General features: G+C 37.3%; 3 protein-coding genes, 3 long non-coding RNA genes and 2 pseudogenes across 7 annotated transcripts; 4 read left to right on the top strand and 4 right to left on the bottom strand.

The window, feature by feature from the left end:
- Nucleotides 1-72,358: 72,358 nt before the first annotated feature.
- LOC122817912 (prominin-like protein) lies at nucleotides 72,359-114,025 on the bottom strand (annotated as a pseudogene).
- Nucleotides 114,026-115,960: 1,935 nt separating this feature from the next.
- LOC108030714 (prominin-like protein) lies at nucleotides 115,961-118,170 on the bottom strand (annotated as a pseudogene).
- A 19,793-nt stretch (nucleotides 118,171-137,963) lies between these two features.
- LOC108030712 (odorant receptor 42a) lies at nucleotides 137,964-243,553 on the bottom strand. The gene is made up of 3 exons (XM_044091361.2): nucleotides 242,778-243,553; nucleotides 138,137-138,494; nucleotides 137,964-138,085 (listed from the first exon to the last, which is right to left on the bottom strand). The coding sequence occupies exons 1-3, from the start codon at nucleotides 243,551-243,553 to the stop codon at nucleotides 137,999-138,001; spliced, it is 1,221 nt and encodes a 406-aa protein (XP_043947296.1). The 3' UTR covers nucleotides 137,964-137,998.
- Nucleotides 195,331-205,657, top strand: LOC127011837 (uncharacterized). Its single transcript, XM_050890030.1, has 2 exons — nucleotides 195,331-196,431; nucleotides 204,733-205,657. Exons 1-2 carry the CDS (start codon nucleotides 195,373-195,375, stop codon nucleotides 204,742-204,744), a joined length of 1,071 nt encoding a protein of 356 aa, XP_050745987.1. The 5' UTR covers nucleotides 195,331-195,372; the 3' UTR covers nucleotides 204,745-205,657.
- On the bottom strand, nucleotides 213,423-215,741 carry LOC108022960 (uncharacterized). 2 transcript variants are annotated; one of them, XR_007765271.1, is made up of 5 exons: nucleotides 215,283-215,295; nucleotides 214,852-215,210; nucleotides 214,377-214,790; nucleotides 214,099-214,317; nucleotides 213,423-214,040 (listed from the first exon to the last, which is right to left on the bottom strand). It is a non-coding gene; the product is annotated as an uncharacterized LOC108022960 (long non-coding RNA). The 2 variants fall into 2 exon arrangements; XR_001768066.3 differs by lacking the exon at nucleotides 215,283-215,295 and adding an exon at nucleotides 215,376-215,741 and having other exon boundaries at nucleotides 213,424-214,040.
- Nucleotides 243,554-245,097: 1,544 nt separating the features above from the next.
- LOC108036877 (nuclear envelope integral membrane protein 1-like) lies at nucleotides 245,098-249,833 on the top strand. Its single transcript, XM_044091362.1, has 3 exons — nucleotides 245,098-245,117; nucleotides 247,716-248,835; nucleotides 249,783-249,833. The coding sequence occupies exons 1-3, from the start codon at nucleotides 245,098-245,100 to the stop codon at nucleotides 249,831-249,833; spliced, it is 1,191 nt and encodes a 396-aa protein (XP_043947297.1).
- A 15,242-nt stretch (nucleotides 249,834-265,075) lies between these two features.
- Nucleotides 265,076-265,560, top strand: LOC127011839 (uncharacterized). Its single transcript, XR_007765273.1, has 2 exons — nucleotides 265,076-265,222; nucleotides 265,279-265,560. It is a non-coding gene; the product is annotated as an uncharacterized LOC127011839 (long non-coding RNA).
- A 2,127-nt stretch (nucleotides 265,561-267,687) lies between these two features.
- On the top strand, nucleotides 267,688-268,172 carry LOC127011838 (uncharacterized). Its single transcript, XR_007765272.1, has 2 exons — nucleotides 267,688-267,834; nucleotides 267,891-268,172. It is a non-coding gene; the product is annotated as an uncharacterized LOC127011838 (long non-coding RNA).
- The last annotated feature ends 20,186 nt before the right edge of the window (nucleotides 268,173-288,358 follow it).

Genomic DNA, 288,358 nt, shown 5'->3' with positions numbered 1-288,358 from the left:
GGAAGGCCATCGCGCTTGAGGCCTGCCTTCCGTCTATCACAACGAGATCAGTCCTTCTCCTCCGTCGGGGCGTGCGCTCAAATTATGCTAAGATTGAAAAACCTAGCTTTGTTTCAGGCCCGTCTGAAATCACAGTATGTAGAATTGATGCTCTTGTTGTACCTGAAGACCGATATCATCCAACTATGGAACTGACCATTTGACTCCCCTGCTCTGATACCCTCTCTCCTTCAGTTTCTCCAACTACAATGAAATGTTTTTGTAAAAGTGACTATAATAAACTTATCGATATGATTTCTCATTATAATTGGACAGACTTGTAGAATTGTACAGACATTGAAAGTGCCACTGAACTATTCTATACAGTCTTAAATACGTTTTTTAATGAATGCGTGCCTGATGGGTTTCTTTCAAACCTAAACCGACCTCCTTGGTTTACCAATGCGCTTCAAAGACTTAAAAACCTTAAATCTAACACTTATAAAAAGTATAAAAAATCGGGTAGACCAGCAGATTTTTCGAAATATTATAATTTCGAACAGATTATAATGTTCTTAACAGTCATTGCTACTCTATGTATCTAAGTCGATGTAAATTTGAATTTTCAAACGATCCGAAACAGTTTTACAATTTTTTTAATGCCAAGCGTAAGGCATTGCCTTCATCGGTACGTCTAAACTCAATGGAGGCATCTACGGATTCTGAAATTGCTGATTTATTTGCTGAGTTTTTCCAAACTACTTGTAGTTCGACAGCTTGGTCAAATTCTAACTACCCTAATCCCTTAAATAGTGCAAATTGTATTCTCTCCCCTGTAATCACCGAAAGCTCTCTCGTAAGGGATTAAGCAACAACAACGCCAACATGTTCTCCCGGTCCAGATGGACTTCCTGGATGTGTGCTTAAGTTTTGTGCGTTTTGCGCGAATTCGGATGCGGATTTGTAGTAAGCCGGAGACTTCGCCACCACGTCTCCAATTTCACCACAGTGAGTGAAGGGCTGGCTACAATCCGCGTCAAAGCTAGGTTTTTTAATCTTAGCATATTTTGCGCGCACGCCCCGAAGGAGGAGAAGGACGATGCTCTTGAATAAGTATTAGTGAAGGCAGCCACTATCTCAACACCCCAAGGCAGGGGCGTGCAAGCCAAGCACTTCAAAACTAATCTGCAAATTAAAAGGCTAGTCCTAGAAAAGAGGCGCCTACGACGTGCCTGGCAAACCAACAGATCATTCATTAGGTGGCACTACAACCCGATTCGGGTTTTGGCCGACCTCAGCGTCTCCCTCCACGCGCCTCTGCTTTTCGCGCGCCTTCTCCAATCGGAAATACCCAGTGCAGTCACTGTGCAGTCACGGTCCTTTCATCGGAGCTTTGGTCGTCCCCTTCGGCGTCGCCCGTGGAGATTCTTAATCCATACGCACACCGTGGCCAAGCCAGCGCAGACGTTGTATCGTGATGCGCCGGACCACGTCCACGTCGTCGTACAACTCGTACAGCTCGTGGTTCATCCGAATGCGTAACTCGCCCCCAATCCGAACGGGACCAAAGATCATGCGAAGAATTTTTCTCTCGAACACTGCAAGCGCTGTTGCATCCGTCTGTGATATTACCCATGCTTCTGCGCCATATAGTAGCACGGGTAGGATAAGTGTCTTGTAGAAAGTCTCTATTGCACATTTGCTTACTCAGGCCAAAGTAGCACCTATTGGCAAGTGTGATTCTTCGCTCGATCTTCAGGCTGACGTCATTTTCGGTGTTAATGGCAGTGCCAAGGTACGTGAACTCCTTGACCACTTCGAAGGTATAGCTGTCCGCTACCACATGGGAGTCTAGGCGCCGCGCCTTCCTGCTGGTCGACAGCATATACTTCGTCTTGTCCTCGTTTACCGCCAAACTCACTTTTGCCGACTCTTTTTCGATAGCCGAAAATTCAGCAGTGATATCACGCTTGCTGCGGCCAATGAGATCAATATCATCGGCATACGCAAGGATCTGGACACTTTTATAAAAAATAGTGCCAGAAATTGAAGAGGTCGCACGACAGGTATCGCCTTGTCTAAAACCTCGAACGGTATTAAAAGGTTCGGAGAGGTTCGTTCCTACCTTGACATAGCTGATGGTGCTGCTCAATGTCATTCTGCAAAGACGTATTAGCTTTGCAGGAATACCGAACTCAGACATGGTGGCATATAGGCGTTCCGTCGTTAGGCTATCGAATGCAGCTTTATAATCGACAAAGAGATGGTGTGTGTCAATGTTATTCTCGTGGGTTTTTTCCAGGATTTGGCGTAATGGGAAGATCTGGTCTATAGTGGACTTACCAGGTCTGAAGCCACACTGATAAGGTCCGATCAGTGTGCTGGTATACGGCTTCAGTCGTTCACATATTACGCTCGATAGGACCTTGTATGAGATGGTAATCAGGCTGATTGGCGCATATCGTCGGGTCACCTTTCTTCAGAACGGGACAAAGGACGCTGAGATTCAAATCGTTGGTATTTCTTCTAGCCATATTTTGCACAAGAGCTGACGCATACACCTTATCAGCTCTTCGCCGCCGGCCTTGAACAACTCTGCAGGCAGTCCAACAGCACCGGCTGCTTTGTTGTTTTTGAGCCGCGTTATAGCAACTCGGACCTCGTCATGGTTAGGTATTGGTATATCCACATTGTCGTCGATTGGTGGTATCGGGCAATTGGTGCCGTCATCGCCTGCTAGCAGCTTGGAGAAATGCTCCCTTCATAACCTCAGCGTGCACTGCGTATTCGTAACCAGATTTCCAGTTTCATACCGACAGTTAGATGCTCCGGTCATGAAACCTTGTGTCAGACGGTTGACTTGTTGGTAGAATTTTCGAACATCATTCCTGTCTTGTAATACCTCAAGTTCCCCGCACTCTCGCTTTTCTTGCTACCGTTTTTTTCGTCTGAAAAGTCGCCTCTCTTCCTTCCTTTTCTCCTTGTAACGCTCACACGTAGCTCGCGTTGCGCCAGACTGCAGCGTTTTTCTGTGGGCGGCGTTTTTTGCTGCAGCTGCGACGCGACACTCCTCGTTATACCATTGGTTCCGTGTGGGTGGGCGCTTGAACCCAATGGTTGTTTCAGCAGTAGCTCGCATGGAGTGGGATATGTGCGCCCAGAGTCCGCTGGCATCTACAGGGAGAGGGGTAGGTTGGTGGAGCAGTTCCGAGAGGTGAGTGGAGTATGCTATTGCTGTCCGTTGTGATCGCAGCCTATTGACATCAAGCTTTCGTTGCGTGATGGGGCGTATATTTTTCGCTCGACATAGCCGCATGCGTATCTTGGCTGCGACAAGATAGTGGTCCAAGTCAATGTTGACTCCACGAAAAGTAAGGAAGGTCATCACGCTTGGGGCCTGCCTTCCGTCTATCACAACGAGATCAGTCCTTCTCCTCCGTCGGGGCGTGCGCGCAAATTATGCTAAGATTGAAAAACCTAGCTTTGTTTCAGGCCCGTCTGAAATCACAGTATGTAGAATTAATGCTCTTGTTGTACCTGAAGACCGATATCATCCAACTATGGAACTGACCATTTGACTCCCCTGCTCTGATACCCTCTCTCCTTTAGTTTCTCCAACTAAAATGAGATGTTTTTGTAAATTTGACTATAATAAACTTTCTCATTATAATTGGACAGACTTGTAGAATTGTACAGACATTGAAAGTGCCACTGAACTATTCTATACAGTCTTAAATACGTTTTTTAATGAATGCGTGCCTGATGGGTTTCTTTCAAACCTAAACCGACCTCCTTACCAATGCGCTTCAAAGACTTAAAAACCTTAAATCTAACACTTATAAAAAGTATAAAAAATCGGGTAGATCAGAAGATTTTTCGAAATATTATAATTTCGAACAGATTATAATGTTCTCAACAGTCATTGCTACTCTATCTATCTAAGTCGATGTAAATTTGAATTTTCAAACGATCCGAAACAGTTTTACAATTTTGTTAATGCCAAGCGTAAGGCATCGGCATTGCCTTCATCGGTACGTCTAAACTCAATGGAGGCATCTACGGATTCTGAAATTGCTGATTTATTTGCTGAGTTTTTCCAAACTACTTATAGTTCGACAGCTTGGTCAAATTCTAACTACCCTAATCCCTTAAATAGGGCAAATTGTATTCTCTCCCCTGTAATCACCGAAAGCTCTCTCGTAAGGATGTGTGCTTAAGTTTTGTGCGTTTTGCGCGAATTCGGATCCAATTTCACCACAGTGAGTGAAGGGCTGGCTACAATCCGCGTCAAAGCTAGGTTTTTCAATCTTAGCATAATTTGCGCGCACGCCCCGAAGGAGGAGAAGGACGATGCTCTTGAATAAGTATTAGTGAAGGCAGCCACTATCTCAACACCCCAAGGCAGGGGCGTGCAAGCCAAGCACTTCAAAACTAATCTGCAAATTAAAAGGCTAGTCCTAGAAATGAGGCGCCTACGACGTGCCTGGCAAACCAACAGATCATTCATTAGGTGGCACTACAACCCGATTCGGGTTTTGGCCGACCTCAGCGTCTCCCTCCACGCGCCTCTGCTTTTCGCGCGCCTTCTCCAATCGGAAATACCCAGTGCAGTCACTGTGCAGTCACGGTCCTTTCATCGGAGCTTTGGTCGTCCCCTTCGGCGTCGCCCGTGGAGATTCTTAATCCATACGCACACCGTGGCCAAGCCAGCGCAGACGTTGTATCGTGATGCGCCGGACCACGTCCACGTCGTCGTACAACTCGTACAGCTCGTGGTTCATCCGAATGCGTAACTCGCCCCCAATCCGAACGGGACCAAAGATCATGCGAAGAATTCTTCTCTCGAATACTGCAAGCGCTGCTGCATCCGTCTGTGATATTACCCATGCTTCTGCGCCATATAGTAGCAGACATGGTGGCATATAGGCGTTCCGTCGTTGGGCTATCAAATGCAGCTTTATAATCGACAAAGAGATGGTGTGTGTCAATGTTATTCTCGTGGGTTTTTTCCAGGATTTGGCGTAATGGGAACATCTGGTCTATAGTGGACTTACCAGGTCTGAAGCCACACTGATAAGGTCCGATCAGTGTGCTTGTATACGGCTTCAGTCGTTTACATATTACGCTCGATAGGACCTTGTATGAGATGGTAATCAGGCTGATTGGCGCATATCGTCGGGTCACCTTTCTTCAGAACGGAACAAAGGACGCTGAGATTCAAATCGTTGGTATTTCTTCTAGCCATATTTTGCACAAGAGCTGATGCATACACCTTATCAGCTCTTCGCCGCCGGCCTTAAACAACTCTGCAGGCAGTCCATCAGCACCGGCTGCTTTGTTGTTTTTGAGCCGCGTTATAGCAACTCGGACCTCGTCATGGTTAGGTATTGGTATATCCACATTGTCGTCGATTGGTGGTATCGGGCAATTGGTGCTGTCATCGCCTGCTAGCAGCTTGGAGAAATGCTCCCTTCATAACCTCAGCGTGCACTGCGTATCCGTAACCAGATTTCCAGTTTCATGCCGACAGTTAGATGCTCCGGTCTTGAAACCTTGTGTCAGACGGTTGACTTGTTGGTAGAATTTTCGAACAGCATTCCTGTCTTGTAACACCTCAAGTTCCTCGCACTCTCACTTTTCTTGCTACCGTTTTTTTCGTCTGAAAAGTCGCCTCTCTTCCTTCCTTTTCTCTTTGTAACGTTCACACGTAGCTCGCGTTGCGCCAGACTGCAGCGTTTTTCTGTGGGCGGCGTTTTTTGCTGCAGCTGCGACGCAACACTCCTCGTTATACCATTGGTTCCGTGTGGGTGGGCGCTTGAACCCAATGGTTGTTTCAGCAGCAGCTCGCATGGAGTGGGATATGTGCGCCCAGAGTCCGCCGGCGTCAACAGGGAGAGGGGTAGGTTGGTGGAGCAGTTCCGAGAGGTGAGTGGAGTGTGCTATTGCTGTCCGTTGTGATCGCAGCCTATTGACGTCAAGCTTTCGTTGCGTGATGGGGCGTATATTTTTCGCTCGACATAGCCGCATGCGTATCTTGGCTGCGACAAGATAGTGGTCCAAGTCAATGTTGACTCCACGAAAAGTAAAAAAGGCCATCACGCTTGAGGCCTGCCTTCCGTCTATCACAACGTGATCAGTCCTTCTCCTCCGTCGGGGCGTGCGCGCAAATTATGCTAAGATTGAAAAACCTAGCTTTGTTTCAGGCCCGTCTGAAATCACAGTATGTAGAATTGATGCTCTTGTTGTACCTGAAGACCGATATCATCCAACTATGGAACTGACCATTTGACTCCCCTGCTCTGATACCCTCTCTCCTTTAGTTTCTCCAACTAAAATGAGATGTTTTTGTAAATGTGACTTTAATAAACTTTCTCATTATAATTGGACAGACTTGTAGAATTGTACAGACATTGAAAGTGCCACTGAACTATTCTATACAGTCTTAAATGCGTTTTTTAATGAATGCGTGCCTGATGGGTTTCTTTCAAACCTAAACCGACCTCCTTGGTTTACCAATGCGCTTCAAAAACTTAAAAACCTTAAAAACCAGCAGATTTTTCGAAATATTATAATTTCGAACAGATTATAATGTTCTCAACAGTCATTGCTACTCTATCTATCTAAGTCGATTTAAATTTGAATTTTCAAACGATCCGAAACAGTTTTACAATTTTGTTAATGCCAAGCGTAAGGCATCGGCATTGCCTTCATCGGTACGTCTAAACTCAATGGAGGCATCTACGGATTCTGAAATTGCTGATTTATTTGCTGAGTTTTTCCAAACTACTTATAGTTCGACAGCTTGGTCAAATTCTAACTACCCTAATCCCTTAAATAGGGCAAATTGTATTCTCTCCCCTGTAATCACCGAAAGCTCTCTCGTAAGGATGTGTGCTTAAGTTTTGTGCGTTTTGCGCGAATTCGGATCCAATTTCACCACAGTGAGTGAAGGGCTGGCTACAATCCGCGTCAAAGCTAGGTTTTTCAATCTTAGCATAATTTGCGCGCACGCCCCGAAGGAGGAGAAGGACGATGCTCTTGAATAAGTATTAGTGAAGGCAGCCACTATCTCAACACCCCAAGGCAGGGGCGTGCAAGCCAAGCACTTCAAAACTAATCTGCAAATTAAAAGGCTAGTCCTAGAAAAGAGGCGCCTACGACGTGCCTGGCAAACCAACAGATCATTCATTAGGTGGCACTACAACCCGATTCGGGTTTTGGCCGACCTCAGCGTCTCCCTCCACGCGCCTCTGCTTTTCGCGCGCCTTCTCCACTCGGATATACCCAGTGCAGTCACTGTGCAGTCACGGTCCTTTCATCGGAGCTTTGGTCGTCCCCTTCGTCGTCGCCCGTGGAGATCCTTAATCCATACGCACAACGTGGCCAAGCCAGCACAGGCGTTGTATCGTGATGCGCCGGACCACGTCCACGTCGTCGTACAACTCGTACAGCTCGTGGTTCATCCGAATGCGTAACTCGCCCCCAATCCGAACGGGACCAAAGATCATGCGAAGAATTCTTCTCTCGAATACTGCAAGCGCTGCTGCATCCGTCTGTGATATTACCCATGCTTCTGCGCCATATAGTAGCAGACATGGTGGCATATAGGCGTTCCGTCGTTGGGCTATCAAATGCAGCTTTATAATCGACAAAGAGATGGTGTGTGTCAATGTTATTCTCGTGGGTTTTTTCCAGGATTTGGCGTAATGGGAACATCTGGTCTATAGTGGACTTACCAGGTCTGAAGCCACACTGATAAGGTCCGATCAGTGTGCTTGTATACGGCTTCAGTCGTTCACATATTACGCTCGATAGGACCTTGTATGAGATGGTAATCAGGCTGATTGGCGCATATCGTCGGGTCACCTTTCTTCAGAACGGAACAAAGGACGCTGAGATTCAAATCGTTGGTATTTCTTCTAGCCATATTTTGCACAAGAGCTGATGCATACACCTTATCAGCTCTTCGCCGCCGGCCTTAAACCACTCTGCAGGCAGTCCATCAGCACCGGCTGCTTTGTTGTTTTTGAGCCGCGTTATAGCAACTCGGACCTCGTCATGGTTAGGTATTGGTATATCCACATTGTCGTCGATTGGTGGTATCGGGCAATTGGTGCCGTCATCGCCTGCTAGCAGCTTGGAGAAATGCTCCCTTCATAACCTCAGCGTGCACTGCGTATCCGTAACCAGATTTCCAGTTTCATGCCGACAGTTAGATGCTCCGGTCTTGAAACCTTGTGTCAGACGGTTGACTTGTTGGTAGAATTTTCGAACATCATTCCTGGCTTGTAACACCTCAAGTTCCTCGCACTTTCGCTTTTCTTGCTACCGTTTTTTTCGTCTGAAAAGTCGCCTCTCTTCCTTCCTTTTCTCCTTGTAACGTTCACACGTAGCTCGCGCTGCGCCAGACTGCAGCGTTTTTCTGTGGGCGGCGTTTTTTGCTGCAGCTGCGACGCGACACTCCTCGTTATACCATTGGTTCCGTGTGGGTGGGCGCTTGAACCCAATGGTAGTTTCAGCAGCAGCTCGCATGGAGTGGGATATGTGCGCCCAGAGTCCGCCGGCGTCAACAGGGAGAGGGGTAGGTTGGTGGAGCAGTTCCGAGAGGTGAGTGGAGTATGCTATTGCTGTCCGTTGTGATCGCAGCCTATTGACGTCAAGCTTTCGTTGCGTGATGGGGCGTATATTTTTCGCTCGACATAGCCGCATGCGTATCTTGGCTGCGACAAGATAGTGGTCCAAGTCAATGTTGACTCCACGAAAAGTAAGGAAGGCCATCGCGCTTGAGGCCTGCCTTCCGTCTATCACAACGTGATCAGTCCTTCTTCTCCTCCTTGGGGGCGTGCGCGCAAATTATGCTAAGATTGAAAAACCTAGCTTCGACGCGGATTGTAGCCAGCCCTTCACTCACTGTGGTGAAATTGGAGACGTGGTGGCGAAGTCTCCGGCTTACTACAAATCCGAATCCGAATTCGCGCAAAACGCACAAAACTTAAGCACACATCCAGGAAGTACATCTGGACCGGGAGAACATGTTGGCGTTGTTGTTGCTAAATCTCTTACGAGAGAGCTTTCGGTGATTACAGGGGAGAAAATACAATTTGCCCTATTTAAGGGATTAGGGTAGTTAGAATTTGACCAACCTGTCGAACTATAAGTAGTTTGGAAAAACTCAGCAATCCGTAGATGCCTCCATTGAGTTTAGACGTACCGATGAAGGCAATGCCGATGCCTTACGCTTGGCATTAACAAAATTGTAAAACTGTTTCGGATCGTTTGAAAATTCAAATTTACATCGACTTAGATAGATAGAGTAGCAATGACTGTTGAGAACATTATAATCTGTTCGAAATTATAATATTTCGAAAAATCTGCTGGTCTACCCGATTTTTTATACTTTTTATAAGTCTTAGATTTAAGGTTTTTCATTCATTAAAAAACGTATTTAAGACTGTATAGAATAGTTCAGTGGCACTTTCAATGTCTGTACAATTCTACAAGTCTGTCCAATTATAATGAGAAAGTTTATTATAGTCAAATTTACAAAAACATCTCATTTTAGTTGGAGAAACTAAAGGAGAGAGGGTATCAGAGCAGGGGAGTCAAATGGTCAGTTCCATAGTTGGATGATATCGGTCTTCAGGTACAACAAGAGCATTAATTCTACATACTGTGATTTCAGACGGGCCTGAAACAAAGCTAGGTTTTTCAATCTTAGCATAATTTGCGCGCACGCCCCGACGGAGGAGAAGGACTGATCTCGCTGTGATAGACGGAAGGCAGGCCCCAAGCGTGATGACCTTCCTTACTTTTCGTGGAGTCAACATTGACTTGGACCACTATCTTGTCGCAGCCAAGATACGCATGCGGCTATGTCGAGCGAAAAATATACGCCCCATCACGCAACGAAAGCTTGACGTCAATAGGCTGCGATCACAACGGACAGCAATAGCACACTCCACTCACCTCTCGGAACTGCTCCACCAACCTACCCCTCTCCCTGTTGACGCCGGCGGACTCTGGGCGCACATATCTCACTCCATGCGAGCTTCTGCTGAAACAACCATTGGGTTCAAGCGCCCACCCACACGGAACCAATGGTATGACGAGGAGTGTCGCGTCGCAGCTGCAGCAAAAAACGCCGCCCACAGAAAAACGCTGCAGTCTGGCGCAACGCGAGCTACGTGTGAACGTTACAAGGAGAAAAGGAAGGAAGAGAGGCGACTTTTCAGACGAAAAAAACGGTAGCAAGAAAAGCGAGATTGCGGGAAACTTGAGGTATTACAAGACAGGAATGATGTTCGAAAATTCTACCAACAAGTAAACCGTCTGACACAAGGTTTCAAGACCGGAGCATCTAACTGTCGGTATGAAACTGGAAATCTGGTTACGGATAAGCAGTGCACGCTGAGGTTATGAAGGGAGCATTTCTCCAAGCTGCTAGCAGGCGATGACGGCACCAATACCGCGATTGGAGGAAGCAGCCCGATACCACCAATCGACGACAATGTGGATATACCAATACCTAACCATGAGGTGGTCCGAGTTGCTATAACGCGGCTCAAAAACAACAAAGCAGCCGGTGCTGATGGACTGCCTGCAGAGTTGTTCAAGGCCGGCGGGGAAGAGCTGATAAGGTGTATGCATCAGCTCTTGTGCAAAATATGGCTAGAAGAAATACCAACGATTTGAATCTCAGCGTCCTTTGTCCCGTTCTGAAGAAAGGTGACCCGACGATATGCGCCAATCAGCCTGATTACCATCTCATACAAGGTCCTATCGAGCGTAATATGTGAACGACTGAAGCCGTATACCTGCACACTGATCGGACCTTATCAGTGTGGCTTCAGACCTAGTAAGTCCACTATAGACCAGATCTTCCCATTACGACAAAACCTGGAAAAAACCCACGAGAATAACATTGACACACACCATCTCTTTGTCCATTATAAAGCTGCATTCAATAGCCCAACGACGGAACGCCTATATGCCACCATGTCTGAGTTCGGTATTCCTGCAAAGCTAATACGTCTTTGCAGAATGACATTGAGCAGCACCATCAGCTCTGTCAAGGTAGGAACGAACCTCTCCGAACCTTTTAATACCGTTCGAGGTTTTAGACAAAGCGATACCTGTCGTGCGACCTCTTCAATTTCTGGCACTATTTTTTATAAAAGTGTCCAGCTCCTTGCGTATGCCGATGATATTGACATCATTGGCCGCAGCAAGCGTGATATCACTGCTGAATTTTCGGCTATCGAAAAAGAGTCGGCAAAAGTGAGTTTGGCGGTAAACGAGGACAAGACGAAGTATATGCTGTCGACCAGCAGGAAGGCGCGGCGCCTAGACTCCCATGTGGTAGCGGACAGCTATACCTTCGAAGTGGTCAAGGAGTTCACGTACCTTGGCACTGCCATTAACACCGAAAATGACGTCAGCCTGGAGATCAAGCGAAGAATCACACTTGCCAATAGGTGCTTCTTTGGCCTGAGTAAGCAAATGTGCAATAGAGACTTTCTACGAGACACTCATCCTACCCGTGCTACTATATGGCGCAGAAGCATGGGTAATATCACAGACGGATGCAGCAGCGCTTGCAGTGTTCGAGAGAAAAATTCTTCGCATGATCTTTGGTCACGTTCGGATTGGGGGCGAGTTACGCATTCGGATGAACGACGAGTTGTACGAGTTGTACGACGACGTGGACATGGTCTGTGCTGGCTTGGCCACGTTGTGCGTATGGATTAAGAATCTCCACGGGCGACGACGAAGGGGACGACCAAAGCTCCGATGAAAGGACCGTGACTGCACAGTGACTGCACTGGGTATTTCCGATTGGAGAAGGCGCGCGAACAGCAGAGGCGCGTGGAGGGAGACGCTGAGGTCGGCCAAAACCCGAATCGGGTTGTAGTGCCACCTAATGAATGATCTGCTGGTTTGCCAAGCAGGTCGTAGGCGCCTCTTTTCTAGGACTAGCATTTTAATTTGCAGATTAGTTTTGAAGTGCTTGGTTTGCACGCCCCTGCCTTGGGGTGTTCAGATAGTGGCTGCCTTCACTAATACTTATTCAAGAGCATCGGTAGAGCAGTCGATGTCCGCTTCGATGTTGAAGTAAGAGGTTAATTTGATGTGTGAGCTTACATACATTTTATACTTGTTACTCGTAGAGTAATAGGGTATACTAGATTTATCGGAAAGTATGTAACAGGTATAAGGAAGCGTTTCCGACCCCATAAAGTATTTATATTTTTGATCAGGATCACTAGCCGAGTTGATCTAGCCATGTCCGTCTTTCTGTCTGTCCGTATGAACACTGAGATCTCGGAAACTATAAGAGCTAGAACAGTCAATTTGTTCGCATGCAGATTATTGGGCTTCCTGCGCAGCGCAAGTTTGTTTCAGCGGGGTGGCAGGCCCACTCTAAAGCCCACAATCCGTGAAAATGATAGAAACATAAATTTAACTGAAATGTGTTTGTCTCATCAATTACTATCGACTAGCCTAAAAATAAGCACTCGACTTTAGACTTCTTTCTAATCTATAGTTTGTGTGCTTTCAAGAAAATTATCAACGCAAAGTCTATTAGGTCTGGAACTTCCTTGGGGTCTGCTGGCTAGTATGTTGGGCTGCCAGGAAAGACGTAGTCAAATTTGTTGTTCGGTTTTATAATTGCATTGTATAGTTGCCTTCCTTTGGGAATCACAAACCGTGATCCCCAGTGCGTATGTTTGGCATTTTAGTTCCCTGCAGCTATAGAGCGATCTCCAAGTAAGTTGTGGAAGTCCATGAATGGTCCTTCAGAAATTGTAAAGCGGGGCAGGCAGTAGACAGCGGCTATGGTGAGGTTTCCGTTGCCTGTCTGCACTTTGATAAACGTGGCTTGAAAATAATTAGTTGCGAACCACTTTCAGTGCTTGGTTGGTTGGTTTCGCCGTGACCTGCACCACCTGCATGATCTGTGCAGTAGAAAGTGTAGCCTCTAATTTGGAAGTATTTTTTCTTTGTGAGGTGCGTCTCTACCAGTAGCATAATGTCGATATGATTATCATTCAGGAACTGTGTTACTTCAAGGTAAAGCCGTGATTTGCCATCTTTTATTTGGACTGCTTAGTTGCAAGTAGCTGTAATACCACGTTCTGGTATTGAACCAGTTTTTGCATTGACGTTTTCATGAATGACATGAATTCCATCATACCTTGTTGCACGGTGACCATCATAGATTCCGGAGAGCTATGTGACTGCACTTGGATCTGATGTAAGTAATACCCACTTTAGGTATTCTGATGACGCGTTGCTGTCACGTTTCGCATGCGGTCTTTTATCTCCTTGTAGATCAGACAGCCCCTGTATTTTGCCGTGTGGCAATCTACCTATCTTCTTTGTTGGTAGGGCAGTTATCCGAGTTGTGGAAGTCTCCACAAAGTTCACAGACTGTTCAAAGCTAACAGTATGTCCTGTTGTGTCCATACTTCTGACAATTTGTGCAGTGCACTGGGCCGTTCCTTTTGTGTCATGTGTTTACATTTTTGATAATTTGTTTTAATACGCCAGTCACATATCCACCTCTCTACTATGATGTGGTGGTTGAGTAGATGTTTGAAAATGAATGCTTAAAATAACATAGGCATATTCTAGGATTTAGCAATGCTTAACAATGAGCACAGATTCAGTGCTTTTTAAGCTTTTTGAGCGCTGTTTTAAGCAGTAGGAAAAGCACGGATTCAGCACAGGTTGAGCACTTATTTAAGCACAGTTTGAGCACTTAGCAGATATATAAATATAAAATATAATTTTGGTTATATTTCATTATTTTGATAAAAATAAAAAGGTAATTATTTTACAATGCGGGCTATCTGGGGTTCCCTGTGTTTTTGGAGTCCTTGGCACCTCCTCCATCATCTGGGGTCTGCGTAGCCCTCTTCTTCCAGCAACTTCTCATGTGCCTCAGGTGCCTTCTGCAGCCCCATTTCCGGAAGTTCACAGGGCATGTTTTCTGTCTCATGATTTATTTAATTTTGTTTTTTAAAATTATAAAGAAAAATATACAGTTTCGGAAAAATTAACTTTTCTAGGAAGTAATAATTAGAGAAGCTCGGAATCTTATTTTAATAGCCACGATAGTAAAATAGTGGAATTTCAACCACAAATGTTAGCTTTAAAAAAAAACATCTCTTATTTATAAGTTGGAACTCAATAAGATTTTAAAATTCTTTAACGGAGTTGTAATGCCATCGATTTCTTAATTAATGTGCCCTTTTTTTGTTTTTTACTACAAAACCTAATAATTTTCACTGCATTTTTTCCCGTTACTTAGTTTTTGGGAATCTTTTATTCCCCTATTTTTAATGTACATTGACTTGTTTCTAATTTCAAGTCAAGTCACAAAAAAGGAGGTTAACTTCGGGAAGTCGAAGCTTTTACCCTTGCACTTATAAGAAATAGTCGGCGTTAGTAACACCACGTTAAACTTTTAAAGATTATTGCTAGCTTCAATATTATTAAAAATTATTTCATTATTCCTGTTACCGTTTCTTGAACAACAATATATTCAATATTATAAGATAATATACATGTGACAGCTATATGATATAGCCGTCCGATTTTGATAGAATTAAATTCAAAAATCAGAACTAATTAAAAAATGTTATTTCCAAGCGTAGGATATTATATGTTAAAAACCACTAAATTACCACTATAATTTTTTTAGTTTAAGAACTTTAGAATTTGCTTAGAAACTGACGGACAGACGGACATGGCTAGATCGACTTGTCTAGTGATGCTGATCAAGAATATATATACTCTATGGGGTCAGAAACGTCTCTTTCACTGCGTTGGTCTGCGGAAGACTGGGAATCGTATGTATGTATTTTTAAGTCACTGATTTTGTAAAAGACGAAGAAAGGCGCGTGCCTTCGAGGAAAACAACAAGCAACATTAACGTTTCTGCTAATCCGTTGTTGTTTTGGTTTTTTGGCAAGTCCGTTTGTTTATGCATGTTCCGTTGCATATGAAAGCAGGACATGTTCCACTATGCAATCGTTATCTAAATATAACATTTTTAAACTTCACTTACTAATAAATTGCTGATAATGAACTTGTTAAATAAAAAAAGGAAGAACGCTATATTCGAGTGCCCAGACTATGAGATACCCGTTACTCTGCTTAAGGAAGCAAAACGGAAATGAAGATATAAGCAAAGCGATATTGTAAAGCGCTACCTACCGTCTTTCAGTAAATGTTATGTGGGCGGCACAAATCGCTTGTAGCCGTTGAGTAAGCGTGGCAACATTTTTTTAGGTCGATCGATAGGTATTGACGGGGCAAATACATTTTAGCAAAAAAAATGTTTCTAGCATGAAAACTGTGACCACCACTTGGTTAGATCAGTCGGTAGGTATTGATGAGAAAAATACATTTCATTTAAAACTTATTTCTATGATAAAAACTGCGTTAGAGTTAGAGTGGGCGTGGCACCGGGCTGAAACAATATTGTGGTGCTCAGGAAGCCCAGGAATTTGCATGCTAATTCTGATTGTTATAGTTCCTATAGCTTACGAAATTTCCGCGCTCATACGGACAGGCGGACATGGCTAGATCGACTTGGCTAGTGATCCCTATCAAGAATATATGGCCGTTCTTATACAGGCCAAACACTTTTTTTAAGTTGACATTTTTAATTTGCTTGAAACTTTTTTACATATACTATTGGGTAATTAAGAAAACACGAGTATTACGATTTTGCCGAATAAAAATTATTTTTTTACTTCAAATTTTTAAAGGTTTGTAATTTTTTGTTTGTAGTTTTGAAAAAGTACGGTATGTTTGCAAGTCTATATCTCCATCATAAGTTATCTTTTGCATTAAATCCTCTAAAACCTATAATTCATATAAATTGCCCTATTGCCCCCTTGTTTGCTTTTAAGGTATCTAATTTAATGTAATAAGGCTTCTGATATTTTCAGCAGCCTTATAAGAACCTTATGGCGTTTGTATTTTTGAGTTTCATAACAATCTGTTGATAATTTTTAAATAAAAAGGGAAACATTTTAAATTAAAGTAAAACGAGTATTTATATTACTTCTTTTTTAAAGGCTCTTTATCCTTTCACTGCTTTATACCAATAACCCAAAATTTATCCATAGTTTAGCACTATTAATTGCAAGAATAATAATAAAATATTTGCATAATTAATATAGCAAATATATTAAAAAACTGGAAAGGAAGTTAAATTCGGCAAGACGAAGCTTGTATACCCTTGCAGTTATAAGAAATAATCTACTTTAGTAACACCATGTGAAATTTTTAAGGTTTGTTGCTAACTTTAGTGATGTTAAAAAAGAAAATTATTTCATCCTTTTTTTTCAGACCATTTTTTTACATCTATATGTTAGAATAGTACAATATTTATTAAATTGAATTTGAAATTCTTAAAAATATAAAAAATTATATTCCCAATATTATAAAATAATATGTCAAAAAGCCCCAAAGCCATAATTTGTTTCATGTTATTTTCCCACCAATTTTCCGATCGTTCCTATGACAGCTATATGATATAGTCGTTCGATTTTGATAAAATTAAATTCGAAATTCAGAACTAATGAAAAAATGCTATTTCCAAGTTAGAAGGTTATATGTTCAAAAAAACACCAAAGATATAATTTTTTTCATAGACAGACTGACATGGCTAGATCGACTGCTCTAGTGATTCGGATTAAGAATATATATACTTTATGGGGTCGGAAACGTCTTCTTCACTGCGTTGCTAACTTCTGACTGAAATCATTATACCCTCTGCAAGGGTATAAAAACGTATAAAAATAATTAAAATACAAATTAATTTAAAAATTTAAAATTAAAAATAAAATACCCTTTTGATCTTAATTACATATATTTCCCTTTTTTAATTAAGAATTTATTAACAAATTGTTAATACAATCGCCTTAAGTTTCTTGTGAGAGCGAGCGAGAAGGCTGCTAAATATTGAGGTTTTAGAGAATTTAATGCGAAAGACATGAAATCAATCGGATAACTACAGATCAAGATACAGACTTGCAAACAAAGCGTATTTTTAAAAAAACTAGGTTTTTTTTACAAACTTTACAAATTTCTACAACAATTTTTTTTTGCCAAATCCTTGACATTTGTTTACTTATTTACCGAATAGTATGTGTCAAAAAAATTTCAGGCAAATCAAAAATGTGCAATTTTTTTCGTTCGGTTTGTAAAAGGACGTTCCATATGTATGCAAGTTTTCCAACCCGTGAAACCAGGCCGCTTTTGGCTCTAATAAACAATAATTTCAGTCTCTACATTCGCCAGTGTCTTTGCCTTTGGCTTTGAGGTTCTAGGTCCGATCTTGGTTCCCCAGCTAAGTTAATCAAATCAAAATAAAAGTAAACATCAGATTCCGTGCGAAGCCTAATCGATTGCGCCTTTTGCGTTCCAAGCGTCCGCCAAATTGCATCGGTTAGCATAATTGAAGTTCACAATGATATGCGACAGTTTCATCTTAAGATTTTAATCTAAACATAAATTTAAGTTCTAAAAGTTCAAAAAGAAAAACTTCTGGCCGAGGTTCGTTAAATTTCATTTAAGATGGAAGAAGTAAGTCTTATTTCGACCCGAGCCAAGATCAGTAATGTTTTAGTAAAACGAAAGAAAAGTTTTTTGTTAAGAATACTTTCAATAAAGGTTTAACATCATAAAATATCTGAAAATAAAAATTGTATTTTTATAAAAAATTTGAAAATCAAAATTACATTCTTTTCTTTAAAATTTCCGGAAGAAAATTAATTTGCATACTTTATGAGCTCGGAAACGCTTCCTCCTCCCTCTAACATACATTCCGATGATCCTAGTATACCCTGTTACCCTACGAGTATAAAATCAATTTCATAAACCGATTTGTGGAACTGCAGGGTTCCTGCAAGCATTTTCTATCGCGGAAGACACTACTAAGCGACTTCTAGAAGATGAAAACTATCGTCCGCGATATCGCATTCGGATCGCGGTAGTCACTCCCGTCGGGAAGAAATGTGCCACTGCGGCGGCACTTCTTGGAGTCACTTTAGCGACATTTCGGGAAGATACTTCGGCGAGTCTTCTTGAAGTGGCACATTTCTTCCCGACAGAAGTGACTTTCGCGATCCGAATGCGATATCGCCGAAGTGACTTCTGGAAGTGTCGCCGAAGTAACTTTTGGAAGTGTCGTCGAAGTGACTCCGAGAAGTGCCGCCGCAGTGGCACATTTCTTCCCGACGGGAGTGACTTCCGCGATCCGAATGCGATATCGCGGACGATAGTTTTCATCTTCTAGAAGTCGCTTAGTAGTGTCTTCCGCGATAGAAAATGCTTGCAGGGACCCTGCAGTTCCACAAATCGGTTTATGAAATTGATTTTATACTCGTAGGGTAACAGGGTATACTAGGATCATCGGAATGTATGTTGTTTGCTTTTAAGGTATCTAATTTAATGTAATAAGGCTTCTGATATTTTCAGCAGCCTTATAAGAACCTTATGGCGTTTGTATTTTTGAGTTTCATAACAATCTGTTGATAATTTTTAAATAAAAAGGGAAACATTTTAAATTAAAGTAAAACGAGTATTTATATTACTTCTTTTTTAAAGGCTCTTTATCCTTTCACTGCTTTATACCAATAACCCAAAATTTATCCATAGTTTAGCACTATTAATTGCAAGAATAATAATAAAATATTTGCATAATTAATATAGCAAATATATTAAAAAACTGGAAAGGAAGTTAAATTCGGCAAGACGAAGCTTGTATACCCTTGCAGTTATAAGAAATAATCTACTTTAGTAACACCATGTGAAATTTTTAAGGTTTGTTGCTAACTTTAGTGATGTTAAAAAAGAAAATTATTTCATCCTTTTTTTTCAGACCATTTTTTTACATCTATATGTTAGAATAGTACAATATTTATTAAATTGAATTTGAAATTCTTAAAAATATAAAAAATTATATTCCCAATATTATAAAATAATATGTCAAAAAGCCCCAAAGCCATAATTTGTTTCATGTTATTTTCCCACCAATTTTCCGATCGTTCCTATGACAGCTATATGATATAGTCGTTCGATTTTGATAAAATTAAATTCGAAATTCAGAACTAATGAAAAAATGCTATTTCCAAGTTAGAAGGTTATATGTTCAAAAAAACACCAAAGATATAATTTTTTTCATAGACAGACTGACATGGCTAGATCGACTGCTCTAGTGATTCGGATTAAGAATATATATACTTTATGGGGTCGGAAACGTCTTCTTCACTGCGTTGCTAACTTCTGACTGAAATCATTATACCCTCTGCAAGGGTATAAAAACGTATAAAAATAATTAAAATACAAATTAATTTAAAAATTTAAAATTAAAAATAAAATACCCTTTTGATCTTAATTACATATATTTCCCTTTTTTAATTAAGAATTTATTAACAAATTGTTAATACAATCGCCTTAAGTTTCTTGTGAGAGCGAGCGAGAAGGCTGCTAAATATTGAGGTTTTAGAGAATTTAATGCGAAAGACATGAAATCAATCGGATAACTACAGATCAAGATACAGACTTGCAAACAAAGCGTATTTTTAAAAAAACTAGGTTTTTTTTACAAACTTTACAAATTTCTACAACAATTTTTTTTTGCCAAATCCTTGACATTTGTTTACTTATTTACCGAATAGTATGTGTCAAAAAAATTTCAGGCAAATCAAAAATGTGCAATTTTTTTCGTTCGGTTTGTAAAAGGACGTTCCATATGTATGCAAGTTTTCCAACCCGTGAAACCAGGCCGCTTTTGGCTCTAATAAACAATAATTTCAGTCTCTACATTCGCCAGTGTCTTTGCCTTTGGCTTTGAGGTTCTAGGTCCGATCTTGGTTCCCCAGCTAAGTTAATCAAATCAAAATAAAAGTAAACATCAGATTCCGTGCGAAGCCTAATCGATTGCGCCTTTTGCGTTCCAAGCGTCCGCCAAATTGCATCGGTTAGCATAATTGAAGTTCACAATGATATGCGACAGTTTCATCTTAAGATTTTAATCTAAACATAAATTTAAGTTCTAAAAGTTCAAAAAGAAAAACTTCTGGCCGAGGTTCGTTAAATTTCATTTAAGATGGAAGAAGTAAGTCTTATTTCGACCCGAGCCAAGATCAGTAATGTTTTAGTAAAACGAAAGAAAAGTTTTTTGTTAAGAATACTTTCAATAAAGGTTTAACATCATAAAATATCTGAAAATAAAAATTGTATTTTTATAAAAAATTTGAAAATAAAAATTACATTCTTTTCTTTAAAATTTCCGGAAGAAAATTAATTTGCATACTTTATGAGCTCGGAAACGCTTCCTCCTCCCTCTAACATACATTCCGATGATCCTAGTATACCCTGTTACCCTACGAGTATAAAATCAATTTCATAAACCGATTTGTGGAACTGCAGGGTTCCTGCAAGCATTTTCTATCGCGGAAGACACTACTAAGCGACTTCTAGAAGATGAAAACTATCGTCCGCGATATCGCATTCGGATCGCGGTAGTCACTCCCGTCGGGAAGAAATGTGCCACTGCGGCGGCACTTCTTGGAGTCACTTTGGCGACATTTCGGGAAGATACTTCGGCGAGTCTTCTTGAAGTGGCACATTTCTTCCCGACAGAAGTGACTTTCGCGATCCGAATGCGATATCGCCGAAGTGACTTCTGGAAGTGTCGCCGAAGTAACTTCTGGAAGTGTCGTCGAAGTGACTCCGAGAAGTGCCGCCGCAGTGGCACATTTCTTCCCGACGGGAGTGACTTCCGCGATCCGAATGCGATATCGCGGACGATAGTTTTCATCTTCTAGAAGTCGCTTAGTAGTGTCTTCCGCGATAGAAAATGCTTGCAGGGACCCTGCAGTTCCACAAATCGGTTTATGAAATTGATTTTATACTCGTAGGGTAACAGGGTATACTAGGATCATCGGAATGTATGTTAGAGGGAGGAGGAAGCGTTTCCGAGCTCATAAAGTATGCAAATTAATTTTCTTCCGGAAATTTTAAAGAAAAGAATGTAATTTTTATTTTCAAATTTTTTATAAAAATACAATTTTTATTTTCAGATATTTTATGATGTTAAACCTTTATTGAAAGTATTCTTAACAAAAAACTTTTCTTTCGTTTTACTAAAACATTACTGATCTTGGCTCGGGTCGAAATAAGACTTACTTCTTCCATCTTAAATGAAATTTAACGAACCTCGGCCAGAAGTTTTTCTTTTTGAACTTTTAGAACTTAAATTTATGTTTAGATTAAAATCTTAAGATGAAACTGTCGCATATCATTGTGAACTTCAATTATGCTAACCGATGCAATTTGGCGGACGCTTGGAACGCAAAAGGCGCAATCGATTAGGCTTCGCACGGAATCTGATGTTTACTTTTATTTTGATTTGATTAACTTAGCTGGGGAACCAAGATCGGACCTAGAACCTCAAAGCCAAAGGCAAAGACACTGGCGAATGTAGAGACTGAAATTATTGTTTATTAGAGCCAAAAGCGGCCTGGTTTCACGGGTTGGAAAACTTGCATACATATGGAACGTCCTTTTACAAACCGAACGAAAAAAATTGCACATTTTTGATTTGCCTGAAATTTTTTTGACACATACTATTCGGTAAATAAGTAAACAAATGTCAAGGATTTGGCAAAAAAAAATTGTTGTAGAAATTTGTAAAGTTTGTAAAAAAACCTAGTTTTTTTAAAAATACGCTTTGTTTGCAAGTCTGTATCTTGATCTGTAGTTATCCGATTGATTTCATGTCTTTCGCATTAAATTCTCTAAAACCTCAATATTTAGCAGCCTTCTCGCTCGCTCTCACAAGAAACTTAAGGCGATTGTATTAACAATTTGTTAATAAATTCTTAATTAAAAAAGGGAAATATATGTAATTAAGATCAAAAGGGTATTTTATTTTTAATTTTAAATTTTTAAATTAATTTGTATTTTAATTATTTTTATACGTTTTTATACCCTTGCAGAGGGTATAATGATTTCAGTCAGAAGTTAGCAACGCAGTGAAGGAGACGTTTCCGACCCCATAAAGTATATATATTCTTAATCCGAATCACTAGAGCAGTCGATCTAGCCATGTCAGTCTGTCTATGAAAAAAATTATATCTTTGGTGTTTTTTTGAACATATAACCTTCTAACTTGGAAATAGCATTTTTTCATTAGTTCTGAATTTCGAATTTAATTTTATCAAAATCGAACGACTATATCATATAGCTGTCATAGGAACGATCGGAAAATTGGTGGGAAAATAACATGAAACAAATTATGGCTTTGGGGCTTTTTGACATATTATTTTATAATATTGGGAATATAATTTTTTATATTTTTAAGAATTTCAAATTCAATTTAATAAATATTGTACTATTCTAACATATAGATGTAAAAAAATGGTCTGAAAAAAAAGGATGAAATAATTTTCTTTTTTAGCATCACTAAAGTTAGCAACAAACCTTAAAAATTTCACATGGTGTTACTAAAGTAGATTATTTCTTATAACTGCAAGGGTATACAAGCTTCGTCTTGCCGAATTTAACTTCCTTTCCAGTTTTTTAATATATTTGCTATATTAATTATGCAAATATTTTATTATTATTCTTGCAATTAATAGTGCTAAACTATGGATAAATTTTGGGTTATTGGTATAAAACAGTGAAAGGATAAAGAGCCTTTAAAAAAGAAGTAATATAAATACTCGTTTTACTTTAATTTAAAATGTTTCCCTTTTTATTTAAAAATTATCAACAGATTGTTATGAAACTCAAAAATACAAACGCCATAAGGTTCTTATAAGGCTGCTGAAAATATCAGAAGCCTTATTACATTAAATTAGATACCTTAAAAGCAAACAAGGGGGCAATAGGGCAATTTATATGAATTATAGGTTTTAGAGGATTTAATGCAAAAGATAACTTATGATGGAGATATAGACTTGCAAACAGACCGTACTTTTTCAAAACTACAAACAAAAAATTACAAACCTTTAAAAATTTGAAGTAAAAAAATAATTTTTATTCGGCAAAATCGTAATACTCGTGTTTTCTTAATTACCCAATAGTATATGTAAAAAAGTTTCAAGCAAATTAAAAATGTCAACTTAAAAAAAAGTGTTTGGCCTGTATAAGAACGGCCATATATTCTTGATAGGGATCACTAGCCAAGTCGATCTAGCCATGTCCGCCTGTCCGTATGAGCGCGGAAATTTCGTAAGCTATAGGAACTATAACAATCAGAATTAGCATGCAAATTCCTGGGCTTCCTGAGCACCACAATATTGTTTCAGCCCGGTGCCACGCCCACTCTAACTCTAACGCAGTTTTTATCATAGAAATAAGTTTTAAATGAAATGTATTTTTCTCATCAATACCTACCGACTGATCTAACCAAGTGGTGGTCACAGTTTTCATGCTAGAAACATTTTTTTTGCTAAAATGTATTTGCCCCGTCAATACCTATCGATCGACCTAAAAAAATGTTGCCACGCTTACTCAACGGCTACAAGCGATTTGTGCCGCCCACATAACATTTACTGAAAGACGGTAGGTAGCGCTTTACAATATCGCTTTGCTTATATCTTCATTTCCGTTTTGCTTCCTTAAGCAGAGTAATGGGTATCTCATAGTCTGGGCACTCGAATATAGCGTTCTTCCTTTTTTTATTTAACAAGTTCATTATCAGCAATTTATTAGTAAGTGAATTTTAAAAATGTTATATTTAGATAACGATTGCATAGTGGAACATGTCCTGCTTTCATATGCAACGGAACATGCATAAACAAACGGACTTGCCAAAAAACCAAAACAACAACGGATTAGCAGAAACGTTAATGTTGCTTGTTGTTTTCCTCGAAGGCACGCGCCTTTCTTCGTATTTTACAAAATCAGTGACTTAAAAATACATACATACGATTCCCAGTCTTCCGCAGACCAACGCAGTGAAAGAGACGTTTCTGACCCCATAGAGTATATATATTCTTGATCAGCATCACTAGACAAGTCGATCTAGCCATGTCCGTCTGTCCGTCAGTTTCTAAGCAAATTCTAAAGTTCTTAAACTAAAAAAATTATAGTGGTAATTTAGTGGTTTTTAACATATAATATCCTACGCTTGGAAATAACATTTTTTAATTAGTTCTGATTTTTGAATTTAATTCTATCAAAATCGGACGGCTATATCATATAGCTGTCACATGTATATTATCTTATAATATTGAATATATTGTTGTTCAAGAAACGGTAACAGGAATAATGAAATAATTTTTAATAATATTGAAGCTAGCAATAAGCTTTACAAGTTTAACGTGGTGTTACTAACGCCGACTATTTCTTATAAGTGCAAGGGTAAAAGCTTCGACTTCCCGAAGTTAACCTCCTTTTTTGTGACTTGACTTGAAATTAGAAACAAGTCAATGTACATTAAAAATAGGGGAATAAAAGATTCCCAAAAACTAAGTAACGGGAAAAAATGCAGTGAAAATTATTAGGTTTTGTAGTAAAAAACAAAAAAAGGGCACATTAATTAAGAAATCGATGGCATTACAACTCCGTTAAAGAATTTTAAAATCTTATTGAGTTCCAACTTATAAATAAGAGATGTTTTTTTTTAAAGCTAACATTTGTGGTTGAAATTCCACTATTTTACTATCGTGGCTATTAAAATAAGATTCCGAGCTTCTCTAATTATTACTTCCTAGAAAAGTTAATTTTTCCGAAACTGTATATTTTTCTTTATAATTTAAAAAAACAAAATTAAATAAATCATAAGACAGAAAACATGCCATGTGAACTTCCGGAAATGGGGCTGCAGAAGGCACCTGAGGCACATGAGAAGTTGCTGGAAGAAGAGGGCTACGCAGACCTCAGATGATGGAGGAGGTGCCAAGGACTCCAAAAACACAGGGAACCCCAGATAGCCCGCATTGTAAAATAATTACCTTTTTATTTTTATCAAAATAATGAAATATAACCAAAATTATATTTTATATTTATATATCTGCTAAGTGCTCAAACTGTGCTTAAATAAGTGCTCAACCTGTGCTGAATCCGTGCTTTTCCTACTGCTTAAAACAGCGCTCAAAAAGCTTAAAAAGCACTGAATCTGTGCTCATTGTTAAGCATTGCTAAATCCTAGAATATGCCTATGTTATTTTAAGCATTCATTTTCAAACATCTACTCAACCACCACATCATAGTAGAGAGGTGGATATGTGACTGGCGTATTAAAACAAATTATCAAAAATGTAAACACATGACACAAAAGGAACGGCCCAGTGCACTGCACAAATTGTCAGAAGTATGGACACAACAGGACATACTGTTAGCTTTGAACAGTCTGTGAACTTTGTGGAGACTTCCACAACTCGGATAACTGCCCTACCAACAAAGAAGATAGGTAGATTGCCACACGGCAAAATACAGGGGCTGTCTGATCTACAAGGAGATAAAAGACCGCATGCGAAACGTGACAGCAACGCGTCATCAGAATACCTAAAGTGGGTATTACTTACATCAGATCCAAGTGCAGTCACATAGCTCTCCGGAATCTATGATGGTCACCGTGCAACAAGGTATGATGGAATTCATGTCATTCATGAAAACGTCAATGCAAAAACTGGTTCAATACCAGAACGTGGTATTACAGCTACTTGCAACTAAGCAGTCCAAATAAAAGATGGCAAATCACGGCTTTACCTTGAAGTAACACAGTTCCTGAATGATAATCATATCGACATTATGCTACTGGTAGAGACGCACCTCACAAAGAAAAAATACTTCCAAATTAGAGGCTACACTTTCTACTGCACAGATCATGCAGGTGGTGCAGGTCACGGCGAAACCAACCAACCAAGCACTGAAAGTGGTTCGCAACTAATTATTTTCAAGCCACGTTTATCAAAGTGCAGACAGGCAACGGAAACCTCACCATAGCCGCTGTCTACTGCCTGCCCCGCTTTACAATTTCTGAAGGACCATTCATGGACTTCCACAACTTACTTGGAGATCGCTCTATAGCTGCAGGGAACTAAAATGCCAATCCCAAAGGAAGGCAACTATACAATGCAATTATAAAACCGAACAACAAATTTGACTACGTCTTTCCTGGCAGCCCAACATACTAGCCAGCAGACCCCAAGGAAGTTCCAGACCTAATAGACTTTGCGTTGATAATTTTCTTGAAAGCACACAAACTATAGATTAGAAAGAAGTCTAAAGTCGAGTGCTTATTTTTAGGCTAGTCGATAGTAATTGATGAGACAAACACATTTCAGTTAAATTTATGTTTCTATCATTTTCACGGATTGTGGGCTTTAGAGTGGGCCTGCCACCCCGCTGAAACAAACTTGCGCTGCGCAGGAAGCCCAATAATCTGCATGCGAACAAATTGACTGTTCTAGCTCTTATAGTTTCCGAGATCTCAGTGTTCATACGGACAGACAGAAAGACGGACATGGCTAGATCAACTCGGCTAGTGATCCTGATCAAAAATATAAATACTTTATGGGGTCGGAAACGTTTCCTTATACCTGTTACGATAAATCTAGTATACCCTATTACTCTACGAGTAACAAGTATAAAAAGTATGTTAGCTCACACATCAAATTAACCTCTTACTTCAACATCGAAGCGGACATCGACTGCTCTACCGATGCTCTTGAATAAGTATTAGTGAAGGCAGCCACTATCTGAACACCCCAAGGCAGGGGCGTGCAAGCCAAGCACTTCAAAACTAATCTGCAAATTAAAATGCTAGTCCTAGAAAAGAGTCGCCTACGACCTGCCTGGCAAACCAGCAGATCATTCATTAGGTGGCACTACAACCCGATTCGGGTTTTGGCCGACCTCAGCGTCTTCCTCCACGCGCCTCTGCTGTTCGCGCGCCTTCTCCAATCGGAAATACCCAGTGCAGTCACTGTGCAGTCACGGTCCTTTCATCGGAGCTTTGGTCGTCCCCTTCGTCGTCGCCCGTGGAGATTCTTAATCCATACGCACAACGTGGCCAAGCCAGCACAGACCATGTCCACGTCGTCGTACAACTCGTACAACTCGTCGTTCATCCGAATGCGTAACTCGCCCCCAATCCGAACGTGACCAAAGATCATGCGAAGAATTTTTCTCTCCAACACTGCAAGCGCTGCTGCATCCGTCTGTGATATTACCCATGCTTCTGCGCCATATAGTAGAAAGTCTCTATTGCACATTTGCTTACTCAGGCCAAAGTAGCACCTATTGGCAAGTGTGATTCTTCGCTTGATCTCCAGGCTGACGTCATTTTCGGTGTTAATGGCAGTGCCAAGGTACGTGAACTCCTTGACCACTTCGAAGGTATAGCTGTCCGCTACCACATGAGAGTCTAGGCGCCGCGCCTTCCTGCTGGTCGACAGCATATACTTCGTCTTGCCCTCGTTTACCGCCAAACTCACTTTTGCCGACTCTTTTTCGATAGCCGAAAATGCAGCAATGACATCACGCTTGCTGCGGCCAATAATGTCAATATCATCGGCATACGCAAGGAGCTGGACCGCGATATCGCATTCGGATCGCGGAAGTCACTCCCGTCGGGAAGAAATGTGCCACTGCGTCGGCACTTCTTGGAGTCACTTTGGCGACATTTCGGGAAGATACTTCGGCAAGTCTCCTTGAAGTGGCACTTTTCTTCCCGACAGAAGTGACTTTCGCGATTCGAATGCGATATCGCCGAAGTGACTTCTGGAAGTGTCGCCGAAGTAACTTCTGGAAGTGTCGTCGAAGTGACTCCGAGAAGTGCCGCCGCAGTGGCACATTTCTTCCCGACGGGAGTGACTTCCGCGATCCGAATGCGATATCGCGGACGATAGTTTTCATCTTCTAGAAGTCGCTTAGTAGTGTCTTCCGCGATAGAAAATGCTTGCAGGAACCCTGCAGTTCCACAAATCGGTTTATGAAATTGATTTTATACTCGTAGGGTAACAGGGTATACTAGGATCATCGGAATGTATGTTAGAGGGAGGAGGAAGCGTTTCCGAGCTCATAAAGTATGCAAATTAATTTTCTTCCGGAAATTTTAAAGAAAAGAATGTAATTTTTATTTTCAAATTTTTTATAAAAATACAATTTTTATTTTCAGATATTTTATGATGTTAAACCTTTATTGAAAGTATTCTTAACAAAAAACTTTTCTTTCGTTTTACTAAAACATTACTGATCTTGGCTCGGGTCGAAATAAGACTTACTTCTTCCATCTTAAATGAAATTTAACGAACCTCGGCCAGAAGTTTTTCTTTTTGAACTTTTAGAACTTAAATTTATGTTTAGATTAAAATCTTAAGATGAAACTGTCGCATATCATTGTGAACTTCAATTATGCTAACCGATGCAATTTGGCGGACGCTTGGAACGCAAAAGGCGCAATCGATTAGGCTTCGCACGGAATCTGATGTTTACTTTTATTTTGATTTGATTAACTTAGCTGGGGAACCAAGATCGGACCTAGAACCTCAAAGCCAAAGGCAAAGACACTGGCGAATGTAGAGACTGAAATTATTGTTTATTAGAGCCAAAAGCGGCCTGGTTTCACGGGTTGGAAAACTTGCATACATATGGAACGTCCTTTTACAAACCGAACGAAAAAAATTGCACATTTTTGATTTGCCTGAAATTTTTTTGACACATACTATTCGGTAAATAAGTAAACAAATGTCAAGGATTTGGCAAAAAAAAATTGTTGTAGAAATTTGTAAAGTTTGTAAAAAAAACCTAGTTTTTTTAAAAATACGCTTTGTTTGCAAGTCTGTATCTTGATCTGTAGTTATCCGATTGATTTCATGTCTTTCGCATTAAATTCTCTAAAACCTCAATATTTAGCAGCCTTCTCGCTCGCTCTCACAAGAAACTTAAGGCGATTGTATTAACAATTTCTTAATAAATTCTTAATTAAAAAAGGGAAATATATGTAATTAAGATCAAAAGGGTATTTTATTTTTAATTTTAAATTTTTAAATTAATTTGTATTTTAATTATTTTTATACGTTTTTATACCCTTGCAGAGGGTATAATGATTTCAGTCAGAAGTTAGCAACGCAGTGAAGAAGACGTTTCCGACCCCATAAAGTATATATATTCTTAATCCGAATCACTAGAGCAGTCGATCTAGCCATGTCAGTCTGTCTATGAAAAAAATTATATCTTTGGTGTTTTTTTGAACATATAACCTTCTAACTTGGAAATAGCATTTTTTCATTAGTTCTGAATTTCGAATTTAATTTTATCAAAATCGAACGACTATATCATATAGCTGTCATAGGAACGATCGGAAAATTGGTGGGAAAATAACATGAAACAAATTATGGCTTTGGGGCTTTTTGACATATTATTTTATAATATTGGGAATATAATTTTTTATATTTTTAAGAATTTCAAATTCAATTTAATAAATATTGTACTATTCTAACATATAGATGTAAAAAAATGGTCTGAAAAAAAAGGATGAAATAATTTTCTTTTTTAACATCACTAAAGTTAGCAACAAACCTTAAAAATTTCACATGGTGTTACTAAAGTAGATTATTTCTTATAACTGCAAGGGTATACAAGCTTCGTCTTGCCGAATTTAACTTCCTTTCCAGTTTTTTAATATATTTGCTATATTAATTATGCAAATATTTTATTATTATTCTTGCAATTAATAGTGCTAAACTATGGATAAATTTTGGGTTATTGGTATAAAGCAGTGAAAGGATAAAGAGCCTTTAAAAAAGAAGTAATATAAATACTCGTTTTACTTTAATTTAAAATGTTTCCCTTTTTATTTAAAAATTATCAACAGATTGTTATGAAACTCAAAAATACAAACGCCATAAGGTTCTTATAAGGCTGCTGAAAATATCAGAAGCCTTATTACATTAAATTAGATACCTTAAAAGCAAACAAGGGGGCAATAGGGCAATTTATATGAATTATAGGTTTTAGAGGATTTAATGCAAAAGATAACTTATGATGGAGATATAGACTTGCAAACAGACCGTACTTTTTCAAAACTACAAACAAAAAATTACAAACCTTTAAAAATTTGAAGTAAAAAAATAATTTTTATTCGGCAAAATCGTAATACTCGTGTTTTCTTAATTACCCAATAGTATATGTAAAAAAGTTTCAAGCAAATTAAAAATGTCAACTTAAAAAAAAGTGTTTGGCCTGTATAAGAACGGCCATATATTCTTGATAGGGATCACTAGCCAAGTCGATCTAGCCATGTCCGCCTGTCCGTATGAGCGCGGAAATTTCGTAAGCTATAGGAACTATAACAATCAGAATTAGCATGCAAATTCCTGGGCTTCCTGAGCACCACAATATTGTTTCAGCCCGGTGCCACGCCCACTCTAACTCTAACGCAGTTTTTATCATAGAAATAAGTTTTAAATGAAATGTATTTTTCTCATCAATACCTACCGACTGATCTAACCAAGTGGTGGTCACAGTTTTCATGCTAGAAACATTTTTTTTGCTAAAATGTATTTGCCCCGTCAATACCTATCGATCGACCTAAAAAAATGTTGCCACGCTTACTCAACGGCTACAAGCGATTTGTGCCGCCCACATAACATTTACTGAAAGACGGTAGGTAGCGCTTTACAATATCGCTTTGCTTATATCTTCATTTCCGTTTTGCTTCCTTAAGCAGAGTAACGGGTATCTCATAGTCTGGGCACTCGAATATAGCGTTCTTCCTTTTTTTATTTAACAAGTTCATTATCAGCAATTTATTAGTAAGTGAATTTTAAAAATGTTATATTTAGATAACGATTGCATAGTGGAACATGTCCTGCTTTCATATGCAACGGAACATGCATAAACAAACGGACTTGCCAAAAAACCAAAACAACAACGGATTAGCAGAAACGTTAATGTTGCTTGTTGTTTTCCTCGAAGGCACGCGCCTTTCTTCGTCTTTTACAAAATCAGTGACTTAAAAATACATACATACGATTCCCAGTCTTCCGCAGACCAACGCAGTGAAAGAGACGTTTCTGACCCCATAGAGTATATATATTCTTGATCAGCATCACTAGACAAGTCGATCTAGCCATGTCCGTCTGTCCGTCAGTTTCTAAGCAAATTCTAAAGTTCTTAAACTAAAAAAATTATAGTGGTAATTTAGTGGTTTTTAACATATAATATCCTACGCTTGGAAATAACATTTTTTAATTAGTTCTGATTTTTGAATTTAATTCAATCAAAATCGGACGGCTATATCATATAGCTGTCACATGTATATTATCTTATAATATTGAATATATTGTTGTTCAAGAAACGGTAACAGGAATAATGAAATAATTTTTAATAATATTGAAGCTAGCAATAAGCTTTACAAGTTTAACGTGGTGTTACTAACGCCGACTATTTCTTATAAGTGCAAGGGTAAAAGCTTCGACTTCCCGAAGTTAACCTCCTTTTTTGTGACTTGACTTGAAATTAGAAACAAGTCAATGTACATTAAAAATAGGGGAATAAAAGATTCCCAAAAACTAAGTAACGGGAAAAAATGCAGTGAAAATTATTAGGTTTTGTAGTAAAAAACAAAAAAAGGGCACATTAATTAAGAAATCGATGGCATTACAACTCCGTTAAAGAATTTTAAAATCTTATTGAGTTCCAACTTATAAATAAGAGATGTTTTTTTTTAAAGCTAACATTTGTGGTTGAAATTCCACTATTTTACTATCGTGGCTATTAAAATAAGATTCCGAGCTTCTCTAATTATTACTTCCTAGAAAAGTTAATTTTTCCGAAACTGTATATTTTTCTTTATAATTTAAAAAAACAAAATTAAATAAATCATGAGACAGAAAACATGCCATGTGAACTTCCGGAAATGGGGCTGCAGAAGGCACCTGAGGCACATGAGAAGTTGCTGGAAGAAGAGGGCTACGCAGACCTCAGATGATGGAGGAGGTGCCAAGGACTCCAAAAACACAGGGAACCCCAGATAGCCCGCATTGTAAAATAATTACCTTTTTATTTTTATCAAAATAATGAAATATAACCAAAATTATATTTTATATTTATATATCTGCTAAGTGCTCAAACTGTGCTTAAATAAGTGCTCAACCTGTGCTGAATCCGTGCTTTTCCTACTGCTTAAAACAGCGCTCAATAAGCTTAAAAAGCACTGAATCTGTGCTCATTGTTAAGCATTGCTAAATCCTAGAATATGCCTATGTTATTTTAAGCATTCATTTTCAAACATCTACTCAACCACCACATCATAGTAGAGAGGTGGATATGTGACTGGCGTATTAAAACAAATTATCAAAAATGTAAACACATGACACAAAAGGAACGGCCCAGTGCACTGCACAAATTGTCAGAAGTATGGACACAACAGGACATACTGTTAGCTTTGAACAGTCTGTGAACTTTGTGGAGACTTCCACAACTCGGATAACTGCCCTACCAACAAAGAAGATAGGTAGATTGCCACACGGCAAAATACAGGGGCTGTCTGATCTACAAGGAGATAAAAGACCGCATGCGAAACGTGACAGCAACGCGTCATCAGAATACCTAAAGTGGGTATTACTTACATCAGATCCAAGTGCAGTCACATAGCTCTCCGGAATCTATGATGGTCACCGTGCAACAAGGTATGATGGAATTCATGTCATTCATGAAAACGTCAATGCAAAAACTGGTTCAATACCAGAACGTGGTATTACAGCTACTTGCAACTAAGCAGTCCAAATAAAAGATGGCAAATCACGGCTTTACCTTGAAGTAACACAGTTCCTGAATGATAATCATATCGACATTATGCTACTGGTAGAGACGCACCTCACAAAGAAAAAATACTTCCAAATTAGAGGCTACACTTTCTACTGCACAGATCATGCAGGTGGTGCAGGTCACGGCGAAACCAACCAACCAAGCACTGAAAGTGGTTCGCAACTAATTATTTTCAAGCCACGTTTATCAAAGTGCAGACAGGCAACGGAAACCTCACCATAGCCGCTGTCTACTGCCTGCCCCGCTTTACAATTTCTGAAGGACCATTCATGGACTTCCACAACTTACTTGGAGATCGCTCTATAGCTGCAGGGAACTAAAATGCCAAACATACGCACTGGGGATCACGGTTTGTGATTCCCAAAGGAAGGCAACTATACAATGCAATTATAAAACCGAACAACAAATTTGACTACGTCTTTCCTGGCAGCCCAACATACTAGCCAGCAGACCCCAAGGAAGTTCCAGACCTAATAGACTTTGCGTTGATAATTTTCTTGAAAGCACACAAACTATAGATTAGAAAGAAGTCTAAAGTCGAGTGCTTATTTTTAGGCTAGTCGATAGTAATTGATGAGACAAACACATTTCAGTTAAATTTATGTTTCTATCATTTTCACGGATTGTGGGCTTTAGAGTGGGCCTGCCACCCCGCTGAAACAAACTTGCGCTGCGCAGGAAGCCCAATAATCTGCATGCGAACAAATTGACTGTTCTAGCTCTTATAGTTTCCGAGATCTCAGTGTTCATACGGACAGACAGAAAGACGGACATGGCTAGATCAACTCGGCTAGTGATCCTGATCAAAAATATAAATACTTTATGGGGTCGGAAACGTTTCCTTATACCTGTTACGATAAATCTAGTATACCCTATTACTCTACGAGTAACAAGTATAAAAAGTATGTTAGCTCACACATCAAATTAACCTCTTACTTCAACATCGAAGCGGACATCGACTGCTCTACCGATGCTCTTGAATAAGTATTAGTGAAGGCAGCCACTATCTGAACACCCCAAGGCAGGGGCGTGCAAGCCAAGCACTTCAAAACTAATCTGCAAATTAAAATGCTAGTCCTAGAAAAGAGTCGCCTACGACCTGCCTGGCAAACCAGCAGATCATTCATTAGGTGGCACTACAACCCGATTCGGGTTTTGGCCGACCTCAGCGTCTTCCTCCACGCGCCTCTGCTGTTCGCGCGCCTTCTCCAATCGGAAATACCCAGTGCAGTCACTGTGCAGTCACGGTCCTTTCATCGGAGCTTTGGTCGTCCCCTTCGTCGTCGCCCGTGGAGATTCTTAATCCATACGCACAACGTGGCCAAGCCAGCACAGACCATGTCCACGTCGTCGTACAACTCGTACAACTCGTCGTTCATCCGAATGCGTAACTCGCCCCCAATCCGAACGTGACCAAAGATCATGCGAAGAATTTTTCTCTCCAACACTGCAAGCGCTGCTGCATCCGTCTGTGATATTACCCATGCTTCTGCGCCATATAGTAGAAAGTCTCTATTGCACATTTGCTTACTCAGGCCAAAGTAGCACCTATTGGCAAGTGTGATTCTTCGCTTGATCTCCAGGCTGACGTCATTTTCGGTGTTAATGGCAGTGCCAAGGTACGTGAACTCCTTGACCACTTCGAAGGTATAGCTGTCCGCTACCACATGAGAGTCTAGGCGCCGCGCCTTCCTGCTGGTCGACAGCATATACTTCGTCTTGCCCTCGTTTACCGCCAAACTCACTTTTGCCGACTCTTTTTCGATAGCCGAAAATGCAGCAATGACATCACGCTTGCTGCGGCCAATAATGTCAATATCATCGGCATACGCAAGGAGCTGGACCGCGATATCGCATTCGGATCGCGGAAGTCACTCCCGTCGGGAAGAAATGTGCCACTGCGTCGGCACTTCTTGGAGTCACTTTGGCGACATTTCGGGAAGATACTTCGGCAAGTCTCCTTGAAGTGGCACTTTTCTTCCCGACAGAAGTGACTTTCGCGATCCGAATGCGATATCGCCGAAGTGACTTCTGGAAGTGTCGCCGAAGTAACTTCTGGAAGTGTCGTCGAAGTGACTCCGAGAAGTGCCGCCGAAGTGGCACATTTCTTCCCGACGGGGCGACTTCCGCGATCCGAATGCGATATCGCCGAAGTCACTTCTGAAAGTTACTTAGAAGTGATTTTACAGACGCTTTTAGAAGATAACAAAATGGCCTTTCCCCATTGGAAGTCTAACAAATTTTGAATAAAAAAACTTGTTTTTACATGTTAGGCAATATTTTGTATTTATTTTTTCCATAAGGTCTTTGAGCACTTGTAGACACGGTCCTTGGCATATTGGAAATGCTGCGTAATAATATTATTTATGCCCAGCTTCGTTCACATGAGAAATTTAATAATAACCATTTCTAAAATAAGCAAAAGCAAACATTTTTTTATATTTAAAGTAAAAATAAATTTTGAGGAATTACCTTTTATAATTAGGTGGAGAATCTTTGAATGCTTGTTTCTATGCAATCGAGCCAGGTAATGTAAAAATATCTTGAAGTAAATGTACAGTTTCACGTAAATTCGCACTCTTCGTTGAGTTGGACATTTAAATGTGTTACACAATTTTAAAAAGTCCAAAAAACAAAGCAACACAAAAATTTTATAAAAAACTGGATTGATCACAAGCAAAGTGCGAAATAAAGTGACGCTCGGTCGAAAAACAAAAGCGTAGGTAAAAAGGAAGAGGAATTTTCAGAAATAAAGGGTAACGGCACTTATCGTGTCCTCCTTTTTCCGAGTAACTTTGTTTTTGTATCGTCTAACTATCGTCTAGAAGTGTCTCAGAAATTACTTCTTCGCGACCGCGACCCTTTTTGTTTTTGAAAATTTGCGCTATCGCCTTTCTATCTTCCAGAAGTGACTAAGAAGTTACTTCTACGCGATATATGTATATTTTGTTTTTGTAAAATGTGTGCTATCGTCTAACTATCGTCCAGAAGTGTCTCAGAAGACACTTTTTCGCGATCGAAATGTGCGCTATCGCCTTTTTATCTTCCAGAAGTGACTTAGAAGTTACTTCTACGCGATATATGTATATTTTGTTTTTGTAAAATGTGTACTATCGTCTTTCTATCTTCCAGAAGTGACTTAGAAGTGACTTCTGGCCGACAGGCGATAGAATTATCGCCTTTTTGCTTGCAGGGTTAGATGTTGTCGCATATTTCTTATGTTATTCAATTTACTTTTTCGATTGTTCCATGGTTTTGACGGAATCCAAATTGATGGCCGGGCTAACATTGTGTGCTTATAAATAAAGTAGGATGTGAGTTAGAAGGAATTTTTTGAATAACTTTGACAGAGACGACAAAGAAACACGTTTACTATTTAATCAGCACCAATTGCTATTAGCAACGGAGAGGTATACAATACATGAGTCGGTTAATATATTCTAAAATTCCAGACATATAATAGAATTTGACACTCCCAAAAATTTCATATCAATCTTAAGACAATACATTCCCCTTATATAACAGTAGGTATTCATTGCACTTTAGAGGACTTTTATAGAGTTAAAAAACCACTTAAAAAAAATTTACACATTGACATACACATTGACATATATTACGCGCAAAGTTTCACTTTCATAACTTGCATTGACGCTTATTCAACATTTCTAATAGTAAAAGAAATCCAATAATTTAAATATCGAAAACACGATAATATTCCTAAAATTTAAAAAAATACTCAGGAGAAAATGTTAAACACATAACGATAACAGAAAAGAAAAACAAGAAGGGAAGCTAACTTCGGCAAGCCGAACTTTGTATACCCTAGCAGTTATAAGAAATAATCAACTTTAGTAACACCATGTGAAATTTTTCATGATTGTTGCCGACTTCAGTGATATTAAAAAAAAATTATTTCATTCTTTTTTTCAAATCTTTTTTTTGACATCTATATGTTAGAGTAGTCCCATTTTTATTAAATTGAATTCGAAATTCTTAAAAATATAAAAAATTGTATTCCCAATACTATAAGATAATATGTCAAAGAGGCCCGCCAATAGCTTTAATTTGTTTCATATTATTTTCGCACAAATTTTCCGATCGTTCCTATGACAGCTATATGATATAGTCATCCGATTTTAATAAAATTTAATTTGAACTAATTCAAAACTAATTAAAAAATGTTCTTTCCAAACTTAGAAGGTTATATGTTAAAAAACACCGAAGATATAATTTGTTTTAAATTTTCTCCTATGGGAGCTATAAGATTAAGTTGTCCGATCCGGCTGGTTCCGACTTGTTTACTAAAGAAAGAAGACTTTTGGGAAAGTTCAAGCCCGATAGCTTTAAAACTGGGAGACTAGTTTGCCTAGAAACGGACGGACAGACGGACATGGCTAGATCGACTCATCTTGTGACGCTGATCAAGAATATATATACTTTATGGGATTGGAAACGTCTCCCTCACTGCGTTGCAAACCCCTGACTGAAATCATTATACCCTCTGCAGGAAAATTTACCTAACAAAATAATAATCAACAGTAGAAATATAATTATTCACAAAGATAATGTAAAATTCTAACTATTTATATATTATTTTTTTTCCCCTTTTTCAGAAAATGTTTTATCAGATGCTCATACTAAACCTTATTTTATTAACAAAATCTTAAATAATTGACTATACAAGTCACAAGTATCTTTTATTCAATGACAATAAAAACGTATTGACGTATAATACATACGCAGATTTATTTAACATAGCTAACATAAGTTTTTATAAAGAAATAATTCAATTGGAATCAGATAATATAAAAAGGGATACTAATAAAAGATCGCAATGGAAAATTAAATATGACAAAAGTAATCGAATTAATCTTATCGCAATTAATTTCAACTAGATCAAAAATTGGAATAAATGCGTTATCCACTGTGTGGAAATGGTAAGCTGGAACTTCGAATCATTATGATTTTATTACAGCTCAGAATAAAATCAATGAATTAATTGAAAATAATAATAAGCAATCTGTTCAAAGAAATAGAATCTCTTTCTGATGATTTTAAAAAAGTTTTTATTGATCAAGACTTACCACTGCGAAAACATCGCTTACGATTATTAAAATTTAATCTGCAAAATTTAGTTGACACAAGGGCACTTGACGTTTTTAATACCAAAATTTTAAACAACGATAACATCATGAAAATATTAAAACACTAACAAAAACCAGTAATTATCGCTGACTTAATGGACATCTCTGCTTTTAAAATCGCACTTCATAGAGAACATTTAATATAAAATACAATGTATTATATAAAATACCCACTAATAAAAAACACATGCGAAATATATTATGCCAGATCGATTTTTTAAATCGATGGCAAATTAGTATCAAGTCTCAAAATGGGCAAATATGTTTTATGAAATGTCTAACTTTAAGAACGAACTTTTTAATAATTATTGCACTTTAAATAATAAATAAAAACTAAATTTACCCGATTATTATATGGTGAGCAATCAACTTGTAAAAAAAAAGAAAAAAATAAAAAATAGACATCATACAAGATGGTGCCATTCTTAAATGGTAACAATATTCTTAACAACTCCATTTAAAAGGGCCATATTTAATAACACTTAATGATACAACCAATATTAATAATATCTCATTTACCAATTCAGAAAACAAAATTCTTGACTATACACAAAAAAAAATGCATCAAGATCATTTTGATATGTGTTTTTTCGACAAATATCATTTTTACCATGAAATAATGTCAAATTGATACCAAAAAATATAATTTTCGCGAATCCTCTCTTTTCAAAAATTTCTTGACATCGAAAAAGAGAGGATAGAGCAATATGGCGGGAGGATTCGAACCACTAATCCTGAGGCCTGTGTCTTAAAAACGAAGCGCTAGAACTCTGACCCAACGCTTGATTGTGACAAAAAAGCTTTGTCAAAATTTTTTTCTAGAAAAAGTGATACAGCTAATGTAGAAATGATATTACCGAAATATCGTTTTTAACATTTCGATCATATCAAATTGACATGTGACATATCAGGCCCGAATTGATATTGGATTTCATCAATTTGACCATCATATCATAAAAACTTTTTTACTGTGTAGACTCTATTATTGGCCAAATTTATACAAAAGGTTTAAGGAGTTTATAAAGAATTGCACTAACTGCAATCAAAACAAATACAACAGAAACCCAGTACAGATTCCTATCGGTCAAGCATCAATTCCAGAAAAAGAAGGTGAGAATTTGCATCTTGACATATTTTACGCCAAAAATCTCATATTCATTACTTGTATAGATTCGTATTCGAAATACTTAGTGGAAAAAGAAATCCCTAATAAACTAAATATAGAAAATAAAGTTTCAGAAATTTTACAACAATTTCCATTAGCCAAATCTTTGATGATACGAACCAAGTTTTTCTTCATCCCAATTTAAATCTTTTGCACAAAGAAATGGGATATCTTTATTCTTTGCAGATCCTCGACGAGCAGATCCTTACGTCTAACGGACAAATAGAAAGGGCACACTCTACCTTAACAGAAATTGCTCGCTGCATTAAAAATGAGCTTAATTTAATTGATTATCACGAAATTATAATTAGAGCAGCACAAAAATACAATATAACAATTCATTCAATAACATCATCGACTTTTTGATATATTATTTAATAAAATCAAACACGATGATATTCCTAAATTATTGCAGCAAGCCCAGAGAAAATGTTGCATTTTCACAATAAAGATAGACAAGATAAGAATCGTCATGTAGGAGAGGTAATTTACGAAAAGAAACAAGGGGAAAGGAACACGCTTAACTCTAGATATAAAAAAACAAGTAGTTAAGGAAAATCTCCCAAATAAAGTTATTATAAATAACAGAAACCGTATGATTCATAAAGATAATATTTTATTTAATATGTTTGTTTCAAATTACAGATAATTATTTCAATATTGTACTTATTATTGCTGGTAGCTACAACCAAATCCGAAATTATGGATGAACCATGATTTCCTTCTTTACAAGGATACCAAAGATGTTCTTATTTATGAATCACACGCAGATTTATTTCATATAACTAATATAAGTCTTTATAGAGAAATAATTAATCTTGAAACAGAATTTCTAAAGGGTCACGACAACAAGAATTTTCTTTGGGAAATAACACAGGATTTAAAAATTATCAAAATACTTATCTCTCAAATTATACCCAGTAGATCAAAAAGAGGCATTAGTGAAATAATAACGATCAATTTGTTATTAATTCTAAAATATTTAAAGAGATAAAATCTTTATCTGATCAATTCAAAACAGCCTTTAAAGATCAAGAAATTCCACTTAGAAAATATCGCCTGCGCTTGATTACTTACGATCTTATGAATTTAATGGACACAATTACACTTGCCAAAATTTATTTATTTAATACTAAAATTCTAAACAATGATTATATACTAGAAATTTATAAGCACGAAGATAGACCTGTAGTTATAACAGACCTTTTAGACATATCTGAATTTAAAATCGCTTTGCATAAAGATACATAAAATACCCTTTTATTACCGATCGTTGTGACGTTTACAATTCAAGATCCATTACACATAATGATGGAAAATTATTAATTGATAATCACGTAGAAATAAGTACTATGTAATGTCTAATTTTAAGACAGAAATATTTCATAATTATTGCACACATAACCCAGAAGGCTCTTGTTTCACTAGATTACTAAATGGAGAAAAATCCTTTTGTAACAAAATCCGAGAAAAAAAATGTAGATGAATCCAAGATGGAGCCATTTTTGTAAATGTTAATGACACTCATTTAAATGGGTCATATTTAATAACTTTTAATGGCGCCACTAAAATTAATAATATTTCCTACACCAATGTAGACCATAAGATATTGGAATACATCACAGCTCGAAAATATACAGATTTTTTAGTATCCGAATATATTATATCTAATGATTCGGAACTCACATTCGATAATATTAACATACTAAATCCATTTATTCAAGTTAAACAAACTCAAATACCAGTTACGTTAATATTAATCATATTCACATTTATATATTTAACTATTATGATTGTAATCAAATTCAGACAATTTTTAATATTCAAACCATGACAAATTCATATAGAAATTGAATCAGAAAATAATATTTCCGATAATGAAATAAATAATATACCCGACAATGAAAATACCCTAGAAGAAAATAACATTGTCGAATTAACCCATTAATTACATTCAATATGTATACCCATCAGTTCCAATGAATCGGGACGATTCAATTTAGAATGGGGGGAGTTATATGACACATTATTTAGGGGTTCTTACCCAATTTATAAACAACTTTGAGCCGAGAGCCAATTTCCAAACAACCCTGACAGACCAGAGATAAATCCGTGGTCAGCTATTTCTTTCAACCAGGCCTACGAATCATTCCCAAAACGGATGCTGTAAACATCCAGTCCGCTAAAGTAAACAAAAGATCCCCAAAGCGAGCCCCGAGTCCGTTAACGTAATCAAAAAGATCCCCAAAGCGGTCCCTAAACTCCGGTAATGTAAACATTAATTTCCGTCTAAGATTGGCGAATTGCATTATCCTATTTTTCGACTCTCTTGAGCCATTCTCTTTATCAATTTTTGGGGATAAATTCTCTTAAGCCGAGGTTTGATTATTGATCATTAAACTAGAGATCAGGCAGTCCGTTTTTGAGATCCGAATCGAGCAGTAGTGCTAATCGAGTAAAAGTAAACGAGCAGTGAATAAACTAAGTTCGACCTATTGAAAAATTGTATTAGTGATTAAGTGATTAAAAAATAAAAATACATTTTTTTAATTAAATCACGAGTGAGAAACTTAATTTGCACGCTTGGATTTTGCGGGATAGTACGTGTGGCTGCCTGGCTCAAGATTAATGGCCGATGTGGCCTGCCTTAGTTCAAAATTCTCTCAAGGAATCTAAAAATGTCTGCAGCGGTTGATGACACAGAACGGTTGTCTTGTAAATGTCCTCAAAAGAAGGCTATTCCTTGTAGTCTTCATCAAACAGTTTAATGTCTATTTTGGGCAATGGATTTTAAGGTAAAGAGACTGCAGCTGGTGCTGGCGTAGCCAAGGAAGTTGTTTCATTCTCAGAAAGCCGCCTAAAGAACTCACTTTTTTTTGCAGCAAAGTGGACATTTTATGATCCTCTGAGGTATATCGCTTTGCTGACGTTCGCTCTTTAACGACGAGGTGATGGCGTGCAAGTAATTTTCCTCCAACACTTGGAAGACTTGGATTCTCGAACCCGCAAACGTTTTCGAGCAGGAGCATTTCGTCAGTGATCTCCTCAATGCTTGATTTAGCGGTGTCAGCGTAACGTCGACTTCGGAGTAAGTGCTCTGTGGAGGATTATTCTTGATGAAATTGACCAAGCGCATCAGTGATGACTTCAGACACATGCTTGAGTAAGCCGTTAAGTGTCCTGCTCCATTGTATGCAGTCTCACCTGTTCATCTTGTAGATGCGGAAGTAGTTTGGATCTCGAAGGAGTAGAATGTGATGATGAATGGATCACACTAAATGGTTTCAAAACTTCTTTTAAATTGATTTTTGTTCTGTTCTTTTGATGTTATATCTAATCATGTCGATTGCTCGTGGTGAGGAGAAAGAAGAGAAAAAGATTCGCAAGACTAGACTAAGTCAAGAAAGAATATTCTTTATGATATTAAAAATATACAAAATAATCGATTCATCAAAACCGCTATTTTTTGAGAGTTTATGTGTGTCTAGTAAATCGACGAGCCGATTGGGTATTATCATCTTCATATTGTTTTCAAACGTGTACATACTCGTATATGTTTCGTCGCTACTTCAAATTCAGCCCTCAAAGGGTCTATGATTGTACAGAGATCGGTTCTTATCGCTATTGTCGTCTCTCATTCGAAAAGCTTTTTAGTCCAGACAGAATTGATTTTTTTTTGCCGTTTGTCACGCCTTGGACTCGCAGAAAGATCGGCCCTCCGTTGTCTGACTTGGGTGAAGAGGTGGCTTGCTTTTCAAGGGTACACCGTTTGAGAAACTGACTACATGTCTGTGATTTTACCGCTAATCTCTAAGATCTCCAGGAAAATGGCTCTTAAAACCGTAATTACAAGGCACACTAGGCCTAGATAACTTCCCTACAGCTTCTGCACTTATTCTCCTTCCCCAAACTCCCTTTCTCAAACTTCTCCTCCAAACTCATTCTCTTTTTACTTTCAACTTTAAGCTCGAAACTCTTTTCGACTTGCGTTTCCACGCGCTAATTAAAACACGATAAAAAGATGTCCGTCTCTCCGAACGTCCGGTCGAACCTTAATATTCTGAGTTAGAATGTTGGGACTACTTATTTAGATTCTTGTAAATCGTGTGCGCCGTAAGTTTGATTTAGAAAGATGCCGTGGCCCTATTATTTTGTAAAAAATTATTGGAGAATTTGTTTTTATATATATGGACGTTGATGCACTTCGAACAGTACAAACAAGTGGCCCAACGACACCAAGCACGTGCTTGTTACGCGCGGGGCCCTTTTATCAATTTGGGCAATTTCGCGAGGAAGGTACATATATAAAACAAATAGAGACGGGACACAAATGAAAATAAAAGGCACAACTAAGAATTTGGCAAATGAGTTAAATATTAGATTTTAATACCGGGATAGATGTTGAAATGCAAATTAAATGTTAAAGTTTATTATTGTTATTACATAGAACGCGAAAGGGCTCGTGCAGACAAAAATTTCATGTACATCGAGGCAAATTTAGAGGATAATAATTTCGTGTTAGTCTAACAGGAACGTTGAATGTTAGGCGGTTTGAAAGATCAGCAGAATCAATGTTACCTCTTATAAGATTTTTTATAAAAATAGTACAAAGCATTGTTCCACGATTTACAAGTGTAGGTAAATTAAGCAATCGTAATCTACTCTCGTAGAAATGTAGCTTTACGTTTTGATCCCAGTTCAAACTACGCAAGGCAAATAAGATAATTTGTTTTTGTACCGACACAAGACGGTCGATGTGCACTTGATATTGTGGACTCCAAACCGACGAACAGTATTCCAAAATAGGACGGACAAGGGAGGTAAATAATATTTTGGTCGTATATGGATCATCAAATTCTTTTGACCAACGCTTTATAAATCCAAGAACACTCATGGCTTTGTTAACATTGGACATAATGTGGAAGTCAAATTTAAGTTTAGGGTCAAGAAGAACACCTAAATCGTTAACTGAATATATACGGTCAATAGGCGTATTTTTAAGAAAGTAACTGATAAACGTAGGAGTACCCCTTTAAAAAGTCATAACGTTGCATTTAAGGCATTTCACATTTACATACTCACACCATCCATGAAAACAATCAATATCCGACTGCAAGTTAAATTCCGACGCTTTATCATTATATGATAAACAAAGCTTAACATCATCAGCAAACATCAGTACACAAAAATGTGCTATGATGTTTTGATTTCAAAACCAATCTACATATTAATCGGATCATTCACTAATAAACTATACCCAAATATTACTAAATAACACCAGAATACATAATTGAACTTTGTAAAATTCCACAAACCATTCCTAGTTTTCACCGATTATGGTATCCTTTTGAGTAAAAGTCCCACGCAAACTTTTTTTCCATCAACTACAAAATCAGCGTTAAGTATAAAAGGTTTATTACATGTTAATTTATATAAAAGTTAAAACTAATAAAAATTTGCAACATTTCTCTGATGGAAACCCGTCTATCTCTTATATTAAACTAATCCTTATTTTTCTTTGAATCGATTGCCTATTGTAAGCTGTAATTTCTGTGATGTGGAACTATATGAGATTACTTATAGCAAGAAAACTGTTTTTTTTTTTTTTTATTATCTTTTCCTAAAAGCTGTCAATCTTTAAAAAGGTCATTGCAACTTATTGGGTGCTATAAGAATATACAAGTTTTTTTTTATACAAAATGAGTTTATATTTAGTTACATGGAGTATGCAAGCAGTAATGTGATTTTTTCCGAGATCCAAATCTTTCCTGCTAGGCAAGCCCATTATTAACATCTATCACATGGGCTGCAATTTCTCAGCTCAGGCCCTAAAACACTAAGGATATGAGACAATTTTCTTTCTGGCAGATCTGAAGCATAAACAATCCCAACGTTCTGCAATGGCAAGTGTACAGATTCTGAGTTGCCGTTGGAGTTAATTCTGCGCCGTTGCTAACAATTCGGGTTTCACAACAGCTGACGACTGATACCATCAAAGAACGATCAATGTTATTCGCAGTTGAATGTACAAACCGAAGACTTTGAATTCCTCTCGTCACCAATCAACTATGACTTCCCCGGACGGATCAAAAAGTAATGTCAGCTCTTTACTGCATTGTAAATTTAAAAAGTTACCTGTGTTTTCTAAACATCTCTCAGAAATCCGTAAGTCTCGCAGCTCCGAAAGAATTAAAAGGTTTTGGCAGAATGTTAAAAGCTGTAGGCTCGAATTGAAATATATTTGTTTTCTCCCTTTGGGATCAAAAGATCCCCGACCATTTTTGCCGATTCGCCTTTTGGACCTTACTGTTTATGGTTTGCTGGACTCAGGGGCCTCAATAAGTTATATTGGAGGTAATCTAGCTCAAGAAGTTATGTCAAATAATTCCGTATACAAGCCAATAAACGCTAAAGCCAAAACGGCAGATGGACGACCTCAGCAAGTAGTAGGAAAAATGAAAATTTACGTAGAATACGGAAATAATAGTTAGTGATTTAGGTAGTACCGTCTTTAAAACATGATCTTTATTTAGGGATAGATTTCTGGAGACTATATGATCTTCTCCCCATACACCTAAATATATCAGAGTTAGAAACTACTATCGAAGTTAGCAGCAAGGTCGAAGTTGATCAACACGACTTGTCTGATAAGGAGAAAGCATAGCTAACCAATGTCATCAATTGATTTCCTTTATTGACGCAGGAAGGTCTTGGGAAAACTAATATAAAAACCCATTCAATAGATTTGGGTAGAGCGAAGCCTGTTAAGCAGCGCCATTTTTCAGTGCCGCCAGCTGTACTCCGAAATTGACAGGATTTTGCAGTTGAAGAGTCGGAAACCACTTGGCCTTCTCCTATAGTCACGGTCACCAAACCTGTCAAAGTTAGAATTTGATTAGATTGCCGAAAAGTTAATAGATTTACAGAGAAAGACGCATATCCGCTTCCCAAGTCAGCGGAATTTTAAGTCGTTTGCCCAAGGCAGAGTATATTTCAAGCTAGGACTTGAAAGATGCTTATTGGCAGGAGCCTTTAGAAATTAATTCTTGAGACAAGTCTGCTTTTACAGTAGGCCTCTTTACAAATAAAATGTAATGCCTTTTGGGCTATGCAACTCCAAAAGTACCATGTCTCCATTAATGGATAAAATCGTTCCAGGGCATCAAAGAAACGAAGTATTCGTTTATTTAGATGATCTTCTTTTAGTTTCCTCCAACTTTAACTGTCATCTTAACGTTCTCAGAGTGTTCGCATTTCACATTAATATTGGCAAATGTCATTTCTGTAGGAAACGCGTGCGTTATCTTGGCCATATTATTGGCGAGTGTTGAATCCGAACAGATCCTGAGAAGGTTAAAGCATTTACCGAGTTCCCTGTTCCTAGGATAATTTTTACTCTCTTGCTTCTTCCTTAACTGACTTAATGACAACGAAACGTAAATTTGGTTTGACTTCTGAAGCTTTGAAATCATTCGAAGTGCTGAAGAATCGACTCAGTGAAGAGCCGGTGTTAAGTAGCCCGGATTTTTTTAAACCGTTCGCCATCCATTGTGATGCTAGCAAGTCTGGGGTCGGTGCCCTCTTGGTACAATTATCCCCGGAAGGAGACGAACGTCCTATAGCCTTTATTTCAAAGAAACTAAATCGTGCGAGAAACTACACTGTGACCGAACAGGAGTGCTTAGGTGCTATAGTACGAATATAGCACGAACTTAACATCATCTTATGTTTTATGCTACAGGGGTAATTATGGGTAATCATGACCTTAGTTCTCGTTTAGCGCGGTGGGCATTATCTCTTCAAAGATTTCGATTTAATATTGAGCAACGAAAAGGTTCTTTAAACATCATTCCCGATTATTTGTCCCGCGTTAACCAAGATTAAGTAGCAGCACTAGATTTACATGAAGGTCTGCTGGTGGATTTCAGTTTAGAGCACTTTAAATCTGCTGCATATCAAGGTTTCCGCAAATCTGGTGAATTTCCTTGACTAAAAAACAGAGGACGGTTTTGTTTACAGGAAAGCAGAACATTTGACAGGTGAAAAGGTTCACGATGAATGCCTGATATCAAAGCTTGTGAGACATGTAAAACAACCAAATCACCTAATCAAGTGCTCAGACCGCCTTTACGAAAAGCACCAACAAATTTTAGGCTTTTTCACCGAATTTTTATTGATTTTCTTAGACTTTACCCTCGGTCGAAAAGTAGAAATTTAGGTATTTTTATTGTCCTCGATCATTTCTCTAAGTTCGTATTTTTAAAACCTGTTAAAAAGAGAAATGCTGATGTCGTAATAAAGTACCTCGAGTTTGAACTATTAATGACATTCGGTTTTCGAGAAACTGTCGTATCGGACAACGGGTCACAATTTCGTTCTGTAGCGTTTCAGAAACATGTAGTACGCACACATATTGTACACACTGTACCAAGAGTACTTTAAGAGTACACACTGTAACACTTTGTTGCAGTGTAAACATAATTCAAGTGTTCTGGTCATAAACCCAAGTGGCCGAAATATGAACCGATCGCTACGCACTGAAAGTGCTAGCATCGAATCCATCCATATATCTCGCGCTCCCGCTTAAGAGAGCTTAGCCTATACACATAATCATATACTCAGCCGTCTCTCTGCCGCCGTCTGTGGGCAGCGCGGGGATGAGTCTTAGCCTTACTTAGAATTAAAAGAATAATGTTAGGACAGACACGATATAAACGTTGGAGCGGCACCATTGCTGCTCCTACAAAATAAAAAAACAAAACTAAAGAAAATGAATGTGAAGTTAAATTAATGGAAATACTAACATATCTTTTGGTGACTCCCAACTACTTCAAATGGAAAGACTAACATATCTCTTGGTAACAACTACTTCACAATAAGCTTTATTCCTTCTAACATGTCATTCCGAGCCTAATGCAGAACTGAAGGGTTTGTAAAATCGTTCATATGTATTATTTACTTTTTACTGCGCATGTAGGTACATATGCATTTGCGTTTTTTTTTTACTATATTGTTTATATTGAACTACTTTAACTACAAGTGACATACTTTTGAGGTATTGATCTAAAATTGGTGGCACAGAGCATTACAAATTTTTAAATCCCGAGATAGAAACATAAGTGTTCACACATAAAAATGCAACTGATGAGAAATGCAAGAGATGGGAAAAACCACGCGCCTCTTTGCATTTTCTTTTTTATTTGCGTATAAAAAGTACAGTTTCAAACAAAACGATCGTAAAAATCGGCCATCGGCAACCTTCGGGATTCATTTTTGTATTTTTTTTTTGGATTCGCAGCTAAATAAATGTTGATTCATCATGCTTAAGTACTTGCCGAAAAATGGTAAGACATCGACGACATCCTTTTGATTATCCAAAATTGTGTTGATATTTTTTGCCACTATTCAGCTTTGAAATTAGCAAATCATTGCGGTATACTAGATATACTGGCGACCCTTCTACCACAGCTTGAAGCTCATGAGATTGGCTGCTAGCACTCCCCTCGATGCGCAGTCGGCGGTGTTATCCCTTGAACCAAAGTGGTGAAAAGCGCTGCGTGACATTACATACAAGATACCCTTAGCTTATTAGACTATAAAGGTTTTTAGCGTTCTTATATCGTTCGTTATATCGTCATGATGAAAGCTTTAGACCCCAAGCTTGATCTTGCATATCAGCGTCGGCTGGGTAATTCGTCTTCAGTTTAAGCACCGCACAGTGGGTCCAATAGCTCTGCTAGCAGAATTAAATTAATAACTTTAGTAAATTAATAGATATTTTAATGAAACTTTGTACTAACAGTTTTTAATTAATTTTACGTATATTCTCCAAATTTCAATGTCCTACGTTAGGTATTTATCATAGCTCCCATACAAATGTAAAAAAAACCATATTCAACAATATAAATGTTCACATTTTTTTTTTTAATTTTTAAGTGTTTTATTTTTTAATTTACATTTTAACTAATGCGTTTATTTTCTATATATTATTCGCTACTATTATTCGGAATCTGAAGATTCAGAATCATTATTTAAATGTGGGAAATTTATTAGAAGACCAGCAACAACTTTATCAAATTTAATAGACTTACCCGAATTTGTTGACATTTTAGACAATGATGTTATTAGTGGATCAGAAGAAAGGAGTAATGCGTACATAACATCTTCCATTGTATAAGATCTATTATTCTTTCGAGAATAATTCTCCCGTATATTCCCGAAATCCTTATTCCTGGCTTCCAGGGCTTCTTCAGACATCACGCCAATAGGAAGACCCACATGCTTTATGATGTCTGCACCATGAATTAGGCAATTTTTTATAAATTTCTTTAATACCGTTGTCAGATATGTTTATATTCTTCAAAATTGTGCCAAATACATATTCATTTAGCACCAACAATCTTCTTGATGCGACATTTTCGCCAAGCCACCTGCAAAACAGAACACGCTTCGGGACTGACATTTCACCTAAAAAGTGCAATAATCTTAAGAGTTGGACGTAGTTGGTTATCATTTTAGACTTCTTCACATCACAAGAACCCACACTTTACACAAATACTAAAATTAGCTTGAATATGATTGAATAACGTTTGTTATAGTCCAATGAAGTTAGTAAACTGCTCAAAACCAAATCTTACAAAAGCAACTTACAAATTACACATTTTTTAGATGTACATGGAAAGACAGGTTACGAACATACAATTTATATTTAGTATATACCTTATTTTAAGGGAAAAAAAAGTTATTTATATCAAAATACTTAAATATATCACTTGTTTTAATAATTTAAAACGAATCACAAATAACCTCAAATCTTTGTGTAGACACGTGCCGGTTAAGTTTCAAAGCTCGCAGCCGATCAGAGATGCACTGAAAAGCTCATTAAAAAGCTTTTATGAGCTTTGCAGAGTATTATTAATCAAATAAAATCAAAACGTATTTTTCAAAAGGTAAAAATCGACTTTTATTCCGCTAGATATCTTATTGGATTCACTGTGCACCGGTGAGGACATCATCAACGTTAGACTCATCTTGCAGACTTATACAGTCTACGGGATACTCATCCTGACGTTTTGGGGATGGCTGTTTCAGTACTCTCACAGCACAACTGTTTACAGCTTCTCCTATATGTGACTGCGCAGAGTTAAAAGTATTGAAGAGGATCACAGGAAGAGTCTCTCCATGTCGCCGGTTGAAGGGGTGGTATTGCAATAAAAATGACTATCCATCCAAAATTGATGAAATAACATTTCCAACGCCGTCATATTTTTTCTGACCCAGTAAAATGTTTTCAAGTGAAGATACATTAAAAGAAGTCCATTGTACATCATTTGTAGAATATCCTACTTGAAGAAACTGTAAATGCTGCTCCAATAGAAAAACGAAAATTCAAGCACTCTAATAGAGAGCAACTGTAGTTGTCGCTTTTTCTTTTTTTACTAATCTTATTTTACCAAATAGTTCTTAAATATAAGTAAATCTGAGGTTGCTCGCTTCTTAGTGGCAGCGCTGCCTTTGGTATATAATTTGGTTTATATAATTTTCATGATGAGACTTAGTCCAACATACGACAAAAATTGTATGCAGTGAGACTATTGATTTTATGTAGCGTTTCCAATCCTTTTACAGCTTTAGCCTTACCGAAAAATATACCAGAAACTAGTATTCTGAGCAAGAAGGACAGTAGGACAGCTCAGAGCCGCTAGCTTTAAGTGGGCAGCAAAGCTGCTTTAACGATGTACAAGAAAATGTTGAGGACCATTAAAGTGCTTTCACGAATGCTTAGATTAATATTGTGACGATCGGTCAGATCGTAGGCCATTGAAGAAAAGTGTCTTTTCTATTACAAAGGTGCACCACTGCTCGGTGTTCAGACATTGCAAGCATCTAAGAAGCTGAGGTCAGTAAAGCTACATTTGAAACAATTTCCACGGCTATCTGCAAAAGGTGCACGCTTGGATTTTGCGGGCTTGTCCGTGTGGCTGCCTGGCTCAAGATTAATGGCCAATGTGGCCTGCCTTAGTTAAAAATTCTCTCAAGGAATCTAAAAATGTCTGCAGCGGTTGATGACACAGAACGGTGGTCTTGTAAATGTCCTCAAAAGAAGGCTATTCCTTGTAGTCTTCACCTAATAGTTTGATGTGGATTTTGGGCAATGGATTTTAAGGTAAAGACACTGCAGAAGGTTCTGCGTAGCTAAGGAAGTTGTTTCATCCTCAGAAAGCCGCTTAAAGAACTCACTTTCCTTTTGCAGCAATGTGGACATTTTATGATCCTCTTGAGGTGTTGAGCTTGGCTGACGTTCGCTCTTTAACGACGAGGTGATGGCGTGCAAGTAATTTTCCTCCAACACTTGGAAGACTTGGATTTTCGAACCCCCAAACGTTTTCGAACACGTGCTTGCGTGCACGTCCCTGCCAGCGTGACGTCGACCTCGGAGTAAGTGCTCTGTGGAGGATTATTCTTGATGAAATTGAACAAGCGCATCAGTGATGAATTCAGACACATGCTTGAGTAAGCCGTATAAGTGTGCTGCTCCGTGGTGTGCAGTCTCACTTGTTCAGCTTGTAGATGAGGAAGTATTTTGGCTCTCGAAGGAGCAGAAAGTGATGATGTTCATACTAAATGGTTTGTAAAACTACTTTTAAATTGCGTTTTGTTCTGTTCTGTTGATGTGCTTTCTAATCATGTAAGGAGAAATAAGAGAAAAATATTCGTAAGACTAGAGTATGTCAAGGAAGAATATACTATATTCTATTAAATATATACAAATTGATGGATTCATTAAAACCGCTATTTTTTTTGAGAGTTTATGTGTGTAATGAGAGTAAATCGAGTACCAAACCGATTCGGTATTCCTATATTTATTTGTGTCCTCCTTAAGTGTCTTTCAAAGTGGTACGTATTTTTATACCCTTGCAGAGGGTATAATGATTTCACTCAGAAGTTTGCAACGCACTGACCCCATAAAGTATATACATTTTTGATCAGCGCCACTAGTCGAGACGATCTAGCCATGTCCCTCTGTCCGTCCGTCTGTCTGTCCGCCTGTCTGTCCGTTTCTACGCAAACTAGTTTCCCAGATTTGAAGCTATCGAGCTGAAACTTTCTCAAAAGTCTTCTTTCTATTGCAGGTAGTATACAAGTCGGAAGCAGCCGGATTCGCCAACTATATCTTATAGCTCCCATAGGAACTATCGGGGAAAAATAAAATTAAATTATATCTTCTGTGATTTTCAACATATAACCTTCTAAGGTTGGAAATAACATTTTTAAATCATTTCTGAATTTCGGATTAAATTCTATCAGAATCGGACGACTATATCATATAGCTGCTATAGTATCAATCGGAAAATTTGTGGTAAAATAATATAAACAAAAATTATATCTTCGTTGTTTTTATACCCTTGCAGAGGGTATAAAGTTTTCAGTCAGAAGTTTGCAACGCAGTGAAGGAGACGTTTCCGAACCCATAAAGTATATATATTCTTGATCAGCGTCACAAGACAACTCGATCTAGCCATGTCCGTCTGTTCGTCCGTCTATCCGTCCGTTTCTACGCAAACTTGTCTCTCCGTTTTAAAGCTATCGGGCTGAAACTTTCCCAACAGGCTTCTTTATATTGCAGGTAGATTATAAGTCTAAACCAGCCGGATCAGACAACTATATCTTATAGCTCCCATAGGAACTATCGGTGAAAAAATTTAAAAAAAATTATACCTTTTGTGTTTTTTAACATATACCTTCCTAAGCTTGGATATAACATTTTTAAATTATTTCTGAATTTCGAATTAAATTTTTATTAAAATCGGACGACTATATCATATAGCTCCCATAGAAAAAATCGGAAAATTAGTGGTAAAATAAAATTGAAAATTATGAAATAAATTATATCTTCGGTGTTTTTTAACTTTTAACCTCCTACGCTTGGAAATAACATTTTTTATTTGGTTTTGAATTTCGAATTAAATTTTATCAAAATCGGACGACTATATCATATAGCTGCCATAGAAACGATCGGAAAATTAGTCGGAAAACATGAAATAAAAATTATATCTTTGGTGTTTCTAAACATATAACCATATAAGCTTGAAAATAACATTTTTTAATTAGTTCTGAATTTCGAATTAAATTTTATGAAATTCGGAAAACTATATCATATAGCTTTCATAGGAACGATTGGATAATTGGTGGGAAATAATTATTATATTGGGAATATACATTTTTTTATTTTTAAGAATTTCGAATTCAATTTAATAAAATTATTGATTATTTTTTATAACTTTTTTAACATATAACTTTCTAAGCTTGGGAATAACATTTTTTAATTAGTTGTGATGTTCGCATTAAATTCTGAATTTCGTATTACATTTTTTTAAAATCGGACAACTATATCATATAGCTGCCATCGGAAAATTTGGGTAAAATAATATAAAAAAATTATATCTTTAAGTTTTTTAAATTTTTTCAAAATCGAACGACTATATCATATAGTCGTTTTAAATTTTATCAAAATCGAACGACATTATCTTATAGCTGGGTGGGATGGCTTTCATTCGTACAGAGTAAAGTTTTCTGATCGCGGTCAATTTTGTGGCCGCCAGTGCGATCTCTGTTTTCGAAGGATTGCAAGTTGACACACATCCTCCTTTAGACAAGGCGACCCCCTGTCGTGCGACCTTTTCAATTTCGTGATGGAAGGGGTTCTGCGGAAAGCCGGTGTACATCGATCTGGCACTATCTATATATATAAAAGAAAGTCGTGTTAGTTACACCCTTTTATAACTCAAGAACGGCAGAACAGATTTGGCTGAAAATTGGTAGGGAGGTAGCTTAGAGCCAGGAGACGGACATAGGATACTTTTTATCCCGTTCGACAGCGTTCCTCTGTGACTTGACATGAAACGTCAGTCACTATAAAAAGTGGTATAACAAAAAAGAATCGTACTTGGAATAACAAAACGCAAATGACAGCTATGTAATTGACGTAAAAAAATTTGATATTTGTAAGAAATCAATATTAAAACTATTTCTATTAAATAAATAATTAACAAGTGGATTGAAGTGAAGTAAAGTTTAATTAATAATGCCGCGACCAAGACGATCGAATCTTTCCCGACAAAGCCGTAATGCAAGAAGAATACAAAATACTGCAAATGAAAGGACTGAAGAAGAACAAGAAATTGCACGTGAACAGCGCCGCAATAGTATGGCTCGACTTCGAGCTTCTCAATCACGAGAGCAAAGTGAAGCAGCCCGTGAAACAGCTCGGTTGGCAATGCAGAATCGTCGAGCGAACAACAGAAGTCAACAAATAGATAATTTGCGACGCAGAACAAGATATTTAGCTGATTTGAATCGAGCTGCGTTTCGATACGATTGCAGCAATGATTACAGCTTGCATCCTAGCGTTTGCATTGGGCAAATGTCGTTTTGGCGTTTTGCGGAGAAACGCCTGGGTTATGCTGCGTTAATGGTAAAGTGAAATTGCCAGTGTTGACTCCGCCACATGAGCCATTGTATTCATTGCTTTGCGGCGAAACACAAGAATCACGCCACTTTCTTGCAAATACTCGAAAATACAATAGTTGTTTCCAAATGACGTCATTTGGGGCAGAACAAAGTTCGCCGGGTCAGCTAGTTTTTTATAAAAGTGTCCAGCTACTTGCGAATGCCAATGATATTGACATCATTGGCCGATGCAATCGTAATGTCACTGCTGCATTTTCGGCTATCGGCAAAAGTGAGTTTTGCGGTAAACGAGGGCAAGACGAAGTATATGCTGTCGACAAGCAGGGAGGCGCGGCGCCTAGACTCCCATGTGGTAGCGGACAGCTATACCTTCAAAGTGGTCAAGGAGTTCACGTACCTTGGCACTGCCATTAACACCGAAAAAAATCTCAGCCTGGAGATCAAGCGAAGAATCACACTTGCCAATAGGTGCTACTTTGGCCTGAGAAAGCAAATGTGCAATAGAGACCTTTCTCGCCAAACAAAATTAACACTCTACAAGACACTCATCCTACCCATGCTACTATATGGCGCAGAAGCATGGGTAATATCACAGACGGATGCAGCAGCGCTTGCAGTGTTCGAGAAAAGAATTCTTCGCATGATCTTTGGTCCCGTTCGGATTGGGGTCGAGTTACGCATTCGGATGAACCTCGAGCTGTACGAGTTGTACGACGACGTGGACGTGGTCTGGCGCATCACGATACAACGTCTGCGCTGGCTTGGCCACGTTGTGCGTATGGATTAAGAATCTCCATGGGCGACGACGAAGGGGACGACCAAAGCTCCGATGAAAGGACCGTGACTGCACAGTGACTGCACTGCGTATTTCCGATTGGAAAGCAGAGGCGCGTGGAGGGTGACGGTGAGGTCGGCCAAAACTCGAGTCGGGTTGTAGTGCCACCTAATGAATGAATATCATATAGCTGCCATAGAAACAATCGCAAATTTAGTCGGAAAGTTATGAGAAAACTATATCTTTTTTTTTTTTAGCATATAACCTTCTAAACTTGGAAATAACATTTTTAAATCACTTCTGAACTTTGAATTAAATTTATCAAAATCGGACGACTATATCATACAGCTCCCATAGGAACAATCGGAAAATTAGTGGTAAAATAATATTGAAAAGATATATCTTTGGTGTTTTTTAACTTACCTACGCTTTTAACCTCCTACGCTTGGAAATAACATTTTTTATTTGGTTTTGAATTTCGAATTAAATTTTAACAAAATCGGACGATTATAACAGCTATCTGATATAGTCGTCAGATTTTAATAAAATTTCTTTGACATGTGTTTATTAACCGTGCCATTCTCGTCCTTAATTATGGTGGTAACTGGTCTGGCTATGGTAGCGAAGACCTTGACAAAACTTCTGTAGAAACTGGTTCGGTGTACTCCTGAATGGTTTTTACCTTTTCCGGGTCCGTTTTGGCTCCGTTTGATGTAACAATGATACCTAAAAATTCAACACTTTCTTTGAAGAATTTGGTTTTCTCTGGTGCCACTCTCATGTTGGCTTCGCACAGGCATTTAAGGACTGTGTCGATGTGTATAACGTGGTTGGCAGCGTTTTTGAAGAAAATTATCACGTCGTCTACATAGGCGTAACAAATTTTCCGGATCTGCTCACGTATTAGCAGTTTTTTTCGCGGTCTTTTTCAGCCAGATAAATCTGGTGGTACCCCGATTTAAAGTCTGGGGTAGTAAAAATTTTGCATTTCTAGGTTGGATAGAATCATAGGAATACTTGGCATAGGGTAACGGTCGGCGATAGTTCGTTCATTCAGTTTCCTTAAATCGATCACTAGCCGTTTATTTCTTGTTGCCATTTGCACCAAGTTCCTTTTTGTCAATAATCCATGTTGGGCTGTTAAATGGCGACCTAGAAGGCCGGATAATACCATCCTTTAACAGCTGTTTGATTTCTGTGTTAACGAAATTTGCTGTTCCCATGGTATAAGGATATAGCTTGGAATATACTGGTTCGTTAGTCCCCGTACGAATTGTGGCAATGATCGAGCTGTTAAAAGGTAGCGCCTCGTTAGAGTGCGGAAATATTTGTTTCCTCTTAAGGATCATTTTTTTTAATGCAGCTGTCACTGAATTTGGGACTATTAACTCATCGTTATTTGTGAACTTCACATTATCGCATTCGTGGTATTTGAGCTGCTCAGATATGTTTCCATACCTAATTACGCTGTTAGGTGAATCTAATGCCGCTCCGGCCTGCGTTAGCAAGTCGAAACCTATTATGGCATCAATAGTGTTGCTAGTATGCGGTAAAAAAAATTGATCCTTTATGCCGAATATATAAAGCATTTCTCTTTTATATTACTGGAGCCATGAATGAACTCACAGTGAATGGGTAGTCGACAGGCATTGTGTTCTTCAGCTCCTTTACTTAACTCTTTGCCGCTCCAGTGCCTATGAGGACTTTTATAGTTCTCCCTGCCAGCCCTCGCCTAATGCAGGGCAAGCGAGACTTTCCTCTAACCACCAGCATTTTTCCCTTGTTTTTCGGGCGCTCGGTGCTGGCCCTTTTGAAAATCTGTATTCTGATTTCTTTGCTCAGCTACTTTGGCATATGTGGCCGCGAACATACTTCGCTCGATACTAGCCTCTGCCTCTCTAGCTAATGCCAGTGCTACTGGCAGGTCTTTTGGCTGTGCTGGAAATACAACAGCCCTTAGTGATTTTTTTAGACCGGAAATGAATACGTGTAGGGCATCAGCCCTAACTTCTGTATTGAGTAATGAAGTCCTTTTGTTGTCATGGGAATTTTGTTTGTAACGAGGGTCAATTTTCGTTCGACCTCATCGTTATACTGCATAAGTGTTTGGTCGCCCTGACGGACCGACTCAAGTCCCTGCCGTAATAGGCGCAAAGATGTTTTATCTGCGTAGGAGCAGTCTTATCTAGCCAGTATGGCTTTAAAGTAAGGCACTGTTTTATAAGAAACTAGCAACTAGAAACTGCCCTCATAAGACTCGAATAATTCATAGGCATCGGTGGCGGATTGCCTTCATGTCACGTACTCACCTTGTACGCCAGTAAAACCTGGAATTGACTTCACTATATGTAATGGTATATCGCACTGTGTTGCTCCCGTTACTGCTTTTACCCTCTGGTAAGATTCTACCTCTGGCGCTTCTATACGCAAGCTCTGAAGCTGTTGATTAACGGAATTGATCTAACCCGCCAATTCGGATCTGAGCCTCTGTTCTTGGCTAGCTAATGCGGCCTGAATTAACTCCTATATTTGTGTCGCGTTCATGGTTTCTGCGTTATTTTCTTGTTGTGCTTGTGCTGGTTGATATCTACGGGTATTCCCTATATGGGCCTGGAAAACTCATAAGGCCACTAATTTGTTGACAACACAAATTATTGGGAGGCCTAATGATTTAATTCGACATAATTAATTTTGTATATTATAATTTTATATTAATAACCGTCAGAAAAAAATTTTATTTATGGACGGCCGATATTAAATCACTTAATTTGTTAGTCAGCTTTACAATTGCTTTATTTAAACTGTACAATTTTTTAATTTTGTGTAAATAATTTGTAGGGATTCTTATTTATTTTTTCCCTGTATGTATATTTGAAGTTTGACTTTATTAATTTTGATCAGCCCACTTATATATTTTTGTGTCGTGGATTCGGTATTAAAGTTGGGTGTTAATTATGTTTTAATTGTGAAGCCACGCGCTGTCCCTCGCCGCTGTCCGTGAGGGTGAGGAGTTGCGATCCAATTGATCGTTGCGATCCAATTGATGACGCAATTGCCACCGTGGCTGGCTGCTTTTATGGATGAGCCGGGCGGTTGCAACTGGCTCTCTTCTCTCTTCTTATGAAGGGTTAACAATCTATCATCATAAATATACCGAAAAAGGCTTCAAAATTCAGTCATCCTACAGACCAACAAGTTTTTTGTCGTGTCTGTCTAAGTTATTCGAAAAATTTCTTGTAACTCACATTCTACAATACTTATAAGAATACAATATTATCCCGGTCATTAATTTGGATTCTGTCAAAACCATGGAAAAATCGAACAAGTAAAATGAAAAACATTAGAAATATACAACAACATATAACGACTACATTATCCCCACAAGGAATCGCACTAGGGCCCTGTCTTTAGGTCCAATAAACAGCAGCTAGCAACATCTAAAAAACTGTCTTTCGTTTTACTAAAACATAACTGATCTTGGCTCGGGTCAAAATAAGGCTGCATTCTTGCATCTTAAATAAAATCCAATGATCCTCGGCCAGAAGCTTTTCTTTTTGAACTTTTAGAACTTAAATTTATGTTTAGATTAAAAGCTTAAGATGAAATTGTCGCATATCTTTGTGAACTTCAATTATGCTGACCGATGCGATTTGGCGGACGCTTGGAACGCAAAGGGCGCAATTGATTGAGCTTCGAACGGAATCTGATGTTTACTTTAATTTTGAATTGTTTAATTTAGCTGGGGAACCAAGATCGGACCTCGAATCTCAAAGCCAAAGGCAAAGACAAAGGCGAATGTAGAGATTGGACTTATTTTTTATAAAAGACAAGCGTCCTGGTTTCACGGGTTGGAGAACTCTCCCCCTTCAAAAATGGATCGTCCCGATTCAATATATAACTCATTTAATTGATCTCTTGATTCTGTTAAAAAAAATGTCTTAGTTAATGGATTTTCCTGGATCTGGCCGTTGTTTCTTGCACAGAAAAAAAATGCGCCAAGATCAATTTGATGTGCGCATGGTAAGTTTGTGTTTTTTCGACAAATATCAATTTTACCATGAAATAATGTCAAATTGATACCAAAAAATTTAAATTTCACGAATTCTCACTTTTCGAAAATTTCTTGACATCGAAAAAGAGAGGATGGAGCAATATGGCGGCGTTAATTACGTGAGTGGAAGCGAAATAGACCTATTCGAAATTCGACTTGGCTTACTTCAAACATGTTGTCTCGCTTGCACTAACATGGTTTTCATGGCTTTTGAACTTAACGCCCGCTGAAAACGTTGTGCGATAGATCTGCTGCTAAGGTGTCTGCCTCTGATGCTGAAGGTACCAGGTTCAAATACGCCCCAAGGCAGAGTATTCTTTAAGTGTTTAAGAATAATATCTAAAATGCCTTATTATTGTTATAACAAAGCTGCATTTAAATGATTTCAGATTTCAATAAAAAAAATAAAAATAAATTTGTCGCGGGGAGGACTAGAACCACTGACCCTCAGGCCTGTGACAAAAAAGCTTTGTCAAAGCTTTTTTCTAGAAAAAAGTGATACCGCTAATGTAAAAATGATATAACTGAAATATCGTTTTTAACATTTCTATCATATCAAATTAATATGTGACACATCAGGGCCGAATTGATACTAGATTTCATCAAATTGACCATCATATCATATTAATTTTTTTTCTGTGCTTTTACGGTGTTTATTTCACCACGTATATCTGTCCTAAATGGAATCTGCATATTTATTTTTGAATGCTCTTCATTGATAATATTTAATATTTCGTTTTCCAGATATTTTCTTTGATCTGCAGACGATATTTTTACGTTGTTTATTCTTTGATTGTCGGGTAGTTCGACGACAGCGTGTTCAGAATTTTTAAATTCAAAACTTTTTTTTTGTCGAATTTTTTATTATTTTTTATTTATTTTTTATTTTTTGTTGCCCCATGGCTACTTCTGCCGATTCTCTCCAACTTACATATTTATCCTCTTCACCTTTATATTCCCTAACAGATTTGATGATCTCATAAGATGTGTCGCATTTAATATTCGGATCCACAATCTCTATCTGATAATCCTCAACCGTTTGAATTTTGTGAGAAAGCTGCGATCTTAAGTTAACGATCTCCTCCTTTAATGGATTTAAATTAAAATTTAAAATTTACAATTTGCTTAATTAAATCGCCTACATTTAACATGGTGTTGTTTGTTATTGCCTGATGGCTTATATTTTCTTGTTGCGGATTCATGTGGAATCTTTTATTTGCTCCAGTCTGGCTTGTTCAAGGTTCTGAAAACTTTTTCGAAATTTGAAATTAACTCTTCCACTTTGTATATTTATATTTCCTTTCTTACAAATTTTTTATATAATAATAATAATAAAAAATATATGATAACAATAATAAAAAAATAGTATCGCTCACGAATCGTCCTTTTTTTTTTGGCGAGGGATTGCCCTTCAGCCTGTTTTATTAGAATGTCTTTGTTGTTGACTTTGAAGATTTTTTTTTGAGTTTAAACATTTGTTTAATTTAATTGTTTTTCACAATGTTTATTTTCTCGAAATTTTTTGTCACTTTTTGATATTTATATTGTCCGATTAGTGAATTTATGTTACGATCACGATGATAGGATGATACAATTTGCCAATTAAATTTTAAGTCCAATCTTGGCCGGAAATTGGTGTTTACATTAGCGGAGTTTAGGGACCGCTTTGGGGATCTTTTTGTTTACGTTAACGGACTCGGGGCTCGCTTTGGGGATCTTTTGTTTACGTTAGCGGATTGGATGTTTACAGCATCCGTTTGATTTGGGCTGCGTGAAATTGATCTGGGTGGGAATGATTCGGAGGACTGGTTGAAAGAAATAGTTGACCACGGATTTATCTCGGGTCTGTCAGAGTTTTTTGGAAATTGGTTCTCGCCTCAAACCTTTTTATATACCCTTTATAAATTGTGTAAGAGCCCCTAAAAATTATGTCATATAAATTGCACCTTTTGCAGATAACCGTGGAAATTGTTTCAAATGTGGCTTTGCTGACCTCAGCTTTTTAGATGCTTGCAATTTCAAAGTCTGAACACCGAACAGCGCGGCTCCTTTGTGTTAGAAAAGACACTTTGCTTCAATGGCCTACGACCTGGCCACCGATCATCACAATGTCAATCTAAGCATTAATGAAAGCACTGCAAAGGACTTCATAATTTTCTTGTACATTGATAAAAAATGATTGACATATCAAGTGCGCAGCCCAGTCCTTAAACTTCTGGAAGTAGCTCATAGCTATGTGATAACAATGTTATAAACCAAATTATGTACCAAAGGCAGTGCTGCCGCTAAGAAACGCGCAATATCAGCCTTACTTTTACTTAAGAGCTATTTGGTAATATAAGATTAGTAAAGAAAGAGAAAGCGACAACTGCAGTTGCTCTCCATTAGAATACTTGAATTTTCGTTTTTCTATTGAAGTAGCATTTACAGTTGCTTTAGGTAGGAATTTCTACAAATGATGTACGATGGACTTCGTTTAATGTATCTTGACCTGAAAACATTTTAGTGGGTGAGAAAAAATATGATGGCGTTGGAAATGTTATTACATCAATTCGATTATTGTATGGATAGTCATTTTTATTGCAATGCCAACCCATCAACTGCCATCATGGAGAGACTCTTCCTGCGATCGATTCGATACTTTCAACTCTGCACAGTCACCTTCAGAGCAAGTTGTAAACAGATGTGTACTGAAACAGCTAGCCCCGTAGCCTCAATAAATCTGCAAGATGTCTGCAAGATTCGCATCTGTTTTACAAATTATCCATCGAAGCAGAATTCAAAAATAAAACAAAAATTAATCCCGAAGGTTTCCAATGGCCGATTTTTACGATCGTTTATGCTTATAACTGTACTTTTTATACGCAAATAAAAAAAAGGAAAAATGCAAAGAGGAGCGTAGTTTTTCCCGCCTTTTGCATTTCTCATCAGTTTCTACCTCGCGTTTTTAATTGTTGTAATGCTCTGTGCCACCAGTTTTAGATCAAAACTTTCAAAAGTATGTCGCGTGTAGTTAAATTAGTTCAATATAAACCATATAGTGAAAAAAAAAACCGCTAATGCATATAACCAAACGCGCAGTAAAAATTAAATAATACTTATGAACGATTTTACAAACCCTTCAGATCTGCATTAGGCTCGGAATGACATGCTAGAAAAAAAAACATCTAATTTGTACACTCTTGCAGAGGGTATAATAATTTCAGACAGAAGTTTGCAACGCAGTGACCGACCCCATAAAGTATATATAGTCTTGATCAGCGTCACAAGACGAGTCGATCTATCTTTCGTGTTTTTTAACATATACCTTTCTAAGCTTGAATATAACATTTTTAAATAAGTAATAAATTTTCGAATTAGTTTCGAATTAAATTTTATCAAAATCGGATGACTATATCATATAGCTTCCATAGGAACAATCCGAAAATTAGTGGTAAAATAATATTGAAAAATTATATCTTCGGTGTATTTTAACATATAACCTCCTATGCTTGGAAATACACTTTTTTTTTCGTTTTGAATTTCGAATTAAAATTTATCAAACTCGGACGACTATATCATATAGCTGCCATAGGAACGATCGGAAAATTAGTAGGAAAATATGAAATATAAATTATATCCGTTGTGTTTTTTAACATATAACCTTATAGGCTTGAAAATAACATTTTGTTTATTAGTTCTGAATTTCGAATTAAATTTTATTAATATATATCTGTCATAGGAACGATCGGATAATTTGTGGGAAATAATGTGAAACAAATTATAGCTTTGGGGCTTTTTGACATATTATCTTATAATATTGGGAATATACATTTTTATATTTTTAAGAATTTCGAATTCAATATAATAAAATTATTGTATACTGTATTGTTGTTATTGTATTTAATCAAGGAGTACAAGTTATAAATAACTCGAACTATATTAAGATATATCCTTTCTTAAGAGAAACATAAGTGAAACATAAGAAGTGAAAACAAAAGATGATAAACCACTGGTGCATTCTGTTTGACAAATTGTTTTACTAATAAAAGTGATATTTTTTAAAATAAAAAAGTACCTGCATAGGTAAAAACTTATTGGAAATATTCTTAATTCCACAAGTGATTTCACTTGGGACCTGTTATTTGCAGGCGACAGGCCCTACGAGTTTAGGAACCAAGTAAAGTCACGAGTGACTTGGACAAATTTTTTATTTTCATTTTACAATTGTCTTTATGGAGAGTCACTTATACTTCACGAGTGCAAGCAGACACGTTAGCGTTATTCATAAGGAGATTTGCGAATTAACCCAAGTTACTTTAAATCTTTTCGAGTCGCAAAAAAGGGATGGTTACAAGGACAAAAAGTAAATGTTGAAAGACGAAAGGAAAAAGCAAACACCACAGGAGAAAGCAGCCAACTCCCGTACAACTAAAAATAAATATTGAAATAACAAAAAAAAAACATTTTAAAATTGAAATCCAGTTTTATGTTTTTCTTGGGTAAAAGGTTACAAATCTTAGATTTTCTTTGTGCATTCCTGGGTACATGTTAAAGGTGCATAGAAAAAGTACCTTCAGAATGTGTTTTATTTGCTGCATATAGGTGCACTCCAAATACTCGTATATGCATCTAGATGCATGCAACGGGTAAATTCTTTTTTGTCACGCACCCGTGTAAAAGGAATGGACAGGGTCATATTTTTATATATTTTGGAATACCGTTTTGATGCCATTTACGACGGGGCAATGAAATTTCAACACCGCCCTCTGCATGGACTTTGGCGTGCATAATAGATGCAAGAGTGGACTAGTTCGCGCCTTAAAGCTACCTAATTCAGAGATTTGGGGAAGCTAATTACTTATTATAATAACTAATAATAATTTATATTCAATAGCATATAAGATATTCTTCCTTAAGATAGAGTGGTGTTACGAATCTCCAGTTCCCTCTCCTCCTTTCGGCCACGAGGGGTCGAGGAAATCGTCATGTGAAATAATTGTGTATAATTGATCCTCCAATCTTAAAACGGTCTTAATATCCATTTAGCGTGATCGTTGCACCATAACTCAGAACTTTTTAAAGCTTATATGTGGTTTCTGGCCGTTGGTCTGTATATGAGAGTCAGTTAGTTCTCCTTAGGATTGCGAAGTTGAGTGGCGGAGGTGCATCGTGACAATGTTTTGTGAGGAACTCCCCTTAGTATGCAGCGGAGATTATACAGGTCGGACTTTGGACAACATCTTAAGAGCGGGACGAAACGCCTGCTTGCCGCATACCACTTATTGTTAATTATTATAATTTATTATTAATTAACTATTGTTATAATTAAATTATGTTAATTAAAGTTAATTTTTCCATGTTTATAGTTTCCAAGATCTCAGCATTCATACGGTAATCCGGCATTGCTAGATCAAAAATATAGACACTTTTTGGGGCCGAAACGCTTCTTTTTACTTGTGACTTACTTAAATCTGTATACCCATTTACTCTTCAAGTAACGGCTAGGAAAATTTTTTGTATAACTCGTCTCTCAACGTAATCAACGGCTTGTAGAACTTTATGGAGCTCACGAAGAACTGGGAACAAGGACTTGAGCTTTTTTTTAAGGCAAACTTTTTTAAATATTAATTTTTTTTACTTTTTTTATTCCGGCTAAAAATTGGATAAGTTTTGATCTATTATTTTTTGAATATCCTTTTTTCTAGAAATTGGATTATCCATAAAAGGTTTGTTTCTGATGAAGAGGGGAATAAAAGAAAATGCTTTTATCGTTTTGGTGTACCTTAAAGAATCCATTTTTTATTCTAAGCTGCAATCGATAATCCAACATATTCACCAAACCATGGCGAAAAGTTTTTTCTTTTTTTAAAATAAGAATAAGAAACTAAGACTAAACCAAATGCGTTAAGATTTAAGTTTTCAATACAGGGATAGAGCTTAAGGGACAAATGAAATGATAAAGTTTGAAGGCAACCTGACGCTTAGATCCCAGTTCAAAACTCGTAAGGAAAAAGTAAGAAATTGTTTCTGTGCGAATTCTATATGGTTAACTTACACTTCATACCACCGGCTGGTTAGCAGGAAGTTGGAACGGTTGATGATGACTTCTACAAGGCTCTTGAGCTCCAGCTGAAGGCAGTGGGTGAATATTTTAGCACCGGCGACATGAGCACCTATGATTTAGCCGATTTAACAGTTCGTAAACACACAGTTGTTAAAGGAAAGATTAGACTTGCCTGAGCTCTCGTCGAATACAAGCTCCGAGTTTTTCTTCTTACCAGAACATCAGTTTTCTCTCCCAGGATCAGTGGAATTGGTCGCATTTCTTTGCCATGTCATTGCCATTGGTAACATTGAGGATTTAAGAACAGTAGACAAATCGCAGCTCTAAACACAATCTGCCTGCCGATGCCAGCTACGGCAAGGCATTAGAGTCACTTACAAAGAGTTTCGATAATAATTTGATATATTTATAAGATTATGTATCAGGTATTTCCGGACTGACAAATGATGAAAAAATATCTTCAGAAACTCTGAGCATTTTCATAAAATATTGCCTTTCAAGAGTTTCCTCGATTTCTTTATTTGCTGATAACTTTTTAACTGATGGTCAATTGAAAAACAATTGCATTAACCCTTTTGCTTTTTATACCCTTGCAGAGGGTATAATAGTTTCAGTCAGAAGTTTGGAACGCAGTGAAGGAGACGTTTACGACCCCATAAAGTATATATATTCTTGATTAGCGTCCCAAGGCGTGTCGATCTAGCCATGTCAGTCTGTCAGTCCGTCTGTCCGTCTGTCCCTCCGTTTCTACGCAAACTAGTCTCTCCGTTTTTAAAGCTATCGGGCTAAAAGTTTCCCAAAATTCTTCTTCCTATTGCAGGTAGTATATAAGTCGGAACCAGCCTGATCGGACAGCTATATCTTATAGTTCCCCTAGGAATTATTGGGGTAAAAATTATATAGGAACATTATAGGAACAATCGGAAAATTAGTGGTAAAATAATATTGAAAAATTATATCTTCGGTGTTTTTAAACTTATAACATCTTACGCTTGGAAAAAACATTTTTTATTTGGTTTTGAATTTCAAATTAATTTGATCAAAATCGGACGATTATATCATTTAGGTGCCATCAGAACGATCGGAAAATTAGTAGGAAAACATGAAATATAAATTATATCTTTTGTGTTTTTTAACATATAACCATAAAAGCTTGAAAATAACATTTTTTAATTAATTCTGAATTTCGAATTAAATTTTATTAAAATCGGACGACTATATCATATAGCTGTCATAGGAACGATCGGATAATTGGTGGAAAATAATGTGAAACAAATTATAGCTTTGGGGCTTTTTGACATATTATCTTATAATATTGGGAATATACATTTTAAGAATTTCGAATTCAATATAATAAAATTATTGAATATTTTTAAAACTGCAAGGGTATACAAACTTCGGCTTGCCGAAGTTAACTTCTTTTGTTTCAATTTAAGTCAGTCTTCAGAAATAAACTTGCGCTGTATGCCAACTTTTTAGTTTTTAAAGTGTCCGAGATCTCAGCGTTCATACGGACGGACAGACAGACGAACCCGCATCCTTCTACCTGCTAATTATTATTCTTTTATTTTACGAATAACTGATTCGACAATGATTAGAAAGCAGTAATATTCTAAACCAAAAGTAATGCTTGAACGAGCGAGAAAACGAGGAGTATGCGATTCCCATTATTTAAATCTTATAGAATTAAAGTATGGATATCTTTAAGGATCTCTCTAAGTTTGGGATCCGAGATCCGATGGTCTGCTGTTTAGCTTTACACACAATTTACCCGAAAGATTCATCACAAAACGAAGAGTCTTATGGTAGGGTCTACGGCATTGCGATTAATCTCACCCGTCCTTACGAAACCTAAAAAATGTATTCAGGCACTGTGAATAGAAATTTCTAGTTTCTCAGATATGGCCGCTGGACCAATTGAGTTACATGGGTTCTGCGACGCAAGCATTTATACGTTCAATATGAGTTCCAAGTAAATTGGTCTTATTAGTTATGCTTAACATTCAGAAACTCTCTTTTGAAAACGTTGACAAGCCCAATGTCCAACTCTTAGCAGCGCTTTTACTATCCGATCCAATGTCAAACATCGCTAAAGAAATTAAGTTTGCCTATAAATTTCACTGCAAGCCTGCAGCGTAGGTTGGCAAAAAGGTTTGCATCATCCATCTGATCTACCCGAAACACGCTCAAACACTCTAATATTAGCTCGACGGCTGGGTTTGGCAGAGACCTACAAATACAGTTATTTATTCGCCAAGCTGCAAAGTATTTTCGCCTTCGTAAACAAATTCATCAAGCGAGTCCAAAGGTATTGCGCACATTGTGCATATCGGCGATGAGTACTCAGGCTCTCTAAAAAGAAATCGGAGGTTTTCTTTCCCTTTTATGGATGCCGAAGGACTTCTGCCTGCCGTATGTCGTATCTAGATCCGACTTTGCTACGAAAGCACCATCCAGTCACCGATGCAATAATCACGCATTATATTCCAAATGTATTCATGATGGTCATCGTTACTTGCCCATTTTAATGCTTAAAGCTGCCTCTGGTGTCATCATAAAAAGCATCCGCTATTTTCTAATGCGGATCAAACTTCTCGATCAACTAAAGTCTCTCCTGCCATGCGAGCTCCAGCCAAATCTAATATTTTACATACAATACATTCAACCAGGATAAGCGAGGTAATGACCAATTATCACAACAAGTTTAAAAGCAGCAGACGTACATCGCAGAGGTCAGTGGACACCACTCCAACACAAACAGACACAGCCAAATAACACCTTATAAAGGCCCTTAAAGTGTACTTGACATGATATTAATATTGGCCTACCAGAATGACATACTAGTTATCAGATGTACGCTAAAAGAACCCAAAAAAACCTCAGGGAAGTATTCCGCCGTATAAAGGAAGCAAACCTGAGTATACCATACCTGGGACATCGGGTGTCTAGTGAAGAAAAGGTTCGGTAAAGGTAGCTGTTACCAATACCTGGGAGAATCGTTGTGGTACCGCCGATTTATACCAGATTGTTCAAGAATTGTCCAGTCCATGATTAGCGTTTGTTAAATTGAAGAAGGGTTTCTTGTCAGACCCGAAACTGGCATGCTCAGACTTTAGCAGAACTTTCATTCTACAATCAGAATCCAGCGACTACGGCATGGGAGCAATACTGACCCCGGGTCAGCTATACGTAGCGGTGGACGGCTTAATAGCACAGCCATTAGCATTTAATGCTTTATGCTTCGTTTATAAAGAAGACAATGGCGGGAAGTGCTTAAGAATAAATAAATCGTTAAAGACTCTACCGATAGAACATTCGTTGTGACAAGCATGCCCGTAGTGAACAAGTAAAAGAATTCGAAGTTTTTACATACTTATTAAGTTAATAAAATGTAGTCAAACTTTTTTTAACACAAAAAAAAGTAGTTGAACTGCATTTCACAACGAATAATCGATAACTAAAATTATTTATGTGTGTAAATTAATATATGTCAATATATTTAGATATTTAATAATTGTTATGTGGAGCGGAGCTGCCACAGAGAAACAAAGTTGAGTTGAGTTTAATTGTATTTATTACGAGGAGGAACCTCTCGCTCGCTTCATAAAATCAGAACTGAATACAGGAGTATAAACTTAAAGCTAACAAACGGTTTGGCCGTCTGTGCGGATGCTAACAGTCCAATGCTGGGTCAGCAAAGAATCCGATGCATGGTCGCGGACTTATTGTCCGCTTAACTTAGTTAACTACTCCCCCTTCAAGATTTAGGCCGCCCTCGGCCGATCCTATCTCAGCGATTACCTCCCTCAATTTGGCTGCTAATTTCTTTGCGTTAATGACTCCCTGGCAGGTGAGCAAAATACAGATCAGAGCACAGCATACCGCTACTACGTTTAGCGCTACCTGATACGTTTGGGTGTTGTTGCCCTCTTCTCCCACTTTCTGGATGAACCTCAAGTTACGTTCATTGAGGCGATGAAGGTAAGGGAGGTTCAAAATCTCGTGGATGCTGGTTATGTTCAACAAAGGTGAGCTTGCCACTCCCGGATTCCTTATCCGGATGTTGTCGTGGTTGATGAACATGGTTCCGTTAATCACAACACGATCGTTGAATGTTATGAGATACGTGCCACGTAAGGAAACATCCGGACCATTGTCAACTCGAACCTGCGCTAAACAGTCATTAATTATGATAGTGCCTTCATCCACTCGAATGACCGGGTGCAAGTCGCTCGGTTGGGTATCGCAATGCGCAACACCTCCTGCGTGAAGATCTCTGGCGCATGAGCCTCTTACAGATAGCTGACGGAATGTGGCAGCAGGTGTCGCGGTGCAGTTTTCAACTTGATGGACTCTTCCATCACATTCCGCAACGATGTTGTTCTTCATCCGTACGATCACATCATGGTGAGCGACTGGAAAAATGGTGACCTTCCTACATACAAACTTTATTACAGGAAATTTTATTATTAAGTACAAGACATTGGTAGATTGAAGTATTTTTACGGACGCAACGGACAAAATATCCCTAATGGGGATTTTGGTGGGGTCTTCCAGTCAAACTGATTCTAAATCTGCATGGTCTAATATCGACTTTAGCCAATGCAATGGCGAGCATTAAATTTTGCAATTCCATCATTAACATTCTACTACGAGCAAGAAGATTTTCATATAAATGTTCGGTGCTAATTTCTGATTTTTTTGCCCCATTCAGAATTTGGTTAACTGTAACTGAAAAGTCGGTAATGTGCGCCGACGCCAAGGATAGGAAAAGGAGGATGGCAAGACTGAACCTGCGAAATGGAATGGGTACTTTTTACTTTCATTTTTACTCATGCAGAGGCTTCCCACCAACAAAAGGAATGTCTTAAATGATAAATCTTAGGCTCGAAGATGGATCTTATAACTAATGCCAAGTGGCTATAAAGGTTTTGCTTAATAATGAAAAATGAATAAAAATTACGGGAGTTGCCTGAAGATGTTACTTTAGGTTGTCCTTGTGGACCACCCTCCCCTTAATGAGGACCGTGGTCCCCAGGTCCGCATCAACGATTTTTCTTCACATAGTGGAGTTAGCTTGTTGCCAAGTCCTCCACGCTGTCACTTATGCCTTTATCGAAGAATCCTCTTTGTCTGCGAGAATAATTTGATGATAGCCGGATTTTAGATCCAGCGTCGAAAAGTACTTGGCTTTGCCAAGGTTACCAAGTATCATCGAGATATTCGGCATGGGGTACCTGTCGGCAATTGTCCTCTCGTTTAGCTTGCGAAAGTCTATGACCAGTCGCAAATTTCTATTTCCCGCCTCATCAATACCCTTCTTATCTTCGACCCATATCGGGTTATTGTAAGGAGAGGCCGACTTTTGGATTATACCATTTTTAAGCAGATCTTGGATATCCCTATTGACGAAGTCCGCTGCTCCCATGGGGTACGGGTATAGCATAAATTGGATCTTTGCTCTCTGTTCTGATGGTGGCTACCACCAAAGTGTTGTAGGGTAAAGCTTCGTCAGGGTCTGCGAAAGCCTTACACCTCCTTTTGAGCATTTCCAAGAACGCATTTTTTACGAAGGGCGGTGCATCTGAGCAATCCACGTTAGTGAAGTTGACATCAGGGCATTTTTGGAACGAAATATTCTCAACCCCTCATGCCCCTGCCTGTTTTAACAGGTCGTGGCCGATTATCCCATCAAAGGACGACAAGTCTGGTAGTATAAAGAACGTGGCCTTTATGTTAAATATTGAGACGAAGCATTTTTTGTTATCATAGTCCCGCCATGAATTGAGTGGATTGAAAACGGTGAATCCACTGGGCGGACACCTCTTAACACCTTGTGGGGCCGGATAAAGTGTTTGGACGCCCCGGTGTCGATGAGGAACTTCATCTCTATCTTTTCCCCTAAAAAATTGATGGCGTCGGAATCGTAATCGCAACTGACGTCATCGTCGATCGCTCGCGCCGCGCTGGCGGCTGTGCGGTCATAGGACTGTGAGCCACTTTCTACACTTTGCGTGGTATGATGAAGCCTCTGCTGCTCGGATGAAGCAGGTCTTCTATTTTGGGAGGCCTGCGCGTGAGTGGGTGGAATTATTTTCGAAAGGGAGGGATCAACCTCCATAGGTTCCGTCTTAAAGACGTTACTATTGCGGTGCTTATAGGCGTTTTGGTCTGAGTGGACCTGTGCCTTATATTGTTGTTTACTATAATGCGGATTTTTGCCGCTGAGACCTCGGCGTCTGCTTCCTGAGGTGCCCTTCCTGCTGACCCTTTTCCAACCGGCCTACGGTCCTTATCCTCTTGGCTTTTAGCAAAAGTATCCGCAAAGGCATATCTATCATGATTAGATTCGACTTCTTGTGCCAAAGCCAGGGCCGACGGTAAATCTTTTGGCTTTGCTGCGAAAAGTACGTCTGTTAGGTTTCGTCTGAGACCCGATATAAAGACTATCAACGCATCGTCACGGAATTTTTTACACATGATTTTTGCCATACCTGTATCATAGGACATATTTACCTTATTGGTCAGCAAGGTAAGCTTCTTCTCGACCTCGTCATAATACTGCAACAAGTTTAAGCCCTCTTGTCTTAGGGTGCCCAATTCTTGTTCGATGACGTGCGTCGGGCGTTTGTCACTGTAAGTGAAATCAAGGCGACTTATTATCGCATCAAAATTCAGTACAGTGCCGAATGTTGAAAGGACCGCATCGGCGGGGCCCCTGATTTTGCTTCTTATAATTATTACAGCCTGATAATGGCGAGAGCTGCCATTGTGCCGTCTGAATATTTCATAAGCAGCAACGGCCGCTTGTCTCCAAGAGACGTATGCTTCTTGGGCTCCCGAGAGTTCCGGGAGACATTTGACGGCATCTAGAGGCTCATCACAACGGACCTGATCTATAATCTGTATGGCTTCATACACCCTTATTTCTGGAGAGCACATCAATTATTTGCCGTAGCTCTTGTTCCTTACGCTCGTTCTGGGTGGCCTGCTCTGCTAGTGCTTTGCCGACGGCAGTTTCAATGATGGCTTTAAGCTGTTCTGGGTCCATGGCTTTGGCCTTGGGACGTTCTATGATTGCTAAATTTGCAAGCGAAGCTAAAATATCTCTTACCCCCAGATTCCGAATCGCCAAAATAATATTTCCCGCTTCTATAGCAATTGAATGCGTCATTTATGAGTAGTCAGACGGTCAGACTGACACATACGAGCAACAGTTTGCATGGGCAGACCCAATAAAAGGGAACAAAAATAAACTAAGATAAAACGAACCTGTTGCAGGTTTCGTATTACTGCACGAAGGCAGCGAAATAACAACCAAAGAAGGAAATAACAAAACCAAAAAATGTTTACGTTGCATTCAATGATTAAATTAATTTTTACTTGCACTTTTATAGCTGAAATTATTTGAGTTGGATATTCTTTATTTCGATTTCTGACAGTCTTTCCAAAAGAAAACAAAACGTATTGCCCTCTGAAGTGGCGTAAAAAATCACAATGAGAAATTGGTTCAATAATTATTTGTAAGTGTTAAGAAAAAAAGTTGTCCTAATGCAAAATATTAATGAAGTAATTCAATTATCTCGATTAACTGTAATTTGTTTTTTATTTTTGACCACTGCAGATATAAAATCAATGTAACTTAATATTCCACTCACATTATTTTTGCAGTTTTTCCTTCCTTAAAAATTTCCTGCTATATAAAATTTTCGCCGCTGGTCCACCGCCGTTGTCCTTTCCTAAGTTTAGGATTTAGGATTTTACGATTTTTTAGGTAATATTATTTTTTTCTTTTTGTAGGATTTTTACGTTTCACAAAACCCGCTTTCTTTTCTTTTTGGAAGTGGAAAAGAACTACTAGTTGAGCGCCAATTAATATATGTCAATATATTTAGATATTTAATAATTGTTATGTGGAGCGGAGCTGCCACAGAGAAACAAAGTTGAGTTGAGTTTAATTGTATTTATTACGAGGAGAAACCTCTCGCTCGCTTCATAAAATCAGAACTGAATACAGGAGTATAAACTTAAAGCTAACAAACGGTTTTCTCACAGCGGCTACGCAAATATGCTGAGTTGGCCGTCTGTGCGGATGCAAACAGTCCAATGCTGGGTCAGCAAAGAATACGATGCATGATCGCGGACTTATTGTCCCGTTAACTTAGTTAGCTTTTATACACGCAAATTTTGTAAATGAGGGCGTTATGCCAGATAAGATTAAATGCTTGTAATACTACAAGAAATATCTCACTGCAGCAATTACGATGTTCGAATGCAGTATATACGTCAAATATTACTTGGTTGACTTGCTTAATAGTAAAATGACCTATATTTTGTGTTTTGATGTATTGTTATATTTGGGTGAAGTCGGGAGCAATTAAAAGTGCAATCTTTCTGGGGTCTAACGAAAAGGAGGGAATGCAGTCCAGTATGTCGCTCAACCCAATGATTTGTAAGTTGTCTTTCTTTGGGGATAACAAGGCGACATTCCGCCTGTTATGAATCGGTGTCAAGCTATTTAGAGAAATCAATTAATTGTTCTGCGAAGAAAGTTGTATTTGTTTGTAAACTACGTTTATGATTACAAGATGGCATCTATATGATTTACCTAGGGGAATTGGTCTTTTGCAGATATTGCGGAATTCCCTGGCATTCAACATTGAGATTTGCAAAAATACCATAGATTTTTTAGATTGCTTAACAACTGAAGTTGTGAGGAGTTGAATAACTCCACACAAATCCCAGCAGCGGATGGCCGGCCGCTCACCAGGAACGCGGCGAATTTGCGTAGTGGCGGCGCGGCTAAGAGCGATGGGAGAAGGAAGAGAGTTTGGAGATCGAGGACGGAAAACGTGAAGGTTTGGAGAGGAAGAGAGTTTGGAGACAAGAGAATTTGGAGAGTGAGAGAGTTTGGAGAGCAAGAGGGTTCGGAGACCAAGAGAGTTTGGAGACCAACAATGGAGAAGGAGGGAGCGGAGACTTGGCGGGCGGAGCGGGAGTGCCGTGTGCAAAAAGGAGTACCGGGACGCCGCCGGTCTTTGGACGCCGCCGTGAACTTTGGACCGAGAAAGAAGGTGCCACATCTCGGCAGCGGTGTGGCACACAAACATGCCACATGCGTCTCCGGGATCAGCGGGACGGCAGCATCATGCTGGACAACGACGGGAAACAGTGCGTCAATGACAAAAGGGTCAAACAGGTGCCATGGACTTTGGACCCGGTGTGAAGAGTTTCGGCGGGTCGAAAGGTCCCAGAGGCCCTATATAAACCCGCAGGGCATTCAGTCGAAATCATTCAGTCGAGAGCAGTCAGTCAAGAGAGAGTAGTCAGTCGAGAGCATCAGTCGAGTACGATCATCAAGAGTTAAGACAAGCAGTTGAACGAACACCAACCAAGCAAACTACGAGGGAGCCACACCAAGGCGAGTCGTCGGAAGCAGCGCCGTGGGAGCCTACAAGGAGCAAGATTGTTACGTCGAGACGTTGGGGATTAGGATTACTAGGAATCTCCGAGCTGAGACACAGGTGGCTGAGGCCTAAGGAGGCACCACACGGCTAAGTTCTGTTCTTTCCTGCCAACGAAGCAAGCTTCGGACAGGGTGCAGGCCAAGCACATAACATAACTTCTAAGCCTTATCACTAAGTTGTATTCCTTTTATATTAAATTATTGAGCAAGGTCCGATCACTGCGGGTAAAGGTCCAAATTTTAGTGCAGTACCGGTGAATTCCCCAGGCGGGGATATGGTGGGTAGGGGACCGGGGGCACAACCCCCTGGAGCAAGTCTAGGAGTTGGACTGGTGGTGGGCGGTGGTACGCCGGCAAGCAGAGGACTGGCGGCGCCGGCTAATGCGGACGGATTCCACACGCCACTGTCCAATTTACCCGACTGGGCCAACATGGGAGCTGACCCATTCAAAAAAGCAACGTAATGGCGAGATCACCAGAAAAAAGGGCGGAGAGCATCGGCAAGCAGCCTGGCACGCCCCAGTAGTAGAGAAAGGCAGTCCAAAAGCTGCTGATGAAGAGCAAGGGGATGTGCTGAAACAGCTCGAAGGCCAGGGAGCTAATGAAGCTAATGGACGGAAAGCGCTCCATCACAAACCCTATGCGGGACATTGTCGATAAAATTGACTATCTACAGAGAGAAGTTCTGTCGGCTGTGCAAGGCATACTTGAAGAACAGGAAAGAGCGAGCGGCAATAGCAAGCGACCCAGGGGACATGAAACTGGGAAAACGCTAGCCATGCCAGCAAAAAAGGCGATGCATAAGGCGCCGGTAAGCGAAGCTAGCCAAGGGGGAAATAGGGGCAAACATGCTGGGACCGAGAGCACCAGTAAGCCCCAAAAGCCCCCACAGGAGTGAAAAAAAGTAGAGCCGAAGGCGAGGAAGCCCAAGGTACGTCCGCCACGAAATGATGCGATAGTTATCGCAACATCTAATGGAGGGTCCTACGCGGACATCCTTAAAAAGGTAAAGGCAGATCCCCAGCTGGAAGACCTAGATCAAGCTCTACAGGCCGTCAGGCGAATAGCAAAGGGGGAACTGCTAATCCTCCTAAGCAAGGTCTCTAACCCAAAAACCGCAGAGCTTCAGAGCAAAATGAAAGCGGTCCTGGGCAGCAATGTTGACGTCAGAGCGCTGACTGAGACAACGCTGATCGAGGTGAAGGACATCGACGAGACCACGGACAAAACGGATGTCATATGTGCGGTTAAGTCACAGTTTGATGTGGAACTGCCAGAATCTGCGGTGGTAGGACTACGGGCGGCGTACGGGGGCACCCAAACCGCCACACTAAGAGTTATGCCCGACATAGGGAGGCGTCTCATGGAAAAGGGAAAACTCAGGTTGGGATGGACCTGGTGCAGAATCCGGTCAAAGATAACACCCAAAAGGTGTTTTAAGTGTATGGAAATCAACCATATAGCAGGGAACTGCAGATCCCAGGAGGACTGCTCTAAATGCTGCTAGAACTGCGGCGCGAAGAAGCACCAAGCCAGAGGCTGCAAAGCAAAGGCCTGCTGTATGCTCTGCAAGCGCAAAAAGGAGAAGGACTGTGACCACCCAACAATGAGGGGAAAATGTCCGTACTTCAGGAGGGCTTTGCAAGGACTAAGGGGCTAATGAAGATTCTTCAGATCAATCTAAACCACTGCGAGGTTGCCCAATCGTTGCTGGAGCAAAATGTCATAGAGCAAAACGTAGGCATGGCACTCATAAGCGAGCATTATAGAAATAAAAACTCCGGTGAATTACTAGCAAATAGTAGCAAAAAATCGGGAATATGGAGCTGCGGAAACCCAAGGCGCCAGATTAGCAGGAAAAAAAGCGGAAATTGCTTCGCCAGGGCCCATGTGAATGATATAGCTTTCTATAGCTGCTATCTGCCGCCAAGCCTTAGCCTCCCCCAGGCAATAAATGTGCTCGAAGAGATTGCAGAAGACGCCCGGGAAAATCGCCCTTCCGTAATTGCCGGGGACTTCAACGCCTGGGCTACGGAGTGGGGCTCCCCCCGAACAAATGCGAGGGGAAGGGCGCTACTGGAGAGCTTCGCCGCACTTGAGCTAGTACTGCTGAACTCTGGAAGAAAACCGACTTTTTCTGGACTGGCTTCGTGCTCCAGCTGGGAGGTTAGTGACGCCTATATGGATAGTGATCATGCGGCAATAATTTGCACGATTAAGACAAAAAATGGCCCACCACGCGTTCCAAAGACCGTGGTAGGGTACAAAGTAGAAACGCTAGACGTGGAGATGGTGCAGATGTTGTTCGAGGACCTCTCTACAAACGGATCAGCAGACGAGAGGGCAAACCGCATCGCAGATTATGCCCAGTCTTCCTAAAAAGGGTAGTAGAAACACTATTCCCTGAGCAAGAGGGTATGGCGCGTATAGCACAGATCGTAGACACGAGAAGCATTAAGCTCACAAGCCCTGAGGAAGTCCTTGAGGTTCTGAAGACAATAAAGGACGATAAGGCACCGGGACCTGATGGAATCCCGAATAAAGTATTAAAAATAGCCATAAAAGCAAACATCAAACAGTATGTTGACATGTATAATGCATGCCTAACAGAAGGTGTGCTCCCGAGTCGCTGGAAAACTCAGCGGTTGGTACTCATACCAAAGGGGAACAAGCCAGCGGAGGAGCCTTCCTCGTATAGGCCACTCTGTATGCTGGATACGGTGGCCAAAATTCTTGAAAGAATAATCCACTCCCGTCTAGAAGGTGCCCTTGTCGGAACCAACGGCCTGCCTTAAAATACTTGGGGGTCATGATCGACCACCGGCTTTCTTTCAAAGAGCATCTAGCGTACGCTAGTGGCAAGGCAGGCAGAACAGCGGCAGCAATTTCGCGAATTATGGCGAACACTCGTGGACCGAGGCAACCAGGACGTAGAGCCCGAGCCACAAAAAATGGGAGTTTTCTGCAGGAGGGTGATTCCGTACAGAGACTGTGTGCCCTGAGGGTTTGCTGTGCGTTCCGCACGGTCTCCCATGACGCGGCACTAATTGTTTCAGGAGTAATACCGATGGACCTGCTAGCAGTGGAGTCAGCGGGTATTTGTGCAGGTAGCACAGGGGTCGAAACTGTCGAATCCCTACGAAAAAGGTGCAGATAACTCACCTTTGCAAAGTGGCACGAGAGGGGGGCAAATAGCAGCAAAGGACGATGGACGCATAAGCTTATCCCAGAACTGCAGAGATGGCTGGGAAGGAAGCATGGACATGTGGACTTTTACTTAACGCAACTGCTGGCAGGACATGGATGTTTTAACTACTAATTGAATAGGTTTAAGCATGAACGTTATCCACACTGCCCACTCTGCGAGTCGGATAATGAAGACGCAGAGCACGTATTATTTGTTTGTCCGAGATTTGAAAATGAACGTCGAGATCTGAGCATAAGGGTTGGCAAGACGCCAGCCGTTTGTAACCTGGTGGAAATTATGCTTGAATCAGAAGTAACATGGCCACAATAGTTCTTAAAAAACTGCGCATCGCAGAAAGGCTGCGAAATTCCAATAGGATAGTATCCTAGAGAGCCCTTAGGGCTTGAGCGTCGACAACTTGCAACGGGAGGCTCGCAGGAGGGACTCAAGCCAGGACAGGAAGACAACGGTGCTGAACTCTAGACACAGCCAGGTAGATTATGCAAGGGTCGCTAAACAAGTCCGCGAGTGGTCATTCAGGGGCGGAGAAACCGTTCGAGTTCCTGGAACAAGTTGAATGGTCCGCCAACACCTACGGCTTAGACCTAGACATGATCCCCCGAGAAATGCCGGAGTTGCTGAAAGGAAGGGCGTTGAAGTGGTTTATCGCCAACAATAAACAATGGAAAACCTGGGCGGAGTTCATTGAAAGCTTCCACCTTTACTTTCTGCCGAGAGATTTCTTTACAAGGCTGTCGGCTAGAAGGTGCCCTTGTCGGAACCAACGGCCTCTCTGAGATGCAGTATGGTTTTCGAAAGGGACTATCTCCAATCGATGCCGTTGGTAAACTGTGTGAGATCGCAGACAAAGCCATTGAGAAAAAAAGGTGGTTGTACGGCACTAAGCAATATTGCATAGCGGCAACATTGGATGTTAAAAACGCATTCAACTCCGCTAGCTGGCATCACACACTAAATGCACTAAGCAAACTTAATGTCCCAGTGTACATACAGCGAGTAATAGCGAGCTACTTCATAGGCCGCCTGCTCCTGTACGAAACAGAATCTGGGCAATCGACTCACAGGGTCACCGGGGGAGTCCCCCAAGGATCAGTCCTAGGCCCTTTGTTGTGGAATGTCCTGTACGACGAGATCCTTAGGATTACAATGCCCGAAGGGGCACGACTCATTGGTTTCGCGGATGACGTAGCCATAGTAGTTACGGCCAAGAAACTCTCAGACGCGGAGAGAATCTGCAATGAAGCTGGGAAACGAGCAAGCGCATGGCTCGACTCTAAGGGTCTCGCCTTGACAGCTCATAAGACCGAAGCAGTCCTGATAAGTAGCAGGCAGAAAGTGGAAACGGTCACTATTAAAATTGGAGAAGCCACCATAAAATCTCGCCCAAGCTTAAAATACTTGGGGGTCATGATCGACCACCGGCTTTCTTTCAAAGAGCATCTAGCGTACGCTAGTGGCAAGGCAGGCAGAACCGCGGCAGCAATTTCGCGTATTATGGCGAACACTCGTGGACCGAGGCAACCAGGACGTTGATTACTGGTTACCGTTGTCACATCGACGCTGATGTACGCTGCTCCCATATGGGCCCGAGCCACAAAAAATGGGAGTTTTCTGCAGGAGGGTGATTCCGTACAGAGACTGTGTGCCCTGAGGGTTTGCTGTGCGTTCCGCACGGTCTCCCATGACGCGGCACTAATTGTTTCAGGAGTAATACCGATGGACCTGCTAGCAGTGGAGTCAGCGGGTATCTGCGCAGGTAGCACAGGGGTCGAAACTGTCGAATCCCTACGAAAAAGGTGCAGACAACTCACCATTGCAAAGTGGCACGAGAGGGGGCAAATAGAAGCAAAGGACGATGGACGCATAAGCTTATCCCAGAACTGCAGAGATGGCTGGGAAGGAAGCATGGACATGTGGACTTTTACATAACGCAACTGCTGACAGGACATGGATGTTTTAACTACTACTTGAATAGGTTTAAGAATGAACGTTATCCACACTGCCCACTCTGCGAGTCGGATAATGAAGACGCAGAGCACGTATTATTTGTCTGTCCGAGATTTGAAAATGAACGTCGAGATCTGAGCATAAGGGTTGGGAAGACGCCAGCCGTTTGTAACCTGGTGGAAATTATGCTTGAATCAGAAGTCACATGGCCACGATAGTTCTTAGAAAACTGCGCATCGCAGAAAGGCTGCGAAATTCCAATAGGATAGTATCCTAGAGAGCCCTTAGGGCATTCCCCCCCCCCCCCCCGGCGAAGTAATACCTAACGGCAGTACCGCCGGGGAAGCGGGGAGGGGGTGGAGTTTTTACTGGGTTAGAGTCCTAGACTTCGGTAAGCTAGCACAGCTCCGAGTTGGCTTTCGATGCTTTAAACCACCACTAACAAAAAAAAAAAACCCTGGACGGCAGATTAGAGGACGTGAGGAGGACATTGTCGGAGTATTACTCCGAGACAGAGAACGACCCACAACTTGCTGACATCTGGGCTGAGTTGGAAGCCATGTATTGCGACAGAACCGGCCCGAGTATCACGCTAACTAACGCTGAAGGGGATAACCTAGTAGCAAGCTTGAGCGTCGACAACTTGCAACGGGAGGCTCACAGGAGGGACTCAAGCCAGGATTATGAAAGGGTCGCTAAACAAGTCCGCGAGTGGTCATTCAGGTTTGACGGGGCGGAGAAACCGTTCGAGTTCCTGGAACAAGTTGAATGGTCCGCCAACACCTACGGCTTAGACCTAGACATGATCCCCCGAGAAATGCCGGAGTTGCTGAAAGGAAGGGCGTTGAAGTGGTTTATCGCCAACAATAAACAATGGAAAACCTGGGCGGAGTTCATTGAAAGCTTCCATCTTTACTTTCTGCCGAGAGATTTCTTTACAAGGCTGTCGGCTAGAAGGTGCCCTTGTCGGAACCAACGGCCTCTCTGAGATGCAGTATGGTTTTCGAAAGGGACTATCTCCAATCGATGCCGTTGGTAAACTGTGTGAGATCGCAGACAAAGCCATTGAGAAAAAAAGGTGGTTGTACGGCACTAAGCAATATTGCATAGCGGCAACATTGGATGTTAAAAACGCATTCAACTCCGCTAGCTGGCATCACACACTAAATGCACTAAGCAAACTTAATGTCCCAGTGTACATACAGCGAGTAATAGCGAGCTACTTCATAGGCCGCCTGCTCCTGTACGAAACAGAATCTGGGCAATCGACTCACAGGGTCACCGGGGGAGTCCCCCAAGGATCAGTCCTAGGCCCTTTGTTGTGGAATGTCCTGTACGACGAGATCCTTAGGATTACAATGCCCGAAGGGGCACGACTCATTGGTTTCGCGGATGACGTAGCCATAGTAGTTACGGCCAAGAAACTCTCAGACGCGGAGAGAATCTGCAATGAAGCTGGGAAACGAGCAAGCGCATGGCTCGACTCTAAGGGTCTCGCCTTGACAGCTCATAAGACCGAAGCAGTCCTGATAAGTAGCAGGCAGAAAGTGGAAACGGTCACTATTAAAATTGGAGAAGCCACCATAAAATCTCGCCCAAGCTTAAAATACTTGGGGGTCATGATCGACCACCGGCTTTCTTTCAAAGAGCATCTAGCGTACGCTAGTGGCAAGGCAGGCAGAACCGCGGCAGCAATTTCGCGTATTATGGCGAACACTCGTGGACCGAGGCAACCAGGACGTTGATTACTGGTTACCGTTGTCACATCGACGCTGATGTACGCTGCTCCCATATGGGCCCGAGCCACAAAAAATGGGAGTTTTCTGCAGGAGGGTGATTCCGTACAGAGACTGTGTGCCCTGAGGGTTTGCTGTGCGTTCCGCACGGTCTCCCATGACGCGGCACTAATTGTTTCAGGAGTAATACCGATGGACCTGCTAGCAGTGGAGTCAGCGGGTATCTGCGCAGGTAGCACAGGGGTCGAAACTGTCGAATCCCTACGAAAAAGGTGCAGACAACTCACCATTGCAAAGTGGCACGAGAGGGGGCAAATAGAAGCAAAGGACGATGGACGCATAAGCTTATCCCAGAACTGCAGAGATGGCTGGGAAGGAAGCATGGACATGTGGACTTTTACATAACGCAACTGCTGACAGGACATGGATGTTTTAACTACTACTTGAATAGGTTTAAGAATGAACGTTATCCACACTGCCCACTCTGCGAGTCGGATAATGAAGACGCAGAGCACGTATTATTTGTCTGTCCGAGATTTGAAAATGAACGTCGAGATCTGAGCATAAGGGTTGGGAAGACGCCAGCCGTTTGTAACCTGGTGGAAATTATGCTTGAATCAGAAGTCACATGGCCACGATAGTTCTTAGAAAACTGCGCATCGCAGAAAGGCTGCGAAATTCCAATAGGATAGTATCCTAGAGAGCCCTTAGGGCTTGAGCGTCGACAACTTGCAACGGGAGGCTCGCAGGAGGGACTCAAGCCAGGACAGGAAGACAACGGTGCTGAACTCTAGACACAGCCAGGTAGATTATGCAAGGGTCGCTAAACAAGTCCGCGAGTGGTCATTCAGGGGCGGAGAAACCGTTCGAGTTCCTGGAACAAGTTGAATGGTCCGCCAACACCTACGGCTTAGACCTAGACATGATCCCCCGAGCAATGCCGGAGTTGCTGAAAGGAAGGGCGTTGAAGTGGTTTATCGCCAACAATAAACAATGGAAAACCTGGGCGGAGTTCATTGAGAGCTTCCATCTTTACTTTCTGCCGAGAGATTTCTTTACAAGGCTGTCGGATCAGGTCAGGCAACGAAAGAAGGGTTTCAGTGAGTCATTTAAAGACTATATGATCGAGATGCAGACGATGTCGAGGCCACTAAACTATTCTGCGAGAGACACCTTAAAGATCATAAAAGAGAACTGCACCCCAAGCCTAAGGATCTTCCTAAGGGCGTACAAAGTGCCGGACCTGGACACGTTGATGCTATTAGCCGATAAATACGAAGAACTGGAAAAGGAGCGGGAAGCGTTCGCCCAAGAAAACAAGTTCTCAAAGGCAAAGTCGTCACCACCAACGCAGGTCACGTGCAGAAGATGCGAGGAGACAGATAGCCAGGAGACACGAAGAAATTACATATTTTTAACCGCCGCAACGAGTCCCACGACAGCAGGCAACAGGAGCACCACGAGAAGGCCAATGGACGCCACCACAGCAGCAACAGATACAACCAGCGAACACGGTGTGGAAACCGCCAAACACAACACAGAGGCCGCGGGGAACGACACACATTGTAGAACCCTATGAGGCCTGCCGAAGGTGCGGCGGCCACGGGCCCTGGGCACGAGGATGTCGACTCCAACGCCTGTTGTTCTTCTGGGTAGGCGGGAGAGTATGTGTCAGGAGCGTCGAGTGCTGCCAGCAGGCGGGAAATGCCCAGCGACCTCAGCCGCAGAGAGGCGAGCGGGGGTCGCAAGATGATACCTCTCCAAACTAACGGGCAAGCTAATCGAGGAGGAGCAGCAGTTGTCCGCAGTGGTGACAATTGGGGGAGGCACGTACCACGGTCGACACCGAGGCAACAGCGAGCTTTATAAGCAAGGAACTGCGGACAACCTGGCAAGTTAGGTTGGCAGACGAAAGGTGCGGCGGAATCGATGAACAGCTGGAGGTGGAGATCGCATTCGGGAACAAGCGACTAACCATGAACCTGTTGATACTACCAGGGGTAGTGGATTCATTGGTGTTAGGATGGAACTTTCTAACTCAAGTCGGAACCGAGATAAGGTGCGCTGGACACGAGATGAGAATACCGGCCAGGAACCGCCACAATGGGTGGCTCGAGGAGAGGCTATCGGTAGCAGTCGTACAACAAGAAGCAGAGTATGACGACACAGCGAAGTTTCTGGAGGCGGAGCTAGCCAGTTTCAAAACCATGACAGGAACGTCGAACATGGCAGAGAATCAAATAACGATGAAGGACGACAAACCAATAAAACAGCGATACTACCCGAAGAATCCGAAAGTTCAAGGGGAGATCAATGCGAAGTTGGACGAGCTACTCCAAATGGGATGCATAGAGCACTCAACCAGCCCATACAGCTCTCCCATCGTGATGGTTAGGAAGAAGACGGGCAAGTCGAATTCAGACAGATCAACGCCAAATCAATTAAGGATGCCTACCCGATGCCTCGAATAAATTATATCCTCGACTAGCTGAGAGGTGCATGGTACATAAGCAGCTTGGACTTGAAGGATGGCTAGTGGCAAATCCCGCTGAAAGGAAGCAGCCGGCAGTACACTGCATTTAAAGTGCCGGGAAAGGGCTTATTCCAGTGGAGAGTAATGCTGTTTGGACTCCATTCGGCATCTGCGACCTTCCAGCGGGTGTTAGACCGGGTAATTGGTCCCGAGATGTCGCCGCACGCATTTGCGTACCAGGACGATATCATAGTGATCGGACGCACACTAGAAGAGCACAAGGCAAACTTGAAAGAGGTATTCCGGCGACTGAAAGACGCTAATCTGAGATTAAAACCGGAAAAATGCCAATTTTTCAAGAAGGAGCTGTTGTATTTGGGTCATAGAGTGACGAGCGACGGGATAGGCATAGATCCGGAAAAGGTAGCAGGCATCGCCGAATTAGAGCCGCCGTCAACAGTTAGAGAGCTCCGACAGTACCTGGGAGTAGCATCATGGTATCGGCGATTTGTACCTGACTTCGCAAAAATAGTCAAACCGCTCAACGATCTGCTGCGCAAGGGCAACAAGTGGGTGTGGACACAGGAACATCAGTCGGCATTCGAAGAGATAAAGGCAAGGCTGATGGCAGACCCTATACTGGCGTGCCCGAATTTTGAAAAACCATTTGTTCTGCAAACGGACGCAAGTGATTACGGTATTGGAGCCATTTTTACCCAGGAAACCGAACGTGGCGAAAAGGAGATCTCTTACTCAAGCCGAACGCTTAACGGGGCTAAAAAAAACTACTCCACGACCGAGAAGGAGTGATTGGCAATAGTCTGGGCGATCCGGAAACTGAAGCCGTATTTGGAAGGGTACCACTTCAAGGTGGTAACCGACCACATGGCGCTGAAGTAGCTCAACGGCATCGAGAGCCCTTCAGGAAGGACGGCCGAGTCCCCAAAGAAAGAGTTCAGGGAGCGCATCATTGCAAGGCTTGGGGTCCGAAGATAGTCCTAACGGACAACGGAGTACAGTTCAACAGCAAAATCTTCAAGAGTTTTCTGGCCGAGATGGGAGCCAAGCAACAGTTCACGGCTCCATATACCCCGCAAGAGAACCCGACAGAAAGAGCAAACAGGACCGTGAAGGCGATGATAGCGCAATTAACAGGGCAGGATCAGAAAAACTGGGACGAGAAATGGCCTGAGATCATGCTGGCAGTAAATACGAGTGTTTCGGAATCCACAGGATACACGCCGGCGTTTATTACTCAGGGCAGAGAACCGAGACTACCGAGCGCCCTATACGACAGAGAGACCTTGGGAACAGGACGACCCACTGAGACCCCAGGGGAGAAGGCAAACAAACTCGGGGAAATATTCGAGATTGTAAGGCGGAATTTGGAGAGAGCCTCCCAGGATCAGGCTAGGCATTACAACCTAAGGAGGAGACAATGGACACCAGCGGTGGGAGACGTCGTGTGGGCCAAGGAACATCATTTGTGGAAGGCGGCCGAGGGGTTGCAGCAAAGTTGGCCCCAAGATACGACGGACCTTACCAGGTCACGGATTTTGCGTCACCAGTAATCTGCAAAATACGGCACGTGAACACAAAAAAAGAGAGGACCATCGACGTGAGCGAGCTGAAACAACAACAAACACAGAACACATACGAGCAGCCACAAGCAGTTACGGTAGACAAAAGGGTCCAAGGATAGCCCCAAGGATACCCAAAGGACACGAGGAAAAGGGTGCAAGGATAGCTCCAAGGATACCCAAAGGACACGAGGAAAAGGGTCCAAGGATAGCTCCAAGGATACCCAAAGGACACGAGGAAAAGGGTCCAAGGATAGCTCAATGGATACCCAAAGGACACGAGGAAAAGGGACCAGGGATAGCTCCAAGGATACCCAAAGGACACGAGGAAAAGGGTCAAGGGATAGCTCCAAGGATACCCAAAGGACACGAGGAAAAGGGTCCAAAGATAGCTCCAAGGATACCCAAGGGACACGAGGAAAAAGGTCCGAGGATAGCTCCAAGGATACCGGAAGGACGCGAGGAAAAGGGTCCAGGGATAGCTCTAAGGATGGCCAAAGAATACAAAGAAAAGAGCCCGAGGATAATTCCAAGGATGCTCAGGAATACAAGGATATCTCGAAGGAAAGCAAAAAAAAAAAAATATCAACCGGAGGACGGAAAAGACACAACCATCAGACCGGAACGTCCAAACGCTCGGAGATGACTGAAAGGAAAATGTCCAGCGATAGTCCGCCGAAGGAAGGGGGAAGACGGCACAGATCAGAGAGCTGTACCGAGCAAAGAGAAAAGCTTAGAACCGAGGTGTCGAGGAAGGAACGGCCGGCGGCAGACGGTCATTTAGCGAGAACACCACCATGAGCACCCGAGTAACAAAGAGCGACGCACGGAAAGCGATGGCTGCCCGCCATCCGGCCGAGAGGTCTTGCCCGGGGCAAGGATGGTCAACCACACGGCCTACCCGAATCTCGCGGCGGATCTCGAGGCGAGGAAAGCCCGATCCGGTGATCAGCTCCGAGCGGGAGATTTGAAATTGATATGCGGAGGACGACCGGCGCTGTGGAAACGAAACAAGATTGAAAGCCTCGAGGGAACGTCGAGGGAGCGACGAGGGAGCACCGAGGGAACCGGAACGAGATGCGCCCTGACTCAATGGCTAGGATATACAAGGGAACGCCGGAGAGTGGGAGCGCGGCGAATTTGCGTAGGGGCGGCGCGGCTAAGAGCGATGGGAGAAGGAAGAGAGTTTGGAGATCGAGGACGGAAAACGAGAGTGTTTGGAGATCGAGGACGGAGAACGTGAGAGTTTGGAGAGGAAGTAAGTTTGGAGAGGAAGTGGGTTTGGAGACGAAGGAATTTGGTGAGCGAGAGAGTTTGGAGAGCAAGAGAGTTCGAAGACCAAGAGAGTTTGGAGAACAACAATGGAGAAGAAGAGAGCGGAGACTTGGCGGGCGGAGCAAGAGTGCCGTGTGCAAAAAGGAGTAACGGGACGCCGCCGGACTTTGGACGCGGCCGTGAACTTTGGACCGAGAAAGAAGGTGCCACATCTCGGCAGCCACATCACATGCGTCTCCGGGATCAGCGGGACGGCAGCAACAGGCTGGACAACGACGGGAAGCAGTGTGTCAAGGACAAGAGGGTCGAACAGGAGCCATGGACTTTGGACCCGGTGTGGAGAGTTTCGGCGGGCAGTGTGCAAAAGGGAAATAACGGTTCCCAGAGGCCCTATATAAACCCGCAGGGCATTCAGTCGAGACCATTTAGTCGAGAGCAGTCAGTCAAGAGCGAGTAGTCAGTCGAGAGCATTAGTCGAGTACGATCATCAAGAGTTAAGACAAGCAGTCGAATGAACACCAACCAAGCAAACTACGAGGGAGCCACACCAGGGCAAGTCGTCGGAAGCAGCGTCGTGGGAGCCTACAAGGAGCAAGATTTTCACGTCGAGACGTTGGGGATTAGGATTACTAGGAATCTCCGAGCTGAGACACAGGTGGCTGAGGTCTAAGGAGGCACCACACGGCTAAGTTCTGTTCTTTCCTGCCAACGAAGTCCTGGCGTTACGCCTGGAGGGTCTACTAGACTTATAACAGTGAAAGCTGGCGATTTGAAATCGTGAGCTTGGGGGTAAGCCTGTCGAGCCCCAGTGTACCTCGCCCAAGCACTACGCGGACGTATCCCGGCGTGAGCCCAGTGCGCCAAGTGGAGTTGAGCAGGTCCTGGCGCGATCAGCCAGAAGGGAGAGAAGTCCCGGAGCGGCGCGAAAGAACCCCGAGAGTAGCGAGCCAGAAGGGAGAGAAGTCCCAGAGCGGCGCAACAGAACCCCGCTTCCTGGCGTTCCGCCTTGACTGTCTGAACTGAGCGGAAGCCCGTGGGACCATCCGGGACAGAGCAAGGGACAGGCGGTCGGGTATCGAGAGGAGTGATCCTGGAGAGCTCGTCAGTCTGTTCACCCTAGTCTGAGAACGGTGACGCCTCCCTAAGCCCGCACGGCTGACCCTATAGCGAGTCTGAATCGTGGCCGAGCAGTCACCGAGCCAATCGCTTCAGGAGCAAGCAGCGGTCAAGGATCTTCAAAGAGCGACAAAACAACCCACACCGTCTGAGACAGCGAGACAAGCAAATTATAAAGCTGACTGCAGTTATACCCGCAATAAACCCATTCCGAACCCGAGAATTCTGTGCTTTTTCACTGAACTACTGGGCGGTCACGTTTATATAAATTTGGTGGGACGAACACACACAATCTACTGAGCTAGCCGCACAAATACCGTAGCGAGCAGAAAACAAAGAAATCAGTTCGTTACACAGTGTATTTTCTCTTTGTATAAGAGTTTGCATAGTAATTTTTATACCCTTTACTCGTAGAGTAAAAGGGTATACTGGATTCATCGGAAAGTATGTAACAGGTAGAAGGAAACTTATCCGACCCCATTAAGTGTGCTTCATTAAGCTATTTAGAGAAACAATAAATTGTTCTGCGGAGAAAGTTGTATTTGTTTGTAAACTACGTTTATGACAACAAGATGGCATCGATATGATTTACCTAAAGGAATTGGTCTTTTACAGATATTGCCGAATTCCCTGGCATTCAACATTGAGATTTGCAAAAATACCATAGATTTTTTAGATTGCTTAACAACTGAATCAGTGTATTTTCTCTTTGTATAAGAGTTTGCATAGTAATTTTTATACCCGTTACTCGTAGAGTAAAAGGGTATACTGGATTCATCGGAAAGTATGTAACAGCTAGAAGGAAGCCCATTTTCAACAAACTCACATCAGTCAGCACATTTAGTCAACAGAATGCCAGCACTATTTAGGAGTACTTTGATCTAAAGCAGAAAAAAAGAGCTAGAAAGCAGTGGAGGGAAACATCGCCTTACATAACATACTACTAGGATTGAACCGTCAGCAATATACAGGATGTGCGACAACACTCGCTCGAGAAGTGAACAAAAAAACTATTTGATAGCATTTAAGTACTAACGCATAAATAAATGCAACACACAAATATTTTCGGGCTAAGGTTCCAACACGTGAAAAAACACGAAAGATATATATTTTTTTTTCATATTTTCCGACTAGTTTTCCGATCGATTCTATGGCAGCTATATGGTATAGTCGTCCGATTTTGATAAAATGTAATACAAAATTCGGAACTAATTAAAAAATGTTATTTCCAAGCTTGGAAGGTTATTTGTTAACAAACACCGAAGATATAATTTTTTTTAATTTTTTTCCCCCATAGTTCCTATGGGAGCTATAAGATATAGTTGTCCGATCCGGCTGTTTCCGACTTATATACTACCTGCCATTGAAAGAAGACTTTTGGAAATGTTTCAGCCTGATAGTTTTAAAACTGAGAGACTTGTTTGCGTAGAAACGGACAGACAGACGGACATGCCTATTTCGACTTGTCTAGTGACTCTGATCAAGAATATATATACTTTATGTTCCGTGCAGGCTAACTTCCTAGCCGCCCGCAGTTGAGTCATAGCTGTTAGCACATCTAGCAGTGAAGACATTTTCTTACTCAAAAAACACCGGAAGATTGTGCTACACTCTCCCTCACCCCTTTCCAGCTGAAGCATCACACGCTTTGGTGGAACAAACCATATTGGCTGAATTTAAATTAAATATTGTCTCAAAGGTCAGAAACGTTTATCAAATCATATTCCTCCTATAATACATTTTTATTCATTACAGCCTACGTCATTTAGTTTACAATACTCGTAACAAAAGAGGAAAATACATTGTTTGCACTGGCGCGGATGGTTCATCAGCTATCAGCATTTCTCGACGATCAGGGGATTATTAGAGTTCAAGACAGACTTAAGAATGCTTTTCAGGACTCCATGTTTTACACAGGTGCGATTGAGATAAAGTCATCCAAATTCAGAAGACATACTTGCTATAAAACATATATTGAAGTTGAAGAAACAGTAGCTGAAATTACTCGTCGGCACATTGAGTGGCATTTCTCTTTTCGAGAAAATGGAGTGGGGATTAGCAAGCACGACATGATCATCATGAAGGTCGAATGCTTTGAATACTGGGCTCAGTATTGGGGGTGGCATGAACGGGTACTTCTGTCGATTCGGAGCAGATGGACAGCATTTTCTGGTGACTCTGAAGAGCAGTAGACAACATACTCGGCTAGTGATCCTTATCAAGAATATATATACTTTATGGAGTCGCAAACGCTTCCTTCTACCTGCTACATACTGTTACATAAGTGTGTAAAAGCCAAAAGCCAACAGTTCGTCCATATGAACGCTGTGATCCCAGAAACTATTATCTAGATTGTAGGGCTTCTTAATTTTCTTGCACAGCGCCCTCTCTAACGCCCACAAACTCCCTTAACATTAAGACTTGTTTTCCTCCATCTGTGGTAAAGGCTTAAATCTTGTTTAAAAAAATAAGCCAAATAATAATTAAATTCTGTTTTTTATTACGCGACGTTCGCGTAACAAAGGCCAATAACATTGGTAAATTGGCAAAAAAAGTAAAGGTATTCGGTTAAACAAAAACAGCGTTATATAAAAATGTTTAAGGAAGAACTCCGTGGCTCAAGCACAAAGTGGTTAAAATAAAATAAAAAACAAGACAGGACGTTAACTTTGGCAAGCCGGAGTTTGTATACCCTTGCAGTGATAAAAAAAAATCAATGTTGGTAACACCATGTTAAATTTTTAAGGATTGGTGCAGTTTCAGTGATATTAAACAAAATATTTGTAAAATTTAATTTAAAATTCTTGTACATACAAAAATGTATATTCCCAATAGTATAATATAATATGTCAAAAAACAACGCATCTATAATTTGTTTGATATTAATTTCTCACCAATTTTCCGATCGCTCCTATGGCAGTTTTATGATATAATCGCCCGATTTTGATAAAATAAAATTCCAAATGTAAAACTAATTAAAAAAAATTTATTTTCAAGCGTGGGAGGTTATATGTAAGAAAACAACGAAGAATAACTTTAAAACAACAACTTTTTTTTTGGTTTTCCAATCTGGCTAGTTATACCCGTTACTCGTAGAGTAAAAGGGATTCCCGGGCTCCCTGCGCAGCGAAAGTTTGTTTCAGCGGGGTGTCACGCCCACTCTAACGCTCACAAACGGTTAAAACTGTCTGCCTCCCACATAACATCTGCTGAAATAGCCGGTAGGTGGCGCCCTAAATATAGCTTTGCTGCTTATATATCTCCGTTTCCCTTTTGCTCTCTTAAGCTGAGTAACGGGTATCTGATAGTCGAGGCAGTTGAGTGCCTTTTTTGTTTTGAGTTATATATATATATATATATATATATATATACTACCTGCAAAAGGGAGAAGACGTTTGGGAAAGTTTTAGCCCAATAGCTTTAGAACTGCGAGATTAGTTTGCGTAGAAGTGGATGGACAGACGGACTGACAGACGGACACGGCTAGATCGACTCGTCTAGTGACGCTAATCAAGAATATATATACTTTATGGGGTCGGAAACGTCTCCTTCACTGCGTTGCAAACATCTGGCTGAACGACGAATATATAATTAAACAAAATTTGTTTTTCCGAATATTCGTATGGGTGAGAAAAGTTGTCCAATCTGGCTAGTTTCGACATATATACTTTCTGCAAAGGAAAGAAATCGTTTGGGAAAATTTCAGCCCGATACCTTTAAAACTGAGAGGTTAGTTTGCGTAGAAACAGATGGACAGACGGACACTGAAATAATTACTAAATTAGACAGCCTCAAAGCTAGACTTGTTGGAAATCATCTATCATTGCTAAAATGTATAGTAGTTGATTATGACTACTTTAACAAAAAGATGCCCAAAAAGATTTGTATGGTTTTAAAATCCAAAAAAGTAAATTTGTCAGCTATTTCTAAAACCAAAAAAGCAAAGAAAGCAGAATGTGAGCCACACAAATTGACAAAGGTGTTCGATAAAAATGTCAAACAATTAAAATTGATGTAGAGAAAACCATTCATACACAGTGTATTTTCTCTTTGTATAAGAGTTTGCATAGTAATTTTTATACCCTTTACTCGTAGAGTAAAAGGGTATACTGGATTCATCAGAAAGTATGTAACAGGTAGAAGGAAACTTATCCGACCCCATTAAGTGTGCTTCATTAAGCTATTTAGAGAAACAATAAATTGTTCTGCGGAGAAAGTTGTATTTGTTTGTAAACTACGTTTATGACAATAAGATGGCATCGATATGATTTACCTAAAGGAATTGGTCTTTTACAGATATTGCCGAATTCCCTGGCATTCAACATTGAGATTTGCAAAAATACCATAGATTTTTTAGATTGCTTAACAACTGAATTAACGCATAAATAAATGCAACACACAAATATTTTCGGGCTAAGGTTCCAACACGTGAAAAAACACGAAAGATATATATTTTTTTTTCATATTTTCCGACTAGTTTTCCGATCGATTCTATGGCAGCTATATGGTATATACAAAATTCGGAACTAATTAAAAAATGTTATTTCCAAGCTTGGAAGGTTATTTGTTAACAAACACCGAAGATATAATTTTTTTTAATTTTTTTCCCCCATAGTTCCTATGGGAGCTATAAGATATAGTTGTCCGATCCGGCTGTTTCCGACTTATATACTACCTGCCATTGAAAGAAGACTTTTGGAAATGTTTCAGCCTGATAGTTTTAAAACTGAGAGACTTGTTTGCGTAGAAACGGACAGACAGACGGACATGCCTATTTCGACTTGTCTAGTGACTCTGATCAAGAATATATATACTTTATGGGGTCGGAAACGTCTCCTTCTCTGAGTTGCAAACTTCTGACTGAAATCATTGTACCCTCTGCAAGGGTTTAAGAACAATTATTAAAATTAAATACTGTGACTAAAAAAGGCAGTCAAACTACAAAGATTCGTATTGTACACGATAACGGGAGGTCTTTAAACGATATTCAAAGATGAGCCCCCGCATCAACAGATTGGGACGACCTCGTGCCAGATCAACTCGCCCAGCGGGTGCGACAGATCATTCAAAAGCTCCCTGGCATTCAGGAGATACACATCCCTCTTTGGTTGGGCTTTGATCAAAGGCATGCCTCGACTTTGCATCTGCAAATGTTTTGTGATGTATCACTCCCAGATTTTTGTATTTATGGTCCCGTGCAGGCTAACTTCCTAGCCGCCCGCAGTTGAGTCATAGCTGTTAGCACATCTAGCAGTGAAGACATTTACTTACCCAAAAAACACCGGAAGATTGTGCTACACTCTTCCTCACCCCTTTCCAGCTGAAGCATCACACGCTTTGGTGGAACAAACCATATTGGCTGAATTTAAATTAAATATTGTCTCAAAGGTCAGAAACGTTTATCAAATCATATTCCTCCTATAATACATTTTTATTCATTACAGCCTACGTCATTTAGTTTACAATACTCGTAACAAAAGAGGAAAATACATTGTTTGCACTGGCGCGGATGGTTCATCAGCTATCAGCATTTCTCGACGATCAGGGGATTATTAGAGTTCAAGACAGACTTAAGAATGCTTTTCAGGACTCCATGTTTTACACAGGTGCGATTGAGATAAAGTCATCCAAATTCAGAGGACATACTTGCTATAAAACATATACTGAAGTTGAAGAAACAGTAGCTGAAATTACTCGTCGGCACATTGAGTGGCATTTCTCTTTTCGAGAAAATGGAGTGGGGTTTAGCAAGCACGACATGATCATCATGAAGGTCGAATGCTTTGAATACTGGGCTCAGTATTGGGGGTGGCATGAACGGGTGCTTCTGTCGATTCGGAGCAGATGGACAGCTTTTTCTGGTGACTCTGAAGAGCAGTAGACAACATACTCGGCTAGTGATCCTTATCAAGAATATATATACTTTATAGAGTCGCAAACGCTTCCTTCTACCTGCTACATACTGTTACATAAGTGTGTAAAAGCCAAAAGCCAACAGTTCGTCCATATGAACGCTGTGATCTCAGAAACTATTATCTAGATTGTAGGGCTTCTTAATTTTCTTGCACAGCGCCCTCTCTAACGCCCACAAACTCCCTTAACATTAAGACTTGTTTTCCTCCATCTGTGGTAAAGGCTTAAATCTTGTTTAAAAAAATAAGCCAAATAATAATTAAATTCTGTTTTTTATTACGCGACGTTCGCGTAACAAAGGCCAATAACATTGGTAAATTGGCAAAAAAAGTAAAGGTATTCGGTTAAACAAAAACAGCGTTATATAAAAATGTTTAAGGAAGAACTCCGTGGCTCAAGCACAAAGTGGTTAAAATAAAATAAAAAACAAGACAGGACGTTAACTTTGGCAAGCCGGAGTTTGTATACCCTTGCAGTGATAAAAAAAAATCAATGTTGGTAACACCATGTTAAATTTTTAAGGATTGGTGCAGTTTCAGTGATATTAAACTAAATATTTGTAAAATTTAATTTAAAATTCTTGTACATACAAAAATGTATATTCCCAATAGTATAATATAATATGTCAAAAAACAACGCATCTATAATTTGTTTGATATTAATTTCTCACCAATTTTCCGATCGCTCCTATGGCAGTTTTATGATATAATCGCCCGATTTTGATAAAATAAAATTCCAAATGTAAAACTAATTAAAAAAATTTTATTTTCAAGCGTGGGAGGTTATATGTAAGAAAACAACGAAGAATAACTTTAAAACAACAACTTTTTTTTTGGTTTTCCAATCTGGCTAGTTATACCCGTTACTCGTAGAGTAAAAGGGAATCCCGGGCTCCCTGCGCAGCGCAAGTTTGTTTTAGCGGGGTGTCACGCCCACTCTAACGCTCACAAACGGTTAAAACTGTCTGCCTCCCACATAACATCTGCTGAAATAGCCGGTAGGTGGCGCCCTAAATATAGCTTTGCTGCTTATATATCTCCGTTTCCCTTTTGCTCTCTTAAGCTGAGTAACGGGTATCTGATAGTCGAGTCAGTTGAGTGCCTTTTTTGTATATATATATATATATATATATATATATATATATATATATACTACCTGCAAAAGGGAGAAGACGTTTGGGAAAGTTTTAGCCCAATAGCTTTAGAACTGCGAGATTAGTTTGCGTAGAAGTGGATGGACAGACGGACTGACAGACGGACACGGCTAGATCGACTCGTCTAGTGACGCTAATCAAGAATATATATACTTTATGGGGTCGGAAACGTCTCCTTCACTGCGTTGCAAACATCTGGCTGAACGACGAATATATAATTAAACAAAATTTGTTTTTCCGAATATTCGTATGGGTGAGAAAAGTTGTCCAATCTGGCTAGTTTCGACATATATACTTTCTGCAAAGGAAAGAAAACGTTTGGGAAAATTTCAGCCCGATACCTTTAAAACTGAGAGGTTAGTTTGCGTAGAAACAGATGGACAGATAGACAGACGGACACTGAAATAATTACTAAATTAGACAGCCTCAAAGCTAGACTTGTTGGAAATCATCTATCATTGCTAAAATGTATAGTAGTTGATTATGACTTCTTTAACAAAAAGATGCCCAAAAAGATTTGTATGGTTTTAAAATCCAAAAAAGTAAATTTGTGAGCTATTTCTAAAACCAAAAAAGCAAAGAAAGCAGAATGTGAGCCACACAAATTGACAAAGGTGTTCGATAAAAATGTCAAACAATTAAAATTGATGTAGAGAAAACCATTCATACACAATGTATTTTCTCTTTGTATAAGAGTTTGCATAGTAATTTTTATACCCTTTACTCGTAGAGTAAAAGGGTATACTGGATTCATCGGAAAGTATGTAACAGGTAGAAGGAAACTTATCCGACCCCATTAAGTGTGCTTCATTAAGCTATTTAGAGAAACAATAAATTGTTCTGCGGAGAAAGTTGTATTTGTTTGTAAACTACGTTTATGACAACAAGATGGCATCGATATGATTTACCTAAAGGAATTGGTCTTTTACAGATATTGCCGAATTCCCTGGCATTCAACATTGAGATTTGCAAAAATACCATAGATTTTTTAGATTGCTTAACAACTGAATCAGTGTATTTTCTCTTTGTATAAGAGTTTGCATAGTAATTTTTATACCCGTTACTCGTAGAGTAAAAGGGTATACTGGATTCATCGGAAAGTATGTAACAGCTAGAAGGAAGCCCATTTTCAACAAACTCACATCAGTCAGCACATTTAGTCAACAGAATGCCAGCACTATTTAGGAGTACTTTGATCTAAAGCAGAAAAAAAGAGCTAGAAAGCAGTGGAGGGAAACATCGCCTTACATAACATACTACTAGGATTGAACCGTCAGCAATATACAGGATGTGCGACAACACTCGCTCGAGAAGTGAACAAAAAAACTATTTGATAGCATTTAAGTACTAACGCATAAATAAATGCAACACACAAATATTTTCGGGCTAAGGTTCCAACACGTGAAAAAACACGAAAGATATATATTTTTTTTTCATATTTTCCGACTAGTTTTCCGATCGTTTCTATGGCAGCTATATGGTATAGTCGTCCGATTTTGATAAAATGTAATACAAAATTCGGAACTAATTAAAAAATGTTATTTCCAAGCTTGGAAGGTTATTTGTTAACAAACACCGAAGATATAATTTTTTTTAATTTTTTTCCCCCATAGTTCCTATGGGAGCTATAAGATATAGTTGTCCGATCCGGCTGTTTCCGACTTATATACTACCTGCCATTGAAAGAAGACTTTTGGAAATGTTTCAGCCTGATAGTTTTAAAACTGAGAGACTTGTTTGCGTAGAAACGGACAGACAGACGGACATGCCTATTTCGACTTGTCTAGTGACTCTGATCAAGAATATATATACTTTATGGGGTCGGAAACGTCTCCTTCTCTGAGTTGCAAACTTCTGACTGAAATCATTGTACCCTCTGCAAGGGTTTAAGAACAATTATTAAAATTAAATACTGTGACTAAAAAAGGCAGTCAAACTACAAAGATTCGTATTGTACACGATAACGGGAGGTCTTTAAACGATATTCAAAGATGAGCCCCCGCATCAACAGATTGGGACGACCTCGTGCCAGATCAACTCGCCCAGCGGGTGCGACAGATCATTCAAAAGCTCCCTGGCATTCAGGAGATACACATCCCTCTTTGGTTGGGCTTTGATCAAAGGCATGCCTCGACTTTGCATCTGCAAATGTTTTGTGATGTATCACTCCCAGATTTTTGTATTTATGGTTCCGTGCAGGCTAACTTCCTAGCCGCCCGCAGTTGAGTCATAGCTGTTAGCACATCTAGCAGTGAAGACATTTACTTACCCAAAAAACAACGGAAGATTGTGCTACACTCTCCCTCACCCCTTTCCAGCTGAAGCATCACACGCTTTGGTGGAACAAACCATATTGGCTGAATTTAAATTAAATATTGTCTCAAAGGTCAGAAACGTTTATCAAATCATATTCCTCCTATAATACATTTTATTCATTACAGCCTACGTCATTTAGTTTACAATACTCGTAACAAAAGAGGAAAATACATTGTTTGCACTGGCGCGGATGGTTCATCAGCTATCAGCATTTCTCGACGATCAGGGGATTATTAGAGTTCAAGACAGACTTAAGAATGCTTTTCAGGACTCCATGTTTTACACAGGTGCGATTGAGATAAAGTCATCCAAATTCAGAGGACATACTTGCTATAAAACATATACTGAAGTTGAAGAAACAGTAGCTGAAATTACTCGTCGGCACATTGAGTGACATTTCTCTTTTCGAGAAAATGGAGTGGGGATTAGCAAGCACGACATGATCATCATGAAGGTCGAATGCTTTGAATACTGGGCTCAGTATTGGGGGTGGCATGAACGGGTGCTTCTGTCGATTCGGAGCAGATGGACAGCTTTTTCTGGTGACTCTGAAGAGCAGTAGACAACATACTCGGCTAGTGATCCTTATCAAGAATATATATACTTTATGGAGTCGCAAACGCTTCCTTCTACCTGCTACATACTGTTACATAAGTGTGTAAAAGCCAAAAGCCAACAGTTCGTCCATATGAACGCTGTGATCTCAGAGACTATTATCTAGATTGTAGGGCTTCTTAATTTTCTTGCACAGCGCCCTCTCTAACGCCCACAAACTCCCTTAACATTAAGACTTGTTTTCCTCCATCTGTGGTAAAGGCTTAAATCTTGTTTAAAAAAATAAGCCAAATAATAATTAAATTCTGTTTTTTATTACGCGACGTTCGCGTAACAAAGGCCAATAACATTGGTAAATTGGCAAAAAAAGTAAAGGTATTCGGTTAAACAAAAACAGCGTTATATAAAAATGTTTAAGGAAGAACTCCGTGGCTCAAGCACAAAGTGGTTAAAATAAAATAAAAAACAAGACAGGACGTTAACTTTGGCAAGCCGGAGTTTGTATACCCTTGCAGTGATAAAAAAAAATCAATGTTGGTAACACCATGTTAAATTTTTAAGGATTGGTGCAGTTTCAGTGATATTAAACAAAATATTTGTAAAATTTAATTTAAAATTCTTGTACATACAAAAATGTATATTCCCAATAGTATAATATAATATGTCAAAAAACAACGCATCTATAATTTGTTTGATATTAATTTCTCACCAATTTTCCGATCGCTCCTATGGCAGTTTTATGATATAATCGCCCGATTTTGATAAAATAAAATTCCAAATGTAAAACTAATTAAAAAAAATTTATTTTCAAGCGTGGGAGGTTATATGTAAGAAAACAACGAAGAATAACCTAAAACAACAACTTTTTTTTTGGTTTTCCAATCTGGCTAGTTATACCCGTTACTCGTAGAGTAAAAGGGATTCCCGGGCTCCCTGCGCAGCGAAAGTTTGTTTCAGCGGGGTGTCACGCCCACTCTAACGCTCACAAACGGTTAAAACTGTCTGCCTCCCACATAACATCTGCTGAAATAGCCGGTAGGTGGCGCCCTAAATATAGCTTTGCTGCTTATATATCTCCGTTTCCCTTTTGCTCTCTTAAGCTGAGTAACGGGTATCTGATAGTCGAGGCAGTTGAGTGCCCTTTTATATATATATATATATATATATATATACTACCTGCAAAAGGGAGAAGACGTTTGGGAAAGTTTTAGCCCAATAGCTTTAGAACTGCGAGATTAGTTTGCGTAGAAGTGGATGGACAGACGGACTGACAGACGGACACGGCTAGATCGACTCGTCTAGTGACGCTAATCAAGAATATATATACTTTATGGGGTCGGAAACGTCTCCTTCACTGCGTTGCAAACATCTGGCTGAACGACGAATATATAATTAAACAAAATTTGTTTTTCCGAATATTCGTATGGGTGAGAAAAGTTGTCCAATCTGGCTAGTTTCGACATATATACTTTCTGCAAAGGAAAGAAAACGTTTGGGAAAATTTCAGCCCGATACCTTTAAAACTGAGAGGTTAGTTTGCGTAGAAACAGATGGACAGATAGACAGACGGACACTGAAATAATTGCTAAATTAGACAGCCTCAAAGCTAGACTTGTTGGAAATCATCTATCATTGCTAAAATGTATAGTAGTTGATTATGACTTCTTTGACAAAAAGATGCCCAAAAAGATTTGTATGGTTTTAGAATCCAAAAAAGTAAATTTGTGAGCTATTTCTAAAACCAAAAAAGCAAAGAAAGCAGAATGTGAGCCACACAAATTGACAAAGGTGTTCGATAAAAATGTCAAACAATTAAAATTGATGTAGAGAAAACCATTCATGAGCTCAATAAGGCTAGCCGTGAAGAATGCACATTTAGAGATAATAAAAGAGATTTTTTATTGAGTAGAACAAAATAACATATCTTTTGACAAATCCGCCTAGAATTTAACGTCAAAAACATTTCAAACATCCTAGACAAAAGGATTAATCTTTCGATTTGAACACAGGAAATATATAACAACATATTTTTTGACAAATCCGCCGAAGAACTATGATTTAACGTCAAAAACATTTCAAACATACTAGACAAAAAGATAAATCTTTCGATTTTAACATAGGAAATAGTAATGGGGTATTGATAAGGGATAGAGTTGATGACCTTACTGTACTATGAAAAATAAAAGTTCCCACCTTTACGGGAGAAGGAAAAGAGTCGGACTTATTTTCTCAAGGCGAGGCAAGGAGTATGGTTGCTCACTGGCTGACAGGTTTTGACGAAAATTATAATGAAGATGAGAGAAAAAATTTCTCTGATCAACTGAATCGTTTGATCGATTTGCTCATTTAAGACAATGACTCCGCAAAACAAATTAAATGCTTTAGTGACTTAATAAATAAATGAATTCATTTAATAAAGATAAAAGAAATTTTAAATAATGTGATTTTCGCTTACATTTGTGGGAGTCAGTATATTCGGCTAAGTTGGCATTCCTAGTTAGGACATTTATTAACATAAATAGCCCAGATGCAACCCTTCTGTTTAGCAAGAATTCGATTCTCGGCTTCGCCAAAGTGACTTCTGGAAGTTACTTAGAAGTAACATAACAGATTCTTGTAGAAGATACCAGAAAGGCCTTTCCCCATTAGAAATCTTGAATAAAAAACTTGTTTTTACATGTCCGGCAATATTTTGAATTTATTTTCTATAAGGTCTTGGAGCGCTAGTAGACACGGTCCTTGTCATGTCGGAAATGCTGCTTAATAATTTTATTTATGTCCAGCTCCGTTCCCATGAGAAATTTAATAATAACAATTTCTAAAATAAAAAAAGCAAAATTATTTTATATTTAAGATAAAAATACATTTGGAGGAATTACCTTTTATAATTTTGTGGAGAATCTTTGAATACTTATTTTACTGCAATCGAGCCAGGTAATGTGAAAATATTTCATTACAGCTTCACATAAATTCGGACTCTTCGTTCAGTTGGACATTTTAATGTGTTATACAATTTAAAAAATTCCGAAAGTAAAGGAACACAAAAATGTTATACAAAGCACAGAAAAATGTTATACAAAATGTTATACAAATCTGAACTGACCACTAGCAAATTGCGAAATAAACGCTCGGTCGAAAAACAACAGCGTAAGTAAAAAGGTAGGGGAATTTTCAGAAATAAAGGTAACGGCAATTATAGTATCATCTTTTGCCCAGTAACTTTGTTGTTCCAGAAGTGTCTCAGAAGTCACTTCTTTGCGATCGCGACCGTTCTTGTTTTTGTAAAATGTGTGCTATCGTCTATCTATCGTCAAAAAGTGTCTCAAAAGTTACTTCTTTGCGATATATGTATATTCTGTTTTTGCTTTTGTGTATTATCGTCATTCTATCTTTCAGAAGTGATTTCTGGACGATAGGCAATAGAATTATCGCTCTTTTGCTTGCAGAGCATACATATTCATTCTTGTCTGAGCCCGCACACTTTTGTTATAAATATATACATATAAATTTTTCCTACATGCGTATATTGATAAATATTAAATAAGAATGTTTTGCTTAAAGTATGTAATCAATTTCGTAATAATTTAACGATCATATAGAGAGTCGTTTGGCGTGAAGGACTCTTGGTTTTAGTGTTAGGACTTGCAGTATTAAGAACCATGAACCGTATTATCGAAGGAGATGTAGCACGGCGGTTGTTTTAAGAGTGGAGTCTAATGGGAGCTCACAGGTAGGGTGGGTATATAAAGAGGCCAATAACATCTAGGCTTCCGTCTTTGTAGGTACAGTCTCTTGTTCGAATCTTAGCCGTTGAGTTAAAATCCTTATCGTTACTGTCTATCTGTCTACTATTCTTAAACAAACCCATACACATCTCCCTGAGCAGGTCGGTCAAAGCGTAGACAGAAGTGTCAGGGTGGACAACGCTCATAGAGTTCGTTACAGAAATAAATAGGGCCCAACAATAGAGCAAGCCCGATGTCTGATCAGGCATTCGTCGTTTGACAGCCTAGCTTTCCCAAAATCTTTCAATCCATCCATTTTTGTAAAATTTTAGTCAGTTGGTATATTATTTTTGACTTAGATTTGATGGTACTCTGGATAGAATCGGAGCCATACCAGAAGAAATTTTATACTTTTGTTACATGTTTTTCTATCAAATCGGTCATACTAAGACATTATAGTTAAAAACATTTTATTTTGATTATTTGATACATCGGAATTTTAGTTTTGACTTAAAGACGGTTCAATTATCCAAAAATCGAGACTTGTTCTAGCTGAAAAGATTCGGCTAGTCCTTCTTTCGATTGATTAGACCTAAAAATAAAATTTTTATATAATTAATTACGCAAACCTTTTCAGTTAATAATTATTTCCTTAACGAACAAAAATGTCAGCTGACGACATCGCATTGGAGGATTTTATATACCGTGTAAACTGTCTCACCACACAAAGCCAAAACTGAAATTTTGATTTATTGTCGCATTTTTCAAATTTCCTAGGTTATCTTTTTATTGGCGTGCAGACGCTTAAAGGAGAGATACTCAGATCAGAGATCAGAACGCGATATAAAAAGTGTCGTTGTATGACTTTCTTGATGCAATGCCCATCATAGCCAATTCCCTTTGAGAACCCATGCATGATAGTGAGCTAGCCAGCGATGTTTGTCACAATATGAAGCCAGACATTGTGTCACCGCCATGAAGAATTTTATCGTAGCACGCGGTCAAAGCGATTTAAACGCCCTAATGTATCCAAACGATCTGTCAACACAATTCTTCACGAAGACGATTAAGTCCGAAGACGAAGCCGATGTCAAGGGCAAAGTCTGCGAAATTAAGCCTGCAGACAAATTCAGATGTGGCCGTATTTCTGTTATGGTTGCGACATACCCGATGTATATAAGCCAAATTTTGCTAAATGTAAAATTGTATCGGAAACCCCTAAGCAGGATAGTCGCAAAATAATTGTCCGCCGTTAGCCTTGGATATTCTGCGCACTCCGGATGCTGCAGCAACGGATAATTTAGCTTATTTTTCTACTCCCAAGCCTGATGTATCGACTACTAAAGCATTCAATCCATATCACCTGTGCTTGCAAGAGTATCTTAAACGAAGGCTTCAACCCGTTAGTGTCAATTCTGTCTTCGCTTACAAACGTGTTTCTACCTTCCCTATACGCAAATTATGTGTGCGCAAACGAGCTTTTAACCGTTGAATTATCTCATCCACAAAATGAATATTCGGTATCGTATACTCAGCACTCCTAGACAGCGGAGCCAACAGAGGTGTCATTGGTGACAAGCTTGCCCAACAAATAATATCTAACAAGATGTATTACAAATTCAGCGTAGTCCGTACTGCAGGCAAGACAATCCGTGGCTGGCACAGTCTCCATTCTCTTGACGTACAACTCTATAGATTCAAACTTTGATATATGATATGCGATATGGATTTCTGGGAAACCTTTGGCATTCCCATCCAACATTCGTTTTCAATTAACGAAGTTAATGGCAACCCCGAGGTCGATCCTTAACACATCTGTTTATCCAACACACAGAAATCAAAGCACAAAAAAGTAATCGACTTCTTTCCATTCTTCGAAAATGAGAACCTGATTTGGCCAGATTGATAGAACATAACATTGACACATCTATAGCGAAACCAATCAAACAAAGGCTTCATCTTTTATCGCCAGCTAAGGAAAAGCTTTTGTGTATTGAAATCGATCGCATGATTGAAATGGACCTCATAGAAGAGGCACCAAAATCGCCTTGGTTTTTTCCGGTTACCTTGCAAGGCAAAGTACGTTTTTGTCTCGATGCGAGAAAACTTAATGCAGATACCGTTTAGGATCACAAGAGTACCGTGCAAAGACAGCGTTCACGATACCAAACCGTCCGCTGTACCAATTCAAAAGAATGACAATTGGTTTGACCAATGTCAATGCCGTATCAGCTGAAGTCGCAAGATCATCTTCCACATCTTTCTAAGGTAGCCACTAAGCTGAGCAAAGCAGGACACACAATTAACGTCCAGAATAGTCAGTCTTGTCTGAAACGGGTAGATTACTTGGGTTATTTGATTGGAGAAGGAACACTCCAAGTGAGTTCAAACAAGATTAGTGCTGTCAGTGAATTCCAGATACCCAAAACTCAGAAACAACTGAGAAGCTTTCTTGGTTTGACTGGTTGGTACCAGCGCTTTATTTAAAACTTTTCCTCACTCATATTTCACTTAACAGACATGCGACGTGGAAAAGGCTTTCAATGGTGCAGTGCGATGCCTCTAGCCCAATAAGACAAATCTTGTTGCGAACGAACAAAAGCGTTCATGTCCAAAAAACTTAACAAAGCCCAACATAACTACACAATTACAGAACTTGAATGCATGTAGTCTTGGCAACCAAAAGTGTAGGATGTATATTAATGGACGTTCTTTCAAAGTAGTCACTAACCACTCGAGTTTGCGTTGGCTTATGAACAATCTGATGTAAGCGGTAGACAGGTGGGCTATCAAACTTCATGGTTACTCTTTTAAAATCGAACATCGTAATAGATGTGAAAATTTCGTGGCATATGCTTTATTCCGTTGAAGCACACCCTGAAATCGATCTGCTTTCTAATCGGAAGATTATTCTACACTCCGCAACAAGTAATCTTCCTCAGAGCTACCTGATTTCCAAGTATTCGATAACTTCATTTATCACCGTGCAAATTTCCGGATTCAATTGACACTTCACCGGACGATTGCTGTAAATTGTTTGTACCCGAGTAGTTACGGCAAGGCGCAATCAGTACCACCTATGATCAACCATCATCTGCTCATTGTGGAATGATCAAATTCCTAGAGCGCATCCGCCGCCCCTTTTATTGGCCAAACATGCTAATCAGCGTGCTGGACTTCATACGCAACTGCGAAACGTGCCTACAAAGCATCCTACGCGTTCCTTGAAACCACCTATGAGCACTCATCTGGATTTTATTGTCCCATTTTCACGTTAAAAGTCTGGAAACGTACGCATACTGATTATCCTGGATCACTCTTCAAAATTCACTTTTCTAAAGCCAGTGAAAGTGTTAGTCAATGTGCTGAGTGACGAAATCTTTCCATGCTCAGTTTAAAAGCGGTCAATTCTCCGAATTCCTTTCGAAATATGGCATATGCGCCACATGTTTACAGGTGCATATGCTCCGCAGTCGAACGCAGCGGAAAGGGTCAACCGCTCATTCGACGCGGCTTTGAGAGCTTACATCCGAACGGACCAGCGCGAATGGGATGATTTGCTCAGCAGCATCAATTGCTCACTTCATAACTCATTCCAGCAGTCTATCGGTGTATGACTATAAATAGTTGCTCAAGTTGGGTTAACTCGCCGAAGGTGATGTCAAACTTTCAAGGACTGACGAGTGTCAGAAAATTCGTGCAAGCATCCATAAACATCTGAGCAAAGATTATGACAAGCACATATAACCTACGTACGAAGCCTAAATCCTACGGAGTAGGTCAAACGGTGATAAAAAATGATGAGCAACGGTGCCAACCATTCCAACGCAAAGCTAGCCCCACTCGGAACAAAAGGGCGAGTTAAGGGGAAACTCATCATTATATGTTCTGGAAGACATGAACTGCAAAGAGCTTCTTAAAGCATTTTCAGTTTTATTGTTAGTCACAAAGACTAAAATCAAAACTGTGGTTGTGGGAGTCAGTATATTCGGCTAAGTTGGCATTCCTAGTAAGAACATTACCCATGGTTATTATCATAAATGGCTCAGAAGCAACCTTTCAGATTAGCAAGTATCCGATCCTCGCGCCCGAGTACCAACCATTATGGTTGATGTTGGGGATTTTGTGCATCCTGCTTCAACTATAGACGCCATGATCTCCTCCTCTTTTTACAAGCTTCTCCCGAGATCGTTTTGTTCACTCCTTAAAGTGTTAAAGTTTTCAAACCCAAACAAATCTATATATCCGCGTGTGAAATTCTAAGGATTCTGTTGACTAGTACGAGCTACTATCACTCAAAATATTCGGAAGAAATAGTGACAGAATCTATTCGTAATTTCCGGAAACAGCATTGACCAGACCCGCGTGCCAATTCTCGGAATTGTCTGAAGTTTTACAGTCCTTCCTCTGCGCACAGCAAGGAGGAGGAACCATAATACTCTTCAGCGACAGGCCAGAATCGCCAGTTCAGATTCTCACACCGCACTGCGTAAAAGGAATCTTTCATCATTGCCACACCTGGATTGATTTCATCATCGTCAACGGATCGGCACCGTCAAGCCTCTTGATCAGCGACTGTAGTTTAATTTTCTTATTTTAAATATTTTTAAAACAAGTTTCTAATTTAATTTACAATTTTCATTTAGCCATTATACTTACTACTATACTGACAAACTCTCGATACGATATTTGCTGAATTTTGTTTCGTTGGGACATGCCAACATGGACCTTCACCTGACCAATCTTGAATCTTCGCAACTCTATTCGAATAACTAAAGTTTAGGGAGCGCCTTAGTCTTGAGCGCCGGTACTTTTGATTTTGAAGTCGACAATGATATTTTTTAACCTTCTGCAGTCTTGCTACGAATTTAGACGCAAGCTCCATAAGCTTTTAAGGATGAGTCGGTAAGGGATGTAATTGAACCGATGACATCGGATCGGTATGCAAAAAAATTTTTTCACTTGTGAATTTTATAAAAAAAATGTGTTTTTGTTTATATATTCACTATAACAAGTTTTCAATAGGTTGAACTTATTTTTGCACTGCTCTTTAACCTTACCTCGATTTATTATACTGCTCGATTATGTATCTGAAAACGGACTTTCTACCTCGAGTTCAATGATCAATAATCAAACCTCGGCTTACGAGATTTATCCCAAAAACGACTCAAGAGAGTCGGAAAATAGGATAATGCAATTTGCCAATTAAAATTTAAATCTAAATTTGGCCGGAATTTGGTGTTTACATTAGCGGACTTTACGAATCGCTTTGGGAATCTTTTTGTTTACGCTAGGGGACTTCGGGGCTCGCTCTGGGATCTTTTGGTTTACGTTAACGGACTTTGGGGCTCGCTTGGGGCTCCGATGTTTACAACATCGGTTGGGATGTGTACAGCATACGTTCGATGCTTACTGAGTCATCTGAGTCATCTAATCTATGTGGAAATAATTTGGAGGCTTAGTTGACAGAATTGAATCTCCCTGTTTCATTGGAACTATTGGGTATATTAAATGTTATTGATTGGTTAATTCGACAATGATATTTTCTTCCAGGGTATTTTCATTGTCGGAAATATTGTTTATTTCATTATCGGAAATATTGCATTCTGATTAAATTTCTATATGAAATTGACATGTTTTGAATATTAAAAATTTTCTGTATTTCACTATAACCATACTAATTAAATATATAATTGTTTGTTTTCAATAATATTAATCTAACTGGTATTTGAGTTTGTTTGATTTGAGTAAAAGGATTTAGTATATTAACATTAACGAATGAGAGTTCTGAATCATTTGATATAATGTATTCGGATAATACATAATCTGTATATTTTCGAGCGGTGATGTCTTCCCAAAACCTTATTGCCTACATTGGTGTAGGATATATTATTAATTTTAGAGGTGCCATTAAAAGGTGTTAAAAATTACGAATTTAAATAAATGTCATTAACTGTATTTTGTCCATTCATAAAAATGGCTCCATTTAATACAAGATTCATCTCCTTTTATATTTTTTTTCTATTAATTTGGTAAAACAGATTTTTCTCCTTTTAGTTTTCTGGTAAAACAAGAACTTTCAAGGTTAAGTGTGCAATAATTATTTAATATTTCTGTCTTAAAATTAGACATTAAGTAATACTTATTTCTATATTTTGCGACATGATTATCAATAAATAATTTTCCATCATTATGAGAAATGGAATTTGAATTAAAAACGTCACAAAAATCGGTAATAAAAGGGTATTTTATGCAAACTATAATAAGATCTTGATGCAACGCGATTTTAAATTCAGATATATCTAATAGGTCTGTTATTGTTTATAGGTTTATTTGCCGTAACTACTTGTTTTTTATTTCTAAAATTAAGCTTATTTCTCTCCCCATGTTTGTTTTGGTAAATTACCCTAGGAGACTTCATTTTTATTTTAAATAAAAAAAATATATAAAACATTTTTTTTGAGCCTGTTTCAATAATTTAGGAGTTTCTTCTTAATTGATTTTATAAAAAGGTCGTTGGTTGGGTATTGATTGAATTGTTAAATTATATATTTGTGCTGCTGTAATTATATTATATATATTATTTAATGCAGCGAGCCGTATCTGTTAAAGTAGAGTGTGTCCTTTTCATTTGTCCTTTGAACGTACTATGTCGAGGATCTGCAAGGAATAGGGATATTCCGTTTAATTTTCTGACAAAGAAAAACATGGTTCGTCTATACAAGAAATGAATATAAGATTCTGGGTATAGTATATGTCATGATGCAAACTTTCACCTTCTCCTTCTGGAAGAGGGGCTTGACCGATAGGAATTTTTACCGGGTGTCTTTTGATTGCAGATAATGCAAATTTTCATAAACTCTTTAAGCTTTTTGTATAAATTGGGACAATAATAAAGTCTAGTTATTTTTTTTTAAATTTTTATCAGCCCTCTATGAGCTCTACAATACGTTTCTGAGATTATGAGAGATCTGTCTTTAGCGTTTTCGTCTTCCTGGACAAATGTCTTAGTGTGTACAAACTTAATTATACAATTTTCTTCAGGTGGTTTTTTATGAAAGTTATCTAGGCACCACAGCATACAAAAGTTTAGAAATCAACTTTTGTGACGAAAAATGCATAATAGAATCTACTTCATTTCTTAATTCTTTTACATTTGGCACGCTGCTTTTTAATTGCTTGGGTTTAGTTGTACGATTTTGATAAAGTATGCCGAATGTAAAAAATTAAGAAAATTTATTTATTTAAGTATAATGTATAATACATTTTTCGTCACAAAAGTTGATATTAGAACTTTTGTACGCTGTGGTGCGATCGTCACCAGATTTTTACCTCGCTTAAAGGTATTTTTGATTGACATCAGAAGTTTTTGTATTTAAAATCAATCATGTAATTCAGCTATTTTGAAAAAATTATAAAATTCAAGTTTTTTATGTGAGACTGTTTATAACAATATGAATGATTCTAAGACCCTTAAATGAAAGGATTACTCTCAGGCAGTGTTATAGGTTCTGAACTAAAACATGTGGCCAATTTTGTTAAATACAAATTTTAAACGTGGCTTTATACAACAATTTGTTGCATGTAAAAAGTCAAGGAATGTCAATGGGTATATACTTTAAAGCTTAACCCGAAATCGTTATTGCCGCTGTTGAGAAATAAAAAAAAAAACAGTTTAAAAAAATCGGAACAATCGGCTCTTGCCCATAATTTTTAAACGGTGTTAACAAATCATGTTTGAAAGAACAAAATAGTAATTCAAAATACCTTTCTAACGACATACCATAAACCTAAAGCTTTGGTATTTCGCAAGTTAAGGGTGAATGAATTTTAGATATTTAAAGCTGTTTTCCTGTTAAATAAGATAGTTTTTCCAAAAGTGGTCGAACTCAAGTTTCTTATATTAACATGTTAAACATCGTGTAAAATTTCCAGGACCGTCAAATAGAGTTGGGGTTCGCACAAAAAAAGTTCAATGCTCATGCAATGGTCTGAAATTGTGTCCATATATTTTACTTAATATCTTTTAAACGGTACTTTTTACGGCATTGTGCCGAACGGTAAGAGTTGACGAATCTCAAGAACTATACAGCTTAAAAATTAATTTGAAATCTTTGTAGCCGCTGATATATAAACAAATCATTTGAAATATATCACAAGTCTGTAGCTTTAGTAGTTAACAAGTGAAAGGTGCACAAAATGTATCTATTTATAGCTGATTTCTAGCGAAACTAGATAGTTTTTCCAAAAGTGGTAGAACATATATTTCTTATATTGAGCTCTTTAACCTTAACTAAAATTTTCATCATTATATCCGTTTCAAATACAACTATTTTTTCATTATGAGAAGTCCCCAAGTCCAAAAACTTATTCTGCCTATTACTTTTAAACAGTGAGGTGTCATTTGACGCGTATTTGAAATTAAAATACAACTAGGTTAATAGCGGGGTGTATGTATTCCCATGGACCGCAACAGATCAAAATTTACAAATTTTCAGTTTTCTTTATCACCACTTTTTCTCTAAATCTAATTGATTTTCTTAAAGTCTTGGTATACAATCTTTTTTGTTTTCTTTTTGTTTTTGCAATACCTTTTGATTGATGTATCACTCGTAAATATCATACGATTACTGTAGGTTTTCATTTTTTTATGTATACTCGTATATTGTAGTACCCTCCTGGAGCGTACGTCACTAGCTGGACACTGATAAAAGAGGTTGGTAATCCGTATAGATCTCGATGTTGTTAACCCCATAAAAATAATTTGGAGGATTTTTGAAAGACCATAATATGGCTAGAAGTTCTTTTTCATTTGTTGCGTATAGTGGTTCGGTTTTGGTTAAAGTTTTTGAAATGAACGTAATTGGTATTTTTTCCTAAAAAGAACAGCACAAATAGCAAAGTGAGACGCGTCAGTTATTAGGGTACATTTGTTTTGTAGTGTGGTTGTACTAGTCTAACTTATGCAACTACATTTTTGTTAAGCTCGTTTAAAGCTCTTACAGCTGAATCATTAAACTGTGTTTTGTGTAATGCTTTTCTTAGAAACTGTCATTTCGGCCTTTTTCAATATTTTGTTAAGGGTAGCTATTTTCGGGCAATTTTGAAATATCCTGTAAGTCTTAGGAAGCTTCTAAGCTCTCGAAAATTTGTAGGAAATGAATATTTTACAATTGTAGACATTTTTTCGGGAGCGGTTTGGATTACATTGTGGAAAACCCGAGATATTTAGTTGCCTATTTTAAGAACTTTGAATTTTCAATCGAAATTTTCATGTTTGCGTTCAGCAAAATTTTTTATGACAATTCAAACTTTGTAGCGTTGTTCAATTGTTTTTGAAAAAATAATAATGTCATCCATAACCCACTTGTTCTCTTAAAATATCATCCATCGCTTAGGAGTTCGTATTTTCCATTGTTTATTGATAATGTGGTTTGCTGAATGACTGGTTCATTCATAAAAATAAGATGGAATCCAGCCTTGGATACCTATCAGGTATAGTATTTTCATTAAGTTTTCTATAATCAATAACGAGTCTGAACTTTGGAGTTCCAACTTCACTTAAAGCCTTTTTTGGTACTACTAGTATATAATTCAGAACTTCAGCTTGGCCTTATAATTTCTTCTTTCAGCATTCGACTTATTTCAGAATTTACAAAATCTGAAGCGTAAGGGCATTGTTTACTGTAAATGGTTTTTTCATTTACTGAGTTTATTTCACCGAGTTTATCTGTTCTAAAAAGAGTCTGCATATTAATTTTTGAGTGCTCTTCATTGACAATATTCAATATTTCATTAATATCGTTTTTCTGATCTGTATATGAACTTTTTGTTGTTTATTTTTTGATTATCGGGTACTTCAAGAACGGCGTGTTCATGTCTTTCAATTCCGAAACTTTTGTTTTTGTCATATTATTCTACGACGCACTATACGCTCAAAACGAAACCAAATATTTGAGTTCGGTTTCCGAAAAAACGGGGGAAAACGGAGGCATAGGGCGTTAGGGGTTGAAAATATGCGGTGACAGATCAAGTCGACTCCACGATAGTGTATATACGATAGGGGCGCACAGTGTCCCACACTTTCGTTGGCCTCCTTTATAATCATATCGATGTAGTCCTCTATCATCTGGTCGATGGTCTTCGTCAAGTTTCCCCCAATGCTATTAATGTACTCCTTTCCGCGTTTCTGGATGAACTCTTCGGAGCTGATTGCCGTGGCAGTCAGAATCTTTATGGTGTTGGTAAAGTCGTGGTTCTCGTACGAGATCAGCTCGTCGAACTTCTTCAGATTGGCCCTTATTCTGAGCTTTGGCACAAAGTTGTGATAGAAGGCCTTGGTGTTAATGCCCTCGTTCCAAAAGGGCACCTTGGCCCAGCCGTATGCCGGGTACTCAAGATCGTTGGACAGCTTGTACAGCTGCTCGGACAGGGCATTCAGGTTCATGGGCGTGAACTGAGTGCACAGACTGGGCATGTACAAGGAACTGTGGTACTGGAAAAGAGTATTTTCACGGGCTTGGTTCAAGTCCTCGCGCTCCTCGTTCGTCAGCAGTATCACAGTGGACAGATCCTCATCGAAGACCTTGACAGGATCGTCGGCTGAGTGGGTCATAACCTTGATGCGAGCCATGTCGTTGATGTCGTATACTCGAATTTTGTTTTGGGGCAACATCTCAAATATGGTCTGGTTGGTATGGCAGGCCTTGATGGCACTTGACATTTTCAGCGGCTCCGACATGTCCTTGGAGGCCTCGCCCTTTGGCAAGAAGTGATGCAGATCAATCTTTGCGTCCAGTTGTCGGAAGAGGGTGTTGTTCTCCTGATCCCTCAGCGGAGCATAGGCACCCTGGTAGGTCACCATGCCCAGCATAAAGTAGAACAGTCCAACAAGAGCGGTGCCAGTGGACTTGCTGCAGCACTCATTGCCGTATCCAGTGCGTCGTCGCCCAAAGCAGCCACAGAACAGAGCAAAGATCAGTATAAAAAGTACTATAAGAATAGACATCCTCAAACGACTTGGTCGAGTACAGCGTGTTTATGTGGATGTCACGCAGGACTCCCTCTACAATTTTGCGCACATTTGTAGCATGTTCGCGGAAGACGGCCCTGCCCTTGCTCAAGTCCCGTATCACGGCACCACGAAGGACATCTGCGCCTTCACCTTGTCGTTAACTTTCTTCAGACGCTCAAGTCGTTGTGGTAACATAAACTTTCCGTTCTATTATATCCTCCATTCCAGCAGTAAAGGCCGTAGTGTTTGGCAGCCCGTCGAAGTGCAGACACTGAGAGGTGTCAATGTGCTCGATATTGCTGCTGATTAGGTACTTCTGACACATCTGGAGTTGACAGAGATTGGCTACGGCAAAGTGGATATCTCGCTTGATGCCACGTACACCATCTCTTACATGTGAGCCGTAGAACCGCAGGTCCTTCTCCATCTTGTCCACTTGTCTCATCAGCTCCAGAGCCTCCGGCATTTTCTCCAACACCCTCTCCATCTCGGCCAGTGAATTACTCTCCGATGTGTCGGAGAGATCCAAAAATATGTGCCTATGGGCATGGGTTAGTTTATCTAGCACATCCTCGTAGTTGTACATCATCAGATGGTAAACGTGGTCAGCCACATCCTTCAGATAGGTGCAGGTGACTTCGCTGCCGCGCTTCATTGCCTCAGAGGTCTCGGAGAACCCGCTGACAATCATTTTGTTGGTCCCGAATGCGATAATGATGCCAATGATCAGTCCAATGATGAGGATCAGCAGACAGATGCCGCAGCAGAAGCACCGCTGGGCATCCTGCTTACTGGTACAAGGAGGACAGCCCTGTCGACATCTTCTGCAGCAACAGAAGCAGCAATAGCAAACGGCAATAAACGGTATGATAATAATGAGCCACACTCAGTCCGCATATGGCCAGGTGGGCTATCTGTCGTCTCCGGCGCTGCCTGCGCTTCCGGGAGCGCATCGAATTCGGCTTGACAGCGGCCAGAAGCTCCACTGTGGCCGCCACTTTACTTATCGCCGGCTGCTTTTCGAAGGACCTCGGGGTTTGGGAGAAGCTTCTTCAATATGACTAACGTGATCTTGATCCCTTCGGTGTAGAGGCCACACCCATTTCACACGACAGAGGCCAACATCGACAACCGCCGCCTAAGCCAATTAAGCTGGCTTTGGGACTCGGGTTCGGGCGGAAGATGGTGTCCAAAATGTGCGTTGTACCAATCCAATTAGCCGCGGGATCCAGCGATCGCGCTCAGTTCCAGGTCCAGATTTTGTATTTCAAAGCAATAGGTCTGAAACTTTCCTAAAAGTCTTATTTCTATAAAAAAAAAAAAACGGTCGGAGAAATAATGAATTATTTTTTTAATATCGCTGAAGCCAGTAACAATTCTTAAAAATGTCACATGGAGTTACTAACGTTGATTATTTCTTATAACTGCAAGGGTATGCCAACTTCGGCTTGCCGAAGTAAACTTATTTTCTTGTTTTTGCTTAAATGTATTTGTCCAATTAAAACCTTTCAATTGACCGAAAACATATTTGCCACGCCCACTCTAACGCCCCCGAACGGTTTAAACGCATAGAACTGTGTGCAGCCCACATAGCATTTACCGAAACAGCCGGAAGGTGGCGCTTTACAATATTATTTTGATGCTTATATATATCCATTTTTATTTTGCTCCCTCAAGCTGATAGCCAATGCACTCGACGCTGAGGTCAATGACTTTTTTCTCCACGAAAATCTCTGGTGCATTAAATGCTCGGGTATTGCCGACATTCAATTTAATGGAGGCGCCCCACATTTGAGACAGGATTGGCATGATCTGGTGACTGTCAGTGTGTTTATTACTTTTCCATCTATAATTGTAAAGTATAACCCATTTTGCCATTTTCTTAAACAAATTTGGAAGACTGCAAACACAAAATTTCCTCTAGAATCAATCATTTGTAAAGGAATTACTGTTGTGGCTAATGTACTGCCACCGATATCACAGTTCTGAGGACCTGCAAATCCCGGTTTGAATGACCTATGATTCCATAGAACCCATAACTTTGTAGCAAAGTTTTTTTAAGTGTGGGATGGAAGCCAACTTGAGTACTTTTTTTTTAATGATTCAAATTTATTTTACAAGACATCAAAAAAAAGGTTTAATTTGTTTTTTTCATAAAATTTTCATAAGCTTCTAATATCGCTTGCTCTTTGCGCAAAATATCACTTTAGGTTTGTATTCATATGAACACAAATGGAACTACCGACAACAATATTAAGGTAGAATTAGGTAAAAATCATTTTGTAGGAAATGAATATTTTACAATTGTAGACATTTTTTCGGGAGCGGTTTGGATTACATTGTGGAAAACCCGAGATATTTAGTTGCCTATTTTAAGAACTTTGAATTTTCAATCGAAATTTTCATGTTTGCGTTCAGCAAAATTTTTTATGACAATTCAAACTTTGTAGCGTTGTTCAATTGTTTTTGAAAAAATAATAATGTCATCCATAACCCACTTGTTCTCTTAAAATATCATCCATCGCTTAGGAGTTCGTATTTTCCATTGTTTATTGATAATGTGGTTTGCTGAATGACTGGTTCATTCATAAAAATAAGATGGAATCCAGCCTTGGATACCTATCAGGTATAGTATTTTCATTAAGTTTTCTATAATCAATAACGAGTCTGAACTTTGGAGTTTCAACTTCACTTAAAGCCTTTTTTGGTACTACTAGTATATAATTCAGAACTTCAGCTTGGCCTTATAATTTCTTCTTTCAGCATTCGACTTATTTCAGAATTTACAAAATCTGAAGCGTAAGGGCATTGTTTACTGTAAATGGTTTTTTCATTTACTGAGTTTATTTCACCGAGTTTATCTGTTCTAAAAAGAGTCTGCATATTAATTTTTTAGTGCTCTTCATTGACAATATTCAATATTTCATTAATATCGTTTTTCTGATCTGTATATGAACTTTTTGTTGTTTATTTTTTGATTATCGGGTACTTCAAGAACGGCGTGTTCATGTTTTTCAATTCCGAAACTTTTGTTTTTGTCATATTATTCTACGACGCACTATACGCTCAAAACGAAACCAAATATTTGAGTTCGGTTTCCGAAAAAACGGGGGAAAACGGAGGCATAGGGCGTTAGGGGTTGAAAATATGCGGTGACAGATCAAGTCGACTCCACGATAGTGTATATACGATAGGGGCGCACAGTGTCCCACACTTTCGTTGGCCTCCTTTATAATCATATCGATGTAGTCCTCTATCATCTGGTCGATGGTCTTCGTCAAGTTTCCCCCAATGCTATTAATGTACTCCTTTCCGCGTTTCTGGATGAACTCTTCGGAGCTGATTGCCGTGGCAGTCAGAATCTTTATGGTGTTGGTAAAGTCGTGGTTCTCGTACGAGATCAGCTCGTCGAACTTCTTCAGATTGGCCCTTATTCTGAGCTTTGGCACAAAGTTGTGATAGAAGGCCTTGGTGTTAATGCCCTCGTTCCAAAAGGGCACCTTGGCCCAGCCGTATGCCGGGTACTCAAGATCGTTGGACAGCTTGTACAGCTGCTCGGACAGGGCATTCAGGTTCATGGGCGTGAACTGAGTGCACAGACTGGGCATGTACAAGGAACTGTGGTACTGGAAAAGAGTATTTTCACGGGCTTGGTTCAAGTCCTCGCGCTCCTCGTTCGTCAGCAGTATCACAGTGGACAGATCCTCATCGAAGACCTTGACAGGATCGTCGGCTGAGTGGGTCATAACCTTGATGCGAGCCATGTCGTTGATGTCGTATACTCGAATTTTGTTTTGGGGCAACATCTCAAATATGGTCTGGTTGGTATGGCAGGCCTTGATGGCACTTGACATTTTCAGCGGCTCCGACATGTCCTTGGAGGCCTCGCCCTTTGGCAAGAAGTGATGCAGATCAATCTTTGCGTCCAGTTGTCGGAAGAGGGTGTTGTTCTCCTGATCCCTCAGCGGAGCATAGGCACCCTGGTAGGTCACCATGCCCAGCATAAAGTAGAACAGTCCAACAAGAGCGGTGCCAGTGGACTTGCTGCAGCACTCATTGCCGTATCCAGTGCGTCGTCGCCCAAAGCAGCCACAGAACAGAGCAAAGATCAGTATAAAAAGTACTATAAGAATAGACATCCTCAAACGACTTGGTCGAGTACAGCGTGTTTATGTGGATGTCACGCAGGACTCCCTCTACAATTTTGCGCACATTTGTAGCATGTTCGCGGAAGACGGCCCTGCCCTTGCTCAAGTCCCGTATCACGGCACCACGAAGGACATCTGCGCCTTCACCTTGTCGTTAACTTTCTTCAGACGCTCAAGTCGTTGTGGTAACATAAACTTTCCGTTCTATTATATCCTCCATTCCAGCATTAAAGGCCGTAGTGTTTGGCAGCCCGTCGAAGTGCAGACACTGAGAGGTGTCAATGTGCTCGATATTGCTGCTGATTAGGTACTTCTGACACAACTGGAGTTGACAGAGATTGGCTACGGCAAAGTGGATATCTCGCTTGATGCCACGTACACCATATCTTACATGTGAGCCGTAGAACCGCAGGTCCTTCTCCATCTTCTCCACTTGTCTCATCAGCTCCAGAGCCTCCGGCATTTTCTCCAACACCCTCTCCATCTCGGCCAGTGAATTACTCTCCGATGTGTCGGAGAGATCCAAAAATATGTGCCTATGGGCATGGGTTAGTTTATCTAGCACATCCTCGTAGTTGTACATCATCAGATGGTAAACGTGGTCAGCCACATCCTTCAGATAGGTGCAGGTGACTTCGCTGCCGCGCTTCATTGCCTCAGAGGTCTCGGAGAACCCGCTGACAATCATTTTGTTGGTCCCGAATGCGATAATGATGCCAATGATCAGTCCAATGATGAGGATCAGCAGACAGATGCCGCAGCAGAAGCACCGCTGGGCATCCTGCTTACTGGTACAAGGAGGACAGCCCTGTCGACATCTTCTGCAGCAACAGAAGCAGCAATAGCAAACGGCAATAAACGGTATGATAATAATGAGCCACACTCAGTCCGCATATGGCCAGGTGGGCTATCTGTCGTCTCCGGCGCTGCCTGCGCTTCCGGGAGCGCATCGAATTCGGCTTGACAGCGGCCAGAAGCTCCACTGTGGCCGCCACTTTACTTATCGCCGGCTGCTTTTCGAAGGACCTCGGGGTTTGGGAGAAGCTTCTTCAATATGACTAACGTGATCTTGATCCCTTCGGTGTAGAGGCCACACCCATTTCACACGACAGAGGCCAACATCGACAACCGCCGCCTAAGCCAATTAAGCTGGCTTTGGGACTCGGGTTCGGGCGGAAGATAGTGTCCAAAATGTGCGTTGTACCAATCCAATTAGCCGCGGGATCCAGCGATCGCGCTTAGTTCCAGGTCCAGATTTTGTATTTCAAAGCAATAGGTCTGAAACTTTCCTAAAAGTCTTATTTCTATAAAAAAAAAAAACGGTCGGAGAAATAATGAATTATTTTTTTAATATCGCTGAAGCCAGTAACAATTCTTAAAAATGTCACATGGAGTTACTAACGTTGATTATTTCTTATAACTGCAAGGGTATGCCAACTTCGGCTTGCCGAAGTAAACTTATTTTCTTGTTTTTGCTTAAATGTATTTGTCCAATTAAAACCTTTCAATTGACCGAAAACATATTTGCCACGCCCACTCTAACGCCCCCGAACGGTTTAAACGCATAGAACTGTGTGCAGCCCACATAGCATTTACCGAAACAGCCGGAAGGTGGCGCTTTACAATATTATTTTGATGCTTATATATATCCATTTTTATTTTGCTCCCTCAAGCTGATAGCCAATGCACTCGACGCTGAGGTCAATGACTTTTTTCTCCACGAAAATCTCTGGTGCATTAAATGCTCGGGTATTGCCGACATTCAATTTAATGGAGGCGCCCCACATTTGAGACAGGATTGGCATGATCTGGTGACTGTCAGTGTGTTTATTACTTTTCCATCTATAATTGTAAAGTATTTTGCCATTTCTTAAACAAATTTGGAAGACTGCAAACACAAAATTTCCTCTAGAATCAATCATTTGTAAAGGAGTTACTGTTGTGGCTAATGTACTGCCACCGATATCACAGTTCTGAGGACCTGCAAATCCCGGTTTGAATGACCTATGATTCCATAGAACCCATAACTTTGTAGCAAAGTTTTTTTAAGTGTGGGATGGAAGCCAAATTGAGTACTTTTTTTTTAATGATTCAAATTTATTTTGCAAGACATCAAAAAAAAGGTTTAATTTGTTTTTTTCATAACATTTTCATAAGCTTCTAATATCGCTTGCTCTTTGCGCAAAAGATCACTTTAGGTTTGTATTCATATGAACACAAATGGAACTACCGACAACAATATTAAGGTAGAATTAGGTAAAAATCATTTTATATCTCTACTTAAATGTCAGATTTTGTTGATAATTTGTACACTAAAGCGGCTATTAAAAACACTCAATTACATAGACAACACAAACAAATCCAAAGTGTGACGACCACAAACATATAGGACAAACCGCTCTCTTTCGATGTCATTACAACTTGTTTGATAAAAACTTAGTTTGGCGTCTTATTTTTAATAATTTTAAAATGTTCTTTTTTTTGCAAAGTAGCTTTTGTGCGCCCGGGACACAAAACAGCTTTTGTAACAACCGATATTTTAACATATCGTGACTCTGTTAAAATTTCTGTTACGTAACATTGAAGTCAATTGGTACCCTTTTATTTTGGGCTTGGCCTTGCTGATTGTTTTATTATAGCTTTAATTATAACCCTCAGGCATCGTTTGTTATTCCCGTTATACTGTTTCTTAATATAGATAAGGCAGAATAAAATCATTCACTTCCTCTGGCTATTTCAAATGATCCTCTCCAGCTTACATCTTTACCTTCTCCACCTTTATATTCCCTTACTGATTTGATGATTTCATAATATGTGTCGCACTTAATATTTGGATTATTATTCTCTATTTGTAAATCTTCATAGCAATAGATTTTATTAAATTGCACGGCACTTTTTTTTTCTAACCACTTATAAATTTTTAATAGGTCAAACTTATTTTATTCAACGCTCTTAAACGTTAACCCGATTTATTCTACTGCTCGATTCGGTATTCGAATTCGGACTCCATGCCTCGAGTTCATTGATCAATAATTAAACCTCAGCTTAAAATATTTTTTTAGATTAAAGGAAATGACTCAAGAGAATCAGAAAATAGGATGATGCAAATTGCCAATTAATTTTCATTGGCGGTCTTTAGGAATCGCTTTGGGGATCTTTTTGTTTATGCTAGCGGACTTCAGGGCTTGCTCTGGGGATATTTTTGTTTACGTATCGGACTTTGGGGCTCGTTTGGGGCTCCGATGTTTACAATATCGGCTGGGATGTGTACAGCATACGTTCGATGCATCCGAATCAACTCATCCCAATCTAACTTATTGAGCCGTTTCCTCTAATTACAATAGGACTTAATAAGCCGAGAGGCTCAAACAGCTTCGAAGTCACCGATGATCCTCTTTTTCGCTCGGAGATTCATTGCATTGCCAATTTTAAACTTAGTCAATCACGATATCCTAATGCCGAAGTAGACAGAGTCCGAGATAGGTATGGATTTAAGTGTTCTCTCATATGCGGTGACGTCAGGTGAATTTGAAAACCACTTTGTCAATTCAATACCTCCAGTTTGAAGAACCTGAGAAACTTCAGACATAAAAGTCTTTAACTCCTCTATGCAGGCAGCAACAGTCAACATGTCACTGACATAAAGGTCGTATCCAATAACTTACCCAGCTCTAGTAAAACAAAGTTTGGCAGACTCTTTTAACCGTACGTACTTTGGGGTCTGAATTTATGCGCGACTTCACCAAAGTATGTATTTTTTTTCTTAACTTGAGAGTTGGACTCGCCAATAAGAAGTAAGTTGATACCCAACTTCTTTTTATGGATCTGTAAGCGGTGAGCAAGGTCCTCTGTCATGAAGTTAGTTTTGGACGCAGAGTCAAGAAGTGCTCGGACCAAAATATATTTACCGGTTTTTGCATTTAGAGACATTGTAACCCTTTCGCACACAATTGATGCATAAATAAGCAGATTTTACAAAATCGAACCGTTGCATAACTAAAAAGACGACTTAACGGACCACAGTTCGCTTGGTCGAAGAACAAGAAAATGAGTTTAGTTGATTCTTCAGAGGATAAATGCTGATATCGGCGATATACACTTTTTTCAAAATGGAACCAAAACGGAAACGGAATGTAACTGTTCTCCTCATTTTTATTTGGTTACTGTGTCGATTCTGTTCAAGACAGGATTTCATTAGAAATCTTGGGGTCGTCTCCTTTCGATAATAAAGAACCGTACATCGATGACACACTATCGATACGGTTTCTTGGAGACGGCGCTGACTGTTGTGATGCTTTCAGAAGACTAAATAATATTGAAATATTTTTCAAAAAAAATCAAACATTCATTCATTCAGGCTGAGCGTTTTCAAAATTGCTCTCGGTGAGCCTAAATAGTTCCTAAAGCTTTTCCAGAAAGACAGGATATTAGGTGATTGAATTTTTTAATAACGAGAATGTTGTCATCTTGATGAACAAGAGATTGTAAAAGGCTAATGAAATTCTTGAATTCCGATATTTTTCTCTGAATTTCGGGAATACCAAGTTCGGAAATACAGCTCGAGTTGGAGCATAAGAGCTGTCTTTCAGGCTGAGATAAACGACAATATTTTTACCTTGGTCACTATTGAAAGCTCATCTAACTCTTTCCAAACTCATCGGTAACATCTAAATCTTCTATCTTTTTTTGTAATTGATTTGCCTTATTAAGTGCAGCATTTAAATTTTCTAGCTTACAATTTAGTCCCTCTTCTTGATTTCGAAACTGGCCAGCTTCTAGCGGCTCATTTAATCGGGGGATGCTTTTTACTGCTTTTTTAAGCTTTTTTAAGGTCAGCAAGAAGTTCAAAAGTTTTTGGCTTACCTGGAAATATTTTAAACTTATTATTATGTATAAGCCACGAAGAAACAAAATATTATTAATTAATTATATATAGAATAAAATAAATTATACACCAACAATGTAAATAAACGAAAGTAAAATAATTATTTTGTATATAAATATTAAAATAGTTTTGAAAAATATTTGTATAATTTATTACAATGAAAGCAACGCAAATATTAAATTTAATATCAAGCCACGAAGAATCAAATTTAAAAGTAGTTTTAAAGGACGGACAAACAGTATACCCGACCGAATGCAGGGTCACTTTACCATCAGCTAATCGTCAGCACGACAAACCAAAAAGCCGACAGCAATAAGAACGTTGCATGTATTTGTTATTTACTTTTTATGCAAATAAATTTACTTGCAATTGTTGCCAAATATAAACTATAAGACCGAATATTTTTGATGGCTACAAACTTTAAGTTGGCAGAAAACGAAAAGTACGTGTAGTCGACTCAAATCAATTTCAACGAATGCTAATTCTGGTTCACAGAGATCGAGAAAGTACCATATTGTGCACCCACCTTCGCTTCAAAATAATTTACACTAAACATCAAACTTCATGTCTAAAACCAAACAATTCTAGGATTTCAGTCAACAAAGCGCTTAAATTATATAAAACACACACAAAAAAAAACTGAGGAAATTCAATTACTAAACGATGTAATGGAATTTTTAGAAAAACGTGTTAGTTCTCTTAGTTCATCACTAAATGATAAAAAGGAAGCTGTCTACTTTGTAAAATTTTTGGACACTTTTTAACAAATTGTTATTAGTTAGGAGGAATGAGTCCGATGAAAATAGCGAAGTGCAATAAATCAATCATTCCTCTTTCAGTACCATTATATTAGAAGAAGCTGAACATATATTAAATTTATCTCGTGAACAAAGTATCACGAGGTTAGTGAAGTAGCCTGTTCTAACACTTGCGCTTTAAGTATAAAAACGCTCAATAATACAAAAAATTTCCTTAATATGAATTTAATATAAGGTTCAAAGATGCTGTTTAAGTTCGGAGAAGTTGTACCCTCTTTCTTCACAATACTTAACATATACGCAATATTTCCAACATGTGAGTTTGTATTTTGTATTGCTTTTATTTATTATATTTATCTGTGTATGCACTTAAGCAAAAAAAAATGTTATTGGAGTTTTGAACAGACTTAATAATAATTAATACGTAACGCAACTAGAAACAAAATATGCTTTTTAAACCAGCAACACTAATTCCTAAAAATGAAATCTATATTTTCACATGCATGAAGACTACCATGGTAGTCTTTGAAAAAGTTTTCAAAATATCACATTTATATTTTTAAGTATTTCAATTATGTAGACATAGTGCAAAAGGGATGGTATTATCTAATCCAGTGACTTTTTTGCATAATAAATAATTATTTTCATTATACTGATTTCTTGGTTTAGTGGTGCATTGTGTGTGTTTGCCGAAAATATGCGGTTTATTAAGGAAACTTGGAACTAAAGTACCTGAAAGTACTACCAGAACGAATCTGGGATGTTTACCATGCTAAATTTCATGAATTTTTTACATTTTTTGTGTTATTTCCATAAAAATTTAGGAAAAGTATCACGGAAAATGTTACAAAAATTGTTTGCTAGGATTTTATTATTATTAATTTTTGACTAAGCCAACCTATAAATGCAAGTATAATGAGTACATTAAGAATTTTATTTTGAAACTGCAGATATCCTTTTCGAGTGTGTTATTTGAATACGTTCTAAATATATGATTTTTTAAAAATCGGTCAAAAAGAGCTATTATGAAAGTGCGAATATAGTAATTGTATATGTTAGATATTTTATTAATAAAATAGAAAACGACGTAATAAAAACTATATTTAATAAAAATCTAAAATTTCTTATAATTCTAATATTAATAAACAAGGCAAAGACGGATAGATACAAGATCCAAAAATAATGAAGGCTTAACCGATCAAAACATAAGACGTTCACAAACCAAAGTGGATGAGATATCCGTTGGAGGACTTTCACTTTAGTAAACCAACTACGGTACATATTATTATAGAAGTTGTTTTATATTTCTTTATCGTACAGAATAAAGTAGTTAAAATAGACGGACTACTACGAAAGAACACTGAATTCGGATGGATTGTATCCGGTTGTACAAAATCAAAAGGTACAAGAATATTTGTGGCTACTATTATGAAAGTAGGAGATTTATAGAGGTTTTTGGAAAGAAGGTCAACTCGACACAAATGAAATGTTGATTATTTCCCATATCCCTTCAGAGATAATCAAATCTCCTGTTTTCGAAATTATTCCTTATCCTGACGAAAATAATAATATCCTAACAGAAAATATATTTGAAAAATATTTCCTTTATAAAGACAAAGTATTTAATAAAGAAACAGAGAAATGAAAATTGCATAAACGGAATAATTAGACAAGAAAAATTATTATAAATGCAAATTATTTGGAGATACTCTCCAAACTAAAAATTATAACCTATTAGCTAGCAACAGTTACTTACGACACAGCATCGGCTCCCCATTTAGCCACAAGAGTGCTTGCTGAAATTTCATTAAAGAAATAATTAAAAATTATTATTGTATGGATGACCTTATCACAGGAGCTTATTCCTAACAGGTGGCAAAAGAAAACATTGAAAATATAACCAATGAACTAGAAAAGGTAGGCTTCAATCTTAGAAAATAGATTTCAGAAATAGTTGAAGCACTGGAAATCAAAGAAGAAAATAAAATTTTAGAGTTTCAAGAGAATGAATCCAATAAAACTCTGTGTCTTCAATGGAAACCGATTAAAGTTTAATGCTATTTTATAGGTGGACCCTGTACTAAAATAATAATCGAATAGATTTAGTTTTTCTTCCAAAAGTGAATGACCACTTAGGGTTGTTGTCTCCAGTGACAATAATTGGTAAATTATTTATCCAGAAGCTATGGCTAACCGAGAAATCGGGTATTGTCAGAACTTGTCAGATTCACATGCCAAATGTGTAAATGCCTTAAAGAAAATGTAAAATGTAATTAATCTTGGTGTTAATAGATAGATTTTGGACAGCAATTGGAGTTCAAACGAAGGCATATGGATATGGAACAATAGCAATTGCATCAATTAAAAATGCGAATAATAAAATGAAATTAACACAAAATAACAAAAATTAGGATGATCAAGGTGAGGCATGTTCGATCAAAAGACAACGAAGCAAGACACCGGAAAAATTCCTAGAAGGTGAAATTTGATGGAACGGTCCTCAATTGTTGGCCAAGTCGAAAAAATAATGGCACATAGAAGTTGATGCAGATAGTATAATTGTCAGTACTACCTTAAAAGAGAATCACTCATAACAAGAATGGAACTTAATGGAAGTTAAGCCGAAAGTTGTATACCTTTAGTTATAAGATCAATCAACGTTAGTAACACCATGTTAAATTTTAAAAGATTTTTGTTAGCTTCATACAATTCAAAATTACAAATTTGGTATTTTTTAATGTATGCCATTTTTAAATTAGTTCTGAATTTTCAATTTAATTTTTTTAAAATCAGACAACTTTATAATATAGCTTTATTGAAATTATTGAAATAAAATTTAAATTTTAATAAATCAACCCGTATATCTTACGGTAAATTAAATATGGTAAGCAAGCGTATTAATAATTACGAAAAAAAATTGTTTACCAATGGAGTAATAAAATAAATAGAAATAGGATTGCAAATTATTAACAAAGGACAAAGTGTATTATTAATAGATGAAAATTGTCATAATGGAAAAGTCGGCTGAGTCAGACTTGTAAAAAGAAAATTTCAAGATGGCTCAATTTTAATTTTAATTTTAAGACCGAATACGAAATTTTGCCCTTTAACAGAAGAGATTGAACCACCTAGTCGTTTAAGACACTTGGAGTAATATATATAATGTTATTCCTAATGTTAGTTTGCCAAGTATCTAATGCAAGTTTATTGCACAAGGGCAATAAAAGTGGTCAATCTAAAAAATGATAAACACTACGTCAATTTATTTATTTACTTATGTATTGGAAATCTCGAGGTCATAGCGTCATCTTGGGATGTGTTTGTGTACTATAACTTGGATCCGTATTTCGTAATTATAAAGAAAAGACAAATTTTAATGGGAAAATGACAGAGGTGTGTGGTAAACCTAATGAATTTGAAGGTCAATGTAATACTGTTCTGAATAACAATACATTACATAACATTAGCATTACAGACTTAGAAGATGATAATATTATTTAATGACACAAGAAAAGAAGAAATTAAAGCGAGCTCCATTCGAGGAACTTAGAACTTAGAGGAAAACATGAAAATTAGGAAAACACTTTTGAAAAAAAAGGCATCTCTAGAGTCGATTTTAAACATTCTTAAAAAAAGAATGGATGAAGTGAACTCAAATTTGCCTTATGATAACTTAACAGTTAGATATTTTAATTAAGGAATTGGAAAAGATTCAAACAGGACTTATTAAGCTGATTATAGATATTAACCAAATATCCAAATATATTGAAGCCCATACAAGTAAACATCAAAAAGCTCGGATGAAGGATGCATTACTAGAAACTTTATTACTACCGGGTAAAAAAATGTTTGAAGATAAAAATCTTATTTAAATGAAAAATTTAAAGACGACACAATTCCAATTAATTAAAATTTTTTTTTTTAATATTCAGTTTACAGTTTATTTCCTTGCCGAGGGTCAGGGAAAAATTAAAAAAAAAAACAAAAACAAAAACACCGAAGTTTTTTAACATATAGCCTTCCAAGCTTAAAAATACCATTTTTAAATTGGTTTTGAATTCAAAATAAATATTATCAAAATCAGAAGATTCTATCATATAGCTGCCATAGGAACAATCGGAAAATTAGCCAAAAAAAATTTTATAAAAAAAAAAATTATATTTTTTGGTGTTTTTAACATATAACCTGCGCTGGAAATAACATTTTTATTTTAATTGTTATTTTGAATTAAATTTTATAAAATCGGACGACTATATCATATAGCTGTCATAGAAACGATCGGAAAATTGGTGGGAAAATAACATGAAACAAATTATAGCTCTGGTGCCTTTTGACATATAACCTTCAAGCTTGAATATAACATTTTTAAATTAGTTCTGAGTTTTGAATTATAGTATAGCTGTCATAGAAACAAAAAAAATTTCAAAATCAATTCAATAAATATCGTATTACTCTTCTATATAGAATTAAAAAAAAATGGTCTAAAACAAAACTTAAATAATTTTTTTTAATATCACTGAAGCTAGCAACAATCCTTTAAAATTTCACATGGTGTTACTAAAGTTGATTATTTCTTATAACTGCAAGGGTATACAAACTTCGGCTTGCCGAAGTTAGCTTCTTTTCTTGTTTAAAATTGATTCCAGTCATTTATTGACAGAAGCTACTATAAATAAGTGTCCAAAATGGAAAACTAATGTTAAAGTAGTATAGACAGTTTATTTGCTGTTTTAAATGATTTTATTTCGTGGTTCCTCACATGCGTGTGTTCTTGACACAGTTCCGACGAAAAATTGTTTTTTTTCATTCGCGATTTAAGGTTGCCACACATTTTTTACGTTCTGCGTTGCCAGATCGCTTACTTAAATTTAGTATCTTATATACTGTAGATAGTTTTACAAAAAATACTTAATCTCTCTATTGTGTGACCTCGTTTCATTGTATTCTTTTTTTATAAGGATTTGCATTTCAGCTTCCTTTCCTTGCCTTTCAATATCATCGTTTAAGTTTTGCTTTTGAATTTCATCGCCTAAATCTTGCTTTTCGATATCATTGTTTAATTTCATCGTCCAAATCTTGCTTTTCATATTTATCGCCTAAATTTGTCGTTTAGCTCTCTTTTTACAAATCTTTCTTTTCAATTTCTATCCATAACTTCATATTCGCCTTGTGATAGTTGTGATAATTGAAATCCTTCGACATTTAATACTGCATATCTTTGTACGCACCTTTGTAATTCGGTATAACCTTCTTGCATGCCCCTGGTACACTAACATAATTTTCAAAACAACGTAGTCGCTTCTTTTACATTTTTTAATAATTCTACCCTTAATTTTAATTTGTTTATTGTATTTTTGAATATTTATTATTGTATGGCTTGCATTGTTTCTTATCTCAATAAGATTTCTTTCTCGATTCCATTGGCTTACACCAAAAAGTAACCCGCTTGCTGTTGTTCCAGCACTTTTATGTGACTTGTTGTTTAAAGCAAACTGTATTTCCGGTAGTATATTGTCTAAAGTTTTCTCTGTTCCTGCACTCGTTAAATTGGCCAACATTGGTCAGATTTATTTATGCGTACCACTTGCCCATTTGCTTGGGGTCATGCTTCATATTATAGGTTTTCAGAAATTCTTTAAAGTCTTTTGAAGTAAGTGCGGTTCAACGGTTAGGAAGACTATAAGAAGTAAAGAAATTTGATAAACATTTTGTTGCACTTTTAGAATCAGTTTATTTTGTTCCATCAGGTTTTAAAAATTTTGAAAATCCATTAACCGTTAGTAATTATGTTTATTTTGTCCGTTTTTTATTTTTACGGGGCCGAAATGATTTATATGTACTATGTCAAATGGTTTGTCACCCTTTTTTATACTGTGTAAAAAACATTTCCTTTTCCCGCATTTATATGAAAATGTTATACACTTTAAGCAGTTATGTATGTGTTGTTTAATTTTATCAGATAATTTATGAAACCAATGAAATGTTATTATAGCATTTTATACTTTTTCATAACCGCTGTGTGCCATGTTGTCATGATATAGCGTTAAAATATTTCTTTCCATGTTTTCTGGCACATAAAATAATGGCACATAAAATGACCATTTCTTTGTTTTGGGCAAATTGAAAGGTTTTGTTCTAATGTATTTTCTTTTCATAAAAATATATTTGAATTCTACTGAAAGCATAGAGATGCTGCATTTTGGTACCATCATGGTGTTCAATATCGTAGACGATTTTTTCTAATTCAAGCGCCCATTCAGAAGTTCTCCGGCCTATTTCTCTTTTATTTAATTTCTTTGCCTGTAAGTATATTTTGAACCTTCAAAGCACAAAGATATGATATATTGATTCGTAATCTGTCGTTTGTTTTGAGAAGAAAACAAGAAAGAGAAAGGGAGCAAAGGGGAAATGGAGCAGCAAAGCTATATTTTACGGCGCCACTTACCGGCTATTTCAGTAGATGCTATGTGGGCGGCAGAAAGATTTAAGCGTTTAAAACGTTTGTGGGCGATGGAGTGGGCGTGGCTTATTTTTATAACCAGCAAAGCGATATTTTTGGGGCGCCGCCTACCAGTTATTTTAGTAGATGTTATGTGGGCGGCAGATAGATTTGAGCGTTTTATCCGTTTGTTGGCGTTAGAGTGGGCGTGACATCTGCATGCCAAGATTGAGTGTTCTAGCTCTTATAGTTTCTGAGATCTCAGCGTTTATACGGACGGACGGACAAATGGACAGATCCTGACCATGAATATATTGTTGTAATGCGAACACTCAGTTTTTGCTTTCAATTATGAAATAAACGTTTTTAATCTATCCTTATGAACTGTTTGTTTTTTGTTCATATTATTCGTTATTATAATGTTATTTCTTTCTCCTATTCCGTTACCTTATACGGACCGGTATATTGATAATCTAACTTATGACCTCTTTTATTTCTTAAAAGGACTTGATCACCTACTGATATATCTATGTTGTTTACTTTCTGGTCATATTGTATTTAATTATTTTTCTTATTTTCTTTTATCATTACTCTAGCTCTTTTGTATGCTACTTCCAATCTATATTTACTTCCCTTAGAATATTCATCTATGTTATATATGGGTTCTATATTTTCTATACTATTAAATTGTTTTGGTAAATTATTTGTTTTACCAAACACTAGCTCGTACGAGCAATAATTATGTGCCATTAAAGGGTCCGTGTTAAAACAAAAAGCGAACTATTGATGCCATACGTCCCAATCAGTTTTATCAATCGTTCTATATGAGCGTATGTATTCATTGAAAGTTCTATGACTTCGTTCTTTTGTTTCTACTGTCTGGTGGTGGTGTGTCGTAGATGTTATATTTTCAATTTTAAGTATTTGCACAGATCATTTAAAATTGAATTCTTATATTCGGTACCCATGTCCGTAATGAACGTCTTCATTGGACCGTACTTCAGAATAAATGATTCAAAACTTGCTTTTGCGACAGTGTTCGCGTTTTTATTTGGAACTGGTATGGCAACTAAATATTTAGTTAGTTTAGTTGCCTTTTTCTGATTTTGGTAATGGACCAATAGTGTCCACCATCACTCTGTCGAAAGCATTTATAGGCGTATCATTTATTATCAATAGAGTCTTATTGTGCTTAGTTATTTTAGCTTCTGTGCATTTCTCACATTTTCGTATGTATTAAGTAATATCTCGAGTCATACCTTTCCAAAAATAATGTCTTTTGACCTTGGCCAAGGTTTTTGTAATGCCAGTATGACCTCCTTGTATTGGATCATCATGTAATTTAGACAGTGTTGCTTCTTTCTCGTTTTGTTTTTCTATAAGGATCACCCGGTTGAGTAGCGCTACTCTCAATGATTTCAATATATAATTGCCCATAATTTTTATATTATCAATTGAAAGATGTTCAAAGTCAATGATACAAATATAGAAATCGCTAACATCATATCTTGCTATAATTTTCTTTCCGTGCTTAAACAAACACATTTTGTTATTTACATGCAAGGTCACTACTTTACGTACTTCATCATTATTAATGACTTCATATACGTTGGGCTTAGAAGCTTTCTCTATAAATTGCGTAGGCAATTCTATTTGTTTGTTTTCCGCGCTGAATTTATGTCTATTTTGATATCTTGTAGTGACTTTCTTTATATTTCCAGTAATGTTTTGTAGATCTTTAATGGTTATTCTTAATAACGCATCAGCTACATAATTGTCTTTTCCCTTTAAATATTCGACTGTAAAGTCGTATTCTTCTAGTTCGAGCCTCATACGTGTCGGTTTAGAACTGGGATTGGTCATTGAGAAAAGGTATATTAAAGGCCTATGGTCTGTTCTTATTAAGAAATGTTTTCCATATATATATTGGGTTGAAATGTAACATCGCCCAATGAATTGCAGCTAATTCCTGCTCAGTAGTACATTTGTTACTTTCACCTTTTGTAAATGCTCTTGATGCATATGCAATGGGAAGTTGGAGACCATTATGGTTTTGAGTTAAAACCGCTCCACATGCTTGCTTACTTGCATCTGTTATTATACAGAATTCTTTAGTGAAATCTGGATATTGTAGCAAGGTAGGTTCCATAAGTTTTGTTTTTAAGTATTGACATGCATTCTCACACTCATCCGTCCATTTAAAAGGAACATTCTTTTTACATAATCTTGTTATGTGCAGTGAATAGTCGGCGAAATTTTTTATAAAACGTCTATAATAGTTACAGAATGCTACGAAACGTCTAGCACTGTCCGCGTCGTGAGCAACGGGGTAGTTCATAATGACATCGTATTTCTTGTCATCTGGAAGTATTCCTTTATCAATGCATTTATGACCTAGAAAAGTCACTTCATGCATAAAAAACGAACATTTTTCTGGATGTAACTTTAAGTTGTATTTCCTGCATTTCTCAAAAACGTCTGTTAAGTTCTAAGGCATATGTTTTTCGGAACAAGCGATTACTATTAAGTCATCCATATAAAGAAATGCTTGAGAAGGTTCTAGACCAGAAAACGCAATAGTCATCATTCTCTGAAACGAATTAGGAGCTATTTTTAATCCGAAGGGTAATCGCGTGAAGCGATATGAGCCGTTGCTCGTTGAAAAAGACGTTATATCTCTTGAACCTTTTTCTAGTTCAATTTGATGAAATCCTGACATTAAGTCAAGACATGAAAAGTATTTTGCTCGACCTAGTTGATCTAAAATATCATCAATTCTAGGTAATGGGAATTTATCGGCGGTAGTAATTGATTAGTAATTAATCGCCATTTCTTTACATTTGACCCGGGGATGATTTCTTAGGAACAAGTAACAATTCGGATACTGACGTAAATACCATGCTGAATTTCCTGATTTGGAATTAACACACTGTCTCCTTTTGAATTAAGTTCAATTTTCCGAATAACTTCCGAATACAGAAGTGTTGAATTATTTCCAGAGCTATGAGCTATTGGTACATTAATTGGATATTTTAAATTATTGGGTCTAATTAGGAGCTAATTTTTTGTCTAATTGACAGTTGTATTTTTAAAAATCGTGTGGAATTATGTATTTAGTTGTCCGTATCTCTATAAAAACTAAACCTTTGGATGTCTATGACGTAATCATCTTGGATGTTTTGGAAGTTATCCGAAGTTTCTTTTAAACTGGAAATGTCTGCACCCATGTCTATTAAAAGATAAGTTCGTTCCCAGTATACTTACGTTGCTTTGGCTTTTGCCATTGTAGCCTCGGTTTGAGTTACCACCGCCTCCATAGTTTCCTCTATATTGGCCTCGTCCTCTATTGATATTTTGGTAATTGTTGTTATAGTTATTGTTGTTGTAGTTATTGTGGTTGTTGTTATTGTGATTACCACGAAAATTACCTCTACAATTTCCACGTCCGCGATTTGAGCCGCGCTGTGGATAATTCTTAAAATATAGGACGGTGCTTGACTGTCCAGTTGTTTCAGTGCAACTATTGACAAATTTGGAAACGGCTTCGTTTATAGTATTAAATGTGCCAGCTTGCATGATAAGTTATACCTTATTGATTTTAAAATTTTTAGTCGTTGCTTTGACTGCATGCTGAGTGGAATAACTTCTGGCTAACTCGAGGGGTAAGCCATCTGTTATATATGCACCTTCTAAAGATTTTGTCATCTGCTCAACCTCTTGTGTGTACTGGTGGGTTTATTGCGTTGCTGTAGGCTAATCAGTTTCGCCTTTGACGTTGCTTTTTAATCTTGAAATGACTTCTGTTATTGTTGTTTCATTTCCGATTAAATTTCTGGCGACACCTTTTAGCTTTGTTTTTTATAATGGAAACTGCTAATTGTTCGTGCTCGCCTTTTATTGATTCTATTATTTGTAATGCATCAATAAAACTTGTTAAGTTTTCAGCTTTACCATCGAAAACTGGTATAAGCTTGGATGCTGTATTAATAAAATCAATTGTGCCATTGTTACATTACTTCCTATTTTACTTTATCTTATGCTTGAACTATCATCAGAATCTGTAGAATTATCCAGATTATTTAAATCTTGCTCTTCTATTTAAGGATTTGTTTCTGAAGGTTTTCCGATTCTATTTGGTCAATGTCAGTTTCTTTTGTTGATTCCGGTTTATCACCAGTTTCAATTACTAGGGAAGTGTGAAGTATAGTCGGTACTGATATGTCCAACATAAACTTTTGTTTCATTGATATTAAATTAGATCGTAGCCTGATCAAAAATATGGATACTTGGGACCAATGATCTTGATTTAATCTTTCCCTCTGGCCATATATTAGTATTCGTGCTTCATTAAGGCATTTTACCAGAATTTCCACATGTTTTTTAATGGTATTTTTTTGAATTGGCCTGTTTTGAGTAAGTTACTTATATGATTTATCAAAGTCAGCTTTTATGTTATTAATCTGCTTATATAATTCATTCCATTCCATTATATTGTGGGAATGAATTATGTCTTAAAGACCATCATTACTATCGTTCTACCTAGTAATGGGTGTTTGTCTACTACTGATCTAACTTGTACCCCTGGAATGGTGGATAGGACAATTCCCTTTTGAGTGCTTGTGCAATGAATTAGTGGAGAGGCATCTAAATTAAATGTTTCAGTATATAAATTTTCTAATTCATAAATGCTTACTGAAGTTGGTGCAACTAATTGCAAAATTCTTTCTTTAAAATGAATGTCCCTATCATATGTGTCTCTACTTGCTTTTAGAGTAGCCATTTTTTATTAATTTATTAGTATTTTATTTATTTTTATTTAATTCCATTTTCTTCAATTTTCTTTTAAATTTGATTAAATCAATATTTTTATATTAATGTTGTTTGTGCCAATGAAATTTTTTTTTTAAGATCATTTGCCTGGCTCATATTTTTTTTTAAGACATTTAATATGCAATTTATAAAGTTTATAAAAACAATTTGCGCACATTATGACAACAATTATTATTAACAAAGTATGGATTAATTCTAAGTCAATGTTATTTGACTCTACCTTATTAATAACATTTGCAGTGGAATCCACTGTTTTTGAATTAAACCCATCTTTGGCGTTGGAATTCTTAATATATATCTTGGTCTGTCAAAATAAATACTTTAGATTTTTGAACTAATTCGTAAATGTTGTTAATGTTATTCATTAACAGCTAGTTTTATATGAATAATTTTTGATTTGTCTTTGTTTTTTTTTTTTTTTTTTGAATCATTATTATTATGTTTGACATAGTATTTCCTGCCCTTTTTGTGTATGGTTTTCAGGCCATACTCTAATCGGGCAACTTTTATGTCGCTCAATTTTAACATTAGTTTTTATGAAATAAATGAAAAAATATGCATCGCAGTGCAATTAAAAAAATTTTTGCAACGCAGTGCAAGGAAAAAAAAAATTTTACGCTCTTGGTAGCACTGTCGGTTTACTTCTCCTTGGTCTCGTGGCCGAAGCTGGCTGCACAGGCTGCACTTCCTCAATGCTCTTCTATGTTGGGGCACCGGTGCTGGCTGCACAGGTGTACTCGCAATGGGGCGAGCTCAGAGGTCCCTCGCAGTCGTTTGGGCACTTCTTCATTAACTTGGGTATTCCCTTCTTTTGTGGCGGAGGTAATTTGAGATTAGCTTTAGCAAGACTTTTAATTGCAGAGTAGGGATGTGTGTGTGGTTGTGGTTTGATTTTTTCTTTCACTTAATTCACTTAGTTTTAACGAATTGTTAAAATCTAATTTACATCCGCTATTTAGTTGCTTCAGTACTTCAGCCCTTCTGGCTTTTAATGTTTTTACCACACCACTGCGTTTAGCACACTCTACTAACTGCGATTTTTTATTTTTCGTTGTCTGCTGCTATAATTTTTGTATTTTCGTCCTTTTTCTGGTTTTTTCTCTTGCGTTCCTTCGATGTCCTTGATGTTCTTCAAGTTTACATCCTGAGTCCTGTCACGGTCGCCATGTTGTAATGAGAACACTCAGTTTTTGTAGTTTCCTTTTTAGGTCTTTATTCAGAAGGCTGGAGCAGCATTAGTGCCGCTACCAACGTCAAGTTGTGTCTGATTTTACAATTCTTCTTAGGTTCTAAGTAAGCCTAAGTCTCGTAGCTGCGCTGCCTACAGTTGGACGGCAGAGAGACGGCTATGTATATCATATATATACTAGTGTATTTAATTATGCTCTCTTTAGCTGGAGCGCGTATTATATGTACTTGAGTTTGGTTGAGCGGCCGGCGTGTGCAACAGAATGCTGACACTTGCACTTTCGACTCATGTCGATGTCGCCGATCGACTCATGTTTCGGCCACTTAGGTTTTTGACCGGGCCTTTGTTTATAAAAGCATTGCAACAAAGTATTACAGTGTGTTTGCTTCAAGTACTCTTAGTACAGTAGTTATTCAATATATGTGCATACTACAATATATACTTTATGGAGTCGGAAACGCTTTCTTCTGCCTTTTACATACTTTCTGACGAATCTCATAAACCCTTTTACTTCACGAGTAACGGGTATAAAAATACTAAAAAAAACAATTAAATAATTTTCCACAAAAATTAGAGATCTACAGATCTACCGGATGAGTGTGATGAAGCCCATCACACTATTAAATCGGAAAGTTATGAACCAATTTTAACTATCGTATCCGGTTGCACTATAAAAACAGATGACAAAATATTAGCACAGTATTAAATTATAAAAGTTATAAATAAGAAATTAATTAAAAGAAATGAATATAAATCATTCTGAAATAAAAGGCCTTAATTTTTATCGCGCAGCCTTTTTTTTATGATTTATAATCATGTTAATTTTAATTTTATATATGATAAGACGAAATACGGTTTTAAGGTGGTTTAAAGCCGATACTGACTAGAAACTGAACATTTTAATTTCTTCAATTTAAGCTCAGAACTGAAGGATAAATTATTGTTGGCGGTTCGTTCTCGACGAACCATCGTCGCTAGTTCTTGCCTTTTTTTTAACAACTTCAAACTCTATTATTTCATGATATTCGTTAAATAAAAACCTTATTCATCGGGAGAAATCTCTATTCTCAATCACCCAGATCAACTTGGTTATCATTAACCCGATTTTCATCCTAAGTTGACTCATAAGAATGGTTCGGACCTCCAAGACTTCGCCTTTTTCAATATACGAACATGGTTGATTTCCATTTTAGATAAAATTTGTTTGGGTAAGAAAACCTGTGATAACATAAACAAGAGTTATGCCTATGGGTTCGCCGGTCATTAAACGGGAATACAGACCAGCCCCTATGTTTAGCTCAAGTATTACGATCTTTATAACAGTTGTCTTGTAATACCTAGGGGAATAATAAGCACATTTAATAATATTTTAAAATCTTATGAATATAACGAGAGCGTTTGTATTAAACAAGTGGCTTTTGTTATTTGTGACGATATTTCCTTAAGGTATAGGATATCTCCAACTCTAGGTTTCCCCCTGTTTTGATAGCCTGATGGTCGCAAGCAGAACACCACCTCGTATCCTGCGGTGGTTACTACGCCGGACACTGGCTTGCTAGACCGTCATTTATTTAAAAGTAAATTATGCCGTTGTTTGCAGACTTGTCAAGTGGCCTGTGATCCACAGTTTTTAACCTTATGAGCTGTAGACAAACAATTTTGGCGTGCTTCTACTCTACTTACATTTCCTGAAAACGGCTACACGCCCTAAAGTGATGTGACCATAAGCGAAAAATCATGCAGCTCTCTTCGTAGTGACTGATAGGTAGCGGAGCGTTGTTCTATGTTGTGCGCTTATTATGTTCAGCAAGCATGCGCGGCGCTTAATCAGCGCCATGAATATTTCCGTTGGTGTATTTTTCCTGAATTTTCTAGTGCAGTTGCCTGTTGGTTAAATTGTCTGATATGAAAACTCATTGGAGCGTTCTTTTCTCGAAGCAAGGTTCTATAAATTCATCATATAAGCTCTCGAATGGGCTTTCTTCTTATTTTGCGGATGCCTCTGCCCCAGGCGTATTATCGAGTTCATTATGGGCCTGCCCCAATATTACTCATTGGACCTCCAGGTGTCTTTTTATAGCTGGTGGGACAATTCGATGACTCTAACTCGTTGCATCATTTGGGTTATATTTAAATACTTGCTGATATATCTCTACTAGCTCCTTTAAATCTATTAGCCTTAAGGGATACTCATCTCTAGAGGGTAATGATACTCGGGTAAAGTCACACAAGTGCTGCCAGAAATCGTTCAATAGGCTTAGCTTGCGTAAGTAATACCCATCTTGGTGGCGTCGTTGAACATATTGGATTTTTAGAACCGATTTAGGTTCGAATTTGTGATTTAAGGAATGAAGTTGGCCAAACGCTTGGGAAACAAGAATATTTTTGCAGACTGATGAAGCAATGAGTATTGTATACTCGGATGAAGTATAATCCAACTTGGGTGAACGATGTTCTTGGGCGATGCAGATTCCCAAAGTAGAACCGGAAAGATGCGTTGATAACTGATTTGTTCGTAAATTGGTACATGCTTATATTCTTCTTGAAACGTGGAATTTTAATGTAATGAACAATAAAATGAGAAAACATCAGTGATTTTTGTATATGGGGGGAGTTTGCTCAGCCTGTAAAATGCTCTGACCGCTTCGGCGGCTCAGTGTACCATTAAGTTAGTGCTAGTCAGCCATTCTCATCCTCTGTGGGTGCTAATGGGTACTTGGTATTTGTTGGGTGCTGTCATGTTGAGCAACTTTAAGTACAAAAAATATAAAATTTTATAAAAAATTGCAATTGTACATAACCCTTTAAACGTTGAAACGTCCTTTGATTACTCGTCCTTATTAGATTTCGCCATTTTCTCAGCAATATTCATTTGCTTTACGAGAGTAAACACAGAGAACGAAAACTTTGTGACCTGCAAAATAGTCAATTAAATTACAGTAAGTGGAAGTACCTAGACGCTTACACTGATGTTTGTTCCCACAGATATCGGAAATACTTCCATGGCCATAAATGTTATCGGCTGTTGAAGTTTCTGTAGGAAAAACAGGAGAGTGCTTTTGTAGCGCCTTTGCCCCTGTATCCAATTGGAATGGAAAAGGGCATCTGACAGTTTATAGCAGTCTTCTGTAAGATAGTTGCACAGTATACAAAAGGGCGTCGTCTCCAGAAGCACAGCGGCCATGAAGGAGAGCGCTGCGATAGCCGATCCCAAATTAGCAAACAAGACAATGTTGATTAGGGTGAAGCCCAGCACCAATCCTACTACCAGAAATTGCACAAATATGGTTCCAGATATCACAGGGCGCAGGCAGTTGACAAATCTGTGAATTTTTTGCACAAAAAATAAAAAGTTAGCTTTAAATATGATCAAATGTTAGAGGCTTTAAAAAAAATAATTGGTTTCGGAGAAAGAGCGTAAAGTGGAATCTTAGAAAATTTGTTCTGTTAGGGCCAATGCGGAAAAACACCACCGGTTTTTAGCCTTTGTTAACATCGGATGATCCGTACATGATTTTGGGTGAATTTTCAAAATGAAAATTATATTTTGTTTTTTAAATTGTCAGGTTGTTTCAAAAAGTTATTTAAGAGTCCTGAAAACAGTGTTAAACAGCTCAATATAAAAAATTTTAGTTTTACTACTTTTGAAAAAAACTCCCTAGTTAGGCGGAAAACATCTGTAACTGTGAACTATTAAAGCTAAAATATTCTACATTTTCACATTTACACTTTAAAAGCTCTTTCTCCCACGCAAATTGATTTTGTTTAATTCTTGGTATTCAATACTTTTAGTTTTTGCAATAGCTCATAGATAGAGCTTAAACTATATGTATCTGCCTTATTTATTTATTAAGAGTGAGTAAGGTGCTTTGACTATTAGATACGAGTTACTCCAGTAATTACCTTCAAAGTAAATATACGTTTTTGCGTTTTACACTTTTTACTTATATCATCTGGTTGAGATATAATGACGATATTCTATTTTTTTACTGATAACCTAAAGGTACGATTCTAACAATTTAAGTGCTGGAAAGAGCTATTTATTTATATATCATGGTTTATTATCCAGTGGTTCCGTTTCTGGATTGAACCGCTTTTCATTAATCATTTTAACAACCACCAATGTTACCACCTTAATTTTTATACAATTAACACAGAATACTCCTAAGGTTATCCCCAATCCGCCGTATACTGTTCATATTGGCACAATAGAGAGAGAATAAAGTTCAGTATTGAAAAACAATAAAAGGCAGTAACAAGACCAAAATCGTCAATACCGCTGTAACTCCTTCCGCTTTTCTATGAGTCTACGATTCCCGATTTTTTTGGGAATTTTTCAAGTGTTTTTTGTTTTTAAAAAGTCATCTTAACAAAAATTGAGCCTTATCAATTTTCAATTTAAAAGTTAAGTAACGGGTAACTTATAGACGAAACGATCAACTATTGCGTTTCTTCTTGTCAATTTTCGGCTATATTTAGTTGGCTCCTCTGAAACACTTCCATTGCGATTTGTCACTAAGTGGTCTCCCGTCCAAAGTGATATTTTACTTAAATATTATAATAATCTACCTATATTGTAAATTTGTTTGATACTTTTATTGAAAAACAAGAAATTCCCTTTATTTTTCCAAAGATAGGTTTGAACGAGCAGCAACCGTTTACACTAGATTCTGTGGCATTAAAACATATATTAAACAGATTTTTTTGTAATGATTATATCAGAGAGATCATTTTATTGTGGCTATAGTTTGAGGGCAGTGTGCCGTCAAATTTTAAAACGTTGCGTTCATGAATTATTTTTAATCGTCATTTAACATCAAACGTTACCCGTAGAAACCAAAATATATTAAATTCGTCAGAAAGGATCTAATAGGTAGAAGGAAGAATTTTTGACTCAATAAGGAATAGCCATGTCCGTCTTTCCGGATGAACGCAGTGACTTGAGCACCGAAAATAAAAATACGTAGACGTAAAAAATGAGTTTTTGTATCTTTTTAAAAGTTTCTTACGGGTTATATTTACTGCGGTTATCTCAACATAAAGCACTATTAATATTCAATTTTAAAGCTCATTAACGGATACCTGATAGTCAAGTCACTCGTCGGTAGGGTTTTCTCTTGTAATACCCTTGCAGAGGGTATTATGATTTCAGTCAGAAGCTATCAACGCAGCAAAGGAGACGTTTCCGACTCCATACGGTATATATATTCTTGATCTGCATCACTAGACAGGTCAATTTAGCTATATCCGTCTGCCCTTCCATTTCTACGCAAACTTGTCTTTCAGTTTTAAAGCTAACGGTCTGAAACATTTTCAAAAGTCGTCGAACTTTTGCATGTAGTATATATGTCGGAACCGGATGGATGAGACAACTTTATCTTATAGCTCCCATAGGAATAATCTAAAAAATGTACTAATATCAATGGTGTTTTTTTTAACATATTACATCGTTTGCATGGAAAACCAATTCTAAATTTTGAGTTAAATTTTATAAAATCGGACGACTATATATAAGATAATATGAAACAAATTCTAGCTTTGGGGCTTTTTGACATATTATCTTATAATATTGGGAATATAATTTTTCATGTTTTTAAGAATTTTGAAATCAAATTAATAATAATCGGATTACTCTACCATATAGATGTATAAAAAATGGTATAAAAATAGAATGATTGGTGCTGGCCTTCACCCTGATCAACATTGTTTTGTTTGCTAATTTGGGATCGGCTATCGCAGCGCTCTCCTTCATGGCCGCTGTGCCGCCGAAGCGATCAGAGCATTTTACAGTGTCAGCCGAACAGGCTGAGCAAACTCCCCCCATATACAAAAATCACTAACGTTATCTCATTTTATTGTTCATTGGTGATAAACCGGAATCAACAAAAGAAACTGACATTGACCAAATAGAATCGGAAAACCTTCAGAAACAAATCCTTAAATAGAAGAGCAAGATTTAAATAATCTGGATAATTCTACAGATTCTGATGATAGTTCAAGCATAAGATAAAGTAAAATAGGAAGTAATGTAACAATGGCACAATCCAATATTGATTTTATTAATACAGCATCCAAGCTTATACCAGTTTTCGATGGTAAAGCTGAAAACTTAACAAGTTTTATTGATGCATTACAAATAATAGAATCAATAAAAGGCGAGCACGAACAATTAGCAGTTTCCATAATAAAAACAAAGCTAAAAGGTGTCGCCAGAAATTTAATCGGAAATGAAACAACAATAACAGAAGTCATTTCAAGATTAAAAAGCAACGCCAAAGGCGAAACTGATTAACCTACAGCAACGCAATAAAACTGCCCACCAGTACACACAAGAGGTTGAGCAGATGACAAAATCTTTAGAAGGTGCATATATAACAGATGGCTTACCCCTCGAGTTAGCCAGAAGTTATTCCACTCAGCATGCAGTCAAAGCAATGACTAAAAATTGTAAAATCGATAAGGTAAAACTTATCATGCAAGCTGGCACATTTAATACTATGAACGAAGCCGTTTCCAAATTTGTCAATAGTTGCACTGAAACAACTGGCTAGTCAAACACCGTCCTATATTGTAAGAATTATCCACAGCGCGGCTCAAATCGCGGACGTGGAAATTGTAGAGGTAATTTTCGTGGTAATCACAATAACAACAACCACAATAACTACAACAACAATAACTATAACAACAATTACCAAAATAACAATAGAGGACGAGGCCAATATAGAGGAAACTATGGAGGCGGTGGTAACTCAAACCGAGGCTACAATGGCAAAAGCCAAAGCAATGTAAGTATAACCCAAAGTAATAACCAAAACACATCGGAAAACTCCAAAGCCCTTTAAATACTCAACAATAAAAGAAGTCAGAGCTCACACCATTAATCTCAGCCAGAATATATTCGTTTCATTTTTCAATGTAGCTACTGGGAAAGAACTTATCTTTTTAATAGACATGGGTGCAGACATTTCCAGTTTAAAAGAAACTTCGGATAACTTCCAAAACATCCAAGATGATTACGTCATAGACATCCAAAGGTTTAGTTTCTATAGAGATACGGACAACTAAATACATAATTCCACACGATTTTTAAAAAATACAATTGTCAATTAGACAAAAAATTAGCTCGTAATTAGACCCAATAATTTAAAATTTCCAATTAATGTACCAATAGCTCATAGTTCTGGAAATAATTCAATACTTCTGTATTCGGAAGTCATTCGGAAAATTCAAAAGGAGACAGTGTATTAATTCCAAATCAGGAAATTCAGCATGGTACTTACGTCAGTATCCGAATATAATAGCCCATTGTTACTTGTTCCTAAGAAATCATCCCCGGGTCAAATGTAAAGAAATGGCGATTAGTAATTGACTACCGCCAGATTAATAAAAAATTACTATCCGATAAATTCCCATTATCTAGAATTGATGATATTTTAGACCAACTAGGTCGAGCAAAATACTTTTCATGTCTTGACTTAATGTCAGGATTCCATCAAATTGAACTAGAAAAAGGTTCAAGAGATATAACGTCTTTTTCAACGAGCAACGGCTCATATCGCTTCACGCGATTACCCTTCGGATTAAAAATAGCTCCTAATTCGTTTCAGAGAATGATGACTATTGCGTTTTCTGGTCTAGAACCTTCTCAAGCATTTCTTTATATGGATGACTTAATAGTAATCGCTTGTTCCGAAAAACATATGCCTTAGAACTTAACAGACGTTTTTGAGAAATGCAGGAAATACAACTTAAAGTTACATCCAGAAAAATGTTCGTTTTTTATGCATGAAGTGACTTTTCTAGGTCATAAATGCATTGATAAAGGAATACTTCCAGATGACAAGAAATACGATGTCATTATGAACTACCCCGTTGCTCACGACGCGGACAGTGCTAGACGTTTCGTAGCATTCTGTAACTATTATAGACGTTTTATAAAAAATTTCGCCGACTATTCACTGCACATAACAAGATTATGTAAAAAGAATGTTCCTTTTAAATGGACGGATGAGTGTGAGAATGCATGTCAATACTTAAAAACAAAACTTATGGAACCTACCTTGCTACAATATCCAGATTTCACTAAAGAATTCTGTATAATAACAGATGCAAGTAAGCAAGCATGTGGAGCGGTTTTAACTCAAAACCATAATGGTCTCCAACTTCCCATTGCATATGCATCAAGAGCATTTACAAAAGGTGAAAGTAACAAATGTACTACTGAGCAGGAATTAGCTGCAATTCATTGGGCGATGTTACATTTCAACCCAATATATATATGGAAAACATTTCTTAATAAGAACAGACCATAGGCCTTTAATATACCTTTTCTCAATGACCAATCCCAGTTCTAAACCGACACGTATGAGGCTCGAACTAGAAGAATACGACTTTGCAGTCGAATATTTAAAGGGAAAAGACAATTATGTAGCTGATGCGTTATTAAGAATAACCATTAAAGATCTACAAAACATTACTGGAAATATAAAGAAAGTCACTACAAGATATCAAAATAGACATAAATTCAGCGCGGAAAACAAACAAATAGAATTGCCTACGCAATTTATAGAGAAAGCTTCTAAGCCCAACGTATATGAAGTCATTAATAATGATGAAGTACGTAAAGTAGTGACCTTGCATGTAAATAACAAAATGTGTTTGTTTAAGCACGGAAAGAAAATTATAGCAAGATATGATGTTAGCGATTTGTATATTTGTATCATTGACTTTGAACATCTTTCAATAATATAAAAATTATGGGCAATTATATATTGAAATCATTGAGAGTAGCGCTACTCAACCGGGTGATCCTTATAGAAAAACAAAACGAGAAAGAAGCAACACTGTCTAAATTACATGATGATCCAATACAAGGAGGTCATACTGGCATTACAAAAACCTTGGCCAAGGTCAAAAGACATTATTTTTGGAAAGGTATGACTCGAGATATTACTTAATACATACGAAAATGTGAGAAATGCACAGAAGCTAAAATAACTAAGCACAATAAGACTCTATTGATAATAAATGATACGCCTATAAATGCTTTCGACAGAGTGATGGTGGACACTATTGGTCCATTACCAAAATCAGAAAAAGGCAACTAAACTAACTAAATATTTAGTTGCCATACCAGTTCCAAATAAAAACGCGAACACTGTCGCAAAAGCAAGTTTTGAATCATTTATTCTGAAGTACGGTCCAATGAAGACGTTCATTACGGACATGGGTACCGAATATAAGAATTCAATTTTAAATGATCTGTGCAAATACTTAAAATTGAAAATATAACATCTACGACACACCACCACCAGACAGTAGAAACAAAAGAACGAAGTCATAGAACTTTCAATGAATACATACGCTCATATAGAACGATTGATAAAACTGATTGGGACGTATGGCATCAATAGTTCGCTTTTTGTTTTAACACGGACCCTTTAATGGCACATAATTATTGCTCGTACGAGCTAGTGTTTGGTAAAACAAATAATTTACCAAAACAATTTAATAGTATAGAAAATATAGAACCCATATATAACATAGATGAATATTCTAAGGGAAGTAAATATAGATTGGAAGTAGCATACAAAAGAGCTAGAGTAATGATAAAAGAAAATAAGAAAAATAATTAAATACAATATGACCAGAAAGTAAACAACATAGATATATCAGTAGGTGATCAAGTCCTTTTAAGAAATAAAAGAGGTCATAAGTTAGATTATCAATATACCGGTCCGTATAAGGTAACGGAATAGGAGAAAGAAATAACATTATAATAACGAATAATATGAACAAAAAACAAACAGTTCATAAGGATAGATTAAAAACGTTTATTTCATAATTGAAAGCAAAAACTGAGTGTTCGCATTACAACAATATATTCATGGTCAGGATCTGTCCATTTGTCCGTCCGTCCGTATAAACACTGAGATCTCGGAAACTATAAGAGCTAGAACACTCAATCTTGGCATGCAGATTCCTGGGCTTCCTACGCAGCGCGGTGTGCCACGCCCACTCTAACGCAAATTGCGAAAATCTGTAGCGCCTACAGTTTTTATGATAGAAACAAAATTTCAACTGAAATGTGTTTGTCTAATCAATACCTATCGACTGACATAAATGTGTCACGCCCACTTTAACGCCCACAAACGGCTTAAGCGTACTGGTTTTGCGTATTACTGTTGAACGGAGCATCCGATTTAAGGTGTCATTCGATGCTTATTTTTACTGAGAATAAAACTATGTTTTACGTTTTACACTTTTTCAACATTTTTGCCACACCAATCGATCTTTTTAAGGTCTTGGTATACATTTTTTTTTTTGGTTTTTGATATTCCTTTCGATTGACTTATTACTCGAAACAATCTGACGATTACTGTAGGTTTTTATTTCTTCATGTATGTATAGTCGGTGCGCTTCGTTAATAAAAAATTTTTCGGGTCTCCTCTTTGACCTACGCTTCTATTTTTCGTCCATGTGTTAGTTTATTTCACAATTTACCTGTGGTCAGTATTTTTTTTAGTTGTATAACATATAAGAATGTCCAACTCAATAAATAGTACATGAAGCTGTACGATTACTTTTAGATATTTACATGCAAGCTGTGCACACTGAAATAGAGCATTCAAAAATTCTCCACATTATTATAAAATGCAATGCCTATTATAAAATTTCTTATGTCAACGGAGCTGAACATGGAAGAAATATCTGATCCAAGTCCTTTAAATTTTTGAAGGGTTTCATCCTTTATGGCATAAAGCATTGCCTTGTTGAGAGATCCAGTCTGTGCACAGCTGTGGCTGGAAAAAATCTACATTAAGTCTCAAAACCATGATACAAACATATTCCGACCATTTTAAAGTGCCTGTTCAAGAAGAACACTAATTGTCATAAATTTATGATTTTACGAGCTCTGACAATGTCAATATGTAAATCTGTCTAGAGCCGTAAATAATGATCTGTAACTTTAAGCCTACAAGGGTGCAGTGCCGAACAATTGTAATCTTAAGTACAGGCCACTTGAGCCTGACCATAAATATAGTTCTCACACTGTACAACGGGTCGCCTTACGGGAGGCGGTGATTAGGCTCCCGCTCAGGCAAAAATATGTGATCTCTGCGTAAACCATAGATAAGATAAGAATTTCAGGTTAGTTACGTATGCAAAGACTTATAAAAATAAAATCACTTTTTATACAGAACTCAAACGTAAAGGTTGTTTTCCTTATTACAGGAATCCCTTTCATTTTGGTCATTCGAGCCTTTGTTTCTTACGGAACAATTGGCCAGACTACTCTGCAGTTTTCCCCCACCAGTGGTAAGAACCTCAGAGATATTTTGCCCCTTAAAGATTATGTAAAGTGCTAGACACTTGTAGGTACAGGTTGTACACAGATTCACACTTTTGTTTTCCCCAACCAGAAGACCCACAACCACAGAAAGACGACTTCAGCAGCAATCATCACAAGCATCGCCGGCATCACCGACTTCAAACAACGAGGAACCAACATCTTCGACATCAAGTACCGCTCACCCCATCGACTTCTACAGCGGCATAACAGTATCCAGAAAAATTCAGAAAAGTTAGAAATAAATTATTCCTAAATTTACTTAACTTAATCTTAAATAAAATAAGGATATAAATTATAAAAATGTTATCCGAAAAGATAAATTGAGCTCTTGCAGAAGCAGTCCGAGCTAAAAAGAGACAAAAGTGTTGAACAAAAAAAGAAGCATAAAGATATATTATCTTTTTTGTTTTTTATATCACTAAACCATAAAAATTGCGTTTTTTTTAATAAACTAAAAATAAAAATTTTTTGTTTTGAAGGCGTGTTTGAGGCATAAAAAATAATTCGTGAAAAGAGCCAAAAAATTAACACTTGTTAAAATCAAGAAAGAATAGACGCAAGTGAAATAACAAATTTCTAAAATATTCAATAAGTTGGATTAATATAGAAAAAGTGCCTACAAATGCTAAAAGACAAAGAGCTAAGCTAAATAAAGTGCCTACAATGCTGAAAATTAATATAAAATACAAAAACCTTCTAACAAAACAACAACAAAAATTACATCCCAAAGACAAAGACAACTCTAAAAAGAAGAAAAGAAAACCCACAACCACAGAAAAACGACTTCAGCAGCAAGCATCACAAGCATCGCCGGCATCACCGACTTCAAACAGCAAGGAACCAATATCTTCGACATCAAGTACCGCTCACCCTATCGAATTCTACAGCGGCATAACAGTGACCAGAAAAATTCAGATAAGTTAGAAATAAATTATTCCTAAATTTACTTAACTTAATCTTAAATAAAATAAGGATATAAATTATAAAAATGTTATCCGAAAAGATCATTGAGCTCTTGCAGAAGCAGTCCGAGCTAACTAAACAAATTAGAGTTTTATAGGTAAAAGTGCACTCAAAAAGTGGCAAAAAAAGGAGAAACAAAACTAGTTTCGAGGGCTGCTATATTGAAGGAAGACTTTTATGCATATGCTGGGCAGTTAGGGAATTATTGAATCCTTTAATAATTTAAATAGCGATCTCTTTTTTCTTGTAGTTAGAAAAAATAAAAAGCTAAAACTTTTAGTTTAGTTCAGGATGTAAGAAGTTGTTTTGAAAGCAGGGAATTCGAAAGATTGGTTAGGGAATTGGAATTCCATGTTAAAAACATTATAGATGCTATAGATAAAGGACTTAGTAAGGAAACAAATCCTGTTAAGGAATCTATAACTGTAATGGAAGAGGAATTACCTAAGCTGCCAAAAATAAAGATACCCCTTTTTCTTTGGTATTCCAAGGAATGGGATCTGTAATGAGCTGTTTATGGAACTCATTCATAAAAGAGAGAACCTAACTACGTCCATTAAATTTACTTATCTCAAACCAGTATTAAAAGGAGAAGCCAAGAACGTGGTTTCCCATTTACAGCTAGGCACTGGGGATAACTATGAAGTTGCTAACCAAGCGGTATGAGAACAGAAGAAAAATTAGGCTTATGGATTTAACCAATTTAAATTTGAAATCCAATAAGCAAATTAAAGCATTTATTGACACGATTCATGAATCATTTTATCTTAAAAAATCAAAGGCACAATAATCCGAAGACGTGGATGCAGTTTTTGCCCACATAATACTTCGAACATTTAATAAGGATTCTCTAAAGTTGTATAAGAGCCACGTGAAAAAGACAAAAGGAGTTCAGGAACTTTCTGATGTCATGGAGTTTTTAGAGCAAATACTCAGCTCCATTTCCTCTTTTCCACAGGATAATAAACCTATGAGAAAACGAGTTTCAAAATCTACCAACCCATAATATAACACAGTGTTATATCGGCTGTTTAAAATGTAATGCCACAAGATTATCTTTCGAATAAAAAAAAAATTATGTCAATCGAATAATCCATCGTTGTTTTATTGCAACTTAAAGTTATGTACCTCTAAAAAAACACCCATTACATTTAAGGGTTTGGAACCAGCCGAAAAAAAGTAGTGGGTAAAAAAGACACGTGACTGGGTAAAAAAAGACACATTTGTTTAAAGTGTCTGAAGCATTCAAGCCCTAAAAAGTGCACGAATGAAATTCTTTGCTTGAACTGCACAAAACCGCATCACACGCTTCTTCACATTAATAATAATAACGAAAAAGTGAATACGTGTAGGACGTCGGAACAAGCCCTATTGGCCACAGCATTGGTTCATGTAAAATCAGCTAGTGGAGGCTTTGACAAAATCTCAGAGCGCTGATTGACTCAGATTACAATAATATCAGAGGAAGCTTCACAAATACCTAAGTTACCAAAAACAAAAATTATACTGAGATTAGTGGCGACCACGATAGAGTGCAAGGACTTGAAAAGATTCTGGGAATCGGAAGAAGAAAGCAAAGAGGATTTAGAGTCCGAAATATGTGGAGAAAATTTCACGAAAACAACACACATAGACTCTTCAGGACGATATATTGTGAAGATGACTTTCAAGGAAGAGCAAACCTTAGGGGAATCTAAAGGCCAAGCCACGGGAAGATTTTTGAACTTGCAGAAAAAACAAATAAAAAATCTAAATCTTAAAGAACAGTACTGCAAGCTTATGGCAGAATACATGTTGTTTTCCTTATTACAGGAATCCCTTTCATTTTGGTCATTCGAGCCTTTGTTTCTTACGAAACAATTGGCCATACTACTCTGCAGTTTTCCCCCACTAGTGGTAAGAGACCCAGAGATATTTTGCCCCTTAAAGATTATGTCAAGTGCTAGACACTTGTAGGTACAGGTTGTACACAGATTCACACTTTTGTTTTCCCCAACCAGTAAAAAGAGACAAAAGTGTTGAACAAAAAAAAAAGCATAAAGGTATATAAAGAGTCTTTTTTGTTTTTTAAATCACTAAAACATAAAAATTGCGTTTTTTTTTTAATAAACTAAAAATAAAAATTTTTGTTTTTAAGGCGTGTTTGAGGCATAAAAAATAATTTGTGAAAAGTGCCAACAAATTAACACTTGTTAAAATCAAGAAAGAATAGACGCAAGTGAAATAACAAATTTCTAAAATATTCAATAAGTTGGATTAATATAGAAAAAGTGCCTACAAATGCTAAAAGACAAAGAGCTAAGCTAAATAAAGTACCTACAATGCTGAAAATTAATATAAAATACAAAAACCTTCTAACAAAACAACAACAAAAATTACATCCCAAAGACAAAGACAACTCTAAAAAGAAGAAAAGAAAACCCACAACCACAGAAAGACGACTTCAGCAGCAAGCATCACAAGCATCGCCGGCATCACCGACTTCAAACAGCAAGGAACCAATATCTTCGACATCAAGTACCGCTCACCCTATCGAATTCTACAGCGGCATAACAGTGACCAGAAAAATTCAGATAAGTTAGAAATAAATTATTCCTAAATTTACTTAACTTAATCTTAAATAAAATAAGGAAATAAATTATAAAAATGTTATCCGAAAAGATCATTGAGCTCTTGCAGAAGCAGTCCGAGCTAACTAAACAAATTAGAGTTTTATAGGTAAAAGTGCACTCAAAAAGTGGCAAAAAAAGGAGAAACAAAACTAGTTTCGAGGGCTGCTATATTGAAGGAAGACTTTTATGCATATGCTGGGCAGTTAGGGAATTATTGAATCCTTTAATAATTTAAATAGCGATCTCTTTTTTCTTGTAGTTAGAAAAAATAAAAAGCTAAAACTTTTAGTTTAGTTCAGGATGTAAGAAGTTGTTTTGAAAGCAGGGAATTCGAAAGATTGGTTAGGGAATTGGAATTCCATGTTAAAAACATTATAGATGCTATAGATAAAGGACTTAGTAAGGAAACAAATCCTGTTAAGGAATCTATAACTGTAATGGAAGAGGAATTACCTAAGCTGCCAAAAATAAAGATACCCCTTTTTCTTTGGTATTCCAAGGAATGGGATCTGTAATGAGCTGTTTATGGAACTCATTCATAAAAGAGAGAACCTAACTACGTCCATTAAATTTACTTATCTCAAACCAGTATTAAAAGGAGAAGCCAAGAACGTGGTTTCCCATTTACAGCTAGGCACTGGGGATAACTATGAAGTTGCTAACCAAGCGGTATGAGAACAGAAGAAAAATTAGGCTTATGGATTTAACCAATTTAAATTTGAAATCCAATAAGCAAATTAAAGCATTTATTGACACGATTCATGAATCATTTTATCTTAAAAAATCAAAGGCACAATAATCCGAAGACGTGGATGCAGTTTTTGCCCACATAATACTTCGAACATTTAATAAGGATTCTCTAAAGTTGTATAAGAGCCACGTGAAAAAGACAAAAGGAGTTCAGGAACTTTCTGATGTCATGGAGTTTTTAGAGCAAATACTCAGCTCCATTTCCTCTTTTCCACAGGATAATAAACCTATGAGAAAACGAGTTTCAAAATCTACCAACCCATAATATAACACAGTGTTATATCGGCTGTTTAAAATGTAATGCCACAAGATTATCTTTCGAATAAAAAAAAAATTATGTCAATCGAATAATCCATCGTTGTTTTATTGCAACTTAAAGTTATGTACCTCTAAAAAAACACCCATTACATTTAAGGGTTTGGAACCAGCCGAAAAAAAGTAGTGGGTAAAAAAGACACGTGACTGGGTAAAAAAAGACACATTTGTTTAAAGTGTCTGAAGCATTCAAGCACTAAAAAGTGCACGAATGAAATTCTTTGCTTGAACTGCACAAAACCGCATCACACGCTTCTTCACATTAATAATAATAACGAAAAAGTGAATACGTGTAGGACGTCGGAACAAGCCCTATTGGCCACAGCATTGGTTCATGTGAAATCAGCTAGTGGAGGCTTTGACAAAATCTCAGAGCGCTGATTGACTCAGATTACAATAATATCAGAGGAAGCTTCACAAATACCTAAGTTACCAAAAACAAAAATTATACTGAGATTAGTGGCGACCACGATAGAGTGCAAGGACTTGAAAAGATTCTGGGAATCGGAAGAAGAAAGCAAAGAGGATTTAGAGTCCGAAATATGTGGAGAAAATTTCACGAAAACAACACACATAGACTCTTCAGGACGATATATTGTGAAGATGACTTTCAAGGAAGAGCAAACCTTAGGGGAATCTAAAGGCCAAGCCACGGGAAGATTTTTGAACTTGCAGAAAAAACAAATAAAAAATCTAAATCTTAAAGAACAGTACTGCAAGCTTATGGCAGAATACATGTTGTTTTCCTTATTACAGGAATCCCTTTCATTTTGGTCATTCGAGCCTTTGTTTCTTACGAAACAATTGGCCATACTACTCTGCAGTTTTCCCCCACTAGTGGTAAGAGACCCAGAGATATTTTGCCCCTTAAAGATTATGTCAAGTGCTAGACACTTGTAGGTACAGGTTGTACACAGATTCACACTTTTGTTTTCCCCAACCAGTAAAAAGAGACAAAAGTGTTGAACAAAAAAAAAAGCATAAAGGTATATAAAGAGTCTTTTTTGTTTTTTAAATCACTAAAACATAAAAATTGCGTTTTTTTTTTAATAAACTAAAAATAAAAATTTTTGTTTTTAAGGCGTGTTTGAGGCATAAAAAATAATTTGTGAAAAGTGCCAACAAATTAACACTTGTTAAAATCAAGAAAGAATAGACGCAAGTGAAATAACAAATTTCTAAAATATTCAATAAGTTGGATTAATATAGAAAAAGTGCCTACAAATGCTAAAAGACAAAGAGCTAAGCTAAATAAAGTACCTACAATGCTGAAAATTAATATAAAATACAAAAACCTTCTAACAAAACAACAACAAAAATTACATCCCAAAGACAAAGACAACTCTAAAAAGAAGAAAAGAAAACCCACAACCACAGAAAGACGACTTCAGCAGCAAGCATCACAAGCATCGCCGGCATCACCGACTTCAAACAGCAAGGAACCAATATCTTCGACATCAAGTACCGCTCACCCTATCGAATTCTACAGCGGCATAACAGTGACCAGAAAAATTCAGATAAGTTAGAAATAAATTATTCCTAAATTTACTTAACTTAATCTTAAATAAAATAAGGATATAAATTATAAAAATGTTATCCGAAAAGATCATTGAGCTCTTGCAGAAGCAGTCCGAGCTAACTAAACAAATTAGAGTTTTATAGGTAAAAGTGCACTCAAAAAGTGGCAAAAAAAGGAGAAACAAAACTAGTTTCGAGGGCTGCTATATTGAAGGAAGACTTTTATGCATATGCTGGGCAGTTAGGGAATTATTGAATCCTTTAATAATTTAAATAGCGATCTCTTTTTTCTTGTAGTTAGAAAAAATAAAAAGCTAAAACTTTAAGTTTAGTTCAGGATGTAAGAAGTTGTTTTGAAAGCAGGGAATTCGAAAGATTGGTTAGGGAATTGGAATTCCATGTTAAAAACATTATAGATGCTATAGATAAAGGACTTAGTAAGGAAACAAATCCTGTTAAGGAATCTATAACTGTAATGGAAGAGGAATTACCTAAGCTGCCAAAAATAAAGATACCCCTTTTTCTTTGGTATTCCAAGGAATGGGATCTGTAATGAGCTGTTTATGGAACTCATTCATAAAAGAGAGAACCTAACTACGTCCATTAAATTTACTTATCTCAAACCAGTATTAAAAGGAGAAGTCAAGAACGTGGTTTCCCATTTACAGCTAGGCACTGGGGATAACTATGAAGTTGCTAACCAAGCGGTATGAGAACAGAAGAAAAATTAGGCTTATGGATTTAACCAATTTAAATTTGAAATCCAATAAGCAAATTAAAGCATTTATTGACACGATTCATGAATCATTTTATCTTAAAAAATCAAAGGCACAATAATCCGAAGACGTGGATGCAGTTTTTGCCCACATAATACTTCGAACATTTAATAAGGATTCTCTAAAGTTGTATAAGAGCCACGTGAAAAAGACAAAAGGAGTTCAGGAACTTTCTGATGTCATGGAGTTTTTAGAGCAAATACTCAGCTCCATTTCCTCTTTTCCACAGGATAATAAACCTATGAGAAAACGAGTTTCAAAATCTACCAACCCATAATATAACACAGTGTTATATCGGCTGTTTAAAATGTAATGCCACAAGATTATCTTTCGAATAAAAAAAAAATTATGTCAATCGAATAATCCATCGTTGTTTTATTGCAACTTAAAGTTATGTACCTCTAAAAAAACACCCATTACATTTAAGGGTTTGGAACCAGCCGAAAAAAAGTAGTGGGTAAAAAAGACACGTGACTGGGTAAAAAAAGACACATTTGTTTAAAGTGTCTGAAGCATTCAAGCCCTAAAAAGTGCACGAATGAAATTCTTTGCTTGAACTGCACAAAACCGCATCACACGCTTCTTCACATTAATAATAATAACGAAAAAGTGAATACGTGTAGGACGTCGGAACAAGCCCTATTGGCCACAGCATTGGTTCATGTGAAATCAGCTAGTGGAGGCTTTGACAAAATCTCAGAGCGCTGATTGACTCAGATTACAATAATATCAGAGGAAGCTTCACAAATACCTAAGTTACCAAAAACAAAAATTATACTGAGATTAGTGGCGACCACGATAGAGTGCAAGGACTTGAAAAGATTCTGGGAATCGGAAGAAGAAAGCAAAGAGGATTTAGAGTCCGAAATATGTGGAGAAAATTTCACGAAAACAACACACATAGACTCTTCAGGACGATATATTGTGAAGATGACTTTCAAGGAAGAGCAAACCTTAGGGGAATCTAAAGGCCAAGCCACGGGAAGATTTTTGAACTTGCAGAAAAAACAAATAAAAAATCTAAATCTTAAAGAACAGTACTGCAAGCTTATGGCAGAATACATGTTGTTTTCCTTATTACAGGAATCCCTTTCATTTTGGTCATTCGAGCCTTTGTTTCTTACGAAACAATTGGCCATACTACTCTGCAGTTTTCCCCCACTAGTGGTAAGAGACCCAGAGATATTTTGCCCCTTAAAGATTATGTCAAGTGCTAGACACTTGTAGGTACAGGTTGTACACAGATTCACACTTTTGTTTTCCCCAACCAGTAAAAAGAGACAAAAGTGTTGAACAAAAAAAAAAGCATAAAGGTATATAAAGAGTCTTTTTTGTTTTTTAAATCACTAAAACATAAAAATTGCGTTTTTTTTTTAATAAACTAAAAATAAAAATTTTTGTTTTTAAGGCGTGTTTGAGGCATAAAAAATAATTTGTGAAAAGTGCCAACAAATTAACACTTGTTAAAATCAAGAAAGAATAGACGCAAGTGAAATAACAAATTTCTAAAATATTCAATAAGTTGGATTAATATAGAAAAAGTGCCTACAAATGCTAAAAGACAAAGAGCTAAGCTAAATAAAGTACCTACAATGCTGAAAATTAATATAAAATACAAAAACCTTCTAACAAAACAACAACAAAAATTACATCCCAAAGACAAAGACAACTCTAAAAAGAAGAAAAGAAAACCCACAACCACAGAAAGACGACTTCAGCAGCAAGCATCACAAGCATCGCCGGCATCACCGACTTCAAACAGCAAGGAACCAATATCTTCGACATCAAGTACCGCTCACCCTATCGAATTCTACAGCGGCATAACAGTGACCAGAAAAATTCAGATAAGTTAGAAATAAATTATTCCTAAATTTACTTAACTTAATCTTAAATAAAATAAGGATATAAATTATAAAAATGTTATCCGAAAAGATCATTGAGCTCTTGCAGAAGCAGTCCGAGCTAACTAAACAAATTAGAGTTTTATAGGTAAAAGTGCACTCAAAAAGTGGCAAAAAAAGGAGAAACAAAACTAGTTTCGAGGGCTGCTATATTGAAGGAAGACTTTTATGCATATGCTGGGCAGTTAGGGAATTATTGAATCCTTTAATAATTTAAATAGCGATCTCTTTTTTCTTGTAGTTAGAAAAAATAAAAAGCTAAAACTTTTAGTTTAGTTCAGGATGTAAGAAGTTGTTTTGAAAGCAGGGAATTCGAAAGATTGGTTAGGGAATTGGAATTCCATGTTAAAAACATTATAGATGCTATAGATAAAGGACTTAGTAAGGAAACAAATCCTGTTAAGGAATCTATAACTGTAATGGAAGAGGAATTACCTAAGCTGCCAAAAATAAAGATACCCCTTTTTCTTTGGTATTCCAAGGAATGGGATCTGTAATGAGCTGTTTATGGAACTCATTCATAAAAGAGAGAACCTAACTACGTCCATTAAATTTACTTATCTCAAACCAGTATTAAAAGGAGAAGCCAAGAACGTGGTTTCCCATTTACAGCTAGGCACTGGGGATAACTATGAAGTTGCTAACCAAGCGGTATGAGAACAGAAGAAAAATTAGGCTTATAGATTTAACCAATTTAAATTTGAAATCCAATAAGCAAATTAAAGCATTTATTGACACGATTCATGAGTCAATTTATATCAAAAAATCAAAGGCACAATAATCCGATGACGTGGGTGCAGTTTTTGCCCACATAATACTTCGAACATTTAATAAGGATTCTCTAAAGTTGTATAAGAGCCACGTGAAAAAGACAAAAGGAGTTCAGGAACTTTCTGATGTCATGGAGTTTTTTTTCCACAGGATAATAAACCTATGAGAAAAAGAGTTTCAAAATCTACCAACCCATAATATAACACAGTGTTATATCGGCTGTTTAAAATGTAATGCCACAAGATTATCTTTCGAATAAAAAAAAAATTATGTCAATCGAATAATCCATCGTTGTTTTATTGCAACTTAAAGTTATGTACCTCTAAAAAACACCCATTACATTTAAGGGTTTGGAACCAGCCGAAAAAAAGTAGTGGGTAAAAAAAAGACACGTGACTGGGTAAAAAAAAGACACATTTGTTTAAAGTGTCTGAAGCATTCAAGCACTAAAAAGTGCACGAATGAAATTCTTTGCTTGAACTGCAAAAAACCGCATCACACGCTCCTTCACATTAATAATAATAACGAAAAAGTGAATACGTGTAGGACGTCGGAACAAGCCCTATTGGCCACAGCATTGGTTCATGTGAAATCAGCTAGTGGAGGCTTTGACAAAATCTCAGCGCGCTGATTGACTCAGATTACAATAATATCAGAGGAAGCTTCACAAATACCTAAGTTACCAAAAAAAAAATTATACTGAGATTAGTGGCGACCACGATAGAGTGCAAGGACTTGAAAAGATTCTGGGAATCGGAAGAAGAAAGCAAAGAGGATTTAGAGTCCGAAATATGTGAAGAAAATTTCACGAAAACAACACACATAGACTCTTCAGGACGATATGTTGTGAAGATGCCTTTCAAGGAAGAGCAAACCTTAGGGGAATCTAAAGGCCAAGCCACGGGAAGATTTTTGAACTTGCAGAAAAAACAAATAAAAAATCTAAATCTTAAAGAACAGTACTGCAAGTTTATGGCAGAATGCATGTCTTTAGGGCATATGGTTGAGGCAAACTCTGAAGGTAAATATTATTTAAACATCAAGCTGTAATTAGAGTAACCACAAAATTAAAGGTTGTTTTTGATACGTCGGCGAAAATTGGCGCATATGGCAGTATGTAGTTTTAGCGGTCATTAAAAAAATATACCGTCAAATAAATATATGCATGCCTTATGGAGAGATTCTCCAAAAAACAAAATAAAAGACTATAAATTAACTACAGTTACCTGTGGTACTGCTTCAGCTCCAAATTTAGCTAAAAGAGTTCTAATCAGTGGAATTATAAAAAATTATTTCTATATGGATGATTTAATGACAGCCTTAAAGAATCCAAAGAAATTGTTAAACAGGTCTCATTGAAGCTAGAAAAAGTAGGGATGAATTTAAGGAAATGGATTTCAAATCATCAAGAGATTATTGAAAATGTCGAAAATGCTGGAGAAAACAAAACGTTAAGCATTAAGTGAATGAGGCCAAAAAACCTGAAGGGCTTCCATGGAACCTTTTAAAGATGAATTTAAGTTTTGCGTTAAATTTACTATCAGTAAAATAAATTGATAAAGGCTAGTATTGTCGAACCTAGTAAAAATATACGATCCATTAGGATGGCTATCACCAGTTACAATTGTTGGCAAATTATTTATGCAAAGAAGAAATAAATTGGAATCAAGAAGAAGATGTGCATGATTTAAACGAGTGTAAGGTGTATGAAGAAAATGTACAATTTTTGGAAGATATTGAGATTCCGAGATGGATAAAGACACATGTAAATTTTCCAGTTCAGCTTCACGGTTTTGCAGATGCTCTGGAATAGCGCACGCGGCAGTTGTATATGCAAAAGTAGAAGATAAAGTAAATCCTAAGGGAAACAGAAATACTATTGCTAAGTTAGAGCTTTCCGCAGCCCATCTGTTAAGTAAATTAATGCAGAGAACAAAGGAATCAATTTTTAACATATCAAAAAGTCTTGCATGGAGTGATTCCACCATTACATTAGCTTGGATACATAAAGGGAACTGCAAATAAAAATTAAATTAAAAAAAATGGTTTAATTTAAAATTAAACAAGGTAGTTAACTTCGCAATAAAATAAATGATAATTCTATTAAATTGAATTCGAAATTCTTAAAAATACAAAAATTTATATTCCCCATTCCTTATATATTATAAGATAATATGTCAAAAAGCCCCAAAGCTATAATTTGTTTTACATTATTTCCCACCAATTATCCGATCGTTCCTATGACAGCTATATGATATAGTCGTCCGATTTTAATAAAATTTAATTCAAAATTCATAACTAATTAAAAAATTTTATTTTGAAGCTTATAAGGTTACATGTTAAAAAACACAAAAGTTATAATTTTTATTTCATGTTTTCCTACCAATTTTTCCTTCTTCCTATGGCAGCTATATGATATAGTTGTCCGATTTTGAGAAAATTTAATTCGAAATTCAATACCAGATAAAACATGTTATTTTCAAGCGTAGAAGGTTAAAAGTAAAAAAAACACCGAAGATATAATTTTTCAATATTATTTTACCACTAATTTTCCGATTGCTCCTATGGGAGCTATATGATATAGTCGTCCGATTTTGATAGAATTTAATTCGAAATTCAGAACTAATTAAAAAATGATATTTTCAAGCTTAGAAAGTTATATGTTAAAAAACACAAAAGATATAATTTTTTTTTATGTTTTCCTACTAATTTTCCGATTGTTCCTATGACAACTATATGATATAGTCTTCCGATTTTAATAAAATTTAATACAAAATTCAGAACTAATTAAAAAATGTTATTTTCAAGCTTATAAGGTTATATGTTAAAAAACACAAAGATATAATATTTATTTCATGTTTTCCGAATAATTTTCCGATTGTTCCTATGGGAGCTATAAAATATAGTTGTCCGATTTTGATAAAATTTAATTGGAAATTCAGAACTAATTTAAAAATGTTATATCCAAGCTTAGAAAGGTATATGTTAAAAAAGTAATAATTTTTTTAAATTTTTTCCTCGATATTTCCTATGAGAGCTATAAGATATAGTTGTCCGATCCGGCTGGTTCCGACTTATATACTACCTGCAATAAAAAGAAGACTTTTGGGAAAGTTTCAGCCTGTCCGTCTGTCCATCCGTCTGTCCGTCTGTTTCTAGGCAAACTAGTCTCTCAGTTTTAAAGCTATCTGGCTGAAACTTTCCCAAAAGTCTTCTTTCTATTGCAGGTAGTATATAAGACGGAACCAGCCGGATCGGACAACTATATCTTATAGCTCCCATAGGAACTTTCGGGAAAAAATTTAAAAAAATATATATCTTTCGTGTTTTTTAACATAGGAACTTTCCGAAAAAAAATGTAAAAAATATATATCTTTCGTGTTTTTTAACATATACCTTTCTAAGCTTGTATATAACGTTTTTAAATTAGTTCTGAATTTCGAATTAAATTTTATCAAAATCGCACGACTATATCATATAGCTCCCATAGGAAATTAGGAAAATTAGTGGTAAAATAATAATATTAAAAAATTATATCTTCGGAGTTTTTTAACTTATAACCTCCTACGCTTGGAAATAACATGTTTTATCTGGTATTGAATTTCGAATTAAATTTTATCAAAATCGACTATATCATATAGCTGCCAGTGGAACGATCGAAAAATTAGTAGGAAGACATAAAATAAAAATTATATCTTTTGTGTTTTTGAACATTTAACCTTATAAGCTTAAAAATAACATTTTTTAATTAGTTCTGAATTTCGAATTAAATTTTATTAAAATCGAACGACCCTATCATATAACTGCCATAGGAACGATCGGATAATTGATGGGAAATAATCTGAAACAAATTATAGCTTTGGACCTTTTTGACATATTATCTTATAATATTGGGAATAAACATTTTTATATTTTTAAGAAATTCGAATTAAATTTAATAAAATTATCTTTTTTTTTTGCAACTGCGAGGGTATATAAACTTCGGCTTACCGAAGTTAAGTTTCTTTCTTGTTTTTTTGCAACTGCGAGGGTATATAAACTTCGGCTTACCGAAGTTAAGTTTCTTTCTTGTTTTTAAACTTTTCCCGATAGTGCCTATGGAAGCTATAAGATATAGCTGTGTGATCCGGCTGGTTCCGACTTATATCCTACCTGCAATAGAAAGAAGACTTTTGGGAATGTTTCAGCCAGATAGCTTTAAAACTGAGAGACTAGTTTGCGTAGAAACGGACGGACAGACGGACGGACAGACGGACATGGCTAGGTCTACTCATGTAGTGACGCTGATCAATACTTTATGGGGTCGGAAAAGTCTCCTTCACTGCGTTGCAAACTTCTGACTGAAATCATTTTGTTGTCGAACCACAAGACCCCAGGCCTGTGTATCAAAAACGAAGCTCTAGCCCTCTGAGCCAATGCATGATTGTGACAATTTTTAAAAAGAAGGGATATGTAAAAATTATATTACCGAAATATGTTTTTAACATTTTCGATCATATCGAATTAATACTGGATTCCATCAAATTGACCATCATATCATTTAAGCATATTTCACTTTTATTTTGTGAAAATACTTTTGACCACATTGGTGAAGGTATAACCCCTTCTTCCTTACATTTTTTCTCATTAGTTATAAAGTATAAATCGTCCAACTCTTTCTCATCATCATCGTATTTTGTAATTTTATTCATTACCGTTTTACTTTTATACTGTGTTTTACTTTAGACGTATTCTGTTTGTTATTTTCTTTAACAAGTTTATGTAAGGGTACGGTAATGGGTTTAAAAGTTTCCTCTTTTTGTAAATTCGTCTGGTTTTTGACTTGTTTGAGATCGTCGAATTTTCGCTTCAATGCAAACCTAACTTTGGTTAACTGAGGTATTACCATTATATTAAAAACGCTTACCTATTTTATTAATGTTTAATCATCAAAGGTTTGTCATTGAATAAAGTTAGTTAGATTACAATAAGCGTTTAATATGCCAGAAACAAAAAATTTAGCTAGAAGTATTATCGATGAAAACGATAAAAATCACCGCCACAACATAGTGCCCCTTACCGAACACAATAACATAATATTATGTTAAGTTTAATACAGAGTCCCAATGGAATGGGATATCATACATTCTCCCATAATGACGGTGTACTAGACCCCAGTGAACCCAAAATCAATTCTATTATGGTATTCGATGACGTAGCTTGTAAAAAAACAAGACAACATAGGATCTTATTTTTATATGGGTCGGCATAAAAATATCGACTCTTCTTATTTATGTCAAACATATAGTCATATACCTAAACATTTGATTCTTTACTTTACTATAATGTTTAAACAAGATGATTTAAATATGTGGCATATATATCGGGATCATAACAGTGATATGAATTATGAAACATTTTAAAAAAATTTTCAAAAGTGTTGAGAGAATAAGAACAGATTCTTCTTGATTATCAAGGATGATAAAATGGTTAATGGAAGGTACAAAAAAGGATTTGAATTATTTATTATGATTTAAGGAGTGATATCAATAAAAGCTGGGTTAGATGCCAAAGGATTTAATCAATTTATTATAATTTAAGGAGTGATATCAATAATAGCTCGGTTAGATACCAACAGTCCCACAGTTTATCAATAGATTTAAATGTGTCTAGATCACTTACATTATCATTGAATGGAAATAGTTCCATTATAAATACAAACTTTTTCCACATATCGAATTGAATGGGCAATATGAATGCACTCTTATTGACTTTAATATGTATAATTCGATTCCAAATATTGACGAAAAAAGTAATGTATTTCACATCGGTGACAATGTTATTACGATTCCTACTGGATCATACGAATTGAATGACATTACCGATTTCATTTACAATAAACTAAAAGACTATAACCTTAAAAAAACTTTTAAAATCCAAAGTAATGATAATACACTTCAAGTTGAAATAACTACCTTACGACAGCCAGTTTATTTTAATAAGGAACGGTCGGTTGGACAACTGTTTGGCTTCCATCAAAAAGTACTAGAACCACATCCTACAAAAACCTATCGATCAGAGCAGACTGTGAACATATTAAAAATTAATACAATCGTTTGGATTGTAATATAATCAGCGGTTCACATGTTGATAATACACCAAATCAGATGTTACATGAGTTTGGCGTTAACGTTCAACCTGGGTATAAAATGACAGTGACACCACATAATCTAACTTATTTACAAATCAACTGTGTTGAAATAAGTACCCAATCTATACGCATTGTTGACCAAAACGGTGATTTGGTAAATTTACGAAGTGAAAACGTACACGTGGTGAAACGTGCACATTCGGCTGGTAGAATGACAATTGCGAGGAAGATACATAAAACAAATAGGGACGGGATACAAATGAAAATAAAAGGCACAACTAAGAATGAAGCAAATGAGTTAAAATATTAGTATTTAATACCGGGATAGTTATAGTTAATACATTAAACCCAAAAGTGCTCGTGCAGACAAAAATTTGATGTACATCATGCTAAATTTAGAGGGTAATAATTTCGAGTTATTCTAATAGGAACATTGAATGTTAGGCGGTTTACAAGTTCTGCGGAATCAATATCACCTTTTATAAGACACAATACAGTCGATGTGCACTTGATATTGTTGACTTCAAACCGACGAACAATATTCCAAAATAGGACGGAAAAGGGAGGTAAATAATAATTTGGTCGTATAAGGATCATCAAATTCTTTTGACCATCGCCTTATAAACCCTAGAACACTCATGGCTTTGTTTACAAAGGACGATGTATGGCAGTCAAATTTAAGTTTCGGGTCCAGAAGAACACCCTAATCGCCAACTGAATATATACGGCCGAGTGGCGTATTTTTAAGAAAGTAACTGATAAACATAGGAATACCCCTATTAAAAGTCATAACGTTGCACTAAGGGCAGTTCAAATTTAAAAGGTTGTACTCACACCATCATTGAAAACAATCAATATCTGACTGTAAGTTAAGTCCCGACGCTATATCAGTATATCATAAACAAAGCTTAACATCATCAGCATACATTAGTACACGAGAATATGTTATGATAGAAGGAATATCGTTAATAAACAAAGTAAGCAGCAAAGGGCCCAAATGACTACCCTGAGGCAGTCCAGATGTCGCGTAGATCAATTTTAAAGGAGCATTCTCGAATATAACCCTCTGAATCCTACCATTGAAGTAACATGAAATCCAAGTTAATAAACTACCAGAAACAGAAGCTGATTAAATTTAAATAAAAGAAGAGAGTGGTTAACGGAGTCAAAGGCCTTACTAAAATCTGTATATATAATGTCAGACTGCATATTATTCCTGAATCTATTTATTGCAATAGATGACAATTCAAAAAGGTTGGTGGTGGTCAATCTTTACTTAATAAAACCATGCTGACCCCGTGATGTAACCGATGAACATAAATGTTGCAAATGAGAAATGATAATATAATCAAATGCTTTAGGAATTGCCGACAATTTAGGAATACCCATATTATTCCTGGCATCCGCCTTCGCACCCTTTTTATGAAGTGGAATAACAAAAAGAGTCCTTCGAGATAGTTGGAAAAACTGACGATGAAATAGGCAAATTAAGTTTATGAATCGGTTTACAAATGGGTGACGCACAAAACTTAAGCACACATCCAGGAAGTCCATCTGGACCGGATGAATAAATTGACGTTGTTGTTGCTTAATCTGTTAAGAGAGAGCTTTCGGTAATTACAGGGGTAAAATATAAGGGGTATTTAAGGTTTAAGGTGTTTCGTAAGTCAAGGAGGCCTGTTTAGGTTTGAAGGAAACCCATCACCACATTATAATGAGAGTTCATATCGTTATTTTTATTATAGTTACATTTACGAAAACTTATTATCTTATCTTATTTTAGTTGGACTTACCGTGATTTCAGACGGGTCTGAATTAAACGGAATTTCTGTTAAAGCTTACTCGCTGAAACAATAACTCTAAGATGCCAACCTCAAAATCATGGGCGGATAAAAGCATACGAACAAGTGAGTCAGTAGGAGGAGAAAATAAATATCAGGTAGATTAAAGTCACTCAAAACAATCAAAAGGTCACTGTTAGAAACAAGGGATAGAACAGATTTTACTGCAGAGTGATGGTGCTCATAAATTACTAGATCAGAGCCAGATGGACAAAAATAGATAAAGATTGTAAGGAAACTTTCACACTTAGAAATTGGGAATTAAATTGGGAAATGAATGAGAATTCTTTGAGTCGTTAGGCTAGAGGTAACGGCAATCAGCTCACGGTCCCCCTACGTTAGTGGCGATGGGACCTATAAGTATTAAGTTATTTGACAGAACTTCAGAGTCAGATATCTCTGGTTTCAGCCAAGTTTTCGTAAAGACAAAATATCAAAAAACTGGGCACAGACTATATTGAAACCCTCTTCATAAATCCTTGCAGGACCCACATGACCACTTAAGATTAAAATTAAGATCAATAAAACCTTTAACTCTGCCGGTAAATCCTGCACGGCAAAAAATATAGGGGTCTCTAGTTAAAGACGCACAATTTTCCGTCAAGTATAGTAAAATATGAAAAATACATCGAAGTAAATTTGGCACTGGTTTAAATTTAAAAACCACGAAGGTAGAAAACACAAAAAAAAGAACGCGAGATCTCGAAAATTAATCAAACGTAAGAGAGCACGAGAGAAAAAATGTTTTATCGACTGAGCGGGGCTTGTGCGACACTAACAACTTTGAACACGAACCAATATAATGCAAAGCAAGCAAGAGAGGGAGTCAGAGAGTTAGATAAATAACACCAAAAAAGTCACCAGGAACTCAGCAGGTTCAGGGAGAGTTTAAATTCCAGTAATAATATAGAGCGGGAGAGATTGAGAGGGATTAAAAGAGTTCTAGGAAGTTTAGAAAGGTTAAATTACACTAACAAAGCTAAGAGATTAAGCAAATCTAATAGAAATGTTAAAATAACTAAAAAGACGCACCCGCTTAGATCTATTTAAAATTTCTAACACAATTGTTAGGCTTAGCTTTATAAATAAATGAACAGAAAACACTCGCACAAAATCTCTGAAAAAAAGATAAAAGCTCAGAGCACACAAGTAAACACAGCTGTTCACAAGCGACGCTGGGATTTGCTAAGGATTATAAAATGAGTTGTTAATTGTAAACACGAACTAGTGTTGATTTTGCAAAAATTAAGATGTATGATATTATTGTAAACCTACCAATCGCATTCCGGAGATGGGATTCATATGTCAGCCCCAAATTGGGGCATGACAGCTGAAATGTGAAATTGTCGGCTAACCGCGAAAAGCCACGATTTAACATAATTGGATTTATACTTAATGGAGTACTTATTAAAAATAATTTATAAAACTAGGTAATCTGAATGCCGATTTTAGTAGGAATCAGTCTGCCCACCCTTATCAAGATTTCAATCTTGTTACTGTTATCGAGAATCACAACCATTTTTGACTCCAAACGAATTTAAATTAAAGGCCCCCATTATTGTGATTGATCTTTCATATTAAAACGAATTAGTGAAATTTCGTCCTATTGATCTGAGAATTTCAATAGCACTCACGGCTTATGTACGGGTCTCTGTCTGATATCTATATGACCCATTTGTGGGAAGGAGAGAATCTTTGACAGTTTACCAGTAAAACGTTCTGGTGCGAAACGAAAATATGGGTTTAAAAATATTTCCCGCATCTGAGAATCATTAACTTGCGAGATTTATTTTATTGGGGTTCTTTTGATTTTTAAACTTGTTTTGCAATCATAGAAAACATTATTCCCAAGAATGATAAGTCATTTTTCTCTGAGACAGCAACAACTTTTGGTGTGCAACCTTTCTTAAGTGCGAAGCAACACCTGGGATAATGAGGCAAAAGGGTACGTGATACCGACCTTTGGATACTTTGGGAGTGCGACCTTTTTCACGTGCACTTTTCTAACGTGACTTTTAAAGACTCATAATGAGGAGGAGGACACATGATCAATATTGTTACTTAGGGATGTGGCGTCGAAGGGGGCAATCAAATATACTCTTTATGTATCTACTCTTTATGACATTTTTATGACCCCATTAAAATCAGTTAATTTATGGATTATGGTAATTGTCTCTGAGCTCGCATGTTCGAATGAGATAGGACGGGGGACGGGGGCCACTAATAACTATACAGAGAGAACTAGCATTATAAATATGTATGGAGCGTTTTACTTTTTAAAATGTTTAGACCCTTTTTTGCACCCAAAATGTTTTGTTATACCCTTGCAGAGGGTATAATAATTTCAGTCAGAAGTTTGCAACGCAGTGAAGGAGACGTTTCCGATCTAGCCATGTCCGTTTGTCCGTCCGTCTGTCTGTCCGTCTGTCCGTCCGTCAGTCCGTCCGTCTGTCCGTCCGTTTCTACTCAAACTAGTCTCTCAGTTTTGAAGCTATCGGGCTGAAACTTTTCCAAAAGTCTTCCTTCTATTGCAGGTAGTATATAAGTCGGATCGGACAATTATATCTTATAGCTCCCATAGGAACTATCGGGGAAAAAAATTTAAAAAAAATTATATCTTCGGTGTTTTCTAGGCTTGGAAATAACGTTTTTAAATAAGTTCTGAATTTCGAATTAAATTTTACTAAAATTGGACGACTGTATCATATAGCTGCCATAGTAACGATCGGAAAATTAATGGTAAAATAATATGCAAAAATTATATCTTCGGTGTTTTTCAACAAAAGCCTCCTAAGCTTGGAAATAACATTTTTAAATTATTTCTGAATTTCGAATTAAATGTTATCAAAATTGGATGACTATATCATACTATAATATATCATAGATGTCATGGGCACGATCGGAAAATTGGTGTGAAAATAATATATAACAAATTATAGCTTTGGTGCTTTTTGACATATAACCTTCTCAGCTTGGAAATAACATTTTTTAATGAGTTCTGAATTTCGAAATAAATTTTATCAAAATCGGACAAATTTCTCATATAGCTGTATATCATTTAGCCGTATTGATTGTATAAATGTATTGATTATTTCTTATAAATGCAGGGGTATACAAACCTCGGCTTGCCGAAGTTAACTTTCTTTCTTGTTTTTAATTTAAAATGTTTTGCATTAAACTTAGAAAAACATTCCTTTTTGAGTTAAAACAGTTTATATATATTAAAACTGGTAAAAGTTTTATTTTTATTTTTAAAATAATATTTTAAGCAATAAATTAAATATTTACCGCTTCCTCCAATAGTTATAACTTTTTATTATCGGAAGTGGAAAATTCATATGAAATGTTTTTTTTTTTGAAGATTGTGGAAATGGACATTCTATCTACATTAAAATATTTTCAGTTAAATTACTTTTATATGTGTTTTAGGAAATAAAATAATTTGCGAATATTTCTGTTTCAAAGACTAATGACTGCTTTAAGAGAAAATCAGAAAAGAACGAAATTTTTATAAAATGTAATTTAAAACTTTTCCGGATCTTTGGAAGCCGCACTGAAACACAAGACGCTATGCCGCACTCCCAGATACTCTGGAATTTACCCAAGTTTAAATCAGCCTTATATTCAATTCGTTGTCTGGAACTGAAAAATCTTTAAGTGAGCCTCAATTTAATTAATAAGCATATTCCAATATAATATCATATCTTATTATGAAAAATGGCCTGTTGATTCTATACTAGAAAAATTTTTTTTAGAAAGAGGAAAATTTCAAGAATATGTCTTAAAAATGTATTGATAGAAAGTGAAACTAAATTTAGTGATGAGTGCCTTCATGAAATAGGTCTTATAAGAATGACATTATTTGACCAACAAATAGTTGATAATTTAATGAATTTTTCTATTTGTCAGAAAGTTGTAATGTCTTATAGGCTTAAAAATCACTGTTATTTCACATGTCGCTTTAGAGGTGCAGCCTCTCTAAATGTAACTTTGATTATAAACTAAATTTATTTTAGAACATTTTTTTTTTATAATTTATCGAAACACGAAGGTCAAGAATTTGGAAAAGTTCTCGGTGAGATTTCCGTAATACCAATAAAAAACAAAGAAGAACGCTATAGTCGAGTGCCTCGGCTATCAGATACCCTTAACCCAGTTTAAGGCAGCAAAATGATAATGATGATATATAAGCAGAAAAGCGATATATTAGGGCGCCACCTGCCGGATATTTCAGTAGATGTTATGTGGGCGGCAGACAGAATTACGCGTTTTGGCCATTTGTAGGCGTGGCACCTTTTTTTGTGAGGTATTGATGAGACAAATACATTTCAGTTAAAAGTATGTTTCTATCATAAGAACTGTAGGCGCTACAGATTTTCGCGGCTTCCCTATTGGGAATATCATTGTTTATCCTCTAACATATAGCTGCCAAATAAACGGCGAGAGGAATTATGAAAATAATTTTTCTTTACTGGAGCCAGCAAAAATTTTTACAAATTTATCATTAACGTTGATTATTTGTTTTAACTGCAAGGGTATAAACCATCGGCTTGTTGTTAGTTTTTGTTTATTTACATTTTTTAGTTTAATGCGTTGTTATTTTGTGTTCTTATATTTATTAGGCTTAGGCTTTTGGATTATTTCATTTATTAATTTCCATCATATCAAAAAATAAAATGCTTTAGTGGAAATAATTTTAAAATTCCTTTTCTCGATACATACAGATCTATTCTCTCAAGTTTGGATACCCTAGCATCTAATTGAGTTGATGATCAATTAAATACTGTAAAGTCAGTTTTTACTAATACTAAAATAGACTAGATGAAACTTTCTTTCCACCAAGGGAAGCACTCGTCAGTAATTTAACGGAAAGGGAATGTTCTCTGGAAAATTATGATCATGCTCGTAATATCTGGTCATATTTGTCATGCTCCACGATGTAATCCTTTTAACAGACATTATTAAAACTTTCCGAAAAATTTGTATGTAAATTTACTTGACCAGCGCCCGGGTTGGTGGAAGTTGGACACGGCACGGCTACCGCTAAGCCCCAAACACTAAGCGTAAATAAGTAGACCCGGATAGACAGCGGGTATCTGCGCCGTAGCGCAGATATAATAATAATAAATAAAAAACCTCGAAAATAAATAAGAGCCCTACGCTTTTAAAAAGTAGTAAGTCGCAACCAGCGACGACAAAAAGAGCAAGAGTACTGCTCTAAAAGCACAAGTCCACATGACTTCTACCCCTGTCAAGGCCAGCGAACGACGCAGCTCTACAAGCCCCAAAAACCCCAGAAAGACCAGCCCAAACCTCCCACCAGCGAAGGAACGTCTAACCAGCTAGGACCAAGAAGCTTAAGAGGACACCACGTAACCGGGAAGGACCTCTGGAACAATAGAAGGATGTAGAATCCTCATGCAGCTGGCCACCAACCCCATACGTGAGGACTAAGCGTTTAAGGAAGACTACCAAAAAATCTGAGAACATATAGCCTGGGCAATCGCGGTAATCCCAGACTTCGACATCGCTATGACCACCAGCAATAGGAAGCGAGAAAGGACGATCGAAGTAGCGCAACCAGCTAGTAAGAAGGCTAAGACATCCAACCGCGGCACACAATCGAGGTCCTTTGTGGAAGTGGTAAAGGATCGGAAGATTGTTGGCATTGGAAGCTTCCGACTGATGGCTGGAAAATGGTGAAGGTGGAGAAAACCGAGCGCTTCACCATGGCGTGGTGATCCTCCTGAACCAGTCCTGGTTGGTACCAGTCCTAGCGCAACAGAACCTTGTGGACTATGGGTTCGGCAAGGTGATGTTTCGTATTTACGTGGTGCCCAGTGCGCACCGTCACAGGACATAGTAAAAGAAGCGGAGGGTACCTGGTCCGAGAACGGTCATAAAGAAGGTTCAGTATTTACAGAATTATCTCCACCACTGCAAGGCAGCATCCGCTGCCCTTCTCATTTGCCTTGCGACGGACAAAATATTTTGGTAACAACATCGGTGGCATATCAATCCTCCTATACGAGCTATTTTACGAGGGTGGTCCGATCGATACTTAACCTCCAGAAGAAAAACGATCATTTTGGAAATTTGGCAATTTATCTTTTAACATAATCTCCTTTTAGCTCGATACACCTGACCCAGCGAAGCTCCAACTTCTTTATTCCGTCTGAAAAATATGTTTTCTCGAGGTCTGTAAAATAGGTCTCCGTGACGGCGGTCTCCTTATTTGTAGCAAATTTCTGTCCACCGAGTATCTTTTTCAAGTTTGGAAACAAAAAGAAGTCACACGCACACAGTCTGAAATTTGGCGGCGAATCGGCCCAATACTTCGGCATAGTACAGCCCTATGACCGTTATGGTCTTCTTCAGGTAGTCGATGTAGATCACACCTTGTGAGTCCCAAAAAAACGGTGTCCATCACCTTTCCGGCCGATGGGACAGTCTTGGCCTTCTTCGGAGCAGGTTCGCCGGGTGAAGTCCACTGTTTCGACTGTTCCTTTGTCTATGGTGTAAACCAGTGGATCCATCTTTTGTCGTTTGTCATGCAACGACGCAGAAACTCCTTTGGGTTAGAGCGTTAAATACTGCTCTTAAGTGGTCTTAAGGTTGCGTTTGTTGTCCGGAGTGAGCAAACGCGGCACCCATAGCGCCGACAGCTTTCTCATGCCCAAAATTCCATGCAGGATATGACCAACGCGATCTTTTGACATGCCTACCGTCTCATGTATCTCGCGTATCTTTAATCGGCGGTCTACCAATATGAGATTTTTGTCACGTTATTCTCCGTGGTAGTCGTTTTCGCGGCATCTGGGCGTGGCTCATCAAAAACCGACGTGCAACCACGTTAAAACTCGTTAAACCAATTTTTGACGGTCGCCATCGAAGCAGAAGAGTCACCGTACACAGCAGCCAAGTGCTGTTTGATTTCGCTGCGCGATTTCCCTTTCAAAAACCAGTATTGAATCCCAGACCGATATTGCTCCTTCTCCATTTTACTAAAATCCGCGGGAGAACGCTTTAGTCGAGTGCTTCGCCGTTACTATTACGCTATATAAGCAGCAAGGAAATATTCTAAAGCGCCACCTACCGGCTATTTTGGTATGTGTTATGCGGGCGACAGACAGTTTTAAGCGTTTTAGCCGTTTGGGGGCGTGGCAAATATTTTTTAGGTCAATCGAAAGGTTTTATTAAGACAAAAACATTTTAGCAAAAAAAATTCCAGCGGTCGTAAGAATGGGGGTGAAACCTTATTTATGAGTCAATCGATAGCACCCCGTTGAAATAAACTTGAGCTGCGCAGGAAACCCAGTAATCTGCATGCCAAGTCTGACAGTTTTAGCTTTTATAGTTTCCAAAATTTTATCGTTCTGATCGACGGAGCTTGCACCAATGTTTGCAGAATGAGGTAGCACTAAAAAAGATCCATTGAGGAGTTCAGCTCTTGGTTAAAGAATTACATTGATCTTAATAGTTTACATAGGCAAACTGCAAAAAAAAAATTTAAAAAAAAGATTTCTTCAAATAAGTGAATAATTATGTTTACGGAAAAACAATGGATGACCCCGATCCCAGAGTCGATTTAAGCTTGTTAGTACATAGTAATCTCCGGATAGCACCAAGACTGGACGAAAAGCAAAGTATAACAACACGTTAACTTACAGAGTTATAAAGTTCATAGTGACACTCATATTAATGATAATTTCTATGCAAATCAAATGAAAAGATTGTTCGTTTTTTTAATAAGCCAATGTATTTAGGACTTGCAGTATTAGACTTATTGAAATGGAAAATGTATTCATCGCATTATTTAGATGCAAGAATTAATCTGTAGACTTTAAAAGAGTTGGAGTTTTTGAAAATGAGCTTAACGGTAAAATCATGACAGACTTTGTAGGCCTGTGTTCAAAGGTTTATTGTTATGGAATATATCAATTTGAATCTTCATATAATAAAGCAGGAGTGAGTTCACGAACAACAAAATGTTTTTTATTTGGGATCCCAACATATGGTAATAAAACAATGTTAAGATCAAAAGCATGTAAAATAAATACATTGGATTATAAAACAATTCTTTGTGGCATCGTGGCGGATGGGGGTCGTATGAATCTTTCAGTTGTCCCACAAAGGACGCAATTATTCAATGTTCCTATTAGAATAACACGAAATTATTATTATCTAAATTTGCCACGATGTACATCAAAATTTTGTCATCACGAGCCCTTTCGCTTTCTGTGTAATAACTAATAACAGTCCCGCGTCAAAAACAAATATTTTTACTTATTTGCTTCATTCTTAGTTGTGCCTTTTGTTTTCATTTGTATCCCGTCTCTATTTGTTTTATGTATTTTTATAAATGGACCCCGCGCGTAACAAGCACGTTCTTGGTGTCGTGGGCCACTTGTTGGTACTGCTCGAAGTGCATCAACGTCCACCATATAACTATGTAAGCCATACTTAATATTATCTGAATTTAAAACTCCCAAATTATTATTAGAAACAACAAGAAAGGAAGTTAGCTTCAGCAAGCCGAAGTTTGTATACCCTTGCAGATATAACAAATAATCAACTTTAGTAACATCATGTGCAATTTTTAAGGATTGGTTCTGACTTCAGTGATATTAAAAAAAATTATTTCATTCTTCTCTTTAGACCATTTTCTTGATATTTATATGTTAGGGTAGTCCGATTTTAATTAAATTGAATTCGAAATTTTAAAAATTTAAAAAATGTTGTTTCCAAGCTTAGAAGGTTATATGTTAAAAAGCACCAAAGATATAATTTTTCATATTTTCCAACAAATTTTCTGATCGTTTCTATGGAAGCTATATGATATAGTCGTCCGATTTTGATAAAATTTAATTCGAAATTCAAAACCTATTAAAAAATATTTGATCTATATTACCCGCAATAGAAACAAGACTTTTGGGAACGTTTCAGCCCGATAGCTTTAAAACTGAGAGACTAGTTTGAGTAGAAACGGACGGACAGACGGACGGACAGACGGACGGGCATGGCTAGATCGACTCGTCTGGTGACGCTGATCATATCTATACTTTATACATATATATACTTCATGGGGTCGGAAACGTCTCCTTCACTGCGTTGCAAACTTCTGACTGAAATCATTATACCCTCTGCAAGGGTATAAAAAACGACATCGGGCTAGGGAAAACCGAAAAAATATACTTATGTTGTATTTGTTTTTGCATATATTACGACTGTTGAAATTGTCCTTTTTTATATACAACACTACCTTTAGGCCGCATGCTAACACCAATACTATCGCATGACGCTACCGATGCTTCGCGAAGGTAAACGGAATACATAAGAACTAAGGGGAAAGGGAAATAAATATATAATAGAGCTGGAATAATTTGTATTTTTACTTATATTAAATTGTGTATAATTATACGATATATGTATGCAGGTATTTATTTGTCTGACTCCTCCTATAGGTGTGACGGCTTTAAACATTTTTATTATAGATAATTTCCCTTACGGCCATTAGAATTGTTGTCAATGCTCACGAAATTCGGTTATGTTGTAAGTTCCAGAAAACAATTAGCAAAATAATTTTTTGTGTTTAAATTTTCCAATTTTATTATCATATTATTTTTATTCAAAACGCGTATTTTTACAAATTATAGGCTAACAATTTGATTTAAAATTACAAAATTTAAAAACTTAAGTTTGTGGCATTTTACTGAGGCATTGTAAAAATATTTGTAGGACTTTTTAAAACATTTAAAGTCCCAAAGTTTTGTTTAAATTCGAAGTATTCGAGTAAAGCTTTTTTTACTTTTTATTTTAGAATGTCTTAAAAAATCGTATTTTCTCGGTGTACCCATCGACTGACTACGCCTTATCTTACGCCCATAAACGGTTTAAACGCTTAAATATGCCAGCCGCTTACATAACACCTTTAGGTGGCGCCCTGAAATACCGCTTTACTGCTTGTATATCTCCATTTCCCTTTTGCTCCGTTAAGTAAGTAACGGTTATCTTGAAGTCGAGGCACTCGACTAAAGCGTTCTTCCAAAATGTTAATCAATTGTTTACAGATTTTTGTGCATCCACAACCTTTATCAAACACATTTAAAAAGCATTCAATTTAAGAATCACTATCATCGAAAGACCTTGGTGGATTCATATCGCGATTAGACTGGTGATCATCATAGTCCTTATTTTTAACTCGCTTCAATTCACGCTTTACCTTATTATACTATCTTTTACAATATAAATCTTTTTTTCGTTCGTTGTGGGTTTCCTCCAATTGTAAATTCGTCAGATTTTTTACTTAAAAAAAAAATTATCAAATTTTTTTTATTATTTTTAATATTTTTTGTTTTATTCCAAAAAATTTAATGATGTGTACCTTTCTGGTATGTACAGGATGTGCTCCTCCAACTCGAGTGTAATAGATTCTCCACTCTTAGTTCTTTTGCACTCCGCACTCGGAAATCTAACATTTTCAGGCATTCTTGTCTTAGATAAGAGTGTCTTTATTAAATTGAATGAAATCATTTTTGACAATGTTCATCTGGTTTTCGTGACTCATAATTGTGCTTCTTAGACATTTTACCTGTAGTATTTAGCTATTTCCGAGCAGTATTTTGATGGTTCCTATCTGTTTAGTAGTGGTATTTTTAATTGAAGTTCACAAACCTTCCAAAATTTTGGAGGCCACCGTCTGTCTGCCGCCAACATCACCATATATTGAAAAATTGGGTAAATCTTACTAAATCACTTTGCTGCTTTTATATCACCATTTCCCTTTTGCTCCCTTAAGCTGAGTAACGGGTATCTGATAGTCGAGCCACTCGACTTTACAGTTCATTCTTGTTTTTATTTTCGTGAACTCTCTATGTTTACTATACCACTTTGGTGTTTCTAGGAGTATATATTTCATAAATACTCCTAAAAATGTGGTGAATACTTTTGGAAAGCAAAGAAATTCGATTTTTTGTTTCTTAATTCCTTTCCCCTTACTCTAGGGCTTTAAAAAGAAACCACCACCATATAGGTTTGCTTTCTGCTTGCTACGAAATTTGTGGGACTAGCTCAGTAGATTGTGTGTGTTCGTCCCACCAAATTTATATAAACGTGACCGACCAGTAGTTCAATGAGAAAGCACAGAATTCACGGGTTCGTAGTGGGTTTATTGCGGGTATAACTGCAGTCGGCTTTATAATTTGCTTGTCCTTGCTGTCTCCGACGGTACGGGTTGTCTCGATGTTCTTTCGCCTCGTTGACACGGTGTTCCAGTTTCGTAGCTCCCTGAAGATCCTTGTCCGCTGCTTGTTCCTGACGCATTGTCTCGGTGACTGCTTGACAACGATTCGGACTCGCTATGGGGTCAGCCGTGAAGCTTAGGGAAGCTTCACCGTTCTCAGACTAGGGTGAACAGACTGACGAGTTTTCCAAGATCTCTTCTTTCGACACACGATCGCCTGTCCCTTGCTCTGTCCCGGATGGTCCCACTGGGGTTTTCGCTCAGATCGTGCGGACAGTCAAAGCGAAACGCCAGGAAGCTGCCTCGCTCTTCATTTCGCTTCTACGCCTTGTGTAAACGAACGTTCCACCCTAGCCTCACCCTCTCGCTTACTGTCCGTGCCGTTCCTACGGGCTCGCTTCTCCTTGCGTGGCTGTCGCGGTGGGGCGTCCTGCCTGCTGATGGTGGTGCCCTGCAAACTGATCCTGACTGGGTGGCTGTACGTAGCTAGACTTCTGTGTTGGGTTATGGGGCATACGCCTATCCGGTCCTTCTCTCCCTTCTGGCTCGTTACTCTCGGGGTTCGGTCGCGCCGCTCCGGTACTTCACAAATCGGTACCGTAGGCTCTCCGGGAGAATTCCATTTGAGACCATTCTGGTCGACCGCTCTCCCTTCTGGCTGATCGCGCCAAGACCGGCTCATTTCCACTTGGCGCACGGGACACGCTAAAGTAGTGCTTGGGGCGAGGTACACTCACGATTTCTTGTCGCCGGCCTTCACTGCTCCAAGTCTGGTAGACCATCCAGGCGTAACGCCAGGACTTCGTTGCCAGGAATAAGCAGACCACCTTGACCTAGCCGTGTGGGGCCCCTAGACCTCAGCCATCTGTGTCTCAGTTCGGAGATTCCTTGTAATCAAAATCCCGAACGTCTCGACGTAGCAATCTTGCGCCTTATAGGCTCCCACGGCGCTGCTTTCGACGACTCGCCTTGTTGGCTCCCTTGTAATTTACTTGGTTGGTTTTCTGTTCACTTGGTATGTGATCGACTGCTTTTCTTAACTCTTCGACTCTACTCCTCGTAATCGAATGATCGTGATCAACTAACCGTAATCGACTCATCCAGCTGCCAGCGCCCTGCGTGTTTATATAGGGCTTCCGAGAACCATTATTCCCCTTTTGCGCACGGCCCGATTGACCCTCTTGTCCTTCATGCGCTGCTTCCCTCCGATGTCCAGCCTGATGCTGCCGTACCGCTGATTTCCGTGATGCGTATGGCTTGTGTGCCGCTCCGCTTCCGAGATGTGACACCTTTTCTCTTGGTCCAAAGTTCACGGCCGCGACCAAAATCCGGTGGCGTACCGTTACTTCCTTTAGCACACGGCCCTCTCGCTCTGCCCGCCAAGTCTCCTCTCTCTCTTTCTCCATCCTTGGTCTCCAAACTCTCTTGGTCTCCAAGCCCTCTTGCTCTCCAAACGCTCTTGCTCTCCAAGCTTCCTTGTCTCCAAACTCTCTTGCTCTCCAAATTCCCCACGTTCTCCAACCGCTCTTCGCCGCACCGTCACTACGCGAATTCGCTGCGTAGCTGGTGAGCGGCCGGCCATCTGCTGCTTGGATTTGTGTGAAGTTATTCAACTCCTCACAATATTTAATCCTTCTACTACATAAACACTTTTAATTTTTCTGTTCTTACATTTCTTTACCTCTATATCTTCTCAATCTATTCTCGGATTATTAATTATTTTTGCAACAAAAATCAATGGGCTTTATCGGCCAGAAAAGCACAAAACTCTTTTGTAGACCCGGTGGTCATAATTTGCATGGAAAATCGGCACGAAAAAATTACTCTGCTGAGCTGTATCGGAACTTATCGTCGCATAGCAAAACAACAACTAAGCTTGCATATATGTATGAATATGTGACTGCATACGCATGTCGATGAGCAGCTCTTGGGAGAGCATATTTAAAGAGGCAATGAAGCTTGAAAAGCGCAGAATGCTCTCTGCTGAGTTTACCCACAGAGGCGTAGTCCACGTCCGGTGCACCGCGGTGCAGTGAGAAAATCGACTGCGTCGAGGGTATGGATCAGCTTTTGGCGGTCTTCCAAGACCTTGGCGCTGATAAGCCAGCTTCTCCTCTCCTGTCCCGCTCTGCAACTTCGTTATCTCTTAATTAGGTATCTCACTCTCTCAAGTCCCTTTTCTGGGTTTAATAGTGGTGCGTTGACTAATTATTATAGCAAAAGCAATATGTGCGTATGAGTTACTGATTGTCTGGTTTGTTGACGATGGATGATAATGTATGCACGTCCAGTGCTAGCAGCTAAACGATGCTTAGGGTACTTGGTAATCGCCATAGTAACGCTCAAAGATCGGTGGAAAAATTAAAGAATTAAGGTATTTATTTATTAATTCAAAAATCGCTGTTTTATGTTTGTCCGATGTTTTACGTTAGTGATTCGTTAGTAGAGTGCAGTCGCTAGGATATTTCGTACCGACCGGAGAGTAGCCATATATATAATAAAGGTCACAATACAAAGTTCGTGCGTCAACATTCGAGTGATAGCTCCGTTGATAGGATCACAAGTTGTTTAGATCACAAATACATGATACGCATCAAAAACTTTGATAGGCTGCATTTATAGATCAAACCCACTTTTAGACTACCTCTATGTCTATCCCTTGATCGCATGTTATCCTTGCTGAGGATTTCAACAGCAATATTCTATAAAATAAATTATAAATTATCGGACGACATCGAGTCTATTGGCTTAAATGGCCTACACATTTTTCAATCCACTGTGATAGACTTCTTGTATTATTTTTTGTAACTGACTGTGATAAAATTTCCATGTTAAGTCTACTCAGGGAGTTTTCATCGATGAGGATGGTAACCTAATTGCTCAAAATAAACCGAAGTAAGTATACCCTTGCAGTTATAAGCAATAATCAAATTTAGTGAATTAGTCCAATTTTTATTAATATGAATTCGAAATTCTTAAAAATTTTAAAATGTTATTTCCAAGCTTAGGAGGGTTTATGTGAATAACACGAAACATATCATTTTTTTCATATTTTCCGACTAATTTTGCGATTGTTTCTATGGCAGCTATATGATATAGACGTCCGATTTTATTAAAATTTAATTTGAAATTTAAAACCAATTAAAAAATGTTATTTCCAAGCGTGGGAGGTTATATGCTGAAAAGCACTGAAGATATAATTTTTTTATATTATTTTACCACTAATTTTTCGATCGTTCCTATGGCAGCTATATGATATAGCCGTCCGATTTTGATACAACTTAATTCGAAATTCAGAACTAACTAAAAAATGTTATTTACAAGCTTAGAAGGTTTTATGTTGAAAAAAAACGAAAATATAACTTTTTTAAAATTTTTTCTCCGATAGTTCCTATGGGAGCTATAAGATATAGTTGTCTGACCCGGTTCCGACTTATATTGAACCTGCAATAGAAATAAGACTTTTGGGAATTTTTCAGCCCGATAGCTTAAAAACTGAGAGACTAGTTTATGTAGAAACGGACGGACAGACGGACAGGCAGACAGACGACCAGACGGACGGACAGACGGACATCGACTCGTCTAATAACGCTGATCAAGAATATATATACTTTATAGGGTCGGAAACGTCTCCTTCACTGCGTTGCAAACTTCTGACTGAAATCATTATACCCTCTGCAAGGATATAAAAAAATTATCTTTGGTATTTTTGAACATGCGAGTATAACCTTTTAAGCTTAGAAATAACATATTTTAATGGGTTTTGAATTTTATGTTATATATTTCGTGTTTATATATATAGCTTATAATATAGCTGCGGCGTTTTCCTCATATTATCTTATAATATTGAGAATATACTTTTATATTTTTTTTTTTTTTTAAATTCTAATTTAATTTAATAAAAATCTGACAAAATAATGATTTTTTTTATATCGCTGAAGCTGGCAACAATCTTTAAACATTTCACATGGTGTTATAAACGTTGATTATTTCTTAAAACTGCAAGGGTATACAAACTTCGGCTTGCCGAAGCAAAGTTCCTTTCTTGTTAGAATTAAAACTAACTTTATTTCTGTGAAGCTTTTATAAAATGACTACATAACCTTATAAAATTCATAAACTTAAACAGTTCTTAATTCTGGGCTTGAATCATTCGGTATAATCTGTGTGTTCCGGTTGCAACACCTCTGGTTTTTAAATGTTAAAAAAAAAAAAAACGCCCAACAAATGAAGCAGCATAAGTATATGCATATAAAAATTGCTGATCAGTATAATATAGCCATTGTAAAAAGTTAACTCGACGTTGTAGTTTCAGCTGGACCGACAATAATCTTCATACGAATCATACGAATTGAAAACAAACGGCACATTAAACGTCCAGCGCATTTTAATTCCTTCTTTATATCGTTTTCTAACCGTCAGTCCAAAGTTTTCTACATACAAGCTGTTGACTGCAATTTAAGTAGCGTTATTCACTCAATCTACACGGGACTGGTGTAGATCTGCGGCAGTTGTTTTCCCACCGGTTTGTCGCCACCGACTACCTTTGCATCTCGCAATTAATTTCTTAGCTAAATCCGAATCTTGGACGATGCTATACCAGTACATTATAAAGTAATTTGAGTCAATACTCAGTATAAACTCCGCGCGGGAATTTTAAATTCAAATTTGGATCGACGCGACTACAACTGTTCCGCGTTATGCGATAGGAAAAGAAATATATAAAGTGTAAGAAAGGGGTACCGGAAATATTGCGCGCGCGTGAGTAAGGTAGAAAGGTTTAATAGTACATAAGCATCACTGTGGACGGCAGTGACGAACCGCACTAACATCAACATTTATGACAATAATTTAATATACAATCTACTAAATAAATACATTTTCTTAATTTTTGTTATTCAGCACAGTTTTTGAAAATTGTACAGCTAAACATAAGCATATAGAATAGCAGCGTGCCGTATCGTATCGTATATTTTTTGTCACAAATGTTGATAGCAGAACTTTTGTTTGCTGTAGGTGCGATCGTAACTAGATTTTTACCTCGTTCAGAGGAGTTTTTTTTATTTAAGTTAAGAAGTTTTTGTGTTAAAAATCAACCATATAATTCGTCTACTTTCATAAAATAAATAGTATTCAAGTTTCTTATGTGGAACATAAACCCTAAACCGTATTTATACGCAAAAAAAGTTTAAAGCTCAGGCAGTGCAATAGGGTTTAAACTAGTAGATGTAGCCACTTTTGTTGAACAAAAATTTTAAAACGGGACTTTCAAAACAATGTGGTGCATGTGAAAAGTGAGGAAATGTCAATTGGTATACACTAGATTTTCACCCAAAATTCGAAATTTTTAAAAAATACTGAATGGGTTAAGAAAAGTATTATATCATTCAAACAGCATTCAAATAACCTTTCCATTGATGCCAAGAAGTAAGTTCAAGTTGTTAGTATATTTAACTTTTGTTCAGTCAAGAATTGAATAAATAAGAATCTTTTGAAATGTAAAAATTTCAAGCCCGCCGTCGTTGAGTTATCCACCGAACAGTAGATAAATAATATAGGTACTGATCAATTAGACGGACTAAATGAAAAAATAGTTCACTATATTGAAAAATAGCATTCAAAGATAAATAGGATATTTCTTTTTAAGAAAAGATCCAAGGGGGGACATAAATCCTATTCGCGACAGGTCAATATACGGGAAACAGTATCCGTATGCTTCATCTGTCACAGACTTTGTAAATAGCGAAATAGAATGTTATCAGAAAAAAATTATAAGGTCTACCCGAAGCCCTTACCATTCACCAGTTTTGGTTGTCCCAAAGAATGGAGAAAATCATGCATATGTCGGGGGCAATTGTATATTTTCCATCTTGATGCTTTTATTGATATTCGCAGCTGCACAGCGAGTTCCGTTTGGTTCGAATACTCAAGCTCAACTAACTCTTGCATACGCGCTCACGTCATAAACTCACTCAAGACGAGCGTATACAGCCATCTCTGTCTTACTCAAGACTCTTGGTATCTTACCATCGAACCTCACTCAGCAGCAGAGCGTCTCTGCCTCTGCTGCCGTGCATTCGCTCAATATCAACGAGTAAAGCAGAAGCAGGGAATTCCCCGAATTCCCAAATTACCAGAATGCTACATTTATTGGGAATCACACTACGACACGGCCTTCCTGACCTATCAGACGTCCTCGTGTGTTTAGCTTTCAATACCACGAGACTCAATTTCACTTTAAACTTTTCTTTATTTTTAAACAGATATTTTTATTTCATGTATTGGACAAAAGCTTTCAAAATAAAAATCACTTATATAAATATCAAATATTCTGTATTCATTACATTTCTTCAATTAAACATAATCTTATTAATTCATTTAGTTATTCTTTAATAACATTATTCTCTTTTGTAAAATAAAACATTTGTGCATTTCCTTTGACACATTTTACCAATTGTGTAATTCCTGTAACACATCTTACAATATAACATTAGTGTAGTTCCTTTAACACTTTTTAACATTTGTGTAGTTCCTTTAACACATTACAATAACTTTAGTGTAGTTCCTTTAACACTTTCCTTTTTTTTTTTTCTCTTAAGATTCTCTTTCTTGATTGTCGGACGCATCTTCCATCGTGCCGTCTCTATCTTCGCGTATTAGCTCATTATTCGGCAAAGCTCTTAAGAATTCATGAGAATATTTGTAAGTTCGCTTACTTGTTAAGGACTTTAACAGATATCTATCTCCATCTAGTATTTTGACAATCTCAAACGGCCCTTTAAATTTAGGGTCAAGCTTAGTTTGATGACGCTCCTCATTCTTAATCAATACGTGATCGCCTAAACTATGTTTAATAATTTTCGCCTTATTACTATCAAGCCTGCGCTTATCATATCGTGCGCCGTCTTCCATATTTTGTTTGGCTTGTTTTCTTAGATCTTCTCTGTCTATTTTGTCATCAACTTGTTCATCTATTGGTAGTAAGCCAAAAGGTCTAGCTTCCTTACCAATTAACAATTCTAATGGGCTAAACTTAGTTACTCTATTCGCCGTACAATTCATTGCCAATTGCACCTCGGCCAACGCATCCTGCCACGATCTCTGACCGGTTTCCACAGCCGTCAACATACTTTTGAGTGTACTCATTACTCGCTCGACCTGACCATTGGCCCTACTCGCACCGGTGGCAATTAAATGCAAAATAATTTTTTGAGAGGAACAAAACTCACGAAAATCTGAACTTGCAAAACAACGTCCTTGATCCGCTATAATTCGGGTAGGCAAGCCAAATAAGGAAATAACTGATCTTACGGCCTTAACACAACTTTCCGTATCTATTTTAAAATAAAAAATAAACAAATTTTGTAAATGCGTCTATTAAGACAATAACGTATTCTTTTAAGTCATTTTTACCACTCAATTTTCCTGTTATGTCAATATGTACCGTGTGCCACGGTATATCTATTTTGGGAATAGAATGTAACTCTGCCTGCACTTTACCTACGGGTGGCTTCGATAGTTTACAAGTGATACAGTTTTCTACGAACCGACGCACATATTTTGACATGTTTTCAAACCAATAATAGCTATAAACCTTATCTAATGTCTTTTCCCATCCCAAATGCATTATTGATTCGTGGACATGATTGATAATTGCCCATCTAAATGACCTCGGAATTACCGGTAGACATTTAGTTTTACCATTTCGCTGTATTTTCCTATGCAAAATACATTTTCGTAATTAATAGGTTTTATCTAAATTATTTGGTAATTCATTATTTCTTAATTTAGTTGATATATCTAAAATCTCACTATCACGCTGTTGCTCCGAAATTAACCAGTTGTCGGTTACCTCAGTCAAATTTATTCGTTTCTCAAGTATTTTATTTTGAACATTATTTTTCTCAGGCACTGGATTCCGAGATAGACAATCTACGTGCGCCATTCGTTCACCCTTTCTGTACTCTAAGTCAAAGTCAAACGATTGCAAAAATGCCCACCACCTATGTACCCTCGGCGTTAAGTTAAGTTTTGTGCGACTAGCCTTCAAAGAATTGCAGTCTGTATATACGACAAATTTACGTCCCTGCAAGTAATGGCGGAAATGTCGGATACCATTAACTACCGCTAGCGTCTCTAATTCATAAGAATGATATTTTGACTCGGCAGGAGACGTGCATTTACTAAAATACTCAACGACATGGGGTTTGTTATCAATTTTGTGCAATAATATAGCTCCATAGCCAATTGAACTGGCGTCAGTGTGCAACTCAATTGCGTATTGCGGGTCGAATATGATCAAAACGGGTGCCTGTGTCAACACAGATATGATTTTAGCTCGTAATTGCTCGTGGTCTTGTTGCCAAGTGAAAGTTGCAATTTTCTTTGACGTTAGGTGATACAAAGGCTTAAGCGTCTCCTAAAATTTTGGAACGAACTGTCTGAAATATGAAGCCAATCCAATAAATTGTCGTAACTGCGACACAGATTGTGGAGGCGGTAAATCAATCAATGCTTTTATCTTACGTGCGTTTGGCCTAATTTCCCCGTTGCTTATTTCAAACCCCAGATACTCTATACGAGTTTTAAGGAAGGAGCACTTAGTTACATTAAACGAAAATCCGGCATTACTTAATGTTTCGAGTACAGTATGCAACCGTTCCAACGCCTCTTCTTTGGTTTCGGCTATAACCAACACATCATCAATATAAACGATAGCATATGTGTGTGCTAGAGTTCCTAATGCTCTTATTATGGCCCTCTGGAACACAGAAGGTGCATTTTTCAAGCCAAAAGGCATGGTCAAAAACTCGTACTGCCCTTCTGGCGTTACAAACGCGGTTCGCTCTATTGAATTTTCATGTACTGGAATTTGGTAGAAACCACTGGCCATATCTAAGCACGAGAAATATTTAGCACCGTGAAGCCTGGCAATCTGGTCTGCGATAAGAGGCAACGGATACCTATCAGCAACGGTATTTTCATTTAATATCCTATAGTCCACACAAAGACGATCAGTGCCGTTTTTCTTCTTTACCAACATCATAGGGCTGGCGAAAGTTGAGCAACTTGGACGAATAATATTTGCTTTCAATAATTCATCAATTTTACAGCGCACATGGTTTTTTTCTTCCTCGCTTAGCCTGTAAGGACGTCGTTGCACTGTCTTTAGTGGGTCTATTAAATTAATTTCTAACTGCCCTGTCGAGACTCGAGTTTTTGGAATACCGCTAATAAACCAATCAGAGTAACACTTTAGGATATTTGTTAAGGCCATTTTATCGGATTCGACTAAATCAATATCAGCATTTATAATATCTCTGTAATCAGTTACAGTCAAAACATCTACCCTTTTTGTTTTATAAATTTGGAATTTGTCGGCGTCTATTGTTACTCCAAAGCCCTGGCTAAGGATTTCACGACCAACCAACACATCGTATTTCAGATACTTATCCATAATTACGTGTAACAAAATTTCAAAGCAGTATTGTTCAATATTTATATTACATAATACTTGCTGAGTACTATAAATGGCATCATTACTTATACCGTTAAGTTTTACAATGTTGTTTATTCTTTTTCCCTTAAATTTATCCACGGCGCTTTCCTTCACTAAAGAGCATTCAGCACCCGAATCAAAGCAAAATGGAATAGACTCACCGGATGCCCTTATTATACCAGATGATGGAGCTACTGTGCAGATATCTACCCGCTTCTCATACATTCGGCCTTTTGGACAAGCAGATGCAAAATGTCCTATTTCGTCACACTTGAAGCACTTAACACTTGAGCGATCCTTCGGTCCAGTCATGTTGCTGCCGCTGTGGATTTTGCCTTTGCTCTGGCCCTTCTCCAAGCGAGCACGACATTCGGCGTATTTATGGCCAGCCTTTCCACAATAATTGCATTTCATCGGTGTCGGAAACTTGAACTTCTTGCGCTCCGAGCCTGTTGAATCGTCGTCCATACTGCGCTATTTGAAAGAGTGTGCGTGTAACTGTTGTTGTAGCTCATTGCGAGTTTTCACGTTGTTTGTAAAAACCCACGGCGTCAACTTGTTGTCTATTTGCACCATGTGAGCCAGAGTCACGGATACCGCTATTTCTTCCCAATCCTTGGTTTTCCATTTTGACATAAGTAGCGTCACAATACGGCTGCCGTATTCGGCGAAGCCCTCCTCCGGCTTTGGTCGACCATTCAGAACATTTAATAGCATGGCGGCAAAAGTCTGAATTCCAACAAAGAGTGTATAAACAGCTCCTTGAACTGCGCCCAAGTGATGCCGGCAAAGCAAATTTGGGAAAGCCACTGTGATGCGCAGCCTTCTAGTGCCTTGCTTAGGGCGATCACCAGGTTGCTACCCTCGAGCACGTTATCCGCAAAAATTAAATCAACTGTTGAACACCAAGAGCAAGCATCCGCTCCAGCGATGTCAGGATTGAATTTTGGAAGAGTCACATATGACGCTTTTCCATCGGCTGGCGGTGCCCTTGGTGTCTGCATGTTTTTGATGATCTCCATTAGGTTGCGGTTTTGTAGCTCCAACGCTGACAAATACGGATCGGTGGCATTAGCAGTAGGCAAAGCAGATCCCACTTCTGATGTCGGGGGCAAGGGTATATTTTCCATCTTGATGCTTTTATTGATATTCGCAACTGCACAGCGAGTTCCGTTTGGTTCGAATACTCACGCGCTCACGTCATAAACTCACTCAAGACGAGCGTATACAGCCATCTCTGTCTTACTCAAGACTCTTGGTATCTTACCATCGAACCTCACTCAGCAGCAGAGCGTCTCTGCCTCTGCTGCCGTGCATTCGCTCAATATCAACGATTAAAGCAGAAGCAGGGAATTCCCCGAATTCCCAAATTACCAGAATGCTACATTTATTGGGAATCACACTACGACACATATATGAAACAAGAAAGGAAGTTAACTTCAGCAAGTCGAAGTTTATATACCCTTGCAGTTATAAAAAATAATGAATAATTTTAATAAATTGAATTCGAATTCTTAAAAATATAAATATTTATATTCCCAATATTATAAGATAACATGTCAAAAAGCCCCAAAGCTATAATTTTTTTCACATTATTTCTCACCAATTATCCTATCCTTCCTATGGAAGCTATATGATATAGTCGTCCGATTTTGATAAAATTGAATTCGAAATTCAGAACTAATTAAAAAATGTTATTTTCAAGCTTATAAGGTTATATGTTAAAAAACACCAAAAATATAATTTTTATTTCATGTTTTCCTACTAATTTTCCGATCGTTCCTATGGCAGCTATACAGTCGTCCGATTTTGATAAAATTGAATTCGAATTTCAAAACCGAATAAAAAATGTTATTTCCAAGCGTAGGTTATAAGTTAAAAAACACCGAAGATATAATTCTTTAATATTAGTTTACTACTAATTTTCCGATTGTTCCTATGGAAGCTATATGATATAGTCGTCCGATTTTTATAAAATTCAATTCGATTCTAATTTAAAAATGTTATATCCAAGCTTAGAAAGGTGTATGTTAAAAAAACACGAAAGATATAATTTTTTTTAATTTTTTCCCCGATAGTTCCTATGGGAGCTCTAAGATGAAGTTGTCCGATGCGGCTGGTTCGGACTTGTATACTACCTGCAATAGAAAGAAAGTTTTAGCCCTATAGTTTTAAAACTGAGAGACTAGTTTGCTTAGAAACGGACGGACATACGGAGGAACAGATGGACAGACGGTCGGACAGACAGTCGGACAGACAGTCGGACAGACAGTCGGACAGACAGTCGGACAGACAGTCGGACAGACGGACATGGCTAGATTTACTCGTCTTGTGACACTGATCAAGAATATATATACTTTATGGGGTCGGAAACGTCTGATCAGCTTGGCTAGTGATCCTGATGCCGGAAGCGCTTCGAAAAGATATAAATACGAGTATGTGAGCGAAGCACAAGCAGACATCCGGAAAATAGGCACCAGCCATAGCGAAGTACTCCAGGCTGACCTGCAAGGCGAGGTACAATGTGCTGGATCGCCAGTCCAGGAACGGATAGTAGTTTTAGTAAGGGGGCCTTCCAAGTAAGATAGCAGAAATGAACGTATTTGTGGCATAAACCATGTACACTGCCATGGTTGCTAAGCGAAACAGCGCGGTGAATCTGTGTCCAGCTCGTTTAGTATGGCATTGGCGTCGTAAACGCGTTAGACTATGGCCCAAATAACTTGGCAGGTGGTTTGGGTATACTCATCAGCGAACTGAAGAATCTTTCGATTTTGTAAGCAAGGCCGGAAAGATTCTTCGCAGCTCCATTGTAAATGCGCTCAAACTTTAGTTTTTGAAATTTTGTGTTTGCAGCACAGTCCTTTTATATAACTGCCAGTAGCGTGATTATAAGCTCATCAATCAACGACTTAGATAATTTAAAAATGTTTTTAAAACTGAATTAGCGTAAGTTGTAAGACTCTGCCATGCACATTTTTACCCTTCTCTTCCTTAACCTGAAAAAATACAATTCAATTGACCTACCAAAAATCAAATAGCGTTAGACACCTAATGATTCGCAGAAGTGTCAATGCCTACACTCGTATATAAATAAAAAATTATTCGGATGCACGCCGAAAGACCGAGCGGGCTGCATCCGTTCGCAGGAATATATATTTAAGTAGGGCTGGTTTCATATTGCAGGTGCTGACAATGCATTAGACTATATATGTACACTGAGAAAACAGATATTAACATTTCGCTTCTTAAATTTGTTAATAAGTTAACATTTTAGAAGAGTAAAGTAAAGATGAAAAGACTGGTTAATCATAACAGCTACAAACAAAAGAGTCATCACATTAAAAGTGGTTTCATAAAAAATCTGTATTCGGCTATAACTTTTCAGCATACCATTTTTTTTTTCTTAAATGCGAAGCCTTCAAGAAATATGGCACTATGAGAAATTTTATTTCTAACTAAGCTTGCCTTAGTGGGGTATAAAGAGTTAAAAATGTACTTCCGCTGTAAATAGTATATGCATAGGAAAAATTTAGTTTTAGTTTGATAGAAGTCTTTGAATACCAATCCCTCCACCTCAAATGATATAGCTGTTTTGGTTCTTTTTGTAATATATAGGCGCCACTTGGCGTCGAATTGGACATGAAGGTAGATATTAATAATAGAAACAAAATATATAAGCTTGTGAGCCTTAGAGTCTGCATGGCACTCCGCTGGGGCCCTAGAATCTGTATGCTTCATCCCAACTTTGAGCTTTAACTAACCTTTTTATACTAGATTCGTCGGACATTATGTATTAGGTAGAAGGAAACGTTTCCGACTCCATAAAGTATATATATTCTTGATCAGGATCACTAGCAGAGGCGATCTAGCTATGTTCGTCTGCCAGTAAAAGCGCTTTTATGAAGTGGAATTGTTCAAACATGAACACGCATATATACAAATGTATATTTAGGTAGCGGAATTGTAGCCGCACCAAATGTCTCACATGTGTGCATACCTAAAACAACGAGATAAAAAGGTTGTAAAATGACCCCCTGCGAGTGGTCACCACATGTTTAGGGATAAGTGCGATCGGAGTAATTGCTATCTCCTCTATCGCCCTTAAAGATAAGAATAGTTGTAAATCTCATGTTAGCTATTTAAGTAGAACATATTCTTAAATAAAATCAGTTTTGAAATATCAACTCAACAAAGAAAGACGTATTTATTCGGACGTTCTTTCATTTTGGTCAATCGAGCCGATCATTTTGATCCTTCGAAACTCTGCAACTTTCCCCCCTGTGGTAAGAGGTTCAGAGTGATCAACCAGCACCTGAAAGTCTGTATGTAGTGCTAGACACACGCAGCTTAAGGTAGCGAAAATAAAAAAAATCTCTTGTTACCCCCCACCCGAGGTAAGGAACAGAGATACATATAACAAAAAAAAGCACCTTCTGGTAGAAATAAACTAAAGGTAGCTTAAAAAATTAACAGTGTCGTGTAAGGCGTGCTTGAGGCCCTTAAACATCAGCGACATTGTGCGGGAAATAAATGCAATTAAGCATTTAAACGAAAAAAAAAAAAAACCAGCGACGCAGCACCTTCAGCTGCAACGACAGAGCGGTAACAGGACAAGCAGCGGCGACTTCAGCAGCAACAACAGCAACAAAAAATACCGCTGCAACGAAGAGCGGCGACTGGACAAGCGGCGGCGACCTTAGCAGCAACAGCAAAAAACGACTACTCTGGCGACGGCAACGGAAGCAGCTAAGTCACAATAAATTTTTTTTTTTTTTACATATACATATATTCCTAAGAAAATAATAATAATGATTTCGGAAAAAACGATAGATTTGCTAAAGAAGCAGTCCGGGATTATTTTGGAAATAAGACGTTTAGAGGCAAAAATAGGGCTAACGGAGCTAGACGTAGGACGATTAGAAGAGCTTCAAAAACTCTTTATTACTAACCATACTGCCCTTTTAAAGATCGGCGTTGTCGATCATGAGTATTTTAATACCAAGCAGTATGATATCATTATGATGGTGTTGGCTCAGATAAAATTAAGGGTTGAAAAAGAGTCTCAGACAAATAAGCCAGAGGGACAGGTTATTCCCACGGCAAACGTTTCAAAGACCAAAAATATGGAAATAGAGATCGAGTTGCCAGGCACTTCAAACGCGTCCAGGATAGAGCAGACATTTCGAAGTCAGGTAGGCATTTTGAAAGCATACTTAGATGAGACGTCTACTCTCATAGACAATAGTCCAGATTTCCTTACGATAAGGAAAAACAAAATTGAGTTTCTATGGAGTAAAATACAGAATTGAACAGGGTAATACCTATTTCGAGAGTTCTGTGTTTGACGACATAATAAGCGATATCGAGTTTGATACGCAAAATATACTAACGGCCATTAAAAATCGATCCAGCGTAGTCAATAGACATGCTGACGTGTCGATGGTGGTGAAGGCAGAGGAATTACCAACCCTGCCTAAAATACAGATTCCCACATTTTTTGGTGATTCCAAAGAGTGGGATCTGTTTTACGAACTTTTCACAGAGCTAATCCACTCAAGAGAGGATTTAAGTCCATCTCTTAAATTTAATTATTTAAAGTCAGCCTTAAAAGGTGAAGCCAGGAGTGTTGTCACTCATTTATTGTTAGGCGGGGGCGAAAATTATGAAGCCACTTGGGAATTTTTAACCAAGCGTTTCGAGAATAAAAGAAAGATATTCTCGGAACATATGAATAGGCTTTTGGATATGCCCAATTTAAATTTAGAATCGGATAGGCAGATTAAAAAGTTCATTGACTCAATTAATGAGTCAATATATATTATGAAATTGAAGGCACAATTGTCCGAAGAGGTGGATGCCATTTTCGCCCACATAATCCTTCGGAAATTTAATAAAGAATCATTAAATTTATATGAAAGTCATGTCAAAAAGACAAAAGAAATCCAAGCGCTTTCGGATGTGATGGAATTTTTAGAGCAAAGGCTCAATTCCATATCATCATTGTCACAGGGAGAGAAACCTGTAAAGAAAGTGGTAAATACAACGCAGAATAATAACAGCGAAAATTGTGCGTGTTGTAAATTACCGGGACATTATTTAGTCCAGTGCTTCAAATTTAAAAGAATGAACCCAGCAGAGAGAACTGACTGGGCAAGAAAAAATCAAATTTGTACAAAATGTTTAAAACATAAGAGTTTTAAGAGATGCACAAGCGAGCAGCTTTGCTTGACTTGCAACAAACCTCACCATACGTTGCTTCATGTTAAAGTTCCAGAAAAAGTGAACACATGCAGGACAACGGAGAACGTATTATTAGCCACAGCCATAATTGAGGTCAAATCAAAAAATGGAGGCTATGAAAAATTAAGGGCTTTGATTGACAGTGGGTCTCAAAGTACTATAATTTCAGAGGAAGCTTCACAAATTCTCCAATTACCAAAAATTAAAAATTATACGGAGATTAGTGGAGTTTCCTCAGTAAAAACATGCAGTTCAAGGCACAAAGTTAGCTTGCAAATAAAAACAAATCAAGAGAATAAAAATAATTTGAAAGTAGATGCAATTATTCTTCCAAAATTAATGAAGGCACTATCAGTACAAGCGGTTAAGATTGACACGACAAAGTGGGACAAATACCGACTTGCTGATCCCGAATTTCATAAGCCAAGTAGAGTAGACCTAATAATAGGTGCAGATCTAAACGCGCACATTTTTAAAAGAGGAGTTAAGAAAATAGACGGACTCCTAGGTCAAAATACTGAGTTCGGGTGGATAGTGTCAGGCTGCACAAAATCAAAAGGCAGTAACACAATAGTGGCAACTGTGATCGAGTGTACAGATTTGGAAAGGTTTTGGGAATTAGAAGAAGAAAGTAAAGAGGATTTAGAATTTCAGATATGCGAAGAAAATTTTATAAAAACAACAAAAAATGATTCATCAGGTCGATATATAGTATCAATGCCCTTTAAAGACGATAAGGTTTTAGGGGACTCAAAAAACCAAGCAATGGCACGATTTTTAAATTTAGAGAAGAAATTAAGCAAAAATGAAAATCTAAAACAACAATATTCTAACTTTATTACTGAATATATAGACTTAGGTCATATGATCGAATCTAAGTCTGAAGGAAAGTATTACTTGCCGCATCAAGCCGTAATTAGGGATGAGAGCTTAACAACAAAGTTAAGAGTGGTTTTTGATGCGTCTGCAAAAACAACAAATAATAAAAGCCTTAACGACATTATGTGGATTGGACCTCGAGTTCAAAAAGATATTTTCGATATCATTTTAAAATGGCGTAAATGGCAGTATGTTGTTTCAGCAGACATTGAAAAAATGTACAGACAAATTAATATTTCAGAAAAAGATCAAGAATATTTGCATATACTTTGGAGAAATTCCCCCAAAAACAAAATAAAAGATTTTAAGCTAACCACAGTTACATATGGTACGGCATCAGCTCCGTATTTAGCAACCAGGGTGTTAGCTGAGATAGGAAATCGATGTCAGGATCAGTCAATTAAAGATGTGATTATAAACGATTTCTATATGGATGATTTAATGACTGGATCAGACAGCATTGAAGAGTCCAAGAAAATAGTATGCCTGATTTCAATGGAGCTGGAGAAAGTAGGAATGAATTTAAGAAAATGGATCTCCAATGAGAAAGAAATTATTGATACAGTTGAAAATGCGAGTGAAAATAAAGTACTGAGCATAGAGGAAACGGAATCAGTTAAAACTTTGGGTCTTCAATGGGAACCTTTTAAAGATGAGTTTAAATTTGCAGTTAAGTTGAAAAACAATAAAAAAATAAATAAGAGGTTAGTGTTATCAAACCTCGCAAGAATATATGATCCATTAGGATGGTTGTCGCCAGTGACTATAGTGGGAAAATTATTTATGCAAAGGCTTTGGCTAGAAGAAAACGATTGGGATAAAGAATTATCTACTAACGATTTAGCTGAGTGGAATCTGTACGAGAAAAATTTAAAATCATTAGAAGACATTAGGGTTCCCAGGTGGTTAAAAACGCAGACTAGCATAACGGTTCAGCTACACGGATTCGCTGATGCTTCCGAAAAGGCGTATGCAGCAGTCGTATATGCAAAAGTAGGAGAATCCGTTACATTAATAGCAAGCAAAAGTAAAGTAAATCCTAAGAAAAATAGGAAGACAATCCCTAAGTTAGAACTTTGCGCAGCCCATCTTTTGAGCCTATTGATGAGTAGAACGAAAGAAGCTATTCCTGGCATAACAACGAGTTTTGCATGGAGTGATTCTACCATTACATTAGGATGGATACGAAATAAGAACTGCAAGGATAAATTTATTAGACGTAGAACTGACGAAATTTTAAAAGTAAAAGATACAGCATGGAATCATGTAAGATCTGAGGATAACCCAGCAGATATTGCCTCAAGAGGCATCTGTGCTACAAAATTAAAAGATTGTTCGCTGTGGTGGAATGGGCCCAAATGGCTCTCAACACCGGAGGACAACTGGCCCAAGTTACAAATAGATGATAAAGTAAGAGTAAATACGGTGATAGTAAAATCCGAAGACACCATTTCTAAGTTGCTGGATAAATATTCAAGTTTTCAAAAGTTGGAACGGGTCGTAGCTTGGATATTACGATTTATCGCCATGAAAGTCAAGAAGATGTCATACCCACATTGGCTGACTATAAATGAATTAAAAAAGGCCCGATTATTAATTATTAAAAAACAGCAGGAACGACATTTTATTGCAGAGATATTATGCTTACGAGCCGATAAGGAAATAGAGCAGAAAAGTAAGGTTATAGGGCTGAATCCGTTCTTAGACAAAGATGGTATTCTAAGGGTAGGTGGTAGGTTGCAAAATAGCAAGTTACGATTTGATGTGAAGCACCCGATAATATTAGATAAATGCCACGTGTCACGACTTTTAATTGAAAAGGCTCATAAGGAGACAATGCATGGTGGAATCAATTTAATGAGAAACCAAATCCAAAGGAAGTATTGGATATTTAGGTTAAGGGATTCTCTGAAGAAAGTATTGAGAGAATGTGTCACTTGTGCGAGATATAGGCAATGTACAGGTAAACAAATAATGGGTAACCTGCCGAAGTGCAGAGTGAATGTAGCATACCCATTTTTAAATACAGGTATAGACTATGCAGGGCCGTATCACCTAAAATGTTCGAAAAATCGAGGTCAAAAAACTTTTAAAGGTTATATTTCAGTGTTTGTATGCATGGCAACTAAGGCAATTCATTTAGAAGTTGTGAGTGATTTAACTTCTGATGCATTTCTAGCAGCATTACAAAGATTTATAGCTAGAAGAGGAAAATGTGCCAATATATATTCGGATAATGGTACTAATTTTGTAGGAGCTGCACGAAAATTAGATGAAGAATTACTAAAAGCCATACAATATAATTCCAGAGTAGCTGCAGAAAAGGAAACCGAAAAAATTCAATGGCATTTTATCCCGCCGGCAGGACCTCACTTTGAAGGTATTTGGGAAGCAGGTGTTAAGTCGGTTAAATATCATTTAAAAAGAGTCATTGGAGATAGTATATTGACATACGAAGAAATGTCAACCTTATTATGCCAAATCGAAGCAGTACTAAACTCTAGACCGCTATATACGACGGGAGAAGATGTCGATGATAATGAGGTGCTAACGCCCGGACATTTCTTAATAGGTCGACCTACGTTGGACATAGTGGAGTCAATAGATGATGATGAAAAGGTTCCTAGTCTGGATAGGTGGAGGTTAATTCGCAAAATGAGAAGAGATTTTTGGGTCAAATGGAAGGAGGATTATTTATATACGTTGCAGCAGAGGTATAAATGGAAAAAAGGTAGTCAAAATATAGAAAAGGGGCAGGTAGTGCTCTTAAAAGATGAAAATTGTCACCCAGCTAGATGGCCAATGGCAAAAGTAGAGGAAGTTCATAAAGGTAGAGACGATAAAGTTAGGGTTGTCAAAGTAAAAACCTCAGAAGCATCATTTACAAGACCGATTACCAAGATTTGTCCTTTAATTGGTGTACAGCAAGCAGAGGATGCAACTGCAACTCCGACCATAAAAAGCGTTTCCCCTAGGTTATCTAAGCTTAGTAGCATGGTAATATTGGTTTTGCTTGCTTTGTTGTGCCAGATGTCAAGTGCCGCAGCGATAAAAACAAAAAAGGATGGGTTTGAGGTACAAGGAATTAATAGCACTGCGGCAATATATTTAGATCCCCTAGGAGATGTAGAAATTGTAAGTACGTCTTGGAATTTGGTGATTTATTATAACATGGAGGCATATTTTAAAATGATTTATAAAGGTAAAGCGTTGATAAAGGAAATGAGAAGAGTTTGTGAAAAACTTCATGGCTTCGAAGATCAATGCAATCTAGTTTTGGATAATATGCAAAGCCAATTAATGGAACTAGAAGAGAATAATAAATTATTTATGATGGAACCAAAATCCAGAACCAAACGTGCTCCCTTAGAGTTTATAGGTTCGTTGTATCATATTTTATTTGGTATAATGGATGAAGATGACAGGGAACAGTTAGAGGAAGATATGAAAAACTTATTAGATAATCAGAGGAACATGGATAAATTGGTTCAAAAGCAAACGTCAGTTGTTGATTCAACTACTAATTTATTAAAAAGAACAACCGAGGATGTTAACGCTAATTTTAAAAGTATGCAAGTAAGAATTGAAAACATGACAGAAGTTCTTAAAGAGAGTTACTATGTTTACAAAGAATCGATAAAATTCTTTATGATAACTAAACAGCTTCACTCCTTGATTGAAGAAGGTGAAAAAGTTCAATCAGGGATTATAAGCCTTTTAATTGATATTAATCACGGCAGACTAAACACAAACATACTTAGGCCAAATCAGCTAAAAATTGAGATTGCCAAGATTCAGGAAAATCTGTCGGAAAATCTAATAATTCCAGGGAAAAGATCAGGAACGGAACTAAAGGAGGTATATACCTTATTAACAGCGAGAGGATTGTTTATAGAGAATAAATTAATCATCACTGCAAAAGTGCCTTTGTTCAGTAGGCATCCGTCTAAATTGTTTAGACTAATTCCGTTGCCTATTAGGAATGTAGATAAAATAATAATGGTACACATAACTTCCGAATTTTTAATTTATAATTTTGAAATCGATTCGTATCACATAATGAGCGAAGCAACTTTAAATCAATGTCAAAAATGGCAACAAAATAAAAGGATATGCCAAGGAAGTTGGCCCTGGAACTCCGCGAATGACAACGCATGTGAAGTTCAGCCGTTAAAACCAAATAGAGCTTCGAATTGTGTATACAAAACAGTAGTGGATGCCACAAGTTACTGGGTAGAGTTGGAAAAGAAAAGTAGTTGGTTGTTTAAGGTTCCGATAGGTACTAAAATAAGAGTAAAATGTTCTGGGTCTCAAATGGAGTTGTCTGAACTGCCTGAGCAAGGGATTTTAAGTATTGCACCGTATTGTACAGCAAGAACGGATGACAAAATGTTTATAGCCCATCATAATATTCAATCGGAAAGTGAAGAGACACTGTCAACACCATACATAGGAGAGGTTAGTGAAGTTCCGAAAATAATGTGGGATCCGTTAAAGTTAACGCCATTAAATCATACAATTGAAATTGATAAATTAAAGAAAGAAATTAAAGAGCTTAAAGAAAACCATCCACAATTAAAGGATTTACATTTCCATCATATTTCCGGACATGCTGGTCTTATATTGTCATTAATAGTTTTGGGAATTTTTATAATATACCTTGTGAAAAAAATGTTTTGTTAGGCAAAGATTACAAGCCATAACTTTCGCAGGCCCGTTGCAAGGAATTTAAAGTAAAATAGTTAAGTTAAAAAAAAAAAAATGTGTATTGAAAAATAATAAATTTACAGTCCACTAAACCGTTGTTTGCACAATTGTCAAAAATAATTGTAAAGCTTCCCGGGCCTTTGGCAGAATGTTCATCAGAACACGAAGTATTTTATTATTTAAGAAAGAATAAATCAAACCAATGTTAGAGTTAAGCTATAAGAGAATTACATGTCTAAGCTGAAAAATATATATGCACAAAAAGAGCAAGATTTGAGTTTAAAAAATCAAAATTGAATAAATAATTACAGTCCACTAAATCGTTAAATCATAACTATTCATATATTAAAAATATATCATTCTTGCCGGCCTTTGGCAGTATGTTCAAACATGAACACGCATATATACAAATGTATATTTAGGTAGCGGAATTGTAGCCGCACCAAATGTCTCACATGTGTGCATACCTAAAACAACGAGATAAAATGGTTGTAAAATGACCCCCTGCGAGTGGTCACCACATGTTTAGGGATAAGTGCGATCGGAGTAATTGCTATCTCCTCTATCGCCCTTAAAGATAAGAATAGTTGTAAATCTCATGTTAGCTATTTAAGTAGAACATATTCTTAAATAAAATCAGTTTTGAAATATCAACTCAACAAAGAAAGACGTATTTATTCGGACGTTCTTTCATTTTGGTCAATCGAGCCGATCATTTTGATCCTTCGAAACTCTGCAACTTTCCCCCCTGTGGTAAGAGGTTCAGAGTGATCAACCAGCACCTGAAAGTCTGTATGTAGTGCTAGACACACGCAGCTTAAGGTAGCGAAAATAAAAAAAATCTCTTGTTACCCCCCACCCGAGGTAAGGAACAGAGATACATATAACAAAAAAAAGCACCTTCTGGTAGAAATAAACTAAAGGTAGCTTAAAAAATTAACAGTGTCGTGTAAGGCGTGCTTGAGGCCCTTAAACATCAGCGACATTGTGCGGGAAATAAATGCAATTAAGCATTTAAACGAAAAAAAAAAAAACCAGCGACGCAGCACCTTCAGCTGCAACGACAGAGCGGTAACAGGACAAGCAGCGGCGACTTCAGCAGCAACAACAGCAACAAAAAATACCGCTGCAACGAAGAGCGGCGACTGGACAAGCGGCGGCGACCTTAGCAGCAACAGCAAAAAACGACTACTCTGGCGACGGCAACGGAAGCAGCTAAGTCACAATAAATTTTTTTTTTTTTTACATATACATATATTCCTAAGAAAATAATAATAATGATTTCGGAAAAAACGATAGATTTGCTAAAGAAGCAGTCCGGGATTATTTTGGAAATAAGACGTTTAGAGGCAAAAATAGGGCTAACGGAGCTAGACGTAGGACGATTAGAAGAGCTTCAAAAACTCTTTATTACTAACCATACTGCCCTTTTAAAGATCGGCGTTGTCGATCATGAGTATTTTAATACCAAGCAGTATGATATCATTATGATGGTGTTGGCTCAGATAAAATTAAGGGTTGAAAAAGAGTCTCAGACAAATAAGCCAGAGGGACAGGTTATTCCCACGGCAAACGTTTCAAAGACCAAAAATATGGAAATAGAGATCGAGTTGCCAGGCACTTCAAACGCGTCCAGGATAGAGCAGACATTTCGAAGTCAGGTAGGCATTTTGAAAGCATACTTAGATGAGACGTCTACTCTCATAGACAATAGTCCAGATTTCCTTACGATAAGGAAAAACAAAATTGAGTTTCTATGGAGTAAAATACAGAACCTAATTGAACAGGGTAATACCTATTTCGAGAGTTCTGTGTTTGACGACATAATAAGCGATATCGAGTTTGATACGCAAAATATACTAACGGCCATTAAAAATCGATCCAGCGTAGTCAATAGACATGCTGACGTGTCGATGGTGGTGAAGGCAGAGGAATTACCAACCCTGCCTAAAATACAGATTCCCACATTTTTTGGTGATTCCAAAGAGTGGGATCTGTTTTACGAACTTTTCACAGAGCTAATCCACTCAAGAGAGGATTTAAGTCCATCTCTTAAATTTAATTATTTAAAGTCAGCCTTAAAAGGTGAAGCCAGGAGTGTTGTCACTCATTTATTGTTAGGCGGGGGCGAAAATTATGAAGCCACTTGGGAATTTTTAACCAAGCGTTTCGAGAATAAAAGAAAGATATTCTCGGAACATATGAATAGGCTTTTGGATATGCCCAATTTAAATTTAGAATCGGATAGGCAGATTAAAAAGTTCATTGACTCAATTAATGAGTCAATATATATTATGAAATTGAAGGCACAATTGTCCGAAGAGGTGGATGCCATTTTCGCCCACATAATCCTTCGGAAATTTAATAAAGAATCATTAAATTTATATGAAAGTCATGTCAAAAAGACAAAAGAAATCCAAGCGCTTTCGGATGTGATGGAATTTTTAGAGCAAAGGCTCAATTCCATATCATCATTGTCACAGGGAGAGAAACCTGTAAAGAAAGTGGTAAATACAACGCAGAATAATAACAGCGAAAATTGTGCGTGTTGTAAATTACCGGGACATTATTTAGTCCAGTGCTTCAAATTTAAAAGAATGAACCCAGCAGAGAGAACTGACTGGGCAAGAAAAAATCAAATTTGTACAAAATGTTTAAAACATAAGAGTTTTAAGAGATGCACAAGCGAGCAGCTTTGCTTGACTTGCAACAAACCTCACCATACGTTGCTTCATGTTAAAGTTCCAGAAAAAGTGAACACATGCAGGACAACGGAGAACGTATTATTAGCCACAGCCATAATTGAGGTCAAATCAAAAAATGGAGGCTATGAAAAATTAAGGGCTTTGATTGACAGTGGGTCTCAAAGTACTATAATTTCAGAGGAAGCTTCACAAATTCTCCAATTACCAAAAATTAAAAATTATACGGAGATTAGTGGAGTTTCCTCAGTAAAAACATGCAGTTCAAGGCACAAAGTTAGCTTGCAAATAAAAACAAATCAAGAGAATAAAAATAATTTGAAAGTAGATGCAATTATTCTTCCAAAATTAATGAAGGCACTATCAGTACAAGCGGTTAAGATTGACACGACAAAGTGGGACAAATACCGACATGCTGATCCCGAATTTCATAAGCCAAGTAGAGTAGACCTAATAATAGGTGCAGATCTAAACGCGCACATTTTTAAAAGAGGAGTTAAGAAAATAGACGGACTCCTAGGTCAAAATACTGAGTTCGGGTGGATAGTGTCAGGCTGCACAAAATCAAAAGGCAGTAACACAATAGTGGCAACTGTGATCGAGTGTACAGATTTGGAAAGGTTTTGGGAATTAGAAGAAGAAAGTAAAGAGGATTTAGAATTTCAGATATGCGAAGAAAATTTTATAAAAACAACAAAAAATGATTCATCAGGTCGATATATAGTATCAATGCCCTTTAAAGACGATAAGGTTTTAGGGGACTCAAAAAACCAAGCAATGGCACGATTTTTAAATTTAGAGAAGAAATTAAGCAAAAATGAAAATCTAAAACAACAATATTCTAACTTTATTACTGAATATATAGACTTAGGTCATATGATCGAATCTAAGTCTGAAGGAAAGTATTACTTGCCGCATCAAGCCGTAATTAGGGATGAGAGCTTAACAACAAAGTTAAGAGTGGTTTTTGATGCGTCTGCAAAAACAACAAATAATAAAAGCCTTAACGACATTATGTGGATTGGACCTCGAGTTCAAAAAGATATTTTCGATATCATTTTAAAATGGCGTAAATGGCAGTATGTTGTTTCAGCAGACATTGAAAAAATGTACAGACAAATTAATATTTCAGAAAAAGATCAAGAATATTTGCATATACTTTGGAGAAATTCCCCCAAAAACAAAATAAAAGATTTTAAGCTAACCACAGTTACATATGGTACGGCATCAGCTCCGTATTTAGCAACCAGGGTGTTAGCTGAGATAGGAAATCGATGTCAGGATCAGTCAATTAAAGATGTGATTATAAACGATTTCTATATGGATGATTTAATGACTGGATCAGACAGCATTGAAGAGTCCAAGAAAATAGTATGCCTGATTTCAATGGAGCTGGAGAAAGTAGGAATGAATTTAAGAAAATGGATCTCCAATGAGAAAGAAATTATTGATACAGTTGAAAATGCGAGTGAAAATAAAGTACTGAGCATAGAGGAAACGGAATCAGTTAAAACTTTGGGTCTTCAATGGGAACCTTTTAAAGATGAGTTTAAATTTGCAGTTAAGTTGAAAAACAATAAAAAAATAAATAAGAGGTTAGTGTTATCAAACCTCGCAAGAATATATGATCCATTAGGATGGTTGTCGCCAGTGACTATAGTGGGAAAATTATTTATGCAAAGGCTTTGGCTAGAAGAAAACGATTGGGATAAAGAATTATCTACTAACGATTTAGCTGAGTGGAATCTGTACGAGAAAAATTTAAAATCATTAGAAGACATTAGGGTTCCCAGGTGGTTAAAAACGCAGACTAGCATAACGGTTCAGCTACACGGATTCGCTGATGCTTCCGAAAAGGCGTATGCAGCAGTCGTATATGCAAAAGTAGGAGAATCCGTTACATTAATAGCAAGCAAAAGTAAAGTAAATCCTAAGAAAAATAGGAAGACAATCCCTAAGTTAGAACTTTGCGCAGCCCATCTTTTGAGCCTATTGATGAGTAGAACGAAAGAAGCTATTCCTGGCATAACAACGAGTTTTGCATGGAGTGATTCTACCATTACATTAGGATGGATACGAAATAAGAACTGCAAGGATAAATTTATTAGACGTAGAACTGACGAAATTTTAAAAGTAAAAGATACAGCATGGAATCATGTAAGATCTGAGGATAACCCAGCAGATATTGCCTCAAGAGGCATCTGTGCTACAAAATTAAAAGATTGTTCGCTGTGGTGGAATGGGCCCAAATGGCTCTCAACACCGGAGGACAACTGGCCCAAGTTACAAATAGATGATAAAGTAAGAGTAAATACGGTGATAGTAAAATCCGAAGACACCATTTCTAAGTTGCTGGATAAATATTCAAGTTTTCAAAAGTTGGAACGGGTCGTAGCTTGGATATTACGATTTATCGCCATGAAAGTCAAGAAGATGTCATACCCACATTGGCTGACTATAAATGAATTAAAAAAGGCCCGATTATTAATTATTAAAAAACAGCAGGAACGACATTTTATTGCAGAGATATTATGCTTACGAGCCGATAAGGAAATAGAGCAGAAAAGTAAGGTTATAGGGCTGAATCCGTTCTTAGACAAAGATGGTATTCTAAGGGTAGGTGGTAGGTTGCAAAATAGCAAGTTACGATTTGATGTGAAGCACCCGATAATATTAGATAAATGCCACGTGTCACGACTTTTAATTGAAAAGGCTCATAAGGAGACAATGCATGGTGGAATCAATTTAATGAGAAACCAAATCCAAAGGAAGTATTGGATATTTAGGTTAAGGGATTCTCTGAAGAAAGTATTGAGAGAATGTGTCACTTGTGCGAGATATAGGCAATGTACAGGTAAACAAATAATGGGTAACCTGCCGAAGTGCAGAGTGAATGTAGCATACCCATTTTTAAATACAGGTATAGACTATGCAGGGCCGTATCACCTAAAATGTTCGAAAAATCGAGGTCAAAAAACTTTTAAAGGTTATATTTCAGTGTTTGTATGCATGGCAACTAAGGCAATTCATTTAGAAGTTGTGAGTGATTTAACTTCTGATGCATTTCTAGCAGCATTACAAAGATTTATAGCTAGAAGAGGAAAATGTGCCAATATATATTCGGATAATGGTACTAATTTTGTAGGAGCTGCACGAAAATTAGATGAAGAATTACTAAAAGCCATACAATATAATTCCAGAGTAGCTGCAGAAAAGGAAACCGAAAAAATTCAATGGCATTTTATCCCGCCGGCAGGACCTCACTTTGGAGGTATTTGGGAAGCAGGTGTTAAGTCGGTTAAATATCATTTAAAAAGAGTCATTGGAGATAGTATATTGACATACGAAGAAATGTCAACCTTATTATGCCAAATCGAAGCAGTACTAAACTCTAGACCGCTATATACGACGGGAGAAGATGTCGATGATAATGAGGTGCTAACGCCCGGACATTTCTTAATAGGTCGACCTACGTTGGACATAGTGGAGTCAATAGATGATGATGAAAAGGTTCCTAGTCTGGATAGGTGGAGGTTAATTCGCAAAATGAGAAGAGATTTTTGGGTCAAATGGAAGGAGGATTATTTATATACGTTGCAGCAGAGGTATAAATGGAAAAAAGGTAGTCAAAATATAGAAAAGGGGCAGGTAGTGCTCTTAAAAGATGAAAATTGTCACCCAGCTAGATGGCCAATGGCAAAAGTAGAGGAAGTTCATAAAGGTAGAGACGATAAAGTTAGGGTTGTCAAAGTAAAAACCTCAGAAGCATCATTTACAAGACCGATTACCAAGATTTGTCCTTTAATTGGTGTACAGCAAGCAGAGGATGCAACTGCAACTCCGACCATAAAAAGCGTTTCCCCTAGGTTATCTAAGCTTAGTAGCATGGTAATATTGGTTTTGCTTGCTTTGTTGTGCCAGATGTCAAGTGCCGCAGCGATAAAAACAAAAAAGGATGGGTTTGAGGTACAAGGAATTAATAGCACTGCGGCAATATATTTAGATCCCCTAGGAGATGTAGAAATTGTAAGTACGTCTTGGAATTTGGTGATTTATTATAACATGGAGGCATATTTTAAAATGATTTATAAAGGTAAAGCGTTGATAAAGGAAATGAGAAGAGTTTGTGAAAAACTTCATGGCTTCGAAGATCAATGCAATCTAGTTTTGGATAATATGCAAAGCCAATTAATGGAACTAGAAGAGAATAATAAATTATTTATGATGGAACCAAGATCCAGAACCAAACGTGCTCCCTTAGAGTTTATAGGTTCGTTGTATCATATTTTATTTGGTATAATGGATGAAGATGACAGGGAACAGTTAGAGGAAGATATGAAAAACTTATTAGATAATCAGAGGAACATGGATAAATTGGTTCAAAAGCAAACGTCAGTTGTTGATTCAACTACTAATTTATTAAAAAGAACAACCGAGGATGTTAACGCTAATTTTAAAAGTATGCAAGTAAGAATTGAAAACATGACAGAAGTTCTTAAAGAGAGTTACTATGTTTACAAAGAATCGATAAAATTCTTTATGATAACTAAACAGCTTCACTCCTTGATTGAAGAAGGTGAAAAAGTTCAATCAGGGATTATAAGCCTTTTAATTGATATTAATCACGGCAGACTAAACACAAACATACTTAGGCCAAATCAGCTAAAAATTGAGATTGCCAAGATTCAGGAAAATCTGTCGGAAAATCTAATAATTCCAGGGAAAAGATCAGGAACGGAACTAAAGGAGGTATATACCTTATTAACAGCGAGAGGATTGTTTATAGAGAATAAATTAATCATCACTGCAAAAGTGCCTTTGTTCAGTAGGCATCCGTCTAAATTGTTTAGACTAATTCCGTTGCCTATTAGGAATGTAGATAAAATAATAATGGTACACATAACTTCCGAATTTTTAATTTATAATTTTGAAATCGATTCGTATCACATAATGAGCGAAGCAACTTTAAATCAATGTCAAAAATGGCAACAAAATAAAAGGATATGCCAAGGAAGTTGGCCCTGGAACTCCGCGAATGACAACGCATGTGAAGTTCAGCCGTTAAAACCAAATAGAGCTTCGAATTGTGTATACAAAACAGTAGTGGATGCCACAAGTTACTGGGTAGAGTTGGAAAAGAAAAGTAGTTGGTTGTTTAAGGTTCCGATAGGTACTAAAATAAGAGTAAAATGTTCTGGGTCTCAAATGGAGTTGTCTGAACTGCCTGAGCAAGGGATTTTAAGTATTGCACCGTATTGTACAGCAAGAACGGATGACAAAATGTTTATAGCCCATCATAATATTCAATCGGAAAGTGAAGAGACACTGTCAACACCATACATAGGAGAGGTTAGTGAAGTTCCGAAAATAATGTGGGATCCGTTAAAGTTAACGCCATTAAATCATACAATTGAAATTGATAAATTAAAGAAAGAAATTAAAGAGCTTAAAGAAAACCATCCACAATTAAAGGATTTACATTTCCATCATATTTCCGGACATGCTGGTCTTATATTGTCATTAATAGTTTTGGGAATTTTTATAATATACCTTGTGAAAAAAATGTTTTGTTAGGCAAAGATTACAAGCCATAACTTTCGCAGGCCCGTTGCAAGGAATTTAAAGTAAAATAGTTAAGTTAAAAAAAAAAAATGTGTATTGAAAAATAATAAATTTACAGTCCACTAAACCGTTGTTTGCACAATTGTCAAAAATAATTGTAAAGCTTCCCGGGCCTTTGGCAGAATGTTCATCAGAACACGAAGTATTTTATTATTTAAGAAAGAATAAATCAAACCAATGTTAGAGTTAAGCTATAAGAGAATTACATGTCTAAGCTGAAAAATATATATGCACAAAAAGAGCAAGATTTGAGTTTAAAAAATAAAATTGAATAAATAATTACAGTCCACTAAATCGTTAAATCATAACTATTCATATATTAAAAATATATCATTCTTGCCGGCCTTTGGCAGTATGTTCAAACATGAACACGCATATATACAAATGTATATTTAGGTAGCGGAATTGTAGCCGCACCAAATGTCTCACATGTGTGCATACCTAAAACAACGAGATAAAATGGTTGTAAAATGACCCCCTGCGAGTGGTCACCACATGTTTAGGGATAAGTGCGATCGGAGTAATTGCTATCTCCTCTATCGCCCTTAAAGATAAGAATAGTTGTAAATCTCATGTTAGCTATTTAAGTAGAACATATTCTTAAATAAAATCAGTTTTGAAATATCAACTCAACAAAGAAAGACGTATTTATTCGGACGTTCTTTCAGGAATAATAAAAAGAGTCCTTCCAGATAGTTGGAAAAACTGACGATGAAATAGGCAACTTATGTTTATGAATCGGTTTACAAATGGGTGACGCACAAAACTTAAGCACACAACCACGAAGTCCATCAGGACCGGAAGAATAAATTGGCTTTGTTGTTGCTTCTGTTAAGAGAGAGCTTTCGGTAATTCTAGGGGTAAAAAGGCGTATAAGGTGTATTGAAGGTTTAAGGGGTTTGGTAAGTCAAGGAGGCCTGTTTAGGTTTGAAGGAAACCTCTGAGGAAAGCATTCATTCAAAAAAGTATTTAACACTATATAGAATAATTCAGTGGCACTTTCACACTTAATATTGAGAGTTCATATGGTTATTTTAATTATAGTTACATTTAATTATAGTTTACATTTAATTGGAGAAACTAAAGGAGAGAGGATATCAGAGCATGGGAGGCAAATTGTCAATTCCATAGATCGATATGTGGCAGCTCTGTTAATTGTTCTTGGTTTATAAGGAACAAATTCTTTAATTACTAAATCATCATTAAGCCAAAAGCTTTCAGAAAGTAAAACATAAAAAAAATGTTCAACTGCAAAATCCTAGGATGGGAACTTTTCACTTATAATTTCCAAAACATCTTTAGATGTTGTATCTGGGTGAATCTAAAAACAAATAATTGCTTCCTTTGTGGGACAACTGAAAGATTCTTATCACCCCCAGCAGCAGTCTGAACCTCACTAGGCTGAGGACCAGAAACGATGCCACACAGAATTGTTTTATAATCCAATGTATTTATTTTGCATGCTTTGGTTCTTAACATTGTTTTATTACCATATGTTGGGATCCCAAATAAAAAACATTTTGTTGTTCGTGAACTCACTCCTGCTTTATTATATGAAGATTCAAATTGATATATTCCATAACAATAAACCTTTGAACACAGGCCTACAAAGTCTGTCATGATTTTACCGTTAAGCTCATTTTCAAAAACTCCAACTCTTTTAAAGTCTACAGATTAATTCTTGCATCTAAATAATCCGATGAATGAAACTATGGCGTTATACATTGATAGTAAAAATCATACATTTTCCATTTCAATAAGTCTAATATGGCAAGTTCTAAATACATTAGCTTATTAAAAAAAAACGGACAATCTTTTCATTTTAATTGCATAGAAACTATCATTAATCTGAGTGTCACTATGAACTTTGTAACTCTGTAAGTTAACGTGTTTTTACACTTTGCTTTTCGTCCAGTCTTGGTGCTATCCGGAGATTACCATGTACTAACAAGCTTAAATCGACTCTGGGATCGGGGTCGTCCATTGTTTTTCGGTAAACATAATTATTCACTTATTTAAAGAAATCTTTTTTAATTTTTTTTTTTGCAGTTTGCCTATGTAAGCTATTAAGATGAATGTAATTCTTTAACCAAAAACTGAACTTCTCTATGGATCTTCTTCAGTACTACCTCATTTTGCAACCTTGGGGGAAGCTCCGTCGATAAGACCGATAAGATCTCGGAAACAAGTTTGTTTCAGCGAGGTGCCACGTCCTTTTCAACGCTCACAATCCGCGAAAATCGGTCGCACCTACAGTTCTTATGATAGAAACAAAATGTACCTGAAATGTATTTGTCTCATCGATACCTATCGATTGACCCAAAAAAAATGTGCCACGCCCTCTCTAACAAAACTTTGGTGGCCACAATTCTCATGCTAAAAAATTTTTTTTGCTAAAACGTATTTGTCTCATTAATACCTATCGATTAACCCAAAAAAATTTGCCACACACACTCTAACGCCCACAAACCGCTTAAACTGTTGTGGCCACAGTTGTCATGCTAGAAAGTTTTTTTTGCTAAAATGTATTTGTCTTAATAGAACCTTTCGATTGAACCAAAATATATTTTCCACGCCCACTCTAACGCCCCCAAGCTAACAAACTAAAACTCTCTGCCACCCACATAACATATAGAATATTTCTTTGTTTCTTTTATAACTCCATTTTTATTTTTCTCCCTCAAGCTGAGTGACGGGTATATGATAGTTAAGGCACTCGACTACAGCGTTCTTCCTTGTTTAGTATTCAAAATCCCGTGATTCAAACGAACTGACAGACAGAAGGACGGATGCACATGGCTGATGCCGATCACCAAGGCGTCGGAAATGCGTCCTTTCCTTTCCTTTAATCTGGTACCAAATCAACATAAATTACGTTACAAAGACACCAAGATCTCGGCTAGATGAACATTATTAAAAGCGAAATATTGTGAGCAAGAAATAAGTTTTACAAGCAATATAAAAACACACTTACTAATAATTGCCGGGTAACAAATATTACCAACCGTTTAGACGACAAATCACGGTCATGGTTTTTTGGACACAGCTAAAATTTTACTTTTGCATTAAAACTCTGAACGGCTTACGGCCGTTATAACATATGTGCTAAACTACCAAGTCAGCTGGCTTACAATTTACTTAAAAAAAATTATTGTAACTGTTATAGAAACCAATAATTGAAGACTGCTGGTCCGAAAAGCGCACCAGCTAATAAGAATATATTTAAATTGACTTCAGCGAACGCCTCAAGAATATATATTTTTTATGGAGTTGGAAACGCTTCCTTTTACCTGTTACAAACTTTCTGAACGAATCTAGTACAGCCTTTTACTCTTGGATTAAAATAAGTGTATTTATTAGGTAGAAATAGCTGATTTGGAGTATCGCATCACCATAAAAATTTCTGTTACGCGGAACGCTTTTAACAGTGTATGTAAATAATAGTCGAACGTTTGGAGAGTGAAGTCGCAGAAACCCGGGCCTTGCGAGACCAAATCAATCGCCTTAAGTCTGCGTCTAAGTCTAAGCTGCAAGGTTAAAATGTGAGAGCATTGTTTCACACCCGTTGCTTTAATCTTAAAGTTACTCCTACCCTAAGTGTTCGGGATATCTTCGGGATGAAAGCCCCTAGTATCGGTCGTTCTATAGTTGACCCTATAATAATGATCAAGTTCGACAGACTTGAAGACAAGGCTACCGTGGGTGAACTACGGCCAGCTTTCTCTAAATTTCGTTGGTAAAGATTTGCCCACTCCAATCTAACTGAACGAACAGTGACTAAAACAAAGTACGATATTTTTAAAGCGGCCTTGCACATGAAGCGTCAGCAGATCCTGTCGGCTGCTTTTACTTAGTCCACGTAAAGAAGACGGTCAGTTCTGAGAGGCTGAGATCCTATACCTTAAGAGCATGAAGGCCCTCAACGACATTAAACCTGATTTGCTTAAAACACCTACTGAAACTGACTCAACGAAGGTTGGTGCGAGACCGAATTTTAAGGTTTTATTAGTTTTAATTGGAGTTATTAGTATTGATATATTATGAGTTGTTCTGTGTGTGTATTCCAGGTCTTAACACGAGAAAATACTTATATTGTTAATTCTTAAGCCTTCAATCGGGCCTTATCAAAACCTTTACAGCCGTGCATATTCAAATGTCGTTATTATCTTTGTTTCAGAAACTTGGTTCACGTCCGATATTAGTAGTTAATGTACACGTCGTTCTGATTACAATTTGGTTCGTTCTGATGTTAATGCTAGCAACCGTTAGAAAGTGCAATAGGGTAATTATTTGTAGAATTAAACGCATCTTCGAAAGGCAGGTCAATATCGCCAAAAGACAGTCTTAAAAAAATAAATTGAGTACTTAGTACATTATTGGAGAGGGAACTTTGCAAGTGAATCCCAATAAAGTAACCGTATCAACGGTTTATTAACCAATATTCTGAACAAACCTTCCACCTAACCAAGTTGTTGTGAGGAAAAGAATTTCACTGGGATGACAACGCCCAAGATTCTTTTAAACAATTGAAAAAGAGCTCTGACTACTGCTCCTCTATGTATTAGTAAATCCCAAATGAAAAACCGTTTATAGTACAGTGTGATGCTTCGATCGATGGTGTGGGAGCGCTTCAATGTGATGAAAACGGAATAGAGCGCCCTATTGCATATAGTGTAAGATGCTTAATAGACCTCAAAAGAATTACTCCACCACGGAACTTGCATGCTTAGCAGTAGTTTTAGTTATTAAAAGATTCCGAATGTAATTTGGGGGTCATAAATCACTTGCTCGGTGGGCACTCAATCTTCAAGGATTTAATTTTAGCATAGAGCATCGTCGAGGTAGTGAAAAAGTAGTAGCCAATGCTATTTCAAGATCACACACAGGATTGGTTTCTCTAACAGTTCGTCCGCGCCTCCGGAAGACTCTTGGAAGCTTGTGGTTCCTGTCAAGCTTAGAGAAAGTGTAATCAACGCAGCTCACGATCATCCATATTTCTCTCACTGTGTTCGGAAAACATTCGAAGAAAGTTTTACTGGCCGCGTATGGTTGTGGACTATTAATAACATCAACAACTTTGAGATTTGTAGGACATTAAAATACCCCACGCAGAAACTTAAATCACCAATAGGACAAAAATTGTAAGCAAACGACTAGTTCAAAGACTTTATATAGACTTTATTGGAACTTTCCCAAGAAGGAAAAAATTAATACAGGAATTTTTTTAGTACTCGATCATCTATGGAAATTCACGTTTCTCAAACCGGTAAAGAAGTTTATTCTTAAGTCATAAATTTCTTCTTTTATTTCTAAGCATGGCATTACCCACACTTGCGCCACAGCCTATTCACCGCAGCCCAATGCTGCAGAAAAAAAAGGGAACATATCATGCAAAGGATACTTAACAGTAGACACCCTTTTTCTGGTTTTATCTTTGTCGTACAAATTTTAGATTAATCCTGTGCTGGATGGGTGTGAAATTATTAGGGCTGTAGTATGCTCACATATCGGGTACACACTGTACCACTTATATCACTGCAACATTTTGGCATTTGTTTATGTTCCAATATTCCCAGCACTTCAAGTGCGGTGTAATTCGACCCACACAACAAAGTTATGAATATCCTTAATGCTGAACCATGCCCTGCATGCGCGGCCGATCATTGGGTTACCATGTGAGCATCTTCGGATTGAAAACAAGAGTGAAAATCAATAAAAAAATATCATAAAGTGATGTGAAATTTTTTTTATATAAGAGCTGTAATTTAAGGAAAGCCTGTGCAATGACCAGCACCGGCGCCGCCTAAGACAAAAAGGCCCGGACAACGAACATTACAATATGAAGCAAAAATTATTGAAAAATTATCAGCCTGAGCGATGACCAGCACCGGCACCGCCTGAGTCCAAAAAGCCCGGAGTATACAAAAATAAATATCATCAGCCTAAGAGACGACCAGCCACGTTACCACCTGAATCAGGAAGGCAAAATAAAAGCAAAAAACCAGCAGCAGAACCAGAAGAAGTGTAAAAGGAATTGCAAATCCTTCTACGCCAACGCAGGAAAATAAAGTGGAGGCATATGAGTGCGGAAGGCAATCCTTCCTCTGCACCGTCGCGGGAGGCCCCTGCTCCTGTCGAGCAAAAGGGACGCGCCAAGCCTACAAGAGGCCCTAGAGTTGAGTCCCAACGATAGACCTCGCCCCCTTACAACAGCTGAGTAGGACACGACAGGAGTCCAGCAAACCCATTCACAAACGGAAAAGAAAGGGAAAAAGGGTAAAGCTCCTACAACAAAGAAGACTACTAAAGGACTACAGGAATATTGCAACGACCTCGCGGGAGATGGAAGTACATGAACGGAATATTAAAGAAATGGACAAAATACTTTTCAAACGAACAAAGTAACGCAACAAGGGCTGCTTTTATGCCAATGCCTAAGTTGCCTTTAATTTTAATCTTCTAAGCCCGAGCCGATGCGCGAAAGCGCTGCTCGTAAAATACTAACCACTGTTAGGCTATATACTAACAACATATAACTGATATTGGTTTATATAGAGCAAAATATTGTAAATCAGTTATATGAAAAAACAAAAAAAAAATTTGTTCACTCTGATTATCGAAAGGAAATTTATGCGATTATGCCAGCAGACATTTTATTACATTTATTTAATTAGTCAAATTTGAATTCATAAATTCCTGTTATAAATGCAAAATTGTTGACTTTGTTTTGCTGAATGTTTCTCAGGCCCTAAAATCAAAAAGAAAGCTAGGCAGGGAAATATGCAAAAACAGGAATATTTACGTATATCTATTTAAAATTTCTTTAAATAAATGAATAACAATAAAATAAATAAATTCTCTACAGAAAATTAAACTTATATATTAAGAGTATGTCTACTCAAAATGGGAATTGTTGACGTTAAGTCAGAGGACTTCACTGCTAACATTATTAACAAAGTAGAACCAAACAATATTGACCTATATTGGGTGCATATACTCTTAATAAAAATCGTTTTCATAATAAGCGCAAATCTTTTTTACAAAATATACAAATTGCACAATAAATGCTTAGAGAAAAAGTATTTAAGCAGAGCAAACGATCTAGATAAGATCTAAGACTAAGAAAGATTAATATGGCCCTACAGTTCCGTCTAACATAATCAAGGCAAATTATTTTAGCAATATTTTAATCAGAATAAACGTTAAACAAAATAGAAAAAAAATGTTTTAAATCAAAATATGGCATTTAATACTATAGAAATGGATACTTGTCTCGAATAAATAATTCGAATTTAGAATGCGTCCAATAACCATTCTTCATTGTCATAAAACCTTAATTCCCATCACTGAATTTTAAAATGACTATATGGAAGAGTACAATTTGGAATTCATCCCTATGTTTGCTTGCAATAAAAAAATAAAGGGTTTAATCCTATACACTTTGCCATACGTCTCAGTAAAGGAGGTCGTGGATTACCATCTTATACTCGGTGAAACCACGATCCTTATGGTAAAATTACATAGATAAGATTACCATGGAATGGAATGATTTGTATGCGAAAATGAATTGAAATCGAGAAAAAAACATTGAATTAGATATCTCTTTACCGACCACTCTTTATACCGCAATAACAGTTGAAACCGATGAAGAATTAACATTGGAAGAGCCAACTGGTGTCGATTAGACAGAAACAGAAGAGTTCAACGCAACATACAGGAAGAAGATTTAAATAATCTTACTATTCCAGCCGTTTCGTTATCAAACGTAGACTCAAACAGACTCAGACTCAAGCGCAAGCATAACTGAGAACAACAACTTCAAAATGGAGCAAAAACAAATATTGATTTCATTAACACTGCATCAAAACTTATACCAGTTTTCGATGGTAAAGCAGAAAACTTAACCAGTTTCATTGATGCATTACATATAATACAGTCAATAAAAGGCGAACACGAAAACCTAGCTGTCTCTATAAGGCATAGCGATATATCTCCGCACGACATATCTCCGCTCGGTACAATTTTCGAGCGGAATTATGTCGTTTTTTTTTGGCGGAGCTATATCGTTTTTAAAACGTCATATCTCCGCGCGGAGTTATGTCGCTTTTAAAACGACATATGTATCTCCGCTGACCAAAAAGCGACATATTTCCGCGCGGAGATATGACGTTTCAAGACGACATATCTCCGCGCGGAGTACCATCTCCGCCGATTAATTAGCAACTCATCATCCAATAGATTAAATTTAATGTTTTTTTTAAATTAATTTCATACAGAAAGTTGAATAGAAAATCTTAATAATTTAACGATAATATCAATCCCTTAAAAAATGCAGTTTCCCAAAAGTCTTTTTAAGTATATGTATTATTTTTATTAATTTTTACATAAATCAGTTCAACATATATATTATACATATGAACAATTCTCTGACCGAATTTGTGTGAACGTCATTACAGTGAAAAAAACATAAACTATACACATTTTGAAAATAAGGAAAGGTTATTCTCATAGCTCTAGATTAGTAAGAATTCCTCACTTATTTTCCAATTGGTTTAGTTTATGTTTTTTTCCCTGTAAAGACGGTCGCACAAATTCTGTCAGAGAATTGCCCATATTACATACATTTATTTAATGCGCATGAAACTTAGTTTATTATTCTAATTTTTTAATTATATATATAAACATTACGGATAGCTTCTTTGACAACTTGTTGACACGTTGGACATTTTGGTTCACCACTGTCAGGATCGTTAGGATCATCGTTCTGTTCTTGATTATGAGCCAGAATTTGATCCCAACATGCTGCACAAATATTCACAAAATTACATTGGCGCAATAAAACCGATTTCGGTTCGATGAGACATACATTTCAGGGATTCATTTGAAATATAGATGAATCGGATATTTGACTAGATTTTGAGTCACTCGACGAAAGGGATGATGTTAATGCCTTCATTTCAGATGACATTCCCGACAAATTGGAGTCCATATGCACACTATCGAACAAGTCCTGTTTTGTAAAACGGTCATTTAGCGAAACATATCCTGAAATTATACTTTTATTATATTTTAATGGCTTTAATTTTATTTCGTATATACTTACAGGTATATGTTTTGGTTGTGTTGAATTACCTATCCCACCGTTTTGAAAGAGAAGAGCGAATTCTCGACATTTTTCATACTTCGCATCAATGATACATTCCACAAATTTGAAAAAGTGTCCCTTTGCTCGAATTTTATTGCCCAGATTTAAATTGTATGCTTCAACTGAGCCCGTGGTTCTTGTGGATCGTTTGTATACCTATATATTTTTAAGTCCTTCCTATTAAAATTAAAAGATGAATGAATAAGAGCATACATTTAAAATGATGAAATAATTACCTTCTTAAGCCACTGCTTCTTAAAATATTTTAAAAAGGGCGAAAGCATCTTCTTATCTAAGGCTGTGGCTTGAGCTTCAAGAAGACAAAATGCTTCAACAATCTTGCATTCCGGTAAAAGAGGTAAATATAGAAATTTCATAAACAGCATATACGCATGTTTATTGCACGAAAGCATTTTCTCAAAACCAATAGTTTTGAATGCATTTATTTTACATGCTTGGGTAAAATGGAACCAGCAAGCAAAGAAATTAATATTTGGATGCCAATTTTTCAAAGCGTTGCGCATCGCATTCTCATAATCCGATATAAATGATGCACCATTAAGACAGCAAATATTTGAGTCAACATATGTAAATAGGTGGTAACAGAGCTCTGTTTTACGAGTCATCAAAACAAATAGGAACGGTGTTATCTAAGAAATATACAATAATGTCAAAGAATAAATAAAATTAAACAAACAATAAAATAATCACCTTTTGCATGTGTTTAACATAAATAAGAAGCAGTTGCTTAAAGTCCCCGAAAGGGCAAACTTTAAATGTAGCATCTATTACAAAATGCATATGCTGCTCCTCAATATTGGCTTGCATCAAAGTGATGACCTTGTCAGACGCAAATCACAATAGGCAAATTAACTTCATGCATATAATTTCTTAAAAAAAACGGAAAATTTCCTTTTGTCATGCCAAAACGGTTCATGATATTTTTATCATTGAAAGCATCGCGCACGGGAGTAATTGGAGATTTTGGAAGAAAGGGTTGTCTTTTTCGCTGTAGAATGCGTTTCACCGTATCATAACTTATTTCTATTTCCTCTTCTCCATTTGTTTTTCTAAATTATTATAAAACGAAACAAAAAAAAATTAAAATCAATTATGTATATCAATTTCTGAGCAATACATACACACACACCGTCATGTTTTTGAATAAATATACATATGTACCATATATATGTATACTAATTCTTGTATGTATGCGTGCATGTATGTGTACTTACCTCGCGAGAACATCATTAAATATTTTTTTGGTATCGTCGGAATTGGTTTGACACTTCAATTTTATTTGCGACAGCACTTCGATTTTTTCCATTTCATGGCCTTGTGGTCCATGAATATGCTTAATTTTTTCAGGATTGGAAAAGACGCGAGCCCTATCTGCACTTAAATAAACCCGTGCTCTGTAATCCTTTGAACGATTTAATTGTTTATTTTTTTTTGTAAATTTGTTGGTCACTTGGAGTATATAATAATTGAGAGCAACCTGCACGGCTTCCTTCCTTAAACTCAAATTTGATATTGTCCAAACCCATTTTACTCGCTCTTAAAAAACCGACAACGCACACTTATTGAAAGCCCGGAATCGATTGATTGCATTTGCAAGCGAAGATCAACGAAAATTTTTCGCACACGCTAATTCCGTTATTTATATTATAGTATTATACATTGAAAAAAATTTCTATGACACTAAAAAATGCATGTTTATTTAGTGTTATAGAAATTTGTTCAATATAATAGAAATAACGGAATTGGCATATGCGAAAAATTCTCGCTGATCTTCGCTTTGCAAATAAAATATATTTATATATATGTATACATAATATATAATTTCCCAAATTTTTTAAAAGTGTACTTAACATACTAGCAAAAAATGGGACACCAAGAACTCTGAATTCTGGCGCGTTCCCACTCATACATATGAGTGGGTACATACTCATCAGTGCTGCCATCAGGTGTGACCAGATTAAGCAATAATAGTATCGTATATAGTATATTTCCAATACACCAAAAAACCTCGGTTTTTTTTCGTTCAGATCGAATGTTACGTTCGCCCAACGTAAAAACACAAAAGAAAAAAAGTCGGTTCGAACGTAAAAGAACTGAGTGGCAGTGGAAAAGGGCTATACGCAACAACAAGAGGCGAAATCAGAACGTATATCGGTAATCCAGCTTGGAAACTAGCCAAATGGTTATAGCGCGCTGCTTATTTGAACAGATTTCTGTTAAGGCGCTGTCTCGCTGTTCAATTTCAGCGTCGAAAACCCTCAATGTGGAATATTATTTTGCTGCGTATACAAATATATTTTTGTTGACATAATTATACATGTGTATGTTCATACGTATGTTCAAATATATATAGATACATATATTAAAAACAAACGTATATGCATGTATATGTACGTATATATTATATATTTTACATAATACATTATTCATTCAAGTGTAAGATGAGTCTCTAATAAATCGGCGAAGAAATGTCGTTTTCAAATCGTCATATCTCCGCGCGGAGTTAAGTCGCGTTAAAACGTCATATCTCTGCGCGGAGATATGTCGTTTTTTGTTCAGCGGAGATATGTCGCGCGGAGATATGTCGTTACCCCAAAAATAAAGCTAAAGGGTAGAGTCAGAAATCTGATTGAAAACAAAATAATGGTAGGTGAAGTAATTGCCGAATTAAAAAGTAACTTCAAAGGCGAGACTGTAGAAGTCAAAGCTGATGAATCTACAGCAACGCAATAAAACTGCCAATCAATACACATCTGAGATTGAGCAGATGACGAAGGCTTTAGAAAGTGCGTACATAACAGACGGTTTAAGACTAGAACTAGCAAGAAGTTATTCCACACAGCACGTAGTAAAAGCAATGATTAAAAACTGCACGATTGATAAGGTAAAACTTATCATGCAAGCTGGCAATTTCAACACATTGAATGACGCCGTTTCAAAATTCGTAAGTTCGTAAACAGTTGCACAGAAACAACTGGAAAACCAAACTCGGTCTTATACTACAATAACTATACACAGCGCGGCGAAAACTGCGGACGCGCAAGTTAGAGAGGTAATTTCCGTGGTCGTATTAACAATTAAAGGTACTAAAACAATACAAACCATAACAATGCTCGCGGCAACTACAGAGGGAACTCAAGGTGCCGTGGCAACTCGAACAGAGGCTAAAATAACAATGATACAAACAATGTAGAGTAGCCAATGACACTTTGGGAAACTCCCGAACCCCTTTAAATACTCAACAGTAGAGAAAGTAACAGTTATTACTATTAATCTCAGCCAATATATATTGGTCTTATTGACTCATGTGGCTACCGGAAAAGAACTTATATTTTTGGTACACAAAGTTGCCGAAATCTCTATAGTAAAAGAAAATTCCGATATATTTCAAAACATACAACTTATTATTAAACATAACATAATAGATAATAATAATAACATAATAGATAATAGATAGATAATGGAATAAGCCAAGAAATTACTAAATCCAAAGGCTTAACATCTATTGAAATACAGACTACCATTTTCATATCGTAGACTTACACTTAGCTGTCCCTTGTGATGGCATTTTAGGAATTGATTTCATTAAAAAATACAACTGTCAACTAGACTTTCAGCCATCTGAAGATTGGCTTATAATAAGACTAAGAAATTAAAAATTTCCAATTTATGTTCCAATAGCATACAGTTCTTGCAATAACTCTATTCACAAGTCATTAGAAAAATAAAATTAAATTCAAAAGAGGACAGTGTATTAATTCGAAATCAAGAAATTGAGCATGGAATTTATATAGCAATTACCATAGCTACAACACGAAATGCTTTCATAAGACTACTGAATACAACAGACGAAGATAAAGTGGTCAGTGCGAATAATTTAGCATGCGAATCACTTTTGAACTACGAAGTAGTCGAAGGAAACAAAGAAACTAGAGGAAAGTCTGTATTATCCCAATTGTCAAAAAATTTCCCCCAACAATTTAAATCACAACTCTCAAGCTTATGTACAAAATATAATGACATATTCGCTTAAAAACAGAACCAATTAGCACGAATAATTTTTACAGACCAAAACTGAGATTAAAAGATGATGAACCCGTATACATAAAAAACTTTAGAAGACCACATGTCAGGCGAACGAAATTCAAAAGCAAGTCGGAAAATTAATCACCGACGGGATTGTCGAGCCCTCTGTATCTGAATACAATAGCCCATTATTACTTGTCCCTACAAAATCAGCTCCATGTTCCGAAGAAAAAAAGTGGCGATTAGTAGTTGACTATCGTCAGATTAATAAAAAACTACTGTCCGATAAATTTTCACTCCCTAGAATTAATGATATTTTAGATCATAGGTCGAGCAAAATACTTTTCATGTCTTGATTTAATGATGACCAAATAGAACTTGAAAAAGTTCGAGAGATATAACTTCCTTCTCAACGAGCAATGGCTCGTATCGCTTCACGCGATTACCTTTTGGTTTAAAAATAGCGCCAAATTCATTTCAGAGAAAGATGACTATTGCATTCTCCTTTATATGGATGACTTAATAGTTATGGGTTGTTCCGAGAAACATATGCTTAAAAACTTAACAGATGTTTTTGAGAAATGCAGGGAATACAACCTAAAATTACATCCAGAAAAATGTTCGTTTTTTATGCATGAGGTGACTTTTCTTGGTCATAAATGCACAGATAATGGAATACTTCCAGATGACAAGAAATATGACGTCTTACTGAATTACCCTGCCCCACACGATGCAGACAGCGCAAGACGTTTTGTAGCATTCTGCAATTACTAAAGACGATTCATAAAAATTTTCACCGACTATTCTCGGCACATAACACGATTATGTAAAAACAATGTTCCTTTTGAATGGACAGCTGAATGCCAAAACGCATTCGAATATTTAAATACAAGACTTATGGAACCTACCTTGCTATAATATCCCGATTTCAGTAAAGAATTTTGTATAATTACTGATGCAAGTAAGCAAGCGTGTGGAGCGAACTTCCCGTTGCATATGCATCAAGAGCCTTTACCAAGGGAGAAAGTAATAAGTGTACTACCGAACAGGAACTGGGCAATATTACATTTTCGACCATACATTTATGGCCAACATTTTACCATCAAAACAGATCACAGACCTTTAACATACTTGTTCTCAATGACTAACCCAAGTTCCAAACTGACACGTATGAGGCTAGAATTAGAAGAATACAACTTCACGGTTGAGTATTTGAAGGGGAAAGACAATTACGTAGCCGATGCGTTATCAAGAATAACCATCACAGAACTACAAAATATAACCAGAAATATAAATAAAGTCACTACAAGATACCAAAGTAGACAGAAATCCTGCGCAGGAGAAAAAGAAATAGACTTGCCTAGGCAATCTATAGAAAAAGCTTCAAAGCCCAACGTAAACGGAGTCATAAACAATGATGAAGTATGCAAAGTAGTGACCTTGCACGTAAAAATACAGTTCTGGCAATAACTCAATTTTTCGCCAGCAAGATCACAAGTCATTAGAAAAATAAAATTAAATTTTAAAGAGGACAACTCAAGAAACTGAACATGGAATTTATATAGCATGTACCAAGCTACAACACAGAATGCTTTCATAAGACTACTAAATACAACAGACGAATATAAAGTGGTCAGTGCGAATATATTAGCATATGAATCACTTTTGAACTACAAAGTAGTCGAAGGAAACAAAGAAATAGAGAAAAGTCTGTATTATCCCAATTTTCAAAAAATTTTCCCCCGCAATTTAGATTACAACTCTCAAACTTATGTAAAAAATATAATGATATATTCGGATTAGAAACATAACCAATTAGCACGAATAATTTCTACAAACAGAAAATGAGATGCCTAGAATTGATGATATTTTAGATCACTAGGTCGAGCAAAATACTTGATTTAATGTCAGGATCTTACAAAAAAAGAACTTTAAATAAGCTCAAGAGATATAACTTCCTTTTCAACAATGGCTCGTATCGCTTTACGCGATTATCTTTTGGTTTAAAAATAGCGCCAAATTCAGTTCAGATAATGATGACTTTTCTATTTTCTGGACTTAAACCATTACAAGCGTTCCTTTATATGGATGACTTAATAGTTATAGGTTGCTCCAAAAAATATATGCTTAAAAACTTAACTTAACTTAAAGTTACATCCACAAAAATTTTCATTCTTTATGCATGAGGTGACATTTCTAGGTGACATTGCACGATGCGCAAGACGTTTTGTAGCATTCTGCGATTACTACAGACGATTCATACAAAATTTCACCGACTATAACAAGGTTATGTAAAAAGAATGTTCCTTTTGAATGGACAGCTAAATGCCAAAACGCATTCGAATATTTAAAAACAAAACTTATGGAACCTACCTTGCTCCAATATCTCGATTTTAGTAAAGAATTTTAAATAATTAGTGGCCATAATGGCCATTCATAAGAGTAAAAAAAATTTCATCAAATTTTGTTTTCTAGAAAATGTAATATTTTCACTATTATAATGAATATAAGAACACAAATATGAAAAAAAAAATATAATAATAAATAATAAGAAATAGTCGCATACATTTTTCGTGATTTGATTTTTACTAACTTTTCTAATATTTACTACTTTAACTACAAAAAAAAATATTAATATTTTCTAATTTTTATAAACATACATATAGTGGCATATCCATAGTTCAACGTACTCCTATGCACATGTCTACACACCCACACATACACACAGTCACCCTCGAGACACCCTTTAAGAAATAATAATCAAGTCACCCTCTAAGAAATAAGGATCCAAATTTAATTGTAAACAAGCCAATGGAAAATTACCAAGCTATAAACAAGCCACAGGAAAATTACTAAACAATTAGAACGAGCCGCTGTTCAGACTATCTGCACGTTCCCACAATTCAGGATACTCAGAATTCAGGACCCAAGTCTGGAGTTTAAAGTCCAAAGTTAGGGAGCGAGTTCAGCTTGAGATTTGTCAATAGCAAGTCGGTGTTCTTCAAATAAAAATTGTAACCCGTTTAAGAATAAGAAATTAAATAAAGTTTTTTTTTTTTTAACTTAAACTTATGGTGCTAGAATTTATTTGGCGCAGTCGGTAGGATATCAAAAAATCCTTTAAAAAGTCACCGGTACTGATCAAAAAGAAGGATAATACTATACGACTAGTTTATCCTGATCAGCGTAAATTCCGTGAACAAACAAGGGCAATAAAAAGAGATCCGCAGAATGTGTAGATCATTCGCACTGAGAATTTGAATAAAATCCAAATCGGTCAATACGCGCCTAATTTAAAAAATTATAAGTGCCTTTATTGAAAACAAAAATAAAATAAAAGTTCAAAAATCCAAATCGGTCAATACGCACTTAATCTAAAAATTAAAAGTGCCTATATTAAAAACAAAAAGGACAAAATGGTTAATCCATCAGCGCTACCCCAGCTGTCCGAGATTCATCTCGCCAGGGTTGAGTATCTCCTACAACTATACCCTACTCAAGATGCCAGACAAACTCACATCATATATGGAGCCATCGAAAGGACCATTGTCGACTCAGCGCAAGCAGTCATCGAGGAAGAAAAATCCAACGCTTGGGTAACTACAAAAGCAGCTCTAATCAAGGCCTTCAAGGACCACAGGCTTTATAAAGACATCATCCAGCACATCCGGGACACCTCATACCAAGGAAGCATTAGTAAGTTCGTAAATGAACTTAAGTTTAGATCTTCAAAAGTACATAATAAATTAGAATTAGAGTCAGACCCAACAGAAAGATTACTTTATACAAGCTCATTAAATAAAACTATTAAGGATTGTATCGAGAGAAAACTTCCTGACAGATTGTATAATTGTTTATCCAAAAAGATATTACAACTCTTGCCAACCTAAACGAAGCAGCAATGATTCTAGGTCATTGGGATGCAGACTCATTCGATATTTATGACCTAGAGGTCATAATAATAGAAGGTATTCGGGAAGCTCACACCAAAATTATCATTATCAAAAGTTTAATTCTCAAAATGATCCATGGTATAATAATAACAATTTAAGGGATAACATTAATATAAATAATTCATCAAACCCTCAAAATTCACAAAATAAAAATCAAATTCCCACTAGGAACCAAGGTAATTATCACGAGTTTAAGAGAAACCTAGATAAAGGCAGGGAACAAAACCCTTTAAATTTCCAGGCATCTACTTCAAATAATTTTCCTAATGAACCTGTTAAAAGACAAAGGGAAACTGACAGTGCACAGAATAGAATGGATGTAAATTTTCAGCAAACTGCCTCGGATACAGAAAGTGTTGCCCATATGTCAGAGTAATGATTACCGACCACTCTTTATACCGCAATAACAGTTGAAACCGATGAAGAATTAACATTGGAAGAGCCAACTGGCGTCGATTAGACAGAAACAGAAGAGTTCAACGCGAACATACAGGAAGAAGATTTAAATAATCTTACTATCCCAGCCGTTTCGTTATCAAACGTAGACTCAAACAGACTCAGACTCAAGCGCAAGCATAACTGAGAACAACAACTTCAAAATGAAGCAAAAACAAATATTGATTTCATTAACACTGCATCAAAGCTTATACCTGTTTTCGATGGTAAAGCAGAAAACTTAACCAGTTTCATTGATGCATTACATTTAATACAGTCAATAAAAGGCGAACACGAAAACCTAGCTGTCTCTATAATAAAAATAAAGCTAAAGGGTAGAGCCAGAAATCTGATTAAAAACAAAATAATGGTAGGTGAAGTAATTGCCGAATTAAAAAGTAACTTCAAAGGCGAGACTGTAGAAGTCAAAGCTGATGAATCTACAGCAACGCAATAAAACTGCCAATCAATACACATCTGAGATTGAGCAGATGACGAAGGCTTTAGAAAGTGCGTACATAACAGACGGTTTAAGACTAGAACTAGCAAGAAGTTATTCCACACAGCACGTAGTAAAAGCAATGACTAAAAACTGCACGATTGATAAGGTAAAACTTATCATGCAAGCTGGCAATTTCAACACATTGAATGACGCCGTTTCAAAATTCGTAAGTTCGTAAACAGTTGCACAGAAACAACTGGAAAACCAAACTCGGTCTTGTACTACAATAACTATACACAGCGCGGCGAAAACTGCGGACGCGCAAGTTAGAGAGGTAATTTCCGTGGTCGTATTAACAATTAAAGGTACTAAAACAATACAAACCATAACAATGCTCGCGGCAACTACAGAGGGAACTCAAGGTGCCGTGGCAACTCGAACAGAGGCTAAAATAACAATGATACAAACAATGTAGAGTAGCCAATGACACTTTGGGAAACTCCCGAACCCCTTTAAATACTCAACAGTAGAGAAAGTAACAGTTATTACTATTAATCTCAGCCAATATATATTGGTCTTATTGACTCATGTGGCTACCGGAAAAGAACTTATATTTTTGGTACACAAAGTTGCCGAAATCTCTATAGTAAAAGAAAATTCCGATATATTTCAAAACATACAACTTATTATTAAACATAACATAATAGATAATAATAATAACATAATAGATAATAGATAGATAATGGAATAAGCCAAGAAATTACTAAATCCAAAGGCTTAACATCTATTGAAATACAGACTACCATTTTCATATCGTAGACTTACACTTAGCTGTCTCTTGTGATGGCATTTTAGGAATTGATTTCATTAAAAAATACAACTGTCAACTAGACTTTCAGCCATCTGAAGATTGGCTTATAATAAGACTAAGAAATTAAAAATTTCCAATTTATGTTCCAATAGCATACAGTTCTTGCAATAACTCTATTCACAAGTCATTAGAAAAATAAAATTAAATTCAAAAGAGGACAGTGTATTAATTCGAAATCAAGAAATTGAGCATGGAATTTATATAGCAATTACCATAGCTACAACACGAAATGCTTTCATAAGACTACTGAATACAACAGACGAAGATAAAGTGGTCAGTGCGAATAATTTAGCATGCGAATCACTTTTGATCTACGAAGTAGTCGAAAGAAACAAAGAAACTAGAGGAAAGTCTGTATTATCCCAATTGTCAAAAAATTTCCCCCAACAATTTAAATCACAACTCTCAAGCTTATGTACAAAATATAATGACATATTCGCTTAAAAACAGAACCAATTAGCACGAATAATTTTTACAGACCAAAACTGAGATTAAAAGATGATGAACCCGTATACATAAAAAACTTTAGAAGACCACATGTCAGGCGAACGAAATTCAAAAGCAAGTCGGAAAATTAATCACCGACGGGATTGTCGAGCCCTCTGTATCTGAATACAATAGCCCATTATTACTTGTCCCTACAAAATCAGCTCCATGTTCCGAAGAAAAGAAGTGGCGATTAGTAGTTGACTATCGTCAGATTAATAAAAAACTACTGTCCGATAAATTTTCACTCCCTAGAATTAATGATATTTTAGATCATAGGTCGAGCAAAATACTTTTCATGTCTTGATTTAATGATGACCAAATAGAACTTGAAAAAGTTCGAGAGATATAACTTCCTTCTCAACGAGCAATGGCTCGTATCGCTTCACGCGATTACCTTTTGGTTTAAAAATAGCGCCAAATTCATTTCAGAGAAAGATGACTATTGCATTCTCCTTTATATGGATGACTTAATAGTTATGGGTTGTTCCGAGAAACATATGCTTAAAAACTTAACAGATGTTTTTGAGAAATGCAGGGAATACAACCTAAAATTACATCCAGAAAAATGTTCGTTTTTTATGCATGAGGTGACTTTTCTTGGTCATAAATGCACAGATAATGGAATACTTCCAGATGACAAGAAATATGACGTCTTACTGAATTACCCTGCCCCACACGATGCAGACAGCGCAAGACGTTTTGTAGCATTCTGCAATTACTAAAGACGATTCATAAAAATTTTCACCGACATTCTCGGCACATAACACGATTATGTAAAAACAATGTTCCTTTTGAATGGACAGCTGAATGCCAAAACGCATTCGAATATTTAAATACAAGACTTATGGAACCTACCTTGCTATAATATCCCGATTTCAGTAAAGAATTTTGTATAATTACTGATGCAAGTAAGCAAGCGTGTGGAGCGAACTTCCCGTTGCATATGCATCAAGAGCCTTTACCAAGGGAGAAAGTAATAAGTGTACTACCGAACAGGAACTGGGCAATATTACATTTTCGACCATACATTTATGGCCAACATTTTACCATCAAAACAGATCACAGACCTTTAACATACTTGTTCTCAATGACTAACCCAAGTTCCAAACTGACACGTATGAGGCTAGAATTAGAAGAATACAACTTCACGGTTGAGTATTTGAAGGGGAAAGACAATTACGTAGCCGATGCGTTATCAAGAATAACCATCAAAGAACTACAAAATATAACCAGAAATATAAATAAAGTCACTACAAGATACCAAAGTAGACAGAAATCCTGCGCAGGAGAAAAAGAAATAGACTTGCCTAGGCAATCTATAGAAAAAGCTTCAAAGCCCAACGTAAACGGAGTCATAAACAATGATGAAGTATGCAAAGTAGTGACCTTGCACGTAAAAATACAGTTCTGGCAATAACTCAATTTTTCGCCAGCAAGATCACAAGTCATTAGAAAAATAAAATTAAATTTTAAAGAGGACAACTCAAGAAACTGAACATGGAATTTATATAGCATGTACCAAGCTACAACACAGAATGCTTTCATAAGACTACTAAATACAACAGACGAATATAAAGTGATCAGTGCGAATATATTAGCATATGAATCACTTTTGAACTACAAAGTAGTCGAAGGAAACAAAGAAATAGAGAAAAGTCTGTATTATCCCAATTTTCAAAAAATTTTCCCCCGCAATTTAGATTACAACTCTCAAACTTATGTAAAAAATATAATGATATATTCGGATTAGAAACATAACCAATTAGCACGAATAATTTCTACAAACAGAAAATGAGATTAAAAGATGATGAACCCGTATGAACCCACTCCCTAGAATTGATGATATTTTAGATCACTAGGTCGAGCAAAATACTTGATTTAATGTCAGGATCTTACAAAAAAAGAACTTTAAATAAGCTCAAGAGATATAACTTCCTTTTCAACAATGGCTCGTATCGCTTTACGCGATTATCTTTTGGTTTAAAAATAGCGCCAAATTCAGTTCAGATAATGATGACTTTTCTATTTTCTGGACTTAAACCTTTACAAGCGTTCCTTTATATGGATGACTTAATAGTTATAGGTTGCTCCAAAAAATATATGCTTAAAAACTTAACTTAACTTAAAGTTACATCCACAAAAATTTTCATTCTTTATGCATGAGGTGACATTTCTAGGTGACATTGCACGATGCGCAAGACGTTTTGTAGCATTCTGCGATTACTACAGACGATTCATACAAAATTTCACCGACTATAACAAGGTTATGTAAAAAGAATGTTCCTTTTGAATGGACAGCTAAATGCCAAAACGCATTCGAATATTTAAAAACAAAACTTATGGAACCTACCTTGCTCCAATATCTCGATTTTAGTAAAGAATTTTAAATAATTAGTGGCCATAATGACCATTCATAAGAGTAAAAAAAATTTCATCAAATTTTGTTTTCTAGAAAATGTAATATTTTCACTATTATAATGAATATAAGAACACAAATATGAAAAAAAAAATATAATAATAAATAATAAGAAATAGTCGCATAAATTTTTCGATTTTTACTAACTTTTCTAATATTTACTACTTTAACTACAAAAAAAAATATTAATATTTTCTAATTTTTATAAACATACATATAGTGGCATATCCATAGTTCAACGTACTCCTATGCACATGTCTACACACCCACACATACACACAGTCACCCTCGAGACACCCTTTAAGAAATAATAATCAAGTCACCCTCTAAGAAATAAGGATCCAAATTTAATTGTAAACAAGCCAATGGAAAATTACCAAGCTATAAACAAGCCACAGGAAAATTACTAAACAATTAGAACGAGCCGCTGTTCAGACTATCTGCACGTTCCCACAATTCAGGATACTCAGAATTCAGGACCCAAGTCTGGAGTTTAAAGTCCAAAGTTAGGGAGCGAGTTCAGCTTGAGATTTGTCAATAGCAAGTCGGTGTTCTTCAAATAAAAATTGTAACCAGTTTAAGAATAAGAAATTAAATAAAGTTTTTTTTTTTTTAACTTAAACTTATGGTGCTAGAATTTATTTGGCGCAGTCGGTAGGATATCAAAAAATCCTTTAAAAAGTCACCGGTACTGATCAAAAAGAAGGATAATACTATACGACTAGTTTATCCTGATCAGCGTAAATTCCGTGAACAAACAAGGGCAATAAAAAGAGATCCGCAGAATGTGTAGATCATTCGCACTGAGAATTTGAATAAAATCCAAATCGGTCAATACGCGCTTAATTTAAAAAATTATAAGTGCCTTTATTGAAAACAAAAATAAAATAAAAGTCAAAAAATCCAAATCGGTCAATACGCACTTAATCTAAAAATTAAAAGTGCCTATATTAAAAACAAAAAGGACAAAATGGTTAATCCATCAGCGCTACCCCAGCTGTCCGAGATTCATCTGAATCAATTGATCGGACAAATAAAGGAAATTCCATACTTTGATGGAAATCCAGCAGAGCTAAGCCGGTATATCGCCAGGGTTGAGTATCTCCTACAACTATACCCTACTCAAGATGCCAGACAAACTCACATCATATATGGAGCCATCGAAAGGACCATTGTCGACTCAGCGCAAGCAGTCATCGAGGAAGAAAAATCCAACGCTTGGGTAACTACAAAAGCAGCTCTAATCAAGGCCTTCAAGGACCACAGGCTTTATAAAGACATCATCCAGCACATCCGGGACACCTCATACCAAGGAAGCATTAGTAAGTTCGTAAATGAACTTAAGTTTAGATCTTCAAAAGTACATAATAAATTAGAATTAGAGTCAGACCCAACAGAAAGATTACTTTATACAAGCTCATTAAATAAAACTATTAAGGATTGTATCGAGAGAAAACTTCCTGACAGATTGTATAATTGTTTATCCAAAAAGATATTACAACTCTTGCCAACCTAAACGAAGCAGCAATGATTCTAGGACATTGGGATGCAGACCCATTCGATATTTATGACCTAGAGGTCATAATAATAGAAGGTATTCGGGAAGCTCACACCAAAATTATCATTATCAAAAGTTTAATTCTCAAAATGATCCATGGTATAATAATAACAATTTAAGGGATAACATTAATATAAATAATTCATCAAACCCTCAAAATTCACAAAATAAAAATCAAATTCCCACTAGGAACCAAGGTAATTATCACGAGTTTAAGAGAAACCTAGATAAAGGCAGGGCACAAAACCCTTTAAATTTCCAGGCATCTACTTCAAATAATTTTCCTAATGAACCTGTTAAAAGACAAAGGGAAACTGACAGTGCACAGAATAGAATGGATGTAAATTTTCAGCAAACTGCCTCGGATACAGAAAGTGTTGCCCATATGTCAGAGTAATGATTACCGACCACTCTTTATACCGCAATAACAGTTGAAACCGATGAAGAATTAACATTGGAAGAGCCAACTGGCGTCGATTAGACAGAAACAGAAGAGTTCAACGCGAACATACAGGAAGAAGATTTAAATAATCTTACTATCCCAGCCGTTTCGTTATCAAACGTAGACTCAAACAGACTCAGACTCAAGCGCAAGCATAACTGAGAACAACAACTTCAAAATGAAGCAAAAACAAATATTGATTTCATTAACACTGCATCAAAGCTTATACCTGTTTTCGATGGTAAAGCAGAAAACTTAACCAGTTTCATTGATGCATTACATTTAATACAGTCAATAAAAGGCGAACACGAAAACCTAGCTGTCTCTATAATAAAAATAAAGCTAAAGGGTAGAGCCAGAAATCTGATTAAAAACAAAATAATGGTAGGTGAAGTAATTGCCGAATTAAAAAGTAACTTCAAAGGCGAGACTGTAGAAGTCAAAGCTGATGAATCTACAGCAACGCAATAAAACTGCCAATCAATACACATCTGAGATTGAGCAGATGACGAAGGCTTTAGAAAGTGCGTACATAACAGACGGTTTAAGACTAGAACTAGCAAGAAGTTATTCCACACAGCACGTAGTAAAAGCAATGACTAAAAACTGCACGATTGATAAGGTAAAACTTATCATGCAAGCTGGCAATTTCAACACATTGAATGACGCCGTTTCAAAATTCGTAAGTTCGTAAACAGTTGCACAGAAACAACTGGAAAACCAAACTCGGTCTTGTACTACAATAACTATACACAGCGCGGCGAAAACTGCGGACGCGCAAGTTAGAGAGGTAATTTCCGTGGTCGTATTAACAATTAAAGGTACTAAAACAATACAAACCATAACAATGCTCGCGGCAACTACAGAGGGAACTCAAGGTGCCGTGGCAACTCGAACAGAGGCTAAAATAACAATGATACAAACAATGTAGAGTAGCCAATGACACTTTGGGAAACTCCCGAACCCCTTTAAATACTCAACAGTAGAGAAAGTAACAGTTATTACTATTAATCTCAGCCAATATATATTGGTCTTATTGACTCATGTGGCTACCGGAAAAGAACTTATATTTTTGGTACACAAAGTTGCCGAAATCTCTATAGTAAAAGAAAATTCGGATATATTTCAAAACATACAACTTATTATTAAACATAACATAATAGATAATAATAATAACATAATAGATAATAGATAGATAATGGAATAAGCCAAGAAATTACTAAATCCAAAGGCTTAACATCTATTGAAATACAGACTACCATTTTCATATCGTAGACTTACACTTAGCTGTCTCTTGTGATGGCATTTTAGGAATTGATTTCATTAAAAAATACAACTGTCAACTAGACTTTCAGCCATCTGAAGATTGGCTTATAATAAGACTAAGAAATTAAAAATTTCCAATTTATGTTCCAATAGCATACAGTTCTTGCAATAACTCTATTCACAAGTCATTAGAAAAATAAAATTAAATTCAAAAGAGGACAGTGTATTAATTCGAAATCAAGAAATTGAGCATGGAATTTATATAGCAATTACCATAGCTACAACACAAAATGCTTTCATAAGACTACTGAATACAACAGACGAAGATAAAGTGGTCAGTGCGAATAATTTAGCATGCGAATCACTTTTGAACTACGAAGTAGTCGAAGGAAACAAAGAAACTAGAGGAAAGTCTGTATTATCCCAATTGTCAAAAAATTTCCCCCAACAATTTAAATCACAACTCTCAAGCTTATGTACAAAATATAATGACATATTCGCTTAAAAACAGAACCAATTAGCACGAATAATTTTTACAGACCAAAACTGAGATTAAAAGATGATGAACCCGTATACATAAAAAACTTTAGAAGACCACATGTCAGGCGAACGAAATTCAAAAGCAAGTCGGAAAATTAATCACCGACGGGATTGTCGAGCCCTCTGTATCTGAATACAATAGCCCATTATTACTTGTCCCTACAAAATCAGCTCCATGTTCCGAAGAAAAGAAGTGGCGATTAGTAGTTGACTATCGTCAGATTAATAAAAAAACTACTGTCCGATAAATTTTCACTCCCTAGAATTAATGATATTTTAGATCATAGGTCGAGCAAAATACTTTTCATGTCTTGATTTAATGATGACCAAATAGAACTTGAAAAAGAGATATAACTTCGTTCTCAACGAGCTCGTATCACTTTACGCGATTACCTTTTGGTTTAAAAATAGCGCCAAATTCATTTCAGAGAAAGATGACTATTGCATTCTCCTTTATATGGATGACTTAATAGTTATGGGTTGTTCCGAGAAAAATATGCTTAAAAACTTAACAGATGTTTTTGAGAAATGCAGGGAATACAACCTAAAGTTACATCCAGAAAAATGTTCGTTTTTTATGCATGAGGTGACTTTTCTTGGTCATAAATGCACAGATAATGGAATACTTCCAGATGACAAGAAATATGACGTCTTACTGAATTACCCTGCCCCACACGATGCAGACAGCGCAAGACGTTTTGTAGCATTCTGCAATTACTAAAGACGATTCATAAAAATTTTCACCGACAATTCTCGGCACATAACACGATTATGTAAAAACAATGTTTCTTTTGAATGGACAGCTGAATGCCAAAACGCATTCGAATATTTAAATACAAGACTTATGGTACCTACCTTGCTATAATATCCCGATTTCAGTAAAGAATTTTGTATAATTACTGATGCAAGTAAGCAAGCGTGTGGAGCGAACTTCCCATTGCATATGCATCAAGAGCCTTTACCATGGGAGAAAGTAATAAGTGAACTACCGAACAGGAACTGGGCAATATTACATTTTCGACATTTATGGCCAACATTTCACCATCAAAACAGATCACAGACCTTTAACATACTTGTTCTCAATGACTAACCCAAGTTCCAAACTGACACGTATGAGGCTAGAATTAGAAGAATACAACTTCACGGTTGAGTATTTGAAGGGGAAAGACAATTACGTAGCCGATGCGTTATCAAGAATAACCATCAAAGAACTACAAAATATAACCAGAAATATAAATAAAGTCACTACAAGATACCAAAGTAGACAGAAATCCTGCGCTGGAGAAAAAGAAATAGACTTGCCTAGGCAATCTATAGAAAAAGCTTTTTTTCGCCAGCAAGATCACAAGTCATTAGAAAAATAAAATTAAATTTTAAAGAGGACAACTCAAGAAACTGAACATGGAATTTATATAGCATGTACCAAGCTACAACACAGAATGCTTTCATAAGACTACTAAATACAACAGACGAATATAAAGTGGTCAGTGCGAATATATTAGCATATGAATCACTTTTGAACTACAAAGTAGTCGAAGGAAACAAAGAAATAGAGAAAAGTCTGTATTATCCCAATTTTCAAAAAATTTTCCCCCGCAATTTAGATTACAACTCTCAAACTTATGTAAAAAATATAATGATATATTCGGATTAGAAACATAACCAATTAGCACGAATAATTTCTACAAACAGAAAATGAGATTAAAAGATGATGAACCCGTATGAACCCACTCCCTAGAATTGATGATATTTTAGATCACTAGGTCGAGCAAAATACTTGATTTAATGTCAGGATCTTACAAAAAAAGAACTTTAAATAAGCTCAAGAGATATAACTTCCTTTTCAACAATGGCTCGTATCGCTTTACGCGATTATCTTTTGGTTTAAAAATAGCGCCAAATTCAGTTCAGATAATGATGACTTTTCTATTTTCTGGACTTAAACCTTTACAAGCATTCCTTTATATGGATGACTTAATAGTTATAGGTTGCTCCGAAAAATATATGCTTAAAAACTTAACTTAACTTAAAGTTACATCCACAAAAATTTTCATTCTTTATGCATGAGGTGACATTTCTAGGTGACATTGCACGATGCGCAAGACGTTTTTTAGCATTCTACGATTACTACAGACGATTCATACAAAATTTCGGCGACTATAACAAGGTTATGTAAAAAGAATGTTCCTTTTGAATGGACAGCTAAATGCCAAAACGCATTCGAATATTTAAAAACAAAACCTATAAGAACACAAATTCGAAAAAGAATATATAATAATAAATAATAATAAATAGTCGCATAAATTTTTCAAGATTTGATTTTACTAACTTTTCTAATATTTACTACTTTAATAAATTTCTAATTTTTATAAACCTATATATAGTGACATATCCATAGTTCAACATACTCCTATGCACATGTCTACACACCCACACATACACACAGTCATCCTCGAGACACCCTTTAAGAAATAATAATCAAGTCACCCTCTAAGAAATAAGGATCCAAATTTAATTGTAAACAAGCCAATGGAAAATTACCAAGCTATAAACAAGCCACAGGAAAATTACCATGAAACAAAAACCTTAGCTTGTAGAGTAAACAATTAGAACGAGCCGCTGTTCAGACTATCGGCACGTTCCCACAATTCAGGATACTCAGAATTCAGGACCCAAGTCTGGAGTCTAAAGTCCAAAGTTAGAGAGTCACTCAATAGCAACAAAAGCCAAAAGCTCTAAAGCTCAAAAACCGAGGTATGATCGTAAATGAAGTAGGAGTTAGGGAGCGAGTTCAGTTTGAGATTTGTCAATAGCAAGTCGGTGTTCTTCAAATAAAAATTGTAACCAGTTTAAGAATAAGAAATTAAATAAAGTTTTTTTTTTAACTTAAACTTATGGTGCTAGAATTTATTTGGCGCAGTCGGTAGGATCTCAAAAAATCCTTTAAAAAGTCACCGGTACTGATCAAAAAGAAGGATAATACTATACGACTAGTTTATCCTGATCAGCGTAAATTCCGTGAACAAACAAGGGCAATAAAAAGAGATCCGCAGAATGTGTAGATCAATCGCACTGAGAATTTGAATAAAATCCAAATCGGTCAATACGCGCTTAATTTAAAAAATTATAAGTGCCTTTATTGAAAACAAAAATAAAATAAAAGTCAAAAAATCCAAATCGGTCAATACGCACTTAATCTAAAAATTAAAAGTGCCTATATTAAAAACAAAAAGGACAAAATGGTTAATCCATCAGCGCTACCCCAGCTGTCCGAGATTCATCTGAATCAATTGATCGGACAAATAAAGGAAATTCCATACTTTGATGGAAATCCAGCAGAGCTAAGCCGGTATATCGCCAGGGTTGAGTATCTCCTACAACTATACCCTACTCAAGATGCCAGACAAACTCACATCATATATGGAGCCATCGAAAGGACCATTGTCGACTCAGCGCAAGCAGTCATCGAGGAAGAAAAATCCAACGCTTGGGTAACTACAAAAGCAGCTCTAATCAAGGCCTTCAAGGACCACAGGCTTTATAAAGACATCATCCAGCACATCCGGGACACCTCATACCAAGGAAGCATTAGTAAGTTCGTAAATGAACTTAAGTTTAGATCTTCAAAAGTACATAATAAATTAGAATTAGAGTCAGACCCAACAGAAAGATTACTTTATACAAGCTCATTAAATAAAACTATTAAGGATTGTATCGAGAGAAAACTTCCTGACAGATTGTATAATTGTTTATCCAACAAGATATTACAACTCTTGCCAACCTAAACGAAGCAGCAATGATTCTAGGTCATTGGGATGTAGACCCATTCGATAACTATAAACCTAGACGTCATAATAATCGAAGGTATTCGGGAAGTTCACACCAAAATTATCATTATCAAAAGTTTAATTCTCAAAATTATCAAAGGTATAATAATAGCAATTCAAGGGATAACATTAATTCAAATAATTCATCAAACCCTCAAAATTCATAAAATAAAAATCAAATTCCCACTAGGAATCAAGGTAATTATCACGAGTTTAAGAGAAACCTAGATAAAGGCAGGGCACAAAACCCTTTAAATTTCCAGGCATCTACTTCAAATAATTTTCCTAATGCACCTGTTAAAAGACAAAGGGAAACTGACAGTGCACAGAATAGAATGGATGTAAATTTTCAGCAAACTGCCTCGGATACAGAAAGTGTTGCCCATATGTCAGAGTAATGATTACCGACCACTCTTTATACCGCAATAACAGTTGAAACCGATGAAGAATTAACATTGGAAGAGCCAACTGGCGTCGATTAGACAGAAACAGAAGAGTTCAACGCGAACATACAGGAAGAAGATTTAAATAATCTTACTATCCCAGCCGTTTCGTTATCAAACGTAGACTCAAACAGACTCAGACTCAAGCGCAAGCATAACTGAGAACAACAACTTCAAAATGAAGCAAAAACAAATATTGATTTCATTAACACTGCATCAAAGCTTATACCTGTTTTCGATGGTAAAGCAGAAAACTTAACCAGTTTCATTGATGCATTACATTTAATACAGTCCATAAAAGGCGAACACGAAAACCTAGCTGTCTCTATAATAAAAATAAAGCTAAAGGGTAGAGCCAGAAATCTGATTGAAAACAAAATAATGGTAGGTGAAGTAAATGCCGAATTAAAAAGTAAGTTCAAAGGCGAGACTGTAAAAGTATTGACATTAAAGCTGATGAATCTACAGCAACGCAATGAAACTGCCAATCAATACACATCTGAGATTGAGCAGATGACGAAGGCTTTAGAAAGTGCGTACATAACAGACGGCTTAAGACTAGATCTAGCAAGAAGTTATTCCACACAGCACGTAGTAAAAGCAATGACTAAAAACTGCACGATTGATAAGGTAAAACTTATCATGCAAGCTGGCAATTTCAACACATTGAATGACGCCGTTTCAAAATTCGTAAGTTCGTAAACAGTTGCACAGAAACAACTGGAAAACCAAACTCGGTCTTATACTACAATAACTATACACAGCGCGGCGAAAACTGCGGACGCGCAAGTTAGAGAGGTAATTTCCGTGGTCGTATTAACAATTAAAGGTACTAAAACAATACAAACCATAACAATGCTCGCGGCAACTACAGAGGGAACTCAAGGTGCCGTGGCAACTCGAACAGAGGCTAAAATAACAATGATACAAACAATGTAGAGTAGCCAATGACACTTTGGGAAACTCCCGAACCCCTTTAAATACTCAACAGTAGAGAAAGTAACAGTTATTACTATTAATCTCAGCCAATATATATTGGTCTTATTGACTCATGTGGCTACCGGAAAAGAACTTATATTTTTGGTACACAAAGTTGCCGAAATCTCTATAGTAAAAGAAAATTCCGATATATTTCAAAACATACAACTTATTATTAAACATAACATAATAGATAATAATAATAACATAATAGATAATAGATAGATAATGGAATAAGCCAAGAAATTACTAAATCCAAAGGCTTAACATCTATTGAAATACAGACTACCATTTTCATATCGTAGACTTACACTTAGCTGTCCCTTGTGATGGCATTTTAGGAATTGATTTCATTAAAAAATACAACTGTCAACTAGACTTTCAGCCATCTGAAGATTGGCTTATAATAAGACTAAGAAATTAAAAATTTCCAATTTATGTTCCAATAGCATACAGTTCTTGCAATAACTCTATTCACAAGTCATTAGAAAAATAAAATTAAATTCAAAAGAGGACAGTGTATTAATTCGAAATCAAGAAATTGAGCATGGAATTTATATAGCAATTACCATAGCTACAACACGAAATGCTTTCATAAGACTACTGAATACAACAGACGAAGATAAAGTGGTCAGTGCGAATAATTTAGCATGCGAATCACTTTTGATCTACGAAGTAGTCGAAAGAAACAAAGAAACTAGAGGAAAGTCTGTATTATCCCAATTGTCAAAAAATTTCCCCCAACAATTTAAATCACAACTCTCAAGCTTATGTACAAAATATAATGACATATTCGCTTAAAAACAGAACCAATTAGCACGAATAATTTTTACAGACCAAAACTGAGATTAAAAGATGATGAACCCGTATACATAAAAAACTTTAGAAGACCACATGTCAGGCGAACGAAATTCAAAAGCAAGTCGGAAAATTAATCACCGACGGGATTGTCGAGCCCTCTGTATCTGAATACAATAGCCCATTATTACTTGTCCCTACAAAATCAGCTCCATGTTCCGAAGAAAAGAAGTGGCGATTAGTAGTTGACTATCGTCAGATTAATAAAAAACTACTGTCCGATAAATTTTCACTCCCTAGAATTAATGATATTTTAGATCATAGGTCGAGCAAAATACTTTTCATGTCTTGATTTAATGATGACCAAATAGAACTTGAAAAAGAGATATAACTTCGTTCTCAACGAGCAATGGCTCGTATCACTTTACGCGATTACCTTTTGGTTTAAAAATAGCGCCAAATTCATTTCAGAGAAAGATGACTATTGCATTCTCCTTTATATGGATGACTTAATAGTTATGGGTTGTTCCGAGAAAAATATGCTTAAAAACTTAACAGATGTTTTTGAGAAATGCAGGGAATACAACCTAAAGTTACATCCAGAAAAATGTTCGTTTTTTATGCATGAGGTGACTTTTCTTGGTCATAAATGCACAGATAATGGAATACTTCCAGATGACAAGAAATATGACGTCTTACTGAATTACCCTGCCCCACACGATGCAGACAGCGCAAGACGTTTTGTAGCATTCTGCAATTACTAAAGACGATTCATAAAAATTTTCACCGACAATTCTCGGCACATAACACGATTATGTAAAAACAATGTTTCTTTTGAATGGACAGCTGAATGCCAAAACGCATTCGAATATTTAAATACACGACTTATGGTACCTACCTTGCTATAATATCCCGATTTCAGTAAAGAATTTTGTATAATTACTGATGCAAGTAAGCAAGCGTGTGGAGCGAACTTCCCATTGCATATGCATCAAGAGCCTTTACCATGGGAGAAAGTAATAAGTGAACTACCGAACAGGAACTGGGCAATATTACATTTTCGACATTTATGGCCAACATTTCACCATCAAAACAGATCACAGACCTTTAACATACTTGTTCTCAATGACTAACCCAAGTTCCAAACTGACACGTATGAGGCTAGAATTAGAAGAATACAACTTCACGGTTGAGTATTTGAAGGGGAAAGACAATTACGTAGCCGATGCGTTATCAAGAATAACCATCAAAGAACTACAAAATATAACCAGAAATATAAATAAAGTCACTACAAGATACCAAAGTAGACAGAAATCCTGCGCAGGAGAAAAAGAAATAGACTTGCCTAGGCAATCTATAGAAAAAGCTTCAAAGCCCAACGTATACGGAGTCATAAACAATGATGAAGTATGCAAAGTAGTGACCTTGCACGTAAAAATACAGTTCTGGCAATAACTCAATTTTTCGCCAGCAAGATCACAAGTCATTAGAAAAATAAAATTAAATTTTAAAGAGGACAACTCAAGAAACTGAACATGGAATTTATATAGCATGTACCAAGCTACAACACAGAATGCTTTCATAAGACTACTAAATACAACAGACGAATATAAAGTGGTCAGTGCGAATATATTAGCATATGAATCACTTTTGAACTACAAAGTAGTCGAAGGAAACAAAGAAATAGAGAAAAGTCTGTATTATCCCAATTTTCAAAAAATTTTCCCCCGCAATTTAGATTACAACTCTCAAACTTATGTAAAAAATATAATGATATATTCGGATTAGAAACATAACCAATTAGCACGAATAATTTCTACAAACAGAAAATGAGATTAAAAGATGATGAACCCGTATGAACCCACTCCCTAGAATTGATGATATTTTAGATCACTAGGTCGAGCAAAATACTTGATTTAATGTCAGGATCTTACAAAAAAAAGAACTTTAAATAAGCTCAAGAGATATAACTTCCTTTTCAACAATGGCTCGTATCGCTTTACGCGATTATCTTTTGGTTTAAAAATAGCGCCAAATTCAGTTCAGATAATGATGACTTTTCTATTTTCTGGACTTAAACCTTTACAAGCATTCCTTTATATGGATGACTTAATAGTTATAGGTTGCTCCGAAAAATATATGCTTAAAAACTTAACTTAACTTAAAGTTACATCCACAAAAATTTTCATTCTTTATGCATGAGGTGACATTTCTAGGTGACATTGCACGATGCGCAAGACGTTTTTTAGCATTCTACGATTACTACAGACGATTCATACAAAATTTCGGCGACTATAACAAGGTTATGTAAAAAGAATGTTCCTTTTGAATGGACAGCTAAATGCCAAAACGCATTCGAATATTTAAAAACAAAACCTATAAGAACACAAATACGAAAAAGAATATATAATAATAAATAATAATAAATAGTCGCATAAATTTTTCAAGATTTGATTTTACTAACTTTTCTAATATTTACTACTTTAATAAATTTCTAATTTTTATAAACCTATATATAGTGACATATCCATAGTTCAACATACTCCTATGCACATGTCTACACACCCACACATACACACAGTCATCCTCGAGACACCCTTTAAGAAATAATAATCAAGTCACCCTCTAAGAAATAAGGATCCAAATTTAATTGTAAACAAGCCAATGGAAAATTACCAAGCTATAAACAAGCCACAGGAAAATTACCATGAAACAAAAACCTTAGCTTGTAGAGTAAACAATTAGAACGAGCCGCTGTTCAGACTATCGGCACGTTCCCACAATTCAGGATACTCAGAATTCAGGACCCAAGTCTGGAGTCTAAAGTCCAAAGTTAGAGAGTCACTCAATAGCAACGAAAGCCTCTAAAGCTCAATACCGATGTATGATCGTAAATAAAGTAGAAGTTAGGGAGCGAGTTTAGTTTGAGATTTGTCAATAGCAAGTCGGTGTTCTTCAAATAAAAATTGTAACTAGTTTAAGAATAAGAAATAAAATAAAGTTTTTTTTTTATTTTACTTAAACTTATGGTGCAAGAATTGAATTATATATATATTACACATACAACATAATAATTAACAAAAAAGCTCCATAGATTACCTTATATTTCAAAGGGAGGGAGATGTAGTATGCTCACATATCGGGTACACACTGTACCACTTATATCACTGCAACATTTTGGCATTTGTTTATGTCCCAATATTCCCAGCACTTCAAGTGCGGTGTAATTCGACCCACACAACAATGTTATGAATATCCGATCATTCGGTTACCATGTGAGCATTACACCCTCTCCCTCATGCGCGGCCGCTGCTTGCGCCGCTTATATACACTTAAGCATAAGCATTCACCGCTGCTCTGCTGCGGCACACAAACTTTAATATACATATTTAGATAAATAAGAGCTGGCCGAGGCGCTGCTCGCGCAGCTATGTGAATTTTAAGCCAAGCAAACTAATTCTTAGGTCAAGCGGGGACATTCATGAGCCCCTAACCGAATGCACTAATAAATTACCCATATTATAATCAACCAAATAAATCCCAATGTGTAGTGAACTGATTGAACTCATTACAGGGAAAGATTCTTATATTTTTGCTAAATATAAAATACCGCTACTGGTTTCGCAACCTTTTGGCAACGTCACATTCTAGAAAATATCAAACGATAATTTACTATTTTCTTAAACTGCTTGTCAGAAAGCTTGCGCCCACCATTTGCGTTTTTTGTTCTCTTATTTCTGATTTTTCGGCGAAAGCACCCTCGTTTTAATTCTGATCGAATTATGCAAAGTGAGTGCTAAGTCCATGTTATATATATATATCGGGCTCAATACCCGCCCAATAAGACCATCAAGAGAACCACCACAAAGATAATTCCAAATGCCCAAAGTTTGGATGTCTGGAATTTCGACGACAGCAATAGAAAATTTTAGATCCCTCAAAAAAACTTATAGGTACTAATGGGGTAACGTTATTAGGAGTGCGCAGCGCTATTTGAAGAAATCGCGTGTTGCTCGTTTGGGCCCACTCTGGTTGCCAACACGTAGAGCCGGCCCATTTCTCGAAGCGAGCCACATACAGTTTTCCAGAGCATCAGAATATTCAAGAATATTCACAGCCTAGTCGCTTGCAGCCGGATAAATTGAAGTTCCGTACCAAGCTTTCCAACCGTTTTAAGACGTAAGGAAAACTTAAGGTTAATAAAAGTAAACCCAGCCTTGCATTTAGTTATTATGTTTGCAGTTCAAAAATCGATACACCTGTTTTTCGCGAGATTCTCTTGACCAGTGGTGAGTAACCTAACTCCGGACTGTTGGTTAGCCAACATTACGTCCAATCCCGGATTCTTGGTTTAGCTGTTGAATCTGCCTCCACTCAGATAAGGATTCACCACCCGATTTGGCAGTCGATCTGACTGTTGCATCGTCTTTGTAGTATTTAAAATATATTTATATTTTATAAGCAATAAGCAATTAAACGGGTACAGTATATATATTAGGTCTTAGGTTGACTGTTAATTAATAACATTTTGTAGTTCAATGAGCATACATCATACACATCCTCGTTTACACGCACCGTCCAAATTTGCGCTGGAAACAAATTTGAAGTATCCATGTTGTAAGTACGGCATAGCCGACTGTATGTTAATATCAATCTGAGCCAAGTAATATAATTAAAGAATAATTTATTTTGTTAATATGACCTTATTTTTTTGATAAAACTTAAGTGGTAACGTAAATTTTTGAATGAAAATCATTTTTACCCATTAAATGGTTAATTTGCCATGGGCAAATGAGAATGAAGTATAAAATGAAGTAATTTTTTTTGGGACACCTGAAATAACTGTGTGTTAATAATGGCATTGGCCACATACGCAATGCGAGCCTATGCAAGGCTGGGTGGTCTTTGAAGGATTAAATGGCATCTGCAATTCCTCACAATTATTATAAAATTAGATTCTTTGGGCTTTGGTTTACTTAGTCAATAGTCTTAACTCTGTCTACTATTTAATTTAATGTGACGGATCGGGATTCTAGGTAGTAAAACTCTCCCTTTCCCTCTCCTCTCCCATTTCCCTGAGCACAGCCGACCCTGTAGGCGGAGTACGCTGCCAGATAGCCGCACACAATGTCGTTGGGGTTCCTCAAGGGGTATAACGACAAGCTCAAACCTGTACCTTTAGTAGTTTACGGTTATACAAAATGTAGCTATAGCTATTTTCTTGCCAAACAATCTATTTTTTTAAAAAGTGGTAGAAATATTGTTTTATCGATAAAGCCGCCTATGAGACATCAGAAACAAAAACTTTTGAAAATCGGAATAAAAAACGTTTGCCGATATTTTTTAAGCGATGGTATAACAAATTGCACAAGCCTGATATCAGTCTTCAGAACTTCGATTTTTATTGATGTTTTCTAGCCAAACTTGCTAGTATTACTAAAAAAGTGGTAGAACTAATGTTTCTTATATTGACATTAAGAATTCGAGTTGATTGCACAACCAACATCACTTTTTTGCCCTCAATAAAGTTCTTCTAACCCTAGACAAAAGCAAGAATAAGAATTGATTGTGGAAATAGAACAGCGAATTTTCCAAGTTTATTGACTAGGTGCATCCAACAAATCCAGTTAGTCCAGTGTATCGACTATAAGATACCAGTTACCCACCTAAAGACAGCAAATAGGTAGATAAAGATATTCAGCATAGCAAGATCGTAAAGCGCCATCTACCCGTGATTTCGATATATGGGCGGCAGAGGGATTTACCGTTACGGTTGTTTGTGGTCGTTATAGTGGGTAAACGATGGCATCGGAACTTAATCATTTAAGTCAACTTTTTTTCAGCATAAAAACTCTAGGTGGCACATTTTTTCGCGAATTGTGTGCTATAAAGTGTGCGTAGCACCCGGACAAGTCCCTAATGCTCTAGCTCTTATAGCTTACGAGATCTCAGCGTTCAAACGGACGAAAAGACAGACATGGCTAGATAGGCTCGTCTAGTGATCCTGATCAGGAATTTATATACTTTATGCGATCGGAAAAGCTTTTTTCTATCTGTTATATACTTTTCGATGAATCTAGTAAACCGTTTTACTCTACAAGTAACGGGTATAAAAAGTTTACAATCACTCACCGTAGTATGACCTTGTGGTCGTGTATGCACTCCACTAGCCGCTCGAATCTCTGCTCCGTGGTTTCCGCAGGATCTGTGCCAAGACGCCGGAGACGCTCCGAAAAGATATAAATATGTGCGCGAAGTACAAGCACGAAGTTTACTGGGTAGCAATCTACACAGACATCTTGAAAACAGGCACCAGCCATAGCGAAGTACTCCAGGCCGGCCTGCAGGGCGAGGTGCAGTGTGCTGGATCGCCAGTCCAGGAACGGATAATAATTTTGGTAAGGGGGCCGTCCAATTGAAATAGCAGAAATAAAAGTATTTGTGGCATAAACCATGTACACTGCCATGAAAAAAAAAAAAATCCGGTTGCTAAGCGATACAGCGCGGTGAATCTGAAGCCGCTCCCTGGGCAGTGTGAGACGTTTGTCCAGCTCGTCGAGTATGGCATTGGCGTCGTCAAAGCGTTGGACTAGTGCCCAGACAATCAACACCTTGGTGGAGCAGGACCATGCGTTAAAAGCCACTTGGAGCGAAGTAAGAAACTCTCCCGGCGAGAACTCAGACAGATGGCTGATGTAGCCCGTGAGAAATCCAATTGGCTGGTAAATTGTAGAACAGAAGTTCAGGGTAAAAGACCATAGAACGTAGGCCACAAAGAACTTTGCAGGTGGTTTGCGTATACCCATCAGGAAAATGCAGCGCAATAGGTAAATGGTTGCATCCCGCGAGCGAGCTGGAGATTCTTCCGATTTTGTAAACAAGGCCGGAAAGATTCTTCGCAGGTCCATTGTGAATGCACTCAAACTTTAGTTTTTCAAATCATGTGTTGTCAGCACAGTCCTTTTATATGCCTGCCAGTAGCGTGATTATAAGCTCATCAATCGACGACTTAGATAATTTATAAATGACATTTGAAAACTCGTTTTTAAAAATGAATTAGCGTAAGGCGTAAGACTCTGACGTGCATATTTTCCGATACCCTTCTCTTCCTTAAACTGAATTCATGTAGAGAATTGATATAATCCAAATGACCTACCAAAAAATCAAAAAGCGTTAGACACTTAATGGTGTCAAAGCTTACACTAATACATAAATAAATAATGATTGGGCTGCACGCCGAAAGACCGAGCAGGCTGTATCCGTTCACAGGAATATATATTTAAGTGGGGCTGGGTACTGGGATATTGCATGGGTACTATCATCATCACGTATGCTGACAATACGTAAGACTATATAAGTACAATGAGAAAACAGATATTTACATTTAACAATTAACAATTAACATTTTAGAAGAGTAATAAATATTAAATATTTATTAAAAAGATTTGTTGAACATAGCAGCTACAGAATCTGTATTTGGCTATTAAATTTGCTCTTACCATTTTTTGTTATATGCAAAGCCTTAAAGAAATATTGCATTGTGTGAAATCTTATTTCTAACTAAGCTTGCCTTAGTAGGGTAAAAACAGTTCAATATGTATTTCGTTGTAAATGGTATATGGGGCCCTAGAATCTGTATGCTTCATCCCAACTTTAAGCTTTAGCTAACCTTTTTATTCCCTTGCAGAGGGTATAATGATTTCAGTCAGTAGTTTGCAACGCAGTGAAGGAGACGCTTCCGACCCCATAAAGTATATAAGACGAGTCGATCTAGCCATGTCCGTCTGTCCGTCCGTCTGTCCATCTGTCCGTCCGTCTGTCCGTCCGTTTCTAAGCAAACTAGTCTCTCAGTTTTAAAGCTACCGGGCTAAAACTTTCCCAAAAGTCTTCTTTCTATTGCAGGTAGTATACAAGTCGCAACCAGCCGGATTGGACAACTACATCTTACAGCTCCCATAGGAACTATCGGGGAAAAAATTAAAAAAAATTATGTCTTTCGTATTTTTTAACATATACCTTTCTAAGCTTGGATATAACATTTTTAAATTAGTTCCGAATTTTGAATTAAATTTTATCAAAATTGGACGACTATATCATATAGCTTCCATAGGAACAATCGGAAAATTAGTGGTAAAATAATATTGAAAAATTATATCTTCGGTGTTTTTTAACTTATAACCTCCTACGCTTGGAAACAACATTTTTTATTTGATTTTGAATTTCGAATTAAATTTTATCAAAATCGCACGACTATATCATATAGCTGGCATAGGAACGATCGCAAAATTGGTTGGAAAATAATAAAAAACAAATTATAGCTTCGGAGTTTTTTGGCATTTTATCTTATAATATTGGGAATATCATATTTTGTATTTTTAAGACTTTCGAAATAATTTTAATAAAAATCATACGACTCTAACATAAAGCTGTTAAAGAAACGATCAGAGAAATAATGGTTTTTATTAATATCACGTAAGCTAGAAACAATTCTTAAAAATTGAAAATGGTGTGACTAATGTTAATTATTGCTTATAACTGCAAGGGTATATAATCTTCGGCTTGAGGAAGTTGACTTCATTTCTTGTTTTTATTAATTCTGCAAATAAGATGAGCCTTGACGAAACATCAATATTTTCCTGATAGATCCTTGTTTGGAAAGAGAAAGATGGTTCAACACAAATGGCAAAATTGACTTAGGGACAATGCGTAGTGGTTCGACTGGTACGGATCCGCGGCCTTAGTTTTTTTATTGTAACAAAACATTTCCTGAAATTAAAAAGAAACATTATAAATATATATTATACAAAATGGCCCATATCGTACGTAGCTGCTATTGAAACAATCGGTTATAAATACAAATTTTGTACGATTTTTTTTTTTTTTAAGATTTTCTTGGTGTAGTATTGGTGTAGTATATGCTTAGCAATTTTTATTCAAATCGGATAACTAAATCATAGGAAAGAGTAGTGTATAAATACAATTTCTGAATCTTATTAATGGGATAAAAAGGGGAAGAGGGAGGCCATAAATATAAATTAGGTCAAGGTGACAGGTTAAGGGTAATTAAAGTTATTGGGTGCGTGACGAGTGATCGCTAATTAGGGTGATAAGTTGTCAGGTGTCCGTTACTAAGATTTAGTAAATAAAATAGGTTAAATCGAGGGAAGGGATCGTATTTAGGTTTACGAGATCAAACGGGGAAAGAGTTACTGGGGTGTGACGGATGTCCGTTAATTGATTTAGAGAATGGGTCGAAAGTGGAAGGAGTTACTGGTGTGTGACAGGTGGCCGTTACTTAAATTCAGAAAACGGGCTTAAACGAGGGAAGTGATCGTTAAATAGGGTGATAAGTTGATTAATAAAATGAGTTAAAACGATTAAAAGGATTCTGATTAAGTAGTTGACAAGTAGAATCACGGGATCGAACGTGGTAGAAGTTACTGGGTTGTGACGGGTGACCGTTACTCAGATTTAGAAAATGGGTTAAAAAGAGGGAAGTGATCGTTAATTTGAGTGATAAGTTAACAGGTTTCCGTATATTGATTTAGAAAATGGGTTAAAACGATGGGAGGGATCCTAGTTAAGAGGTTGATCAAACGGGGAGGAGTTACTGGGGTTACTAAGATTTAGAAAATACGAGGGTCCAAGAGATCAAAGGGGGGAGGAGTTGTGTAACGGGTGTCAGAGAAGGTTGACGGGATCAAACGAGTGGAGGAAAACCGAGAATATGGTGTGATCGGATGTAAAATTATTGATTCGGTTTATTATTCTACTTTGTCTGTTATCCATTGTATATGTATAAGAGTTAGACCATAGTACCATTAACAAAATTTAAAATACAGTGTATCTCATTTAGAGCAAAAATACCGTTTTTAAAATGTATTGAGCAAAAAGGGAATAGTTTTACATTTACGGTGCTCAATGGTGGTAGGCCCAATTTTTTTTTATCTCTTATGTACGGTGATCTGAAAAAGATTTATAGAAAAAGTTTCTTTTCATATCCCTTTTATGAAACCTCCTTTCCTTTAATATATTTTTTTGTTTGGTTAAAGTTGTTTATTGTTTCCCGTAACTTGTAATTAAGACGGGTGAAATCAAATAAAAATTATGTAACGAAATTCTTGGTAAAATTAGTTTCTTTGTTAAATACAATTCCAATTTCCTTTAGAATTAACTTTTCGTTGCTATCAAAAAATCCTTGTACATCAATTGCAACTATACCTTTCTCCATTTTATGCGGTTTTATCTTGTTAGACAATTCTTTGAACTAACCCGCTTAAAGGACTTTACTCAACTAAACGATCGTGCATAAGGAGGTAATCTTTAATCATCAGCAAAGCGCAATAAATTTTTTAAGGGTAGCGAGAAATTGAAATTTGACTTTGTAGTAAAATCAGTGGATGTACTCAGCATTTAAAAGTTTACGACTTTCCTGACGATTTACCGATAGAAATATTTTAAGTGAGTGTCAAGCCGACAAGCCGGTTTCTATCGGTTTCGTAACCATTTATCTCACATCTTATTTCATCAATTAAATTTGCCATACAATTATTGCGAAGAGTAACATCAACATTTTCAGTGGTGCTTGTCCCATCGGCTGCTACTCTCCTAACAACTCCTTGAAAATTAAGATACCTTTCGTCAGGGAGTACATAAAAGTCCTGATTTTGAATACATATACGTATTTCATCGTTTGGTTTAAATGTTTGATGATATAAGGAATATGTGTGATATTCCTTTTTCGAAATACTTTCATATGAGAACGGTCTTCAACGAATTTGTTCCTTAATGTAAGCCCCTCTCGGTCTAATCCTTTTCCTTTAGTTATACAACTGCTATTGCGCGGTTCATGAAGTATACCGATGCTTTTGTTGTAAATTATCATTCTATCATTCGTTATCGCCGGCGCTTCAGGGCGAATTAATACAACAAACACAAGAAGCAGTGAAAAGGCAGTGGGCGGCACTCTGTCTGCTGGCCATGGCCGCGATGAGCTTGGCGGGGCCTCCGGCTCCCCTGGACACGGACACCGCTTTCCTGACGCCCGGCACCACCATAAATGTGACGGAGAACGCTCAATCTCTTGGAGACGGTGGAGTTCGTCCTGGCCATCGGCAGCGAGGACTATGCCCAGTATGGCGGCAAGTCGCCGGCGGAGGTGCTGGAGCACTACAACGAGCAGCGCTCGCTGTTCAGCATCACCATGTTCTCGCAGAAGCGCCAGCGCATCCAGCTCTCGCCCTTCGAGCAGCAGTGCATCGGCATCTCCTTCAGGCAGCCGTACAGCGTCATCCTGAACACCGTTCAGTTGGACCTGTGGCGCTTCGTCCAGTTCTCACTCGGCCTGCTGGCCTTTTGGAGCGCACGGCGGCTGGCCAAGAACAGTGTGTTCTACAACCTGGCCGGCGTCGTCATCGGCATCTGCGCCTCCCTGCTGGTGGTCATCTTTCCACGCCGTCCCATGATGTACGTCCTGATCGGCGGCTGGACCATTGGCTTCTATGTGCTCAAGCAGCTGGCGGACAACCTGCGACTGATCCTGCTCACCTACCGCGACCATGTGGTGTGGTACCTGGTGGTCACCGGTCTGATCTCGTTCCTGATTTGCTACCGCATTAGCCCGCCCAAGAATCCGCGCTCCCAGAACATCATCATGTGGGTGCTGCAGGCGATGGGCGGCGTCCTGGTCTACTTCAGCAGCTGGCACACTAGCGCATTGATCTTCCTCATGGTGGTGGCCTTTGTGGCCCACTATTTCTCCCCCTCGTGGGTGCGCTATGCCAAGATGATGTACCGCCGCCGCTTTCCGCCCAAGCGACGACTGCCCACCCAGGAGGAGTACCAACAGCAGACGGCCCTGGAGACCTCGAAGTCCCTGGCGGAACTAAGGAAATTCGACAACAGCCCGGAGTGCAAGCAGTGGACCGTGATCAGCAACCTGCGCAATCCCATGCGCTTCGCCTCGTTCGCCAATGGAGCACCGCATCTGGACGACGAGGAGATCGAGGACTACTCGCGGGCCATTGAGAAGTCCATGGAGGCGTCGCCACAGGAGGATCCCGAGGAGTTCCTGCAGTGCAGCATGTACTACCGTCCGTCGGCGGGTAGCAGACTGCTCTACCGCTCGCGCCACCGCGTCAACATACCGCTGCCGAACTCCCAGTTTTGTCTCGCACCAACTTCCCACCATGTATGTATTTCGTTCAACGCATTTCTGTTCGTTACGTCTGAGTTTCTTAAACTTTTTTGTTCTTTACGTGTTCTGACTAGACTGAAACGCACTATACTTACCTATTTAAAACCCATTTTCAACGTGACTGGTTAGGAATTAAACAAAATTATTATTGATTGTATTGTGCGAATATGTATGCGAAATTACATGTTTTTTTTACCCCGCAAATTCACAAATTTCCGTTCTGATCAACTATATATACTGAGAGTCATTATTTCTCTGCAGTTAATAGGTAATTAGATGAGATTGTGTGGTGTGTGTGTATTATCAACGTAATAGCCACTGTTAACATTACATTCCAAACGAATCGAATTATTTTTGAAAATGTTGACAGCATTATCGGGTAAGTCTTATTGCTTTGCACCTAAAACTCTTTGGTTGAAACCAAACTATTGACCTATTGATCTCTTCTTATCAAAGTATACATTTTCTTAATTGCTAAATATTTCCACTTGAAGTGTGTTATTATTGTTTTCTATTTTCACTGTATTTTCCAGATTATAATCTTTTAAATTGTTGTTAATAAATTGAGAAATATCATTGAGTTCATAGAAGACTGTAGGAATATTATTAACTTTATCACCAATATGAAAGGGATAGTTGTTTACATCAACGTTGGGAATGGAGTTGTACATGTTAAATTCAATTAGCGCACACTCATACTCCTCGTTTAATTCAATTGGTGGCAATAAACATTGTCTATAACGGAACTATAACCATTTTGAAACCTATTGTTCAACTGGGTGGCATTGATTCCGCCAAACTTATATAAAACTAAAAAAAAAATTAATTAATTAAATTGTCCCTTGTCAACCTTATCCTTGCTTATAAATTGAAACCTATTTTTTTTTCTCCCAACATTTTTGACAAATTTTTGTTAATGTCTTATGTACGCCGGGCGGTAGCGGGGTCTGCTGGACGTGCTGGTAGTGGTGACGTCTGTAGGGGGCGGCTAAAAACGGCGGCGGATGGAATTGGTGGCGTCTTGGTCGGGATGCTGCGGCGCTGAGGGAGAAACACTCGTTTCGCGAGTTGCCCGGTGACCGAAAGAAAGAACACAAACAACTTTGAAATGTAGGCGGAGTCGGGAAAGCGACCGAGGTTTAATCCGCATCAAGTACGATATCGCACTGCCTAAGCGCAAGCATAGTCCCGCTCTCCAATGCGCAGTGGAGACTCCACGGAGGGAAGACGGAATAAGAGCGGGAAAGTGGTGCACCAGGCAAGTCCCTCGTCGTCCATGTGGAAGCCCGGCTGGATCACCTTCGGGTAGACTTTCGCGCTCGGGATTGAGCGGTAGCTTTCTGAACCTTATCACCACGCTCTCACTGAGCGCACGGATGGCAGTGCGGATGCACACGTTTGGCTCGATCTTGACCACCTCGTCGCCGTACATATCCTCTCCCCTCCGACGTTGGTTGTCGGCAGACGAAATGCGGGGGCCATGGACGCATCGATTGAGCTCGTCGGTGTGCACGGATCGATGAGTGCGGCGGTGTCGGACGTCTTCTCCCTGGGACTACCAGCTTAATGGGAACGACAGAGCTGGTGTCGAGGATGCTAAGCGAGGGGGAGGGGTAACCGTTTTGCGAATGGGCGGATCTTGCCGGCGCCAACGCTGCGCAGAAGCGGGGTGTGGCTGGGGGCTGGACTTCTTCCTGGAAGCGCTCTCGTGCATGTGGAGCAGTGTGTGGTGGTTCCCATCGAAAGTTCTGCACCGGTCACCGCTACGACAGCTCCCAGTGTAGTGCTCATGTGCGAGACAGTTTGCGCAGTACTTGTTGATCAGCACTGCCTGCAGCTGCTTTTCTGCGGCTCCTGGAAGAAGAACCACCTTGGTCACCGGACGTTTGACAATGCTGCATGCCGTACGAGTTTCGACTACGCGGACCTTGTCATCGGTTTCCGGAAAAAACGGAGTCTGCTCTTCCGAGTCGCCACTAATTTGAGGGCAAATTTTCAACCCTTATGACGACCATGTCGCCGACGCGCAGATGTTCGGTAATAACTTGCCACTAATTGCGTCTGTGGAGCTCCTTAAGGTACTCATCCTTCCAACGAATGCGGAATTGTTGATGAAGAGACTTTAAGTGGTGCCACCGGTTTACTAAGGACTTGGATTCTCCCTTCACTTCGGGTTCCACTTTGGATAGAAGAGGCCCGCCAACAAGAAAGTGCCCTGGTGTCAACGCTAAGATATCAGTTGGATCCTCGGTCATGGGAGATAGCGGTCTGGAAATCAGACAAGCTTTGATTTTCGTTAGAAGGGTGGAAAGCTCTTCAAACTTGTACTTTCGGCGACTTAGCGGTGAACTTATAAAACAAGGTCTTGAAGCTCTTGGCACCAGCTTTCCAAGGGCCTCCCATATGGGGTGCCCCAGGAAGAATGAATTCCAGTTGAGCTGCTAATGACTATACGCATCAGTCATAGAATCTTTTACGGCTTGTAAAAATCTCTAGAGAGAAGGGTCCCAGCGCCGACAAAAATCGGACTAAACTTGACGAGGACAACCTCTTCTGGAAACAGCACGAGCGAAAGCGATCGACAGATGGGATGTAGGCTCTAAATGGATGGCCTTTGTAGAAAAAGAGACAAAAATCTACACGTACCCTTTTGTTATAAGACAAGATCTTCCAGTATCATTTTGTATTTCAAGCGGGCCGTCGTAGTCCATCCATTCGTGAATGGACGGAAAAAAGACACTCGCTCTTTCGGAAAACTTCTCATCATTTGCACTTCCAATCTCTTCTTGTGGAAACGCAGACCTTGCGAGAGTTAACTACAGCCTTCACCAAGTTCTTAATTCCTGGAACCCAGTATCTGGACCGGGTGAGGCGCACCAGTAGCTGATTACCGCCCATTACATGGCGGATGAGATGTGTGAATTTTACCAGAAGCCGCGGGAGTGAACATTCGTACGGTAAGATAATAGGATGTCGCTCATCATACCGCAAACTGTCGGAGGCCGTTCGTTTCTGGTCTAGAAAGGGGTTCAGGGAGAAAATTGAAATTGTCACAGGCACAGGACGCTTTTGACATTCTTCAAAAAAATACCTGCTGAGTACAAATGGTCATAAGCTGTTCCGCGGCGGCAATGTCCTGGGCCCCTGACCGGACCCCGGACAGCGGTTATTGCTTACGACATATGCAAGGACCCGCAAGGCTTTATCTTTCGGTGAACCAATGATCGCGTGGCCGTTGCAGCCTAGTGGTCCATACCACCAAAGCGGGTTATCCACTAGCCTTTGAAGGGGAACTCCTCGACCAGCCGAATCAGCTGCGTTATGTTCGGATTGAACGTGTGACCAATTAGCTGTCTCTGTTGACTCGGTGATCTTCGTCACCCTTTTGGCAATGAATGTTGACCATTGACACGCTGGTTTGGCTAACCATTCCAGCACGATCGTGGAATCGGTCGAACACTGGAGTTTTTGTAAGTCAGCCTCGGCATGTTGAAAGTATAGATTCGGCTATCTCGGACAAAAGGAAAGCGCCACATAATTACAACTTCGGAAGGGACACCGTTTTGAGTATTGCGTCATCGCCGCGAGCAAGTGCATCATCGTCTTATGGCCCATCTCTACCCGTGATGCCCATCTCTAATCCGTGATGCTCTACGCAGAACTCTGGACGAAAGGAAACCCATCTTGATATTCAGAACTGATCTAGGACCGAATAGCTCTGGAGAAAGCTGTTCCACCTCTGGCACAGCTCCATAGGAAGTTTATTGTCTCAACCTAGATCTTGAAGCCAAAGCCAGTCTGCCGGAACGAACAGCTTGACAATTTGAGAAAGGACTTGGCGTTTCGTGGGGGAAATTTTGGTTGCCAGATCAGGCAGGACGAAGAAGAACTAGTCGGACGTCGCTTTCCAACGTACGCCGAGAGGAATCTCGAATAAGTCTGTTGTCAGAAGACCATCACTTTGGATATAATTAATATTTTTTTGTGTGTTAGGAGTTGCCTCTATGTAGTAAGGGGTGTTGGCGGCCGCGGAATGTAAAGCAACTATGAGTGCTTTCGCAATCACACAGGTGATGCTCTCGAGCGAAGCAGTTCAGACACAGCTGCTTTCTTTTTATATATGACGACCGCTCGTTGACCGTTATTTGGAGAAATCGTGAACATGTGCAGACCGGATGGTTTTCCTTATTACAAAGGCTTGGGAGTTCCCCTTGTCACGTAAGAATTTATTCCTCGAGGCGCTGCGGAAGGGGCGGATGTCGTAGGCAGAGATTGACTCGAATCTGAAAGCCGAACTGTTCCCACAAGGATAGCGTGAGTTTAGGAAGTTTGTGTGTTGAAATTCACGGATAGCTGACCCAGATTCAGATGTGGTCCCTTAACGCGCGTATTTCTTCGGATGTTAAGATAGAAAGAGTAGGAGGAAGATGCTATTTATTTATTTTATTTCTGGAGTTCTGGGAGCTTTTCTTTTTTATTTAAATTCAGGTGAAGGGAAAAATACCAAAAATATACCAATCAACTGTTGATCGGAAGGTTCTATTTGTTGGGGAGAGGCGGCTGGAAACGGCGGCGGCGGGAATGGGCTACTGCGCTGGTCCTCGGTGCTGACGGCGGGAGTCGGGAGAGCAACAGCGGTTTTATTCGCATCAAGTAGAAAACTGCCTAGGACTATGCAGAGTCTTGTGCTCCTATGCGAAGTGAAGACTTCAGAGCGCGAGTGTGAGAGAGCGGTGCACTAGGCAAGCGAAGTAAAAGGGAAGCGGTGCGGGGAGTTCGGCCTGAACATCTCATAAATCGTGTCAGTGTTGAATGTTCCATGTATGTGTCGCATATTTAAATTATCCTGCTTCAACATAATAATTACATTACATATCCGTGCATATGTTTGACATAAATAAAAAGAATCAATATTTTTGTGACGTTCCATACAGAAATAGGACCGAATCTTATCCTGATTCTTACAAGCCACGACATCGAAAATCATTATTGAATTATTTTAAGCTTCGGTGGGTGCTTAAAACAGTGCTATCCTTAATCGGTTTTATAGGCTGTTCCAAGTAATCATATTTCGGTTTGTATAGACTCTTTGAAAAGACGTATAATTTTTAAATCTCAAAACATTTGGACTCTCAATTAGACTGATCATAAGATTAGTTTTCCCGCAGTTGGATGGTTCAAGCAGTTTTATTAATCGCATCCTAATATATGTAAATATGTTTGTTCAGTGATAAATCTTCAATGAATAAAGACAATATACAATGGGGAAACGTTTTTATAATCACACCAGTCATTACTTACATCGCTAACGCGGAAGTGATCTTATTGATTCTCTTCCAATTGAGTATCATATTTCCGGATATAACTATTGTGGGCCCGGAACCAAGCGTGCAGAGCGATTAGAGGGTGTAGATCACGGAATAGATCAGTTGGACGAAGTGTGCAAGGTTTACGATATTGCCTATTCACAATCTACTTATCACTTTGTAATAGCATATAAAATCAATTTGTAGCATTTGTATCCAATCATTTAATATATTTAATAAAACTCTCACACATACACAAACACGCACTCACAATCACAAAAATCTTTTTTTTTAAGTGGAAATGTAAAGATAAAAATATTCGTTTTCAGTCAACACAAGAAAATAAATTAGTTTTGGCAAGCCGAAGTTTGTATACCATTGCAGTTATAAAAAATAATCAACGATGGGAACGCTATGTGACATTTTTAAGGATTGTTGCTGGCTTCAGTGATATAAAAAAAATATATATTTAATTATTTCTCTGACCGTTTCTTGACTGCTATATGTTCGAGTTGTCCGATTTTTACAGATTTTAAATTTTAAATATATAATTATATATATTCTTAAAAATATAAAAAATTATATTCCCAATAATATAGGAAAATATGTCAAAAAACACCGAACCTACAATTTGTTTCATATTATTTTCCCACCCATTTTCCGATCATTCCTATGACAGCTATATGATATATTCGTCCGATTTTGATAAAATTTAATTCAAAATTCAACTTTTTAAAAAATGTTATTTTCAAGCGTAAGAGCTTATATGTTAAAAACACCAAACATATAATTTTTGTATTTTATTAGATCGATTCGTCTTGTGACGCTGATCAAGAATATATATACTTGCAGAGGGTTTAATGATTTCAGTCAGTAGTTTGCAACGCAGTGAAGGAGACGTTTCCGACCCCATAAAGTGTATATATTCTTGATCAACGTCACTAGACGAGTCGATCTAGCCATGTCCGTCTGTCCGTCCGTCTGTCGGTCCGTCTGTCCGTCCGTTTCTATGCAATTTGGTCTCTCAGTTTTAATGCTATCGGGCTGAAACTTTCCCAAAAGTCTTCTTTCTATTGCAGGTAGTATATAAGTGCAAACCAGCCGGATAGGACAACTATATATTATAGCTGGTATAGGAACAATCGGAAAATTGGTATGAAATTAATATGAAACAAATTACAGCTTTTTGGCTTTTTGACATATTATCTTATAATATTGGGAATATAATTTTTATATTTTTAAGAATTTCGAATTCAATTAAAAAAAAATCGGACTACTCTAACATATAGATGTCAAAAAAATGGTCTAAAAAAATAATGAAATAATTTTTTTTTATTATCACTGAAGTCAGCAAGAATCCTTAAAAATTTTATGTTGTTATAACTGCAAGGGTATACAAACTGCGGCTTACCGAAGTTAACTTTCTTGTTGAATATTAATTTAAGTATTATATACTAGCTTTAATATGTTAAAATCAATTAATATATACATTTACAAATAAAACCCCAATAAAAAAGATAAAAAAACAACAATTAAGCTATGATGACGATGATTATATTGGTGGTCATGATTATGATTAAGATGATAATCGTATGCGAAATAAAGTATAACAAATTTATAATGATGATGCTTATATCTCAGATAAAGTTTTTTCACAGATACACGTTTCAGAACCGGAAACTCCGCTAGTAACATCCCTGGAAATAGAAGCAGATGCTGATTCATACAGGCCACGATTTTAATATTAGCAATCTATCGAAAAAAAAGTGCTGGATAATGCTTATGGACCTAGAAAAAGTTAATCAACCCCTTATTCCTTAAATTTGGAAAATAGTCAACTTCATTTAAGTAATAATGGAGTTCGATTATCAAGTGGGAGCACGTGGGAATTGAATCCAGGACAATATTCTCTTATTATTCATAATTAGCCCACATAAGTTGGTGACAGAAACTTGACAAATTATAAGGAAGTCATTACTGGGACCAGTGCACATAGAATAGATATTAATCCAAATAAGAGAATCAAAGGAACTAGAGGATACAAGTACACAAACATTATTAAAGAGGTTATGATTAATGAATACAACTGTGGGCTAAAACTAAGGTGAATTTTAAATTTTAAATTCGCGGACTTAAGATGGCGGACTGTTTCTATTTTGCTTTATTTGGCAGGACTGTTAATGACATCTGGAGGTAATTTCATGTCAATGTCAGAATCAGTACTATATTTACGCTTGTGTTAACCAAACGATCAAAAGTGCATTTGTCGATTTTTACAATGTCTGATTTAATTAAGCAGAAAAGTGCCATCAAATTTTGTTTGCGGAATGAAATTTCGGCTGCGGAAACGTAGATGATGTTGGGGAAGGCCTTTGGCTATTCTACCATATCCCAAAAAAATATTTATAAGTGGTACAAAGACTTTAAAGAGGGCCGGGAACGTGTTGATGACTTGGAGCGGTGAGACTTGGATTTATGCTTACGACCCTGAAACAACAGACTAATCAAGCGAATATCGTTTTAAAGGCGAGGGCAGACCGTAAAGAGCACTTCAAAGTCGTCCAAAAACCAAGGTTATGATGACATATTTTTTATGATTTTCATGGTGTGGTGCACTATGAATTCCTTTCAGCTGGCCAAACTGTTAATAAGAATATTTATATACATTTAAATAAATTTGAAATTTTCATTTATATTGTTCAAAACATTTATATATTTACTTAACTTTGATATTGTTTAACACAATTACATATTTACTGTACTTTCATATTATTCAGTACGTTTATACATACGAGTTCAAAACGTTTATATATTTAAAAAACTTCTATATTGTTTAACACATTTTATCAAACTTACTAATCGAATAAATATTTTTTATAGTTTAATCTTATCCACCCACTGGACCAAGAGTACTAAAAGGGGCACGCACTGTAACACTTTGTCGCAGTGTTTATACAATTCAGAGTCTCGGTCATCAAGCTAAGTGCCCGAAATACGAACCGCCCGCTGTGCCTTGGCCCGCACGCTGAAAGTGCAAGAGTCAGCATAATAGCAACACGAGCGGACCTCATGTATGTACATATACCTCCGCGCTCCACACTAAGTGAGCATAGCTATATACTGAAGAATACACAGGCCGTCTCTCCGCTGCCGCTGTTGGCAGCGCCGCTACATGACTTAGACCTTTTTAGCTCCTATGCAAATTGGGGCTCAAGAAGAACCTCCTTCGAGCTCAGAGCGGCAACAACGGCTGCTCCGAAACAAACTATAAATTTGAATGATAAAATTATATAAAGAATGAGAACAATTAAAACTATGAACCTATCTTCTTCATTGGCGGAGCGGGATTATTATTACACTGTTTTTTGGCGTCAGCGTTATTTTTTTATAAAACACTTCAAGTTCAAGAAACTTGTAAAGTAAATCATTTTTTACATTTTCTATTTCTTTTTTTAAACAGTTGAGAAAAGTTTTTTGGTGTTCAGTCTTGAACTCGTGCTTTTCTTTTTTATCTACCTGTCTCCCCAAAACAAGTGAAGCTTTTAATTATTAAACATTTGATAAGAGATCCCTGTTTATTAAAAGCTTATCATGGTAAGGCACCGTAGAAAAATTATCAGCTTCAACTTTTCTCTTTGTATCATCATGTATAATAATTGATGATTATTTATTTTTTTTCATTTTATGAGTGTTTATGGTTTTAGATGTAAAAACTTTTCATACTGCCATACATTCGTTTTTCAATGAAAAGAACATAAATTATCTTGAAATTTTGATTTCGTATACTGATAATGGAAATTATGCATGTTCCACTTTGATAACTCTAATACTGTAAACCCAAGATACATGGGTTTATCGTGCACATTTTTTATTCTTGTGTGTGTGTTCGTCCCACTAAATTTATATAAATGGGATCTAGTAGTTCAGTGAAAAGCACAGAACTCACGGGTTCGTAGTGGGTTTATTGTTGGTATAACTACAGCCGGCTTGGTAATTCGCTTGTACTTGATATCGCCACTTGTGGCTCCTGGTGTCTCCGACGATCCTGGTTGTCTCGATGTCCTCTCGCCTCGTTGACTCGGTGTTCTAGACCTGTAGCTCCCTGCTCCCTGGGGCTACTGCTTGGTTACGACTCAGACTCGCTTTGGGGTCAGCCGTGCGGGCTTAGGGAAGCGTCACCGTTCTCAGACTAGGGTGAACAGACTGAAGCGCTCTTCAGGATCACTCCTCTTGACACGCGACCGCCTGTTCCTCGCTCTGTCCCGGATGCTCCCACTGGGGCTTATACTCAGATCGCGCGGACAGTCAAGGCGAAACGTCAGGAAGCTGCCTCGGGCTTCTACGCCTAGTGTAAACGAGTGTTCCACCCTAGCCTACCCTTTCGCTTACAGTCCATGCCGTTTCTACGGACTCGCTTACTTGATATTGACTCTTGATGGTTTGACTCTGATCGACTGCTGCTGATCGACTCATCCGATCGACTGATCCCGTTGCCAGCGCCCTGCTGGTTTTTATAGGGCCACCGGCAACCGTTATTTCCCTTTTGAACACGGCCCGCCGAAACTCTCCACACCGGTACAAAGTCCATGGCTTCTGTTTGACCCTTCATCTGCAGCTTCCCACCAACGTCCCGCCTAATGCTGCCGTCCCGCTGGTTCCCGTGATGCATGTGGCATGTTTGTATGCCGCTCCGCTTCCGAGATGTTGCACCTTCTCTCTTGATCCAAAGTTCACGGCAGAGTCCAAGGTCCGGCGGCCTTCCGTTACTCCCTATTCCACATGGCACCTTCGCTCTGCCCGCCAGGTCTCCACTCTCTCTTTCTCTCTCCTTAATCAGAAAACTCTTTTGCTCTCCGAACTCTCACGTTCTTTATCCTTGATCTCCAAACTCTCTCGTTCTCCAACCGCTCTTCGCCGCGCCGTTACTACACGAATTCGCCGCGTACCTGGCGAGTGGCTGGCTATCTGCTGCTGGGATTTTTGTGGAGTTATTTAACGACTCACATAACGCTCTAGCACATAATTTTTTACGACTTCTTTCATTAATATTAGTATTCTGTGGACCCGTTTCGAGGGTTTTACCGAAGACTGCATTATTTAATAACTTAAAATAACTTAAATAATGGGTGTTTAGGTCTATAAACGTTTTAAGCCAGGGATTTTGCTAAAAACGTATCCTTCTATTATTTTTTTAAGGTGCAACACATTAAGTAAACATTGATTTAAAGTTTTATAAAGTGTTATATAATTTTTTTATATTCGAGGTAAGCAAATTATTTTTTTACTTTTTCGCTATTAGTGGCTAACTTAGTGGTTGAACAAAAAAAAAACAAAACAAGAAAGGGAGTTAACTTCGGCGAGCCTTGCAACTTTGGTAAAACCATGTGACATTTTTAAGGATTGTTGCTAACATCTGTGATATTAAAAAAAAATTATTTCATTCTTTTTTCAGATTATTTTTTTGACATCTATATTTAAGAGTAGTCCGATTTTTATTAAATTATAAGATAATATGACAAAAAGCCGCAAAGCTATAATTTGCTTCATATTATTTTCCCACCAATTTTCCGATCGTTCCTAAGACAGCTATATGATATAGTCGTCCGATTTTGATAAAATTTAATTCGGAATTCAGAACTAATTAAAATATGTTTTTTTCAAGCTTATAAAGTTATGTTAAAAAACACCAAAGATATAATTTTTATTTTATTTTTTCCGACTAATTTTCCGATCGTTCATATGGCAGCTATATGACATAGCCGTCCGATTTTGATAAAATTTAATTCGAAATTCTTTTTTTAATGAATTTTTAATTATTTCCTTGATAGTTCCTATGGGAGCTATAAGATATAGTTTTCCGATCCGGCTGGTTCCGACAAATATTCTACCTGCAATAGAAAGAAGACTTTTTGGGAACGTTTTATCCCGATAGCTTCAAAACTGAGGGACTAGTTTGTGTAGAAACCGACGGACAGGCGGCCAGACGGACAACCTGAAATGACTAAATCGACTCGTCTATTGATGCTGATCAAGAATATATACATTTTATGGGGTCGGAAGCGTCTCCTTCACTGCGTTGCAAACATCTGGCTGAAATTATAATATCCTCTGCAAGGGTATAAAAATCTCTATGTAAACCATGGATACTGTATGGATAATCACAATCGCTTCGAATATTTTCTACTTTTAAATTTTCTGTCTATGGGAGACAACCACTCAAACCCTTGACAAGGTGAAGATTCAGGCATTGCCCAACCATACAAGTTATTTGCATCTAAATACATTAAAAATGATGACTCTTTACAATCATCATAGTCTTTAGTAATTTAGTCTTTAAATATTAATTATTTGCTTTGGTGTGGCAGCATTGCACCGAACCACCCCGAATTTCACCTTGTATTAATTTATACATATCAATATCAGCAAGAAGATGTATCTCAATTTGTGTGGGTTTTAGAATTGCCTGCCAAGGTAAACATGGTGTTGTATAAAAATGAGCTGGGTCAAGAGAATACATTTTCATGCAAATTAAACGGAAATTTTCAAAAACGTCAGTAAAAATAATACTTTATTATTATTCCTTTTATATTCTCTTAAAGATTTAAAGGAAAATTGTGTCCAAACTTTAAATAAAATTGATCTCTTAACGGTAAACAAGTTTCAGCTAGTCTATGCTCTGAATCAAGATATTCATATGGGAATACACCTTTCTTGGCCTAAATTCATTTTCACAATTAAAATGTGATCTTACTGATTTAAGTTAATCAAATTCTAAATTGGATTCTAGGGAATCTAAACTAGATGACATAAATCTCAATATGTCTACAAACTTAATCTGAAAGCTGTTATCACATTTATTTTAAATGTTTTTATTGCTGAAAAGAAGTGCTCCTATTTGTAGGAATAACTTTAATTTCTCCAGGTATAAGTGTCATTTCTTTGATAAACTAGTGATAATCATTCCTAAAAACAATTGTGGAAGGAAACTGGTATAAATTTAAACGTTTTCAATTCTAAATTACATTTAGATTTAGACTGTATCTACCTGTAGAATGGCAATGATCTCGAAACCTATTAAATGCTAAACCTTATCCTCTGCATTCATAACTATCGGAACAAAAATTAACAAAATGTATACCTGCATTAAGCCCCGTTTCCATTACGAACTTATCTAAACTAGAATCATATGCACACTTTATAAAGTAAGCCTATGATATTGGTACATGTTCATTTAAATTAAATAGCTCAGGACTTACATTAATATTTTTACGACGAAGAATGCACTCGAAATCAGCATACACTGCGAACGGAACTTTTAGTTGATGACGCAGTGCCGTATACTTTAAAGTCGATTTTTAGGGGTTTGGGAGAATGGCAACCTTTCCACTGCAAAGCTCTTTGTGACGAGCCGCGCGACTTGCACTTGACGAGAAATTTAGACAGGTATTACAAACCCATAGCCGTCTATTATATAAAATTTTGTGAAGTCATTAGTTTATCAAATAACAGAAAAAATAAAATAAACATTGTAACATAATAAGTTAAAGTAGGTCTATAACGAATAAAATTCATACCTTAAAATATTTTTTATCCATCTGTAGCAACCGAATCCGTTTCCTTCCAGAGAGTATATATATGTATGTATGTAGAGTATATGTATGTGCGTGAACTTGTCAACCCACTAAAATCCAAACTTATTCAAGATGTAAATACAATTCTTTCGGCACTTATATCAACTTTGTATAGAACATACATTTAAAACAGTAAGAGTCACTGTTATTTTAAACATTAATTATAACTTTTTTTGCGTGAAAATGCTTGGCAACCCACTAAAATCCAAACTTATTCAACATGTAAATACAATTCTTTCGGCACTTATATCAACTTTATATGTATAGCACGTACTAGGGTTTCTTTTTGTCCTTGTAAATGCCAAAATCAATGTCCATTTAAAACACACTGTTATCTTAGACATTAATTATAGCTTTTTTCAAAGCAAGCTTGCGTGGTGTTGGGGTATATGAGGAGCCAGAAAGAGGTATATATTGATTGAAATTCATTTCCAATTAAATTATGTGGAATAGGGTCACACCGCTATCCCTTTCCTGAAAGGGTCTAAGTGATTGGTGTATATGTGGTCTAATTCAGAGTGACTTGTAACAACTTCCATTTTGCATTGAAAATGTTTGGTCTCCGTTTTCAAATCATCCTTGAAATCGTCAAAGTCTAAGTACCATGACTTCCCTCGTTTTAACCCATTATCTAAATCTTAGTAATTGACACCTGACAACTTATCACCCTAATCAACGATATAATTAACAACACCTGTCAACTTATCACCCTAATTTAACTACCTCCTTACCTGTCACCTTGACCTAATTTGTTACCCTAATCAGCAAAATTATATCTTCCCTTTCCACTTTTATTCAGAAATACGATTCAGATCTCTTATTCATACACTACTCATGTTTTTATTGTCATTAGATATTTTTTAAAACCTTTAATATTTAATTGTAGTAAACAAAAATAAAAACACGTTTTTTACCGGAAACGGATTCTGTAACACTTTTATACGGATTCTGGTACATTATCGTGAGCGGATTCTAAAAAAAAATTTTTATGATGAGCGTATTCCGAGTTAAAGAGTGGAAGTCAAGATCGCTCTAAATTTTCTAGAAGCAAGGTCGTTGATATAATTTTCTAGAGTCAAGGTCGCTGGTATAATTTTCTAAAATGTATTTCAGATTGGAGAATATTGTAGAACATTCTCCGCTGTGTGAAGAAGTGTGATATATTTTTTCTAGAACATTCAGCAAAATATTTGTTTGTTTGTTTGGCTGAAACTTTCCCAAAAGTCTTATTTTTATATAAGTCGGAAACAGACGGATCGGACACCTATATCTTAGAGCTCCAATAGGAACTATCGGGGAAAAAATTAAAAACAAATTATATCTTTGGTGTTTTTTCACATATAACCCCCTACGCCTAACATTCTCTAATTAGTGCTGAGTATCGAATGTAATTTGATCAAAATCGGACGACTATATCAGCTGCCACACTAACGAGCGGAAAATCGATGGGAAAATAATATGAAAAAAATACATCTTTTGAGTCTTAACATATAACCTCCAACGCTTGGATATAACATTTTATAGTTAGTTCTGAGTGTTACTAACGTTGATTATTTTTTATAACTGAAGGGTATGTCAACTTCAACTTGATGTTAACTTCTTTTCTTGTTTTTTTGTTATTTGTTGTCAGTGTGAAGCTAAAAACCATCCATTTCCCCATGCACACGATTATTAAAGGCTTAGATATCGTGTATTTTCAGTATACAAGAGAATATTATACAAACATTAAAATATTCCGATGTGCATTCGATGCGCAAATAATAAAATACTCTCATGCACACTGAAAAGAATATAATTTTTTTCAGTGTGTAGCTATTACAATTCGCTATTAGTATGAGCATGTAGTTATTACAAACTGTAAGCTGAAATAATGACAACAATGAAGCGACAAAGGTTAAAAGGTCTTTATTGTTAATTTTATAACGTTTATATTTTTTTAGTTTTTTTTAGAAGATTTATCATTCTTTTTCCTCATCCTTAGGCGACAGAATGTTTAGATATTTTTGAAACGGCCTATTTAAATGTTTTGGTTATTGTTCTCGTATTTAGAGAATATTCATATGCAAAACCTGCCCGTAAGCTTTGTGGTGATAACTTTCTATGTTTCTCTGAGACTGAGCGTTAATTGTTAAAGTCTCGCTCAAATAAATAACTTTTCTCGAACAGGCTTCGATGATTGGTATTTTTTGTAGCATTATACTGATGGCAATTAATTCGCAATGTTTTCTTTGTTAGAAACAGCTATAATAACTGCATCGAATATTGATAATACTTCTGGAGTATTGTAACTTGAAATATCTAAATTTAATTAAATCTCGACGAAAATTTTTAACTGCATCATCAATTATGGTGAAAGAATTTGGCATTCGTTCGTAAGCCACATCTCATTTAAATCTATAAGAATGTTGATTTTGTTGCTTTTATTGTTGTTGACTCACCTCCGCAAATGCTTTATTAAGTTCAAAAATTAAATTTTTTTTAATAGCCAATGTTTTTTTTATAGCGGTGTCAAACGTAGGGTATTTAGTTTCCGTTTGATAGGGAATTTTTTTGTTTATGGCATATTCACTTTTTACAATTAAGAACCCATGTCCAAAAAATAATAATAGTAAAACCAGATGTATACATTTTTTTTTTAATTTTATTAATTTATTGTGTGTGTATACATATATACTTTCCATTGAAGCGACTCCAAAACAACTAGTTTTACAGAATTGTGCTTAACTATATGAATATTATATGACATATTACTTAGGGGCCTTTGCCCAATTTTTAAACAACTTTGAGCCAAGAGCTTTTTTTCACTCTTTAAACAAAGCCTCCAATCGATTCCCACCCAGATCAGTTTCACACTCTCCGCTTCAAACGGATTCTGTAAACATCCAAGCCGATATTGTAAACACCAGAGCACCAAAAAGGGAGACCCAAGTCCGCTAACGTAAACATCTAAACACCTAACCGATGACATAATAAAAATTATTTACATCGTGGAAATAGCTAAAGGAGGAAAACAATTAATGCAATAATCCCCCTTTTTTTACAACAATTCATTAATTAGTGACCCTAACGAACAACTCTATTACTCTCAAAAACAAATATTAAAAAAAAATAAATAAAACATTTTAATTAAAAATCAAATACAAATTCAACAAAAGAAGGAAGAGCTGAGGGCCACCCTCGCTACATGGAAATAAATTGAAGGAAGAGCTGAGGGCCATTCCTCGCTTTAAGAAGACCCCAAACAGGATCATCAGATCATGGAAACTAAGAATCCAAGGAAACTAAGAAGAACAATAAGTGAGCTGTTTAATTATACTCTTATATTCAAGTTTTAGTTCAAAAAAATTTTAAGTAAAAACAAACAAGGTGGAAGAGTTAATCAACGACTTTGAAAAGACTCTAACCATGGCTCCCTTACCTGCAGTGGCTTCTAGCAGCCAGATGGTTAGTGTAAGCGATTTGATAGCACATATAGTTAATAATGAATTGAGTCTTTTAAGGAATGAAATCGCGAGATTAAAGACGCAATTAAATCCCAATATAAAGAAGGTTGAGGAATTCAAGGTGGAAGCTGTTGATCCAAACGTAAGGTGCGATACTTCTTATGAAATCATTAAGTCGGTTCGAGAATATAATGGTGAAGAAGATAGTTATGTAAGCTGGAGAGAATCGGCGGAAATAGCAATGGGACAATACAAAAGGGGGAGCGAAAAATACTTTTCGGCACTATCTATTCTTCAAAATAAAATTACTGGCATTGCCAATAATGTTTTAACTCATAATGGAACCGTATTGAATTTTGACGCTAAAAGGCAAGAATAGATTTTGTTTTTAGTGACAAGCGACCTATACATATTTTAGAATAGGACTTTAGTGTATTAAGTCAGGGGAAATTATCGATTATGGAATTTTATAATTTGGTAAATAAAAAATTAACTCTCTTGATTAACAAAACCATGAAGACACACGGGAGGAATAAACCAATTACATCTGAACTTAATGAAAAACATAAAAAGACATCACTACGAGTGTTCATTACTGGCCTTAACGGCCATATTTCAGATGTAATATTTTCAATGAATCCACCCAAATTACCGAACGCAATGGTAATAGTACAAGAACTTGATAGCAACAATTTAAGGGCCCAATTCCTGAAGTATTTTATATCATCACAACGCAAGACTAATGAGTCAATCTTATGTGGGCAACAAAACTCAAATAACAAACCCAGACAATATAACAATAATAATAATAATCAAAGATATACTAATAACTTAAGGTTTAAGAAAATAATCAAAACAGAAATAATTATAAGAATTTTAATCAAAATAGAAACAATACCTGGAATCAGGGAAGATTTAATAATGACCAACAAAATCAGTGGAACTCTTTTAGACCACAACATAGTCAGCCAGAGCCAATGGATGTTGATAAATCAATTCAGATGCCAAATAGACACTATAATAGATCAAAATGAACTAACAATATATAAAAGAGTATCCACAGTGAATGGATATTCAATAATTAAGTTTTATCATATGATAACTATTTTCGATACGCGGTATACTTGGGCTAGACTCAGATTTACTTGTTGGCTACAAGCTATTGAAAAAAATCGGAGCTGTAATTGATACAGCAAAAGGGGTAAAAAAGTAAAATTAAATAACGATAACGGTAATATTTAAATCAACATTTATTGACCAAAGAAGACACCATTCTTCCGTTTAAAGAATTCATAATAAAAAATACTTTGATCAAAAGTCTCAAATCAGATCCGAATCTGAAGAGGGAAATCAAAGTGAATTTAGTTTGGGAAACATAACTCCTGAACACGCCGTCGTAGAATTCTTCGACAAAACTAAAAGTTTGGGATACAAAAATCATAAATGCGCCATAAATGCGTAAAACCAAAAATATATATATACAGAATTCATCCTCATATCAAAGAAAAGATTTGGAGGACAAAATAATAAAGAGCATTCCAAAATTATGCAGATTCCTTTTAGGACTGACATACGCGGTGAAATAAATACCGAAAATGAAAGGGCTGTTTATAGTAAGCAATACCCTTATGCTCTATCAGCTTAAGATTTTGTGAATTCTGAATTCGACAGAATGCTTAAAGAAGAAATTATAAGTTCAAGCAGAAGCCCTTATAATTCCCCTGTATTAGTCGTACCAAAAAAGAGAAACCCAAAACTTAGACTAGTAATAGATTATAAGAAACTTAACGAAAACACCATACTGGATAGATATCCAATGCAGGATCCTTCCGTAATTTTTTCAAACCTCGGGAAGGCTAAATACTTTTTCACAATTGAAATGGAATCAGGATTCCACCAAATTCTCATCAAAGAAACACACATTGGGCCTTTGCCCAATTTTTAAACAACTTTGAGCCAAGAGCTTTTTTTCACTCTTTAAACAAAGCCTCCAATCGATTCCCACCCAGATCAGTTTCACACTCTCCGCTTCAAACGGATTCTGTAAACATCCAAGCCGATATTGTAAACACCAGAGCACCAAAAAGGGAGACCCAAGTCCGCTAACGTAAACATCTAAACACCTAACCGATGACATAATAAAAATTATTTACATCGTGGAAATAGCTAAAGGAGGAAAACAATTAATGCAATAATCCCCCTTTTTTTACAACAATTCATTAATTAGTGACCCTAACGAACAACTCTATTACTCTCAAAAACAAATATTAAAAAAAAATAAATAAAACATTTTAATTAAAAATCAAATACAAATTCAACAAAAGAAGGAAGAGCTGAGGGCCACCCTCGCTACATGGAAATAAATTGAAGGAAGAGCTGAGGGCCATTCCTCGCTTTAAGAAGACCCCAAACAGGATCATCAGATCATGGAAACTAAGAATCCAAGGAAACTAAGAAGAACAATAAGTGAGCTGTTTAATTATACTCTTATATTCAAGTTTTAGTTCAAAAAAATTTTAAGTAAAAACAAACAAGGTGGAAGAGTTAATCAACGACTTTGAAAAGACTCTAACCATGGCTCCCTTACCTGCAGTGGCTTCTAGCAGCCAGATGGTTAGTGTAAGCGATTTGATAGCACATATAGTTAATAATGAATTGAGTCTTTTAAGGAATGAAATCGCGAGATTAAAGACGCAATTAAATCCCAATATAAAGAAGGTTGAGGAATTCAAGGTGGAAGCTGTTGATCCAAACGTAAGGTGCGATACTTCTTATGAAATCATTAAGTCGGTTCGAGAATATAATGGTGAAGAAGATAGTTATGTAAGCTGGAGAGAATCGGCGGAAATAGCAATGGGACAATACAAAAGGGGGAGCGAAAAATACTTTTCGGCACTATCTATTCTTCAAAATAAAATTACTGGCATTGCCAATAATGTTTTAACTCATAATGGAACCGTATTGAATTTTGACGCTAAAAGGCAAGAATAGATTTTGTTTTTAGTGACAAGCGACCTATACATATTTTAGAATAGGACTTTAGTGTATTAAGTCAGGGGAAATTATCGATTATGGAATTTTATAATTTGGTAAATAAAAAATTAACTCTCTTGATTAACAAAACCATGAAGACACACGGGAGGAATAAACCAATTACATCTGAACTTAATGAAAAACATAAAAAGACATCACTACGAGTGTTCATTACTGGCCTTAACGGCCATATTTCAGATGTAATATTTTCAATGAATCCACCCAAATTACCGAACGCAATGGTAATAGTACAAGAACTTGATAGCAACAATTTAAGGGCCCAATTCCTGAAGTATTTTATATCATCACAACGCAAGACTAATGAGTCAATCTTATGTGGGCAACAAAACTCAAATAACAAACCCAGACAATATAACAATAATAATAATAATCAAAGATATACTAATAACTTAAGGTTTAAGAAAATAATCAAAACAGAAATAATTATAAGAATTTTAATCAAAATAGAAACAATACCTGGAATCAGGGAAGATTTAATAATGACCAACAAAATCAGTGGAACTCTTTTAGACCACAACATAGTCAGCCAGAGCCAATGGATGTTGATAAATCAATTCAGATGCCAAATAGACACTATAATAGATCAAAATGAACTAACAATATATAAAAGAGTATCCACAGTGAATGGATATTCAATAATTAAGTTTTATCATATGATAACTATTTTCGATACGCGGTATACTTGGGCTAGACTCAGATTTACTTGTTGGCTACAAGCTATTGAAAAAAATCGGAGCTGTAATTGATACAGCAAAAGGGGTAAAAAAGTAAAATTAAATAACGATAACGGTAATATTTAAATCAACATTTATTGACCAAAGAAGACACCATTCTTCCGTTTAAAGAATTCATAATAAAAAATACTTTGATCAAAAGTCTCAAATCAGATCCGAATCTGAAGAGGGAAATCAAAGTGAATTTAGTTTGGGAAACATAACTCCTGAACACGCCGTCGTAGAATTCTTCGACAAAACTAAAAGTTTGGGATACAAAAATCATAAATGCGCCATAAATGCGTAAAACCAAAAATATATATATACAGAATTCATCCTCATATCAAAGAAAAGATTTGGAGGACAAAATAATAAAGAGCATTCCAAAATTATGCAGATTCCTTTTAGGACTGACATACGCGGTGAAATAAATACCGAAAATGAAAGGGCTGTTTATAGTAAGCAATACCCTTATGCTCTATCAGCTTAAGATTTTGTGAATTCTGAATTCGACAGAATGCTTAAAGAAGAAATTATAAGTTCAAGCAGAAGCCCTTATAATTCCCCTGTATTAGTCGTACCAAAAAAGAGAAACCCAAAACTTAGACTAGTAATAGATTATAAGAAACTTAACGAAAACACCATACTGGATAGATATCCAATGCAGGATCCTTCCGTAATTTTTTCAAACCTCGGGAAGGCTAAATACTTTTTCACAATTGAAATGGAATCAGGATTCCACCAAATTCTCATCAAAGAAACACACATTGGGCCTTTGCCCAATTTTTAAACAACTTTGAGCCAAGAGCTTTTTTTTTACTCTTTAAACAAAGCCTCCAATCGATTCCCACCCAGATCAGTTTCACACTCTCCGCTTCAAACGGATTCTGTAAACATCCAAGCCGATATTGTAAACACCAGAGCACCAAAAAGGGAGACCCAAGTCCGCTAACGTAAACATCTAAACACCTAACCGATGACATAATAAAAATTATTTACATCGTGGAAATAGCTAAAGGAGGAAAACAATTAATGCAATAATCCCCCTTTGTTTACAACAATCCTTTAATTAGGGACCGTAATAAAAAAACACACTTCTCAAAAAACTATTACTCTTAAAAACAAATATTAAAAAAAATAAAAATAAAAACAGATATTAAAAAAATTAAACGGATAAATAAATTTATTAAATTAATTAAATAAATAATAAATTAAAAAAAACAAACAAGGTGGAATCAACGACTTTGAAAAAATTCTAACCATGACTTCACCCTTCCCTGCAATGGCTTCTAGCAGCCATGTAAGAGATTTAATTTAATTTAATAGCACAAATAGTAAATAATGAATTGAGACCTTTGAGGAATGAAATCGAGAGATTAAAAACACAATTAAATCACAACTAAGAAGGTTGAGGAATTCAATGTGGAAAATATTGATCCAAACATAAGGTGCGATACTTCTTATAAAATCTTTAAGTCGGTTCGAGAATATAAAGGCGAAGAAGATAGTTATCTAAACTGGAGAGAATCGGCGGAAATAGCAATGGGACAATACAAAAGGGGGAGTGAAAAATACTTTTCGGCACTATCTATTCTTCGAAGTAAAATTACTGGCATTGCCAATGATGCTTTAACTCCTAACGGAACCGTATTGAATTTTGACGCCATAATGGCAAGAATAGATTTTGTTTTTAGAGACAAGCGATCTATACATATTTTAGAACAGGACTTAAGTGTATTAATGGGAAATTATCGATTTTGGAATTTTATAATTTGGTAAATAAAAAATTAACTCTCTTGTTGAACAAAACCATTATGACACATGGGAGAAATAAGCTAATTACATCTGAACTTAATGAAAAACATAGAAAGACAGCACTACGAGTGTTCATAACTGCCCTTAACGGCCATAACTAAGATGTAATATTTTCAACGAATCCGCCTGATTTACCGAACGCAATGGTATTAGTACAAGAACTTTATAGATTGTTGCTAAGGTTGAAGTCCCAATTCGCGAAAAATTTTATATCATCACAAGGCAAGACTAATGAGTCAATCTTGTATGGGCAACAAAACTCAAATAATAAACTTAGACAATATAACAATAATAATAATAATCAAAGATATACTAATAACATAGGGTTTAATCAAACAACTAATCAAAACAGAAATAAGCATAAAAATTTTAATCAAAATATAAACAATACCAGGAATCAGGGAAGATTTAATATTAACCAACAAAATAGTGGAACTCGTTTAAACCACAGCACAGTAAGCTAGAGCCAATGGATGTTGATAAATCAATTCAGATGCCAAATAGATCAAGGATACAATAATTATCAAAATAACAACTACAATCAAAATAAATGGAATCAAACTAAAAGAATGGAAACACAAAACAAACAACAGGAACAACCTCAAAATAAAAGATTACGAACAGGAACTGTTAACCAACCGGCTAACAACACTATGAGGTTGAACAACATTAAAGAAAACCATTTTTTACGTCAAACTAAGGAGTAGGCTTACCCTACATAATAAGACAGGATAATAAAATAAATAAAAAATTAAAGATTTTAATATACCAATATATAAAAGATTATCCACAGTTAATGGATATTCAACAATTAAGTTTTATCATATGATTTTATATACGCGGTATACTTTTTATGAAATAGATGGGCTAGACTCAGATTTACTTGTTGTCTGCAAAAGGGGTAATAAAGTATAATGGAAAAGAGAAAAAATTACATTACGATAACGGTAATATTTAAAACCAACATTCTTTGACAGAAGAAAACTCCATTCTTCCGTCAAAATAATTCATAATAAAAAAATACTTTGATCAAAAGCCCCAAATCAGATCCGAATCTGAAAAGGAAAATCAAAGTGAATTTAGTTTGGGATTTATGTTTCCTGAACACGCCGTCGTTGATTTATCCGACAAAAACAAAAGTTTGGGATAAAAATTCTTTAGGTGCCGTCGTCGAAATATCCGACAAAAATAAAAGCTTGGGGTACAAAAATCCTGAACGCGCCGTCGTAGAAGTATCCCACAACCAAAAAATAAACAATATACGGAATTCATCCTCATATCAAAGAAAAGATTTGGAGGACAAAATATTTAATATTATTAATAAATAATAACATTCGAAAATAAATATGCAAATTCCTTTTAGGACTGACATACGTGGTGAAATAAAAACCGAAAATGATAGGACTATTTATAGTAAGCAATACCCTTATGCTCTATCAGCTTAAGATTTTGTGAATTCTGAATTCGACAGAATGCTTAAAGAAGAAATTATAAGTTCAAGCAGAAGCCCTTATAATTCCCCTGTATTAGTCGTACCAAAAAAGAGAAACCCAAAACTTAGACTAGTAATAGATTATAAGAAACTTAACGAAAACACCATACTGGATAGATATCCAATGCAGGATCCTTCCGTAATTTTTTCAAACCTCGGGAAGGCTGAATACTTTTCCACATTTGATTTTGAATCAGGATTCCACCAAATTCTCATGAATGAAACAGACATTTAAAGAACCTATTCTCTATAAATAATGGAAAATACGAATTTGTAAGAATGCCATTTGAGTTAAACAAACGCCCCAAGAGTATTTCAAGGTGCGATAGATGACATTTTGAGAGAACAAGTTGGAAAAACGTGTCATGTGTATATCAATAACATTATTATTTTCTTAAAAACAATTGAACAGCATTATAAAGATTTAATTGTTATAATTAAATTTTTGCTGAACGCATATATAAAAACTTCGATTGAAAAATCAAAGTTCTGCAAATTGGAAACAAACTTTCTCGGTTACGTTGTTTCTCTCAGTTTGATCAAAACCGATCCGAAAAAATTTCCACAATCGTAAAATATCCAATCCCTAAAAATAATCGAGAGCTTAGAAGCTTCCTAGGCCTTACAGGATACTACAGAAAATATTTAAAAGGCCAAAATGGCAAAGTATCAAAAAAGGCATCCTGTAAAACTTCTCTACAGTTGGATGAGCCAGCTGTAAGAGATTTCAACAAGCTTAAAAATAATTATAAATAATAATCGCACAAGTGGAGTTAGTTCAACCCGGTAATAATAAAAATGTACTTTAACCACCGATTTGGGAGATACTTTAACCACGAGATTTGGCTATTGGTCCGGTTCTTTCTCAGGAAGGAGCCCCACGTTGGGCGCCAATTAAGTTTCTCACTTGTGATTTAATTAAAAAAATGTATTTTTATTTATTAATCACTTAATCTCTACTACAATTTTCTAATAGGTCGAATTAAGTTAATTCACTGTTCGTTTATTTTTACTCGATTAGCACTACTGCTCTCACTGGACTCACTGGTCTCTAGTTCAATGATCAATAATCAAACCTCGGCTTAAGAGAATTTATCCCCAAAAATTGATAAAGAGAATGGATGATGCAATTTGCCAATTAAATTTGAAGTCCAATCTTGGCCGGAAATTGGTGTTTACATTAGCGGAGTTTTAGGGACCGCTTTGGGGATCTTTTTGTTTACGTTAACGGACTCGGGGCTCGCTTTGGGGATCTTTGGTTTACGTTAGCGGACTGGATGTTTACAGCATCCGTTTGATTTGGGCTGCGTGAATTGATGGTTGAAAGAAATAGCTGACCACGGATTTATCTCGGGTCTGTCAGAGTTATTTGGAAATTGGCTCTCGGCTCAAAGTTGTTTATAAATTGGGCATTTTCCATACAATGCTAAAAATCGTAATTTGATTGAGCCATTTTTAAAGTATCAGTTGTACTTTTTTTTTCTTTTTCTCGCAATAGAATTAGTCATTTTTTTCTATTAAGCAATATTTTGTTATAGTCAAGTAACAGGTTCAACGGTACATAAAAATTGAAGTTCACCTTTTCAATTTTGAAATCATTGATGGACTATCAATGATTTGTTTTATATTTAATGGTAGATATATAACATTTTGGGGTACCTTAGCTATTTTATTTCCAGGACTAACGACAACTGCAAACTTAATTAATGTGTGTGCTATTTCGCTGTTTATATACCTTTTCATTTATTATATTCCATGGCAAAAAAATGTTTTTTATTTTTGTGATATAATTGTCCTATCAGAAATATATCTTATATTAGGTTTTAATATTTTCCAAGTGAATCCCAACAATGATCCGAATGATTGATCCTTATTGAAATTTTGTGGGTCAGTTAAAGAGAATTCCCAAGTATTGTAGCTTGGAACTAGGTAGAATTTTTAATTTGTACTGAATTCATGCTTCGTTTTATTGCTATATTAGTCCGTTAAAAGAGCACAAATATCTCTGATTTTCTAAGAACAGTAGTGAAGGAAATGTTAAATCGACGTCTAATAACCTTCTCCACTAAGTATGTATCGGGAAATTTAGTTTTCATCAACTCAAATTCGTAAAATCTTCCTTTAATATCATTATCTTGATAATCTTTTTATAAATACATAAAAGAATAGGTATTTTGAATCCGTTTGATTTTGAATATCTCTGTTGTCCAGTTGGAAGTATAGGCTTTTTTAAATACATGTTTATATTTTCCTAATCGCACATAATTATCAACTTTGAATTTTGATGAGTTATGTATCGGGAAATTTAGTTTTCATCAACTCGAATTCGTAAAATCTTATTTTAATATCATTTCCTTTATAATCTTTTAATATATACGTAAAAGGATTGGTATTTTGAATCCGTTTGATTTTAAATATCTCAGTTGTCCAGTTGGGAGTATAGCCTTTTTCAAATACATGTTTATTTTCCTATTCGCACTTGATCTATGATCTTTTGATCTATGTGTGATTTTCAAAAAATTGTAAACGGTATCGAGGACTAATGATTCAGTTAAGAAATGTACATCGTTTGGTGCCATCCGTATTGTTTTATGATATGTGTTATTACATTTCGCAATCAATGCTTGTAAATATTTATCCATTTATAGTTACGTTAAAAGCTGAACTCTTTCCACATCATATTTTAGATCGTTCTATTAAATTGTTCAACGATGCTAAAATAATGATATACGTTGAATAATGATCAATAACATCAGATTTTGAAATGTCTTGTTATAAAATTCTTTACCATTACTGTTTGCAAGTTTTTTGGATTTCTTTGGGTGTCATCAAAAATGCTTTTCATACTCTTTGTATAGCGTCCTGTTTGGTTAAAAGCCCCTTGCTTGCTTCGAAAATGTATCCATAACAGTTAAAAGTTATTGATGGCCTTCATTGTATAATTCATAACTTATAATTTCAACTAAATCGGCTTGCCATAAATCATCATCTTTTTGGTGCACGTATATTTATATACTCGTATATATATATATCCAATATAATATTTTGTAATTCCCAGGATCCGAAGGGGGTAAGTTTGTCGGAACCTGGTTCCGTTCTTAAATCATACATATATAATTATTCGTGCATTCCACAATAATTGTCAAGAAGATTTATTACATATGTTTTAGCCCACAAAATATTGCTTATCCACGGCATGTGCCGACATACATATTACCCAATAAATTTATAATGTGAAAAGGAAATTGAAGCCATGGTGTGCTGATACAAGGAGTAGAGAAGGTCAAGAACAATGACATAACTATCGACGGATAATCTTGACAGTAGGGGATCGTATTTCGCTGCCCGAGACGATCCATACGAATATGTGAAGGGGAGGGAATATGGCCGAAACACAGGCCGATTGTATTGTGATCAAGCGACAGCTGAGATTGTGGGGAAGAGTGTACTGACGACTGACGAACTTTACGCACTAATATTATTTTCCAGGCACTCTGTTGAAGAGGAGAAAGGCTTATCAAGATTCCACGACCCGAATACGACGGGAAAGAATGGTGCCTTAACATCGAACGCCTCTCCCATTCGGTCTTGTAATGCAATGACTCTTTGGCAACTATTACCTAGGACTAGCAGCGGCGCACGCCATATATGGCCAGCTAGCACTCGTCGTTTGGATGTGAAGTTCAAGGTACGAAGAACACCTAGACTCGCACATAACATCCGGATGGAGGAACGACAGTCAAACAAAAATATTGCACATTTCCTTAGATTCATGTTGCAGCCACTGTTGATGTTGTTATTGCATAGTCCCGATGAAAGCGTATTCAGTCGAGTTCCGCTGTAAATCATTTTGGGGGAAGAAAAATTAAAGACCTAATTTTCCAAGCCGTACAAAACTATAATCTTGACAAAAGAGGAAGTCGAAAGCTTATTTATCGATTTGCATTTGCGCCTTTAACTGGACTCTCTTACGTTACCAATCTAAAAACAAGAAAGAACGCTAAAGTCGAGTGCCTTGACTATCAGATACCGGTTACTCCGCATAAGAAAGCAAAAGAGAAATTGAGATATATAAGCAGCAAAGTAATATTTCAGGGTGCCACCTACCGGCTATATTAGTAGATTTTATATGGGCGGCAGAGAGATTTAAGCGTTTAAGCCGTTTCTGGGCGTAAGAGTGGGCGTGGCACTGATGAGAAAAACACAATTCGGTTAAAATTTTGTTTTCATCATAAAAACTGTATGCGCTACAGATTTTCAAGGATTGTGGGCGTTAGAGTGGGCGTGGAACCCCATTGAAACTTGCGCTGCGCAGGAAGCCCAGGAATCTGCATGCCAGGTATGACTGTTGCTCTCAGCGTTCATACGGACAGACAGACAGACATAGCTAGATCGACTCGGCTAGTGATCCTGATTAAGAATATACAAACTTTATGGGGTCGGAAACGCTTTTTGACGAATCTAGTATACCCTTTTACTCTATCAGTAACGGGTATAACGAAGGCAAAACAAATTTATACTAACATTACAAAAAAATAGTATATTTTTTCTCATTTTTGCTTGATTAAGAATATACAAACTTTATGGGGTCGGAAACGCTTTTTGACGAATCTAGTTTACCCTTTTACTCTATCAGTAACGGGTATAACGAAGGCAAAACAAATTTATACTAACATTACAAAAAAATAGTATATTTTTTCTCATTTTTGCTTATGACTAAATGCGATCGCCTTTTCAGACTACGCTGGTGTTGCGTCAGCCAGGCCTTTTTATTAATTTTTTTCAAATCTAGAAAGCTAGCTCCCAATATTATTTGTGCTGCCAGCTGCCGTTTGTTGTAGATGGTTACAATAAACATTTTTATTCCCTGGACGAGATGTTCGAAGTGCTGAAAATTGATTTAAAATTTTTTTTCCATCAGCCGACTAATCGCTGTTGAGCCCAAGGTCCGGTAGTTTAATTGAAAAGGTCATTAAAAATGAAAGAAATAAAACTTAGCTTACCGCACTTTGTACTGCCACTATAAAATCGCTTTGGTGAGGCTTGTGCCAGCGGTGCTTAGCATTTCCCATTTCGGCATCATCCGGATCACTCCTTTAAGACCATGGCGGGCTTGCTCACCTACACTTTGACCATTAAATAACGCGATATCCACAAGAGAGGGAATAGGCCCGCAGCAAGTGCCCGCGCTTAAGAGCTGAGTTGCTAAGCGTCATCAATATGACGCGATACTTAGGCACATGTTTATGCTTATGTATTATAGTTGTCGGCTGGCTATACTTCCGTGGTGGGGGGTTGGTAGACTGTAGTTGCAGATAGTGGTCTTAACCGTAATTTCCCTCTGAGATCTAGACGGGGTATAGAATTAATAAACGGCGATAGCCGGAGTTTAATTAGCGAGCTTTGGCAGTTTCTTTGTTCGTAATACAAAGTGAACTAAACTTAAGTTGACAGAAAGTAAAGTTGACAGTAAAGTAAAGAATCCATCGTTGTTGCAATAGGGTCAAGCCGCACAATAAGAGGCTAGCTGCGACTCCTGCGGCAAACCAAATCTTCGAAGATCCCAGGCCGACACGTCGTTTCAAAACTCCTGCAGAAGAGCAGGTTGTGTTCGTTCATCCGCTGCAGTAGCAGAAGGCTTAGTATGTGGTCGTGGAACGCGTTATTGAGTAGGGGGGAAACCGCAATCCTCAGACTCCTATTAACTGAGTTGTTCAGGTTAAGGTAGACAGAGTCGTTTATGATCGCTTTCCTTTCGAAGGTGATGAGATGGACCCCTTTAATGGTGGTAGTGCGCCCGTCGTCAATAGTAATCCTCGTTCGTTCTTCGTTGACGATTATTACCTCGTCATCTACGACTATAAAGGTTTCCAGGTTGCTAAGACGAGTGCGGCAGGCTGCCTGCAGTTGACGGACGGAAGTTTCGTGGGTGTCCCCTTTTGCAGAAAGTGGCCAAGTTGGTGGAGGAGCAATTGGAGACCGCTAGGATCCCGTTATCACATTCCGCTACTGTGTGTCCTCCAGTTGCAGTAAGGTGTGGTAGGGTGCGGCCAGGAAGAGCATGATCTTTTTACAAATAAGCTTAACCTTAGGATACTGTACTACAATATGAATGATAAAGTCATCATAGTGGGATTTATAATGTTACTTTTAACGAGGGTTATTGTATGCATTCAATTTTTGATTTCTGAGATAAGGAATATTTCTGGTGAGGAATATTTCAAACAAATGGCCTGAGTCAACACGCCCGCCCTTTTTCTGCGTGACGATCCCATTACCTGTGAATGTAAGTGAATTAATATGTCTCGGAGTTTCTGTGCTTATAACAACCTGTCTATTATTAGCCTCAATGAACGATGAGTGATTATTATTAATCCTACTAAGACTATCTGCGCCGGGCGTATCCGCCACGACCTTAAGGACTGAGCCCAAAAAATAAAGGCTTCTGGCCGTCCTGTGGTGTATCTTAAGCTCATGTTCAATGTCAACTTGCAGCAGCTTCCTCATGTGGGATTGTGGAGTTCGAGTATTCTGAACGTGGAGACAATTATGCTAGAAAACTCTGACAAATTTCTCGAGTGCCTAACTAGGCCATACTGTTCCCATACTAAACCAGTCCCGTCTAACACCAGGATGTATTTTGCACGCCAGAAGTCGGTAATCCGCTCACTTGCGGTGGACAGCAAGTGGATGGATATTACAGCAAGCCTGTGGAAGTTATAGCAAGTGTTGAGTGTTAAGATAAGGGCGAATGTGGCAGGTAAAATGCCTATCCTGTCCTTATGGACCATCCTCCCCCTAATAAGAACAGATGTTCCCAGATCTGCTTCCACACGCTCATCCGAATAAAGCGACGTCGATTTGTTTCCCAAACTCCTATTGTTATGTAGGTGTACTTTTTCACCAACTTCGAAATTCGGCTCTGTCTAGAAGGATTAATTCTGTCAAAGCTAGAATGTTGTGATATGTCAATTTTGGCTTTAATTGCCAATTTGATCCCGTCGCTGTTGGCGTGTGTTCTCCACTGCGTAAACTCTGTGACCGAATGTAGCGACCTATTGTATTCTATGTTATACCACAATATCAGTTTCACAGTATCCTCGATTTTTATACCCTTTCAGATGGTAAATTGATTTCAGTCAGAAGTTTGCAACGCAGTGAAGGAGACGTTTCCAACCCCATAAGGTATATATATTCTTGATTAACTGGACTCTCTTACGTTACCAATCTAAAAACAAGAAAGAATGCTAAAGTCGAGTGCCTTGACTATCAGATACCGGGTACTCAGCATAAGGAAGCAAAAGAGAAATTGAGATATATAAGCAGCAAAGTAATATTTCAGGGCGCCACCTACCGGCTATTTCAGTAGATTTTATATGGGCAGCAGAGAGATTTAAGCGTATAATCCGTTTCTGGGCTTAGAGTGGGCGTGGAACCCCACTGAAAAAACTTGCGCTTCGCAGGAAGACCAGGAATCTGCATGCCATGTATGACTGTTGCTATAGTTTCCGAGATCTCAGCGTTCATACGGACAGACAGACAGACATGGCTAGATCGACTCGGCTAGTGGTCTTGAACAAGAATATACAAACTTTATGGGATCGGAAACGATTATTTTTATCTGCTACATACTTTTTGACGAATCTAGTATACCCTTTTACTCTATCAGTAACGGGTGTAAGGAAGAAAAAATAAATTTATATTAACATTACATTATATTTTTTCTAAGTTTTGCTTATGACTAAATGCGATTGCTTTTTCAGACTACGCTGGTGTTGCGTCAGCCAGGCCTTTTTATTAATTTTTTTCAAATCTAGAAAGCTAGCTTTGGCAAGCTAGCGATTTATGGGGTATGTTAAAACTGGGAAGTTTGGGCCAACCCCTTGTTAGGGAAAACTACACGGTGCTCCCAATATTTTTTGTGCTGCCAGCTGCCGTTTGTTGTTGATGGTTGCATCGAACATTTTTATTCCCTGGACGGTTTTTTTTTTTGGTTTTTTTTTTCTATCAGCGGACTGGTTGCTGTTGAGCCCCGGTTCCGGTAGTTTTATTGAAAAGGTCATTAAAAAACAAAGAACTAAAACTTAGCTTACCGCACTTGGTACTGCCATTATAAAATCGCTTTGGTGAGGCTTGTGCCAGCGGTGCTTGCTCACCCAAACTTTGACCATTAAATCACGCCAGCTTCACAAGAGAGGGGATAGGCCCACAGCAAGAGCTGAGTTTCTAAGCGTCACCAATATTACGCGATACTTAGGCACACGCTTCGGGAACCTTTTCTCCGCAAATTTTGCATCTGTATCTAAATATTGTATTATAGTTGCCGGCTGGCTATACTTCCGTGGCGGGGGTCGGTAGACTGTGGGTGCAGCTAGTGGTCTTAGAAGCAATGGATGTAGAAAGTGTACGGTTGGCCTGTGGCATCAACTGTGTAAATATGTTGATTGAGAGGGTAACTGCCCTATTTCCATACGATGGCCTTGAGACCAAGACGGGGTATATAATTAATAAATTGATAACGGCGATAGCCGGAGTTCAGTTAGCGAGCTTTGGCTCTTTATTTGTTTGCAATACAAAGTAAACTTAAGTTGACAAAAAGTAAAACGTATGACCGGACGCTCGTGGCCTTTCGCTGACTAAGCGCCCGGCCGACACGTCGTTTCAATGCTCCTGTATAAGGCGCAGGTTGTGTTCGTTCATCTGCTGCAGTAGCGGAAGGCTTAATATGTGGTCGTGCCACGTGATATTGAGTAGGGGGTGGCCACAATCCCCGGACTCTTATTACCGAGTTGTTGAGGTTGAGGTATACAGAGTCGTTTATGTTCGCTTTTTTTTTCGAAGGTGATGAGATGGAACCCTTTAACGGTGGTAGTGGGCCTGTTGTCAATGGTAATCCTCGTTCGTTCTTCGTTGACGTTTATTACCGCGTCATCTACGACTAAAAAGAGTTCCAGGTTGCTAAGACGAGTGCGGCAAGCTGCCTGCAGTTGACGGGCGGAAGTGTCGTGGGTGTCCCTTGCAGAAAGTGGCCAAGTTGGTGGAGGAGCAATCGGAGACCGCTAAGATCCCGTTATCACATTCCGCTACAGTGTTGTCCTCCATATTTCGAACAAATGACCTGAGTCAACAAGCCCGCCCTTTTTCTGCATGACGATCCCATTAACTGTGACTGTAAGTGAATTAATATGTTTCTAAGTTTGTTTGTTTATAATATTATTAGCCTCAATGAGCGATGACTGATTATTATTAATCCTACTAAAACTATCTGCGTCGGGCGTATCCGCCACGACCTTAAGGACTGAGCCCAAAAAATGAAGGCTCCTGGCCATCCTGTGGGATTGTGGAGTTCGAGCATTCTGAACGTGGAGTCAATTATGCTAGAAAACTCTGACAAATTTCTCGAGTGCCTAACTAGGCCATACTGTTCCCATACTAAACCAGTCCCATCTAACACCAGGATATATTTTGCATGCCAGAAGTCGGTAATTCGCGCACTTGCAGTGGACAGCAAGTGGATGGATATTACAGCAAGCCTGTGGAAGTTATAGCAAGTGTTGAGTGTTAAGATAAGGGCGAATGTGGCAGGTAAAATGCCTATCCTGTCCTTATGGACCATCCTCCCCCTAATAAGAACAGATGTTCCCAGATCTGCTTCCACACGCTCATCCGAATAAAGCGGCGTCGATTTGTTTCCCAAACTCCTGTTGTTATGTAGGTGTACTTTTTCACCAACTTCGAAATTCGGCTCTGTCTAGAAGGATTAATTCTGTCAAAGCTAGAATGTTGTGATATGTCAATTTTGGCTTTAATTGCCAATTTGATCCCGTCGCTGTTGGCGTGTGTTCTCCACTGCGTAAACTCTGTGACCGAATGTAGCGACCTATTGTATTCTATGTTATACCACAATATCAGTTTCACAGTATCCTCGATTTTTATACCCTTTCAGATGGTAAATTGATTTCAGTCAGAAGTTTGCAACGCAGTGAAGGAGACGTTTCCAACCCCATAAGGTATATATATTCTTGATTAACTGGACTCTCTTACGTTACCAATCTAAAAACAAGAAAGAATGCTAAAGTCGAGTGCCTTGACTATCAGATACCGGGTACTCAGCATAAGGAAGCAAAAGAGAAATTGAGATATATAAGCAGCAAAGTAATATTTCAGGGCGCCACCTACCGGCTATTTCAGTAGATTTTATATGGGCAGCAGAGAGATTTAAGCGTATAATCCGTTTCTGGGCTTAGAGTGGGCGTGGAACCCCACTGAAAAAACTTGCGCTTCGCAGGAAGACCAGGAATCTGCATGCCATGTATGACTGTTGCTATAGTTTCCGAGATCTCAGCGTTCATACGGACAGACAGACAGACATGGCTAGATCGACTCGGCTAGTGGTCTTGAACAAGAATATACAAACTTTATGGGATCGGAAACGATTATTTTTATCTGCTACATACTTTTTGACGAATCTAGTATACCCTTTTACTCTATCAGTAACGGGTGTAAGGAAGAAAAAATAAATTTATATTAACATTACATTATATTTTTTCTAAGTTTTGCTTATGACTAAATGCGATTGCTTTTTCAGACTACGCTGGTGTTGCGTCAGCCAGGCCTTTTTATTAATTTTTTTCAAATCTAGAAAGCTAGCTTTGGCAAGCTAGCGATTTATGGGGTATGTTAAAACTGGGAAGTTTGGGCCAACCCCTTGTTAGGGAAAACTACACGGTGCTCCCAATATTTTTTGTGCTGCCAGCTGCCGTTTGTTGTTGATGGTTGCATCGAACATTTTTATTCCCTGGACGGTTTTTTTTTTTGGTTTTTTTTTTCTATCAGCGGACTGGTTGCTGTTGAGCCCCGGTTCCGGTAGTTTTATTGAAAAGGTCATTAAAAAACAAAGAACTAAAACTTAGCTTACCGCACTTGGTACTGCCATTATAAAATCGCTTTGGTGAGGCTTGTGCCAGCGGTGCTTGCTCACCCAAACTTTGACCATTAAATCACGCCAGCTTCACAAGAGAGGGGATAGGCCCACAGCAAGAGCTGAGTTTCTAAGCGTCACCAATATTACGCGATACTTAGGCACACGCTTCGGGAACCTTTTCTCCGCAAATTTTGCATCTGTATCTAAATATTGTATTATAGTTGCCGGCTGGCTATACTTCCGTGGCGGGGGTCGGTAGACTGTGGGTGCAGCTAGTGGTCTTAGAAGCAATGGATGTAGAAAGTGTACGGTTGGCCTGTGGCATCAACTGTGTAAATATGTTGATTGAGAGGGTAACTGCCCTATTTCCATACGATGGCCTTGAGACCAAGACGGGGTATATAATTAATAAATTGATAACGGCGATAGCCGGAGTTCAGTTAGCGAGCTTTGGCTCTTTATTTGTTTGCAATACAAAGTAAACTTAAGTTGACAAAAAGTAAAACGTATGACCGGACGCTCGTGGCCTTTCGCTGACTAAGCGCCCGGCCGACACGTCGTTTCAATGCTCCTGTATAAGGCGCAGGTTGTGTTCGTTCATCTGCTGCAGTAGCGGAAGGCTTAATATGTGGTCGTGCCACGTGATATTGAGTAGGGGGTGGCCACAATCCCCGGACTCTTATTACCGAGTTGTTGAGGTTGAGGTATACAGAGTCGTTTATGTTCGCTTTTTTTTTCGAAGGTGATGAGATGGAACCCTTTAACGGTGGTAGTGGGCCTGTTGTCAATGGTAATCCTCGTTCGTTCTTCGTTGACGTTTATTACCGCGTCATCTACGACTAAAAAGAGTTCCAGGTTGCTAAGACGAGTGCGGCAAGCTGCCTGCAGTTGACGGGCGGAAGTGTCGTGGGTGTCCCTTGCAGAAAGTGGCCAAGTTGGTGGAGGAGCAATCGGAGACCGCTAAGATCCCGTTATCACATTCCGCTACAGTGTTGTCCTCCATATTTCGAACAAATGACCTGAGTCAACAAGCCCGCCCTTTTTCTGCATGACGATCCCATTAACTGTGACTGTAAGTGAATTAATATGTTTCTAAGTTTGTTTGTTTATAATATTATTAGCCTCAATGAGCGATGACTGATTATTATTAATCCTACTAAAACTATCTGCGTCGGGCGTATCCGCCACGACCTTAAGGACTGAGCCCAAAAAATGAAGGCTCCTGGCCATCCTGTGGGATTGTGGAGTTCGAGCATTCTGAACGTGGAGTCAATTATGCTAGAAAACTCTGACAAATTTCTCGAGTGCCTAACTAGGCCATACTGTTCCCATACTAAACCAGTCCCATCTAACACCAGGATATATTTTGCATGCCAGAAGTCGGTAATTCGCGCACTTGCAGTGGACAGCAAGTGGATGGATATTACAGCAAGCCTGTGGAAGTTATAGCAAGTGTTGAGTGTTAAGATAAGGGCGAATGTGGCAGGTAAAATGCCTATCCTGTCCTTATGGACCATCCTCCCCCTAATAAGAACAGATGTTCCCAGATCTGCTTCCACACGCTCATCCGAATAAAGCGGCGTCGATTTGTTTCCCAAACTCCTGTTGTTATGTAGGTGTACTTTTTCACCAACTTCGAAACTCGGCTCTGTCTGGAAGGATTAATTCTGTAAAAGCTAGAATGTTGTGATATGTCAATTTTGGCTTTAATTGCCAATTTGATCCCGTCGCTGTTGGCGTGTGTTCTCCACTGGTCTAAACTTTGTGACCGAATGTAGCGACCTATTCTATGGTATACCACAATATCAGTTTTACAGTATCCTCGATTTTTATACCCTTGCAGATGGTAAATTAATTTCAATCAGAAGTTTGCAACGCAGTGAAGGAGACGTTTCCGACCCCATAAGGTATATATATTCTTGATCAGAGTCACAAGACGAGTCGGTCTAGCCATGTCCGTCTGTCCGTCCGTCTGTCTGTCCGTCCATTTCTACGCAAACTAGTCTCTCAGTTTTAAAGCTATCGGGCTGAAACTTTCTCAAAAGTCTTCTTTCTGTTGCAGGTAGTATATAAGTTGAATCCAGCCGGGTCGGACAACTGTATCTTTTATCTTCCATAGGAATTATCGGAAAAAAATTTTTTAAAAATTATATCTTTTGTGTTCTTTAACTTATAAACTCCTACGATTGGAAATATAACTTTTTAATTATTTCTGAATTTTGAATTATTTTTTATCAAAATCGAATATCTGCCATTAAACGATCAGAAAATTGTTGGGAAAATAATATGAAACATATTTTAGCTTTGGTGCTTTTTGACATATAACCTTCTAAGCTTGGAAATAACATTTTTTACTTAGTTCTGAATTTCAAATTAAACTTAAAAATATAGCTGCCATACGAACGATCAAAAAATTTGTGGGAAAATAATATGAGAAATAACGTATTTTGTGTTTTTTAACATACAACCTCCTAGTTAAATTTAAGATTGTATGGTGATTCAAACAAAATATAAAATTTTTCTTTTATATCTTTGGTGTTAAACCTTTATTTAAAATACAAATAATACAATACACTTTTATTTTCTTCGAATTATAAACCGTTCGCGGTCTTCGTCAAAAAAGGACTGAAGATCCAATCTTTAATCTAATCCAAAGAACATCGGCCAGAAGCTTCTCATGAGCTTCAAGAAGTTTCTTTTTGTTTAAAATAAAAGCTCATGATAAAAATGTCGCATTCCATTGCGAAATTCAATTATGCTGACCGATGCAGTTTATTTGGGGCTTGGAATGGGGAACGCGCAATTGATTGGGCTTCGAACGGAAGCTGATGTTTACTTTAGGTTTGATTTGTTTATTGTGGTTGGGGAACCAAGAGCGGACCTCAAAGCCAAAGGCATAGGCAGGGGTAAAGGCAAAGGCAAAGGCAAATGCGAAGACCGCTGAGATTGAAATTTGAAAATTATTTATAAATGCCTTAAAAGGCCTGGTTTCACAGGTTGGATAACTCTCCCCCTTCTAAAATGGATCGCCCCGATTCATTATTAATTTCTTTTAAAAGTTTTTTTTTTAGTTTTAAAAAAAAGGCATTGTATTTTTATTCGGTTTGTTTTTTCTTCTAGTTCTGGCCGTTGTTTTCTGTTCACAAAAATAAAGTTTTTATATTTTATAAAAAGTAAAAATATCAAATATACCATAATTACAACTAATAATATAAAAGAAATTGGAATTTTTGTATTATTAATTTGGATTGAGAATATTTATATTATCAAGAGTAATTTCCGAATTATTTTTAATAATATATTCGTTTATGTCATAATTAATAAATTTATGCTGTGCTATTTTTATTTTCCTTTCGGTGTTTACATAAGTAATATTATTTATGGTTACTGAGTCATTGAACAAAATTAAATATGAACCTTGCAGTTTTGTTATGTCTACTACGTTTGTTCCTGTATCTAAAATGGCACCATCTTGGAGGATATCTATTTTTTTTATTAGTTTCTCTTATTTTAGAACAATTGGGTTTTTCGCCATTTAATACTTTTATAAAACAACTTGTTTCAGAACTTAATTTACAGAAGTTGTTAAAAACTTCCTGTTTAAAATTGGTCATTAAGTAATATTTATTTTTGCAAAAAGCAACTTGATTGTTTATCATTAATTTTCCATCGAGTTGAGCAATAGCTCTTGTTTTATACAGGTCACATTTTCCATTAATGATGGGGTATTTAATATAGGTTTTAAGTAAATCCGTATAAAATAAAATTTTAAAGGTTGATATATCCATTAAGTCGGTTAATACCACAGATTGTTTTTCGTGATTGTAAATTTCCTTAACTCCTTTTTCATTTAGAATCTTTGTATTTGTTTTTGCCAAGATAATGGTATTTAATCAATTTTGAAAATCGAATATGAAATTGTTTTCTCATTGAAGACTACGTTTTTTAAATTTTTAGTTAGGAAATTTACTTTATTAAAAAATTTGGAATTTATTGTGAATTCTTTGTTATTATTTTGTATTAAGTCATCTATTTTATTTTGTACAGTTATGAAATCATTATGATCAGGAGTTCCTGCTATCCATTTCCATAAGATTCCTATTTCGTTTATTCCTCTTTTTTGCTTTTTCGGCATTATTTCTGATAATGTTATTTTAATGAGTTCCAAATCCATTGAAATTTCCATTCTATACCTGTTTTTGCAGATTTATTTAAAATTATTGATTCTGTGTTAATTATATCTTCATAAAAACTTAAATTAGTTAGGTGAAATAAGTTTGCGCATTAATCATACGTCAATACGTCATTGTTGTCCTTAAATAACAAATAATCATGACTTGTGTAGTCAATTATTTCGGAACTTGTTAAAAGTATTATGTTCAATATAAGTACCCGGAAAAACATTTTTCTGAAAAAAAAATTTATATTTTTTAAAATCTATTTAGTTATATATATTTTTTCATTAGTATTTTTATTTTAATTTTTTTGTTTTTTATTTTATTTATTTTTTTTTATTAGAATTTAATATGATCTTTATGAATAATTCTATTTCTATTGTTGATAATTATTTTGTTAGGCATATTTTCCTTAACTACCTGTTTTTTATATCTGGTTTTAAGCTTATTTCGCTCCCCATGTTTTTTCTCATAAACAACTTGTCCTACATGATACTGTTTTTCTTTTCTGTTTTCGTTATGTGTTTCCAACATTTTTGACTGTGTATTTTTTAATAAAAGGGGAATATTTTTGTGTTCAATTTTATTGTAAAGGATATCAAAAGGTTTTTGGTTTGTTGTGGAGTGAAGAGTCTAATTATATTTTTGAGCGGCCCTAATAACTATTTCAGAATAGTCAGTTAAATTGAACTCTTCTTTTATGCAGCGAGCTATTTCTGTTAATGTCGAGTGTGCTCTCCAACTTGTCCGTTTGAAGAACAGTGTCTTGGGTCTGCGTAATGTTAACTCTGTGCTAATGATTTTAATTGGGCCGAGGTAAAACTCGGTTCGTTATCTGTCATAATTACTTTAGCTTGGGCAAATTGTTGATGTAATTCCATTACTTTGTTTTCAATGTTTAACTTAGTTTGAATTTCTTTTACTACAAGGTATTTGGAATCTTCTATTATTATAGCTTTACCTT

Source organism: Drosophila biarmipes, unplaced genomic scaffold (genome assembly GCF_025231255.1).
Source record: "Drosophila biarmipes strain raj3 unplaced genomic scaffold, RU_DBia_V1.1 ptg000015l, whole genome shotgun sequence".
Taxonomy (NCBI): Eukaryota; Metazoa; Arthropoda; class Insecta; order Diptera; family Drosophilidae; genus Drosophila; species Drosophila biarmipes.
This window is presented reverse-complemented; position numbering and strand designations above follow the sequence as displayed.

Excerpts from the sequence above, each read along its gene's own strand:
- LOC127011837 (XM_050890030.1), top strand. The coding sequence starts at position 195,373 with ATGGATGAAGATGACAGGGAACAGTTAGAGGAAGATATGAAAAACTTA.
- LOC108030712 (XM_044091361.2), bottom strand. The coding sequence starts at position 243,553 with ATGGACCTGCGAAGAATCTTTCCGGCCTTGTTTACAAAATCGGAAGAA. Across the intron at positions 138,495-242,777 it reads GACCACAAGGTCATACTACG|ATTTGTCAACTGCCTGCGCC; the intron begins GTGAGTGATTGT and ends AAAAATTCACAG. Across the intron at positions 138,086-138,136 it reads CTGTGGGAACAAACATCAGT|GTCACAAAGTTTTCGTTCTC; the intron begins GTAAGCGTCTAG and ends ACTATTTTGCAG.
- LOC108036877 (XM_044091362.1), top strand. The coding sequence starts at position 245,098 with ATGGTTTTTATTAATATCAC. Across the intron at positions 245,118-247,715 it reads ATGGTTTTTATTAATATCAC|AACGCTCAATCTCTTGGAGA; the intron begins GTAAGCTAGAAA and ends AATGTGACGGAG. Across the intron at positions 248,836-249,782 it reads TCGCACCAACTTCCCACCAT|CGGGGTCTGCTGGACGTGCT; the intron begins GTATGTATTTCG and ends GCCGGGCGGTAG.